A 237,840-nucleotide genomic window follows, 5' to 3' on the forward strand; every position below is an offset into this window, starting at 1 on the left:
TATTAAATGAGCAGTGATGAAGAATGGTGAGATGAATGTTGGAAGAAACTATGATGTAGGCCAAACACATTGCAGGTCCAGTAATGCAGTCAGAAATAACAATAACTTAACAGAAATATTTGTGTGCGTTCACCAACTGTTTATTTCCAGCCACAACGTGTGTGTGTGTGTGTGTGTGTGTGTGTGTGTGTGTGTGTGTGTGTGTGTGTGTGTGTGTGTGTGTGTGTGTGTGTGTGTGTGTGTGTGTGTGTGTGTGTGTGTGTGTGTGTGTGTGTGTGTGTGTGTGTGTGTGTGTGTGTGTGTGTGTGTGTGAGTTCGATCATGGCATCATGTGGCCCTGCAGGCAGAATCTACTAGAGAAGCCTTTTGGAGTCCTTTGCCAGGAGTTTTTTCACATTAGCGATTAAACAGTTGAGATCAAGGGTCAAATTTGAAATAGGCCTACTCAGAGCAAGGGGGGCCAAGGGATATTGCCCCCCTCCCCTCCTTGAATCCCCTCACTTAACACCCTGGCCTAATTTGGCACCACTAAACTTGACAGGTTTGTAGTTTAGATCAAAATGAAGACTGTATTCAAAGCAAGTAGGGGAAGAGGAAGTGGGCCAGAGGCAACATTGTCTCTAGTTTGGAATTTGTTAAATAATGTCTATTAGAGAATAACAGGACAGATTTGCACCTTCTTGAAATTCATCTGTAAATTAAATCAGAGACAAATTGGTTTTAATATGAACAGCTTGATGCTGTGTTCAGCTGCAGTAGAACATATGCCTGCCTCTGAACATGTAGTTCATTTGATACCTTGTTGTGACATTATGTGAAAATCACACCTTTCCTGGTACCATCAATACCTTCTGCCAGGCAAGAGCAAACACTGCTGACAAACTGCAGATGTTATGTCACTGACACACACACAAACAAACATGCCTGTGTGTACATGAATACAACAAACATCGTCAATCCTTATAATACCATGTTTGTCACGGTCCAAATCTCTGTCTGTGTCTCTCCTTCTTGAGCTGCAGGTTGATTGGTTAAACAAATAAGGCATCTGCCCAGGGGTGGGCACAGAATCAGAAACACCTTACAATGTAATGCAGCCCAGCACAACAATAGCAGAGACTACAGCCTCAGAAAATCCCCCCTGAGTTGAATCAGCAGCTCCCAGGCTCAACACAAATTGAACATTATGAGTTTCACTGTGGTTGAATTGATTGCCGTGTTGTTATATTGGATTGCAATTGAGTGTAAAGAAAAGGTGCTAGTTACATTGTTTCTCTCATAGATTTCACATTGTTTAGGAAGGGATAGTTTGACATTTTGGGAAATTTACTTTTTTGCTTTCTTACTGAGAGATCGATATCTGTCTGTGGGCTAAGAGCCAGGTGACGATTAGCTTAGCATAAAGACATGGAAACAGGGGGAAGTAGCGTTTTTTAGATAACTAAAGCTACAAGCACCTGTAAAGGTCACTTAGGCCCCGGCCCCACGAGGACGCATACGGTAGTTTCCGTTACAGTTTTGTGTCATATAGACCGTTCGGCCACACTAGGACGACAGAATATGGCAGTAAACGACTACGGTAACGATAACGGGTCCCAAGGTGGATAGAACGGCATACACAACGCTCTGGGGGGTCCAACGGCTCCGTTATTACGCCCTATACGATCATTTTTTGATAATGATGACGCAATAGCCCCGCCTCTCCCCACCTCTCCTGCTCACCTCCGCGTACCCCGCGTCATTGCTGATATGTTTCGCCAATAACAACAACAATGGTGGATCGCAGCGTTGCTATCGTGCTCCAGACGTACAGGCCCGGCATATGTACTGCAGCTTTTCCAGCAGTGGGGGTTAAACGGAGCTGTCTCGTGTGAACAGACATTTTCCGGTGTCTATTGCGTGTGGACGGAAGCCTTTTTTGCGATTGCGTTTGCGTATGCGTATTACCGTAGGCCTTAGTAACACGTTATATCTTATTTGGTAAATGACAAATTGTGGTTGGGTGTGCTAATGTTCCTATGGCGACCACAGGAGACTCAAGAAAGAAAAAAAACTGGTCAAGAGTCCATAGTCTGGCACATTTCCCCCAGTAAAACTTCATCTGTTTTTACACTTTCCTTTTGTTAAATAAATGAACAATGTTAATAAGTGACCTTAAGCACAGCTGGCAAATTGTCATTCAAGTAGACACACCCAGATCAGATGTTTTAACCTGTTTCCAGTCTTTGTGCTAATCTAAGCTAACCTTTGCTGTTCAATTCAATGGTCTCTATGCAATGGTTCGAACCACAATGAGCCATCTGTATATGTGAGTTTTGATTGATTTGATTGTTTTCTCTGTGTCAATCATTATACAAATGCAAGGCAATGCTCTTCTACTGGCATTGACTGTTTACGTGCAGTTGTACAGCCAAGGGCTTGACTCAAGGTGAGCTTGAGTGGGAAATGTCTGGTCTGAATTGGTCTTAATAGCCACAGAGTTGATGAGGGCCTGACTCCTGTTACACATGCCACTTTCCATTAGTGTCTACATTAGGAGCCTGCCACTCCGCAACCAATCAGAGCCACTTAACAACAAAATCAACAAATCCCTTTATAATTGCTCCTGAGCAAAGCAATTTAGCAGAGACTCCTGGGGATTGACTTTCATTTGGGTTTGTCCGGCAACACAGGCCTTGATTTGTTTCGGTCCAATTGAAAATTATAAATAGTTTCTGAAGCATGTGTGTGTTTGAGATTGCTGTTTGTACTCATTTGCAAAAACAAATTAATACAGTTCATTGTTTCTGGGTGTGCTGCCCAGTGATAGAATAGAATAGTACGTCAACAGCCTCGTGTTAATCAATATTTATACATCCATCCTTTTTATGTTCCCACTCGGACGAACATTGAAATTCCCCAGAAAAGTTTTTATTTTCTCTTTTCAGTTCATCCGAAAAAGGGAAAAAAAGGAAAAAGACCATTAATGTTTCATTGACATGTGGCATCAGCAGCTTTTACATCAATTATGTTTTGCAAAGAAGATGGAAGAGAGAACAGATCTGAACTCATTTTGTGGGTGGTTCTCATTTGTAACCTCACATTTCAGACCCAGATGGGAAACTACTATTAAAATATGCTTGAAATAATTTATAACATATAAAATAATAGGTTATTCTCCAGGAAATCCATTATGAGCTAAGACAGCACTGAGTAAAATATATTTTAACCATCTGTGTCTCATCATTAAATAATTATCAACAGTATGTTAAGCTCATAGAAGGATAGCGGCTGCGTGATATCTCCAGAGACTGAAGCAGGGAAAGAGGTTCTGAGTTAATAATGAAATAAGTTTACTTTGTTTTCTCTGTAGGTCACACCAACATAATGCCTCTGTACTTCTCTTGCTGGGAAGCTCAATATTTAACATGTTTAGGCTTTGGTTTCTTACCTACTATAACAATTTGTCCCTTGCTAAGGTTTTTGCTTTCCTGGCTACATTTGTGAAAGGAAATGACGGTCGATTGGTCCATCACTTTGGACCAGACTGAAATATCGGATGGGTTGCCATAACATTTTGAACAGACATTTACGTTTCCCAAAAGCTAAATTCCAATGACTTTGGTGAACCTCTGACTTTTCCTCTGACACCATCAGGATGTTAAAGTTTAATCTCAACCTATGGAATATATTAATATGTACTAAATGGACTGGCACAATATGTTGTAAGATTTGGGGTTCATAGACAGTGTCCCTTACTGTTAATAGAGTGACTTTTCTCTTGATTAGTTTGATTAGTTTTTATTATTGACAGGTATTAGCTGGCTTGCCATGAAATGTGATAAACACATTCATGTTCCCCTCATTACCTTCAGCGATACTATGACCTTTTTACATTTGTTCTTATACTTTATGACTGAATACTTGCAAGACTAACAACATTCCGATCAGCGCTAATTGAAAAATATAAGCATGCTAGCACACCAAACTAAGATTTGATAATTACACCTGCTTCTCATTAGCATATCATAATTGTCAGTAAACCTACTTGAGTTGGCACAATAGTCTTTCAAATATGTATCTCAGGGTCTGAACAGATACAATTGTCTATGTGTGTGATAAGTGGGGGAAATGTTGCTAGTCTGTTTCTTTTTGTGTGTGCCCAAACAGAAATCAGGGAAGACAGCGTCTCTCCCCATCCTCCATCCTTATCCCTCCTTGTTCACCCCTCCCTCTCCTGCGCCAGCTGAACAAAGACAACTGTTCTTTGTTAGCTACATGCTCTGTCTGAGAGTTGGAGTCAGAACGTGTCTTTTCACTGATGCTGGTGGCATAGATAGTGGCACTGCTGCTTGTGTGCTATTTGTGTGTGTGTGTGTGTCTATGGACAGCTGACATGGGGGATGAAATAATCCTGAAGATAATGTGAGGCCTTGTGCCCACTAGGTTTTTGTTTAGAGCATCAGTGCCTTTTTCAGAGAATTTCAAGGGGGACTGAGTGTGTGTGAAGCTGAAGCAGCTGTCCCTGTAAAAGCGCTTTCCCAGCACCTTTTCTTGTTCAAAACACACTTCCTCTTTGTTCTGCTGCTCTCTGTGCTTCACCTTGAAAATATCATATCTTTCAAAAGAAGAAGCGTTGCACTTTTCTTGTCAAGAGGATGAAATGATGTAAAAGATATGTTATCCACACACAGCAATATATTTTATTTGCACCACACCAAAGCACTTAATTCCCGCAGCCTGCCAGTACTTATATTTAAGTAAGAAATGCACGCTGAGCACAAGGCTTTGAGTTAAACCACAGGCTGGGTTGTCCCACTTGGGAAAAGCAAGATGAATAAAAACACATTGGGGTGAAGAGGATTTGCATCAGGAGAAAAAGTGGGGAGTGTGATGGAATTTTCTATCCCTGCTTATCCACCCATTTTATTTGCCATATATGGCAAGACTGATGCTGCTGGGGCTGGTGGAGAGCGTTACCGATCTATTCTCTGAGGGTACTGTTCGGGCAAGGGGGGTAGAAGGGGGTTGGGTGGCCTCCTTTACTAGTCTTCCTATGAAATATTTCTTTGTCTTCCTTTTCCCTGTTTTTCTATCTTCAGAATGCTAATTGCCTTTTTGTGCTGGTTTGATAGCTGGTTATTTACACTGTGCCATTAAGAAAGAAAAACACTGTATGGTGATGAATTATTTCTATAGCACTATGATAATGTCTGCATAATTCAACTGCAATGTGTATACGCATTGTCAGTGGGTTAAGATCTGCCAGCGTGTAACTGTGTGTGTACGAATGATACAATGTACAAGAGTCTTCCTTAGAGGGTAAATCCTATGGACTGTTAAGGTCACCTGGTGAATGGGATAATTGAGCTCCATTTCCTGGTTGTATAATATCAATAGATGGAGAGCTAAAGAGCGTGAAGGGAGTGGGCGGCCATTAGCCTTTATAAATCACACTGATTCTAGAGAGCTGAAGATAGAGAGAGGTAGTGGGTAGGAGTGGAGGGTGTCAAGGACAGAAAAACTCAAAAAAATAAAGAGTCTTTTAACTCTAACACAAGGATACAATTTTTTACAAAAGAGCAGTCTACTATGAAAACACTGCCTGAGACACAGGACAAGCTGTACATTGTTAGATCTAACATCAACCTTTGCAGCTTTCTTTGTATGCTATTTGCACAAACATGCCCATTATTTACAGTTTTCCTGAAAATATATATATTTTTGTTACAAACTGAAAATCAGGATCCATAAATGTTCGTAGTGTGTTGATGTAGATGTAGGGATCCACCTCTGCAGGTGTTCATGTCCAAAGCGCTCCTTCAGCTCTGGGACTAATTGCAGCTGCAGGATTCACTGCAGTAATTGGAAAGCATTTGGGATTAGTTTTTAAAGAGCTTCATTAGGTTTAATCAATACAGTCTGCTCTTCAACGGGACACAGTCGATGAGTGTTACAACTCTTCAAAGCCTCATTACATTTGAATAAGTGATAAATATACATTTGAGTAAAGAAACAAAAGGAAATGCCTCTAACCTTGAAATTGTGCATTGGATCATTAAAGTAAGCTTTTTCACAACATCTTTACCGGGTTTTTTCACATGCCTCAAATGATTCTTCCTTGAAAGAGCAGATGTTATCCCAAATATTTGTTCCGCATTCCAGCAATGTATATTGTAATTGGTCTTTATTGCTGATACAGCTGAACTGGTGAGATGATTTAGTCCCGGGTTAATATCAGTGACGACCCCCTGGCTTTTCCGCGACTTTCTGCCGCCCTACCTACCACAGCTGTTTTAACCATCTCCCTCGCTCCCAGGGCTGTGGTTCTTGTCACTCATCACATCTTGACAAACATGAAATTTAAATATTAACCAGCCCCTCAAACAAGAAATGACACACTCTCTGGGACAGTCACACAGATGGTGGTAGTGGTGGAGGCAGGTGGAAACCAGCTCTGTCAAAATACATTTTACACCTATAATCAAACCACAGCTATCTCATCAGAGATGTACAATGTGGTATGAGTCACATGGCATGGATTAAGCTTATTAAGGCCAAAGTTTAGCCTTGAAAACCTTCTCCAGAGGGAGTAGAAAACTATATCAGCAGAAAAAAATGGCAAATGTAGGCCTACATGTTTAACTGAAACATTTATGTTTTTTTCAAAATTTGAAGTGCTCTGGCTTACATTAAGGTAGTTGTTTAAGCTGGTGGAGTTAAGGGAACAGAGGATACCATTAGCCAGCCAGCCAGTTTATGATGACTAGCTGCTGATCAACCCCGTGACCAATTACAGACGGAGGCTTGAGGGTGATGCTCTGGGGCGTAGTGAAGGAAAATTAAAAAAAAGAAAGGCATGACAGAGAATTTTCTTTCAGCCCCTGCAGCTGAGAGTTCACATCAGGGTTACAGTATCATTAGATTACTGTGCTATCACCCACCTCAGGCTGCAGACGGGGGACATCTCTGTTCATTTGACCCAGAGCCAGAAGCAGTGCAGTCATGCCAGACGCACTTTTAAGGCTGCTGCATAATACTATGACTCTGACAGTCGCTCTGTCTACCAGTGGCATCCTGCTGCCATCATGGAAATGAAGCAGTGTGTTCGAGCATGCATGTGGTTTCCCGGTGGAGAGCATGGTTCTATTTGGTATTTAAATGGGTCAAACTGCGGTGATTTATTCATGCTCTGAGTCTTTAGTGCCTCTCAGCCTGTCAGGCAGGCTCCAGGCCCCCTTTTTTCACCCTGCTCTCACCTTTATGAAAGTGTATACAATATACTGTCTGTCAGGATATTGGATTGGTCAGTAGAATCATAAATAGGCATCGATTTTGATAAACCATTTGATAATTGCTAAAGAGAGGCAACATTTATGTGGTTTGAGTCTTAAATGTGTTTATAGTTTGGGACAAATTACTTACATTTGCACTTTTGACTACTGGGCAGAGAAATCCTATATTTGAAGATGTCACATTACACTGGAAAAACTGAAACATAGTCTTTAATTAAATGTATTATGTAAACAAGTTACACATAATTGTATTAGGTTAGCTGAAAGCAGTCATTTTAAGTTAAACCTTATTATAGTTTTATTTAAACTGAATATGATTGCATTCAACTAACCTAATAAAACTATGTGTAATTTGTTGACATAATACAAATAATTAAACGTTTCAGTTTTTTCATTGTGGGCTCTGATTCAGTGTAACACATTTTGTAGCTTTCCTAGTCCATAAAAGATAAGATAAAGATAAGACAAGATAAAGCGCTACAGTCTTATATGAAATAATTTACAATTTACAAACAATTTTGAAAACGTGGGTTTTATTCTTACCAAGACCAAACCCCCTGGACTCTATCAGAACAAAGAGATGAAAAGATTGTACACAGCTCACCCTCTCTCTTGTGACCTTGGCTCTTTTCAACCTATGTTTGTATTTTCTCCCTCAACAAGCTCTCAGACTGTGCTGTCAGATGAGATCCTCTCAATCTCCCTTTGAAATCAGCCGACTGGTGCTTCTGCTTTCACCGACTCCAGGTCACCTGTATCAGTGAGAAATACAAAAGAATAGTGGTTTTGTTCACGGCATTGAAACTCAAAAATACTCTTGAGACAAACAAATATGCCGACAGCCACTGGCATACAGAGTTGCATTGATATTTTTCACTCCTGGGAGGTGTACATGATGGAAAGACGGAGAGAGGAGAGCAGGATGACAGCAAGAGGTTGACCCATTATTTACCTCCGGTGAAAGTCCCCACAAAGACGAACTCACAGTGTGACAAACAAGATGAGATTATTATCAAGGTCAGCAGACAGCTGCGCTTGCTTAAATGTATTACACATTCATAGCCTAGAAAGGTCATTTCTCTTTGTATCAACATTGTGTCTTAAACTATCTTGAACATAAATTGCCCATGTAAAAATATCAACAATTCTGTTAAGTAAACACCATTACACCCTAACAATACTGTGTCATAATCTCTTTCCTCTCCCTTTAAATGCACTTTGACTTAAAGGCTAATTTTGTCCTCTTGAATTGATATGTACTACCTCACAGTATTCCAATTTTAGTGACTGTGTTTACTACTGTATTTATATCTTATAAATAGCCAATGAGTTCAACAATTTTGATAAACATTTTTTATTATAATAGCCAATAGCAGGTAAAAACAATCAGTGTATCATTGTCAACAATGAAATTACCAAAAGAACAGCTTTGGATGGAAAATAAATCAAATCATCCAAAAACTACAGGACATTCCCAAACTGATTAAACTAATGCATGATATTATTTTATTTGTCTTAGTTTAGACTGAATCCACCTGCAGGCACCGGGTGCAAAGGGGGACCCAGAGAGTAGTGATGTTGTTTTTTCGGCCTGGGAAATCCACAGTAATTACACTAATACGGCACCCTCTCAGCAGGCTCATTTGTTCGGCTTCCAATAGAGCCGACCAGATGGCCCCCTACTCCCAGCAGCCTTCCATATTCATGAGATGAGGTTTGACCCTGCCACCTCTGAAGGGCTGACCTCTAACCTGGACCCTTTAGGACATCAAAAGGATGTGGAAGAGGGCAGAAGGAAACCCCCACCCACAGTCTCATGGGTGAGCACAACAAGTGAGCATTGGCATATGTGTGAACACAAGTTAGCCCGAGCTAGCGATCCTTCACACGAGTTCCCATGCTCCTGCGGGGCGTCATCTCTGGAAAAGAGCATCTGTCCCAACTACACAGAGTCCGATACACTGAGGAAAGGGGGGGGGGGGGGGGGGGGGTGCTTTAGGGTTTGGAGTGCAAAGACAAAGCCAGGCACCCAAACTAATGATGTCACACCGTGTCAACAGTGTTCAAGAGCGTGGCAGTGAACTCTTACTTCCCTGCAGGATGTTTTTATGAGCATAGCCAACCTCTGGGATCATTGAGTTGTCTTTTCAGTCAAATAAAGTAAATGTAGTAACTGTAAATCAATGGCCTGCATGATTGATCAATACAGTATCTGGTGTGAACAATCTTTGATGTGACCTGCTGGCTCTTTATATGGTTGTTCCTCCTCTGTTGTTTTTATAAATAAATAATCTCAATGTGCTTTAATACTTAAGGAGGGGAGTGTGAAGTTTTTTAGAGAAAAGAATAAAAAGAGGTTGCCAAACATTCTACAGGATAATCTGAATCACCAAATTGTGCAACATGGTGTGCTTTGTTAAAGAAAGTCAGAGAATAATGTTTTAAAATACAGCTCCTGAAAGTACTTAACAAGTGAAACTCCAATCTCAAATGTGGTTTAGTTAATTGTTACTCATTTAAAGTTGTAAAATCAGAAATCTCCTGACAAAATGATCTGTTTATGTAAACACTGATCCCTAAGAAACTACAAAATGAGGTTATTAATTTAAATTGCTCTCAACCAAGTGGTGGTCTGAGGGAAAATCCATTAAAAGTTTCTGTAATGCAACATGCAACGTAATATAATACAGAAAACTATTATTTAAGCTCTGCCATCTCAGCCAAAGTCAACCCACACAGACTATTGTGAGGCGGTGCTCCTGCTGTGGAGGCAGTGAACCGTTGACATAAATCTATAAGAAAAACATGCAGCTTTTGTTTATCACTCTAAAAGCACAGCCTGGAGCCAGTTTTAATGAGTACCTCTGTTTACTCACAGCCACCAGAGATGGACAGTAGTGGAGTACAAGTACTTTGTTATTGTGCTTGAGTAAATTATTCTGGTATCAGTACTTTACTCCACTACTTATTTTTTTGACGACTTTTTACTTTTATTTCTCACATTTTTAACACAAATACCTGTACTTTCTACTTATTACATTTTCAGAACAGGCTCGTTACTTTAGTTTTAATCTGTGTTTGGTGGCGTGATCATTATTATTTAGAGTCATTGCGTGCCTATTGATTTTAACACGATCTGTGTATCCATCATTTCCTGGTCTTCTCTAAACAAGAGCGACCAATGAGAATGGCAGACGTTAGGGAGGAAGCGTAAGAGGCAGAGACAGGTGATGAAGTTAGCGACAATACTGAGAGCACCGGAGATATTAATCTCCCTCAGTCATACAGTATGGGTGATGTTCGAAATGATCGGCATCAAAAGCGATTCCTGGCCATAATGTGGTTCAGGAAACTATTGTTACGCTGATGTTACTTCATGTTAATTTGTTTGGTTTTTGAACACACAAACACAATTATTGAGTTGGGTTGTTCATTAATTGATCCCACAATTTTAAATAAAGTTCAACATATAACTCACTTCAATTCAGTTTTATTTTTAAAGCATTACTATAATAATTGTTGTGTTTCCCAGGAAGAGGTAGAGTCACCCTAGAATCTACAATGTAGGCGTTTATTTCCCCACTTTGTTTTTCTTTGCTTGTGTTCTAAATGGTTGTTGTTCAGTGTTGAAACATTCATTAACTAACAATGACATAATTACAATTTTAAATAGAAGATCTTTAATGTTCTCTTAATATAAAGTGAGGTCCAGTTATCAGTTCATCTATAAACAGCTGGTAGTTATGGGTGCTTTTTACTTAAAGGTAAGGTAGGTAAGTTTGAGAAACCGGCTCGAGATACACTTTTTGTTATATTCCATGGAATGCTCTTAACATCCCGATAGCAATGAATATCTTAAGTGCTTTGACAAAAAATCCATAAAAAAATGTCATCTGTGGAAGCCGTAGTACTGTAAAAAGCACGACCAATCATTTTAGCCGGCCCGGCTAAAATAACTGGATGGCCTACCTGCCTGTCAGCCTTCCATCTGTGCACAAACTTATCTCGTGCCCTCATTGGTCATGTGCGCGTTCGTGTGTGTTGGAGGAGGGGCTCTGGAAGGAAGTGGCAGATTTTCTCCGGTTGTGTATTTTCAAATTCTAGCGATCTCGAGCCGGTTTCTCAAACTTACCTACCCTACCTTGAAGTACATTTTCGAAGCCCATACTTTTTTACTTTTACTTGAGAAAAGAAGTTTAGTCAGTACTTCTAATTTTATCAGAGTATTTTTTAAATGTGTGTACTTTTGCGATCTCTGACAGCCACGCTGCTGTTAATCATTTATTCCACATCATTGGCACTTTCACTCTGAGTCCCAACTACTGTAGTTACCTTAACTGTATTGGAACATAACAATTGGAAGAAACAAGAGAGTGAAGCTGGTATAATAACTAGTTCATTACAATATGTTAATAGATGTTTCTTTAGATTCATATATTGTTTTATAGTTGCATTTCTACTCATGCAAAGTTTAACCAACCTGTTAAAGTGGCACTGCCTGTAAAAATCTTTCATTTTCTGTGTTCTGAAGCCTGTTTGATAAAGTTGAAAGCTTGAGAGCCATGGTGTGGTCACAATGTCAAGGGTCAAAGGACTTTGAAAGTGGAGGAAATGTTTGCCCTGCATCTTTCGCACACATTTGACCAGCTTCTCCAGTCCCTGTTTTTGTCCCTAACAACTCATGTTGCAATACTGCTATTAGCTAGAAGCTACCAAGCTAAGGCACACTGATGGCAGGCCTCTGTGTGCTTACGTTTAGCACAGCCTCTGACTGAGCTAACAAGAAGCTCCAATCACTTTTTGAACTATTTTGTCAATGTAAAATATTTACATATGCAGTCACGCTGCCTTAAAAGCTGCCCAAATGTCTTTCTGAACAAATTGTAAGGTATAAAAGTTTTTAACAATTTGTTTTCAAATGTTTCCCCTGCCATTGCCCCAACTATAAGTGTAATACATTTGCTGGAGTACCCCTTTAAGATAGGAGACATTCTCATTATGTTCCATGAGATAAAAAGATTAAAACAATATCAAAAGAGATATCTTGTGAAATACTTAATGATCTATTCTAAACCCTCTAATGGCGGTAGCAGTCAGTTTAACAACAGGGTTAGAGAATGTAGAGGATGCAGAAGCAGCCCATTCAATAATGTTCCAGTATTGAGTGGTACTACATGATATGATAAGATGAGAGTATATACGACACCACATATATTGCTAAACTCTGTTCTTTCTCTTTTAACTGCAGAGATGGCAGAAATATTGGCACTGTGGTTCTTTATTACTGATGTTATCTGGGCCCATTTGGCCGCAGTAGTTTACAGGGGCTGTATGTGCCTGCAGTGGAGATGAGCCAGAGTGAAGATAACACTGCACATCCATCTGACTAATTGGCTCTACAATACAGCCATAGGGGAAGAACTCTGATTTATAGCACTTGCGAATGCAGTTTCTCGCTTAAAGAATATTTATCCTTCCCTATCAGCTTACACTAAAGTCTGAATTTAGAGCCCATTTACCAATTAAAGAATGTGGTGCATGATCTCACGTAGGCCATTCTGTGTGCTTTGGCCATTTCATATATACTCATGATAAAGACTTCTATTGCTCAAGTTCATTGTGGCCATTTGCTGCTTGCCAAGTGTGTTGTAAAGCAGAAAATAGACACAAATGGGCAACCCCGGAGTGATGTCACCTCTGGAGGGCTAAGAGCCTTTAGAGAGGCTACATGTACAAAGAGTTTCATCCATGTAAGCTGATTACTGTATGTTCCTTTTAGAGATGATCATGTAACACTTTATTTTTGGTAGCCATGAGTTATGAGTTGTTCACAAATGATGTGCACAATGGGGTCTAATTAAATATTTAATTATAATTTGTAGCCATTCTCTGAAATTGCCCTTACACCCGATTATACAGGGACACTGGTCTTTCACAGAAACTGTGCCCCAGGGGGAATGTCACACACAGTGCTGACATGCTATCTCATGACACAGGGTATAGTTGTTTCTGGGCCTGTCATAGCCCATTGCACACCACAAAAACATGTCACAATTTCCACAGTCACATTTGTCACGGGGATGCTTGCCACTGTCAATACAGTCCTTGTTGCAGAAGATCTGTGATTGACAGTTTGTGGGAAGTGAAATATTGATAATAGTGGTGTGCAGTATGTGACAGTGTCAGTATTGTATCATAAGATGTTTATCTCAGATCACAAAGAACACAAAATACAAATATGTTCCCTGTTATTGAAGAAAATAAAGCATTTTAATTCAAATACAGAAGGCATTCAAGCTTTCAAAAACATTCTATATCCTATATGAAAATAACCACTTTCTTACAATAGAGGGTTTAAATTACCCTATTAAAGGAATGGAGAAATACGGTATGATAATGTATTTGGCGGAGAGTTGGATGTGTAGGGCAATAGCACACTTATGTGTTCCCATTATGAAGCAGTAGAAGACACATTTTTGTTTTTAATAGGAAAGTGAGCATTTAATGTGCTGGTATGTGAATATTCAACAATTACCTATATGTAATGGTTGATAGATCATCTATCAATGCTTCATAGATCAGTGTTAACCACATTTAGGCTTGCAAGGTTGTAAACAAATCTGCCTTCAGTGTACATCCCGGAGCCTATGGTAAGCATCAGTAAAAATCCACTTCCTCTAAGAGCAAATATGCACCTCAGCCCTCTAATGAAAGCCCTTGAACTCACTGTGACTCTTTGGTAAAGCAATAATGTGCAGGTGTTCATGCAGACATTTTAGTTTGGACTTAGACACTCTTCTGTCTTGCAGGGATCAAGGCCATCACAGTCGATATCGCACAGATGGTGGACGAACAATGCGTTCCACTCAGCCATTGGTGCCTCTTGACTCATTATTTGTAATGGGTGGCCAGGGGTAAATGGAGAAAAGCACAAGGTAAAGAGGTAGTAAATGATCCCACAGCAGTTTAACAGGAGATGCTGCATTAGCTCTGTAATGAAGCACTGAGAAGCTACAGCCTTTTTCGTTTCAGAGGGAGTTTAAAACTGACGGGACTGAGTGCCGCGTGACACTGAAAAGATGACTCCTTAGGATAGATTAATCAGCAGGTCAATAAGAAATGTTGACCTTTGTCCTTGTCCTATAACTTCCATCAGTTCCTCTGCCATGTGACTGGCTTGCCTCATTAAACTCTGGCGTTAGTTTAATCAGTGTATGACAATAAAACCATTAAGGAAAATGCATGTGCTTGTTTTGCATGTAATTCATCATCCAGGCAAACATCCTGTAGCGATGCCATTAGTCTGTTGGGGTAGATGCATTCATTAAATGGTGTTTACTACAGATTCAAATGTACCAGCATAAGTACCAGCACTTCTTAATTACGTAGGCTGCATCAGAGCAAGGTTCAAGTGAAGTGTTACAAATGCAGCAAAGAGATTTCCATGACTACTACACTGCAAAGGTCAGCTGACCAACAGCTTCTCTGAGATGTGCCTCTATCTCTCACTCACCACACACACACACACACACACACACACACACACACACACACACACACACACACACACACACACACACACACACACACACACACACACACACACACACACACACACACACACGCACTGAGCTGGTACTGTACTCTGACAAGAGAGACGGACCTGCCTGCCAATCATGTGGTAGCTCTATGATGATGGATTGGTTCCACTCAGTGCCCTCACACCATCAGTCAGAGGGAGGAGTAACTGCCTTCATCAATATTAATATTTGTTCTCATCTATATTCATATACTCATTCATATTCATCACTGGTTACACGGAGCAGATTAGAGAGCTTTGTGTGCATTTCTGATCATTGTTTCAGATTAAAAGTCTGCAATTTTGGCTAATTGTATACGTTTTTGTTCTCAATTGTTACCCCGCTTACTTGGACTTAACCAATTATAGTGTTTTATTATATTTATGGGGTTTTAAAAAAACACAATGCTCTCTTGTATATCTACTTTTTGCTAAATTGCCACATTATGCCAAATTATTGGATTAATCTGAAACAAAAGTATGTGTGTGTGTGTGTGTGTGTGTGTGTGTGTGTGTGTGTGTGTGTGTGTGTGTGTGTGTGTGTGTGTGTGTGTGTGGTGTGTGTGGTGTGGGTGTGTGTGTGTGGGTGTGGGTGTGGGTGGGTGTGTGGTGTGTGTAGGCCTATGCATATTAGGGTGTGGATATTTGTGTGTATGCTCTGTTGATTAGTACTAAGAGCCATGTTAGCAGCTCTCAGGCTGTACATGGTTCATAACAATGCTTCAATTTATCAAACAAAATATATTAAAAGTCAGAAACCAAAATAATAAGGGCACATTGTCTTGTACCATAACAAATGTGTGCCATCCACTGGATAGCTGCAATAGATGTGTATTAACACATGTAATTGAAGCAGATTTAATAGTTGAGATTTTATAGACGAAAGTTACATCTGGAGCCTTCCGATCACACTTACATGCCACAGAATAGTAAATATCTACCTTTTTTACTCATTGACAACCACTGTTGTTGTATTCCCCAATATCAGCAGAGAAAGCCCATTCACACAAGTGCACACTCCCTCATCATTCAGTATCACAGAATATTTCCCTCAGCTTTACAACAGTATGATTTATAACAGTGCAGACATGTAAGAAGAAATATCTTTCATCTAAATGTCCCTTAATTGTCCCACCTCTACTGTTTCACCTCTATCAGCCTCTAATTGGCTGCTATACGCTGTTAGAAAGGCAGGGATAGAGCAGTGTGTTGGCAGAGAGAAAACTAGAGTGCAGCTCGTAAAGCTCATTAAAAAATGTTCTTTTAATGACTTTGTTTCCTCTCACCCTGAGTTTTGCAATAGTTGCAATACTAAACTACACATCTTGACCCACTGAGATGTCATTTTTAAGCAAAAGAAAATCCATTTTACTCTGGATTCAGGGTGTTAAAACCGGCAGGAGTGCTTCTAAATCTGGCAGAGCCGGCGTCATTGCTGCCAGATGTGGCACCCTTCCTGTAACTTTGCACGAAATCACACTGGTGTTAATTATTCTCCTTTTAGTTTAAAGTATTTTTTCTCACAAACGTACCTTCCTTTCTACAGCACATGCCTCGCCTCTGTGTTTCTCTACTATGTGTGTTTGTTGTGAACAAGGCTACAAATCAAAGTAGGAAATGTTTAGGTTGTTAAATAAAAAATAGACCTAATGAGATACGGTTCCTTTTTCTCTCCTTTGTCTCAGCACCTCTTTTTTGGAGATGTGCTGTAACTGCTGTAATCAGCAGAATAATGTTGTTTCATCAGGTCTTGTTGCAAAGCCCTCTGTCCCTCCTTGGCTTAGCTGAGTGAGACAGAAAGCAGAGAGAGAAGCAGCACAGTCTCTCCTCACACACAATCCTCCTCACAGAATACCCCCTTAACTTACACACTTTGTTCTAATGTGATTTTCTCTGGCTTATATGATGCCCCAAAAAAGGTCAGGTTTGTCACTAATGACACATGTATCCAGTCTTAGCTCCCGAGCCGTGGCTTCCTATTCATGTACAGTAAGCCTTGATTATAAAGTTCTGTTCTTAGTATATGAAATAATAGTTTCTACAAACCTTAAAAAAGCCGGTACTGGATGTCCCTTTACAGGACATGCTTTAAACCCCAAAAGACAGGCCTCCTGGCCTCAAAACTAAGAAAGATTCCTCAGGAAGCAGAGCCATTTAATACCATCTTCTTTGTCGTAAAGTCCCAGCTGCTCTCGAGAAAGCTGCCCTCCTTTTGATTATCAAATCCAGACTTGGAACCTATTTATTCTTGCTGTTTTAAGAGTGTGCATACTTTTTCTAAATTTGATGGGATGTAACAGTCTCTGCGGTGTATTTCAGGCTCAGCTCAGAAATAGGGCTATTTCACTATTGCCTTTCCCTTTTTTGTCAATATTGGATGGGTTACACTGTCCAGCAGTTGTTTTAAACAAGCCAACCTGACCTCCATTGAACTCTTCAATGGCATGAAAACATATTTTCACATACTTCCTGGGACTGATCACTTTTGTCTTACCATCCTACTCTTGATATATCTAAATGTGATTTATTATATCCCAACATTTGGGCTCTGTGTTGTTGTTATTATTTTGTATTGTTGTTCTTTTTGTTGTTGATGTTGTTGGTGTAATGTTCATCTCATTAGCTCCCATTACATCCCTAACTGTCAATGGAGGGAATATTTCTCCTTGAATGGCATCTCCTGATGAATCTTTTGATACTGTTCATTTGTCCATGTTGATACTAATGTTGTTTGTTGCCAACTATTTTGTTGTGTTCTTAGAGAGCCTGGGCTGATATAGTAGCCACTATTAATGTGCCTTTTAAAGCCAATTAGACAGTGTATGAGATGTTTGGCAACACAAATATACTTGATTCGACTTTGCTGAGCGAAATGCCCTCAAAAATGTGCGGAGGCAAAGATAAATCACAGAGTCTGAAGCTCAGAGGCAGCTGCAGAGCCCTCTCTGCCTCACCATGATACTTTAAAAAGCCATGAGCCATCTGTGTGGCAAAATTGGTCTACACATAAAGTTGTGTGACCTTATATTTCATTTGTTTCCAGGACACATACATGTACATTGACAGTATCAGTCAATTATACGTTTGATTGTAGTTAGTGTAACTTATCGTAGCTGTTTTCCTTACAGGCAGTTTTAAAACATATCAATAATCCCCTGAGACAAATTCCTATAATCAGCTTAAATAAGATTATATTACATGGCAGAGTTTTTCATGATATATAGTGAGTAAATACAGACTATTGGTTATATTGGACAACATGAGGCATAAATAGAAAAAAACCATGCTATTTATATATCAATGTAATGTCGCTGATATAGAATGCACCTGAGAACTAAAACTGTGGCTGAAAAACACAAATACACAATTTTGCTTAGGAAGTTTAAAGGAGAGCCATTCAAATGATAAAACTCTCTTTTTGCTTCTACATTGGTTTTGTTCCATCAAATTATTCGTTTCTGCAGTCACAAAGTAATAACAGTAGAAAAATAAATCCATTTAAAATCCACTCTCATATACTTTCATTATGCCAAAAACAATACAGTTTCACTATTATACTTAGAGAGAGAAGCAATCCTTTCTGCTTGCTCAGCTTGTTTCCATTGTTTCTTCTTTTAGTTTTGCCTCTCTCTCAGCTCTTGTTTTCTCTGCAGCAGGCAGGATCTGATTAAAAACACAATCAGCACGACGGCAGCCGCCATGCCTTCTAATCAAACTATAATGGGAGTTTACCATGCATTATATCTGACTTGGGTTTAATGAGACGCATGCATTATCTCAAAGTGATCCGGGGGGCATTTACAATCCCATCTGTATCTCTTTGCCAAGTCTGCGTCATGTAACAGCAGCAGGAAAGGTGAGGCGGGACTTGTTTTGAGGTTTAAAAGTGGGCTTGGATACATCCCTGCAACAGATGCTCCACCTCTGTTTGCTGCAGGGCTTGGGATGACTTTCCATCTGGTTGCTTTGCCCTTGTATGTTTTTTTTAAACATCAAGGTGGTGTAGTAAGCAGAGTGTCTTTTAACTACTGTAGAAGGCCCTGGTTTGAGCCCTTTTGGCAGCAAGCATCACCCCACTGAGGTGTCCTTGAACACAAATGTGAATCCTGCAGCTTCACGGGCACAGTAAAGTAGCTGGTGATTAAAAAGAAAAAAATATTATCTATTTGATTAACACATTTTCTTGGAATTCTTAAGCAAAATCGAAATGTCCCTTTGGCCTGCAGAGAAGGACATCTGAAACTTCTCTTACATCACTAAACCACCCTTTTTAAGTATAATAAAAACCCTTTAGATTTGGATGAAACAGAAAACCTACCATGTGACTAATTATTTCACCTCTGCCATTTTGCAGTGCTCCTGCAGAACTACTGTTGCTACAATAGTATTTGATAGTAACCACGTGTTATGCAGTGCAGCGCAGTGTGCTAGCTATTGATGATGGAGACTGAACAAAGGGCCACATGTTGAAGACATGTGACAAAATGACCTCTGGAGTCGAGAGCCTGAGTGTTTGTTGGTGCCCTCATACGCTGGTCAAAGTTGTGGTGGAAAAACAGATGAGTAATTGATTTTACTCTAATGGGTGAATTTGTATCTGTGTGGATAAGTGTCCACTCTGAACTATGTACTTGTTGATATTCACTGCACTGTAACATAATTACAATTTCTTAGCTAATGTGTTCCCCCTTTTTATATTTAATTGGAGCCTTTTATGTGAAAAAAAGCGAATAATGTTGTGAAATCAGTGTGATGGACAGTTTTTCCGCCTCGCCGCATGTCTCCTGTTAGTGTTTTCTCTGTTGCAGTATATTCAGAGAACACTGTTGTGTATTAGGAACGGCAGGAAAGTCATCACCTCAGCATGTCAGCCTGTCCAGAGGTTCGCTGCTTACATTATTCCTGCAAACCTAATTAACAATATCATACCATCACCCGCAATCCCTTCACCGCACGACAAGCTGCCAGGAGGGGAGTGTGAAAGTATTAATATTTATGGCTCTATTCAGTAGTGAACAGAGACATGGAGTAAATTAGCAAGTCTAATGCTTTGCATTGGTGTAGTGATCCACTGCAAGGGAAAAAAATTATATAATATCCTCTATCCAAATCACTGGTAGAGTGCTGCCATTAGGGTTGATTTAGGGCTGAGAGGTTCTATTTTGTAGCATTTACCTTGTGCTGTGTTACACTTACAGAATGGGCTGTGCCTTGTGAAGCTGTATAAACTACAGATGGTAAGGGCATCTTTTATAAATAAAATAGTGCAAGAGAATGATTTGAGATGTGCAAGTAAATACAAATAAAATTGAAATAGTACAAGAATGTCAATTGTATTTGTATTTACTTGTATTTTAAATACAAGCAACAAACTTTTAATTCCATTTAACAACACACTTTTCCAGTTTTCATTCTGTTTTTTTTTCTTTTTTCTCTACTGAGCTATGTTCTACTTTTGAAGTAGCTACGCTTTGCTCCCACAATGCAGTTCGGCGAAGCGTGACGTCACCCCATTCAAAGTGAATATTTATATAAATATATACAATTTCAGAATCAAACAAGTATGAGATCACTCTCATAATAACGTAACACTATCAGAGACTGGATATATCCCCCCCCCCCTCTCCCCTCTCTGGTCGCTACAATAGGGAGTAGCGTACTTTTCCCCGTACTTTTCCCGTTTAGTTCCGTTAGTACCCCTTATGTTGCGTTCACACCAAAAAGAGTACTTAGTGCCGGGAACTTTTACCCCCATTTTTAGTGCCTGCTAGAGAGGTGGTACCAAAAAAGTAGTTACTGCAGTTACAAGGCGGCGTACAATGGGGTGTCGGGCTCGCTGTCGGGTGCAGACAGGTTTCTCAGGTTGTTGGCCGAATTTCCGGACCTGACGCTGCCCACTTTCTCTGCACTCACCACCAAGCATGGGGTGGAGCACCACGTCACCACTGAAGGTCCCCCAGTCTACGCCAGGGCCCGGTGGTTGAATCCTTCTAAACTTGCAGTAGCGAGGGCGGAGTTCTCGACCATGGAACGCCTGGGTATCATCCGCCGGTCTGACAGTCCTTGGGCCTCTCCTCTGCACATCGTTCCCAAGCCTAATGGCGGTTGGCGCCCGTGTGGGGATTACCGCCGCCTCAACGACGCCACGACACCCGACCGCTACCCGGTGCCGCACATTCAGGACTTTTCAGCACACCTGGCGGGTACGCTGGTGTTTTCTAAGGTGGACCTGGTGCGTGGATACCACCAGGTGCCCATGCATCCCCTGGACGTTCCCAAAACGGCAGTGATAACGCCGTTTGGGTTGTTTGAGTTCCTGCGGATGCCTTTTGGGCTCAAGAATGCCGCTCAAACATTCCAGCGCCTGATGGATTCGGTGCTGCGGGACTTACCGTTTGTGTTCGTCTACCTGGACGACATACTCGTCGTCAGCACTTCGGTGGAGGAACACCTGTCCCACCTCCGAGCCCTTTTCACGAGGCTCAGCCAACACGGGCTGATAATCAACCCTGCAAAGTGCCTGTTCGGGGTGTTTGACATTGACTTCCTTGGGCACCGCGTCACCAAGGGAGGGGCAGCACCCCTGCCAGCGAAGGTTGAGGCTGTTGCGGCGTTTCCTCGCCCGCACACGGCCCGGTCGCTCTGTGAGTTCCTGGGGATGGTGACTTTCTACCACCGTTTCATCGCCCGGGCCGCCCACATTATGCGTCCGCTGTATGAGGCTGCTGTATGAGGCGTTGAAGGGTAAGGCCCCCATCCAGGAGATCGACTGGACGGCGGAAGCTGAGGTTGCTTTTAAGGAGGTCAAGACCGCGCTGGCTCAGACGGCCCTGTTGGCGCATCCGTCATCCACGGCTCCCATCTCCATTACCACAGACGCATCGGACTACGCCGTCGGTGCGGTGCATGAGCAGTGGGTGGAGGGCGCTTGGCAGCCACTCGCCTTTTTCAGCCGCCAGCTGACGCCCAGGGAACGTAGGTACAACGCTTTGGACCGGGAGCTCCTTGGACTCTGGCTGAACGTGCGGCACTTCCTTTTTTTGCTGGAAGGCCGTGAATTTACGGCGTTCGTTGACCACAAGCCGCTCACAACCCTCGGACCGGGGTTCACAGTTCACGTCCGAGCTCTGGAACGCCGTGGCAAGGGGTTTGGGGGTTAAGCTTCACAGGACAACTGCTTATCACCCTCAGGCTAACGGCCTCTGTGAGCGTTTCCATCGCTCCATGAAGGCGGCACTCAGGGCCGGCCTGACGGACGGTAATTGGGTCGACCAGCTGCCTTGGGTGATGCTGGGCCTGAGGACCGCGCCTAAAGAGGATCTGCAGTGCTCCACGGCTGAGATGGTCTACGGTCAGCCGCTGAGGGTTCCAGGGGATTTCCTCCCCGACGCATCGGCTCCCTGGTCGGCGACGGCCCAGCGGGCTTTCCTGCAGGACGCCGCTGAGGCCTTTGCTCCGATCCCCACTGCTCAGCACGGTACTCAGGTGTCCCAGCTTCCGTGCTCCGGAGTCAATCAATGTTTATTTATATAGCCCAATATCACAAATGTTACATTTGTCTCAGTGGACTTCACAGTTTGTACAGAATATCAGTATGAAAATACGACACCCTCTGTCCTTAGACCCTCACATCGTACAACGAAAAACTTCCAGAGAAAAACCCACAGTTTAAAGGGGAAAATGGGAGAAACCTCAGGGAGAGCAACAGAGGAGGATGAGGATGTGTCGGCGCTTCTGGCGATTTACTCGGAGGACGCGATCCAGAAGCTTCTACTGCAAAATGTAGTAGCGTTGTTCAACAAAGTTAGCCGACCTGGGAACCGTCCACAGCGCAAAGTCATGCCGGGACGACGACAAAGGTAAAATAAACTACATGCACTGCACTGTTTTAATCTGCACAATACTGGTCTCAGATGTACTTTTATTTGCTCAGTAGATCGAGCTAGCCATGCTAGCTGAACTGGCTATCATAGCTCCAAGCTGGCTAACAACATCTAGCTAGCTAGCTATTCTCAGCCGCGCCCGCTATGAAAACGTTTTGACTTGTGAATAAGTGTGCAATGTTCTGTAATTTGCTTCACTAACTCATGGCACTAATCGTCTGTTTCAGGCGAGGTGCTTCTCTCTGGATTGGAAACTAGTGAGCTTTCCCCTCCGGGATAAAACGATAATATAACGTTAGCAATTAGCATGCTAGCTGGACATAATGCTACACTGAATAGAGGTAACTTACATGGTAGTTGCTATAATTTCATGTTTCACACCCAGCCACAGCTCCGAGGGGAACGACCCGTCACGACACTATAAACAAGTCTTGCACAAATGTACATTCTCAAAGATATTGAAGTGACTGTTATTTTGTATTGATTGTTGTGATTTTATTTAGGTCTTAATGTGTGCATATGTATAAATGTGTCTTGATTGTGAATATGCATTTGTCTCTTTGTCCCTCTCCCCCTGTCTCATTCTCAATTCTAACAAACTTTTAATGAGTCATCATAATCTGTGCAGGGCAGTGATTAGATTTAATGAGGTGCCTACAACCTTGAGTTGACTCAACTTGGGGCAACACGCTCACTCATTTGTGACAGAGCACAGCGTAGTCTCGGACCTTATGACAGAAGCACCATGCTAGCGGATACAGTTTTAATTTGCTATTTATTTTCATTTAAGATGTGCATAATTGGCAGTAAATGTCAAATCCCGATTGTAAAGTTGAAAAAGGGGAAGCATGCACATTAGTGGGGTGGGTTGGCATGATAACGTGACATTGTGTGTTGTCATGGCAACGGTGTTGTCATGGTAACATGACAATGTGTGTTGTGATGGTAACAGCGCATACAAGTAAATGAATAAAATATTAAGCACAATATGAAGACATGGGAGCAGGCGGATAATTAATCTACTCCAACAATAGTTTATTAGATTATTTTTTTATTTGTCAAGATTTAACATGCCAACAGTAGTTCTTATGACTTATGATACCGAAGATGTATTCATTGATTTATCACAGCAACATATAAATCACCCATTGCAGATTTATGTCTCAAGACACCAAAGAATGAGTATATTTTTAAATCATATCACAGGCCATTGTACTCATTTAACTGGAGAGTCATAAGGTCTTCGTCACACTGTGTATTCAGACAAGCTATTGCCTTACTTTACTCTTGACATGCTGGTCTCTGCAGGCCATAGGGCGGTGTGCTGAGTGCTGCTTTTCCACCAGTAATGGGCTACTTTAGCAAATCAGCTCTGAGAGCATGTTGTCAATGGGATGCGCTCTCTCTCTCTCTTACACACACACACACTCCCCCCCCCCCACACAGGCCCGTATCCAGGATTTCGGAAATACCGAGGTCCAAAACATGCTAGAGGGGCTCGGGGACAGGCCCCCTTTTTTTGATTTTCATGGTCTAGATCTAGATATCTGTTTTTAAGTCCTGTGGGGGGGGGGGCACAAATTGGATAATATATTGATTTCAAACCATGTCAGTGGGCTGCAGCTTAAATGATATTTGAAAGTGTAATGCATGAGAATCAGTTATTGATTGTTACCAATAATGATCCACATTATAATCTGGACATGCAGAAGAGGCTAAAATGCTCACAAAACTTTGGAAAATGAATCTCTCTGTCTTCTTTCTGTTCATTACTCTCTCTGTCCTCTACTCATCCCTTATTGTTAACTGTATGCTCCTCGTCACTTGTCGCTCCTGCCAGTGTATTAAAAATAATTCAGTAATTTAGTTCATCTCCCTTTGCAGATAGATAGATAGATAGATAGATAGATAGATAGATAGATAGATAGATAGATCAGTGACGTGCGGTGAGGTTCATGGCTGGTGAGGCACTGACTCACTGAGTCAGATTTACAAATATTATATTTTGACCTTAATCGAAATATTCGGTTATTTTCAAAAGCTTTTTTAGTCTGATGCTTCGATTCATTTTAAACAGACCATTCAACAAAAGGATACCCAAAATCTAAATATTGGATTGTTCTTTCTTAGTAAGATCCCAGTTTCATTACAATTGTGGTCTTACCTTGACTTGAAGATGAAGTCCATGCTATCCTTCTGGACAACAATCTCTATTACTTTTTTGTAAAAGTCCTCCTTATCTCTCTAGTTTCAAAAGTCTAGTTTGTTGTTTGCTCTACCGTCTCTGTGTAGAATAACAGTAGCAACAAGAACCTGTGGGCTCACGTGCGCCCCCTTCAGTGCGGCAGAGGTTATGGCTGCCTCCCCTGGTACTTTTTTCATTGCCGATGTATGATGAGACCAGCGAGCCTAAATATCATATATACGTGAAATAAGTTATTTAGAGACTATGGATGGCGAGGATAAATGTAATAAAGGGATCTACAAACATTACATTGGTGACCTACAGTGAGATGGGAACAGGCATGCGCTTAGGGCCCGCTTTCCAGACAGTTTCTGTGGGGTGACGCATTCTGAGGTGAGGCAGAGCTCATCTGTGCCTCACCTCACCCCACAGTAACTGGCTTGAGCGCGCTCACAAAATAAGTGCCCGCGCTAAATTAGTGCCCGTGCTCCAGCAAGTTACTGTGGGCTTACGAGAGGCAGAGCACGTCCCTGCCTCACTTGTCATCGCTCCCGTAGCGGAGCTCGGCAAATTTGCTGATTTTGACTATAAAAAGCGATTGGAATCATACATAAATCACACTTACAACACAGATCAGTGGAGACATTTTATTATTATTACTATTTAGTTTTTCTTTAGTTGTTTTTCCGTTACATTGGAGTATGACAGGTGAGGCTCTGCCTCCCCTGCCTCTCCTGACTGCACGTCGCTGAGATAGATAGATAGATAGATATATAGATATAGATATATATATATAGATAGATAGATGGGGTTATTAAGCCTACATAGTTTGTGTTGAACAACAGCACATGAACAGAATGTAAATGCAACCCTGGGCTCAGAAGGCTGTACCTGCAGTTCCCATGTAGTATAATAAGAACTGGATACAGCGTCGGAGGCGGGGTCTCGTTCTTTCCTATGAGAGCTGCTCATTGGCGCCAAGCCTCCAGGAAGTTCTCCGGACTCTGAGGAAAAAATATGTTGTGGCCAAACGGCGGTACTAGTACTACCATTTCCGAATTAACATGGGGAAAAAGACGTCTGTAAATCAGCAGATCATTTTTTTTAAACTAAATAAACTACCCAGTATGAACTATTTTATAGCTAATTTTTTCCACGGGGTGTTTCTCAATCTCGAGTACACTTGCTTGGTAGCACATGTCTTCCGAGTGTCTTACTTCAGAAGCGAGGCAAGAATACTTCCTAGCCTCGGAAAACGAAGAATGGAACAGGCGAGCAAGTGTGCAGGTGTGCATCATATGAGAGGCCCCGCCTTACATTTTCCGCCACAGATTTGGGGAAATTGGTCCGTGTGCAAAGCATTGTGGGGATTTTAAGACCACGGAGTCTACATGTGCAGCCTCGAAATTTCTCCAAACGAAGTACGCCGGGCTCGGTAGAATTCAAAGTATGCTGGAGATTGGAACAGTACTTCGGCGGCACTCGATGACGTAGTATGCTTGAAATAGTGGCTCTGGAGCAGCTTTACTCGAGATTGAGAAACACCCTCAGAGTCCGGCGCACTTCCTGGGGGCTTGGCAGTTCCTCTCTGACTTCCATCACTTTCTCTCTGCCTGTCCTGTATCTCCCTTACCAAAGCTGAGCTTGGACTGATAGCATTTTCATTATATCTGTGAAAAAATAAAACAATACAATGTTATCTCTTTAACTTAAAGGTGGGGTAGGTAATTTTGGAGAAACCAGCTCGAGTGCGCTAGAATTAGAAAATACACAGCCGGAAAAAATCTGCCACTTCCTGCAGCGCCCCCACCGCCAGTAAATGGAAGTACTACAAAGAACCCTGTTAATTATGTGCAGTTATTTCACGACTTTTATTATATACACCTCGAAAAAATTACAGAGGTCCGGACATCGGTTACCTCAATGGTGGGTTGGTGGGTGGATACGGACAGACAGACACACAAGCCCTTCTCAACTGCTGCTGAGAGCATGACCCATGATCATAGGGCGGAGAGATCATGGCAACTGTGTGTGTGTGTGTGTGTGTGTGTGTGTGTGTGTGTGTGTGTGTGTGTGTGTGTGTGTGTGTTCGTTCCCCTCGACTGTGCGCTTGTTAGCTGCTCCCACCCAAAATGAAAGCACCAGACATGAGGCTCCCCTGTAGTGAAACTCATTTGGAATAGTGCAGTTACAAGCAGCAGGGATGGAAGCATCACATCTTTAGATATTAACAAAGAAAGAATAGTGTTGCAAAATATAGAATCCTGTCAAAGATACATTGTTTTCCATATGTGTTACTCACTGTAAGTACAGCATAATGCTTTTTGTTCGTCATCCCACAAATCTCACAGGCTTGTATTCACTATATCATCCTGTTTCTAAAGCTATCAGATAAAGAAATAAAGCCACAGAATGATAAAAATGGTCCATAAACATCTTACATTTAAACTTTAATGGGCCTCATTAAAGCCAATAAACCAATTATGGGCAAAACCTAAATGGTGAAATTGCTGGATTAATGATCAATACATGTGTGTACTATAAGGAGAGTGAATGTCTTTTTGTAACAACCCCAAGAACATAAAATCGGGTATAAAAAGCTTGACTGGCGTTTCAGTAACTAGAAGGTGATCTGATCTAAAAATTAAGTGTGCTTTTCAAATAGGTTGATATGCACACGATACAATTGTAGAGGGTAAAGAAGACTGATCTGCTGTTGTACAATTTGTATTAAAACAGAGTATGTTCCTACAACAGCTGTCTTTGCTTTGTTGTAAGCTGTATTAAGCAGGTCAAGGTCGCAGTATTAACATGCACGGTTGGGGACCATTGCTTTTTTGTGCAAATGTTTTATTCGTTGGCACATTTACACACTTTAATCCAGACTGAAATATTGTTTCCTGAGGATGAATCTTAAAGATTTAGGTGGTAACCTTACACTCCCTCTAGTGCCGCAATGAGGTTAATATTTGTGGCTTTGAGTGATATGGATGGCTCCCCTGACTTTTTTCTTAAGAACCACCAGCAGGTTGACATTTTTTGCTTTTATTGAAATGTCAAATACTGTCAATGACAAATTCTGGATGCTATAAGTGGTTTAGAAGAGATTTACATGGTGGCCAGGTGAACCTCAGATTCAGATTGTCCTCTAGTGCCACCAGCAGCTCTACATTTCAATTTGTCAGATACTTTGGTTCATAACTCAATTCTCTACCTTAATTCAATTGGTAAAATACTAAAGGAAAAACATCTGAGGCTGAGAAATAGGCTGAGGAAGAGCAGAAGTTATGTAGGTGGAGATGCAGATATATAAACATGAGGTTACGAGACGATCAAGCAAATATGTATCTCAGGGACGGACAGCATGTGCCAACCAAAGCCGAGGTTAGACAGCCTTTCATTTGATTCAAGACTATGCCAAATGAGTCTATTAATGTATTCATTCTGTTTGAGTGTGCACTCCACAGCATGATTGCCCTTTATCTACTCCTTCATTGTCAAATAAGCCAAACCTCCTCTCCACCCTCTCTTCATATGAGACCACTCATCTATCTCTCTCTGACTCATTTCCTCCAATGGGAACCACTCCTCCTTATTCACCCGACAGAGAGATTACAGGCCGGAAAAGATGAGCTGCAGCACACAGCAGTGCTGAGATATGGACCTGCAGTCCGCAGCAGACAGAGAAGGAAAGGATGACATTGTGCTCGTGAGCAGAGGTTTCGGTTAGGTACGTCCTAGGTTTTACACCAGCCCTCACTACAGGGTTTATACAATCATATGGAAAACAGAAGGATTGTAGAGATGATTAACATATATTAAAAAGCCAGAATAGTTTCGAAAGCCATACCAAAAGCCAGCACATTGTCCTTGCTGCCATGTCCTTGCAGGAGCAGTCAAACCAACTGATTAACGATCCAGGAGGAAGAAACACACACAAAGGCAAGCAGGTACTTTGGGAATCAATTCATCACACTTTATTTGGTGTGACCCTGGCCTATGTGGTGGCTGGAGAGCAGCAGAATACAATCTCAGCACAAACGTATAACTATAGTATGGTACAAATACACACGCAATAGCCTCATCAGACAACGAGTCCACCGCAAGGAAATCAAAACTATTATTTGCACTGGGGCTTTATTGTTATGAGTGTGATTGAAGAGAATCAGAACTAAGGTGAGTGTGTACATATTATAAGGATGCTGTTATCAGGAAGCGTTCCCTGTCTCTTTTACTTACATTTCTTTCTTTACACTGGATGTAATTGAATCTGATCAGGCATTAGACTACAGCACAATAGGGTGAAGGACATGTTATGGGTGTCTGATGCTATGTTTAGACACACTGAGGATGCTTCATTATGAGTGGGGTCACTAGGCCATCCCTCTAAAGGCCTGCAGGTGCTGGTTGAACTGGTCAGCACTTTCTTTGGCGGTAAGAAGCTGCTTTTCACACCACTGAACCAGAGCCTGCTGCAACATCTTCACACGCGCAGCCTGGAGCCGTGCAATCTGAGAGACGCACACAACATGCATGTCAATATATTTGGTTAGTTAATCAAAAACAAACAGGATGTTACATGATGGAAAAGAGAATCCTGCTAAAATATGATATTTTACCTCCTCTTTAGCCACTCCTGATATGTGATCAAACTCCGTCTCTGCTGCTTTCTTCACCTCCTCCATCTGATGAACAGGCGGAGCAGTTATCATTACATACTTCATAGATATTATACTTGCATTAAACATCCTCTCATCAGCTTTCCTGCTCAGCAGAGCACTACTGACACCTGCTGGTCACATGAAAGAATGGATATCTGATCTAGCCTATTGCATAGTGTGGTATGGCAACAAATGACTTTATTTCACTTTTTACTAAAGGTAAGTAATATAAATATCATTATCTTAAGGTTTTATTGTGAACATTTTTTTTTTTCTTCTTGATATGACAAATAACGTATCCATCATGAGCAGCGGTTTCCTGTTTGCCATTCCTTTTGAGAAGACCCGGATCTGAGAGCTCCCACAGATGACTTATTGTTCATTATTCAGGCAAAACTTCTTCAATATTTAAAAACCTATCTTGGTTGTGATGAGACAGTTGATGTTAAAGTACTCACAGCAGCCTTCTTTACAGGTTTGGCCTTCTCTGCGTTCCTTCTGGTGGTCTCTAACTCCACTAGTTTGCAAGTCCTCCTGTAGAGCATCTCCTGATTTTGACATTATAATCACATGCACACTATATTAGTAAATGGTGTCATTATGACATGTCATATTTCAATAGAAGGCCATGATTCAAGGTTTATAACATGAATATAAAACGACTTTAGAACTAGAAGACACACCTTTTCTGCCTCCTGGTAGCGTGACTCCAGGTCCAGGCCCAGCCCAAGAGTACTCACGTTGTTCTCAGCGACACTTGTCACATTTTTCTGCCCAAACAGAAGCACATTTTAAGCAGTGAATTTGAAAAAGCAATGGGGCATTGCTATGAAAATATATTCCTGTTGAAAAGGCCAAACAACTTACCTGTATAGAATCAAAGACTTCTGACAGCTTCACACAAACCCTGTCAGAATGAGAGTTTTGTTCAATGTTTTTCATACTAGCTTATTGTTACTTGTACACAATGAGAGGTATTTATTTTAAGTGTGTGTGATTTTGGCCAGCTACCAAAGCTTTTATTGTCTCACTTAGAGAAATCCAGTTTGTCAGGATCCTCTCCCTGTTCCACACAGAGACGCAGAGCAGTTGAGAAGTGCCCACATGCAACTGCTATTTCTACAAAATAAAACATGTAACACACACTTACATCAGACATGGGACACATTTATTTTTGCATTGATTTGTGGATGGACACTAATACACAACACACCCTCCTTTAGACTTCGGCTGTTGCATCTGAGCACAAATAAATCCTAAATAACACCAAATAATGAGAACCAAAGTTTGAATGAAGTTGTCTTACTTTGCTCAGTTTGCACCACATCCAAAAATCTCTGAAAGAAAAACAAAAGTAAAAAAACAACCACAGTGTGTTTGGTTGTGTGAAAAAATAAAAAAGCAGGAGGACATATACAAACAAAAAATGAACTGGCTCACCTCGGCTGCAGTCTTGGCACAGCCCGTAAAAACAAGGTTATGATCACGTTCAGTTTGAAAGAACTCGTCCACATCCTGTGACATAGATATTATGGGGGTTTAAACTACAATACATGTGATTAGGCTGTATATTCTGATTGTATAAGTCTCAGTTGTGTACCTTATAGCCTTCTTTCCTCATCCCTTCCATGGCTTGACTCAGGCGGTTGAAAATGTTTTTCCTTACTCTCTGTCTGCCTGGCGGCTACACACAAGAACACAACATATTTTAATACTAATATTGTTTAAAAAGAATACAAAGTTTTATGAAATCTTCCAAACATGAGTGGAAGTCTATAAGAACATCAGAATATATTTTTGTCCCATGTTTCTTAAGATTGATACACAGCATTGCAGACTCAATGAAAGTCAGTCAGACAAGTATAACCCTGAAACGTCTAAAATTGACACAAAATCTGACTTTTTTTACAGTCTAGAGGCAATATTTCTCAGTGTGTACTTGTTATGACATTACATTTATGATACAGAGTTGTGATACATTGCTTCAATTTGTGCACTCTTTACTTTGATATTGTTATTATTTTTATATCATCCTGTTTCTCATGAAAATGGTGTGTCACGTGCAGCACCTGAGGAACAATTCTTTGTTAAAGTCTACAGTCGTATAAGAGGAGTTCTTTTTTAAATATCCCTCCTAAACAAAAGTGGTATCTAAATAATTCAATCGAATATGCTTTATTGGCATGAATTATTTCAACCTCTTGATGCCATTTGCAGGCACACCAAGCAGACTCAGAGTTTGTGAGGACCTCACTTCCCTCTTTAGGTTCCTCCACAACATTTCATGCACTCATTTTGTGACATTTCACCAGCCTGTTTAATTGTGTGTCCCCCCATTTGTTTATCTAGAGACAAAGTTCCCCTATAGCTGCGTCTTACTTCTGGCACTCCCTTCTTTTAAGTACAAAAATGTATTTTCAAACACTATGATAAAGCAATAACGATTATATCAACTTATTTAGCATCAGAGTATTACACAGTTAGCTGGTAACTACCACTGCTGTATGTTCGATATCACAGGAGAGCTGGTTTGAAACGTACAGCTTTGTTATTTGACATCCGGCATATAAATAAAACACTAGTTCTGGTGAAACTAGCCTTCAGTCCTCCATATATAAAGGGTTCTGTATTTATCACATGCTCTATACTCTCTTCTGCAACATTGTCGGTGAAAGTCTAACCTTTTATTATCTGCCTCTCTCGTAAAAGGGGATCACGTTGTACCCTTTTATAACATAACATAAAAGGGTACAACAAAAAACAGGCTGCTGTTTGTGTCCACTCACATCTGAGCTGGTCAGGAAGATCTCCACAGCGTTATTTTTGCCGAGTATGCTGTGTGCGGCAATCTGCCGGACAAAAGTCTCCATGGCTTTACAGTACGCCTGCCACTCTCCTAAACCAAGGATACCTGCAGGAAAACAATCAACATTTTCATCACACTCAACACTGTGTTACAGAAAAGACACAGAAACTGGAAATCTATTTGGTTTGTTTTCATTTGAAGTCTTACTTTTGAGAAAAATAATTAGGTTGTACTCACCAAGCTGTTTTATAACCTTGGCAGATGCATTCACTTGAGCCTTAACTGGAAGAGGAGGGAACTTCAAGAGACAAAAAAAGTACAATGTTATTAATATCCATAGTTTTTGTCAAAATAAGATTTATTTTCAAAGTTATTGTCAAAAAGAAAACGTCCCGTCAGGGTACTGTTGCATTTTCTTCAAACAAAATCCAGTCAGACAACAACGTTTTTACTGAATGTTCTACAGTACTGGGGCCAGCTGACAGAATGGCAGACCTAAAAGCAGCTACCTCATAACAAAGGAAAGGATAATATGCTTAAGGAATAAAAAGGAGGAATCATTAACAGTGAGTACATAAAGTTAACATTTAAGTGTGTGATGTTGTCAGTAAGAAAAGTGTGTTAATACAACGCATCATTCCCTTGTAGTTGTTGTTATCAACAAAGGCTCAGCTACAGTAAGTAGTTGTAGATTACATGAAGCAACACTCACACTTTAAAGAGGAAGTTTTCAACAGTTCTACAGAATCCACATCTTGCTTTGTCATTTCACTGACAAAGCACAAACTGGAGATATTTCAGTTGCAATCTGCTTGTTATTATCAGAAAAGTTTGCACAGATGGTAAAAGGTACTGACTATGACTCCCTGTATCCCGGACACTTCCTCCTGAGAGAAAAGGTGCTGCTGCAGCCATTCAAAATCATCGTAGGTCCGGTCCACATGGTACACCCCGGTCCCAGACAGCTGGCACAGACCAGAGGAAACATGCGATTGTAACATTCTGTTCTTGCAATACCATAATTACATACCGTTTCATTTTGCTGAAACTTTAATCCAAAGCAACTGACATTTAGTCTGAACAAAACTGGATTTCCCTGTTAATCAAGATGTATGTCATATTGTAAGCTTGCACATACAAGTACATTAATCTTTTTCTCACCTTTTCAGATTCAATGAGGAAGGTAAGTGTGTCCCCGTCTTTCACCACCTCTGTTACCTTGATGCTTTGAATGTCGACACTAAGAGTAGATGTCACTTCTTTCACTTCTTCCTGTAATTAAATAAATGTGGCTAGCAATTCTATTAATACAACAGCTGGAAGTAATTCTACATTGGTATGCAAGCTAAATATAAAGGGCGAAAAACCCTCACTCAGTCCACTCCACACTGTATATGTGAATGTTTCCATGCAGTAAAAGTCACATGACACATAGAGGTTGTCAAAAACATAAAGAAAACTTTCAGGCATTCTTACCATCATTTTCCAGCTTGTAAGTTTGTTATTCCAGTCTGTTGTATCTGTTTTTAGAATGCTTGATTCTCCGTATATCTGGATAAAAGTGCATTAAGTTGTAAAGATCTTTTGTCTTGTGCTGGCTTCAGTGTGCTCTCGCTCCAACTGCTGAGAATGCACAGGATATCCTCTGGGTCAAAGTGCACACTGGTCCTGTGTGAAATGGAGTAAAACAGTGCCAGATCTAAAGTGCTGGCACAGGGAAAAATATGAGTAAATGGTGTGTTAGTCAGTAACTTAGGACCTTAAACACACCCACACAGGAACAGTGGCACAACTGTCCAATGAGTTCTCCCAACTGTCAACCTAACAAACCTGTAAACAACCACTCAACTTACAAGTTTTATCGTAAACAAACAGCTACATATAGCGCGTTCACACCGGAGTACTTTTCCCACAATAGTTAATCAGAACTACGATATATTTGCGTTCACACCAGGAACTAAATTAGTTCATCAGAACCATTTTTACGCCGTTTTCAGTCCCTGCTCGAGAGTGCATACCGCCACCTACTGTACTCGCCGTGAAGTTGTTTGCGGCCTGCCAGTAAACCCAAAGCAGAAGAAGAAGTGACGTCAGCGGCTTCATTTGCCTAATCCACCCCCAGGAACTAATTTTGGTGTGAACGCGATCTGCTTTAGTTCATGAGAACTAAAAGAGTTCTCATGAACTGAGTTCTCATGAACTATTGTGGGAAAAGTACTTGGTGTGAACGCGCCTATTAGAATCTATTTACCTGAAATTTGACATACTGAATAAAGGACACAGATACTGACGTACTGTAACAATTTAATAAGAAAACTTTGGTATCACTAAAAGACAACACATTAAAACAGTCATACAGAATACAGGATTAAGATATGGGAAATCTAGTAGTAAAAGTCTTCTTCATTATCATCATCATCCCCAAAATAAAAGTTGAAGCCAGGCCCTTCAAAACTGTATTGTTCATATGGACCATCCTCCACATCCTGATGAAAGCTCCATTGGAAGTTTGATTCCTCCACAAAAGGACTATCATTGAAGTCATGGAAGAGGTCTTCAAAATTAAAGTGGAAGCTTGTTTCATCTTCATCCTCAGGGTCAACAGAAGCCTCCTCTTTTAGGAAAGCCTCGTGGCCCACACGGTCATACAGCCTCCTCTTCTCCTTGTTGGAGAGCACCGTGTAGGCTAGGGGAACAGAAAACAAAGGTATCACTCTTTTGGGTGATAAAGAGCTATGGAAATACTCCGAGTGCATTATCTAGCTGAAAACAATACAGTATGATAAGGCTGTCCTGCAATAATTTCAGAAAGGTTATAATGTTCTTTTAAAACGTTAAAGAAATGAAAACAAAATGATGATACAATTTAATTGTCACTGTAGATGTGACGCTGATAAAAAGACATTTCATTACAATATGGCTCAGCAATATATTAATACACTTCACCAGCACCACAAACAAAGTCAAAAATAAGAATTGAGTTGAATCTCTTAAACCATCATTGTTCCATGATTGGATTGATTGCAGCGCTGTTGTATTAACTGCAGCAGAATTAGCTGAGTCTACTTAAAAAAAAGGTACTAATTACTTAATATATATACTATCTTACAGCTGTTTTAAACGTGATGAAAAGCAATGCCATTAGTAAAATAAGTGTATACAGAGATGGGCGAAGTACAGATCTTGAAGTACTTGAGTAAAAGTAGAAGTACCAGAGTGTAGAAAAGAAATACTGTCTTACAAGTAAAAGTCTTGAACTTAAAATGTTACTCAAGTAAAAGTAGAAAAGTATTAGCATCAAAATAAACTTTAAGTACCAAAAGTAAAAGTACTCATTATGCAGATTGGTCCATTTCAGAATATTATATATTATATATTATATGTTTTGATTATAATTATTGATGCATTTAAGTGTTATCAAAGCTGGTAAAGGTGCAGCTAGTTTTAATAACTTTGTATACTGCAGGGTAGCTTGTGAATTTACTCCATGTGTAACTAAAGTCTTATTTAATTGTTGTTTATATTTCACATTATTAATCAAACATTTTGAAAGTAACTAAAGGTATTAAATACATTTAGTGGAGTAAAAGTACACGTTGAATTATGGTGGGGTAGAAGTACAAAGTAAAATAACATGGAAATACTGAAGTAAAGTACAAGTACCTCAAAATTGTACTTAAGTACAGTACTTCAGTAAATCTACTTAGTTGCTTCCCACATCTGTATATATATATCTAATATAAATTTCATTGTAAAAGGCCAAGTGTGTTGCAGGCTTGTTTACCTTCAGCAATCTCTCTGAAAGTCTTCTCTGCGTCGGTGCTCTTGTTCTTATCAGGGTGGTATTTTACAGCCAGATGGCGGAAAGCCTTCTTTACCTGTCTGTCAGTGGCTGTGGTCTCAACATTGAGAGTATCATAGTAATTTCTGCTAAACTCTGAGGCTTCAGATAAGCAGAGTAGCAGGACAAAAAAGGCTTGCATCAAGTGGAAAACACATTGCACTGCCATGCTGGGCGTCTGAGCACAAATGAGGAACTTCAACACACACACGACACAAGTTACCTGGAAGTACAACTATCGTGCGGTTCAACAGCTCATCTTCATGCATAATATATGCTACTGCTAGTCCACACGTCAGCAGCAGCAGCTTTCAGTCGTGGATGCTACTCTGTCCAACCCGAGGCACGCAGAAAAGTTTACCTGCAGCTTTGAGAAGTTGTTCCGCCTATTTCAACCAAAAATAAGGCACATCGGTGGTTGGTGGTGAAAGTGTATCAAATAAATAAAGCCTCTTCCAAAGCTGTTTTTTTTTTAAACTTAGCTCTGCTTCGCTTAGCAAGAGGAATGCCTAAGTGTCCTATAAAACACCTAAACCGTGTAATGATTTGATAGATTCAGTCAAAAGGAAAACAAAGTGAAAAAAATACTTCAGTGCATGTGATCACTATCGTCACTAGAGGGCAGAACAACACTCATACGAAACGGAGAAGAAGAGGCTCGTCTTCTTCGTCGGTAGCATGAGATGCATCAAGAAATGTGGTAAACAGCACCAAGGGCCTCGAAGAAATTGCCAATAATAAAAATAAGTAGCTAGTTTGTCAGTCGAGACAGCTGTATCATTATTAGACTGTATCATTATTTAGGGGATAGGAGCAGAACGTTTCTGCGTGGGAGTCCCTTGACTATTCTCTGGATCCTGCTTCTAGTTTCTATTTGGTAAGACACCATTAGCTCTTAGCCAGTTAGCTAGACACCGCTCACTAGCTAATACGATCTTAATATAGGTTACTGTTAAGGTATCTTAATCAGGTACATGATACGAGAGTGTGCTTTATTCATCGCCAGCTACCCTCAATTTAGCTGAGCATGATGTGAATCCATTTGTGTTATTTTTGCCAAACTTGTGGCAACAACAACAAACATCAACAACAGTGCTATTTATTATTTACCAGGTGTTCTCCAGTGCTAATATTTCAGCCCTAACCATATAAAGGCGAACCATAACAGATGAAATTATGGACATAGCAGGGTCATACACATCTAAATTATTCTATATTTGTGAAGATAATATCTAACTTTGGTTATATGATTTGTCTTGTAGATCATTGAATAGGAAATTGCAATACTGTAAAGAAACAAATGTAACTATTCCTGTATTGTTCACCTGTATTTTTTAATCTTTGGCAGGTCACGCCCACCCCCCTCACACACATGAGTGCTGTTTTCTCCTTGAGCTGGGCCAAGCGCCATGCCTGATCGGGACAGCTCCTACCTGTCAGGTGGCAGTGGGAGTGGGGGTAGTCTGGGTGAGGAAGGAGGACCTGGGTCTGCAGGGGGCTCAGCCGAGGGCAGAGGGGGCTCAGGAGGAGGTGGCAACGGCTCTGGGAGCATGGGGGGAGGAGGAGCTCTCGGAAATGGTACCAGTTGTGGGAATGGTGGAGGTGGGGGGCAAGGCTCAGGACTGGCAATAGGAGGTGTCTGCAGGGACTTCATACGCAATGTCTGCAAGAGGGGAAAGCGCTGCCGCTTTAGACACCCAGACTTTAACGAAGTTCCAGATTTGGGAGTGCAAAAAAATGAATTCATTTTCTGTCATGACCACCAGAACAAGGAGTGTATGCGCTCCAACTGCCGCTTTGTCCACGGATCTAAAGAGGATGAGGACTATTACAAGAAAACAGGAGAGCTACCCCTCAGACTAAGAGGGAAAGTTGCAGCACGACTAGGCCTGTCCCCCATCGATCTCCCCCATAGCCGTGGGGAAGTCCCTATCTGCAGAGACTTTCTAAAGGGAGAGTGCCAGAGGAGCAATAAGTGTAAATTTCGTCATGTCCAAAAAGACTTTGAATATGAGCCGTCAAGGGTTGGTGTGATAGGGCCAGGGCCCACTGGAATGGTGAATGCTGGGGGAGGGATAGGTGTTGGAGCAGGAGGTCCCTGTGGAGGAATGCAAGGACTTGTGGGAGGTGGAAGTGGAAGTAACATGATGGGGATGGGCTGCCCCATCCTGGGCGGTTGCAGAGATCCCGGTATCACAGGAGTTGGGGGGGTAGGTGTAGGTGGGATGAGCACTTGTCTGTCCATGAATTCTACAGGCCAACGACGGTATGAAAGGAGCTCAGTGTATGACCCTCTGCTTGAAAGTGGGCTGTTTGATGCAAGCTCTCTGGAGGCCTCTATGGACCACACTGCTCTACAGTTGAAGAGGCGACGGTTGGAGGGGCTGCGCCTGGCAGATGTGACTGGAGGTGTGCACTACGAGCTGGGACTTCATGCCACCTTGCCACCCCGTCCTCTGGAGTTCAGGTTCCTGGAGGAAGATAACTGCCTGCTGAGGAAAAGAGTGGAAGAGTTGAAGAAGCAGGTTAGAATAACACGTGGTCAAATAAAAAGAAACACAATTTGGAACTTAAACAAAAGAAAATAGACCTATGAGAAATCCAGTTTCGAAAATATTCACACATATATATATATATAGATTTATTTAGCATTATTTATTTTTATTAAACCATCAATACCAGATACACAGCCACCTTTGACAGTATAACACAGTGCAATACAATGTGTTAACAAAGTCAAAGTCGTAACAGATAATCACATTTTATTAGCTCAACAGAGGTAGAATTTATTGTGGGCTATTGTATCGGATCCATCTTATTGTTTGCTTCATGTACTGAATGATTGTAATATATACACTAGGGTTATGTAAAAAGGACTATATTAAATAAGGTTGTATAGTGTTTGTGTCATTTTGAGTCACACAAGGACTGAATTCATTTATATCTCACTACCAAATGATAGGCAATGTACCGTTACTGTGAAGGCTGTGTAGTGGAAGCAAATCATTGTCATCTAAAGCAGGACATCTTATCTAATGTCATAACAACATATGAAGAAACATTAGTGGTTTGTCAACATAAACTATTTTGGTTAACGATTAATCGTTCTAATAATTTTTTGAATTGCACCTGAAATGTTAGATATTCAGGGTTCTATGTTTAACTGTTGATCAATGTAAGAGTTTTAGCAGTTTCTAAAACTGGGTTTTAAACTTGGTGGACAAACTTAATGTAAAGAAAACATGTCTCTCTAAAAATGTTTAGACCTAAAGCAGCTATAATAATTAATCAAAAGTAAACTTTTATAAGAACCTTTTTTCTGCTGCAAAGCCAGAATTCCTTGCAGTGGACTTTCATGGAGCCTTGTACTTTTTTCTAATCCATGTCTTGTGTGTTTCTCAGGTTTCAAATCTAATTGCCACAAATGAGGTTCTTCTGGATCAGAACGCCCAGTTCCGCAGCCAGGCCAAGGTGATGACGATGTCCTCCACTCCTGTGCCCACTGAGCAGAGTCTGGTTCCCCCTTTGGGTGCAATAGGTTCCTACAATCATAGCATTGCCCAGACTCACACCACCCTGAGCAGCGCTGGACTGCAGCCTCGGCCTGTCACCCAGCTAGATATGGTAGTTTCTTCCGGCGCCTCTTCAGCGCCCCCTACTAGCGCCCAACCTTCAGCCCCTCTGCCTCACCTCAACCCTGAGATCACCCCCCTGTCAGCCGCTCTTGTACAGACCATTGCCCAAGGGATGGTGCCATCTGTTTCTATGGCCCCGGTGACTGTATCTGTGGCATCAGTGGCAGTGTCCATGACGCAGCCGATGCCTGGTATCACCATGAGTCACGCCACCACCCCAATGGTGTCGTACCCTATTGTGAGTCAAAGCATGAGGATCACCACTCTCCCTCACTGATAAAGTGCAGGGCTGTAGAACCCACACATCAGACTGTAGCATTCTTAACTGTGATTTTTAACAAAGATTGTTTCAATGTTTTCTGAGACTCAACTAAAGACAGAACAGTGAAAATTGTCAGATAATTGACAATTGCAATACTCCACCAGAGGGCAGGATAAAGACACCCAGTTTTATGGCAACATTACAAAGACAATTTTCCTTCAGACTGATCGACCTGTTAACAGTTTGTGTACCAAATGTACCAATTACCATTTCTTCAATACTGCTGTGCTGTCATTTTGAGGACAATATGTTTGTGTATCTGGTGAAAACCAACATTTAAAAAAAAAAAAAGGAAAATAATAACTGCCTATCAACAATGAATCTTGTGTTATCTGTCACTTTGTTTACAGCTGCCTTACTTTGATATGCTCGGTTCACACAGGTAAGATAAATAAGTCATGCCCAGCCAGGGCCGTCCCTCCCTACAGGCCGATCATGCAGGCTGCATGGGGCCTCACATTGCGCAGGGGGCCTCGGTTTATGAGCTCGGCTTGTGCGCAGCTCTCAGCGCAGTTCTCCGCGTATCATTTTTATGTCAATTTGCACATTTCATGGTGATGCTCAGCCTCTCCCCTTAACTCCTAACAGTCATCATCATGTCAACCACAACACAGAGAAATACTGGTATAAATGTGTGTGTAGTTGTTGATACATTGCTGACAGAGGGAACTACATTTGAATACAGATTTAAGAAATATCAGTTTTTGAGCATGTAATAAGCATGTTTTGTCTTGACTATATTACAACTATATTATAATAAAATAATATAGTATTTATATTATTGAATTGATTATGATTATTATTATTAGTAGAAGTAGTTTATTTGCATTAATTCTATTTTAATCTTTTTCAGGCTAGTATTTGGCAGGAAATGCAGACGTATTCACCTGTAAACGCATACTGAACGACATACATTTACCATTTACCTCACTGTATACAAAATTAACTGTTGATAATAATAAACAGGAATTATATTTGCAAAGTACTTTGTTTCCCAAAAAAATGTTTTTACTCCTGTCGGTGGGGGGGGGGGGGGCCTCATCTCACAATGTCGCTTGGGGCCCCAAGTTGGCCAGGGACGGCCCTGCCAGCACACAGTTTCTTGTGGCAAATGCTGTTTACATGCTTGAGTTGTTTGGGTGGAGTCACTTTGTAAACTTCAACATAATACCATCTGCTTCTTCAGTAGCCTCATATCCGTGTGGCTCTTTAAACAAGTGGAATATTTGCTGTTGTACCTGTTGTACCAGGCTTGTGTGGTCACACTGGATTTAAGGGATTGAGAAGAATGTCAAGTCTGCTGTTTTTAAGTAAACTGGAGCAGCAGAAATAACTGACAAGAGGTGCTGCTGGGTTAACAATCTGACAGGAAGCGTGGACTTTTTTGTATATTCAGCTGTGCTTTGCTACGACAGGCAGGTCAAATTACATTTCTATAGAAAATTAAAAGAACCCTTGAATAATATGGAAACTCTAGCTTTCTGATAACGCAATGCTGCAGTAATAACGGTAATAATTACTATAAATTGAATTAGTGTCTTGCCTCAGCAGCGAAAGAGTCAAAGATGGGTTTTTTGCTTCAGACTGGGGGCGTGTTTTTATCCTGTTAACGGGATAGGGTGGGGGCAGAATGTATGTGCTTCTAATCTCCTGGACCCCGTGCTCAGACCCAGTCTATGGCTCAGACAGTAAACTTCACAAAAGTATACCAAATAATACTATTAAAGATGCGCCTCAGACTAACGGTGTACTAGCGAGGGTACACGCGACGTGCACTGGTGCTCTTGTTAAACGGTAGCTAGCTGGCGTTGGATATGACAAGTTAAGTAGCCGTTTGGTCCTAAAGAGCACTTTTAAACTGAATATTTTAACTAACTGTAACATAAGTGAGTGTTTCTAGCGAATACAACAATGGAAAGCGACAAATCAGCGCCGAGTGAAGCGAAGGGCACCGAGTGTGTGAGCACAGCGGACACCGAGAAGAAAGCCCTGATTCCCGCAGAGGCAGAAGGTCCCAAACCCAAAGGGATCAGCGCAGTCGCGGTGCTCTGGACGTTTGGAAAATGTCTCGGCGCATTGCTGCCCGTCTACCTGGCGGGGTACTACCGTGTCAGCACCAGCCTCTTGGTGTTCGGGATGATGGTCTACACGGGATGGAAACATGCCCGAGAAGCCAAGGAGAACCGCCTGAAGTCAGCCATACAGCTGCTCAACAACGAGGAGGAATACACATTCAAGAAAGTGTCTAAAAACAAGCGAGACCTCCCTGCGTGGGTAAGAAATTAGCCTACCTCTGTCAGTGTGTTACTTTATCATCAAAAAATCCTCCCCAATAAAACAACTTTAACCTCTTTAACCTATGTTGACCTTATGTAACCCCCACGTTATGTATAGCAAGACAACGCTTAGCAGAGGACCCTCAAATCATAATATCAGAGGTACAGGGTGACTGCATCCCAGTAAATATTAGCTTTACTCTATTCTTAGCTGTTATGTCGTAGGCTAGTCCCAGTCATGTTAATAATCCTATGGGATCCTGGTATCCCTTATATTTTTAGAAAGGTTTTACCAAATAATAATTTCCTCATTGACAATAATATACAGGCACAGCCAATTAGGTCAGTCAGTGCCTTTTTATAATCCTTTTAAAACTTGTTTTGTGTTGCAGATAAAACATGGGCAATTGATTCATGCAGTCAGGTGTATAGAAGTCATTTTGTGCTATATTTACCCATTGTTTTTGCTAAGCCAGTTACCAAAATGGCTGTGTGTTTGTTTTTCTAAACCTAACTTGTTGGATCAAAACAACACACCTTTTTGTGCATTCCAACAACTATAACAAGACTTTAACTAAGCAACTGCAATTTCAGCTTAAAAGGTAGATGGAACATGTGCAGGAGGTATACTTGACATATACATCCTAAGGAAATCTACCCTAAATGGAAATGCTGAAACCACATGGGCTGGTTTTTAATCAGAGCATCTAGCCCTTTATATATACAGTTTATGATCTAGCCACACCCAAACGAGGTTCATGGGTACTTGTTTCATTTTCATCTTGCATAAGCAGGCAGAAGGCTCCTTATTAAAGCATTAAGAAAGGGGCATGTCCATATTGCTCTCTGTTGTGCAAAACAAATGACGTGTTTAAACATTTATAAAGAAATGGAGGAGACAATTGATGACATTTAAATTATCTGGACAGTCGCAGCACTTATCTCCTTTCCTTTTTCTTTCATAAATATTGGAAAACAGTTAAAAACCTGGTGCACAAAGCACTGAAATTATATAAAAAATGCTATTAATGACATTTCCAGACCTGCATTAGTAACCTCTGAATCACTTCCCTATCCTGTTGTGTGTTTATCAGGCCCTATGCATAATTTAAGTAAGTACTCTCATTGTTTTTCTTTCTTTCAGGTCAGCTTTCCAGATGTTGAGAAGGTTGAATGGCTGAATAAGGTACATTTTATTGGTTTATCAGAGTGCTACAAATGCAAAGACACACTAGGGTTTCCCCCTCTATTAAGCCCACAGCAAACACATGCCTGTCTGTTCAGCTGTTGTGCTGATAGACACTTGGTAGAGTATGCTAGGGTAAAAGCGGGTGCTAGCTGATAGTTGGTAGCACTGCTGCGGCTGCCATGTTTCATAAAAAAGACACACCCCCATTATTGTAGCCATTATGTCTGTACTGCAGAGAGCGGGCTCAGTGCCAGGCAACCCTCTCAACATTTCCATTTCATTACAGTCTAGCTCACAGGAAGGGGGAGGAGCTGCCCCTCAAACTAAATAAAACTGCAGCCATTGTCCCCCCCTCCTTAACCCCCTTTGCTTTTCATGCCCAGAGAAACTACAGCCAATAATATAAACATACAGCAATAAAAGTATTCATGCTAACAGGACCACGAGATCTAAGGCTCAGAGAGTGAGACAAAGGAGAGATTTGAGACTGTTTACTGGAGGGGAGGTCAGCAGATTCCCATGTTGCTCGAGCTGCATCTCTCCCAAGAGCAGGCGGTTGATGACTCACTCTCCACTTATGCCAGACTCAAACCAACTCGTTTTTTTCTTCTTTTTTTCCACAGTCACACAAACAAGCAGTGCCTCTGCTTTTAGTTCTTTCAACAAAGTACTAAATACTTAATATGTTTATGTAGCAACATTCATTATCACATTACATTATTTTGTGAAAAGCGAGCACATGTACAGCACAGGATTCATTGTGGTAAGAAAGTAGACAACTAACAGCTGAAGAGACGCAACAGGCAACAGCTGTCATTCTTGTTTTGTTTTTTTAAGCCAAGGCATTTGACAGATCGTTTTGTTACTATGTGGCTAAAATATCAAAGTAGTTCATAGTAGTCCCACTTTGTGCTGCATTGTCACCCCTTGTCATTGCAACTGTCGATCTACTGGTGTGCATACTGTCAGTTATGCTCTAACTAATAAAAGCAGCTTATAACCATAGAGTTTTGATTGGTCTGCGTAGGTGCTGCAGCAGGTGTGGCCATTTGTCGGCCAATACCTTGAGAAGCTGCTGGTGGAAACCATTGCTCCATCTATCCGAGCCTCAAGCAACCACCTCCAAACCCTCAGCTTCACAAAAGTGGACATGGGAGACAAGGTGATGCCATTGATAAGTTAAATATAATATGACACTGCTGTAAAACTTCACACAAATGATGCATGTTGTTTATATTGTGCTGAAAAGGTGTGTTCTCTTTGCTGCAGGCCATGAAGGTTGTAGGGATCAAGGCTCACACCGAGAACGACAAAGGACAAGTCCTGCTTGATCTATATATTAGGTAAATGTATATCCATTGCTCTTTGGATTTGCCGTCACCTCTCACAGCTTTTAGAAGGCATTATTCTAGATGACACTGTTTCACTTGTATCCTCAGCTATGTTGGCAATGTAGAGATCAACGTTGAGGTGAAGAGATACTTCTGCAAAGCTGGAGTCAAGGGAATACAGGTCTGTCTTTTTTTCAAGCCTAGATGTAAACTATTTGACTGAATTACAGTGTTGCTTGCAACTAATACAAAGATGTTGCGTGTCAATAGGCATAACTGAAGATGTGCCATTCTATTAGTGTTTACCCACATTTTTTACAGACATCCTTTCTGCTTATGTCCTTAGCTACACGGGATGATGCGGGTGATTCTTGAGCCTCTGATCGGAGATGTTCCCATAGTGGGTGCAGTCACCATGTTTTTCATTCAGCGGCCGGTAGGTCTATCCACATTCACCTCTATTTGTCCTTTTTTCTTGTTGCCCCTCAACCCCCATTACTGTGACCACTATGGATCTCAGTAGAGTATTGTATTCCGGCTATTGATTTCAGAGTAATCCTGATTGATTTGCTACACACAGCACATTTATCTGTCTTATCTCTTCCCAGAAACTAGACATCAATTGGACTGGACTCACTAATTTGTTGGATGTCCCTGGACTGAAGTGAGTCATGCTGAGATAAGCTCTCATCGGTTTTACACACTAGTATTAACCAAGATCTTATAAAAGACACAATTTCACGATGTTTGTATTCATGTGTGGGTTTTATTAACACAGTAGATACTATATTATATAGGCAGTACTGCTGTACATTTCCATAAAAATGCTGTCTCTTTGTCTCAGTATCATGTCTGACAGCATGATTATGGATGCCATCGCCTCCTTCTTGGTGCTGCCCAACCGCCTGGTTGTCCCCCTGGTTCCAGGCCTGCATGTGGCCCAACTACGCTCTCCTTTGCCCAGGGTAAAGCCTGGCTATGCATCTACAGATAAATGGAGACTACCACATATGCAGTACATACTACTATACTATATAATACATCTCAGTCCAAAACTTTATCTTTCATCTTGGTCCCTCTTGTTGTTTGTTAGGGTGTGGTACGCATCCACCTACTAGAGGCACAGAATCTAGCAGCCAAGGACAACTATGTGAAAGGGGTTATGGCTGGCTTGTCCGACCCTTATGCAATTTTGAGGGTTGGCCCTCAGACCTTCACCTCCAAACACATCAACAACACAAACTGTCCCAAGTGGGAAGAGATGTATGAGGTAAGATTGGGAGATGTATGGACATTTTTAAATGTATTGTATGTCATCATTGCACAGGTGTTGGAAGACTCAATCATATATCATGCCACTTGTTCTGTATTTGAGGGATTAGAGCTAGGAATGTTCATTTTCATTCATGGTAGCATAGGGCCGCAGCCAGCTTCCATTCAAATCCCTCTGTCAGTCCTCATGTCCCTGTATGTGTCTGGTACATCAGGTTATAGTCCATGAAGTGCCTGGTCAAGAGTTGGAGGTGGAGGTATATGACAAAGACACAGACCAGGATGATTTCCTGGGCAGGTACATATTCACATTCATGTCTATTGTGTGCCAACATTAAATCTGCCACCCTCATATGTCAACTTTCATGGCCAGTTGCAAAAAGAACACTGCCTTTTTTTTCTGAAAGCATGTCATTTTGTTAAAGTTAAAGCATCTCTTTCTTTTCTAAAATCCTTTTAATTTGTATCAATACATTTTCTTCTTTTTATCTAATTATTTCTTACACTCCTTTTCCATCTAGGACCAAACTGGATTTGGGCATTGTGAAGAAATCCATCGTTGTTGATAATGTAAATATAATTCTCTTTACCTCCTCAGTCACATTTTGTATAAGCAATTCTTTAATATTCGGACTGTGAATGTATTTCTGGCCTGTCTTCCCAGTGGTTCCCTTTGAAAGAAACTACTTCAGGACAAGTTCATTTCAGACTGGAGTGGTTGACCTTGCTGCCTAGCACTGATCGACTAGAGGAGGTTCGTATCACAAGTTTTCCGCTGATTCGTTATGGATTTTTCTTTTTACTTTAAAAAACAGACAAACATTTGTTGCCATTCTCCTCCAGGTCTTAAAGAGGAATGAAAGTGTAACCAGTAAGACTGCAGATCCACCGTCTTCAGCCATTTTGGTTGTATATCTGGACAAAGCTGAGGCCCTCCCTGTGAGTCAAATACCTCTTCCCTCTCTGCCCTCATTCGTGAGAGCTGTTTCCTGTGTGTGCTCAAACTGGGGCAGAGCTGTAACTGCCACCTGTCTTTACATTCCACAAAGTTGTTGCTGCAGCCTCTAACCCTCCTGTGCCCTACAGTATTGCAGAGTGGATGTGTGTGGCTAACTTTGTCCGGCGCTCTTAAACAAATATTTCGTACTATTTCTATTTCTGTTGTCAAGTTATACACAAAAGGGCACAGCAGTGGAATAATCTTTGGATTGAAACTCAGTCTTTGTGGTTTCGTTCGATGCAGCTTTAAACTTCCTGATTGTGCCATGCGGTATGGTACTTCCTGTCTGTTGTTGGTGCTGTTGCTATGGTAACCATATAGACACTATTATTCACACTAACCATGTGTTATCAGGGTAGTAGATAAAGTCTATTTTTTGCTCTCCTTGTGGTAACCGATTGTCACATGCCTTACTGTGTATTCATTTGTCTGTACTTGTGTGTCTTTTTAGATGAAGAAGGGAAACAAAGAGCCCAATCCCATGGTGCAGTTGTCTGTGCAGGACGTCACTAGAGAGAGCAAGGTATATCTACTGGGAAGGCCCACCATATATCTGTAGATTATATTTCATTTAATTCTAAATCATATGCACACCTTTATTCTCGCCTTTAGACTTGTTACACAACCATTAATCCTGAGTGGGAGGAAGCTTTTACCTTCTTCATCCAGGACCCTCGCAACCAGGACATAGACATTCAGGTGCAGCTCATAAGATTATCTTCTTGACACTGATCTTTGCATTTGGTATTCTGGTAGCCAAACGTCTTGTGGTCTAATTTTGGCTCTCTGTTTTGTTAAATCAATCAGGTGAAGGATGCAGATCGTGTGCAGACATTGGGCAGTCTGAAAATCCCTTTGTCCCGTCTGCTGTCCAATTCTAATCTTTCTCTGGACCAGTGGTTCCAGTTGGACAACTCCGGATCTGCCAGTCGCATCTATATCAACACAGTCCTCAGGGTAAATGGCAACAAGTCCCATTTACGAATCCAATGATTGAACAATAAATAAACACGAGATAAAGGACAGCACAATGTACTGTAGGATGTTATTAACCTTAGAATCAAAGATAAAACGTACATGTATAATGGTGTCTAAGCTGAGAATAAATGACAGAAGATTCTCGGTTTTAGGCACATTTTTTCCAGCCTATTTATGTTGACTCTTTTATATTGTAACATAGGTCTTGTGGTTGGATGAGGAACACATTTCATCCAATGTGTCATCTAATCTGGAGGCTGGAACATCCAAACAGCTCCCACAGCAGACCGCTCCTCATCCTAGCTTTGCTACGGAGGTAATGGATGACCGGAGGAATGATTTGCATTTCAAATTGTGTTTTGTCTTATCTAATTTATTTGTCTTTTTTTTCCAGGGACTGCTTAGAATCCACCTGTTGGCAGGCCAGAACCTTATTCCTAAAGATAATATGATGGGGGGCATGATTAAAGGAAAGAGTGACCCCTATGTCAAGATCAACGTTGGGGGGGAAACATTCACAAGTCAGGTTATCAAGACTAATCTTAACCCCACATGGAATGAGATGTATGAGGTAAATAAAACAAGGTTAGCCATTGAAGAACACAGCTTTGTTGTGAAATAGTGTCTTTTTAAATTTGCTACCTTTTCTTCACTACTCAGGTAATCCTCACCCAGCTGCCTGGCCAGGACCTGCATGTGGAGGTGCTTGATAAAGACATGGACATGAAGGATGATTTCATGGGCAGGTACAATAGCTTTAAGTAATCCAGTTTTGAAATGTAATAATTGGACCCAAAAATACATTCTAATCTCATTTATCCTGACATACAGGCTGAAGATCAGTCTGAAGGACATCATTGATTCACAGTACACTGATCAGGTGGGATTGACCTTGCCAAACACATTGTTGCATGTTTAGCTTCAAAGAGTGTGATCTGAATAAGGGAATATGAAATACCTTAAGTCTTATTCACTTTGATTAGACCCTTAACCCTCTTTACATACATTTGTAACACAAAACACAGTTCCTGTATTTTATATAACGGATGATTTAAATTCTTCTCTCAGTGGTACACTCTCAGTGATGTGAAGTCTGGTCGAGTTCACCTGATACTGGAATGGATGCCGACAGCCTCAGAGTCAGACAGATTGGACCAGGTTGGTATTTACAGATTAATCGTGGATTTAAGAACTGTTCCTGATCTGCTCTGACTTGTTTTTTTCTGTGTCTTCAGGTTCTGCAGTTCCATTCAAGGCAGTCCTACCAAAACAAGGCTGTTCCCTCCGCTGGTTTATTGTTTATCTTAATGGAGCAAGCTGATGGCTTACCAGTACGTCTTTTTTTTGTACTGATAATATCAGGTAATGTAGTTAATGTTTATAATACAAAATGTTTTATCGTTACGTTCTGTTTGTCTTTCTACAGGTTAAGAAGAGCGGCAAAGAGCCAAAAGTGGGAGCAGAGGTTACTCTTGGAGAAATGTCCAGGAAAACTACGGTAAGACTTCCAACTTTCTTCAGCTTATAATTGAGTAGTACTGTACTTTCTATAGCACTGATTATATTTTATGTTAGAGTGACATTATATCTATCAGTAATATTGACTAACTTGCATTTCTGAAGGTGTGTGATCGCACCACATCTCCTCAGTGGAATGAGGCTTTCTGCTTCCCGGTTCGAGATCCCAGAGAAGATATTCTCGTTGTTAAGGTATGCTGTCTTCACAGAAAGAGTTTTGGTCACACAGACACATACAGTATGAGCTCGGATATTTAAATACTTACTATTCTATCACCCTGCATTTTGTTTCTCCAGCTCTCTCACAGCTGGACTCTGCCCATTGGTTCCCTGGTGGTTCCCATCAGAGAGCTGCTGTCTGAGCCGGAGCTGGTCCTGGACCAGTGGTTCCATCTGGATGGAGCTTCACCTGAGAGTCAGGTTCTTCTCAGGGCTGAACTCAAGGTGGAATAACTCTGTCTGCTCTTTGTTTGTATTATTCTAAATACAAATGATATGTCCTTTAAGTTTTTATTATATCACTTTCAAAATACATCGGTTTCTCAGTTTCTTTCTCTGCCTATGAACTGTGTGAACTAATATTTTGTGTGTCCCTACCGTCTACATCTATATTTATTTTTACTCAGTGGCATGATGTTCTATGTATTTCTGGTTCTCTCTTATCTATAGACTTTACATTTTTAATTCTTTGTCATGAGACTTTTGAGGAAGTTCTCTAATGTTCTACTTGGTGTACTGCTATTGATAAGTAAGCTTTACTGTATAGCATGTTAACAATGTAAAATTATAATTATATCAACTCAACTACAGATGCTGATTCCCAGCAAATGTCCTGGGGCAGTTGATAAGGCTAAGGTCACTACAACGTCAGACCCTTCCCCTGCTAAGCAGAAACAGGAGGCAGACACAGTGCTGAGGTGAGATAGTTCATTCAAAATGTCTGTCCTTTCTCTCTGTCTTTCCTTTTGTCACTTCAACGTTTGTTTTGCTTCTCTTACTCAGGTCAACTTCAGTTGACACTCCTGTAGAGACTATTGCCTCTTCAGTGACCTTGCATGAAGATGTCGATGTAAAGGAAACAGCAGCTGATGTGACTGAGGAGAAGGTAGAAGAACCACCAACCCCTGCCATAGCACAGCTTGCTCATACTTCCCCAGACCTCAGCTTTGCGAGTGAGGTAAAATCGCAAAACATGATCTACAGGAGCAAATACATGCATATCACAATCACATTTAATTCAAATAGAGCCTACCAATCTAATCTATAAAATAATCACTTCCTGTAGGGGCTGCTGAGAATCATCCTGTTGGAGGCCCAGACTCTGGTTGCCAAAGACAACAAGATGGGTGGTATGATGAAGGGCAAGAGTGACCCCTACGCCAAGATTTCAGTTGGAAAGATTGCATTTAAGAGTAATGTGATCAAGGAGAATCTCAACCCAGTCTGGAACGAGATGTATGAGGTGTGTATTATTAACCATGAGCATGATTTCAAATAAAGATGACAATGATAATACTTAATGTTAGTCACCTGATTTTTATTCTACTGTTTTGTGTTTTCTCAGGTGGTACTGAGGCCTCAGTCAGGACAGGAGGTGCAGTTAGAGCTCTTTGACAAAGACATGGACCAGGATGACTTCCTGGGCAGGTAAGGTCTAATGCTGAGGTTTCTAGTTGTCAGACTATGACTGGAAAGCTTAATTGTCTCAATGTGTCAACAAGTATGAAAGCCCAAAATGTAGTTAATTGATATCAAGATAAATCACAGGTTTATTACCATACGGTGTGTAATTTGATATTTGATTTATAGATAACGAATCGTTTTCTCAAGCATTCATATTTTTTCTATACTCTGTACCATTACATATGGAAAGTGTTATTTTCAAATCTTAGAAATTATAAATAATTTAGATGTAATGATTTTTAAGGTTCTAATTGAACTTGCTATTGTCTGAAATGCTTGCTAAATGTGCAAATGTGTTTCATTGTGAGCAGGTGTGATATCAGTGTGGCAGACATCATCCGTTCCCAGTTCACAGACCAGGTCAGTATTGCATGTCTTACTGTATCTTAGTAATGGCCTCTGGTGTAATCTCAGGCTTTATTTAAGTGTACGTCTCTGTTTCAGTGGTACACCCTGAATGACGTAAAGTCTGGACGTGTTCGCCTGATACTAGAGTGGGTACCAGCAGTGTCCCATAATACCACCATGGACCAAGTAAGTGCAATTCCTATCAGTTTATGTTTCCTCTCTTAATCAATCAATTGCCTATTCCTCCCACATCTGTGCTGTTCCAAATATGATACCCTGCTCTGTTCACTGTGAGTCATCATAATGTATTTCTCATTTGATTCTCTGCTGCAGGTGATGCAAGCGCAATCTCTCCAGTCTTACAAGAACAAGACCATTCCCTCTGCAGCACTGCTCTTTGTCTATGTGGACCAAGCACACTCACTGCCTGTGAGTCCCTTGTAATTTGAATCTGAAAAACACAATAATACGTGTGCTGTGTAGATGTCTGGAAATAACATATTGATTAACACATCCTGTCCTTGCACAAAGTGAAAAACCTTACTTACAACACCTTACTCTGCTGTTGGATTTTGTGATGCAATGATTCAGCAATGTTTTATTTTTAGAGAGAAAGGGAAGTTGGATTTTGTCTCATTGTTGCCTTAATTACAGACGGTGACTACAAACTACTCTCATGCTTGTCTTTCTGTGTTCAGTTTAAGAAGAGTGGAAAGGAGCCCAAGGCTGGGGTTGAGCTTGTTTTTGGTAAAACAACCTACAAAACCAAGGTATGAGATTGGTGATGAAGAAATTAAACAAACACTTACACCTACAGTGTCTTTATAAGCTTATAACCCTAACCCTAATGAATATTCCAATGAATCATTTAGTCAATAGAATGTCATAATGAAATCCACATCAACATTTCCCACAAAACTAAATTAGTGTGTTTGAAAATTTATCAAAATGCTTTCAAAATTATAAAAGCTGCTTTGGTCAGAATAAAAACAAATGTGACTGGCGCCACCCAATGGTGGTATTGAAAAGTACACACAGACGAATGCTTGCACAAAACACCATTGGAAAGAAAAGAAACAATCAGTACAATTGACACATTTACTTTGTTATTACATGCCCAGTTTAAAGTGCCACCTCTTGCCCAACCTACCTCTCTTTTCCTGCCTGAAGGTATCTGATCGCTCCAGATCACCTCAGTGGGAAGAGGCGTTCTACTTCTTAGTTCGCGACCCCACAGAGGAGATGCTCATAATGAAGGTGAGTGTGCTGTAGTGCAGTATCTGGAGACTGCTGCCAGTGTCAGGGACATACAGTACAGTACATAACTATATTTTGTGCAAATATTGTGTTTGTTTTTCATTTGTTGCAATAGTCTTAGCTTTTATTATTTTAATATTTTTTAAATGTTCTGAATCTCCACCATCTCCACCCCTGACTGCCATAATATCTCTCTAGTTGTCAAGTGCCTGGGACCAGCCAATGGGATCTCTTGTAGTCCCTGTGAGAGCGCTGCTCTCTGAGCCGCAGCTTGTCCTAGACCAGTGGATGCCTCTGGATGGAGCCTTACCTGAAAGTGAGATCCTACTGAGAGCTGAACTCAAGGTAAGAGAGCACACACACAGGGGACCATTATCATTTCATTGATACACAAAAAAGCCAACTGGAAGTTTGTTGTTGACAGATCCTGAGCTCGAGGATGACTGAAGCTCCACAGCCTTCTGTGCCTCATTCAAAGAAGGAAGAGATTGTCGTTCCCACAGCCAGTGACGACGAAAACATTTCAGAGCTAACCAAAGATGAGTGAGTATGATTTGATAATGCACACATCACAACTGCAGGCTGTTCCTCTGTCTTCACAAACCGTCAAAACAATATCCCTTGGTGTCATTTTAACAAAATGAAAAGTTTGCAATAAATACACATTTAGAAATGCAGAAAAGCACTTAACTTAACATTCAAATCATACTTGTAGTGCCTCTCTGTTGACTATACAAGCAATAATGCTCCATTTGAAACTACATTACTAGCCAAGTGAAGCTTTAATAGGCTAATATTCCCCATCATCCAGCTCCAGTCAGGAGTTTTATGGTGTTTTTTAACAGCTGTGTGTACTTTCAGATCTGTTGCAGTATCCAGCCAGTTCAAACAGTCTGAGGCAGCAGATGATCTGGCCCTCACAGAGGATGCTACTCCCCCTGAACCAGCTGCCAGTTACACTCTACCTGATACAACCCCTGCTGCTGCAGTGAGTCATACAACATTACACTCAGTTGTAATTATGTCTAACATATCTATTTTCACCCTCATAACTTTCAATGTAATTGTATTTATTGTATATCTTCTTCTATCTATCTTCTTCTATCTATCTTCTTCTTACTCAGCTGGTGGAGGAGCCAGAGGATCCAGAAGAGCAGCCAACACAGTCAGAAACAGCCGAACCTGGGAAAATACAAACAGCAGGGTAAGCTACTCAGCAAGTTAGACCACCTGCTTTTCCTATATTAATGCTTGAAATGAAAATGAAAATAATTATACATCTGTGTGTGTGTGTGTGTGTGTGTGTGTGTGTGTGTGTGTGTGTGTGTGTGTGTGTGTGTGTGTGTGTGTGTGTGTGTGTGTGTGTGTGTGTGTGTGTGTGTGTGTGTGTGTGTGTGTGTGTGTGTGTGTGTGTGTGTGTGTGTGGTGTGTGTGTGTGTGTGTGTGTGTGTGTGTGTGTGTGTGTGTGTGTGTGTGTGTGTGTGTGTGTGTGTGTGTGTGTGTGTGTGTGTGTGTGTGTGTGTGTGTGTGTGTGTGTGTGTGTGTGTGTGTGTGTGTGTGTGTGTGTGTGTGTGTGTGTGTGTGTGTGTGTGTTTCTGTTTCTGGTTAATGTAGTACTGGTTTAGGCAACCTTGCTCAGGCCACAGTAACTGGTATTGCTGCTGACACCCTGGGGCCTGCAGAGGTCACAGAAATCCCCGAAGCTGAGGAAGATCTCCCACCACACACCAGCCCCAGCCAGGACTTTGGTAGAGAGGTGGGTTTAGTTTATACCCTGATTAGCACAGTGGAAGTTTAATAATGAGCTCCCACCAACTGGACAGTGGTATTTGTTCTTTGTCACTTCCCCCTTTTTCTTATTATAAGAAAACACTTCCTTCAGCAGTTTACTGATTACTACCTCTCTGATAAAGGTAACACTTGTTATCATCAGTATAGTGGAGAACATAAATCAAGGAAAAAATGTTTTAAATATTTTAAAACTATAATATCTAAACAATTATTCACCAGGGTCCAATATAAAATGAGTGTCTCGTAATTAAACACACTAACAATAAAATCGTGCCAAATCACAGATGGTCATCATGTGTGTTGAGTAACTCCAGCCTTTTTTCTAACAACGTTAATGTGCTACTTCCTCTTGTCTTCAAATAGCACACTAGGCTCTGCTGTTGTGATTTCAGCTTCCTCTCCTGATCAGCCATGTGTGGTGCATTTTCTTTTTAACTTCCGCATAGGCACATGTGTCATGCCAGCTGCATTGAAAAAAGAGGAATTTCTGTGGGGTGCAGTTAAAGGTAGGGTAGGTAAGTTTGAGAAACCGGCTCGAGATACACTTTTTGTTATATTCCATGGAATGCTCTTAACATCCCGATAGCAATGAATATCTTAAGTGCTTTGACAAAAAATCCATGCAAAAATGTCATCTGTGGAAGCCGTAATACTGTAAAAAGCACGACCAATCATTTTAGCCAGCCCGGCTAAAATAACTGGATGGCCTACCTGCTTGTCAGCCTTCCATCTGTGCACAAACTTATCTCGTGCCCTCATTGGTCATGTGCGCGTACGTGTGTGTTGGAGGAGGGGCTCTATAAGGAAGTGGCAGATTTTCTCTGGTTGTGTTATTTCAAATTCTAGCGATCTCGAGCCGGTTTCTCAAACTTACCTACCTTACCTTTAACAGAACTCTGGGAGGGACATTTAATTATGAAGAAAAATTGTTCTCATAAACCAAATTTAGATTAGACAACTAAGAAAGGTATCTTCTATCTTATCAACGTTCACCTTAACCTACTAGAGTGACATAATGTGCTCCTAGATGTCAGTGTATATAATAGTAATCAAATACATCTGTACAAAATAAAGTGGTTTAATTTCATATTAAAAATACATGACATAAGGAAAGAAAATTCTGTTTTCTAGATATACGTCATTCTGTTGTGCTGAGGTCACACAGGTCGGATGATCTGGGTTGTGCTGAATATATATAGAAGCTATATTATATAAATTAGTTCAGGCTCAGTGCTCCATGTATGTTTTGATAACAGTTACAGTGTTCATCCTGCAGGGGCTGCTGAGGATTCACCTGCTGGCGGCCCAGAATCTGGTTGCAAAGGATAACCTGATGGGGGGCATGGTGAAGGGCAAGAGCGACCCCTATGTCAAGATCAACATAGGGGGAGTTAATTTCAAGAGTCATGTAATCAAAGATAATCTTAGCCCAACATGGAACGAAATGTATGAGGTATGAAGTATTCTTTGTTTCAAGTCTTGTATGTTTATCTTGGTGAAGCTGCAGTATTTTAATCAAATGTTGTTTTTTATTTATTGTTAACAGCTGGTTTTGAGTGGTCACAGCGTCCAGGAAATAAAGTTTGAAGCATTTGATAAGGATTTAGATTCTGATGACTTCCTTGGCAGGTATGTTTCATGTTGATTGTCTTGATAAGTAACTTGTATTATTACACATGATAAAAGTGTAAAGTCCTGACCTTTGACATTACATTCATTTGCACTGAAATGCATAAATTAATACACAATGATAAAAACAGGTTGATAATTCTTACTGGCTGAATAAAAACAATGCACATCTACTTTATAATAAAAAGAATATATATATATATATATATATATATATATATATATATATGCTATGGCTTGAAAACGGTACTATTCACAGTGGTGTCCTTTACATAAACAGATCATTTAATGTGGTTGGATTAAAAATATATTTACACACTACTATTACCTCAAAATTCTGCTATTTTAACTAAATGCAAACATAGGAAATCTGTGTTTCAGGAGGTAAGCCATTGAAATTAAAAAATCTTGTCAAACATTTGCCTGTTTTCATGTTTGCAGATTCAGCATTAAGCTAAACGAGGTCATGAGATCCCAGTACACAGATCAGGTTAGTCAACCATTCATGATCATACATCATGCCATGTGATTTCTACTCTCTGTTCTGTGTCACTTCCTGATACAAAGGGTGTTGCCCTGCTTGTTGAACTGGCTGTGTCTCTGTTGCAGTGGTACACTCTGAATGATGTGAAGTCTGGGCGGGTCCACCTGATACTGGAATGGGTTCCCACTGTGTCACATTCAGTCAGACTTGACCAGGTCCGTCCTTACTTATGTTTACGTCTCTATATAACCTACTGTTTAACATCTTTTAAAGCACTATTAACTTGTCCATAACAATGCCACCTCCTTGATAATACTGTTGAGTCACATTCCAACACACAAGGAACATGACTCGCATTACAAAATACTCATCAGGCCTAACTTTATGTCTCAGGTGCTGCAGCTTCAATCTCTCCAGTCTTATCAGAACAAGGCTGTCCCCTCCGCTGCTCTGCTCTTTGTCCATATGGAAAGAGCACATTCATTACCTGTAAGTCACCTGCCGTTTATATACATACCATACAGTAAAAAAAGTATTCCTCATAGAATAAAACTTGAATGCCTCTCTCTTCCTCTTCAGTTGAAAAAGAGTGGGAAGGAACCCAAAGCAGGAGCTGAGCTTGTTCTCGGTGAAACAACCTACAAAACCAACGTGAGACTCTTGAAGCATGGTGCTTGAATGTCAAACTGATGAATACAATATAGTTATAATAACTGTTCCATATTTTCTTCATCTCTTAAGCTGTGCGAGCGCAGCACCAGTCCTGAGTGGAATGAGTCTTTCTTCTTCCTGGTCCATGACCCTAAACATCAGATGCTTGTAGTAAAGGCAAGACATTTATAAACGTTCATTCTACATCTCAAATCTAACAGTAGTGATGTTGGAAGGGTATTTTACATTCTCCCTCTCTCTTTAAATGCAGTTGTCCAGTGGTTGGGACCAGCCAATGGGATCTCTGGTGGTTCCGGTCAGGGAAATGCTTGCAGAGCCACAGCTGATCCTGGACCAGTGGTTTCATCTGGATGGAGCTTCACCTGAGAGTCAGATCCTGCTCAGGGCTGAACTCAAGGTGCTAAACATACCTGCCCACACAGGCATGTTCTTCTATAGCATTAAACAACAACAAATCAATAACAATACTTGTTCTTCCCATCCTGTATTTGCTTTCAATAGGTTCTAGATTCCAAAATGGTGGATCTGATCAGTGCAGGGACTCTGCCATGCGCTGCCTCTGGGCCTGGAAATGGGCAGGTGAAGCTGTCTCTTTCATACGCCTCACAGGAGAGGAAGCTCATCGTCATTGTCCATGCCTGCAGGTGAGCCTCCTAAAATGCAGTGTTCCAGTCAGATTGTGTCCTCACCAATGACATACTGTGGATATTTTTTGATGCTTGGTTTAGGGAAAATATTATTGTTTGTTTTTTTCAATTGAAAATGTATACCAAGTTTGTTTCCCATTCATTATCATGGCTCAACTTCAACACAAGCGTTACTTTTGAGAAACTAAACCATGCTATTACCATTTTACCACTGTTTACCCCAACTGCAATTAATAATTATAATAATTATGCATATTCAATGAGCTAGATACTCACAGTATACTCTAGTCTAGTTCAACATGTTCAAAAGTCAGAATTTGATTGTCTTGTTTTGTTTTCTTGTTTTATTACATCTTCCTGCTGAAAGAAAAAAACACTATAATCTGATAGAAAACAAATCATCTGACTTTACATTTCTGAAATACCATTTGTAGTAACATGGAATAAGGGTCTGTTTTAAAAAAGCTATCAACTTACTGTTCAAGAAAAAAAATGAACATTTATCAAAATGAGGACATTGTTGATGACAACTCAAATTCACAAAGAGGCATTTTACTGCTCTTATATACTGTGACTTAATATTGTTTAATAATTCTCATGCTTTAACGTACACAGTTATTTAAGAAATTCTTTCTGTTTTTGATTGCAGAGGTCTGTTGTCTCAAAGTAAGGATGGTGTAGACAGCTATGTCTCCCTCGTGCTGCTGCCAGACAAAAGCAAGGCCACCAAGAGGAAGACAGCAGTGAAGAAAAGAGACCTCAACCCAGAATACAATGAGAGGTACTTACCTTATTGTCATTATATTACTGAGCTGGTTTTTTGTTGATTTTCTTTGGGCTAGATTAGCCTTTATTGGAGAGTGACAGGGGGATTTAGAGCAGTAACACATGTAAAAGGACGGTTCGATCCTGTGTACAGCAGGGTCTGAGCCCCAGTGCTTCTGTATATGGAGGCCCGCAGGTTCTTATTAATCTCTCAGTGTCCTTGTTAGTGTTCGCATTAGGTCTGCAGCTAGATTATTTTTTCTCGATTAATCGCTTGGTCTATGTTAGAAATGAATGAAAAATGTCCATTCCAGTCTCTCAAAGCCCAAGGGGAGGGTATTTGAATATATTGTCGGTCCAAAACCCAAATGTTCAGATTAATATGATATAAAACAGAGAAAAGCAGGACATCTCTATATTCGGGAGGCTGAACAGCTTTTTCCACCATTTATTTTCTAACATTTTACTTAATCTTTTGATTAATATTTTATCAATACAGTTACTGTTAACCTCTTATCTTGTTTGTCTTTTTTTTAAAGGTTTGAGTATGATCTGTCTATGGATGAGACAAGATTCAGACGCCTCAGTGTAGCAGTGAAAAACAACTCTGCCTCGTTCAGAAGCCGTGACGTCCTTGGACAGGTCAGTCTGACACCTCCACCTGTAACTCTGATTTTAATTGAAATGTTTATTACAAATCCAGCAGCCAAAGGCTAACAAGCCCATGTGTCAAAAAAGTGTCACATGTGACGACTCCACAACACACATTCAGATTTTTGGGTAAATCGACAGTTGTGTGACCAAGCTTTGCACTAATGCTGGCCTGCCTTGTAACTTTAAACTGCTTTGAAGTGTGTTCTTTACTTTCTTTTACACTGAAATGCACTGAAAACATGCACAATTACTGCTTATACACAATATGTATTTAGAACTTTAACATTTCGTTCCTGTTTTTTTAGGTGCAGATCGAGTTGTCCCAGGTTGACCTGATGATTGGCGTCACAGAATGGTGAGAAGAGCAGACTGTATTACGTTTTTTAAGTGATAAAGTTCATAATGTTCTCCCCGACCGAGAATCGAGGCTGTGGTTAGCATCTGTTTTAGATGAAAAAAGTGACATCCACATTTAGATAACCATGGATGGTCCAGGATTATGGACATAATAATTACAAAGTTGTCAATCCAAAAAATAAGACATTCTCCAACATCGAATAAATCACTTATTGAAAGTTATTTAAAATGCTTGCTGTTCAATAAGCAATTGAGCAGTGAATCTCAGCAGTGTTTTAACCATGTTTTGAAGGTACTGAGACGCAACATATTGAGTATTAAGTATGTATAAAGCAGAGAAATGTTCCTGTAGGAGAAGTTTCTTTGGAGAATCACTTATCTACAGGTACAGTATGCATCTGTTTTTAACATTGTTCATTGTTTAATGATCACCATTATTCATGATTTCTTCCAGGTTCACCCTGAGAGACGAAGCTGAATAATCTTTCTTCTTGCTTACGCCATGGTACTATAATGATGGAGGATGTCACCTCTCAACTTGGCCTGTGCTCCTGCTGCAGCTCACACTGATGCCTTCTCCTCTGCTTACAGTCCCACCGCCTTACCTGCATCCACCTAGCTCTCTGTGTAACGTATAGTATCGAATTGGACTACACTGTGTATTCACATACATCAATATTCACACCAAAGATAAGTAGGATAAAGTGGAAAAGGGTAAAGTGAAGGTTTGTATTAACTGAAGGTGTCTTTATTTTATGAAGGGATAATAGTTTTAAGATTGAGTCGAGCAAGTCAAAGATGAACAGTTTTTGAAGGAATTAAGTCATATTTTGTTGTTTTGTTTGCTTTTCTGCTTCAAAAAAGTTTTAAATCTTAAAGTTTCATGTTTAAGGCGCAGTACCATTTTAATATTTGGTCTTTGAAGTATTTCTTATGAATGCTAATGCCATTTCAGTATTTTGGATCTCTTTTATGACAGGTTTATATTGAAGTCATTTACATTTTTGTCAGCACCTTGTTACGTTTGTGTTTGAGTTTGCATTTGAAAATAATTTTATATAATATTTTATTTACAAGACATAATTTGTTTCACCTATGTCTCAATTAGATCATATTATGTTTGATTTTGTGTATATTTGCAAAGATTACAGATCAGAACCAATGACGTTTGTTGGAAGATGGTATAAAGAAATAAACAGATTTTGCACATCTACTAATGTTTTTTGGGGTTAGACTTTTCCTCTTTTTCTACAACTGTTGTCTTTGTCACTTGAATTGTTTGATAGAGCCAGTTATGCTGAACTAATATATGGATCACTTTATTATTTATACAGTATATAAGAAATATTTTGAGTATACTGTAAATGAAAAGATACCTGAATCCAAATATGATTTTAAATTCTAAATGATAATACAAACCCAGAGGTGGGAAGTAACTAAGTACATTTACTCAAGTACTTTACTTACGCACAATTTGAAGGTACTTGTACTTTACTTGAGTATCTCCATGTTATGCTTCTTTGTACTTCTACTCCACTACAATTATTGAAAACCTTTAGTTACTTTACAGATTTGGATTAATGATGTGAAATATAATCAACACTTAAATAAAAATGTAGTTACACCTGGAGTAAATTCACAAGCTACCTTGCAGTATACAAAGTAATTAAATCGAGCTGCACCTTCCGATAACACATTAATGCAGAAATAATTATAATCAAAACATTTTTATATTATTCAGAAATGGACCAATTTGCATGATAAGTACTTTTAATTTTGGTACTTCGGGTATATTTTGATCCTAATACTTTTGTACTTTTACTTGGCCTACTTTTTGATTGCAGGACTTTTACTGTAACAGAGTATTCCTACACTCTAGTACTTATACTTTTACTTAAGTACAAGGTCTGAGTACTTCTCACACCTCTGGACAAACCTCGAATGTAGGAGATGATATTTAAGAAAAGTGTCAATGAGAGCCAGTGATTATTTTTCATTAAAATGTTCTGGATTTGTGCGTATTCAGAAGAAATGTACCATTATGTATTTTATTAAAACTTTTACTAAAATACATAATGGTACATTTCTTCTTTTACTAAAAGTATCTATGTACAAACTATAGAGCTACGAAAAGCAAAACAAATCCTTTTATTTTTCAATTTCCCTCCCCCTAATGTCCCTTCCGGGGATCCGTACATAACAAATAAATTACATACACTTTCTAAAAACGTAGACAGTTCATAAAGTGTGATTTGTTTATGGAGAAACATTGGTAAATATAAAAGGTCGAGAATACCGCAGCTGTAACGTCGTGTGTCTCGCGAAGCTGCACTACTTTCACTTTCATTTATCAGGAAGAAGAAGAAGAAGAAGCAGCGTTTAACGTGTAGAGCCAGGTACGTCTTCTTATGTGTCATATATTTGTGTTTAACGTGTTATTTGTATGTTAAAAAAGAAGACATAATGTCCGTGACATAACGTAGTGTAGGAAATACGGAAAATGTATGGCGAAATTAAAGCCCTTAGCCCTTAGCGTGTCGTAACTATAAGTCGTAACCGAAAGTGGAGTCCAGCGATAGTCGTTGAAACATCATGTTAACATGATTAATGATTGTTTTGATTAAAATACAACAAATACCGATATTCTATGGAAGTATGCCGATAAAGTGCTGTAATCTATGAGAGATAGATCTGCTCTGTATTAAAGGGAGAAGACGGTCAAAATGGCAAACAGTGAACCAGAGGACATGGAAGTGAGTACACTGTATCAGTCTGCAACTAATGTTGAACAATAAACCAGTATGAAAGACAGCTGTTGAGATAATTCAGTGCTATTATGTGATTATTTGAAAATACTGTTTTCTGCTTAATTTAGTTTTTGTTTCAAAGGAATCGTTTCCGTTTTCTTCGTTTTTTTTCTTTGTAGGTGGACAGTGACAGGAGTAATTTCCAGCCGACTCCAAGCCCAACACATACTGATACGTCCACTAAGGTGGGTGTGTGTGTGTGTGTGTGTGTGTGTGTGTGTGTGTGTGTGTGTGTGTGTGTGTGTGTGTGTGTGTGTGTGTGTGTGACATAATTGTATCCAGTCTTGTGCCATGTTTGGTTTTTAATACTGGTGTGTAAACAATGGCAGAGGAATTTCTAAATTTCCAAGACATTAGCAGTTTTTATAAACTAATGACTGGTGAATATACTTTTCTGATCGATGTCTTAAAAGCTTCTTTCTGTCAAGTGTTGAAAGTGAAAGTATATCTCAAAAAGTCACACCCTGTTGCGGTCTGCTGTACCAAGCCTGTCCGCTTAGGTCAGATTCTATTTTATTATAGTAACTAATTGCAACTATGTGACCAACTGGAGGTAAAACTGTAATGTTATTAAAGCAATGTGACTGAAACATTACTTCTATATCATATTCTTAAATTAGTCTCATGAAGAAATGTTGAACAATAAACCAGTATGAAAGACAGAAGTGAATTCAGAAGAGACAGAAGAGAATTCAGTGCTATTAAAATGTGATTATTTGAAAATACTGTTTTCTGCTTAATCTTGTTTTTGTTTCAAAGAAATCGTTTCCGAAATCCTCTGTTTGTATTTGTAGTGTGATAACAGTGAAGGCGATTCTATCCAGCAGACTCCACCCTCAACACTTACTGATACGTCCACTATGGTGTGTGTGTGTGTGTGTGTGTGTGTGTGTGTGTGTACATATTCATATACAAATAACTGTATCCAGTCTTGTGCATAGACTGTATATATAAATATGATCTATATATATCTAATATGGTCTTGTGCCATGTTTGCTTTTTAATAATGGTGTGGAGTGTGGAAAGAGTGGCATTGAAACATTACTTCTAATATCATATTATTACATTTGTGTCATATAGAAAACATAGTATGACAACATTATTTTTCACTATTTATAATGCTCCATAGCATGAAGGATGTTGTGTGACCTTGCTTTATAATATGGTGACATGAACTTTAACATGTTTCTTAGGCTCTCGTGGCTTCATCACAGGACAAAGATGGCGTTCAAGCCATTCTCTCTTTAAAGTGGTCAGAAGATGTTCCGCTGCAGAAATGTCATCAATACCTGGAGATAGTTCTTCAGACTTGGTCCAACACCACCAAACTCTATGCAGATTGCAAAGTCATTACAAAAGCCTCAGAAGATGGTAAAGTTGAGATACGTCTTACACCGGCTCCAGGTAGTAATAGTATATATTTTGACTGTTACATCAGACCTATATTACTCACATTTTGTATATTTTCTAATGCAATGTTCTCGTCTTCTCTTCATTTCAAAGGCAAACCCATTCCTGCGAGTGAGCTTCAGAAACTTAGTGGACAATCACTGCAGGGGAAAGATGGGAACACAGTCACAATACTGTCTGTTACTCTGACACCGCTACAGCTTGAGACACAAAAACCATCAACGAACCTTCCTCCTTCACAAGATGTAGTATGTACTGTGTAGTTAATCAGTCTGAATGAAATGCATTGAAAATAAAAATGTTGACACGAAAACATTGTATGTTATTCAGGATGTGCCACGGGAGGAGAAGAGCAGTTCAGTTTCGACAGAAGAAGAGAAGAAAAAAGAAGTGGCATGCACTCTCTCAGTGGGCCCTTTCTGGTATGTGAACCACATCTACAAGAAGGAAATGGAACGTATAGAGGAAGAGAATGGTGTTAAAATCACAGCAGATGTAAAAATTACATTTCAAGCGGAGAAAGATGGAAGCCCACAAAAAGCTCTCTCTGAGTTTACAAGCCTCGTCCAGAAGTACTCAAGCGATTTAGAAGCCACAAATATTCCTCTCAAGCATGTAGATCCAGAAGAGTTGAAGGAAGTGATGATAAACCAGATGAATGGGAGCAAGCTTTTGCTTACTGTAACGCCTGAAGAAATGATCTCATGGGGGCCAAGACAAAGTCAAGATACCTTCAGAAAGTCAACACAGAAAATGTTAAATATCAGCACTTCTGTTGTAGACTCTGGAGAGGTGTCTCATGACACATCACCAAACATTGGCATGAGCATCAAAGACCCTCTGGTCAATGCTGGGCTAACCATGGAGGAGAACTACTGGAAGCTGATGACTGCCTCCTACGTAAAGCAAGTAGCTAAGATCAAAACTAAGTTTGGTGTTGATTTTAAAGAATCCGGCATCAGTCAGGGCAAAGTTGAAGTCAAAGTTTGCTACAAAAGATCTGGGGAAAATGCGTCAATGGAGAGCCACGCTCTCAGAGCTCTTCTTCATCTCTATCAGAAGATTGCCACATCACCCCTGAGCTCCACCCATCTCGCTGGTGCCACTGGGTTCAGAGGTTCACCAGAAAACCTGAGCAAAGCTGGTCCATCAGAGGGAGCCTCTGGTGGACCTGTGTGGAATGGAACATCTGGAAACAACACTGAAGCACCCACTGGAGGGGGAGCAACTGCAGGAGATAATCAAGAGGACAACTGTTCTATATGCTTGGATACATTTAAAAATAAAAAACAGCTTAAATGTAAGCATGAGTTTTGTGGGGCTTGCCTGGAACAGTCAAAAGCGTCCATGGGACCCATCTGTCCTCTTTGCAAAGATGTATTTGGGATGATGGAGGGAGACCAGCCCGATGGAAAAATGACAACGGAGAAGAAAGACTTCCCTCTCGATGGATTCCGAGGCTACGGCACTATCATCATCAACTATAATATTCCAAGTGGAAGACAGACGGTAAATGTATTAATTTATATATTTGGAGACATTATGTCAATGATGTAACTGTTGCGTTTATTTCTGACTTGGTTTGTTGCATTTCACTTGTTTTGCAGGCAAAGCATCCGAATCCTGGAAAGTACCTTAATTCTTGTCAAAGAACAGCCTACTTGCCAGACAACAAAGATGGCAGAGAAGTGCTGCGCCTGTTGAAGAAAGCGTTTGACCAGAAGCTAATTTTCACAGTTGGGACGTCCAGAACATCTGGGATGGATGACGTGGTGACCTGGAACGACATTCACCACAAGACCAGCACTTCAGGAGGACCACACAAGTACAGCAACCAAATCTCTTAGTTCTTTATAATATTACTGTTTTTGATGTTAAGTCTACTGAAAAGTCATAAATGTAATATATTAATCGTACTTTTGTTGTTTCCTCAGTTTTGGGTATCCTGACCCTCACTACCTGGGCAGAGTCAGAGAGGAGCTGAAGGCTAAAGGCATCGAGTGAAGACTTCCATATGAAGTTACGAAGGAGAGTTATTTTCTCACTAAAATAATAATTATGTAAAACAATCATTACTTTAATGCTCTTACTGTTGTATTGCCGTCTTTTATTCTCTTGTTATTCTTTTAATTATCAGTAAGGGTTGCTTTGAGTTTATAGTTTATCAACATGTATCATCTTCAAATATATAATATCACTTTCTTTGATGAAGGATATCCTACATCTTTGGAAAAACAATTCGAACATGGATGTCGAGTAAAACAGAGTGGTGTCATCATTAGTTAAAAGCTTAAATAAAAAGGTGAGTTTTAAGAAGTGATTTAAACAATATCACTGATTCTGCCAGCCTCAGATACTCAATACATTCTAAAACAGGCAGGTAGCCAGTGAATAGAGATTAAAACAGGGTGATTTGGTCTAGCCTTTTGGTATTTGTTAAAGTCTTGCTGCGGCATTTCGCACAAGTTTTAAGGCAAGATATAGATTTTTGGCCTAACAGTAATCGAGACGAGAACAGATACTAGCGTGGATGACTGTCTCCAAATCAGACCGGGATATGAAGGACTGGATTTTTTTAAATGATACGTAACTAATAAAAACATGATTGAACAACTTTTGTGATCGCAGGTTTTATCTTTGATGAGAGGGAGCCGAGATGTATTTGCGGGGACGGGGTTGGTTTAGGATGGCCAAAAATGAGTACTTCTGATTTTTGTCATTTAACTGGAGAAAGTTATGTGCCATCCAGCACTTTATTTATGTTATCACTGCAGTACATATGTGTGCATCATCAGCATAGCAGTGATATCAAATATTGTGTTTTTGTATGATACGCCCTAGTGGCAGCATGTAGATGGAAAATAATAATGGCCCAAGAATAAAACCTTATCATTACCTTAACCAGTATAAGAATGACATTGGCATATATAAATCAAACTGTCTACAGTACATATAATTGATTTACAATTTCCCAAATAAATGATTAAACCAACCCACACTGTCTCAACAAAGCATTATTTAATATATCAGTATGTTGTGAAACAAAAACACAATTGCTTGTTTTCTGTACAATCTTTTAATTTGTATTTATAACAATATCTGTTATTTAGTTTGTAAAGTACTCCAGCAAAAATTAAACATTATTCTATTTCCAGAAGAAAGTCTGAGCCTCCATGCATTGTGTACTATAAAAGCTATGTGTCATTTTTCATTAAAAAAACAAACAAGGACTAATCAAAAACATTCTGAAAATGCATGTATGATTTTGCAAAAATGTTCTTTAGGTAAAATGATTGTACTTCTCTCTCAATTAAAGGCAAAACATATACAACAGCATAAAATATGCTTGCTGACAGGTAAGCAAAGTAAAAAGTTGTTATTACATTAAAGATTGGTGTTACTTTCCACATGCATTAAGATATGGCTGACACATCTCTGACAGAAAGCAGCATTTTGAGACAGGCTGAGCGTAAGGACGTGTCAGAGCGACCAGAATGGTAGCATTAGCAGCAGCAGGGCACAGAGGAGTGAGAGATTAGAAAGACCAAATGAACATAATGCACTTAAGACTGAGTCATTACAAAAACTGTGAACGTACAGACCTTGATCCTCTAAAGGTAAAAAGATAAATCAACAAGCCAGATTGATGTCATCTAGTCTTTACACAAAACAAATGGACTGGAGAAATAAAAAGACAAACAAGACCCATCTCGATTTGACCATAATTGCAGACTCCCTTTCCTTTTAAAGGAAGAGCCTTGTGACACAACTAAATGGTGCAGAAATGACAGTCCATCAGTCTTGTATCTGCTAAGGCCCCCCTCTCATAAGCACAGCAAACTGCCCACCCAAGAAGGCCTTCATTCATACCACCCCTTTACATCTGTAATCTCCACCCACCATTGTCTGGAACGTTCAAACCATTACCAACTTCCTCACTGTCCATCTCCATAAGCACACACCAAACGCCTCTCGACCTCTCGCTTTAGCAACACATGAGCTCCAGCTGTCATAAAATGTGATGAAAACAAACATACCTGTTTTACATCTTACGGTATAAAGCCAACAGTATACGCTATACCGTAACATATGGATTCTGTGCAAGGAAGACAACATCATCATTTCATGGACATTGTTCTCAGAGAAGAAAATATGTGGAAATACTGTAGTTGCCATCTGGTATTGACATCTTACATGTGCTATACACAAACGGTGCTATCACAAATCTGTCTCACACAATCTTGCTAAAAAACTCTAGCAAGACAACATATGTACCGATTTAGAAAACTTTGAGTTTTGCCTTTCCCACTCAAAGTCAACACAAACAACAAACAGTTGGCACTGGTGAAATGGAACAATGTTTTTTCTTTTCTATACAATTCATACAAAAATAAAAAATGTAAATTGCTCCAATGATAGCATCTTTACTTCAGATGTTCTTGTTTCCATTTCATTTTGCACAGAGGTAGTGGCTATTTAGGTAAAGGGTAAGGGACAAAGTGTAAATTAAAAATCTCTCATAGAAAATGTTATTCATTTTTGACCAGAGGAATCTCAAAAGAACAAAATATAATACTGCAATCACATACAAAAGTAGTCCTTCATTTTTGTACATTTTATACAGTGTTCACACTTTTTGTCAATTTTCTCTCACACTTTTTATCGATTTTTTTGTTTTGTTTTGTTTTTCTTTAAAAGGTAAGAAGAAGGGTTTGTTTGGAATAGCGTGATCCAGGCCAATGGACAGTTTATGTCAGGGGGTCCACAAGGGGCTCCTCATCTCCACGTGATAGCAACTCCTTCTTCTCGTCTGTGCTGGCCAGAGAGTTGCGGCTGTTGTGTGCTCCCATGTACAGAGTGGCGTATACTGGGTTTGTGAAGTTGGTGGGCTGGAAAAAGGCAAAACATCATGCATTAGATATTATAAATAGAGACTACAACATATGCATATAAATACATGTATGTGCTATTTCTCTGTACCTTGTCTGGGTCCAGCGTGAAGTCTGCGTCTAGCAGCTCCCCAGCATCGTCTTCTGGCTCGCCCTCGTAGATCTTGTAGGCGGGGTTTCCAATTTCAACATTCATTGCTCCGTTTGTCATCCTTTGGTGCTGGAAGCCCTTAGCCCTACGCAAAATATTAAAAGTACAGTCATATATTTGTTTCTTATTCAAGGTTATTAAAGCCTTAACAGTGCAACCGGGGGAACAGTAAGGCATCAATAATTATAATCAAAACATTTAATATATGTTATTCCGAAATGGACCAATTTGCAAAATGAATACTTTTACTTTTGGCAAGTATATTTTGATGCTAATACTTTTTTACATTAATTTGGGTTACTTTTTGATTGCTGGACTTTTACTTGTAACATAGTCCCTACACTCTAAAATAGAAGCAGTTAGGGGGTGGCCTGTTGCAAAAAACCAGACTGAGGTTCAGAGTTTTTTGGGGCTAGCCTCGTACTATAGGCGTTTTGTAAAATCGCTCGCTACTTGCATCAGCTCGCAGAGAAAGGGAAGCGTTTCCGATGGAGTGAGGACTGTCAAAGTGCTTTTTACAGACTTACAGTAAGGCTAGTCTGATTACGACACCCGTGTTGGCGTATCCTGACCCCAGTAAACCGTTTACCTTGGATACAGATGCAAGTGATGTTGGAATTGGGGCAGTGTTGTCTCAGGAGGAGGGAGGGCTAGAGCGAGCTATTGCAAATGCTAGCAGGGCCCTTACAAAACAAGAACGTAAATATGGAACTACCAAAAAAGAGCTTTTGAGCATGGTGACCTTTACAAAGCACTTTAAACACTATTAGTTAGGTAAAGAGTTTGTTTTGCGAACCGACCATAATTCTCTGCGTTGGTTGCACAATTATCAGGGCTTGGAGGGGCAGTTGGCTCGCTGGGTTGAACAGCTAGCCAATTTTCATAATAAGATCATCCATCGTCCAGGCAAGCTCCACAGTAATGCTGATGCTCTTTCCAGGCTACCAGCTTTTCTAGAACAAATGCCACATTGTGATCAGAATCCCTCCCAGGGAAGAATAAGCATGGTAACCCAAAATGTGGGTGCAGTACAAGAGTACTCTGCTTCAGTGCCATGTCAGGCAGGAGAGATGGATGAATTGGCTTCGGCCCAGATGGATGACACTGAGTAGCAGCGGACAATTGAATGTAAAAAGCAGGCTGACAGTCTTATGCCAGAAGACCCTGAACTTGAGAGATATTCCCCTGTGTGGAATCAGCTTCAAATGCAGGGGTCTAGACTAGTGAGAATTCCTCCTTTATACTCTGATGCTGCGTCACAAGTGCAAGTCGTCCTGCCCCGGTCCATGGTGCCTAGAGTTTTGGAACAGCTGCACAATGTTTCTACTGGAGGTCATTCGGGGGTGCAGAAACTCCAGGGAAAGGTTAAGGACCGCTTTTATTTCCCAGGATGGTTTAGAGATGTCATAGTATGGGTCAAGGAATGTGTGGATTGTGCTTCCCGTGAGACTTCAGGAAGGCTGCCATGTGCTCCGTTACAGCCATCAGTTATGGCTAGACCACTTGAACGGGTGGCACTTGATATCCTTGGCCCTCTCCCAGAGACGGCTAGTAAAAATAAGTTAACAGCATTCCAACTATCTGTTCTTCTACGCACAAAATTCTTTATTATTCCGCCGGAATTTTGCACCTCTTCTCCTCCCGTATTGAACATCGCAGAAACTCCGTTCAAACATCAAAACGTTCAGCTCGGTCGGGAATCGATGGCTATTACTTTTATCATTCATAACTTTCATAATTCCAGAGATACATCCCATAATACATCACATTTTTAACCATTGAAGTCAATGGAGAAAATCTTCAGACTTGAACAATCTTCATGCGACTTCAACTGCTAACTGTTCCTTCATACCATCACTCAGAAACCTCATTCCAACTTTAAAATGTTACACATCTTTCTGACATTATTCATGTAACACAACTTTTAAATCTGATTCTTACTTTTAGAGATATTAAACATTGTTCAGACCTTGGTAAAGAGGCTTTCTTCAGATTTTAACATTAACTAGAGTGCGTGATGTCACAGCTAGAGTGGAGCAAATCTTGAAATTTGCCTTCATATTCTTTTTTTAAACTGCCATAATTCCCAAACCCTACATTCCTGAGACATCATTTTTCATGACAAACGTAGGAAAACATCTCGTAGCTTGAAAAATGACAAATAATTAAGCAAAATAATTAAACAAAATGCCTCTTCAGGGCATGAAGTGACAAACACTTTCAACATGCCTCCATTAAAGCCCATTGTAATTTCAGGCTGATATTTCCTCACGGTAGCAGCCGCACACCTTTAGTTAAACTGCCAAAAAGGCCACATTATTAACCCGAAAGTACACAAAAATTACACTTCAGATACTCAACTTCCTTGACATGCTTCACACTTTGAAATTTCACCGATATCTGTTACGGTTCTTCGACGCCCAAAACTTCACAGGTTTGGTAACGATGCAGCCATCAACGCATCTAAGCGTATTATGGGGTGTCATCAAATGCCGTTGCCATGGCGACAGACCACTCGCCATGAAACACGATGTCGCTGTAACTCCAATGGACACGGTCCAATCGTCCCCGAATCTTCACTTGTATATCACCGGTCCATGCCTCAACAGCTCTACGCCAAATCTGAGATCTCACCATGTGCCGTTTCCATGGAAACGCATCCCTCGCCTTAAAACACGATGTTGTCGTGATACCTATGCAAATGGTCTAAAACAGCACCAGACTTCAGATAATGGTTAATGGCCCGGCCCTCAACAGCTCTATGTCAATTATGGGGTGTCATTATATGCCGTTTCCATGGAAACGCATCCCTCGCCATGAAACACGATGTCGCTTTAACTCCAATGGACACGGTCCGATCGCCCCCAAACTTCGCTTGTATATCACCGGTCCATGCCTCCACAGCTCTACGCCAAATCTGAGATCTCACCATAGGCTGTTTCCATGGAAACGCATCCCTCGCCATAAAACACGATGTTGTCATGATACCTATGCAAATGGTCCAAACACCACCAGACTTCAGATGACAGTTAATGGTCCAGTCCTTAACATGTCTATGTGAAATTAGTGAGTTTTCCTCAAAAGCTGTTGCCATGGCAACGCATCCCTTGTAATAAAACACGATATTGCTATAACTCCTATGAAAATTGTCAAAAAGTGCTAAAACTTCGCATGTGTGCCAACAGTCCAGCCGTGAAGACATCTACGGGACAGTTTTGAGATTTCTTCAAATGCCGTTGCCATGGCGACAGACCACTTGCCATGAAACACGATGTCGCTGTAAGTCCAATGGACACGGTCCGATCGTCCCCCAAACTTTGCTTGTATATCACCGGTCCAGCCCTCAACAGCTCTACGTCAATTATGGGGTTTCATCATATGCCGTTTCCATGGAAACGCATCCCTCGCCATAAAACACGATGTCGCTATAACGCCTATGAAAATGTTCAAAAAGTGCTCAAACTTCACATGTGTGCTAACAGTCCAGCCATGAAGACATCTACGGGATATGCCGTTGCCATGGCAACACAATGCTCACCATGAAACACGATTTTCTCATAACTTCAGTGAAAATGCCCCAAACGGCCCAAAACTTCACAGGTTTGGTAACGATGCAGCCATCAACGCATCTAAGCGTATTATGGGATGTCATCAAATGCTGTTGGCATGGCGACAGATCATTCACCATCAAGTTAGTTCAAAAGTTTGCAGTTCAAATATTCTGCTGCTTTTCCAAGCCTTTTTACTTTCTTTTCTTCTCTCATCACACATTCAAGCCCCCAGTGTTCATGTATCATTTCAATCTAAATTCTTCACTTTCTTCTTACACATTACATTTCAGCATAGCAATTCAGCGTCAGCTTTTCAGCATAAAGCATTCCCACTAGCAATTTCTTCAGGAATTGCATTCTCTAGTTAAATGTTAATATTAGCCAAAACATTTCCACCCTGTCATTGTCCACCCTGTCATGGTACAAATAGTTTGCCACAATTTCATTATTATCCAAATACTTTTTCCATTAACTGAAATATATTGTTGAGAAAAGGACTAAATAGCTTTCTGAAAATGTACATTTTATAATCACTATGTAATTACAATGCATTTACTCTACTTTGAATTTGTCCATTTCAGAGTGGACACATTTAGCTGTTTGCATGTACATTGTCTGCCTGCAATTAATTGAAGTCTCAAATGCACCGTATGGTGATATTGACTCTCTTGTTTATGGAGAAACATTGGTAAATATAAAAGGTCGAGCATACCGCAGCTGTAACGTCATGTGTCTCGCGAAGCTGCACTACTTTCACTTTCATTTATCAGGAAGAAGAAGAAGCAGCGTTCAAAGTGTAGACCCCTGGTGTAGAGCCAGGTCAAGGTACGTCTTATCTTATGTGTCATATATTTGTGTTTAACGTGTTATTTGTATGTTAAAAAAGAAGACATAATGTCCGTGACATAACGTAGTGTATGTAGTGTAGGAAATATGGAAAATGTAATGCGAAATTAAAGCCCTTTAAAGTTAGCCTTAGCGTGTCGAAAGTGGAGTCTAGAGATATTCGTTTAAACATGATGTTATTAACATGACAATTGGCATGTTTTCATGAAAATACAACAAATAAAAATCTTCTCCGGAAGTATGCCGATAAAGTGCTGAAATCTATGAGTGACAGATTTGCTCTGTATTAAAGCGAGAAGACGGTCAAAATGGCTAACAGTGAACCAGAGGACATGGAAGTGAGTACACTGTATCAGTCTGCAACTAATGTTGAACAATAAACCAGTATGAAAGACAGCTGTTGAGATAATTCAGTGCTATTATGTGATTATTTGAAAATACTGTTTTCTGCTTAATTTAGTTTTTGTTTCAAAGGAATCGTTTCCGTTTTCTTCGTTTTTTTTCTTTGTAGGTGGACAGTGACAGGAGTAATTTCCAGCCGACTCCAAGCCCAACACCTACTGATACGTCCACTAAGGTGTGTGTGCGTTTGTGTGTGTGCGCGTGTGCGTGCGTGCGTGCTTGCATATTAATTTACACATAACTTTATCCAGTCTTGTGCTATGTTTGATTTTTAATAATGGTGTGGAGTGTGGAAAGAGTGGCTTTAGGAGCCATGACACGTACAAAGTAATGCATTTTGTTTTAATACACATTTGTTTTGTATAGTTTTATATTTGGGTAATGGTTTGCATTATTATAAGATATTTGTTTGATCGCAATGGGTTGGTTGCTTCGGGTCACATGGATATGGGCGGCACTCAGGGGAATTATAATCCTGTTCACCTGCATGAGGTGTGTGTGTTTGGAAGAGAGGGTGTCACAGGGTGGTTGTATTTTTGTTTTGCTTTAGGATTGCTTTGATTATTATAACAATGTCTACAGTATGTCTACGTAAAATAAGTGGATCATCTCGTTTTTTAATTAAATTACATTATTATTCACTTCAATTTTTGATCTCAGCAAGTACTTTTTTTAGCGTGTCATACAATAGCAAACAGGCCCGGCCTCAGCTTCTCAGCGACTTTGTTTGTTTCCTGCTGTCGCTATAGTGGCATTGAAACATTACTTCTAATATCATATTATAGATAATATATAGAAAACTTGCAAAAACAAAGTATGACAACATTATTTTTCACTATTTATAATGCTCAATAGCATGAAGGATTTTGTGTGACCTTGCTTTATAATATGGTGACATGAACTTTAACATGTTTCTTAGGCTCTCATGGCTTCATCACACGACAAAGATGGCGTTCAAGCCATTCTCTCTTTTAAGTGGTCAGAAGATGTTCCACTGCAGAAATGTCATCACAACCTGCAGAAAGTTCTTCAGACTTGGTCCAACAACAATAAACTTTATGCAGATTGCAAAGTTTTAAAAGTCTCAGAAGATGGTAAAGTAGAGATACGTCTTACACCGGCTCCAGGTAGTAATAGTATATATTTTTACTGTTACATCAGACCTATATTACTCACATTTTGTATATTTTCTAATGCAATGTTTTCGTCTTCTCTTCATTTCAAAGCCAAACCCATTCGTGCGAGTGAGCTTCAGAAACTTAGTGGACAATCACTGCAGGGGAAAAAGGGGAACACAGTCACAATACTGTCTGTTACTCTGACACCGCTACAGCTTGAGACACAAAAACCATCAACGAACCTTCCTCCTTCACAAGATGTAGTATGTACTGTGTAGTTAATCAGTCTGAATGAAATGCATTGAAAATAAAAATGTTGACACGAAAACATTGTTTGTTATTCAGGATGTGCCACGGGAGGAGAAGAGCAGTTCAGTTTCGACAGAAGAAGAGAAGAAAAAAGAAGTGGCATGCACTCTCTCAGTGGGCCCTTTCTGGTATGTGAGCCACATCTACAAGAAGGAAATGAAACGTATAGAGGAAGAGAATGGTGTTAAAATCACAGCAGATGTACAAATTACATTTGAAGCGAAGAAAGATGGAAGCCCACAAAAAGCTCTCTCTGAGTTTATAAGCCTCGTCCAGAAGTACTCAAGCGATTTAGAAGCCTCGCATATTCCTCTCAAGCATGTAGATCCAGAAGAGTTGAAGGAAGTTTTGAAGATCACTCAGAGGATTGGGAGCAAGCTTTTGCTCACTGTAACGCCTGAAGAAATGATCTCATGGGGGCCAAGACAAAGTCAAGATACCTTCAGAAAGTCAACACAGAAAATGTTAAATATCAGCACTTCTGTTGTAGACTCTGGAGAGGTGTCTCATGACACATCACCGAACATTGGCATGAGCATCAAAGACCCTCTGGTCAATGCTGGGCTAACCATGGAGGAGAACTACTGGAAGCTGATGACTACCTCCTACGTAAAGCAAGTAGCTAAGATCAAAACTAAGTTTGGTGTTGATTTTAAAGAATCCGGCATCAGTCAGGGCAAAGTTGAAGTCAAAGTTTGCTACAAAAGATCTGGGGGAAATGCGGCAATGGAGAGCCACGCTCTCAGAGCTCTTCTTCATCTCTATCAGCAGATTGCCACATCACCACTGAACCTCACCCATCTCCCTGGTGCCACTGGGTTCAGAGGTTCCACCAGAGCCTCTGGTGGAACTGTGTGGAATGGAACATCTGGAAACAACACTGAAGCACCCACTGGAGGGGGAGCAACTGCAGGAGATAATCAAGAGGACAACTGTTCTATATGCTTGGATACATTTAAAAATAAAAAACAGCTTAAATGTAAGCATGAGTTTTGTGAGGCTTGCCTGGAACAGTCAAAAGCGTCCATGGGACCCACCTGTCCTCTTTGCAACGATGTATTTGGGATGATGGAGGGAGACCAGCCCGATGGAAAAATGACAACGGAGAAGAAACACTCCCCTCTCGATGGATTCCGAGGCTGCGGCACTATCATCATCAACTATAATATTCCAAGTGGAAGACAGACGGTAAATGTATTAATTTATATATTTGGAGACATTGTGTCAATGATGTAACTGTTGCGTTTATTTCTGACGTGGTTTGTTGCATTTCACTCGTTTTGCAGGCAAAGCATCCGAATCCTGGAAAGTACTTTTATTCTTGTCACAAAACAGCCTACTTGCCAGACAACAAAGAGGGCAGAGAAGTGCTGCGCCTGTTGCAGAAAGCGTTTAAGCAGAAGCTCATTTTCACAGTTGGGACATCTGGGATGGATGACATGGTGACCTGGAACGACATTCACCACAAGACCAGCACTTCAGGAGGACCACAAAGGTACAGCAACCAAATCTCTTAGTTCTTTATAATATATACTGTTTTTCATGTTAAGTCTACTGAAAAGTCATAAATGTAATATATTAATCGTACTTTTGTTGTTTCCTCAGTTTTGGGTATCCTGACCCTCACTACCTGGGCAGAGTCAGAGAGGAGCTGAAGGCTAAAGGCATCGAGTGAAGACTTCCATACGAAGTTACGGAGGAGAGTTATTTTCTCACTAAAATAATAATTATGTAAAACAATCATTACTTTAATGCTCTTACTGTTGTATTGCATGCTGTTTTTTCTTCTCTTGTTATTCTTTTAATTATCAGTAAGGGTTGCTTTGAGTTTATAGTTTATCAATATGTATCATCTTCAAATAATAGTATAACTTCCTTTGATGAAGGATATCCTACATCTTTGGAAAAACAATTCGAACATGGATGTCGAGTAAAACAGAGTGGTGTCATCATTAGTTAAAAGCTTAAATAAAAAGGTGAGTTTTAAGAAGTGATTTAAACAATATCACTGATTCTGCCAGCCTCAGATACTCAATACATTCTAAAACAGGCAGGTAGCCAGTGAAGAGAGATTAAAACAGGGTGATTTGGTCTAGCCTTTTGGTATTTGTTAAAGTCTTGCTGCGGCATTTCACACAAGTTTAAGGCAAGATATAGATTTTTGGCCTAACAGTAATCGAGACGAGAACAGATACTAGCGTGGATGACTGTCTCCAAATCAGACCGGGATATGAAGGACTGGATTTTTTTAATGATACGTAACTAATAAAAACATGATTGAACAACTTTTGTGATCGCAGGTTTTATCTTTGAGGAGAGGGAGCCGAGATGTATTTGCGGAGACGGGGTTGGTTTAGGATGGCCAAAAATGAGTACTTCTGGCTTTTGTCATTTAACTGGAGAAAGTTGTGTGCCATCCAGCACTTTATTTATGTTATCACTGCAGTACATACATTTGTGCATCATCAGCATAGCAGTGATATCAAATATTGTGTTTTTGTATGATACGCCCTAGTGGCAGCATGTAGATGGAAAATAATAATGGCCCAAGAATAAAACCTTATCATTACCTTAACCAGTATAAGAATGACATTGGCATATATAAATCAAACTGTCTACAGTACATATAATTGATTTACAATTTCCCAAATAAATGATTAAACCAACCCACACTGTCTCAACAAAGCATTATTTAATATATCAGTATGTTGTGAAACAAAAACACAATTGCTTGTTTTCTGTACAATCTTTTAATTTGTATTTATAACAATATCTGTTATTTAGTTTGTAAAGTACTACAGCAAAAATTAAACATTATTCTATTTCCAGAAGAAAGTCTGAGCCTCCATGCATTGTGTACTATAAAAGCTATGTGTGATTTTTCATTAAAAAAACAAACAAGGACTAATCAAAAACATTCTGAAAATGCATGTATGATTTTGCAAAAATGTTCTTTAGGTAAAATGATTGTACTTCTCTCTCAATTAAAGGCAAAACATATACAACAGCATAAAAATATCGCTTGCTGACAGGTAAGCAAAGTAAAAAGTTGTTATTGTAGTTACATTAAAGATTGGTGTTACTTTCCACATGCATTAAGATATGGCTGACACATCTCTGACAGAAAGCAGCATTTTGAGACAGGCTGAGCGTAAGGACGTGTCAGAGCGACCAGAATGGTAGCATTAGCAGCAGCAGGGCACAGAGGAGTGAGAGATTAGAAAGACCAAATGAACATAATGCACTTAAGACTGAGTCATTACAAAAGCTGTGAACATACATACCTTGATCCTCTAAAGGTAAAAAGATAAATCAACAAGCCAGATTGATGTCATCTAGTCTTTACACCAAAAGAAATGGACTGGAGAAATAAAAAGACAAACAAGACCCATCTCGATTTGACCATAATTGCAGACTCCCTTTCCTTTTAAAGGAAGAGCCTTGTGACACAACTAAATGGTGCAGAAATGACACAGTCCATCAGTCTTGTATCTGCTAAGGCCCCCCTCTCATAAGCACAGCAAACTGCCCACCCAAGAAGGCCTTCATTCATACCACCCCTTTACATCTGTAATCTCTACCCACCATTGTCTGGAATGTTTAAACCATTACCAACTTCCTCACTGTCCATCTCCATAAGCACACACCAAACGCCTCTCGACCTCTCGCTTTAGCAACACATGAGCTCCAGCTGTCATAAAATGTGATGAAAACAAACATACCTGTTTTACATCTTACGGTATAAAGCCAACAGTATACGCTATACCGTAACATATGAATTCTGTGCAAGGAAGACAACATCATCATTTCATGGACATTGTTCTCAGAGAAGAAAATATGTGGAAATACTGTAGTTGCCATCTGGTATTGACCAACACTAATAGACCTGCATCTGATGATCGCAGTGTTCTGGCGGGTGTGTAGTTTATTAGAGAGTCAGCAATGTAGCTGGGTCCTTGTCCATTTAGAGCTTTGTATATGAGGAGAAGCACCTTAAAATCAATTCTAAAAGTTACAGGAAGCCAGTGTAAAACAGGACTAATGTGTTCCCTCCTTTTGGTATTAGTTAGTAGTCTAGCTGCAGAGTTTTGAATGAGCTGGAGTCTTTCAATATTTCTTGGTGAGACCAGTGAATAGTGCATTGCAGTAGTCTAGTCGGCTAGATATAAAAGCATGAATTAGCTTCTCTGCATCATTTTGATTTATGAATGGTCGTACCTTCGCTATGTTTCTGAGATGAAAGAAAGCTATTTTGGTCACTTTGTTTAAATGGGTGTTGAAGTTCAAAGAGTCCAGGATGACACCGAGACTTGTCACCAATCCAAGTGGTTAAGCTTCCTAGATTATTTGTTAGCATCTCTCTTTTTGATTTGGGGCCAACAAGTAGGACTTCAGTTTTGTCCTCATTCAATTTAAGAAAGTTATCGTTCATCCATTTGTTTATTGCTGTCAGGCAGTTGGTAATGGAGTTTATGGCTGTCGCCTAATTTGGTTCAGCGGATATGTACAATTGTGTATCATCCGCATAGCTGTGGAAATCTATACCATACTCTCTGATGATGTCACCGAGCGGTAACATATAGAGAGAGAGAAAAGAGTAATGGACCTAAACAATAACTCCATAATAACTTAATGTATGTTTAAATAATTCTAGACTCACAAGTGTGCACTCATGGTCGCGCTACAGAAAGGGAGGGGGAAAAGGGACGTTTAGTGATGATTTAACCTTATTTATTGACGAACGGGAGAGAGCAGGAAATGTTTGGTGTGTGTGTGTGTGTGTGTGTGTGTGTGTGTGTGTGTGTGTGTGTGTGTGTGTGTGTGTGTGTGTGTGTGTGTGTGTGTGTGTGTGTGTCGCCGACTGTCAGTGGCGGAGTCAGTCACTCTGTGAACCGCTCCGTCACATTATCCCCCCCCTCCCCGAGGTTGGCGATGTGCGGCAACTAGGGATGGGAACGATTAATCGAATATTCAAAATTATTCAGGTATTTGAATATGAGAATATCAAATCAAATCAAATCAGGTTTTATTTATATAGCACATATGAGTTATGAATATTTTTATTGTAATATATATTTAAAAAAAGGGTGCCTAAGTTGATTACATATGATCAAATGGAATAATTCAATGTATACGACAGTGCCATAGCTAAGTGTGTTAGGTCTAAAGGTGTGTTTAGCTCCGCTCACCGGTCCCTCACAGCGGGCAGAGCTGCAGATGCTGATCTCTCTCTCGCGTCCGGTTATACTTCACTCGCGTTTATGTCCAAATCCATCAGATCTAGCTAGTTCTAGCTAATGATATGGCTGCTGCCCCTCCCTACACGCAGATCACGCAGACGCAAACCTCATTTTATGCCAAAATTCCAGCTGAGAGGGTCTTCTCTACAGCTGGCCTGATTGTGAATCGTCTCCGCACCTGCCTCTCCCCAGAGTAGACATGCTCATATTCTTTAACCAGAATGAGTATTGAATAGCTGCATTCTGTGCATAGGCCCTGTTATAGGTTGTTGATCTCTGTTGTAATAGGGTTACGTTACCCTAACTAACCCGTTATGTTGTTCGTGTATGATCCCTCTTTAATTTAAAAACCAAGTTATGTTTTAAGCATGAAAGCTGTAGGCCTAGCTGTCAACTGTTCAAACTGTGATCACCAGTTCAATACATTTGACAAATTGGACTTGGTTTCTATACTTATTTGAACATGTATTTATTTATTTTAATTTTTTTTTGTCAACATTTTTCCCACATTCTTTTTTTTTTATAGGATATGTACATTTCGGTTAATCGGTTAACCGTTTTTTTGGGGGTCGAATATTCGAATATACATTTGCTTTCAAATTCCCATCCCTAGCGGCAACCTGGAAAGGTAATCAGCCACTACATTGAGTGAGAGGTACCAACGGGTAAGACGGCTGTTGTGATCTTTCATGGTGAAAGCACAGTGGTCGATTTCCAGGTCAAACTCACGCCCGAGCAGATAGTACCCCTTATGAAACAAAAATATATTGTAATATATTGGTAAATATAATACAATATATTGGATCATACATTTCCATATATGGGAAAGTAGTCCTTATATTTTTAAATATATTGCAATATATGCATGGACCATGTATGGCTATATATTGATACATATAAAAAAAATATATTGCAATGAAAACAAAAACTGCACTATACATTTATATGTAATAGTTTTATTGAAACACTCATTTATCTTTCATGAGTTTACATAAAATTGAACAGATATTCATAAACAGTTATCTCACTTCGTTTTGTATAGTTACCCACTTTATATATGAACATATGTTTGATGGTAGCCTACATATAAAAAAAGTACAAATTATCCATTGAATGATGGAAAATAATATACAGTTTATAAATATATATAGACACACACATATATGCACACATATATATGCATATATGCACGCATATATGCACGCATATATATATATTCATATATATATATATATATATAAATATATATATATGCATATATGCACGCATATATATATGAATATATGCACGCATATATATCTATGCATATATTACGGCCGACCGGCTATTTGGAGTGGAACGCAGCCCATCCACGGCAGACAGCCCAAACAGTATTCGAATGCGCCACTTCCGGCTGATTTCGGGGAGCCCCCCCCCCCTCTCCAGCAATAGATTGATCTGATTGGCAGATTCAAATCTGCGTTGCTGCCTCTGTCTGTTGATTCTGTCGCTGAGTGTCAAAGAGAAAGCATTCATCAGGTGCTTCGAAACGGAAAATTAAAAAGAAACGAGAGGAAAATACAGCACCAGAGTCAGGTATGTGTGTGAGCATTTAAAACTATTTTAAATTGAAATAATTCTGCATGTACACTATAAGTAGTCTAGTTGCTTAATCCGTATGTCCCGTCTCTCGGCACTACACCAGCCACATTAGCTAACGTTAGTTAAATTAGCTATGTTAGTTCCCTCGTGTATGAGTGTATAACCGGTCCGCAGCTTTGTGAACATTCAATTTCGAAGATTTTCGATTTTACAGTCAACTGAAGTCGACCCAAAACAGCCAAAAATAGCGGACCTTTAGATCGCTAACATTTTAGCATAAGTCAATGGAGTTTAACATAGCGAAAACTAGCCCCACGGCTAACGGACATTTTCTGACTGGTGACGACGATGAGCTAGTTAAGTAATGTAACCACAGTTAGTCTATGTCTTGTAAATTCCCCTTGTTCTCCTTGATCTGCATTATATCGTTCGTGTTTTAGTCAGGCACATTTAGGGACAGCTAAAGTAGTTCAGCTACGGGTCTTCGAGCTGGTTACACATGTGCGTTCAGGACATTATTGCGCATCGTCACATGCATAATTACCATCGTCACAGAGAGAATGCGTTCGTGAAGAATGTGAGCATATATGCAGATCTTTAGTGTTGGTAATGTTATAAGATTGTATGCATAGTGTCCTGCTCAGTCAGTGTGTTAATGAGTCTTGATGTCCCGTTTTTAGTGTCTATGTTGTTCAGGAATTGAGCTAATGCTAGCTAGTTAGCTAAGTTAAGCTATGATAGTGTGTGGATGAGATGCTAACTTAGCTTTTATTAGCCGTGTGTTTGCAACGTGTCTAATGTGTTTTAGCAACAATTAGTATTGCTGTTGCTTATTATTAATAACCATCGTCTGGTTAGTTATTGTAATTTGAACCTTATTTCTATTTCTGTGTATTTTGCAGAAACCATTCATTCATTCTCTACTCTACGTTAGGCTAGGCTATGTGTTGTGGACTAATGCATTCAAGTTAGTTCACATTTTAGTTGTTATTGCCCCTGCTGACAATTGTGTGGATAATATGTAGCCTACAGTCAATGGCATTTCACATTTTGCTCTCCAGTGTATGTTATTTTAATGTTGACCCATAATACTATATATCTATATATTTTACAGGAGCATTGTTGAAATTCATAGGTCGAACTAAGCCTGCAGAACCACAAGTCAAGAGGACAGAGGAGCCAGATAGCAGTGGTGACTGAGACAGAATAAATAAGGAGAGAGGGCCCATGCAGAGGCAGACATCAGTAGTGAGGAATCAGACCCAAAATATACGAGGACAGAGGAGCCAGATCGCAGTGGTGAGGAACGCACTGTCATTTAATTTCACTGTCATTTTACTTTTCACATATCACTTTATTCACTATTCAGCTTAGTTATCCTTGCCATGAAGGATTGAATGGATGAATGTTCTATATTATTTTAATGACAGATTGAACCACAGCAATATTGTTTTAGAGATTTTATATGTTTAACTGCTATGCCTGTCATCTCTGCTCTGTGTCATTGTGTTGTCTCCTGGGTTCTGTAGTGCCCGGAGTCTGTCTTTTTATTTTTCTTCCTATTCTTCCACTATTTGTATTCCCACATTATTCACCAAGCCAGCCCATGCTTTAATATAGATATTATGGATATTGTTATAATTCCTGCTGTCTTTTGTGAACTTCTAATTATTTGTAATTGTTCTGTTCCACAGATGCTGTAGTAAACCACCATCCAGGGACCAAGACATCAGATATAAGAACATCCATTAACACAAGAATTTGTGAGTAAAGGCACGAAAAAAACAAGATTGACGATCAAATAGGGTACAAGACTGTTTTTTTGGCCCTGTTCCGGACCTTGTTTTAATGAGTGATCAGCTCATGTTTAAAGTTGTCACCAGGTGAAACAAAAAACAAGATTGTTAAATAGGATAACAGACTGCTCTTTTTGGCCCTGTATGAAATAACAATGCATCATTTATTAACTATACCTATACAAAATGTAATACATTTTCCCTTCATTATGTAATAACACCTCCTTTTGTAATAATTTGCCCATTATGTAGTAAACAAGTTCAATGCAAATATGTAATACATGTCGCCACATTTTGAAATATATTATTACATATTGCTGTGGTTATTACAAAATGAGTTGCAAACAATAACATTACAACTGTTTATTTATTTATTCAACCATGAATCATCCTTACTCATAATTTAAAAATACTTCAGTAGAATATCTTTCATTGGCCAAAACTAGATCAAGTGTTACCATATTCATTAGCCAACATGTATATCAACATCAATTTTGGGATATATTTACAGTTTGGTTATGGTTACATAATGAATATTACAGTTTTTTAAAAGGGCAACTCACGCATTTTGTAATAACCATTGCAAAATGTAATAATTTATTACAAAATGCAGGGACATTTATTTTATATTGCGTTCAGGCTGTTACAGAATGCAGCAGATTATTACAAAATGTGGGTTTTATTACATAATTACATAAAAATGTTCTTGAGTCATGACATAATGTGTTGTTTATAGGCCTTTTCTTTTATTCGTTCCTTGTCCTTCTTTTAATGAGTATTTTGATAACTGTTACACATTGATAGAAAAAAACAAATTAAGCTTCTCATTATTCAGACTCAGCTCTCAGCGCTTAAGCTTCTTTTAAATGTTGATAAAACCAAGGTAATGCTCTTTTCAAAAGCTAAAAAGACACCAGAGCCTGTTTTTAGATATTTTAATTACACAAGGAATACAACTTGAAGTGGTTACCTGTTACAAATACCTTGGTATCTGGCTTGATGATTGTCTCACTTTTAAACTTCATGTCAATAACCTGCTTAAAAAACTGAGGGTTAGGCTAGGTTTCTTTTCCAGGAACAAGTCCTGTTTCTCACTTGAGGCCAGGAAAAGGCTAGTCACTGTGACCTTTTTACCTGTACTGGACTATGGTGATCTGATCTATATGAATGCACCTGCCAATTGCCTGGTCAAGTTAGATGCCGCCTATCACAGTGCACTGAGATTTGTGACAAACTGTAAAGTATTAACCCATCACTGTACCCTGTATGCAAGGGCAGGTTTGCCTTCACTAACTGTACGGAGGCTCAGTCACTGGTACATTTTTATATACAAAGCCATGTTAGGGAAACTTCCTTCCTACATCTGCTCCCTGATCTCACGGCGAATTGTAAGTGGCTACTGCCTGAGATCGAATGCTGTGGTTTTATTAAATGTGCCAACTGCTAGGACTGTCTTAGGGAAGATAGCATTTAGATGCGCAGCTCCGCTAACTTGGAACAGTCTGAGCAATTTGGTTCCGCTAAATGTTTTTAAAGCAAGGATAGATACTATCCAATCGGAAACTGTTGGAACCTGTAAATGTTACTAGCTATGTAAACTGTAGTCACTGTAAATATGCTGTATGATGTCCTTTTTTGTTTTTCTGTTATGTTTATATGTATTCATGTGGAACCTACTTGCAGTAGGTCACCCTTGAAAAAGAGATCAATGATCTCAATGGGATTCACCTGCATAAATAAAGGTTTGAAATGAAATGAAAGATTTTTTTTATCAGAACATGCATTTCTCCTCATTGTGAACATATATTGCACTCATGTTCAGAATATATGGTACGTACATGGTCTTTTATAAATCTGAATATATATAGTGCATACATGTCCCCATATAATTGTGAATATATAGCGCATACATATCCCCATATAATTGTGAATATATATAGTACATGTCCCCATATAATTGTGAATATATTCTGCATACATGTCCCCATATAAATCTGAATATATAGAGCATACATGTCCCCATATATTTGTGAATATATATAGTACATGTCCCCATATAATTGTGAATATATTCTACATACATGTCCCCATATAAATCTGAATATATAGTACATACATGTCCCCATATATTTGTGCATATATATATAGTACATGTCCCCATATAATTGTGAATATATTCTGCATACATGTCCCCATATAAATCTGAATATATAGAGCATACATGTCCCCATATATTTGTGAATATATATAGTACATGTCCCCATATAAATGTTAATGTATAGTAAAATGTATGTTCACATATATACACAACCAATATATTATATATATTTACATATTACTCAATATATGGAAAGCGGCAATTACTGATGTATTATCCCATATATTACAATATATTATCACAATATATTATTCAATATATATATATTGTAATATATTAACACAATATATTATTCTATATATCTTCAATATATTTTCAATATATTTTGTAGATATGAATAAATATGTTTTTCATGTTGATTATTAATCAGTATCACTTGGTGTAGCCAACAGCAAGATTTCCTTTATTACATCTTTTCAATTAACCAGTAAATCAGAAAACAAAATAATGCAATATATTGACAGTTAATATATGGGGAAATATATTTTCTTTGCGTAAGGGACTGCAGACTCTCTAGGGCCCACTTAATGGCTAGGCCCTCCTTCTCTACAGTGGAATATCTGGTCTCACGGGGCAGCATCTTACGACTCAGGTACAGGATTGGACGTTCTTCTCCAAGGTCCACTTGGGCCAGGACTGCTCCAAGGCCTACTGCAGAGGCGTTCACCTGTACCAGAAACCTTTTGGTGAAGTCTGGACTCTTAAGGACATGGGAAGAACACAAGTAGTCTTTCAAGGTGCAGAAGGCTTTCACAGTCTTCTGACCAGGTTACTGGGTTCCTCTGATCCTTGTTGGTCAGTGCTGTGAGTAGCGCTGCGATGGTTGCAAACTGAGGCACAAATCTCCTGTACCATCCAGCCAATCCAAGGAAGGACCTGATAAGTCTCTTGAAATGTGTTTCCTTCATTTTATACCGTATTTTTTCATTGGATGTACGCGATTTTGGCATGTCCCACACACTGCTCTGCTAACTACAGTGTGTGTAATGAGTGATTAAATTATACTACATTTTTAAAATAATTATATCGTTTTATTGTCCACAACGAGTTATTTGATAAAAACGAGTCATTTTGATCATGTATATTCTATTTTCATAATAATATTGAACATTTTGCATGTGTCCCTGACATTGCTGTCCACCCTGTCATTATGGGGTAACTGCCCCTATAAAAAAACATCTGATGTTTTCAGTGACATTACTACCACCATTTTGTCTTTCCTCAATGGAGGCTCAGGCTGAGACATTGGCTAGTTGCAGAGTAAGTATGTCAAATTATATTTCGTATTTTTAATCATATTATGTGTGTAGTTGGATGTTGTCAAGCTTAACATGTCCACTCTGTCATAGTGAAATGTCAATTAATATAAAAACCTTTCAGAAATTCGAAATATATTTGTTAAACAGTACACAGTCACCTTGCTAACTGAATCATGTTGCTAACTGAAGGTCCACCATGTGCTCATTAAATGCTAATATTAGCCAAAAAATGTCCACCCTGCCATTGTCCACCCTGTCATGGTACAAATAGTTTGCCACAATTTCAATTTCATTATTATCCAAATACCTTTTCCATTAACTGAAATATATTGTTGAGAAAAGGACTAAACAGCTTTCTGAAAATGTACATTTTATAATCACTATGTAATTACAATGTATTTACTCTACTTTGAATTTGTCCATTTCAGGGTGGACACATTTAGCTGTTTGCATTGATTGATTGATTGATTGAAAAGTTTATTAACAGCTTGTATATTGGGTACAGTACAGTACAGCTCAAAACATACAATTGTTAAGGGGATGCAGACCAGAGAAAGACTTTCGTCTTGTTTACATCAGGGTCCCCCATTTCCAATTCATCATATCATTTAAGACATATAAGACATATTTGACATACAGATGGCTTATTTACAATTTACATACAGGTGGTTTTTTACATACAGATGGCTTATTTACAATTTTCATTTTAGATTTCGTTCTAATACATCCTAACCGGACATTTAAGACATACCAAGTCTACAGATATACAGTTAGTAACAGAGTCTAAAATGCGAGTATATACATAGATGGGGGGGGGAAGCTGTCCATTGTACGACAGGTTGAGATTTGTACCATTACCGGGGCCAGTTTTGCAATGCTTCCCCCGAAGGTGCTCTTTAAGAGAGGTTTTGAAGGTAAGTATAGTTTTACTTTCCTTTACAGTTGTGGGAAGAGCGTTCCACCTTGATGTGGCATAATTGCGAAACGTGTATTCCCCTTTTTTTGTGCCAAATCTGGGTTTTACATGATTTGTGGAGCTCCCTCTGGTGTTATGATCATGGTATTCCTTGACCTTTGGGAAGAATTTTGACATGTACATGGGTACCATAGAGGTGTAGTGGATCTTGTAGACCAGGCCCATTGCAAGTAGCTGTACTCTGTCGTCTACTCTAAGCCATCCTAGGTTGTCAAAGTGGGCAGAGGTGAGGTGGGTTCTAGATGAAAGGTCAAGCAGTAGTCTGACCAGTTTATTTTGCGATGTTTGAAGTTTTATTTTTAGCGCCTTGGAGGTGCTATGGTACCATGACGTGCAAGCATAGTCATAGTACCCTTGAATGAGTGCTCCTGCCAGAGTTTTCAGGGTAGCCAGAGTTTTCAGGGTGCATGTACCTTGTCTGCCTGCAATTAATTGAAGTCTCAAATGCACCGTATGGTGATGTCGACTCACTTGTTTATGGAGAAACATTGGTATAAAAGGTCGAGCATACCTCAGCTGTAACGTCATGTGTCTCGCGAAGCTGCACTACTTTCACTTTCATTTATCAGGAAGAAGAAGAAGCAGCGTTCAAAGTGTAGACCCCTGGTGTAGAGACTGCGGTCAACTCAGCCGTCTCTCAAATGTGCTTGGTCAAATGAGCAGCTCTTCATTTTTGATTGCGCGATTAATAGCGTCTTTACGGTAATCGCCGAGAAGCGGCACTGACGCTAGTACAAGAATAAAATAATGCATGTTGTTGTGTTATATTTTTCGATAAAAATATGTTTTACCATAAGTTCTTAATCAAATTGGTACTGTTGGACTCAGTACTTGTTAGACTACTACCACAAGTACTTTTACTGTGTACTTTTTTGGTAATACTCTGTCAAACTCCCCTCCCATGTATTTGCTATGTTTGATGAGGGATACAATTATTCTTAGCCATAAGTTCTCAGTGAAAGTGGTACCGTTGGACTCAGTACTACTTGGACTACTATCACAAGTACAATCAAGTACTTTTATCGTGTACTTTTTGAGTAATACCCTGTCAAACTCCCGTCCAGAGTACAATAATGCATGTTTTCTGCCATCTTTGATGAGAGATAAAATTATTTTTTACCATAAGTTCTCAGTGAAAGTGGTATGGTTGGACAGAGTACTACTTGGACTACTACCACAAGTACAATCAAGTACTTTTATAGTGTACTTTTTGAGTAATACCCTGTCAAACTCCCCTCCAGAGTACAATAATGTATGTTTTATTTGATGACAGATACAATATCTTTTTGCCATAAATTCAGGCATTAATAACAGCTGGTGTTTCTCGTGAGTGTTTTCCCCGGGAAACAAACACAAATGCAAAAATACACAAACACACACGTATACACACACACACACACACACACACACACACACACACACACACACACACACACACACACACAAATGCTTTTTTCAAATGCAAAAAAGACTCCAGAGACTGCTTTGGATATTGTTACTATGCAAGAACAAGTGCTCAAAGTGGTTACCTGTTATAAATACCTAGGTATCTGGCTTGATGATTGACTTACTTTTAAACTTCAGGGTTAATCTGCTTAAAAAGCTGAGGATTAGACTAGGTTTCTTTTTGCCTCAAGTGAGAAACAAGTCCTGTTTCTCACTTGAGGCCAGCAAAAGGCTAGTCACTGTGACCTTTTTACCTGTGCTGGACTATGGTGATTTGATATATATGAATGCACCTGCCCATTGCCTGGAAAAGTTAGATGCCGCCTATCACAGTGCTCTGAGATTTGTTACTAACTGTAAAGCACTTACTCATCACTGTACCCTGTATGCCAAGGCAAGTCTGCCATCACTTACTGTACGGAGGCTCAGTCATTGGTACATGTTTATCTATAAAGCCATGTTGGGTAAACTCCCAACTTATATCTGCTCTCTGATTTCACAGAGAGTGGCAAGTAGCTATTGCCTGAGATCCCAGGATGTGTTTTTATTACATGTGCCAAGTGCTAGGACTGTTTTAGGTACTAAAGCTTTTATGTGTGCTGCTCCTCTAGCTTTAAACTGAGCATTTTGGTTCCCTTGCATCATTTTAAAGCTCGCCTGGATGAAATGTTATTTGATACCTGTCATTGTGAATAGGTTGCTAATTTGTACCCCTGTAATTATGTTGTATGATGTCCTTTTTGTTTTCTGTTGTTTTTATGCGTAACCAATGTGCTGCAGGTCTCCCTTGAAAAAGAGATTGTTGATCTCAATGGGATTCACCTGGTTAAATAAAGGCTACAAACAAACAAACACACACTCGCGAGCTCATTTGCTCCGCTAATAATCAATCAGATCGATGGATTCCAGAGAAGAGGAAACTTTGAAGGCCTTTTTTAATGATCTGCTCCTAGCCGCCAACTCAGGTAGCCCAGCTGTCTTGGTGCTGTTAGACCTGACAGCTGCCTTTGATACTGTGGACCATAGCATCCTGTTGTCACGGCTTGAACAGTCCGCTGGCATCACAGGCTCTGCCCTTGCATGGTTCAGGTCCTACCTGACAGACCGTAGCTTCTCAGTACAGCTAGGTGCCTTCTCCTCTGCCAAAGCCCCTCTTACCTGTGGGGTTCCCCAAGGCTCGATTCTGGGCCCCATCCTTTTTCTACTGTACATACTGCCCCTAGGTTCAATTCTCACTAAACACAATATTCCCTTCCACTGCTACGCCGACGATGTACAGATATATCTGCCTCTCAAAGCAAATGTCAAACACTCACTACAGCAGTTGATGGACTGCTTAACAGAGATACAATCCTGGCTGAGCAAAAACGTTCTCAACCTCAACGAGAGCAAGACTGAGGTCATCTTTTTTGGACCCCAACCTCCAGCCTCTCCGGTTGATATTCTGGGCTCTCTCAATAAAAACATCCTCCCCTCTGTCATGAACCTTGGAGTGACCTTCACTAGCACTTTTAAATTCGACAAGCAGGTCAGCACCGTAGTCAAATCCTGCTTTTTTAAAATAAGATTATTGGCCAAAACCAAGTCGTATTTATCTTTTAAAGACTTAGAAAGGGTTATTAACGCTTTTGTTACCTCAAGACTGGACTATTGCAACGCTCTGTATGTGGGTATGGACCAGGCCTCAATTAAACGCCAGCAGCTAGTCCAAAACGCAGCTGCACGTTTGCTGACTGGCCACAAAAAGCGTGACCACATCACCCCAATTCTGGCCTCACTACACTGGCTTCCAGTTCGGTTCAGAATTGATTTAAAAATCCTTTTATTTGTTTTTAAAGCACTAAATGGGCTGGCTCCGGCCTATATAGCCGAACTCCTCCAGCGCTACACCCCAGCCAGAGCTTTAAGGTCTGCTGACCAGCTGCTGCTGGTAGTGCCCAAGACCAGGCTTAAAACCCGAGGGCACCGAGCCTTCGCAGCAGCTGGCCCTAGGCTCTGGAACACTTTGCCCCTCCATGTGAGGTCGGCCCAGACACTAGGGTTTTTTTAAATATACACTAAAAACACACTTCTTCTCTCTGGCCTTCTAGTTAGAGCGGAGCACGACTCCTGACTTTTCCTTGTTTTTTTTTATATATATATCTGTTGTAATTGATTGTCTTTTATTGTGATTGTAGTAATGTGTTTTTATTACATGTACAGCACTTTGGCTCGACCAAAAATCGCTTTTAAATGTGCTTTATAAATAAAACTTGATTTGATTTGATTAGATTTTTTCTCAAAATGATGACTCGGTGACAGTCATTATATAATGTGCTTAATATTTGGAGTACAAAAACAATCCTGATATCAGTAGAAAGCTAGGAATCTCCTCTTTCCAACAGTGTATACAACTCAAAATGTGTCTTCGGGTCAATGCGACTGATTTCGATGGAGCAGGTCACATATATGTTTCGAACTTCACATAATAGGAATTCTGGATGTATAATGGGTTGGGTGGGGGGGCATGGGCTTAATGTTGTATTCGAATGAACAACCTGAAACATACATTTTGAATATGATAAATGTTCTTGAGGCTCAAAATGCTGGGGTCAAATGACCCCAAAGAATAAAGGGTTTAAAGTTAATTTCAGGATAACAGGAGGTTTAAGAATACATGATATAGTCCACTATTGAGTTTGCTTTTTCCTTAAATGTATCAAATAAATGTAACTAAAATACTACTGACTTAGCAGGGTATACAGATTCACCCATTATGCCATTAAAGGAGCTTTTTTCCCCAAACATATCTGTCCAAACTGGATACAAGTATAAAATGCAAACCATAACACAATTATTTTTGGGAGTGAAGGTCATGGGAAAATTAAAGATGATTTGATTGTGTTATTAAAAGAGGAGAGAGAGGAAATTAACTTGTTCATGTTATTCTTATACATACTTGTATAGAAAATGTGCATGTTGAACTACAGGCTGGATATATTTCCCAGGCATCAAGGAAATAGAAAAATAGAAAAGTGAACATCGGTTCAAAAGTAAATAATGTTGTGTGCAAACATTTAAAATTTAAATTCAACATTTTTTCAAGTTTTACCTTTTCAATGATTTCTCCAAAAAACTAAATCAAAGCAAATCATAAAAAACGTTTTAGTCAATATAAGATTTTAGCCCAAAATAGCTGAAATTGAACGTAAACAGTATCAAACATCAGGATGCGTGGCAATTAACACATTTGTGCACGCTATTACAATTTACTTTAGTTGAAGTTAATAATAATGTTGATTTTAAGATCTTTATATATCATTGATTTAATCTTTCTGAATACTTTTGAAATAAAACACAGCAGAATGAAAATTTATTTTATAATGTTCATTACAGATAATCCCTTAATTTCATTTTGAAAACATGTGTCAACTGTATTAATACAGATGAAAAGCTTTTATTAGGAGGAACAATTCATATTTGGCTTCAATGACTCTTGATGAAGGCAGTATTATGATTGCTTGTATTTATCCTCAGAAATTTAATATTTTAAGAAGTGACCTTTGAATAAATATTGCAAAACAAAGCCTATATAACCTGGAAGGCTAAACCAATTAGTATTTTGTCCTGCACTACAAGATTTCAAGTTTCTATAGTACAAATCTGGGCCATTTGTGTTACGGTTTTGAATTTATGTTTTCATTTTCCACCTTTGTTTTGAAATGTTTTCCTCCTTGTGTCTTGTCTGATCCTTCTTCCTGTGTTTGCCTTCCTGTCGTTAGTTTCCCTGGTGTGTCTGATTGTCTGATTGTGTTCACCTGTTGCCCTTGTGTTTCTGCCTCCCTTACCCCAGCTGTGTCTTGTCTTGTGATTACCCCTCTCTGTATTTAGTCTTCCCCTGTGTGCCTTGTCAGTTCATTGTTGGTTTTTCCTGTCCCCCTCCTGTTGGCTCTCATTCCTAGTGCTACCCATATTATCCATGCCATGCTTTTTTGTTCAGCAGCTTTGTAAATAAAGCTCATTTTTGTTTCTAGACCTGTTACCTCTTTTTGTAGTCTGCATTTGGGACCTACCTTTTCCATGCTACCTAACAGATCGACTACTGTTCTGCCGGGGGTCCTGCCAACCCTATGTCCTGTCCTGTTGGGGGTCCCGCCGACTACTCTTCTGCCGGGGGTCCTGCCAATCCTATGTCCTGGGCCGTTGGAGGTCCCGCCGACTACTGTTCTGCCGGGGGTCCTGCCAACCCTATGTCCTGTCCTGTTGCGGGTCCCGCCGACTACTCTTCTGCCGGGGGTCCTGCCAACCCTATGTCCTGTGCCGTTGGAGGTCCTGCCGACTACTGTTCTGCCGGGGGTCCTGCCTACTCCATGTCCTGTGGCGTTGGGGGTTCCGCTGAGGGTCCTGCCAACTCCACGTCCAGTATCGTTGGGGGTCCTGCCGACACCTGTTCCGCTGAGGGTCCTGCCAACCCCATGTGCTGTCCCGTTGGGGGTCCCGCCGACTACTGCTCCGCCGGATTTCCCGCCAACACCAGATCCTGTGCTGTTGGGGGTTCCGCCGACACCTGCTCCGCCGGGTTTCCTGCCAACACCAGATCCTGTCCTGTTGGGGGTCCCGCCGTCACCTGCTCCGCCGGATTTCCTGCCAACACCAGATCCTGTCCTGTTGGGGGTCCCGCTGACACCTGCTCCGCCGGATTTCCTGTCAACACCAGATCCTGTCCTGTTGGGGGTCCCGCAGACACCTGCTCCGCCGGGTTTCCTGCCTACACCATATCCTGTCCTGTTGGGGGTCCCGCCGACACCTCTCCCGCCGGGGGTCCTGCCAGCTCTGTGTCCTGTCCTGTTGGAGGTCCCGCCGACACCTGTTCCACCGGGGGTCCTGCCAACTCTGTGTCCTGTTCCGTTGGGGGTCCAGTCGACACCAGCCCTTGCTCCATCCGGGGTCCCATTGACACCAGCCCATGTCATGTTCAGGATCCCGTCTACGCCTGTCCCGTCGGCTCCGGTTCCTGTCCGGCCGATACTGGGTCCTGCCCGGCCTCCGGAGTTGTCCCGTCAGCGCCTTCCTGCCCGGCCTCCGGAGCTGTCCCGTCAGCGCTTTCCTGCCCGGCCTCCGGAGCTGTCCCGTCAGCCCAAACCCGTCCTCCAGACCCCCTCCACCCACCCTTTTGGCCCTAGTTATGCGTTTTGGTCCTGATGGAGCGCAGCCTCCTGCCAGAGGGGAGGGGGGTGAACAGTTTGTGTCCAGGGTGGGAGGGGTCGGCCACTGTCTTCCCGCCTCAGGGTCCTGGAGGCGTGCAGGTCGTGGAGGGATGGCAGACACCCTCTCTGCAGAGCTGATGACACGCTGCAGCCTGCCCTTATCCTTGGCTGTGGCTGCAGCGTACCAGATGGTGATGGAGGAGGTGAGGATTGACTCGATGATGGAGGTGTAGAAGTTCACCATCATCGTCTGTGGCAGGTTGAATTTCTTCAGCTGCCTCAGGAAGAACATTCTCTGCTGGGCTTTTTGGATGAGGGAGCTGATGTTCTGCTCCCACTTGAGTTCCTGGGCGATGATGGTGCCCAGGAAGCGGAAAGACTTCACAGCAGTGACTGGGGAGTCACACAGAGTGATGGGGGCGGGTGGGGCTGCGTTCTTCCTAAAGTCCACTGTCTTGAGAGCATTAAGCTCCAAGTGTTTGTCCCTGTACCAGGTCTATAGAAGAATACATTAATTATTGTACTCTGGAGGGGAGTTTGACAGGGTATTACTCAAAAAGTACACGATAAAAGTATTTGATTGTACTTGTGGTAGTAGTCCAAGTAGTACTCTGTCCAGCAGTAACACTTTCACTGAGAATTTATGGCAAAATCATCGTTTCCGTTTTCTTCGTTTTTTTTCTTTGTAGGTGGACAGTGACGGGAGTAATTTCCAGCCGACTCCAAACCCAACACCTACGTGTGTGTGTGTCTTTATCCAGTCTTGTGCTATGTTTGATTTTTAATAATGGTGTGGAGTGTGGAAAGAGTGGCTGTAGGAGCCATGAAACGTACAAAGTATTGCATTTTGTTTTAATACAAATTTGTTTTGTACTAGTTTCATATTTGGGTAATGGTTTGCATTATTATAAGATATTTGTTTGATCGGAATGGGTTTGTTGCTTTGGGTCACATGGATATGGGCGGCACTCAGGGGAATTATAATCCTGTTCACCTGCGTGAGGTGTGTGTGTTTGGAAGAGAGTACTGTATACATACATAATAGAAAACTTGCAAAAACAAAGTATGACAACATTATTTTTCACTATTTATAATGCTTAATATCATGAAGGATGTTGTGTGATCGTGCTTTATAATATGGTGACATGAACTTTAACATGTTTCTTAGGCTCTCATGGCTTCATCACAGGACAAAGATGGCGTTCAAGCCATTCTCTCTTTTAAGTGGTCAGAAGATGTTCCACTGCAGAAATGTCATCACAACCTGCAGAAAGTTCTTCAGACTTGGTCCAACACCAACAAACTCTATGCAGATTGCAAAGTTTTAAAAGTCTCAGAAGATGGTAGAGTTGAGATACGTCTTACACCGGCTCCAGGTAGTAATAGTATATATTTTTACTAGGGCTGTCAAGTTAAAAACTTGAAAAATATCCCTCTAAGGTACATTTAGAACAGATAAAAAATGTGCGATTAATCGCGATTAACTATTTTAATCGACTGACAGCCCTAATTTTTACTGTTACATCAGACCTATATTACTCACATTTTGTATTTTCTAATGCAATGTCTTCCCTTTATTTCAAAGGCAAACCCATTCGTGCGAGTGAGCTTCAGAAACTTAGTGGACAATCACTGCAGGGGAAAGATGGGAACACAGTCACAATACTGTCTGTTACTCTGACACCGCTACAGCTTGAGACACAAAAACCATCAACGAACCTTCCTCCTTCACAAGATGTAGTATGTACTGTGTAGTTAATCAGTCTGAATGAAATGCATTGAAAATAAAAATGTTGACACGAAAACATTGTTTGTTATTCAGGATGTGCCACGGGAGGAGAAGAGCAGTTCAGTTTCGACAGAAGAAGAGAAGAAAAAAGAAGTGGCATGCACTCTCTCAGTGGGCCCTTTCTGGTATGTGAGCCACATCTACAAGAAGGAAATGGAACGTATAGCGAAAGAGAATGGTGTTAAAATCACAGCAGATGTACAAATTACATTTGAAGCGAAGAAAGATGGAAGCCCACAAAAAGCTCTCTCTGAGTTTATAAGCCTCGTCCAGAAGGACTCAAGCGATTTAGAAGCCTCAAATATTCCTCTCAAGCATGTAGATCCAGAAGAGTTGAAGGAAGTGATGATAACCCAGATGAATGGTAGCAAGCTTTTGCTTACTGTAACGCCTGAAGAAATTATCTCATGGGGGCCAAGACAAAGTCAAGATACCTTCAGAAAGTCAAAACAGAAAATGTTAAATATCAGCACTTCTGTTGTAGACTCTGGAGAGGTGTCTCATGACACATCACCGAACATTGGCATGAGCATCAAAGACCCTCTGGTCAATGCTGGGCTTACCATGGAGGAGAACTACTGGAAGCTGACGACTACCTCCTACGTAAAGCAAGTAGCTAAGATCAAAACTAAGTTTGGTGTTGATTTTAAAGAATCCGGCATCAGTCAGGGCAAAGTTGAAGTCAAAGTTTTCTACAAAAGATCTGTGTCAATGGAGAGCCACGCTCTCAGTGCTCTTCTTCATCTCTATCAGAAGATTGCCAAATCACCACTGAGCTTCAGCCATCTCGCTGGTGCCACTGGGTTCAGAGGCTCACCAGAAAACCTGAGCAAAGCTGGTCCATCAGAGGGAGCCTCTGAGAGTCAGAGAGGAGCTGAAGGCTAAATGCATCGAGTGAAGACTTCCATATGAAGTTACGGAGGAGAGTTATTTTCTCACTAAAATAATAATTATGTAAAACAATCATTACTTTAATGCTCTTACTGTTGTATTGCATGCTGGCTTTTCTTCTCTTGTTATTCTTTTAATTATCAGTAAGGGTTGCTTTGAGTTTATAGTTTATCAACATGTATCATCTTAAAATAATAGTATAACTTTCTTTGATGAAGGATATCCTCCATTTTTGGAAAAACAATTCGAACATGGATGTCGAGTAAAACAGAGTGGTGTCATCATTAGTTAAAAGCTTAAATAAAAAGGTGAGTTTTAAGAAGTGATTTAAACAATATCACTGATTCTGCCAGCCTCAGATACTCAATACATTCTAAAACAGGCAGGTAGCCAGTGAAGAGAGAATAAAACAGGGTGATTTGGTCTAGCCTTTTGGTATTTGTTAAAGTCTTGCTGCTGCATTTCACACAAGTTTAAGGCAAGATATAGATTTTTGGCCTAACAGTAATCGAGACGAGAACAGATACTAGCGTGGATGACTGTCTCCAAATCAGACCGGGATATGAAGGTCTGGATTTTTAAAAATGATATGTAACTAATAAAAACATGATTGAACAACTTTTGTGATTGCAGGTTTTATCTTTGAGGAGAGGGAGCAAACATGTATTTGCGGAGACGGGGTTGGTTTAGGATGGCCAAAAATGAGTACTTCTGGTTTTTGTCATTTAACTGGAGAAAATTATGTGCCATCCAGCACTTTATTTATTTTATCACTGCAGTACATATATTTGTGCATCATCAGCATAGCAGTGATATAAAATATTGTGTTTTTGTATGATATGCCCTAGTGGCAGCATGTAGATGGAAAATAATAATGGCCCAATAATAAAACCTTATCATTACCTTAAAGGTGGGGTAGGTAAGTTTGAGAAACCGGCTCGAGATCGCTAGAATTTGAAAATACACAACCGGAGAAAATCTGCCACTTCCTTACAGAGCCCCTCCTCCAACACACACGAACGCGCACATGACCAATGAGGGCACGAGATAAGTTTGTGCACAGATGGATGCTGACAGGCAGGTAGGCCATCCAGTTATTTTAGTCGGGCCGGCTAAAATGATTGGTCGTACTTTTTACAGTATTACGGCTTCCACAGATGAAATTTTTTATGGATTTTTTGTCAAAGCACTTAAGATATTCATTGCTATCGGGATGTTAAGAGCATTCCATGGAATATAACAAGTGTATCTCGAGCCGGTTTCTCAAACTTACCTACCTCACCTTTAACTAGTATAAGAATGACATTGGCATATATAAATCAAACTGTCTACAGTACATATAATTGATTTACAATTTCCCAAATAAATGATTAAACCAACCCACACTGTCTCATCAAAGCATTCTTTAATATATCAGTATGTTGTGAAACAAAAACACAATTGCTTATTTTCTGTACAATTCTTTAATTTGTATTTATAACAATATCTGTTATTTAGTTTGTAAAGTACTCCAGCAAAAATTAAACATTATTCTCTTTCCAGAAGAAAGTCTGAGCCTCCATGCATTGTGTACTATAAAAGCTATGTGTCATTTTTCATTAAAAAAAACAAACAAGGACTAATCAAAAACATTCTGAAAATGCATGTATGATTTTGCAAAAATGTTCTTTAGGTAAAATGATTGTACTTCTCTCTCAATTAAAGGCAAAACATATACAACAGCATAAAATATCGCTTGCTGACAGGTAAGCAAAGTAAAAAGTTGTTATTGTAGTTACATTAAAGATTGGTGTTACTTTCCACATGCATTAAGATATGGCTAACACATCTCTGACAGAAAGCAGCATTTTGAGACAGGCTGAGCGTAAGGACGTGTCAGAGCGACCAGAATGGTAGCATTAGCAGCAGCAGGGCACAGAGGAGTGAGAGATTAGAAAGACCAAATGAACATAATGCACTTAAGACTGAGTCATTACAAAAACTGTGAACGTACAGACCTTGATCCTCTAAAGGTAAAAAGATATATCAACAAGCCAGATTGATGTCATCTAGTCTTTACACCAAAAGAAATGGACTGGAGAAATAAAAAGACAAACAAGACCCATCTCGATTTGACCATAATTGCAGACTACCTTTCCTTTTAAAGGAAGAGCCTTGTGACACAACTAAATGGTGCAGAAATGACACAGTCCATCAGTCTTGTATCTGCTAAGGCCCCCCTCTCATAAGCACAGCAAACTGCCCACCCAAGAAGGCCTTCATTCATACCACCCCTTTACATCTGTAATCTCCACCCACCATTGTCTGGAATGTTTAAACCATTACCAACTTCCTCACTGTCCATCTCCATAAGCACACACCAAACGCCTCTCGACCTCTCGCTTTAGCAACACATGAGCTCCAGCTGTCATAAAATGTGATGAAAACAAACATACCTGTTTTACATCTTACGGTATAAAGCCAACAGTATACGCTATACCGTAACATATGGATTCTGTGCAAGGAAGACAACATCATCATTTCATGGACATTGTTCTCAGAGAAGAAAATATGTGGAAATACTGTAGTTGCCATCTGGTATTGACATTTTACATGTGCTATACACAAACGGTGCTATCACAAATCTGTCTCACACAATCTTGCTAAAAAACTCTAGCAAGACAACATATGTACCGATTTAGAAAACTTTGAGTTTTGCCTTTCCCACTCAAAGTCAACACAAACAACAAACAGTTGGCACTGGTGAAATGGAACAATGTTTTTTCTTTTCTATACAATTCATACAAAAATAAAAAATTAAAATTGCTCCAATGATAGCATCTTTACTTCAGATGTTCTTGTTTCCATTTCATTTTGCACAGAGGTAGTGGCTATTTAGGTAAAGGGTAAGGGACAAAGTGTAAATTAAAAATCTCTCATAGAAAATGTTATTCATTTTTGACCAGAGGAATCTCAAAAGAACAAAATCTAATACTGCAATCACATACAAAAGTAGTCCTTCATTTTTGTACATTTTATACAGTGTTCACACTTTTTGTCAATTTTCTCTCACACTTTTTATCGATTTTTTTGTTTTGTTTTGTTTTTCTTTAAAAGGTAAGAAGAAGGGTTTGTTTGGAATAGCGTGATCCAGGCCAATGGACTGTTTATGTCAGGGGGTCCACAAGGGGCTCCTCATCTCCACGTGATAGCAACTCCTTCTTCTCGTCTGTGCTGGCCAGAGAGTTGCGGCTGTTGTGTGCTCCCATGTACAGAGTGGCGTATACTGGGTTTGTGAAGTTGGTGGGCTGGAAAAAGGCAAAACATCATGCATTAGATATTATAAATAGAGACTACAACATATGCATATAAATACATGTGTGTGGTATTTCTCTGTACCTTGTCTGGGTCCAGCGTGAAGTCTGCGTCTAGCAGCTCCCCAGCATCGTCTTCTGGCTCGCCTTCGTAGATCTTGTAGGCGGGGTTTCCAATTTCAACATTCATTGCTCCGTTTGTCATCCTTTGGTGCTGGAAGCCCTTAGCCCTACGCAAAATATTAAAAGTACAGTCATATATTTGTTTCTTATTCAAGGTTATTAAAGCCTTAACAGTGCAAGCGGGGGAACAGCCACATAATAAGGGGAGGGACGAGGCATCACATGACTCCCACCACCATCCAGGCTGAGGGAACTAAGCCACAGCACAGGCGCCGACACAAACTCAGCATTCATGTAGCCCATGACAGATCCAGACTCAGAGGACCTGGATACAGGATTGTTTATGTACACACTATTTTTAGGACCACATTAGATCCCCCAAAGTATGCTACGAATACCGGCATTATCTTTGGTCTCTAACTGTAAGTACATGCTAGATTCACATTTTCCAATCCGAGCTTTATAGAATGCTGACACACTGTCCAGCTCTCAATATGAGAGACAAAACCACAATACAAACCACAGCACAGTACAGTAAGTACAATATGGCAAAATATGATGGACAACAGTATGACAGATCTACAGCACTGGCTAGTGCATGGACAGATCTATTCAATGCATCTTTTCAATAGATCTGACATTGAGCCAGTCTGAAGAGGGCATTAAAAAGGAGATACTGTAGGAGAAGGATGAACTACAGCTCCCATTCACATCTGAGAGAATGGCACAACATCTACCACAGGACCAAACACTGCACAGCAAACCAAGACGTATGAATACAAGAGAGGCAGAGAGAGAGAGCTTCAGGATGCAGAACTGAATGAGGAAATGGAAGGAAAGTGAAACCCTGGCAACCGTTACCGCAAGCGTCTGGAGCCGGTTTTGCCGAGCCGACTAGACCTGAGGAGCAGAGGAGATGCCATTACAGAGAGGAGAGGGAGAGGGCAGACCAAAGAAGGGAGAGAAAGAGGAAGAACGAGAGAATTTAAAGGCAAAAAGAGGTCTCTACTGTCTCTTCTTTTGAATGAAAACGTTACTCACCCTCTCATCCTTCTTCTATACCAGAACAACGCTCCTGCAGCCAGCAGAACCAGTAGCAACAGCAGCAGCACGGGTACCACTATGGAGGCTGTGCCTACAAACACAAACAAACAAACAAACATATGAACCGTGCATTGAGAATGTTATCTCATTCCGTGAAATTATATTAATGATGTCAAGGGAGTGTATACGTACGTCCACCTGAACCTGAGGAACTGTCACTGCTGGATATGGACTCACAGCGATGCCCCGCCCACCCAGGTGAACATCTACACACACAAACACACACTCAAAGTGAGATATGCATGCATGCAATCATACATTGGATATTTTCACACTCAATTAATGACATTTATGGGTGAAAACGCCGCTCCTCACCTGCACACCGGTAGGCGTGTGATGGTGTTTATAGAGCACTGTCCATGAGCACAGTACTCATTTGTATCACATGTGTAACAGCTGGGCTGGAGTCTTCCATCTGTGCAGCTGAAGAAGACAGACACACATTGTGAGTAGCAATGAAGAAGAACTAGACAGCTTTGCACATGTACGTTTGTTTGTGTGCGTGTCTGTTTGTGTCGAGTAGAGAATGTGTCTTACCGGCACATGAAGTCTCCTGTAGATGTAAACCCGTTGCTGGGGATACAATCACTGTCGCGACAATAGTGACACCTGTCCACCTCACATGTGCTGCCACTGTACTGAGGCAGACAGCGGCACAGTTTGGAGCCACTTTCACTCTGAAGACATGTGCCTTTGTTCAGGCAGTGGCCCTCACAGCTTCCTGCTCACACACACACACACGCAAACATGTAAGTGCAATGCCTAGCAGCCACATCATAATCTATTAGAGCGACTCCATTTGCATCAAAAGTATTTGAACATTGTTAAACTTGCATGTCTGCTAGATAGTAGGAGCACTCACTGTACTGGCACTGGTCGCCCAGGAAGTCAGTTGGGCAGCTGCAGGTCGGCTGGTTTCCGGCACTAACTGTACAGTTGCCTCCATTGTTGCAGTAATCCCTACAGGTGTGCAGGTTACAGGTTGGCCCTGTAAAGCCTTTCAGGCACCGACATGTAGGAGAACCTGAGGAAGCAAAGTATTGTTACACTACCGTGCCAACAGAGACATAACACCGGCAAAGCCCTATTTTAGCCTATATTATTTTTATTTACGATGCACACAAAAAAATAGATAACATAATATGGCAAAACCAGATTGCAATGTCAATATCTTACCTTTAGGGGAAGGTGTGCATGTGCCTCCATTCTTGCAGAAGTCCCTGCACTGGTCTATCTCACATCTTTCTCCTCCGTAGTTAGGCTGGCAGCGACATTTGGGCTGCTTGTGGGCATTCAGGGTACAGCTGCCACCGTTCAGACACTGGACCAAGCAGGGGCCACTGGGAGGAGCTGCAGGGGTGATGTTTTTCAGTCATACAGAATGAGTTCAGATCCCAGTGTGTGTATGTATGTTTGTATTTGGGAGTGTGTGTTTACTTACAGATAGGAGACAGGGTGGGAGTGGGCAGCTCCACACATGTGCCGTTGTCCAGCGTGCGTCCGTTGGGACAGATGCAGACTGGTCCGCTGGGGCTCAGCAGACACAGCCATTCACATTTCTTCCTGTCGCAGGGATTAGGCACTGCCAAAAACAGAGAGAAAATCTGTATTAAACCACTTACTGACTGCTTTAGTCCTCCTGTCTTCTCTGTCTTTTATTGAGAGTTGCTGATGTAAAGGGTTGTGTCTCTTTCCACTCACCCTCAGGTTGCTTGTAGCGGTGGTACAAAGCTATATCTGTGGCGTGGTTCATTCCAGTTGTCAGGTTCTCAATGGGGCCTTTGCCAAACTTATTCACTCTGAAGACGTAGTTGTTGATGTAGGTGACGCCATAGATGTAGTCCTCAAAGATATCGATGCTGAAGGGGTGATGGAGCACTGTGAAGGAACAGAGGAGACATGTTATGGAAGATTCACAGACAGTATACCTGCTAAAATGTCCATTCTTGCATTTTCATCCCAAATGGAAAATGCAACTGACACATGGATACAAAAACACAATTGGTATGGATTACAGAATGTGCCACTCAACTGTTCTTATTGCCGTTTACAGCCACAACCACATCGCTGCCATTCAGCCTCACACTGCAGATCAACGAGAGTTTAGCATCAGCCCAGAACAGACGTTCGTTGAAGTAGTCCACCGCTAGACCTTTAAGATAAGAGAGAGTAGTATAATAAAAAATAGAAAGATTAGAATTGAAACATATGTACACTTTGCATTTAGTATGAAACTAAATAGTATACATTAGATAATTCATCCTCCGCACCCACCATTAAAATACATTTCAGTTAAGCTGGTTTTCACTGCCTGCATTCCCACTATAAACCAAAGTCTCTGTATACAAATATTTTTATATTCATTGTTTTATTTTATCATTTTTAAATGATCAATTATATGTGTGAGTAGTGTAAAGGAGCTACAACTTTTAATTGAACGCACTAAATCACATTTGTAACCTCGAGTGGAGAATGTGTGTTTGCATGTTTTACCAGTTGGCCACTGGATGTTTTCTTCCACCAGCGTCTCCCTCATTGTTCCGTCCATTGCAGCCGTTTCAATCTTGGGATGATTCCCCCAGTCGGCCCAGTACATTTTCCTAATGAAAGAAATGTAAAAGCTCAATTTATTAGTGCTGTTATCTATTAAATACTTTTGCATTTGCATTCTTGTTATCCGCTCACCCTCTCTGGGGGTCGACCACAATGGCGTAAGGCTCATCGATCATGCCGGAGATGAGCGTTTTGCGGTGGCGTCCTCCACTTATCTGGGCCACCTCGATGACGTCTCTGCCAGAGTCAGTCCAGTATAAGTTCCCTGCCACCCAGTCCACAGCAATGCCACGGGGCATCTTCAGATCTGGGATCTGACCACCGACACACAGAAATAGCACTCAGAACCTCCATCGTTGGACACACACCTAGGAACAAGCACATCAATACTGTACACACTCACCTCCACGTTTGTGACCCTCGACTCACTTTGGCGTCGGTTACGATTGCTATTTGGGGAGGAGGAGGAAGAAGGCAAATCATAGGAGGAAATCCGCCCTGTGTGCCAGTTTGTCCAGTAAATGCGGTTTGACTTGACATGCAGGTCCATGGCATCAATGCGCACGTTGGCATCGCCCTGAAAGACCTGCTCATAGCGCCAGTTTGGCATGAAAGGGTCCAGGCTGCGGATCTCGCTGTCGTCAGCGATGTAGAGCACTTGTCTCGGAGCTGGGAATGCACAAAAAGTCATGTCAGGCCGGGAAAAGAACCAACAGATATTGTAGTAGATTGAAGAGGTGCGAGAAAAAGCACTGGAATTCAGGGTTTTTATGGCATATAGTAAATAAACTTGGAAAACTAAGTGTCTATTCGAGGGGGAAGCACTCACCATCAGCCTTGCAGGTGTCATTGATTCTGGCAAAGTGTTTGTGGCAGATACACTTGTGGGAACCCTTAGTGTTGTTGCAGATGTGGGAACACACACCAAACTGCTTGCACTCGTTCTTATCTGTGAAACACCCCAAGGCCACATGAAGCACATTACAAGTGGTTTTAAGAGCACATTGCCACCGCAACATGCGATAACACATACACATTTGAAACACGTAGAGTATGTGAAGGAAAACTGTACCTTCACAGCGGTTACGTCCATTGGACTGGAAGCCTGGTTTGCAGGAGCAGAAAGAGTCGGTGCCGTTCACCACGCAATGAGCTTCATCTCCATCACCACACACTGTCCTGTTACTGTGGCAGTCATTCAGCACCGTGTCTGCAGGCACAGGAACAGGTGGTATAAGACAAGGTGCATTCAGAAGGACAACCACCAATTTATTAAGACATTTATACTGAGACACAACACACCTTTCTTATTGCAGTTGATTTCATCAGAACCATAGTCCTCGCAGTCATTGAAGTAGTTGCAGCGCAGGACAGAGCTGATGCAGAGACCACTAGAGCACTGGAACTCATCTTTCTGACACACTGGTCTGGAAGGAGTCGATGCTGGAGGAGTGACAGAGAGGTTAGATCCCAATAAAGGATTTATAAATCACATAGCAGTTAGCATACAATGCTTTCCTGAGTTGTTTATTTCACTTTACAGTTTATAGTCTCTTTAAAAAAAGGAAATAGAAAATAATAAACAAACTCACGGCAGTTGACTTCATCGCTGTTGTCCCCACAGTTGTTGACAGTATCACAGCGTTTTGATAAAGGTAGACACACGCGATCGTTATGACAGCGGAACTGCCTTGTGGGGGGGCACTGGAATTGAACTAAGGGACAGAAGGGGAAACACATTAAGAAAGAGAGGGATTGCTTTTAGGAAGGGTATCAACCGGGTCATTTTTTTTAAGAACACTGTCGACTGTGAACAGAGATTTTTACCACACTCCTCTGGATTCTCATCGGAGTTGTCTCCACAGTCGTCCTCGCCGTCACACTTCCAGCCCAGGGGTTTACAAAGAGTGTTGTTGCACTGGAACTCGTCCAGGGGGCAGTGTCTACCCACTGAAACACGGCGGTGAGAGAACAGGACAGAGGAATGAATAACACAGAACATCCGCTGCTGATACACAAGCATCCAGGAGATACAACAAGTGTCTTCCTTACCTCCAGTGTCACATTTCTCCTCATCGCTGCCATCCAAACAGTCAACATCAGCGTCGCAGCGCCAGCGGATGGCTATGCAATGGCCATTTTTGCACTGGAACTGATCACTGTCACACTTCACATCGCAGCCATTCTGTAACAAACCAAAGAAGGATTCTTGTAAGTGCCTTTAGTGTGTCAATGTTCAAAGCAGAATAAAGGGGTAATATGGTTGAGGGATACCTCATCTGAACCGTCAGCACAGTCGTGGTCTCCATCACACTTCCAGCGGCCGGCAATGCAGCGGCCATTTGTGCATGAGAACTCGCTTTCCGAACACCTACGAGGCACTGAGGATAGAGAGAAAGCAGCTTAGAAGACTGAGAGTGAATGATTGAGCAGGAACGGAGAGGAAAGGCGAGTAGCAAAGAGAGGCGTTAGGGAAGGAAAGAAAGGAGGGAAAAAGCCGACTGCAAGAAGAGAAAAGGAGGCTCTGTCGAGAGTCTGACATACATGAATATTATAAGGCTGATAATTCATATGACAGTAATAACTCATGGGGTGCAGGTGGGGATGGTGCAACATTCTCTTCGCGGTATGTGGTGGAAGAGCTAGAGGAGCAGTAGGGATTGAAAAGGATCACAGAACGAAAGACAGGCGGGGGGGGGGGGGGGGGGCACACGAAAGACTGGGTAGCTAAGATTGTGTATGGTTGAGCTGAAACTGTGAAAACACCTACCTCTGGCTCACATCAACAGGCCAGTGTGAAATGCAAAATAGACATGAAATGACGTGAGATGTGCAAATGGCCACAGAACTTATTAATGCAAAAATGGAAATCAAAGTCTCAACCATGCGTGTAGCTGAGTAATTATAGCAGACAAACACACAGTGAAAGGCGATACATTGCCAACTAAAACTCATTGCATCTGATATCATGTTATAAATAATTGCTTTCATGCAGACTGTGATGAACTGTGGTTGTGGCTATGTGAGTGAGGAGCAAAGTAAAATACAGAGGGGAACCTACCACACTTGTCTTCATCAGAGTTGTCCCCACAGTCGTTGTCGTAGTCACATTGCCAGCGGCCAGGCACACAGCGGTTGTTTTTACAGCGGAACTGGTATGGCTCACATGTACGCTCATCTGAGCACCAAACAGACATGATTAGTACAAGCATGGCCCTGTAACTGACTTCCTTTCCCCATCATTCACCCTGTCCTTACCACACTCTTCTTTGGGTTCATCCGAGGCGTCTCCACAGTCATCCTCTCCGTCACACTTCCAGCGGGCCGGGATGCAGCGCCCCGAATCCTTACAGCGGAACTCATCCACACCACATGTCATCTGAGCTGCAATAGAAAGGGTTTAATGGATTAGACACTGTGACACTAGACATGGGAATAAAGGCTTAGTCACTCTGTTTCTGTTACAGAATGAACAGATAACAAATAGATAGAAATGTTATTATTAAGCTTCAATAATGGCTCACTTAATAATGAATCTCTAAATAATCTTTGTGGCTGTGGTTTCTTATTTTAAACTCAAATAGCACGTGAAATATTCTCTATATTTATATTTTAATTGTTTGCTGAAATCAAGAGCCTCCAATCAATATTATCAGTCAGGAAGTATTAGAGGACCGTGTTCTTGCTGTGAAGAGAAGAGAATATGAGTGGCGGCTTACTGCAGTTGGCAGGCTCATCAGATCCGTCCACACAGTCATTGTCCCTGTCACACACCCACACCCGTGGGATACAGCGCTTGGTGATGGCACACTGGAACTGGTTGGGGGCACATGTCACTTCCGCTGCACAACAAATACATAGAAACTCCCTTAAATACAGAGAAACTGCTACCTCAACACACATTTTCCAAATACAAATGACTGCAATGCTAAAGTTCTGCAAGTGGGCCCGTGAGGCTGCTATATGTGTTACATAATAACACGGTTATTTTGCTATTCTTCTTGCAGCCTTGCAGTTAAAGCTGTTAAAATGTAAATTTTGACCAGGATGGCATGGCAGAACACTTCATGTCATCTCCCTCTGTGGAGGATGAATGTGCTCAGAAAATGTCATGGCAATTACATTATGCAACATCATTTGGCCTAAGGGTATTGCTAAAGGAAAGGTCAACATGGACAGCGATGTGTTCAGCAATTTCAGTGTTCAGCAATTTATCTGCTCATTAGAATTTTGAGATACAGTATGTATAACTGTGGTCTTTGTAGGCAAAAGACAAAAAGTCAAAGAGGTGACTATAAAAAGTAGATTTCCTACAGCGGGGACAAAGTTATGTTTAAGCTTCCATTTCTATAGATCCATTTTTGGACCATTATGTTAAGATAAACTGACAAACCGACACACTGGACCAAAATCTCGATTGGCAGGCATTCCCACCAGCCTGGCAAAAGAATAAAAATAACAGAGGCCAAAGGGAAGTAAAAGGACAATGAGACTCACGACAGTCCTTCTCGTCCTCTCCCTCTCCACAGTTGTCCTGTCCGTTGCACCGGAAGATGCCCGGGATGCAGCGACTGGGGTGGGTACATTTAAACTGACTTGGCAGGCACACATGGATGTCTGGAAAGAGAGAGACAACAAACCCAAAATGATATGGGTTATTATAGTTACACACAAGTAAAACAATTATATTATGTACGTTTATGAAGGTGTGTACCGCAATTGGCCTCATCAGAGTTATCTTGGCAGTCATTGTCCCCGTCACAGATGTAGGCTGGGTTGGTACAGATGCCCGTCCCACACTGGAACTGGCCCGGTCGGCACTTAAACTCAGCTATGGGCAGAAAACATAGCATATTATTAAGCAGACCAAACAAAACTGCATACTGCAACAACCACCGCTATCATTGTAGTCATAGTGGAATCATCACTCACGGCAGTCTGCAGGCTCGTCTGAGCGGTCCCCGCAGTCATCCTCAGTGTCACACTTCCACCAGAAGGGAATGCACTTGTCATTTTTGCAAACAAACTTGAAGGGACAGAAAAGGGAGAAAAAAATGGTTTTCAAGTTATTTATGTTGGAAAAAATGTACTGTAAAGAAATCAGTATAAAAAAGTGAATAATGAGTTAATACAGGTTAAACCAATAGCCTCTAGCTAAAATAAGATAAGATGGACCTTTATTAATCCCCGTGGGGAAATTCAGTTGTTTAAAACAGCAACAGGGTAAGATTGAAAAACAGGACAGCACAGAAATTATATACAGTTCAGTAACTTTTAAAATAAGAAATTAATTAAATGAACATACATATTTGGGTCATATATACATATTAAATATATTTACATGTATGTGTGCCGGTAAAGCTAGCTTACCTGACTTGCGGTGCAGTTAGACAAGCACTGTTTGCCATCGGCTGCTAGGTAAAAGTTGGTGGGGCAGGCACACTTGTAGCCCCCTCCAGGTGAGAGCAGACACAGGTTACTGCAGCCTCCGTTGTTATCTTGGCAGGGGTGGCCGACCACTAAAGAACAAGCAACGTAGATTCATCAGACAGGACACAGATTAAGATTGACATGTTGTTGTGAATGACGAGCAACTTGGTTTTACCTTCAGGCTGGCGGTACGGGTGGTAAATGTGGACGTCCATCGGTCTGTGTAAGGTGCTGATCAGGACGGTCTTGTTGATTCCCAGAGTTTTATGACATCTGTTGATGGACTTTGTCTCCCAGTCTGTCCAGTAGATGTACTCCTCAAAAAGAGTCATAGCAAAGATGTGGGGAATATCCTGAACTAGAACTACAGAAGCAAAGGTAGAAAGACAAGTAAGTTAGTAACAACAACTTTAATATTACACCAACACACTTTAAATGAGTTCATGTGTGTGTTACCTGTGTGTCTGTTGGACCCATCCAGACTGGCAAATGCGATGTAGTCCTCCCGAGCATCAGCCCAGTAGATGCGGTCATTAATAAAGTCCAGTGTGAGGCCATTGGGCCATGTGATCTTATCCTCTATAATGGCACTCCTGTTGGAGCCATCCATCCCGATCCTTCCTATGTGGGGCGTGTCTCCCCAGTCTGACCAGTACAGGTACCTGTCAGGGATACTCTGAATTAGTTTAGGATATTGGTCATTACAAATCAGAATTTGACACCAACTACGTTCCAGACATCTCATGTTTGTTAACTAAAAGATTGAATTTCAAACCATTTGCAAAATCGCATAAGTGTTTAACATTTTTAAATATACATAATATACATTTACTGTAGCTAACAACTGATTAAGTTGGTTAACTCAGGAGTACATTCATTGATTGTGATAGTTAAAGGTGGGGTAGGTAATTTCGGAGAAACCGGCTCGAGATCGCTAGAATTTGAAAATACACAACCGGAGAAAATCTGCCACTTCCTTATAGAGCCCCTCCTCCAACACACACGAACGCGCACATGACCAATGAGGGCACGAGATAAGTTTGTGCACAGATGGATGCTGACAGGCAGGTAGGCCATCCAGTTATTTTAGCCAGGCCGGCTAAAATGATTGGTCGTGCTTTTTACAGTATTACGGCTTCCACAGATGACATTCTTTTATGGATTTGTTGTCAAAGCACTTAAGATATTCATTGCTATCGGGATGTTAAGAGCATTCCATGGAATATAACAAAAAGTGTATCTCGAGCCGGTTTCTCAAACTTACCTACCCCACCTTTAAGTACACCAATGAAATAAATATTCCCTGCTCACAGAAATCTTTGCTGCTGCTTTTTGACCCAGATCTTTTAAAGTTGTCTCGCTCTTACCCATAGCGCACGTCCACAGCCACAGCGCGGGGCTCTCTCAGGCCGCTGTTGACCAGAACTGTCCGGTACGCTCCGTTCAGCTTTGACACCTCAATTGTGTCCCGTCCCTTATCACACCAGTACAGGTTTCCCCCGACCCAATCCACTGCCAGACCGTCTGGGTTACTTAGTGATGTGCGATGAAGGACCTGACAAATGAGCACGGATTCTTGATTCATTTTCCTTGGTTTTTACTGCACATTCATGCAAAATGAATGAATTCCTTTTTATATGCTGCTATTATGTCCGTTCTCCACACTGACCTGTACGTCACTGCCGTTGATGTGCATGCGCCGGATCATGCTGCCCTGGGTGGTCACATCTGTCCAATAAATCCTCTCCTCGCGAACGTCGAAATCCAGAGCCACAGCATTGTTCAAGCCCTGTCAAAGCACAGGCGCTGCATCAGTCTGGGCCAGAGATAAACCCCCGTTTGCAGGATTTCTAAGCCCTCCATAAGCTTTATCTGAAAGTCTCACCTGTTTGAGAAGTGTGTAGTTGGAGCCGTCTAAATTGAGCCTCCTCAGATAGTAGCGGTTGGCAAATATCAGGAAGGGTTCTTCATCTGCAGGGAGGGGGAGACATCATATGCGATTAGATTTATCTAAAACGCTTCCTGAATGTTATTAAACTTGTCTTGTTTCTTACCAGAGGTGGATTTGCATATGGTGGGGTTTTCAGGGCTAAGCTGGAAACCCTCCACACACAGACAGTGGAAGCTGCCGTGTGTGTTGATGCAGCGCTGCGTGCAGGGATAGGTGGTTGTGCACTCATCTATGTCGACACAAGTCTTCCCGTCATCTTTCAGACGGAAGCCAGGATGGCATCTACACTGCGAGGGGGCAAAGAACAAAGCAGGTAAAGCAACAGTGCATGCTGTTAGTGGAGAGATAAAGTCAGATTTGCTCAGTGTTTGCCTGTTACCTTAAAGCCTATTTTAAGGTCTTCACAGAGCTGGGAGCAGCCGCTCAGTTTGCTGTTCAGGCACTCGTTAACGAAACAGTTCAGCTCATCGGAGCCATCGCCACAGTCGTCCTTATGGTCACAGAGCAATGTCTCATTGATACAGTTCCCATTATTGCAAGCGTATGCAGTGTCGTTGCATTTCTTCTCTGTGAAAGGTAAGAAAGATAGGACATCAGAAACAAAATGTTAACCAGAAGCTACTATCATTTCAGAGTCTCAACATTTAGTCACAGCTCTTGAGAGTGCTTTCAAATAGCCAAATATGTTTTTTTGTATTGGTCACTTTTATGTGCAATAACATGTTCTTATGATGGATGGGCCTTATCCATGTTTTCTTACTTTACTTTTGATCTGCTGCTAATGCTTTAATGTTGCTTGTCCACATTGTCCATATCACACAGGTGTTTATTAACGTCCTGATTAATCTAATAGATATAAAATAATGTAAATTAAAGAACAATTTCTTCTGGAGTGTGTGTGTGAAATTAACCTGGGCCGTTGCAGTGTGGGTTCTTGGGGGCTTCATCAGATTGGTCATGGCAGTCAAAGTCTCCGTCACACTCCCATGAACTCTGGATGAGGCAGCGTCCGTTGGCACAGCGGAACTCGCTGGGTCTACATGTCGGATATTCTGCAGCAAAAAAAAGCACAGAGGGTTGAACTCATTGTTAAAAGGGAGGAGGAGGAGGAGGAGGAGGAGGAGGAGGAGGGGAGGAGGAGGAGGAGGAGGAGGAGGAGGAACAGGAGGAGGAGTAGTGTTTTTTTAAATCTGCCCATCAGGAATAAGAGGTCATGGTTTCACTCACCACACTCCTGGGACTCATCTGAGCCATCGCTGCAGTCGTTGTCATGGTCGCACACAAAGTGCTTGGGGATACACTGTCGGTTCTGGCACATGAACTCGTTGCTGCTGCACGTGTCGTTGAACACTGAGACATATACATATTTGGTGAGTGAATGAGGTAAATGCACCCCTCCATGTGCAGTACAGATGTATGTCTTTCTTTGCCTCTATGAGTTATTCAAATGTTCTTATTTTGACCAAATCCAACCCCAGCCTGCACTCACCACATCCGGCTTTCACGCTCTCGTCAGCCCCATCAGGACAGTCTTTGTCTCCGTCACACTTCCAACGCTGAGGGATACACATGTGTGATCCAGGACACTGGAACGCCTCAGGACTGCAGGTTTTGGTCTCTGGGATGGAAATAGATTATTTAAAATGAGTTTTTGTTTCGTGAAAACGGTATAATCCCAAATAACATTTGTTTTTAAGCTATGACAAAAACCTAAAATGTGTTGCCTACATGCTAATATTTGAGTCCATATTACACTTGATTATTGTGCAGTAGTCCCCAGATGAATTTAAGCTCAAATCTAAATATGATCACAATAATAGTCTAATAATGTTATGCATGTTCAACTGTATTTTTTCCACAGAACCCACTGATGTCAATATACCTTGTGTGCTTAATATGTTAATGCTAATGTTTCTTGTATATATATTCATTAATGATTTGTGTCCAACACTCACTGCACTTGCTGTCCTCGTCACTGCTGTCTCCACAGTCGTCGGCTCCATCACACACCCAGCGGTTGGGAATGCAGCGATGGTTCCCACACTCAAACTGAGTGGCTGAGCAGAACTTATCTAGAGGTCCAGAAAGAATGTATAAATAACTAAATACAGGTGCCAAAACAGTCTGTTGCAATTTAGCTTGTTTGGGGCTCTGGTCTCTAAACTTACCACAGTTAGCCTCGTCTGCACCGTTCTCACAGTCATTCTCCTTATCACAGGTCCAGCTTAAAGGGATACAACGTCCACTAGGACATGTGAAGAAATGCGTTGGACACTTGGTTTTCCTGCTCCCTACCAGTGACAGAGAATTAGCAAGTCAGAGGAGAAAATATATTAGGATTTGAGCCAGAATGAGAAGACAAAACAGGAAACACATTTTAACACTGCAATGTCTTTTAAGGAGAACGTTCTCCCCGAACTACAATTTAATGGATGAAAACATGTGCTGTTTTTGTTCCACTTGGAACAATCCAAAATGGACATCTCGCTCTGATCCATCTGTGGATTTTTTTTTGACCTTTTCCGAAAATATGCAAGTAGAATACCTGGGCAATTCCTTTCATCTGAGAAGTCTCCACAGTCATTAGCTCCGTCACACATCCATGAAGAGGCATAGCAGAGTGTGGTGAACTCGCACTTCTGAAATGTCACTCCTTTCACTCCAAGATGGAAGTAGCTGGAGCAGTCCGTAGCAGCTTGAAAAGAGAAAAAAAAAGCAGCAATATTTTTTTACTGTAGCCAAGTAGAAAGTGTTAGCCATTTAATACAACATTTACTTTACTGAATGAATCGGATCATTTTGACTTACTGCAGTTCATCTCATCACTGGCATCTTCACAGTCCACTTTCTGGTTACACTTGCTGGAGTTGGAGATGCAGCCTCCACTTCTGCACTGAACTTGATCGACTGTACACAGTGTGGCTGACAAACACAAAAACACGAGACAGTGTTTATATAAATTGAAAATGTAATTTGACCGCAAGAACTCCTTTAATCTGGAGACTGGACTCACCGTTACAGAAGACTTCGTCAGAATTGTCCCCGCAGTCGTCCTGCCCGTTGCACCAGGAGCTGTGCCCCACACAGCGGCTGTTTACACAGTGTCTGTAACCCTTCTTGCACACCCGGTTGGCTGAGAACCAGACACGCAATGATAAATTACAAATGTCAACAACAAAAATATAGTTTGAAGTGTTTTGACTAAGAGAAAGCTTCCACTTACCACAGTAGGACTGTTTCTCATCAGACTTGTCTTTGCAGTGGGCCATGCCATCACAAGTCAGCGTGTAGTTAATACAATCTCCATTTCCACACTCAAACTCATCAAGGTTGTTACATGTAGTGTTAAGGGCTGTGAGAAATAAACAGAAAAATGTACTTTGTATTTGATCATGTGAACATGCACAATATAAATAAATGGTATGCAACACTCTATCATAACAATCATTAATAAATATCAAAATGATAGTTAGTTAAAAAAAACAAGGGTAAATACTTGGTTTCTGATATCAGCATTAACACAAACTTAATGGCACAAACTAATCATTAACACAAACTAATGATATAATAACATTGAATATAGCATCCTAATACTTAGTAAACAATCATGATCATCATTGAATTGTTTTGAAAAGTAAAATAACTATTGACTAAACTGTAATCAACTATAATAAGGTTCTAACTTTATATGGCACCATTTCTCTGGCATCCTAAGCTAAACTTTTAGTTTCCCCCTGTTGTTTATTACCTATGCAGGTGTTGTCTTCCAAAAGCTTCCTGTCACCACGGCAACTGCAGTTGACCCTTCCCTCAGAGGTCAGCAAACACAAGTCTTGGCATCCTCCGTTGTTAACACGGCACATAGAAAATTCACCTATGCAGAGATGATGAAAGTAAAGGGAACGTTAACCACACACACACACACACACACACACACACACACACACACACACACACACACACACACACACACACACACACACACACACACACACACACACACACCACACACACACACACACACACACACACACACACACACACACACCACACACACACACACACACACACACACACACACACACACACACACAACACACACACACACACACACACCACACACACACACACACACACACACACACACACACACACACACACACACACACACACACACACACACCTACACACACACACACACACACACACACACACACACACACACACACACACACCACACACACACACCACACACACACACACACACACATTCTAAACGTTCCCCCATCCAACCTCCTGGCACTCAAGCAAACACACTCTCCCCCCCCCCCCCCCCACATGTGCATCCACATCATCAGACAGATCGGCCTGCATGATTGTGGCGATGGCTCTGCCTCCCCTGAATGCATAATTCAATGTGACTCAATCTAAATGGGATTTGCAGCTATTACCACAGGCTCTCCGCTTGTATGGCCGCCGTGGGCATTGGAGCGTGAGAGAGTTTACTGAATGAGGCAACTTGAGGGAGAAGATGGCTGACGATAGGGCGGAAAAAAAATACAGGGCTGCATTGATTTATAGGGATACAGACAATAGCAGACGTAGAACAAGATGGGAAGGATAAGTTTGGATTTGAGTTAAAAACTGCAATTCAGTGCGCGCTTCATCTACATCTGTTGCAGTCACTACTAGATTATTTCTGTCACATCTCCCTGCGAGTAGAAATACATATTTGTTTATTTGTTAGTATGTGCGTTTGTTCAAAGTACAACATTTGCTTCATAAAAAATGCCTAAATTAAACTTTTTAGTTTTTTAGATGAATTTGTCATGACATAATAACCGTGATATTATCCCCAAGGAACAATAATCTGTGCTGTAATGCAATTTTAAGATATTACCTCGATTCTAACAAGAAATGGTATCTTGATTTATCGTGATGTAAAAAATTGAATTGCTCTTTAAACATGTTTAGTTGCATGTTAATGCAAAATTAGATGGCATGAACTTGTCAACTAACAGAGCTTTTGCTAAAGATTGAAATGTGTGTTTGTTTCGTTAATTGTTTATTATTGTTTTTATGATGGACTTTTATTTTTGTACCAATGCAAGGAAGTACCTATGTAGGTATTTAAATTGGTAGATTATCTCCTTAATTAAATAGTCATTCTTTTCAAAATGTGCACATACAGTAGGCTTTCAATCTTACCACCCAGTCCTTCACAATATGTACTTCAATCAATCTGTCACACCTTCACTCCACAGTTTATATTATTAATGACACGCACACAAACAGCTGAATCCCGCACTGTGTAAACACTTACAGCTGTTGGTGTTGTTGGCCACAGCGACGATGCCCATTGGCTGCTGAGGTATGTCGGCACGCAGCACCTTCATGTCTCCTCCTGTGTATTTGTCAGCCCGGAGCACGGCCCTCCTCACCCAGTCCGTCCAGAAGATGTAGTCACCGTACACAGCCAGGCCGAACGGATGCACCGGCTCATTCTTCAACACCACCTGCAGGGGGAGGCACATCCACAGCCATCACCTCACATTATACATTCAGGAAAGGAAAGCCTTGTAACAAACCTGAAAGTATAAACAACCCCAAGATACAATCATACTGTAGAGTAAGCTTTCCTTTGCACAGCCTCATATAATTACAAAGTGTTTTTACTGTGTATGTCACTCACATAGCGGCGAGTGCCGTCATACTCGCAGCGCTCTATCTTGTCTAGTGTGGCATCGGAGAAATACAGTTTTTCAGCGCGGTGGTCTATGGCCAGGCCGTTAGGGGTTCGTATGTCATTCCCAATGATCACAAGGACGTTGGAACCGGACAGTGTGGCACGCATGATACTGGGAGACTGCTCATTCCAGTTGGTCCAAAACATGAGGCTGCAGGAGAGAGATAAAAAAAACTATCAGTAGTGTTCATGTTCACTTTTGGACTTACTTAAGGAATCGTTTTTATTGCAAGGAGGTGTGATGTGAGTTCATGTAATCTCTCTAACCTCTGACACTCATCAAGGACAAAGGCTCTCGGGTGGTCATCGCCTGACATGGTGACCACGCTGTGTCTCTCAACGGCACCCCAGCTGCTCTGGTCCACGGTGTGCCGGGTGATGGTTGAGGTAGTGTAGCTGGTCCAGTACAGCATATCCCAACCCCTGTGATATGCCAAGCCCTCCACAGAGCCAATATCTGAAAAAGAATCAAGCAATAGAGATGAATACAGAGAGTAGTGTGGAGAAGAAAGAAGAAAAAGAACCACAAAGAGGGAGAAGGCAGAAGAGAAAAGAAGGAAAGGAAAAGAAGGAAAGGAAAAGAAGCGCGTTCTATGTTAAAAGGCCAAATGTGGACTGTCTGGCAGCAGTTCAGTGTTGGCAGACAGCTGTGGGACAGCACAGAGTCAGGGCTGTGGACATGACAGCTTGGTATTAATGACCAAGAACACAGTGTGATTTGAGGCTTTTATCCAGCAAATAGCTCACTAAAAAGGTCACAATAACAGTTGCCGCCTAGCGTATTACTTTCCATCACACTACCTCATCAACAGATGAGAAATAAAAAGTCATCGTTTCTGCCCCACAGCCTTGAAATGAGTAAGAGGTTCAGAGCTCCTTGCCTGCACACAGGCCAGAGGACAGGCAACAGTCAGCCAAGATATAATTACACATCAACAAAGTTATGCAGAGGCAGACAGACAGCAGCTGGTCCACTGGTAAAGTGTGTTTCAGAAAAGTATACACTTGAAAAGACAAATCAGAACACTCCGATGACAAATAATTGTTATTAGCAGCCTTCTTGTTACTGCCATTGGACGGGACTAATGATTAGAGCGGGCCTTTACAGGGCTGGGTATGATCACTCTCTTTCAGCGCAGTTCACCACCAGGTGGGACACTTAACACTACACCTCAACATCTCCAGCGCAACGCGGCTAACATGAATCAACATTTGACTGGCTCATGCTATGAGCCTGTGAATGAGGCAAAGGAAGAGGAGAGCCAAGCGAAGGCACGCTAGGCAAAAACAAGCGCCTTCTGCTTCTAATGGTCATAAATCAATTCCCCTCAAATCGATGAGGAGCAACATGAAATCCATTCGCCCTTATTTCCTCTTTCCTTGGTGCTGTTAATGAATTGTAAATCTCTAGCCGGCAGCACTCTCTACTCAAATTCTTGCTTTTGAGCTCTGTTTATCTCCACATTGTTGACCCAAGCCTATCTGGGTCCCTGTACATGTTCGCTTGTTGTTGACGACGATAAAACAGATGAGCTGAGTTTACAGCTCTTGAGCTCAGCTGGTTGAACTGACACTGATACTGTAGTTCTTTATTGCAGTTATCTGCAGTAGGTGTGATAGCACTTCAGTGTTTGCTGACCTGCAGTCAATAATTACCCAGATTTCTGAAGGCAAACACTAAATCACTGTCACCCTGTTTATGTACCATACATGTGTGTTTTCCTTATATATGTGTGTGAAGGCACACTTGGAGAAAATGTATAGATTCTTTCAGAAAATGAACAAAAACAGTGGACCCTGGGAAACTATGTCTGGCCCCATTAGGTCCTCCCCCAGAGAGCCAGGCCAGCCTATCTCTGGCCTGCTCTGATAATCAGTCCATAGTTCACCTGCTGCCTACTCTGCTTCATCCTGCCTGACTGTCACTATTCGCCTCATGTTTGCTTCTCCGCTAGAGTTGTCTTTCTCAGGAGATCTGCTCCATGGAGGCCGGATTGCGGCTGATTGTGGATAGCTGAGCCCAGGCCTAATTGAGATGTCATGTGGAGTAGCCGACTGCTCTGAGGTGACAGGAAATCACAGAACTGACGCCGGCAAGCTCTCAACACTTGGACGCTCGTAACAAGAGAGGAACAGCTAAGAAATCAGGAGTTTCTTGACTTTAATTGAGGGGTCTGAGTTTATTTCACTCACTTTACCGCCCCCGGCCAATCATAGGTGGAGCTGATTGCGAGGAGTAGCCTGGTTCACACACAGCACAATGGAAGCAGCTTTAACTCTACTACGGAAATTTACATTTGCTGAATGTATTTTAAAAGGAGTTTCATTTTCATAACGTTAGAAGGGACATAAATCAATGTAGTTTGTGTGTATGTATGTATTTATATATATATATATATATTACATCCACCTTCAGTACTTGTATTGGTTAATTTTACCATGAACGTTTGAAGAAGTTGTTGGGAAATCAATACGCTGTTATTTCTAAGTAAACTGTTATTGGCTCATCGCATGATTAATCATTCCCACACGTATTATCTGTAGTTTTATGACCTGCTTGATAATATTCGACCCAACCAAGGGACAACAGTGGCAGTATGACTGAAAGACGTCTCCATAACTGAAGACAGGATGAACTCTACGGGTTCAGAGGATCTGCTCGGGAACAGCAGTGACACCTCGCTAGGGAATGTGGAGCGGGTCCTGGTCCCGATATTAGATGTACTTATTCTGCTGCTGGGAGTTAGCGGTCACACATTGGTGATAGTGATCTTGTGTGGAAGGCGGAGAAGTGGGATGGGAGCACGGACCCCTCAAAGCTCCATGACAGGAAGCGGAACTGACGCCCTCCTGCTGGCTCTGAGCGCAGCAGACCTGCTCCTGCTCTCCATGCTTCCCTTCCACACTGCTGCTGTAGCCATGCAGCAATGGCCGTTTGGAGACTTTATGTGTCGTCTGACGGGCTTCCTTGGCTCTGCCTGCTCCTCAGCCAGCGCCTTCACACTGGCCCTGCTGGCTGTGTCTCGCTATCTGACTGTGGTGCGGCCTGCCAGAGCCTTCAGCCTCCTCTCCCCATGCAGGGTGTCTATAGCAGCTGCGCTCCTCTGGGTGCCGGCGTGCTGCCTGGCCACCCCCCAGCTGGTATTTCGCTCTGTGGGGACCCCACGTCGAACACCTGATGGCCTCGCTTGCTTTGCTTTCCAGACCCACAAAGACCAGCTGATCTATGGATTGTTTCACTTCCTCGTGGCCTTCTTGCTTCCACTGGTAACCATCGCGGTGGCTTACGGCAGCATCTACATGTTTCTGTGGGGGAGGCAGCATGCAGGAAGGGCCCCTCAAGTAGAGCGCTACCAGAGCAAAGTGACTCAGACGTCGGCCATGCTGGTGCTGGCCTTCACCTTGTGCTGGCTGCCGTCATACGGCCTGACGCTGGCCTTATTGGCGGATAAAAGCTCAGGGGCCACTGGTGCCTCTCCACGTAATGGCCCCTTCACTGTATTTGCCCGCCTCATGGCTACCTCCTCTACAGTGATGAACCCCATCCTGTATGTACTGATGTCCCAAAAATTCAGAAAAGACCTACTGAGGCTGTTCAAGAGGGGAGGACAAAGGGCCAATGTTTCTGTGACTATGGCTGCTGCCTGACAAAACTGAACAGCTAACACACAAACACTGGGAAAGTCCTCACAACCGGGAATAACTGTAAACTGTAATTACAAACTGAGTTGCTTTTTAAAAAAAAAACGAAATGAAAAGAATGGACACAATCATACTCTCAGAGGAAAGTATACTTAAATGGCAAAATAGCAATACCAAATGACACTACAAGGAAATCTAACCGGTAGCCCTGGGAGGGGCCGCTCTACAGGGACACTGGCACAAACAATCCTGAATCACGCATTCCTTGTAAAACGGTTTAAAGTAAAGACACTTCAGTAAAACATTAACTGCGCACATGGGTGTTTTTTTCTGAGATAAGGTGAATGAAGGTCTATCTGTACAGTGTTTATACTACACTTTGTTCCCAAAGCTTTCATTTTGTTTTCTAGTTTGGCTACAACTTCAGAAGAAAAGCTTCCTGGTTGTGTTTAGATCACTGGGGCTATTTTGGGCTCCAGCCGTTTTCTTTTCCACAAGATTTTCTCAGTGGGGGGTCTGATGTTTACAACTAAGGTTCTTTGACATTCAACAAAACATTTATAACCAAATGACAGGACAATGTCAACTTTGGGAGGGGGATTCAAATATAGATAAAATGGGATAACATTTAAGTGGAGGTTTATTTTTAAAAGACAAGATAAAAAAAAAGGTTTACACAAATGTTAGATGTGCGAATACTCACTTTCTACCACAGTCTTGCGGTCAGATCCATCATCACTGATCTGCTGGATGTTGCCAAAGTGGATGTCACTGAAGAAGATACGGTTAGCTCCTTTTCCTCCACCTCCTCTGTAATCAAACGTAAGTGCTATGACATTCTTCATGTGCTCCGGGTCCTCAAACGGTTTAATGGGTGCATTTAGGTTGTTTTCATCCGATAGGTGGACACTCTTCAGTATGGTGCGCTCTGAGTAAAGCAGGTAGCCGTCATAGTCCCGGCAGCTGCAGCCATCTTCAGCCAGCATGCCATGAGCGCAGGCACAGGTCCGCTGCCCGTTGCCACGGAAAAGACAAAGCTGCTGGCACCCGCCATTTTTATCTTTGCACACGTTTGTTCCTGTAAACAGACATGAAATCTTTTAAATAATCATCAACTACAATTACATTTCTCAAACTTGAAAATCAGTCATAGAAAACATTTTAAATTACATTGAATTGAGGTAGTTCATTAAAATATTTAATATATTATAATGTTTAATTTCTTCACTTGTAAAGCAAGGCAAGGCAAGTTTATTTATATAGCACCTTTCAACACAAGGCAATTCAAAGTGCTTTACAAAAAATGAAAGACATTAAGAAAATGGCATTTAAAATCAGTCATTAAAAGGAAAAGATAATAAAAAGCAGACAATGTTTTCAAATCAGTTACCCTGCTGCCTGGCCCTGTTGAACACTTTGATGTCTTTGAGCTGTACTCCAATACCAGTCCTCAGAGACACTGAGTCTGTGGCGTTGTCCTTGTTGCCCCTCTTTATGGAGCCATTAGCATGTGTCCTGGTTAAAAAAAGTAGCAGAAATTAAGCTTAAAATTTTTTTTTATTTTCAAACTAAAGACTAATATTGCTCGCAAATAACATACAAATGAGGGTGCAATATCTGACCTGTCACTCCAGTATATGTAGTTTTCAAACACAGACACAGAAAACATGTCCATGTTGTTGTTGCCCAGCACAACTTCCCTGTTCTCTCCCGTCTCCAGGTTAATGCGTTCAATCTTGTCCGTCCTGGCATCACACCAGTACAGCAGACTCTCCTACATGCACACGGATGATAATGGTTACAGTGATGTTGTGATGCAGGGTCCGCTGTCTGCACTAGGGCTGCACTCTCAATATTACGTTTTTTTTTTTAATTATATTTACTGTGTTTCATGTTGATCTTTTGATTAAAACAACTGATTAACTAAAGGATACAATTGTGTGTAAGCCAACTACAATTTATTTCGGCGGGGACAGCCTTAGTCTGCGCTGTAACATAGTGATATTAATGCAAGAATGGGTCTGTTAAACTGCACCTCATAGTCAACGGAGATGCCGTTGGGCCAGCTGATACTGGAGTTGACCAGAACAGCCCTCTGCGTGCCATCCAGACGAGACCGCTCAATACGAGGGTACTGGCCCCACTCTGTCCAGAACAGGTAGCTAGACACACACACAAACACAGCAAAGCACAGCTTCCTCAGTAATCAATAATGAGAGAGATTAGAGAAGCAGAAGCTACAGACAGCTACAGTGCTAATTGGAGTGTTGTTTCCTCTCACCCTTTCGCAGGGTGGACAGTGATGGCACGAGGCTTGTCCAGGCCCTGGGAGATCACCACATAGCGGAAAGAGCCATTCAGTCTGGCCACCTCTATCACATCAAAGCCTTGGTCCGTCCAGTAGATGTTTCCTGTAGAGGATGGAGGAGAAACAATGATTCTTTGACCTTATTTGAACTCCTTTCTGACACTTCAGAAGTTATTGACCTTAGTAATAAAATAGTTTTTTACAGTTCAGGTGTTTCTCTATTTTTTTTGTCTTTTCTTGTTTTCTCAGTTAAACTAATCTCCCTTCCTACTGGGTGGTAACATAAAAGCAAGGATGATGGAAACACTGACAGCAAAATAAAACACAATTTATCAGTATGTATGTATGATTCAGAATGTATGTCCCTCACCTGCTATCCAGTCCACAGCGATGCCCTCCACCCTGCCGATGCCGTTGGTGACCACATCCTCTCTCCAGGTCTGGTCTCTCTTGGCCCTGCTAATGGTGCTCAGGCCCATGTCCACCCAGTAGATAGTGTCATTGTCTGTGGAAACAGGTCAAACATTACATAACGTATCCTATACTCAATAAAGTCAGACTTAAGCACTCACAGTAAATACAGAGCTAAATCCCAGATCAAATGCACGCTAAAGGGTCTTTGAGCATGTTTTCTCTCAGTGATTGTGCTGTTACGTTAAATGTTTGTTTTTCATGTACTGTGACTTGATATTTGTCTATGTTGATGTTATACATGGAGCAGCTTAAATGCTGGGGTAATTCATTTGTATCAAGTAAAAACACACATGTTGTAAAAAAGTCTTACCAGCATGGAAATCTATGCCCACAGCAAGCGATGTGCCCGACACCGGTACCAGGGCATCAGACTTGTCAGACGGGTCCAAAGGAATACCACGTATGCCTTCATGCACAGAGTACAGCAGGAAAGAGCCAACACCTACAGCAGACAAATACAATTCATTGTTTTTAAGTTGCATCAGACATCTATCACTTCCAAATTTGGGTGAAAGAAGAACAAATTCATGTGTATGAATGTGACGTACCCTCACAAGACTGTTGCCCTGTGCGCAGGCTGTATCCTGCAGTGCACATGCAGGCTCTGGTGATCGGGGAGGTGGGGAGACACAGCTGGGAACAGTCTCCATTGTTATTACTGCAGAGATTGCTGCCTGGGAACACAAAAGCATGAGAACAAAAACACAAAACAAATCAAAGAGAAGTTACAGAGACATAAACAGATGTGCTTTGGCATAGATAAACAGGCCACATGCAAAAAGCAGAACAACACTTCAATGAGATGCTTTTTACCCTGGATTTTAAAATAGTTTTCTAACTCTTTAACAAAAAGATGGATGCAAAGGTTCAGAAAAGAGTTGCAGTTCTTTCCCTGTACCTTTCTGCACAGTTTCATTGTAGATTTTCATGTGCATCATGGGAGACGTGCTGTTCCTCAGGATTTTCCAGGTTCCGCCGTCCTTCTTGTCGCAGGTTCCTATCTGGTCAGTTCCTTGGTCGGCCCACCACAACTTGTCTCCTAAAGGATGCAACAGAAAACAGGATGCTCAACACTCTTCATGAGAAGCACACCTAACTATGGGAAGCCATATTTTAAAGGCACACAAATACACTTGCAACACAGTCTTGTTATCTTGTGTCACTGCTAAGCTATTACTACATATACAGTATCTATGGCTACAATTAGTATGTTCTGGAAGCTTACCCATGATGGCAAGAGCAGTAGCCTTGGTCAGCTTGCCCTTCACCCCCTCAAGTATTTCCAGGCCAGAGCCGTCCAGTTTGCAGCGGTTGATGGTGCTGTTTCCTGAGCTGATCCAGTACAGCTGCTCAGTGTCAAAGTCAATAGAGAGGCCTGAAAAACAAAGACAGAGCTGATGTGTAATGGCTTGCCCCGTCACTAGGGTGCACTGTCTGTCATGCAGTCCCACAAAGAGGTTGATCATGGCCCTCACCGACAGGGCCTTTCTGGCTGGTGAAGAGGAGGCTGTGGTTGCTGCCGTCTGTGTTGGCTATGCTGATGTTGTCCCCATCTGTCCAGTATAGTTTCCTGAAAGAGGCCATAGAGAGCTTTTTTTAAAGATTTATTTTCAGCATATCATACTTTAGCTTATTGACTAAACATTATCAATAAGACCACATACTGACACTGACAAGCCACACAATACAATCCACAGTGCTCAGTGTATGGCACAAGGTCAAGTGTTTTCTTATTGAAAACATATTTAAGGGAATCAATATGTTGACATGAACTTCCTGTCGCACTGAAGCATATCCACTTCACCTCTTTCCCCCATTTAAAAATATAAAGTAAATATATTTTTACAGCCCACATTCCACACATGTCTTAACCTTAGATATTCCATATGTACACACTGACACTTGGCAGGACCGGATTCAGCAACTTTCCACCTTTTTATTGGAATGAATTACAGCAAGTTAGATTCTTATATTCCTACCATAATGTGATGTTTTTTATAAATTATTTATTTGAGTTTTGAACGTGTGTGGCTATGGTTTTCAGTTTTGAGGTTGTATGTTGGATCTTACACAATGTGTGTTGTCTTTTATAGAACCAAAACTGTACTGTGGAGCCTCTGGTCTTAAAATCACAACAAACCATTTGTGACTTTTATATGAATGATTTAAAAAAAAGATGTGTTGTTTTCAACTTAAGTCCAAATCAAGTTCAACAGATAGTGAACTTTTGTAAAGCTGCAATTTAGCTGGGCTCAAAAACCAAGAAAGGCCAACAAAAAATATTTTTTACAGCAATCGATTCAGCAGCTCAAAAAACATCACATCTGACTTGTCGTCCTATCACTGCCCCGCACACTCGAATGAGAACCTTTCTTTTGTCTGAACTTCGGTACTTTTCAGACTGGGCAAAGTCCTCAGTGAACACACACACACACGGGGAATATACAGAACAATGTGATTGTGTGTCACTGTGTTTAGACTGTGTGTAATCTATGTTTAAATAGTATCTGTCCTCTGCCTCATCACCCACTTACTGTTAAATCCCACCACATCCACCACACCCTTCATTTGTTTGCTAAGATGCCTTTAAATACATTTTCTGCAGCATTTAAACACCCACATTCTCATGTTTATTTGCGCACACACACATGCAAGTTTGAGTTTGTCCCTCCCTGACTCTTCGCCCCCACCCTCTCCTGGACGTATTCTAGGCCGTGTGTTTGTGTGCAGAAACGAGGACACAGCCCCAGCATATGGATCCAGCATCTGCTTCTCATTTTCCCCCGTGCCAACAATGCTCAGATCGGAAACATTCCTCCGCTTAAGTAGGCTAAGTCTTTGAACGAGAGGAAGGAGTACACAAAAAAGCACAAGAAGGCAGAGACATTTCTCAAGAAAATATCCTTTCTTCATCCAGCTCAAATGCTCAGAAGCACACATATTCCTGCGGGACACAAGTAAATATATAAATACAGATGGTCTGCCTCTGCTCTGCCAGTAAGAGGAGGGGCCGAGGCCAGGCTATGTGTGGGGAGTGGAGGGGGATGAGGTTTCAAGGGGGGAGCAGGAGGGGAAAATGGACATTTGCTAAACAAGGCAGGAGGGGGACCGAATTTAAGATAAACACTGGAACAGAAATAGAGACAGAAAGCGACAGAGTCACCAGCAGTAAATAATTCACAGAAAGTCTTTCTGAGTGCAGAAGCTATGTTTTTAAAAATAGAAATGGAGCTAGATGGAGAAAGAAAGCGACAGAGGAGAAAGATGACATGAGGGGAGAAAATTGGAACCACTTCCTGAGTGAAGAAACAGTCAGAGGTCAGCGAACATCTACACAAAACTACTCTGCCTGTCACTGCTGACTGCAAACAGAGTGGAGCCTGACAGCCAGACATGCTTAGTGTGTGTGACTGTGTGCACACACACTTCTGTGTGTATGTTGTGAAGGTTAAAGGTAAAAATCAAGAAGGTGTCTGAGAACAATTTCTGAAAGGTTCATTTCGACTCAGTGTGACAGCATAAGTGTATGTGTGTGTGTGGGTGTGGGTGAGTGTGTAGATGACCAACCCCAGCATTGGATGCAGCACAAGACAGTGAGGTTTGTCCAGGCCCTGGATGACAGCATTTTTGAAGGAGCCGTCCAGTCTGGCAACATTAATCTGTTTCTTATTGGCATCATAACTGGTCCAGAACAGGTTTCTGGAAACCCAGTCCACTGCCAGGCCGTGAACGTTGGGCAGATCTAAAGAAATTAAATAACACACACAGCCATTAATCAAACACCTGTCAAGACTGGCTTCTCATTTATAATGTGCCAACACTGATTGTATCCTCTAATTGATTACAATATTATCATCTGTAGCCACAGTCGCTATCTCATTAACGCTAACTCTTCAGCTATTTATTTGTATCTTTCCAGGGAACTGGTTGAAAATCATTACATTAGCTGTGTAAAAGGCTGCTAAATATACATGTGATTGTTACACCAATGGATATCATGCTAAAAATACACCCTCTTCAGTCTTTGTCTGCACAGTAGACACTTTATACTTGCTGAGCTAATTCTAAATAAAGAAGGGTTGAGCGAGCGTTCAACAACAGTGTCTATTGTCTCTTTGAAAACCTAGCTACAAGAGCACAACAGCAAAAATAATAAAATATATATATATAAATAAAATATATGTATTATTTTTCCAAATTAATCTGGGAAATGTGCTACATCTGAATAAATGAAATAAAACTGCAAAAATGATGCTTAATTGCTAAATCTAATATTAAAATAAGAAATAGATAAATATCAAAAAGTCCAGGCTTTATTGTTTAAGAGAACCAGGTATATGGAGCCAGGTGTAAATGACATTGTGTTGCCTCCTCCGTACCAGCAGAGATCACGGTCTCAACTCCGGTGCCGTTGATGAAAGCTCTCTTGATGGTCTGGGTGCGAACATCTGACCAGTAAATACGATGCTCCAGAGCATCATAGTCCACCACAGTCACGTTGTCGATATCAGGCACAGTGAAGGAGATGATGTAGTTGTAGTAGGGGTTGTCGATATCCACCCCTCTGATCTCAATCTGGCGAGCGTACAGCAGGAACTGACGAGACTCTGTAAGGAGGGAACATGTTGACATGCATCCTTCAGTAACTCCCCAAATCTTCCGTATTCAATGGGGGTAATCAGGAGTTAAATGCAGCTTTAAGTTCAAAGTAAAATGCATGAGTGCACGCTAATGCTAGGGTTGTAGGGATAGTTGGTTGCAGCATGGATCGCTGCTTCTGCACATTATTCCTGCCCCTTGAACAAACAGTTAATCCAATTGCATCTTTGACTCTAATGATTGTGTCTGTCTTGCTGGCTAACTCAATAGCACAGCCATGACAGCGGGAGTGAATTCAATCAGTGCAGAGACGCTACAATTGCATTGGTCTCAACAGTCCTATCATCACTTAACTGTGTGCAGCTTAAATGATAGACAGGGAGGGAGGGAAAGAGACAGAGAGAGGGGGGGGGGGGAGTAATGACAGTGTTAGGCTGTATCGGCCAGGCCAGACTAGCTGGTGGATGTGGAGGGTTGTGGCTGATGCCTGAATCAGACAGAATGGGGCTCTCCGTTCCATTACCCCTGAAGATAATAGAAAGTGCTGCCCTGAATACTAAACTCGCTCTCACTTTTCATGGACAGACACTTCAATGCACTCAAAGCTGTCACAGCAAATAGCACCTCAAAGTGAAAAAAAGTCTTGTTAAATGTTTTCTTTCTCTCTCTCTCTCTCTCTCACATGCACGCACACACACACACACACACAAATAGAAATAAACCATTCTGCAAGGACAGGGATAACACTGTGGTATTCAACTTGCCAAGACAAGCAGAGGGGTAAATTGTCTGCTAGCTCAAAGGGGAATCAAAGAGTATGTTTTCTACAGTAACTGCATTTTTGTATGCGTGTTCACACTTACCATAGCAAGTGCGTCTGTCAGGGCCCAGCTTCATGAGGTGAGGGCAGGCACACGAGAATGTCTGGTTGTAGTTGATGAGACATAGATGAGAGCAGGGATCCTTGCCATCTTTAGCCGCACATGGGTTAGGAGCTGGGGAGAAGTTGCAAGGACTACTTTAAAGCAAATGTGTATTTCGGTGGTTGGTGTAAAACTGTGGAATTCTCAACAGAATGATCTACAGAATTGTATAGGTATTTATCAGTTAAAGAACTTGTATAAATTAAGAAAAATGGGACTATATGAAGCGGAATGTGAATACGTTTATGCACTCTGGTACTGCATTGGTAAATATTTGTGATGTCTGTTCTTCTTCTTATTATTTTATTTTTATCATGCGCCGCTTTCCCCCCCGACTCCAGTAGGACTCAGATGAGGGTGTTGCGCTTTTCCTTGTACATGTGATGTTTTGGTGTTGTTTTGTTTCTTTCCGTTAACTGTCAAGTGGGAACTAACTTTTTTTTTGTACGTTTTTGTGTTTCTCTTATTTTCCTACGATACTGTTAAAAATGTATTATTATATTATTAAAAAAACAACTCACTATACTTAGAACATCTCATAAATAAGTACAATATTGAGTTGGAACTCTCATTAGGAATTTGGTAGTTATATATCAGTTGTTTCTTCTGATATACTATAATATATGATATTATCTTTATTTCAAGCTGTATTTCTACAGTATGTGCAGGCCAATGTGTGTGTTTCTCACCTTGCGGCTGTCTGGATGGATGGTAGACCTGAAGGTCAAAAGGTTGTGTGTTGGTTCTCTGGACCACAGTGACGTTGCCTCCTGTCCACTTGTTTGCCTTTGCCAGTGTGTTGGTCCTCCAGTCTGTCCAGTAAACCTCCCCTCCATACATAGTGACGGCGAAGGGATGTGACAGATACTCATGTCCCCTCAGAACCTCGATCAGCCCGGAACCATCATACTTGGCTGAATAAATGGCATCAGACCTGTGTATAGCACAAATTGCAATTAATGCCTGTGTGCGACTGAAAGATACAGCATGTAAAGGTGTTTTCTGAATGTGATTGTGTTCATGTCTGGGCTTTTTGTAATGACCTGGCATCAATCCAGAAGATGCGGCGCTCTAGATAATCTACAGTGAGCCCATTTGGCCAGCCTCCATTGCCAGTTTCCTTATGGATGGTCTTCCTCCCTTCTCCACTCATGGATGCAGCTTCAATCCTGGGCAAGCTGGCATCCCAGTCTGTCCAGAACAGGATCCTGCAAATGTCATGCATGCCGCAACATGTACATGCAGTTATTGAATCATTAACATACAGTATGTTCAGGAATCAGATCTGTATATAGCACAACTTTTCAATTAAATCCTGGGTATGACTGCTAAACAGCTCCCAGCTACCAAAAGTAATTGCTATTAGCTTGTGTTGTATATGTGCATTCTTTGATATTGGCAGAAGGTACAGTAATTATACCCGTCCCGGGGATCCAGGGCAATGGCTCGAGGGTGCTCCACCTCCCCGGCCAGCAGCGTGGTCCTCATGGTGCCGTCCAACTTGGCCACCTCAATCTGATCCAGGTTGCTTTCCACCCAGTAAATGTTTCCTGCTATCCAGTCCACTGCCAAGCCCTCAGGGGTAGCCAGGCCATACTGAATCACCACATCAAAGCTGGTTAAAGCTGCAAGGAGAGATACAAATGATCAATGGTTCTCTTAGAGTTAGTTGACTTGAAGGTGTGTTATGACCCCCTTCCCTTTTAATACAGTGGAAATATATACTTGATTGCGTCTTTAACCCTGAACATTTCGACAAAAGTCCTAACCTTTGTTTGTTTTTAAATGTATAGACCTTACTATCTAACATGGTGGAAAAGAAAGAACAAGCAGTGTCTTCTCATATAATCCATATTTGTAGAGAAATCTGATGTAATCATGTCCATTGTACTACTGATTCAAATAAACATTTCTCCGGGGCGTTTGAGTTCCTAATGAATTCACACAGTATTTCAATATAGACCGATAAAGGCTCCGAAGGCTTGGATTTGCTGATGGCAACATTTCAGATTGTGCTGTAACCCGAAGCGCTGATCTGCTTCGCTTCAGTATTTACTAATTATGTAAATGTAATCTAGCTATTTGGATTCAAAGCTAACATTGCATCACAATCTGTAATTCCTTTAATCAAATGCTTGGATGCTTTGTTCATGAGAAAACACATGTCAGAAGGATTAAATGGAAACACATATGTTTACAGTAGTGGCTCAGCAGGGGGTGTAAATATGTGGTGTCTTGCAGGGCTAAAGAGACACAACCTCTTTCTATCCCTTTCATTCTTCGCTGGGCTCTAATCAGAGGGACATCTAATTATTTGATGAGTCATTATCCTGTGTGTAGCAATGAAAACACACGCTCACTGAATGTAGCCCATGGTTTGCGCTTAGTAAACCTTGCAAGCAACAGCCATGTGCACAGACAAATTCATATATCAACAAAACCGAACTGTAGACTTGTACACATGATTGTATTCATATTATTACTACTGCTGAGGTGATTATAAGATGTTATCCACAGTGATCATGATCGACTGGTCTGGCCTTTCTAAAAAGACATCTGATTTCTGCTTAGCACCAAAAGTGAACATGTTTTATTGTCTGTTCTTGCTCGCTAGGCAGTGCCACAAACATTTTAGATAGAACATAATAGCTATCACTGACATGTCAATAAGTATAAAGTTTTGACCTTAACATAACTACAATATATTTCCCCAGTGTGCAATACCATATAACGATTGAAATGCTATGACTTTAATAAAACCCAATGTAATAAAATTGTTCTTGACACTCAATAATCCAAAGTCTGTCTTTACTTTATCTGATGGCGCTTTCTTACTCAAATGTAATGATAATTCCCCGATATGCATAAATGAAAATGTAGATTAACCCTATCTGCTGATGAAGAACGTGTCGGAAAGTTCTAGAAGAAATCAATAGGTGGACCATAACTTTACGAAACATCCATAATCTGTAAAGACTATATATTAAATCCTACAGTAGATGATACCATAACTCTTTTAAACCATATTGATTGTGTTAAACATTCTCACCTCCATTCTCGGACAGCTTCCCGCGATAGATCTTGTCCTCCACCACATCCGTCCAATAGAGGGCGCTCTCACTGATATGGAAGTCCAGGGCAATGGTGTTCCTCAGGCCCGGTACCAACACACTGAACTCTCCTTTATTCAAATCAATGCGGCGGATCTCATGGCGGTTTGAGAAAATGATAAAGGGTTTGAAAGGATCTGTGAAGATTGACAGAAAAACATTGTTGGGTGTCTTTAAAAGAAGAACTAAGCATCTGTTAAAGGGTTAAAAGCGTCTGCTTGGTTATCTTTGATTGTTACTCATAATTCGGCTCTGCTTCACAGCATGGAAAAACATTGCAGCCATGTTCCACTGCGGTGTGTGTCCAATGACAGAGGGGCTGTGTTTAAAGTGGCTCTAATCCTGGGTAATTAAAACGCAGTGTAAATAAGACAGGGGTTATCTGCACCTAACAGGCAGCCAGATGAATGACAGGGTGCCGGGGGCTAGTCTCTAAGACCTGGACAATCACAAATTCACGATTCCTCATTGGCTAGTTGCTGCAGGGAGGAAACTATATTTTGTATGTGGATGATCAAATTCAAAGCTGATTAACTGTGACTGAGCACGTCTTGCCCTGCAAAATAAGTATCTGTTCATTTCATTTTTTACAATTTTATATTCGTTTTTTTCATTAAATAATAATGACAGCTAAAATCCAATGCCGAGGTCTTTTTTTTATGTTTTTTAGTGATAGACTCCTGAGAACAGCAATGTAATTCTTCCCCTTTTCCGTCTCCAGTGTTCTGTCTATTGTCCGAATGAGTATCACATTTTGGCATAGAGAGACTTCTCTAGCCACAGCTTCCTGCTTAGGCAGCCTCTCCTTTGGTTTATCCCAAACCCTAACCACACTTCCTGATTCTGAACTCTTAAAGCCTGACAAAGCCCAGAGCGCAGTCACTTCTCTAGCTTCCCCTTCTACTGTACCTCTACCATCAATCAGATGTTAAAATTCTTCACTGATGTCTCTTGCCTTCCCCTGACCCTTCCCTCCATCTCCCCCTTTTTCCTCTGTCTCTTACCCGTGCTCTTGCAGTTCTCCATGTCAGGCTCCAGTTCCCAGCCTTCGTAACAAGAACATTTCACACTGAACTTGTCCTGTTCGCAGCGTTGACTGCACTTAAGGTGTTTGGCGCAGAGGCTCTGGATTTGACAGGTCTTGTTGTCGACCCCCACCTCCATGCCCAGGGGACAGGAACAGATCACCCCCTCGCCAGGCGCCACTGTGCAGTTATGGCTGCAGTCACCATTGTCCAGTGAACACAGGTCTGTGAGACAAAAGATAGAACTGTTATTAAACCTCTTAATACATCATTTAAGATGCAGAAGTTTGACTTGCTGTTATGGCATTCCCTGTAATGAAACGCAGCCTGGTTCCTGTTGTCTCTTACCGCAGAGTTTCTCATCGGAGCCATCTGGGCAGTCATCAGTGCCATCGCAAAGTTTCTCTGCAGGCAGGCAGATGGTGGAGTCGTTGGCACACACATGGTGAGAGAGCTTACACACCAGCGCCTCACAGTTGTCCTCGTCGGAGTTGTCCTCACAGTCGCTGTCGCCGTCGCACACCCAGGCTTTGCTGATACAGCGTGCTACGGGCAGAAGGCAGGCTTACTTTAAAAAAAAATGTGAACAAACTTTTCTTGAATTGTATTTAAACTATGGTCTTCTTACCAGAGTCCCTACAGCCAAACTTGACAGCTGGGTCGCACATGTGTGTGACGCCCTCACAGTTCTTCTCGTCGCTCAGGTCCATGCAGTCGGTGTCCCCGTCGCAGCGCCATCGCAGCGGGATGCACAGGCCGTCCATCCGACACTGAAACTCATCTGTATGACAACCTCCAGGGGGACGCGTGGCTGTGGAGAGGAAGATGTCATAAAGCTTTGAAATGTTATTGTCTTCAACCCTTGGCTGTATTAATCAAATCAGGATACATAGCCTGGAGTAGAGACAATGCAGTGTCAGAAGCCTGTGAAAACAAAACTAATGAGCTGTCTGTTGGATATCTGAATGGCAACACGTCTTAGCAACGGGAAAGACTAAGCAGATTCAAGTGGGTCATTGTTTTAGTCATGAACACTAGCTACCGATGAATAATTTTTGTTATTGTTTCAATGTTGATCTTAACAGCACAAGCATAACAATGAATATTTATTAGTATCTTAACAGTTATTATATCACTTGCTAAGTGGCTAGTGAGAGTTTTTTAATGCCGTGGTGGTACCCTTTAGACTGGGCCAGTGTGACTAATATGGACCAGAGATTTATTCGACTACTGAATAAAGTGTAAATACTATGATTAAGTGCCTATCAGCTGTGTTCCAAAAGTACTATTAAATATAGGGACCATTGGCTATTTGTTTGTGAAAAGTGGCTTTAGACATTAGCTTTACTTTTTAATATTGGCTATTTTATAAAAGATCTGCTTGGTGAATAGGGGGCATGTTTAGTTGAATGAAAATGAAGAGCAACGTTGCATCAGACGCAAACAGGTTAGGATCATGAGAAATTGGCTAACATACATTTTAGTAAAAGCTGGTATGAAATGCGATCAGGCCACCTGGCTATCTCATGATTATATTTATAATATAATGATCTTAATACAAATAATTACAACTGAGATTAAGTCCGGATGAATGCAGCATAAAACCATACCAGTTAGTGTTAATAGATTTCACAAACATTTAAGTTGTTTTGTTGTCTTAATTACAGGGTAAAGCATCCCCCATTCGGAGTTCTGTAGAAACCAACACAGGAAGTCAAAACCAACTCAACATCATTGAGAGCAGATGTAGGCTAAAAGACATGACTGAAGAAATGCATATAAGTGTTACGTGATTTTGTAGATAACTCACAAAAATGTGTATGAGTCAACTTGATATCAAAACACTTCAGTTTTGAGATTAAGTATCTGATTTGTACAAATATCAAATAAATCTTAATTTCTTATTTCTTAAATACAAAAGTGAAGAGTTTCCTAGCTGTCCCCCCTAACCAACAGGTTGTAACACTGACCCTGGTTGGTGCAGTTAGCGTGCGTCTCGTCGCTGTAGTCCCCACAGTCATTATCTCCGTCACAGGTCCAGTAATCTGGGATGCAGCGGCCGCTGTTACACTTGAACTGAGCGCTGGAGCAGGAGTGACTACAGCCCGCCTCGTCGCTGTTGTCCCCGCAGTCGTTATCTGAAAAACAAACACAGTCAAACACCAACTCTCGCAATATGAGGCGCCCACTGCCTCACAGGGAAAAATATATAAATATGCAAAAAGTAATAGATTTTTTTTCTTTCACATTTAAAACAGTGACAATGAAAACAATGGAAAACAAATGAAAATAGAATATGAGAGATTGAATAATGACAGAAACTGCATAGATCAGACCATGCACCATGAGGGAATGTACCAAATGCTGATACATTGAGCTGGCAGCAAAGCATTTTTAACCATAATATAGGGTCACCTGATGCATAACCTTGCATACTTTTAACAGCAGTTATTTCCATGGTAATCAGGGAAAGATAATCTATTATGTGAAAAGATTATGATATTTCTGATAATTAAACCTGCCATTCCTTTAAATCTACACCAAATAAAATTAATTAATTAATTTGGCTACACTTTCCCTGGGTAATCGGTTGACTGAATACTGCACTGCAATATATAAAATTAAACTTAGGTTCAAACCTATGTGCTGAAGCCTACAGTAAATTACTAGCAGCATTATTGGCCTCAGCATGTGGCCATGTTCAATTAGCAGACAAGCAGCCTAACTAATGGCCAGCTTGACCAGTTCTAGCCTATTTCTAGGCTTGCATCATGGCTGTGGTGGTGCATGTTGATCTATGCACTAACCGGTGAGGTTTGGACAATTCAACTCATCAGAGCCGTCCCCACAATCCTTTTCTGAAAGACAGAACCAATGGAAGATAGCAGAGTGGGCGAACGGCACAACACGGAACAACAAAACCAACAACACAGAACAACAAAAGACTGGAGAAACAATAAACGTAAAAACAAGCAAACGTAGACAAAAATGTGCCAATTTGACGGTGGTGGAAAAACATGCTCAGCAAACGCGTGATGAAGGAAAGCGAGGAGTCGCAACTGTAAATGTTCACATGGAAGGAGAAGAGGAGAGAAAAAAGAACTGACCATTATCACAGCGCCAGTTCACGTTGATGCAGCGTCCGTTGTTGCAGGTAAACTGGGTGAGGGGGAAACATGTGGGGTAGGCTGTGAAAAAAAACTAGAGTTTAGACACTTATTATTAAACTGACCTCTAATAACAGATTTATGTCACCCTACAGTTAAAGACCAAACCACAGAAGTAGACCAACCACAGGAAGCAGGCTCATCTGACCGATCACCGCAGTCATCGTCCAGGTCACATGTCCAGGAAATAGGGATGCAGCGCCCACTGGCACACGAGTACTGATTTGGTGGACAGGTACGAGCTAAAATACAAAAAAGTTGATGTAATGTCCCATGTGAAAGTCAAAAAAACCTGTCGGATTTTGGTACAGGGTGTATATTTGTTTGTGTACCAGCGCAGGTGGTGTTGGATTCATCCTCGTCGTTCCCACAGTCGTTGTCCCCGTCACAAAGCCAGCGCAGAGGGATGCAGCGGTTGTTCTTGCACTTAAATCTGTCTGTGGGGCAGGTGTGCTGGTCTGCAGAGAAGAAAGAAAGCATTGAAGGGTAAGAGGAAACAGAGAAAAATGAGAAGCCTAGTGTAGGAGGGAATGGAAAGATGGAGGGACGTGAGGTGCCAAAGGTTGAAAGAGAGAGCAAAAAGTCTAGCTGTTTTGGAAGTGCTTTTGTTTTGTCTGGGACATTAACATGTCTGCACTGTAACCACCAGACAGACAGACGGACAGAGAGCTTTACCAGACCCACAGATATAGCTACATTCCTCCTTGCACAAACACACACACACCACGCATATTATGTACTGACATATACACCAATTAGCACATATAAACACACAGTCACTATTTCACAGACTGCTCCTTCATTTCATTTTGGCATCTAACAACTATTGCCCAAGGTCATCTCACTCCAAAACGATGTTATGTATGGTATGGTATGGTCTGGAGTGTGTGTGTGTGTGTGTGTGTGTGTGTGTGTGTGTGTGTGTGTGTGTGTGTGTGTGTGTGTGTGTGTGTGTGTGTGTGTGTGTGTGTGTGTGTGTGTGTGTGTGTGTGTGTGTGTGTGTGTGTGTGTGTGTGTGTGTGTGTGTGTGTGTGTGTGTGTGTGTGTGTGTGTGTGTGTGTGTGTGTGTGTGTGTGTGTGTGTGTGTGTGTGTGTGTGTGTGTGTGTGTGTGTGTGTGTGTGTGTGTGTGTGTGTGTGTGTGTGTGTGTGTGTGTGTGTGTGTGTGTGCGCGCGCGTGAAGTAACGTACGGCACAGCTCCGGAGCTTCGTCGCTGTTGTCCAGACAGTCGTTGTCTCCGTCACACTTCCAGCGCTCCTGGATGCAGCGGTTGTTCTTACAAGCAAACTCCCCAAACTGGCACTGGGGAGGAGGCACGTAAGACGGGTTGGCTGTGAAAGGAGAGGTAGAGGAAAGGAGGAATGAAAGGTATTTTAAAAAGGAGGACATTGAGGACATGAAAAATAGCAAAATACAGTTTTGGATTAAAAAAACAGATGGGTTTCGGGAAAATATCAATTAAAAGGAAATGGTTTGTTATTGGACTGGATTTGTATTTAATCGACTCTGGCATGGGCAAAATACCAGGAAAACGTTGCAAATTTAAAAAATAATAATGAAGGGTGTAGATTGGACTGCATTAAGTCATGCCAGTGCTCCTGTTGTTGTCTGCATTTGTTTTTGTTTTTTTTGTCAAATACCCTTCAGTCTCACATCAGATACAAAGCATTGGTGGACCTACCCTTGCAGCTGGTGTTGTCAGCTGGGTCTAGTATCTGGTCTTCTGCACAGGCACACTGCCTGTTTTCTGGTGTAGCGAGACACAGACTGCTGCAGCCGCCGTTGTTTACACGACACGCATTGGAGCCTTCAGGTAAACAAACATCAATGTTCAGATAAAAACATTTTTTATGGGAACACAAATTAACATGAATTATGCGTGATCGTGTATTTTGACAATCATAGTGTCTGGATTAACATGGAATATTGTATTCGTGATGCTACCTTGCTGCTGCTGGGCGTCAAACATGCGGATTTCAAAGATGGGTGGCCTCTCGTTTCGCAGCAGAGTGGCCGTGCCAGTGGTGGTGTCCAACTTGAAAATGCTGCCACTTCGATACTCGTTCCAGAACAGGAAGTGTTTATAGTGGCAAAGACCAAAGGCGTGGTTCAGCTCCTGACCTTCATACACCGTCTGGTAATGTGTGAAAAGCAACACGATAGTAAAGAATGCTTTAAAAAAACAGCAAGCTGTGTCCAGGATTACAGCTTGTATTCATTTGTTGTGACAGTATGTGATATGATTGACCTTCTTTGATTCCTACCAGTTAACATTTGAGTTAATCATACTACAAACCTTTAAATAAAGGTGTCAAAAAAGAAAATCTGCTATGTGGCCCTAAAATACCCTTTTCAGTGGTATTCAGAGTATGTAAGTAATTATATATTTCATTCATTCGATGTTAACAATAATATTATACATGTGAATTCCAAAAGCAACACCATAAAACCAAAATATAACCAACACACAGACTACTGAAAGCAAAATATCATCAATTTAGCCACAAGGAGTGACCAGTAAGCCCTCGGACTGTGAGCTGCATTGTGATGGACCACCCACAGCCTCCCATGGCTCTAAGACTCACTCCCTAATAGCTCGCTTACCGCTTGTCATACCCTGTCAGAATAATCCCCTGCCTTCATTCCCGTGAACCACACTGCAATAAAATAATCCTGTTGATGGTGAGCGTGTGCTGACCTTGCGCTCTGTGCTGTTAAGGTACACCATCTCAATGCGGTCGTAGTAGGCGTCCACCCAGTAGAGGATGCCCTGCGGGATGTCCAGGCTGAGGCCGTTGGGCCACAGCACCGTTTTGCTGGTCAGGAACACGTTTCGGTTCGAGCCGTCCATCCAAGCCCGCTCAATTTTCCCACGCTTGCTCTCCTTAGGGTCCTCCTCCCAGTCCGTCCAGTACATCCACCTGAGAAAGAACAAGGGAACATTTGTGGGACAAGTACGAACAAAAATGTGATAGCACAACAGAAAAAAACATTGTATTTGGTTGGGCTCCTTGAAGAATCTGTGGCAATAACAGAGGCATTGATATTTTATGTAGCTGCCCTATAGCGCACAACACTCATGAGAGCAGTGAGAAAGGTTTTTCTGCAGTGTTTATCAGTATATCTGCCCACAGGAAAACAAAGTTTCCTCCAAAGTACTTTAATACCTGCCACTTGCCTTTAGTGCTCCACGCTTAGCCAGTGAGCGCTGGCTGTCTACCCCATCATGCTAAAGTAAACACAACCCCCCCCCTTTGCTGAAATATGACTGACATTAGCATTAAGTTTTCATATTTCCTTCTCTGTCTGTATCTGTCCTTTCCTTTCTGCAAATGTCTCCTTATCCTCCCTTCTCTCTCTGAGCCTGATTGATTACAGGCATTAGTTGAGGCGAGTGCCTTTCCCCTGGGAAGTGTGTGGACACACATCACCCTGTCACTAGCAATCCAAAGAGTGTGTGTGTTTGTTTGAGTGTGTGCTTCTCAAGAGAGAGCCCAATAGGTCATAGCAATAAGAAACATCCACAGCAAGATTAAGAGCTATTTGAAAAAGTGCGAGGGAGATTTGGGTGTGTGTTAATAAGCTTGTGGAGGAAATCTACCAAGTAATGCACAAAATGCTCCATCTGTCTTATTAAGTAGCGTGTGATAAGTGAAATCATTAGGGACGATATGTCTTTTGGAGGGATATTGGTCAACAAAACAGATGGGATGAAGAGGAAAAAATGCTCTCTGCTGGAAAATGTGAAGAGACACAAACAAGAACTGAAGAAAGAAGGGTAAATGGGTGCAAGCAGTGATTATTAGAAGCGTTAAACAGCTCATATACGAGGGATAAGTGAGGTGGGAAGTAACTAAGTAGATTTACTCAAGAACTGTACTTAAGTAACATTCTGAGGTACTTGTTCTTTACTTGAGTATTTCCATTTTATGCTACTTGGTACTTTTACTCCACTACAATTCAGAGGTAACTCGTGTACTTTAACTCCACTACATTTATTGAATACCTTTAGTTACTTTACAGATTTGGATTAATGATGTGAAATATAATCAACACTAGAATAAGTCTTTAGTTACACCTGGAGTAAATACACAAGCTACCCTGCAGTATACAAAGTAATTAAAACTAGCTGCACCTTTACCAGCTTTGAGAACACTTAAATGCATCAATCATTATAATCAAAATATATTATATATTATTCTGAAATGAGTCAATTTGCTAAATGAGTACTTTTACGTTTGGTACTTTAAGTATATTTTGATGCTAATACTTTTTTACATTTAATTGAGTAACCTTTTGATTGCAGGACTTTTACTTGTAACAGAGTATTCCTACACACTAGTACTTTTACTTAAGTACAAGAGCTGAGGACTTCTTCCACCTCTGGATACGAGTTTGCTGAGTGATAGACCATCTGTAATTATTTCGGACAGCTGACCATAAGAAATGACCTCCTATCATTATCTCTTACCATATGTTTCCTGACCACAAAGAAGCACACACGACATGCATGCATCATAATCCATTAAACAGCCAGCTTAGAGTCAGCGTTATTTTAACTGCTGCCGAAACCTCTGCTGTGCCTCGACATCTCAACTCTCATTTTTACAGGAAATGTATCCATTTTCTCTGGAACAAAAATACAATTCAATTCCTCCCTCCATCTCTTTTTCTCCTTACCCGTGCAGTGGATCAACTACAATGGCGCGAGGGTGAGTCATTTTTCCCTCAATGAGAGTTTTGCGTGTCTGTGAAGCCTTTTCCAGCCGAGCCACACTGATGGTTTTCTTCGGCCCGTCATCGGTCCAGTACAGGTTGTCCGCCATCCAGTCCACTGCTATGCCCTCTACGGTGTGGATTCCTGAAACAAACATGTGCTGCTGGTGAGAGGCCTATTGTAACAACACACATACAACATTATTGGCTAAAAATGTATTTTTATAAGCGTAAATCACAAGATGTATAGTGTTATGCTTTTAGATTTGAACCTCAATGCCTGCTGATGCATACAGCTTGTTGTAGACTTTTAAACAATGGAAAGCTACCCATTTATTTTCAATGGGATTATTTGGAGAAATACAGGCTAGATAAATCAAATATATTTTTGTTTGAAAGATTGAAGGCTTGTGAAAAAGTCTATGGTTGTTTATCACTTGTTGTAAACCTTTGTACTGTGGCCCTGCTTTAAAAGCCTTAACATGGGCCAAACCCATACCTTTACCTTGAATGTGTTTGTGCATTTGTAACTAGCGTAACCTTGAGAATCAATGCAATTGACTAGATCCAAAGATTCATTACAACCAACATTTCAACACATAAACGAACCAAATGTTCTTTCATTGCTCAACTTGAAACTCATATTAATCCTTATTTTAGTCCTGTTCTCAAATGAACCGTCATTACTGTACCTTCTTTCACAATAGTATCCCTTTCTGTTCCATCAATTTTCTGTCGCCCGATGATGTAGCTGGTGGCGTCCGCAAAGTAGATGAACTCGCTCTCAGCGTGGAAGTCCAGAGCTCTCGGGTTCATCAGATTCTCGATGGGGATCATGTATTCGTCTGGCACCTTGGCATTCATGTCCATGCCCCGGATGACCCCTGGGCGACCTTTGCCGTAGACCAGGAAGAGCTCATGCTCAGGTTCTGCAGCAAAACAAGAAAGCAAAGGTAAGAAAAAGTAGCTTCGACCTGTAAATGTACACTACTCAGCAGAGGCAGTTAACATTAAACTCCTCTCAGCCTTTCACCAATACCTAAATAATTCTGTTGACAAAGACGCAAACCATGCTGACTCAGGACTCTTTTTCTTTTACAAATAATGTGTATTGATTAAGCAAGTTCATTAAAGACAAGATCAGCAAAAGCCTTAAATGAAAATTAAGTGATTTTCAATTGAGAAGCAGGGAGAAGAGAGGAGGAGTTGCCTCTACAGTACTTAAATTAATTGTGTCATTTTCAAGGACAGTGTATTGTGAGGAGGCGGATCAATATAATGCTATTATTGGTTGACAGAATATTAAAACACTTCTCTGAACAAGCTGAATCAGGCTAACAGCTTCATGGGGAGGTCAGTGCAGAGCTTAAGAGACAGCCTAAGTTATGTTCTGCTCAGCTACTTTGTTCACAGCTCTCTCTCAGTCTGTACCCCAGGGGAGAGCTGCATCCCTAAACCAACCTTGGCTGCCCTTGGCTTTAGGTCTATTGAGCTCCAGAGTTTATACTTACAGTGAGGCTGGGAGCATGCACACGTTTGTGCTGAATCTGCAGTGTGCTTCAGTGCAGTGGCTCCCAAGCCTTTTTTATAAGACTTGCCTCCACAGCCCTACCCTAATGTATGCAGCCCCTCATTGACAAAACCCATTAGGTCCAAATAATTCTCGCTTAGATGTATTGAAATTGGATCTTATTTAATACTTAAAATGATACAAAAGAAGATATTTTTAAAATAACATTTTCATACGGAACATTCAATGTTGCTGTTGGTTGGTAGTGTTTTAGGCTACATCTCCTACTTGGAGTAGCATAAGCTGGATGTCAAGGAACTATTTAAACGTTTTTTCAATCAGGATAACTATAATAACTGACTAACCGTCACTTTTAGTTGTCATTGTTATAATTGATCCATAAGGCTTATTTTAGGCAACTGGCCGTGTCTCAATTCAGGGGCTGCATCCTTCGGAGGACCCAGCCCACGTAGACCGGGTAGGCTGGACCGAGCGGCCTACGAAATGAGACGGTCTAGCCTACGGAGCGCTTCGTATTTACGTAACGTGATACGCGCTGTTCGGTTGCGCTGCTCCAGCAGCCTGCTAGGAAATTAGCTTACAAGCTAACTCAGCTGAAAAGGATCCAGAAACTTTACTTTTACTTTTTTACTTTAACCATTTTTTGGAGATCACAGACGGCGATGAAATAAAGAGGACCATGGCCAGGTAAATAAGATTAAACTGTTCCTTTAGCCCCCAGTAATGTTACATTAGTAAGTAAACAAGTAAATTATATATAGCTGATGTAATTTAATCATATTATTTCATATTTAAAATAAGTCTTAATCTTTCTGTACTAATAAAACAATATGTTTTTTTAAATGAACAAAAGCATGTTGTATAGATTGATTCTTAAAAATATTAGTGTTCTAATCTTAATAGCTGTGATTATAACAGTTTATATTCTCCTTCTTCCCCTAAACCTGCCCAGATGATGTCCCACTGACACCAGGTCAGCACCTCCAGGTCCAGCAGCACCGTGACCCCCCGCTCTGCTGAAATACACAATTAAACATTTTCTATGACCTATTTTTTGTATTAATAAAATTAAACTGAAGACAGTTTAATGACCTAGAGATATCCTATTATTCCACTGCTTATGTGCACATGTTGGAAATAATGGTTAAAACCTCAGTAAATCAAATAAACAATGTGTCTAACAATTACTATTTTAATTTAATTTTGTATTTTCATCTTATCACAAAGTAGAGGTAAGAATATATCCATCCTCTCTCTGCAGCTTCATGTCTTCTATTATTATAACTTTCATCATTGAGACAGAGGAAATCAATCATGTTATTTAACATCACCAGCAGTAAAACAAATATCAGCAAAAGTGTGTTTATCGAGTTGTTTATTTGTATTATATGTGCAGCAAGTATATAGAAGAAGCTGTTTGGGGAATCAGACAGACTCAAGCTATAATCGTTAAATATCTATTAAAAGAAAGGACACATGCAAAATCAAATTCTGAAACTAAGACACAAGTCTGTAGGACGGCAGTAAGCAGAGGTCTGGGTGGAGGATGTTCCTGATCGCGTTTTGCTTTCTCCAGCACCACGGGGGGTCCAGGTGGATGGCAGCTCTGTCCTGATGATCCGCTGGGGTTAGGGGTCCTTCTCCAGCACCACGGGGGGTCCAGGTGGATGGCAGCTCTGTCCTGATGATCCGCTGTGCACTTTTCAGATTAGGGGTCCTTCTCCAGCAGATCCATTTCTCCAGAATTGTCCTAATTACAGAGAAAAACAAGAGAAAAAGTGAATTAATCATATTAAACACAGGGTTGGAAAACTATTATTGCAACATGTAACTCTAAGCATTTCAGACAAACAATCCCTAAAGGATCATTTAAAATGATGTACTGTTTAGGTTTTTAACTAAAGAGATGAAATGACACAAGTGCATCCCTTTGACAGCACGGCACAAACAAACATCAAGCTAAAGGCTGCTGTCTATTTGTGATTGTCTTATTATTATGGGATTAGGATAAATTAAATAAACTTTAACCTTATAAAAGATGATCAAATCTGGTGGAAATATTTAAAATAGGCTTTTCTTTTAGCCCTACCTCAAAGCAGCATGAGCTGAACACAAAGGTTGTAATGTTGTCCCAAAGTTTAATAAACAGTAAAACATTGCAACATGTCAGAGAAATAAATAAAGCAAACAGCAGCTACACGTCAGGGTACCATTTTATAAATCCCACCGTACTGTAGGCTATACCGGTCTAAATGTTTTCACTTTGGTCTATTTATGTAATATAAAGTATAACGTATCTATAACAGAGCCAAGATCTCTGTATGACTTTAGGAAACTTCTGAATTGAATTAAAAACAAGTGTAAACAACAGTGCAGTACATCCAGCTAGCTAGTTAGCGTCACTAACGTCACATATTTAACCGTATTATTTAACGAAAATGTACGTTTGAATGCCCCTTGGGTTTGACGTGTGTGACGTTAGTTAATTTAAAGTAAGTTAAAACCCAATACTCACATTTATTAGTGATTCCTCCGCTTGCTGCTGCTTTTAAATCCACTCTGCTGGGGAGACTGGACCGCCATTTCATTTGAAAAAAACTCACTCTTCTCTGCGCGCATTGCACCCTGGAATATGCTAGGCCGCGGAGTGTACATCAGATGTATCCTTCAAATTGGGGAAAAGTAGGTCGCATTCGTGGGCCGCATTCGGAGGACTCTCATCTTTTCTTTTAATTGGGACACCCTTCTTTCGGCGGAAGTGACGTATGCGGTCTACAAATGCAGCCTCCGAAGGGTGCAGCCCCTGAATTGAGACACGGCTACAGTATATCTGCTTACTTTTAGCTAACTAGTTGAACAGTTTAGCCATTAGCGCCATTTTAGCTTACTATTTATATTTCAGTTGTGTAACAGACTACTCAATTAATATTAAAATATGTATTACAAAAAATAATTCATTTTTTACTTTTTTCAAATAACTTTAGCTACTTCTAATCCTTTCTCAAAGGTTTCGACCCTCTGTAACACAAGCCAAAATCAAACTTATTAATTATTTAATCACACTGTTAGTCCAACTCACTTTTGCAGGACTTCCCATCACTGCCCAGGCTGAATCCGGAGCGACAGCGGCAGGTTCGGTTCTTGTGGCCGTTCCCCAGCAGACAGATGTCCGAGCAGCCTCCCGACTTCCCAAACTGGTCCACCTCACATGCATGGCTACGTACTGGACACAAAGGAGATCAAAGATAAAGTCAGAAATCCAGAAGCGTTATAAAGTACTCAGAATTGCATAAGATATTAAAATGTATGATTGTGTGTGTGTGGTGTACCTGGAGGCTGGCGTCTCTGGTGGTAGACGTGCAGCGCCCCTCCCTTGTCCACTCTGGTCACTACTTGGTAGTCTGTGCTGTTGAAGCGGTTCACTCTGATCACACTGGTCTTAGGCTGCATGTTAGCAGTGTCTGAGTTGGTGGCATACAGGTAGTTCTCAAACACAGTCAGCCCATACAGGTGCTCGATCTTAAGGAAGGGATGGCAAGGGGGAGATGAAGATAAGGGAGAGAGTAAAAGAGAGGTAGAGGATATTCAAATCAGTCCAAAAAATTTGATTAGATTTTTCTAACTGATTTATTCCATAACTTTTCCCTAAGATGAACTTTTACTAACTTTCACACAGTCACAGCTACCCTTGAAGACAATAAGATAGATATGTTGTATATAAGAGTTTGACATGCTTCGATTATAATAAATATATATATTTTTTGGGTTTAGCCAACACTCTAGACAAAGGTTAAGTCTGCCAAAGATTCTTTCACTATTTCCCTGTACGCAAGCAATAATACATGATGATGTGCCCCAATACATGAAAAATAATTATCACAATTCAAAGTGTAGTCACAGTCGCATTTTACTTTAGTGAATCCATTGTTTTCTATATTTGGAAACCACAGAGTCTATTATTGTGCTTCTACCATGGCAACTTCGCACACAAACAAGATGGGCTCTTTTTCTTTTTAATTATCCTCTATGTTTTAAAGATTTTCTTCAGTAATTTTTCCCTTGGTTAGTTTTTATTTTACAAGTGAGTGTTAACTGGTAATGTAGCATGAAGAAGAGGTGTTGTTTCCATGGTTACTTTTAGTCTAAATATGTGATGTAGAGGGATCGTTTTGAGGTGTTATGATACACATTTCTAACAGCCACCTGCCTGCCTTTGGTTCAGAAACTATCATTTTCCCTGTGGTATTAAAAAAAGGATAAAGTGTTTAGCAGCAGTGAGTGAGAGGAACCAGAAAAGCTTCCACAGCTCACAACAGACAGAACCCGTTGACCCAATGTCGCAACAGGCCGCGCCAGCAGCATAAAACCTGAGATGGCCTTGTGGTCTATCTTTTTTTGTGTGTGTAGCGAACTGGGCCATAGAGAGCCACAGAGGGTGAGAAAGACAAAAATGGTTGTTATTGTAGGCTGAAAGGCTCTGCTGATGGGAAACAGTTAGCATCAGACTGTAAGAAAACAGGATTGTGTACTGTGTCACCTTTACTCACATATCCAGTCAAGACAAACCAAACCAATGCTTGTAATGAGAAAAAAATATTATTACAAAAAAAGTGCTATTAGCAGGCATACAGGACCTGTAATTATGTTGTGATGTCCTTTTTGTTTTCTGTTGTTTTTATGTGTAACCAATGTACCGCAGGTCTCCCTTGAAAAAGAGATCGTTGATCTCAATGGGATTTTTTAACCTGGTTAAATAAAGGCTACAATGGGAACTGTTTTATATTATAAACACCTCATCATTCGATTAAAACTTAAAACCAACTATATTTTGACCTTAAAGGTCTCTTATCATGCTATTTTTAGGAATATATTATGGGTCTCAGATATATAAAAATATATAAAATACATGTCTATGATATGTTTTGCTCAAAATACCAAACAGATCATGCATTTTAGACCTCCCTCATATCCCACTATTTCAGCCCTGTTAGAGAACTGCAGGTTCGGGGTCCTTAGCTTGAAAAACAAAATAGAGGAGGGGGAGCTAATGCCTGCTCAGAATTCTACGAGATACAGCTAAATGCTCCCGTGATTAAATGCCATATCATGTTCCAAACCACATCAAGGATTATTTCTGAAACAGTCTGGAGCTCAAATGCTTTTTCTCTTGCGGGTTTACCACAAGGGGAGTTCCTTTTTTTATTTCCTGCTTTTTTACACATACTCTCTCCAGTACTGCGTTAGCTCTGAGTGTTAGCGATGCTTGCTAATGTAAACAAAGACCATATTACGTCCAAAACACGTCAGGCATTGTTTCTGATAGCAACGTTTCTGATAGTGCCGTGGGTCCACATTTCCGATATTAAGTCATATCATACGGGAGGCTGTGGCTCAGTGGATAGTGTGCTGGACTTCGAATCAGGGGATAGCAAGTTCGAGTCCCACTGCAGTCAGCATGTCGTTGTGTACCTGGGCAAGACACTTCACCCCAAATTGCTCCTGTGGGGATTGCCCACAGAACTGAATGTATGTAAGTCACTTTGGATAAAAGCGTCTAACAAATGACATGTAATGTAATGTAATATCGGACGCAAATCTCTCTACAGCTCCGTTGTACCCCCGTTTTTAGAGATTTGGGTACGGAGGAAAAGAGAGAGGGTTTTGTTTTCTGACACTTTGTGAGTTCCCTTACGGCTTACGGGGACACATATTTATGTATAAAAGACATCGAAAAGTGCATTTTGCATGATAGGTCCCCTTTAAAAGGTTTCCTACGCACCTTAACAGAGCATGTCAGGCCGTAACAAACAGACACACTCTTGATAAAACAGCCGAAATGCAACACCATCAATAACACACATACTTTAACCTTTGTCTGAAGGATGTGCATGTACTAATGACCTATCAAATGGGCAAATACACACAGAGCAAGATATGGTAGGTGTGTGTGTGTGTGTGTGTGTGTGTGTGTGTGTGTGTGTGTGTGTGTGTGTGTGTGTGTGTGTGTGTGAGTTTGTCTTTGCCCTTAGGCTCAGTGAGTAGATGAAAGCCATTACTTCTCCACATATCACGGTAAAAGCCATGGTAACAGGTTTAAGAGGCGCTGTGTTTCATCAGTGCTGCCACATCAACAGCCTGAGCATTAAACACTATTAATCAGCTGCTTTAATAAAAAGGCAAATGTCTACCGTCTTCTCTCTGCCCGTAACTCACTGGGCGAGAAAACATTACAGGAGTACACAGGAGAAACATAAGGGGCATTATAGATATAGAGGGAACTCTGAAGCACACTTAAGTTATTTTGAATAGCATCCATTGACAGCTAATTTAAGAGATTATCTTCCTGTTAATTGATGATAATGGGAGCGTGGGGGGGGGGGGGGGGGTCTGTGCAGCTTTTCTCACCAGCAGGCCTTGGATGATGGTGTGCCGGTTCTTGCCTTCATAGTCCACCACTTCAATGTAATCCAGGTAGGCATCAGCCCAGTACACCAGCCTGCTGACCAGATCCAGCGTGATGCCGTGGGGGAAAACTATCTTACTGTCCACCAGCTTTGTTCGGTTCTGGCCATCCATGTCGCAGCGCTCCACCTTAGGGATCTGACCGTAGTCTGTGAAGAACACCTTCCTGTGGAAACAAAGGATCACACTTGATTTAGAACAGATGGATAAATAGATCAACTGTATCTGAATTTTCTTTTCATTTTACGCCCATCTGGCTTTGTTATATTTAATTGACTACCTTTATTTTCATTATAGGGAGACAATAATAATCTAGTTTTAGAATGGTGAAAAGAGAAAGGTAGGAAGCATCCGTAATGGTTTGCAGCAGGCAAGATGAATTGTTTAAGTCATTTTTTAAATGAATACCAGATATAAACTCTTTATACTAAAGTTTTGCACTTTAGGTTGTAGAAAACCTAGGCAACATTAAGAAGGGACACATTTCCACTGTAGAACCAAACATAAAACATTTGTTGAATCTTTAGTTATTAAAGTAAAAGCAAAACAAGTGACTTATCTAAAGTTAATGCTCACTGTCCCTGTAAATGTGTTAGCAAACAACAACAAAAAGCTCAATAGCCTGTCCTAGTAGAGTAACAGCAAAACAACAACCAGTACCTGGAAGAAGAAGGAAATATAATTATGCAGTTTTTTGTTAATTTTCACTTTTTTGTGGCTAAATATAGCTTATAATATAGTTATGTATAACAGTCTGGGTTTAGTTTTCTCCCCCCCCCCCTTCCCCAAATGACACTGCAGACCATAAGAAAAACAAAAAAAGCAGCTACAGTGAATCTCCATGACCTTGTTACTCGAAGACCCAATTACGGCAGAGGAAATTGCGTGGGGCGAAAAAGATGCTGATGGCTAGAAGCACGTATAGACACACACATTCTCACAATAGTGCTGTTCATTTGTTCAAACACACAAGCTCTCAGACACTCACACAAGCATGCACCACAGATATACACACACTTTCAGGAATTCAGCTGGAAGGTTTGGCCATAAACAAAAGAGCTGTAACAAAAACATGCTTTTACATTCAAAACCTTTACACTCATTGTACCACAGTGAAACAGAACATCTGCACTCAATTAGCCCCCCTCTTTCCCATTTCTACTTGTGGTTTTAAAGTTGGGTAACAGCAACACATGACCGCATCTGACTCCAGTTCCATGCAGTGTGTTTATGCATAAGGCAAAAAGCAAGATATCAAACTAACCCCATGGTGGGGTCCAGAGCGATGCCTTTGGGGTTGTACAGCTCCTGGTCCAGGAGGGTGACACATGTCTGCCCATCCTTGTCACACACAAAGATCCTGTCGTCCACGTCATCAACAAAGTAGAAGTTTCCGGTGAGCCAGTCGATGGCCATCTGCTCCACATCTGTAGAGAAGAAAGAGCCAAGGGGTGAGGAGGGGGTAAGATACAAGAGGTGCAGGGGGGAGGCTAACACAGTGGTTTTGAATTCATTTTGTCTGGTAGATCTTGAGCGTTTGATGTTTTTGTACATACTTTTACTGATGGGTAAGATGTTTGACTCATAGTCATGTGATTAAGTACATTAGTTAGCAATACTGTATGGCAGCTAGCTCTTCAGCTCCCTCTTTCTTTCTGCAACACTCAAGCACAGATTTTCCGGTTTAGACACGGTGCAGTTTTCTCGACTGAGATGCAAGCCAACTCCAATTAGCAAGTGTCTAGGTAATGTGTCTGTCATTCAAAGTCCCTCAGACAAACAGAACATGAGACAGGCTGTTTGTTGCTACGAGGGGCGTGATGTTGGCAGACGTGCCGTTTCCGCTGAGTTTATTTTCCTGAAGCTCAGGAAAATAGACAAGTGTCCCACCCGAGGATGTAAATCAAACACCTAGACACGTGCACAGGCAGCACAGACTCATTTAATGGAACATTTATCCAAACTGTCCTGAATGTGGTGCAGGACCACATACAGTAGGGAGGCTCTGAGAGAGCAGAACAATTGTGAAAAAGAATAACATTAGACACTAATATACGACTCTCCCTAGTTCCCTCCTCTTCCTTCCTCCCCTCAAACACCAGCTCAGTCTAACTGAGTCCAGGCCGGGATCAGAGAAAGCCATTGTTAAAGTAAAGGAGAATTAAAATGATGCTAACACAATGCATGAGTAATAATGATCCACCTTTATAATAACACAACAGTGACATGAGTCAACTTTTGATAATAAAACCTGCAATGATTGTTTTTTTTCCTTTTTAGTTGAAAAAGTGATTTTTGGCTAACAGTTACAGCTGATATAGAGTTAAAAAAAAAAAACAATTGAGTAAATTTGAGGCCGGAAAACCAGAACAATGAGCTGGAAGAAGCTAAAGCACATAAGAGTCTGAAAAAAATATCTGTTTGTTCCTTTTTGACACTCAAGTGATCCATTGTTAAAAGTCCCATGTCATGCTTTTCCGGTTATTACCCGTCCCCTTGTGTGTTATGTAGCTTTTTCTGCATGTAAACGGTCTGCAAAGTCACAAACCCTCAAAGTACACCCTGTAGCGAGTAAAACTCTAACACAGAAAAGACCTGTCTATCTATGCTGCCCCAGAACGCCTCGTTGGAGATTTTTCTTTTTCCATTTTTTTCTTCCTGAGTATGGTGACGTAACCATGCCCAGGTCCAAATGGACCAATCCGTGGAGCTCCTCACACACACACACACTCACTCAGCCTTATCTTTTCTCCGTGGATCTCCAGTCACAGTTCGCCACACACTCATGTGTGTGTGCTCAGGCTGAGTTCTGCGGTGTCTCGCTGTCTCGCAGACCCCACGCAGCAACCAGGAAACGACACCAGTAATACAGCTCACACTGTCCGCTCCTCGAGCCTCAAAGGGAGGGGCAGCGAGTGGCACCCAGACCCCATGCAGCATTCTCATCTGTTTGTCATTATTGGTGTCCTTTTCTGGTTGCTAACAATCGCCATTGTAACACATAAACACACATCAGAGCACAGTGGGCTCATAGGGAGAGGGGGGGGCAGGAGCTCCAACAAGGCGTGTAGGACAGAGAGTGAATACACATACTATACAGAGATGCTGTATGAGAAAACCAATGTGATTTTGGAACATTGAACAATGTAAATCTATTCTAGTAGACCTCAACAATGGAATTATGATCAGTAGAAATGGCCATGACATGGGACCTTTAATATAAAAATAAGAATCATAGCTGCTTTTAGGGCTGTGCAATTAATCGTATTTTAATCGCAATTACAATTTTGGCCTGCCACAATTACGAAAACAACATAATCGAATAAAACAATTATTTTGCTTTGCTAGGTTGTGACAGTGCACTGCAACATATTTGATCTAATTTATTTTGGTCTAATTTATTTGTATTTATCATATTTATATATGATTAGTAGCTTTTGGAAGTGCGCTCCAAAATATTTGTTGATCTTGTTTATTGGTATTTATTATTTTGATATTATTTATTTAAAGTTTTTCAGTTGAATTATACGTTCAGGGTAATCAACAGTTATAAGATACTGTTCAAATTATTATTTGTATTTGTTTTGAAGTTCAATAAATGGATTTTTTCAAAGTCAATGATTTAATAATCGTGATATCAATTATTGACCAAAATAATCGTGATTATGATTTTTGCCATAATCGCACAGCCTTACAGTAGCTGCTTTAGCTTGCATTTTGAAGATGATGTGAAAAAAATTCCTTGTAACTAAGTATTTTCGTGTTTGTACCGCTTCAGGGAATACAAAGCATCTGAATACTCCTTGCAGCACTTACTGTAGTACCACTATAGGTACTGTACCTTTAAATATTGAAAAATTATGATAAATATTATTCTCAACCTAGGAAAAAAAAACAGTATGTCTGCATGACTGGAGAGAGTTAGAGAAAGAGCGGGGAGGAGGGCTTCACCAACCACAGGATATGTATTTTCACAGCTGCCACAGGCTCTGCTCTCCACAGAAATATACACACACACACACACAGACCCACACAAGTACACAAACACCTCAGATGTAGGGCTAAAGTCGTGCTGCAGGAGTCCGTGGTCATGCAGAGCCCAGCAACGCTGGAGGTCTAATATAGTGGTATGTTTTCTTAGGGTGACAAGGTCACTTTGATGATTTAGGGGAACCCGGAGGATCGATTTCCAACACGCTTGAGAGGGAGGAAATGACAAGGCAGATTCCTTGCCATGAAGGTGAATTAAAAGTGTGCACAGTGAAGGAAATACCAGCCCTTGACAATTAAATCTCACTGTAATTCCAGACGAGCCCTCCATGAAACATTTTTCTTAAGAGCCTGGCTAGAAAAGGTAGGGAAATGAAACACTTTAAAATATTTTGGGGTTGGAGTAAAAGTGGAAAACGGATAAAAGAAAAAATGCAGATGGACAGAAGAAAGGTAAAAGAAAGTGAGAAAAGAGAAGAAGGAGAACAAACTGAGGGAGAGAGACAGATCTGATTTCCACTAAGGAAACTTGGCCATTGTGCAGCAGCATTTCTGGGGTTTATGGGAATCAGGGACCGTATTCCCAAAGGTACTCTTAATTTTTAACACAGAGTTCTCTGTTTAAACGCTTCCAGCTGCCCCACAACACACTGATTAAGCAATGGGTAAACAAAAGGGCAAAGAAAAGGAGAGATTGTGCAATATTAGAAAAGTTTACTGAATGTCCATTCCCTGCTTTCTGAAACCCCCCCCCCCCCCCCCCCCCCGCTCTCCTTTGCTCAACAGAAATGGTTCCAGCTATAACTTTTCAATCTCCTCCCATTGGCCTCTTCCTCCTCCTCTTCAATGCATCATCCCCCCATCCCTCCCCTTTGTCTGTTCCCCAGAGGTGGGAAAACAGTCTGGATTCATTAACTGCAGCTCTGTCTGTCTCAACCCATGCTATAAAAAAACAACACAGTATAATTGAAAAAACAGAACAGGTCGCCTTCTTCATTTTTTCCATACTCTCTCTCCAAACAACTTGTTTTGCACGCATTTCCTTGTTCATCCTTCTGCTCCCTGTTGGTTTAAGAAAAACAAGAGCAGGGTGGCTGTCTAGATGTATTATGCATTATATTTATATGTATTTGAAGTGTATTGCGAAAAGGAGTTTTATTCCAATAGCTGTATGAGTACAGAGGGGTTATACATCTTCACAGGCGATATTTGCTTATACTGCGCTGCTAACACGTGGGGGTCATAACTGTAGTTATTTCAGTGGAATGACTTTTAAAGATGGAACCTCTGAACTGTCACTTTTAAAACTGTGATTGAAGCTCTCCCACCGACTGCTCATACACCCCAACCCCCACTTCCCCTCGCCAACCTCACGCACTAGCTCCAAAACACTCCCTCGAGCATCTGGTGATCGGGCATCACACCAGAACCACAAACGCAGGGGGAAAATGTCAAGAAAACAACAACAAGGAATGGTGGGGCTGTTAAGATCCAGACAAACAGGGAGTGAAAAAAAAAGAGAGAGAGAGAGAGAGAGAGAGAGAGAGAGAGAGAGAGAGAGAGAGAGAGAGAGAGAGAGAGAGAGAGAGAGAGAGAGAGAGAGCTGTTTGAGGCTGAACAAAGTGTTGAATGGAGGAATGGAGAGAAGATTTGAAAATGTGCTGACTGGCTTGCCTTTTACCAGCACATGACCTCTTAAGGAGATTTCAGGCCAGTAGCTGTGCTAAGCAGCGCTCTGTAGCTCACTGTGCAGAGGGTGCAGGTACTGTAGCTCTCACAGTACAAGCAGGGGAGGAAGGCTTAGTGACAGCTCTGGGATCAGCCCTACTGTGCATAGTGTGGAGCATCAGCATGTACAGTACTACTGCCGCTTAATCTATCTCAGTTTTATTTCCAAGTTTCCCATTGGAAGAGCTCCAAGCACCCATTTCTAACTATGCCTGATGTATCTTTTAAGGGTGTTTGCCAAATAATACAATACACAGTTAATACAGAATATGATTAATGTAATAGAAAATGAAGAGGAAACATTGTGAGGAAACGCAAATTACATAAACGCTTTATGTGCCAGATTCCCTCAACACATGTTTAAATGTATTGTGTTGAATAAAATCCAATTGTTCTTTAGCCATAGCTCAGACAGAAAACTCGAACCTATCGAATGGATTGCCATTTTATTTGTCCACGTTACCATCACGATGAATTGCAATGACTTTAGTAACCCCTCAAAAGTGTATCTGTGTGATATGAGTGACTGGTATAATGATAACAACACTGTCAAATATAGAATAGGATTCAGTGTATGTGTGTATCATGATATTTGGAGGAGGAAAGTGGGACCTAAGAAAGAGGGATAGTGTGAGAGCGGGTGGAGAAAGACACATCTGGACAACTCATCTGTGGAATACTGAGGTCATGAGTCACTCCAACCACATGCGCATCATTTCCTGTATGTTCACCCCTGCCATTGGTTACTGCTGGCCTCTGCCATGTTGACTGTAAACATAAACCTTCTCCTCCTTTTCTGTCACTCTCACGCGCCAGCAGGTTGTCCAAAAGAGCAACTCCGCTGTCAGGCCAGTCGCTCCAGATTATGGACTAGAACAAAAATCTCCCCTTTGCTATTGTATTTATTTGTGCTGACGCTAAGAATCTGCAGTCAGATTGACATATTCCTGACATCATTTGTCATCATAAACATAAAGATTTATATTTTTTTGTTTCATATCCAGCACCTATCTATGCCATATAAATGGTCCTATTAACAATACAAGTCCTTAAAAAAGCATCTCTGCTGCAATAAACAATTATTTTATCTGCTGATTATTTTCTTGATAAACCTTATTTAAACAATTGAAAATGTCCATCCCAGTTACTCAAGTATCAAAGTGATGTTATTTGTGTCAGTCCAAAACCCAAGGGATTCAGTTTAATATGATATAATAAGAGAAAAGCAGGACATCTCCATATTTAAAAGGCTGTTTCTTTGTCATTGATGCATGCAAGAATTGCTTTGACCATTCATAATTTTTTTTTTTTATAGTTAGGGCTTATTTTTCTGTTGGTCGACTAATCAATTTGTCGTTTCAGGTCTACAATATCTACTAATATTGTGACTCTGTATTTGCAGTGCCCCTTTCATTGCTTCCTGATTTCAGCAATTCACCCGTTATCCTTCATCATCAGTAATGCACTTCCTGTCCCAGTCGAAATGTCTCATGCATAATTATCATGGTTCGGAGCTTGCCTGATATCATCTGGTTTGAAATGAACATATTTCCAGATGACAGCCACACCGCGCTGTGCCAGCATGTGGAGGACAGAGCCGCCCGCCTGTCATGATTTGGCCTTTTCACTTTCTATGATGGCCTGTGCTGAGAAAGTCATTTCTGTCATGTTAAATACATTCTTTAGTCCCGTGGAAAAGGGAAGTGAACGGAGGCGATCTGCTGCATAGTGAGTGGAAGTGATCGGTCACAATGCATGCTTGCGAGCACAAATCAAAGAAAGAGAAAGAGGTAGAACAACGCTGACCTAAATGATTCCATACAATTTAAGTGTGTCTGCATTTGTATTATTTACTTGTACAGATTAATAGTGGAGTGAATCTGAAGGGAATCAGGAAGGACAAGGCAGATAATATAAATAACTGAGTGGGTGAAAAACGAAATGTTGTTTTATTTCAAGGCAAAGCCCTTTGAATATTGTTTGCTGAAAAAGTATGACAATGCACATCTGTCTACCAAGTCTCTAAAATAATACATAGAGACAATGACAAATTCCTGCTGGCTTTGTGTGGATAAATGTATTGTTTTTGTGGCTAATTTCCCACAGATTTGCAGTGAAGACCAGCTGCCTGAAAACACAGCTAGGAACTGAAGGGAAAAAAGTGACAACCGGAGTGAGGAGAAGCGGGTGTGTGTGTGAAGGCTTTTGACCCGTAGGTTGTCTACACTCTGGAGCAAGCACGTACACAAGTCTGAATTACACAAGACTCTTTCTGAAACGAAACTCAAGCCATGGAAAAACACAGCTGTTTTAAATAAGCTGCCACAATATCTCTGACTCACAGCCTGTGCATAATCATGAAGGCATTGATGCTCATCACTTCAGTTTTGGCCACATTTCTGGACACCTGTTTATATTTGACTTTAGAAGTAAAACACATTTGAATCATTCAGATCTAGAGGCCCAGCCAAAACGCCATCTGAAAAGAATGTTAACCAGAAAAACAAAATAATTCAAGGTGAGGGTCAGCTAAGGCAAGTTTAGCCGAAGGTAAGGCTTTTTCCATTGAGAGTATCGAAGGCCAAAGGTGAATCAGGATGATGTAATATTCAGATCCTTCAGATAATCGTTACAGGCAACAGATTCTAATTGCATTTATTTCCAGATAGGAACAAGACCAAAAACAACCTTGAGGTTTAGTGTGTTTGTTTTTGTGTGTGTGAGAAAACAAACTCTTAGTTTGATTCTTCAATAGTTTCAAGGTCCACTTGCTTGAGGAGCCGTTGGCGATGTGGATGTCTGCAGTCCTATTTTTTCTGTATTTCAGTTTTTTACGCATCTACTGTGCTAATAAGTAAGTGCTTTATTTTAGCCTGATCTGCATGAAAAATGGAATCAAACTTTCTGTCTAAAATTCTTCACAAATATATTCTTCATCCATTCTATATGAAGCAAGAGAAAACATTTGTCATTGCTTTTCATACAGGATCCAAGCAGGATCTCCTTGGAACAAGACAACGGGTTGTGAATTGTATTTCCAAACATATTTTTTGTAGAGTAGAGCAGGTCTGTATTTTTACACTGTGAGCCCACTACAAAGCTAGAAAATGTATCTGCAAAAATATATGAGAAGTCTGACAGATGGCCAGCAGCCACAGGTGGTGTTCACTGTTTCATCAGTTATTGCCACAGAAGCCGCAGTGAACATTCACCTTATATGTCGCCTCGGAAATATTCAAAAAAATCACAATACACACAAATGGACAAACTTTTCCTTCTGCCATTGTGTGGAAACTTTTTCTGAGGTTGTATTATATGGTATGTTATGTGTGAATAACTTCACTGTGTGTACTCCGGCCTGTGCAGATCATGCTGTGCTTTGTAAATGTACCAGGGGGAAGGGGCTTTTTGCTGCTGATGTACTCACGGTGCAGGCTGAGGGAGATGTTGATGACTCTCTCCTCCGTGAAGCTCTTCAGATTGGGGATCTTGGCACATTTGAGGTGTGTGGAGGAGGGGGCGTCTCCTACGTGGATCCAGCAGACACTCTCCTGGGCGTAGATGAAGTCCATGGCTGTGGTTTGTTTGGTGCTGGTGGACAGCAGGCTGTGGACCGTGGTGCCGCTCAGGGAGGTGGCTTGGATGTTCTGGGAGTTGGCAATCAGCAGGATAGGCAGCCGGTCTACTGGTACTGTAGCGTGACATGAACATAACTAATGTTTAACAGGAGGAACATGAACAGAACATCCACACAGTCTCAGTCAAAACTAGATTACATTCAGTCCTGCTGCTGTTACTTACCATTCTTGGCTTTGCATGAGCGGTTGTCTGGCTGGGACAAGTACCCCTCCACACAGGAGCAGGCGTAGGAGCCTTCAGTGTTGGTACAGGACTGACTGCAGGTCCCATACACACTGCACTCGTCAAAATCTGAATCACAGAAACCAAAAATAGTCTTATTAGGATTAGCAAATCAATTCAAGGTCAGAAATGAGTACAAAAACAATCCTGTGTCTACCGCTCAGTTGTATTCTGCCGGACTAAGTGCGTGATTCATTTAAGATGGCGTGTTGGACAAAACAACCATTACACCAGTCAGGTTAACAAGAGTTGCTCATTATTGCATGTGACTCCTCTATAATCCCAATGGCTGCTTAGATACGAATGTTTTTCTGGGAAATGCTCGGCACTCCAAGGGGCCTTGAACTACCCACTGTGTGTTCTCCACTTGATTCAGCTCCTCCAAAAGCTGAGTAAACACTGGAGCAGCTTTGGACTGTAAGAGAACTTCTTAAGGCAAGCACGTAAATGTATGTTTTTTGCTGATGCAACATAGTCATCACGTCATTTCTGTCCTTCTGACATTTTGGGGAGGAAAAAAATGATTTCAAAGATCTACTATTTTTCCTGACACTTGAGCCACATGCTCAACAGCAGGTATCACAGACCGTTGCTTAGAGGAACTCACCTTTGCATGTCTTTCCATCCGGGCTGATCTCAAAACCACTTTTACAAAAACACGCAGGTCCTGATGGAGTCACCGCACAGCTCTCCTGACAACCCTGGAGCGAACAGTTGGACACAAACTCTGAGGGGAGACAAAGGAGGGAGGGAGGTAGGGAGGTAGGGAGGGAGGACAGAAGACAGGAGTGAGCTTTTGGAGTAATGTGCGTGGTGAAACAGGAAGACAACATTACATTGTGTAAAGAAGCGACTTAAGACTTAAGTTGTTAATTCATGCTTCTTTGCCGTTACTGACATTGTCATTAGGCTGAGAACACTGCATCAGTCATTCTAAAAGAAGGTGGATTTGTGCATAATTCTGTAATAATCCATTTAACATACCACTAAACCCACATATTATACTCTCATAACTCGTTTCATTCATCCTGCCAGGTACTGTTTATCAGAGGACCCAGACAGACGTGCCTGGAGGTGACAGGAGCAGGTGCTGCTGAAGCTGCTGTTTTACACTTTGTGGGGAATATTAACAGCTCAGCAGGGTGCTGAAGTGCATACACACTTGATGTGACTGGCTTAATTGTTGAACTGCATTATGAGGGCCCTCCTCCTGACAATAAGGCACATATAATAAGAACAAAACACTCAGTCAGCTCAGTTTCCCATCAGCTCATCAGTATTACAATTGGCTTAGGGATGTTATCTACAGTGTGGTTAAATGAAGAAGTGTGACCACTGTTCATGTCAGCGTTTCATACAAGGACTGCCTCTCATATAAGTGTATCTTCATCTGTCCCTGAAAACATAAAAACATCCATTAAACCTGAACGTCACAGATGAGAGGAATACATTGAGAATTAAAAGACACATTTAAGCCGGCAAGTGGATCGTATGCAACACTCAGCTCAGTACATAAGTAGCAGAAAGACAAAAGGACAAAATCAAGTGCTGGTAATGTGAACAATCAAGCTAATGCATCATCACACTCATTAACAACATTTTCATTTCTAGAAACCATTTCCCCTAAATGTGTTTTTCATAATAAGAGCTACTGGTCGACTTCAGCTCATCTCAAGGAATAACAAAAGCAATATGTACCACTGTTAGTGCTTACTGCTGTACCAATTGGTAACTGATATTAAAGTGGGTCATGACTCAGTTGTACATTTGCATTTGCTAAATGTCATCATATTGCAAATATATTTGATTCTCATTTAACAACAAAATCCACTTTTCACTTTCATGTTTAGGTTAAGGTTGATAATTACTCTTAGTAAAACAATTATAAGATGTAAAATATATAGAAGGCCAGAGATGCAACAGAAATCTACAAATACTTGAGCCCTGCCATCACGATCAATACCTCCCCACCAGCCCAGACCATCTCCAAGGTGACACACACATCAAATATAGAAGGGCACAAACATGCAACTATCACACCTTCCAGTCAGCTGACCGACGCATAATGGAATCTCAACTGAGTTTCTAGCAGTGCACTGCACATCCTGGGAGATATAAATCAAGAGACAGTGAGTCATAGTCAAACACACACAGTCCTGTCAAACCAGGCTGAGATCTATCAGACACAAGTGATTCACTTTGCCCAGAAAACACTGGCAGACAATTCACACTAGCATAACACCTCCGGAGAGCGAGAGGAGGGATCAAGAATCTCACCACACTTTCAAGATTAAAGAAAAGAAGCCCATGGGTTTGGTGCATTACTGTACTGTGCATCTTGCATTGTGGCACGACATGAATTTTCCAAATCAATAACCAAGGTAAACATGAACAGCTTCAAACTGCTGAGCAAGAGAAGCTAAACCATGCAAATCAGCAGATTTCTCTCCCTGCATTTTCAGCAATTACTCCTCACTTCTCTGCATTATGATAAACACCAGATGAGTTACTCCATATTACCAGTGACCTCCTGCTATCTCAATACAATGCATTGAATATTACAGACACACACACACAACTCTTCCTGCTGCTCTCCAGAGGCTTGCTGGGACAACCACAGTTTAAATTACAGACATGCCGGGAATTTTCCAAAACAAGTCCAAGCATCGAACAACCAAGATGTGTTTATAAAACCAACATGGGCAACAATGTAAACAACCAACTGTGACACATACCACCAAATATTTAAGTAAAGAACATTTCTATATTTGGTTCAGAGTGCAAACCACTCATATCAAGGATGACCCCTGAATCTTACACATAACCCCTAAGAAAATAAAAGGATATCAACGAGAGATATTTATGAAAACGACACAAATATACACAGCAACCTCCAAAAGAGTAACCTAATGCTAACCTTAAACCTCACACACACACACACACACACACACACACACACACACACACACACACACACACACACACACACACACACACACACACACACACACACACACACACACACACACACACACACACACACACACACACACACACACACACACACACACACACACACACACACACACACACACACACACACACACACACACACACACACACACACACACACACACACACACACACACACACACACACACACACACCACACACACACACACACACACACACACACACACACACACACACACACACACACACACACACACACACACACACACACACACACACACACACACACACACACACACACACACACACACACACACACACACACACACACACACACCAAAGTCCAGCCAGCTTGAAAGTGCATGAAAATGTAATGCCCTTCCCGGAGCCTCTTTCCATGTTTCTTTTATTAATAATTCATAATTTCTCATTTTCTTAACCGAAGGTGTAGAGTGGAGATGATTTATTTATTTATTTTTGAGAACAGAGCTGTGCCTACCTCAGTAAAGTAGAAGAATTACTTCGGAGAGGAAAATATAATGAGGCTGGATATTTCATTCTGCACACTGGGCAAGTCAAAACCTTAGAGGTGCCTTGGATAAAATAACTATTTCATATTTTAAATTTGGTTCAGATTCTTAGTTTTTGAATGTTGTAAAGGTTGCAGTTGAGACATTTCGGCTATGGCTATAGATTAGTGATTGAGCAGTAATGATGCATGTTCCTCTACTTCCCTTTGGACCCTAGATGAGGAAGTCATCAGTTCCCTTTATACCTTCGTCATATCCTAAAAATCCATCAATACAGTAGAAATATGTTGGTCTTTTGCACAATCAAGCGTTATCATTACTCAGCGTCATCTACTTTTCGTCACATTCCCATAAAGGACCTGACATTTTTAAGACTCATAATAAACTACTTCCCAGTTTTAGGTTTCCAAATGACAACCTCCTTCATTTACGGTGATAAAAGAGGAAATAATGCCATTCTCAAGATGTCAAACTAAATTGGTTTTGTCTACTTGGCATAGAGAAACGCAACAAAAAAGACACACTATATTCTCATTACTATGGCAAATCAATCTGTTACTGTGACTTTCTGTGAGTATTTTGAGAACGAAAGATAAGATAGTCGACAAATAGAAATGAAATCGCACTCCCTACTCCCCATTCTTTAACACAGTCAGGATGCACTACCACAAGAATTCTGTTATTTATCTGCACTCCACGTTGCATACACCAAAAAGCATGTGTGTGTGAGAGACAGTGGTATACCTCTGCAGTGTGGTCCCTCGTCCCAGCCGTCAGTACAGTCTGAAGCCCCGTTGCACAGTTTGCTCATGTGGATGCAGAGCTCCGTCCCGCCACACTGGAACTCGTTAGGAGGGCACCGCGATACGGTACTGTGCGGACCTGAGGAAACACATACGATTTTGGTTTACTGAAAAGCAGAAAAATAATCATTTGTAATTGATTGGAGTCTTTTTGTTGCTACTCTATATCAAAATTCAGCCTAGTTTCAGGTCATGAAACCCTCAGCAACTCTACAAAAACAGTACATCTGAGACAATATATGTATATATTTTTGTATATTTTAATGTTTAACCTTTAAAAAGTCTGCTTGAACATTGGTTCTGTTATTGTCTCCAATTCCCTCGAATTAGAGACAACATAAATAATAAGATAATCCAACATAAAAACATACACAGGCCTGCATGTAATTCCTGCGGAAGGTCTAGACCTAAATATATTAAATCAACCAAAACGCCAAGATACACTGTAATGGTGACAACATTTAGGGTTCAATCAAACCATTAATGTAACCAAAATATAGTGCTTCTCAGTTGCAATATTCCCTTTTGATTCGTATATTGAAAGTGTAATTCAATATCCCTCCATCAACTAAAGCCAAAATACTTATTATTGTTTTGCTTTGGTTTACAATAAGAAGCATTCTCATCAGGCCGAGACACAGGGGCAATGTCATGCAAAAACACCTACTATTACTCTGTACCGCCTTATCTTAGTACAGCAGTACATGCATTTCCTAAGATTGATCTAACTCTGGGATCTTTGTCATATGCCCTCTTCCTTTATCTCTTTCATCAATTTTGTCTCAACTATAAACTGTTCAGTAAAGCAGAAACACTTTCAAATCAATCTTTATAAAACACTGCCCTTTCTTGCTGCCACTGGATGACAGATGTTCTAAAGGAGAGCGAATGTGTGTGTCTGACATTGTATTTGTCAAACTGGAGCAACACAGAAATGTTTCCCAACCATCTATCCCCCATTGAGTGCCCATCTATCCATCTGTTCCTGCATGTCTGGGGATGTTTCACAGCAATCAGGCTATGATTGCACAAAGAACAGATCTTCCAAAGATCCCTCATGCTCACCCGCATTCAACATAAATCTGCCACCTTTGTTCTGTCATAAGAACAAGAACAATCCTCAACTATTGTCAAACATTATGGAACAACACGGGACACCATGTGACAATCAAAGATGCTGAAGGTCTCAAAGCCCTTCATGATCCACAGATGAACTGTGACGGCCATATTAAATGAATGAGACAATTGTTTAGTCTATCAATGACTAAATGCACACATTATGTCAGGATCTGTGTGACTCAGCAAAATGTTTGAGCAATTACACTGATTGCACGCTTGCAGTAATTAATCAGAGCCCTGTTTCATAATGATGGGACAAAAGAGAAAACTTTGTTCAAGTTTGAAACTAGTATGTTTTCATAAACCTACTCTGAAAGAACATTACAAAGGCAACTTAATCTCCGTGTCCCAGACACAGGTTCTTTGTTCAAGAATCTATTTTTGCCATGTTTCCTTATGCTAGCTGTCTTGTTCCTTTACTATGTTTCCCAGCCTTACCCTTCTCATCCATCATGTATTTACATTCGTCTTCTCCTCCTGCCAACTTAGCAGACTTAACCACAAGGCAGACATTCAAAGAACCATTGTGGCAGCAAGAGATGGCCACGAGAGAAAGCTAGCAGGAACTAGAAACACACCATTACCCCAGATGGAACTGGCCAAATGACTACCTTCACTACATTCACACTGTACACACATCCATCCCAGAGGCAACACACCAACAACAAGCACACTGACAGTAAAGTGACATGCAGGCCTGTTATAGGAGCATGTGCTAAAAGAGGATTATGGGTTCGCTAGGAAAGAAAATATGTTCGTCAGGAGTGCATATGAGTTTGGCCAAAGCTGCCGCCTTCGCTAAATCTATGCAGCTTAACTTGATGTAGAGTTGTATGTTCTGCAAAAACAACTAGCAGCCAAGGATTTTCTACTTAATGACCTTTCTTTTTACTGAACTCTTTTTCTTGGATGGTGTGTTTGCCTTGTGACTCTCTGACCAGTGTTTTATTTTCCCAACGAGAAAAAATTACTCGGCAACAAATTCTGTTCTCAAGTCTAACAAGTCCATGTGTTGCCAACAACTTGGTGCTGTATGTCCAAACTGCTGTCACCACTGTCCAAGTCCATGGGCTGTGAGAAGACGGAGGAACTATATTCCCTTCAGAGAGAGTGTGTGTATTTTTGCATAATAATTCAATCAAAATCATGCAGTTATCTAGGTCCTATAATCTTCTTACAGTTCCTTCTAAATCTTGTTAATGAACAGATTGTTTCTCATGTGTTTAATTACTGACCAAACCGAAATGTACAAAAAAGAACTTCTGGTTTCTCTGATGCTGATTGATACAACTATTATTGTCCAACTGATTATTTAATAACAATTCAACAAAGATGCATGAACTTCTCTTTTCCTTTAATTTTCTATTTTTACGATGCACTATTTGAAACGGATCACTCCTCTTTAGGGCTCAGCGTACGTGCAAAGTCAAACAGTTGGCCTTCCCTTCCCACTCTCCTGCTTTATCTCCTCCCACCATTTTTCTTCTTCAACATCTGTTGACCCATTTACAGTAAGTGTTTGAATGGGAGAGCAGTGAGTGGAAACCCAACAAAGTGAGGAATAATAAGTAATAAGTAGACAGTGAGGACCAAGGGGAGCACCTCATCCACAGGAAGTGGACAGAGCCCCACAAGGCTTCATTCTTGGGCGAGCTGGCAGCGGTCGGCGAGGCCGCGGTGGAAAAGGCATTGCTAATTTGAATTAAACAGGGTCTATTATTCAACATTCCTCTGCTGCGAGTGAGCCAGGTTAACAGGCCCAAACTTTTTTCTTTGAGAAGTTTCTGTTTGCTCTGTTTAATAGTTTAGTAAAAAATCTACACAGGCTGGCTGGTACCGCTTCAACTATTATGTTCTGTAGCTCAACTAAGGCACCCAAGGAAAAGGAAAAATATCCTGGTGTTCCCATCATCGACCCATACAGACTATCCTTGTGACAGGGCCAGAGGGTGAAAACCAAGGCTGGAGATTTGACAATTATTTTCCTATGGAGAGCTGGAGATTGTTCCAAGGCTTCACCTCAGTGCCACAGACGTCACAGAGTTGTAAGCAGATACCATTTCAGATTTCACTTCCTCCATACGTCAACAAATCTCAGTCTCAGAAGCTAACACCTTTAGCCTTGTTAAAAAGTGGATTGCAATACCAGAATAGAAGCAATATTAACATGTGATACTTTTCCACAGGCCACCAAGTCACAAAGCCATAACGAAGCCTTTTTTCTTTAAGCATCTACAGTACCAAAACAAGAGGGCCACATGCTGGAGTTAAGACACCTTGCACGAGTGGAGTACTTAAGCCGCTACACAGAGGTAGATCACATGCACTTTTCCAGTGCTAGGGAGGTCATAGAGGGTGGTGAAGAAGTAGGGGGGGGGGGGGGTAGAAAACTAAGGCTATTGTTTGGATCACACAAATCGGCTGTGACCCCCGACAAAGCTGAGCCGCAGTGCTGTAAGCAGCGTCACGTGCTAAGCTTGATCTGAACTGTGGCACGGCCACCTGGGGGGGGGGGGGGGGGGATGGCAATGACCATGGAGACACAGTGGTGAAAGGGGAGCTGGCACTTCACAAATATGTGCTGTTTTTGGATACATATTTTAAGACATTTATCTTGATAAGACTGCCAATAATCTTCAGTTTCTCCTTTTACAAGTTATTAGAATTAGAAACGATTATTCAACTAATCCATTAATCCTGAAAATGCTGCCTTTCAAATATGGATGTCCTGCTCTTCTACGTTTTGTATCGTTACAATAACTAACATTTGTTTGGGACTGACGAAACAAGACACCACCTTAAAGAGACATCACTTTGGACTTTAAATGACGGGGTTTTACCCAATTTTCTGACAATTTTGTATACCAGAAAGGTTTTTGGATCAATTGAGAAAAAATAAGCAGACTAATCGATGATAAAGAATAATCTGTTTATTGCAGACCTTCAAGTAACAGGCTTGTAGAATTATTTTACTTAGAAATTGTCTCACAATCTGTGTTTGGTCTCCAGTGGTAGAAAAGAGACCCAGCCGACTGAGAAGGAGTCCGGATCTGGGTCTGGATCAGGCTGTCCCCGAGCCCAAAGCTTGTTAGGCTTTGGGGATTTTCCATTCACTAGCTCATGCTTCCCCTTGGTATGCTATTCAACACAATGCTTATTCAACCAATAACAAACACACAAACAAATAACAAGCAGTGCCAGTGCTAAAAACATAAAAGGGACTTTATGTGGGCCAGAATGAGGCCAACTGTTGTGAGCAACAAGGCAGCCTTGAGTTTCTTATAAATACTACAAACACTTCAGCTTGTGAAACAATGAAAAAAATACACATAAGGCCTAGATATCCTTCTAACAAGCAAGATAATTAAAATATAATCGGGCTACTCTTCATGGACATCAACCATCCCAATAAAGCTGAATAATTTAACATGTTGATTGATCCATAAATATAGTTCATGAATAAATAGTGTTGCACCAGTTTACTGCCAGCAGCTCGTGGTGACATACTAATACTAGGTTTCTCTGGCCACTAATAGCCGTGTCCCCACAAACCGGATGGCCCTCCCTGTGATGCTCTTGGCCCTCATGACACATTCTTGGACGGTGCACCCTGATCTTGACCAAGCAGCCCCGAGGCACCCCTTAACCTCCCTCCTTCCTCTGTCCTGCCAAGGAAACAAAACTCCAAACATCTAGGACACGGCACCGAAAAACAAGACGCAACAACACCAGAGCTTCATCTAGACTGAGGGAGGAATCAGACACAGGCTTGTCAACAAAAATCATGGGCAGAAAAAGCGCAGCAACAGCTTGCCACAGACTGCTGTGTGCAATAATACCACTGTTTATTTCTGACAGCTCTCCTATAAACACTTCACTCTGCAGGTGAAAAACAACACATTATCTGCCACTCTAACTGTACCTGCGACTGCCTAACTAATACTAAAGCGAGTTTATTTTCAGCTACATGAATTTCCTATGTCGAGGCAATCGCATATTTCAGTTTAACAATGTTTTTATATTGCAATTATTGTTATAACCACCCCTGTCTTCCAAGCTGTTGGCAGACTGTGTGCCCTCTCTGCACCCTGCACTTGATGGATGGATCTTTAGTGTCTGGCTGTCTCTCCTTACTGCTTTCCTTACAAGACAGCAACTCCACATTTTAATTCCATCATGGGAGGGGGGGCTGGCAGAGCGACAAGCAAAGCAGGAAGGATAAATCCAGAAAGCACAACAAACTGAGCCTTCTCCAAACACCACTGCTCCTCAGGGCACAGAAACGACTAGGCAAACAGTTTTATCGGCAAAGTAAATTGCAATTCAGACAGGACAACACAACAACATACCCCATCCAAAGAAGTAGATTGAACCTCTATCAGAATTGGATATGAAAGAGTAAAAGTAAGCAAATACACACAAAGGAAATCAATGGTGAAACTTTGAGAAGTTATGTCATTCACTCCACACGCATTCACTTAAGCTTATGTATAAAAGGACAGATAATAAAAGTTAAAATCTTTCCCTTTTTTCTCTCCCAAACACAGAGAGGAACGAATAAAAATAGATCTACTGCCCAGAGAATAAGGTTCTTACGTAGCGACTCTACTTCTGAGATTTAAAGGACTCATAATTTGATTCATTCACATCTTTTTTCTTCACAGTGGACCTAAGATTCACTTAAAACTATTAGTATTGTGCAAGGCTTTCTTGCAAAGAGCACTGAGGGCCATACTGCTGCCCCAAAATGACTGAATATTTGAAATGCATTTGGTCTGTTTTTGGCTTAGAGTTCTTAAGCAAAATACTTTAATCATCCCATATTAAGCACCAAGCCTTTTCCAGACAGTCATTTTCATTTGTTGCGTTGAGCATTACGAAACTAATTCAAAGGACAGACGGCTAATTATCGCGTGGAAAAACATCTATGCAAATGACAGGAAAGACCCAAGGGGGTGGAAAGAAGGATCAGAGTAATCGTCACTGTAAGAGCCAAAAAACCCGAAGGGACCGAAGTTAAACAAACCAAAGCAGGAGCCAAGCTGTATGTTCAATAAGGTAATTTCGCATACAGGATGTAGTCAGGTATTACCGCTACTAATCAGACACAAGTTAGTTTTCGGTACAGAGCAGCCACGAGGCAAAGCCAGGTGTTGAGCATCTGTGAGTCCATACCTTCAAGTATCAGGTTATTAATGTAAGGCTCTAATTCTCCTGCATCTCTTCTTGTCTCATGTTTGCTCTCTGTCCCCCTACCCCTCCCTAATGGGGGCCTCTGTCCTGCCCCACCTCCTTCTTCAGAGAGCCCTACTGAGATTACATAATGGTCTTTTTAAAATGTAAAACCCCTGACACGCTTTTCTTATCCTTCTTCGAGGGGCCAGCTTTGCCCTCTCTGCTGCCCAAGCCTCAAGTCCTCATCTAAAAATGGTCAACTGGTGGCCTGTGGATCACATCCGGCTCACCGCACCCTTAAATAGAGCATGTTTATATATATTATTTATGCAGTTTCTCTATATGTCTTTGCTGTTACTGTTGCACTAGCTCTGTGTGTAGTCACTAGTTGTGGGACCTTTTTGAATCTTCAGCAAGCATGAGCATGTAAACATCATTATTGTAATTATTGTAAGTCATAAGTGACAAAAGATCTTACAAATATTTGAAATTAGATAATAAGGGGGCTTTGGATTTTTAGGATGAGTAGTATTTCATCTTAATTATTCATCAATTAAGTCTTGTGCACTGTAATATCTGGGGTGACCTCAATGATCTAATAAACCAAAGTTAAACAATGGAAAAAAATAATTATGTGAAATGTCAAAGTGTTCCTCGAATGGATAAACCAACAGATTGATCCCCTGCAACTGCAACTCTATGGAGCATTTTAGCATTTTTAAGGTCATTGTTTGAATGATGATCATCACATTGCAGTTTATCTGCTTTCAGTAGTTTCTAGTCGTGACAGATAGCAGTTTAAAAAACAAAACACATTTCAAAGCTATAAGCTAGCTGCTAGTGAGCCAAATACTTCCCTCGGGTGTTGATGGTACGTGAGCAGAGCTAAAACGGGAGATAATGTGAAACAAAACACCAAAACCATGTAAATGTTTCCCTGCGTCTGCTGAATGTGTAAATAGGCAACTGTTTTGTAGCAAGGTGTCCCTATGTGATAATATGTCAGATCACAGCTTGCCCTCAAGAATAACAAAATTAATATATTTTTAGGTTGGAGGTTTTTGAATTCACTTGAAACATTCTGGGCTAAAAGACAACGTGTGCTGGTAGTGACTAGTGAGGAACACCATTTTAAGAACACAATGTGAAGCATCTTTGAACTGATTTCAGAAAGGTAAAGGTTTGCTTTATTGTGTGCATGAGAGGAATGAATTGTGGGTATGTGTGTAGAGGAGAGCAGATTGTCTCACACCTGCTGCTGGCTCCTGTAGGAACACGGTGCTGCAAGGCGACAGACTCTTTCATGTTGAGCAAACGCTGTTTCCCTTGACATGTTGATGGCTATCTGGACTGGGTGGTGGCTGCTTTTAGGAGACAGTAGCGGGATCAAACAGATTTCCTCCACATCCAAATCTGAACAATATAACACTTGGGTAAACTGCTTTGTAAATGACAAAATGTATCAAATAAACACCAAACAATAACCCCCTTTTGTCTCATTGTGGTCTAGATCCTTAGCAAATAAATAAAATATTTCACTTCTTTTCAAGACAGTCTTTCATTTATTTGTTACGAGTCAGTGAGATGCACATTACATCATGAACTATTGTGTTTTCCATTCTGAAAGTGGCTGTTACAAAAGTGCTCCTTCTCCTAAAGAGCTAATTGCAGCCTAGGTGCGAACTGTCTGTAAAACTGCCCTTATTACAGGCCAGGGGCCGGGGACGTCATTTCAGCGTTACACACTTCCTGTGTTTGCAGGGCACACTCACTGCACGTGGGAATATTTTAGGAGCCCAATTAAGTCTACAACCTGAGAATATGCTAGCTCTACGCGAGTCTCCTCCTTACCTGAAGGCTATCCAGACAAACAACATTCACATTTATCATCGTTGCATGTCTTTCAGTTGTTCATTGATTGGGGGAGCAGATCAAAGCTCCGTATAAAAAGGTCATATGCCCAGACAACCATTTTGTTTTTGTTTTACTCTTTCAGTATCCCTCTATGCCAGTCTGACCCAGCACCCCGGGGTACAAAGAACAGCATTGTGGGGGTTACACAGCAGGGCAGCTGCACTGGACAGTGGCTGACTTCACTGGCAATAGCCAACACACTAACAAAGGCCACTGTGAAGCCCCATCCACATGAGTGAATAAATAAACCTCTCTCGTGCATCTTTTCATCTAGAAGCATCTGCAAAAGCACCTTAACAAAGAACACATTTATCACAACAATTAAACTATAAATGCTACTCAGTGTACATGGTGTACATACAGTTTGGAATACATGCTCATAAAACATGACAACATGGCATTTCATTTTCAAATCTTGTGACAACTTCAATTTTTTCTATATACTATAAGCATCTAACGAGCGACAAATTGTTAATCAGCCTTACAGTATTCAACTGGGCTAATATTTATTATGCTGCACAGCTTCGACACCTAACATCTGGTATGCACCAAACATGTGACAACATTGAATTGAATGATGGATGTTGTGGTTACATTTAAGAGTAAATCTTTGGAAATGTGTCACAAATATATACTTCAAAAAGTGTTACTCAAACAGGAGTAGATAAGGCATTTGTTGGGAACTCAGCCAATCACAGATGTGGTGCATTAGCAACTATTTAAGGGGTATGTGGGAATGACACAATCAAACAGAGCCCATGTTTCTCGTAACAAGAAATATGTCACCCACTTCAACTCTGTGGCTCATTGATGTACTTTTTTTTACAACCTAAGAAGTCTGAACCTCTGTGGAATACATTAAATCAGATTTCCTGTCCTTCTCAGGATACATTTTTTGATGGTTTTGATCTTCATATGTTGTTTGACAAAAAGAAAACTACAGAACATCACCAACAAAAAGACACAACTCCAAAAAGCCCCCTGACAGACTATTTAACCTTCTATTTTCTCTACAATTTTTTGTACTTAAAAGTAGCAGATACAAGTGTTTATTTCAACCATAATGATGTACTTGTTCTTGCCACCAATATGACCTTAGACAAAAGACCTAAGAAGGGTTAAGTTGAGAATGAGCAATTATTTTGTCTCTCTGAATCACTTTTTTCCACCATGACACTGCGAAAACTTGAGTCCTTCTGCAGCATAGATTCAATAACTGTTGTTTTTGAGAGAGTTTGGCATAAGCTAGAGGGAGTAGCAGGAGACAGAGGATGGAGTCACTGTTGTTTCTGTCCCAGATAGAGACACTGAAGAAGGCTGGCCCGCAGATGAGAAGGGGGGAAAAGAGCAGGTTGTGAAAAACAGCAGGTTTCTCCATTGCTCTGGGCGAGTCACTAATGACTTCCAGACCTGCGCTCATACAGTCTCTGCGTCTAGACTGCAGCTACAGCACTCTGGCCTGGCCTCACTCACTCTCTCCCAGGCCAAACGCCACTCAAAAAAGCAACATGCGCACACACAGACACACACACACACACTCACACACTGTCCCCCCTCCCACCGAAAGCCCTCTGTCCTCTTAGAAATCTACAGGCGTTTCAGGCTAAGAGGCTGACCAAAAGGACACTGCTGCTTTCATTCCCCCCCCCCCCCCCCCCAAGGGATTCAGCCTCAAAGCATCTCCACTCCTAATGAAGACTTTGAAACGACGGCTGTCTTTTTTGAGCATTACTTTCGGTTTGTCTCATGACTGCATCCTCTGTGGCTCTGAATGCAAAAGGAAATCCCATCCATCAAAAAAAGACAAACTTTGTAAATCTCCTAATTGGGCACGACAGGACTGCTTAAAGGCAGAATGGCCTCTCTCACTCGCTGATAAAACATCACATTACTTTCTCCAGCTTGGCTACCTTTAGCCAAATAAATCAAATAGGCCAACAATCTCACTCTGTTAGACGACAACTTTTCAAATGTATCTGAAGGTATCAAATGCTACAGTGACAAATTAGCATACCTTTGCTGTTACAAAAATGTATTTTGAAGGGCAGCATAGCAGGTTTAAGATCCATTTCAGATGTTTTTTTAACAATTGGAGACTGCCTCTGTTGAACAGTATTCATGTCGAATCAATCTACATATTTCACACAATTTCCAAAAGAACATCTCCTGTACAGATAGGTTGGAAATGTTAGATAAATAGGATCATGGCAAACATAAATGTTCAGCAGTGAGAGTGTTTTTCTACACCCACTTCCACACAGTTGGACAAAAAAAAATACTTCATGATGTGAAAACAGTGTCCTCAACCAGGGGGGTCCAAACTTTTTTCACTGAGGGCCACATACAGAAAAACATACGTAGGGCTAGGCCACGCAGTAGAGTTATGTTACCACATAAATTAAGTTATAAGTTAGCAAAATCAATCAAATGTAGGTCAATTATGCTTAATACTTGAATATGCTTTAAGAAAAAAAACAGCCTACATCATGTCTCCATAGGGTTTCATTTATTGTGTTACCTTAAGTGTTGGCAACTCATTCCTTAAAACAGAAGCCTCCCCTTAGCCTCCATAAGAAGAAATATAATGGGTATATTTCAAGCTTGTTATGTAAATAAGTAATTGGACTTTTTTTATCAACTAAGATTAGTTTGAAAATGTTCTCAACTTTAATTGACTGAATCTACAGTATTTTAAAAGTGGGCTTATATTAACACATGAATACTATACTGTGTAATATACAGCTCTAAAAAAATGAAGAGACCACTCCAAAAAAAAAGAAATCGCCATCTCTACATGTATGGCAGCCATTCCATTACAGTGTCTGTTGAATTCCAATATGGAAACATTTGGTCAGTAGTGTAAAGAATACAATTTAAAAAGGCTAATTTTACTCAAACACTTATAAATAGTAAAACCAGAGAAACTGATAAGGCTGCAGTGGTCTCTTAATTTTTTTCAGAGCTCTATTTTTACATATATATTTAAGAAGTCCAATATAAGACAAGCACAAGTTTTATGGTTCATATTCCATTGTACTTTTAAAATTTGCTGCGGGCCAATTAAAAACGGGCCATGGGCCGCAGTTGGAACCAACTTGGCAGGGGGTGCATTACATTATATAATACACATATAGAGATCTTCATGAGCGGTAAAGCATTTCCTTATTGATATTATATATAGGATTTTTTAAACTCTGTATTTTTCCAGACTCACAAACATCAGGCTCCTCATCAGAGCCGTCGGGGCAGTCCTTCTCTCTGTCGCAGCGCCAGCCTTTAGAGATACACGTCACCCCGTCCTTGCACACAAACTGCTTCGGGCTGCAAGTCTTCGGAGCTGAAAAAAAGACAAAGAAAAAGTGAATTAATTAAAAGATTCCTGAATGAAGCTCTTTTTGTGTCAGTGATCTTTATTTCCGAGGTCTCATTAGCAAGCGGGGTCTGTTGTTCAGAGTCAATAGGGGCCCTCTCTGGTCCTAATTAGGTGCTGGAAAGATGCTACTTGATGGAGGGGTTAGAGAATGGATGCACAAAACCCAAACACACATTCAAGCAGGCTTTGGTAAACTTGCTGCTCATAAATATCCAGGTCAGTGTTCCCAGGCAAAAAGCAGTGATGCAACATGTCTGGAGGATGTCAAAGAACATCTTGTTCTGTGGGTTGCTCCCCTATCGTCCATTTCCCCTTCAATCCAACCTTCCAAAGCAAGAAAAAGCAGCCCACTCCTGCCACAGCCAAATTGGGGACTGTATTCAAACCCACAATAATTCAAGTCTTCTCAGAACATCACATAAACACTTTGACAACACACATACAAGCAACTAAGCTGAGTCACCCGGGGGCATTCAGGGGAAGCTCTGAGTTGATTCAACAACTCACTGCTGTGCTGCGGAGTGGGAAATACATAGGGAAACATGAAAGGCAGTGGGGTACCTAACTATATGAGAATGCAACTAAAACATAAGAAAGGTTATATATCAGTATCTGGGATTTTACAAACTCTTTTTGAACATGTAAGAGCTGACCTCATTTTGAAGCAGTCTTTCTTACAGGGTTTTCATTCCGAAAGCAAGAATTAATGAATTGACTTCTTAGATTGTGCTATTCATAATATCCTGGTTTCATAAACAAGCCTTCTATTTTCAGGCCCTCTATTACTTTGTACAAAATAATTAGCTATGTTTAACAAGCTCTTGTTCAGTTCTAAATCAGTTTTACTATTTTCAGTGTTGGACAGGTTCCTTGTACGCTAAGGGAACACAATCAGTCATTGCATACATTTCTTAATTATTCATTAGCAAAAATAATAGAACGTAATGTCTAAAGGTGCCAACAAATGCCTTTACAGATACACACAATGAGAATTTATTTTGGTTTATGACACATTCAAGTCATACTGTTTAAACTTGAACTAAGAACAGCCTCTCACTTATTATTAAGGGGCTAAGATATCTTGAATTTTATGCACTGACTATCTTCCATTGGAGGTCAAAAGACACAACCTCTCATCAAACTGTTGGCAGAATGGCTTATAATGCAGCAAAGTTGGCAATCACACTAAAACATCATCCAATATGTAGACTCAAAGAAACAATTCAGCTGATTTTAAAATGTTAAACATCCTCTTTCTCTCTGCTCCTCTCCTCGCATCGCCCTTTCATTTCTTTGAGCCACCATGTATAACATCAAGTGTGGTGACTGGACGTCAACATCAACCCTGCACAGGTATCTTTTCATCTGCTTTGCTCAGAATATAAAGCACCAATTGGAAACGGTGATGTTATGTTACCCCTCAATTATTTGGGCACATGGCATGATGAATAGGACAGGGGGGTAGCATGGGATACACTATGAGTGGATGATGGCATGAAGAAGGATAAACAGGATGACTGTATTTACATGTGATGCCTCCGACTCCAGCGGTGAAGGGAATCTTGAAATGGAGCTCAACCTAAATACCATGAATTCAACCTGACATATTGCTGCACACATTCACAGACTCCCCACTTATCCTGCTCTGTGTGCCGCTGTGAGTGTGTGTGTGTGTGTGTGTGTGTGCGTGCGTGCGTGCGTGCGTGCGTGCGTGCGTGCGTGCGTGCGTGCGTGCGTGCGTGTTGTGTGTGTGTAGAGGGGCATCTTTTTCTCTCTCAGAAGAGTTTGAATTATTCATGAAATACATCCAGGCTTGTGTTAAAGCGTTTCCTTTATGCTCCTCATCCCTTTTATTTTGTGCTTGTTTATTTGTTTATTTGTTTAGAGGTGTCAACACAGCCATAGCAGGCAGCTAGTTGCAGTGCGTCTGTCATTGTTTATTAGACAAACTTAACTCCACTTGCTGTTAACCCGGCTTCGACTAATGGCTGTGGGACGAGATCACATCCGACGCAACCACAAGATGCTGCCGACAGAAACAGATCACAGGAAGTAGGTCAGGAAGTTAGTTAGCTGAGGGTGAAGGCAAGCTGAGGGTGAAGGCAAGCTGAGGGTGAAGGCAAGCTGAGGGTGAAGGCAAGCTGAGGGTGAAGGCAAGCTGAGGGTGAAGGCAAGCAGCGATAAAGGTTACTGCTCCGCTAGATGGTTAGAAAGCAGAAAAGGGTGTGTAGACAAAGGCCAGCGCAGTTTTACAAACATAAACTGCTAAAAAACTGAAAACTGCCCTACACTGTGTCGAGATCAGTTCAACTACATACACTGAATGCATACAATAATGATGTTTGTATAAACATACTTTTGTATGAATTCCTTTTTACATTTTATTTTGTTGATATTCTGTGGTCGTGGCCACACTCAAACACAGAATATAGCCACTAGTTATAAGGTTGCCGGTGACTGAGTTAAAAAGAGATCAATAGATAGTACAAATTAAATTTTTGCTGGATTAGAAGACTCTACTGCCATTTAGACTTAATTAATATGTATTTTATAAATATAGGATCAAAGGAAAACATTCTGGAAAAATTTAGAAATAATGTTTTTTTTATTTGTTAATCAGAATTCAAGTTAACACAGATCCAATAATTGAAACTCGATGGTCATAAAAATACAACATTTAAGTGGAAGTAATGCTATATATACACATTAGCAACCGTATATTTATCCAGCTACTTTTTGGTCTACTATCTTTTGTTTACCTGATTGGTTTGGGTTGGTGGTATGGAATATGGAAATATTGCATACATAGTCCGTTTTAAGTGGGGCACAATCAACCTGTCTATGGAGACTGATGTGGAAACACATTGTAATGTCATTGTTACCTCTGCTTGACACAATTAGGATTTATCAAGTTATATAACCAAGTTCAAAGAGTGTCAGTGGTACCTGTGGTGATGTCTGTTACAAAAAAAGGTTTTGTTTCCGGAGGAAATTATGCAGGGAGGAAGCGGATGAAACGAGAAAAAAGATGATATACAGATGGATATGAAACAGGATGTCATAAAAGAACAAGCTGCAGTTATGAGAGCAAAAAGAGAGGTAAGGATCTGAGTCTGAGTCAAAGGGGGGGGCGGGCTCTCACAGCTGGAGGCAGACCTAGAGATCTGAAAACAGACTGAGCTGGGCTGGGATACTAAGATGAGATGGAGGAATGTCACACATGCTATCAATGAGCTGCCTGTGTGTTTACCAAAGCAGAGGCTGAGGGAAAATGCTTTGGGTCATCGCCATTTGGGCCGCATTACAATCCACTTCCCTCTGCCCCCGTCGCTGTCTGATGGTCCTCCAGGAAGAGTTCACTCTTGGGAGGAAGAGTCCTCGTCTTAGGCAAAGACAAGCCTAACCCCCAGCCATAGCCCCATTTCCTCCGACACCCACAGTGGTGCTATAAATAAGTTGGAGGACTGCCCTCTGAGATCAACCAGGGCACTACAAAGCTCCAGCAGACAGTGAGACTGCCGCCTCATCATGCACCACTCACCAGAGGTGGAGGTGAAGGCGGACCTAAGGGCTGTCAACAGTGGTGCTGAAAGGGAGCTTGAGCAGTGTGGAATCCATTCTTTAGTGCCGACCATGTAATGTATTGCCCCCTTAACTGGACAGCTAAGTGCCCTTGAGCAAGACAATCTGCACTAGCACGAGGGCTGCTGTTTTACTTTTCCAGTGCTCTGACCTCACGGGAGAAACAGCTTTCTGCCTCATTTTAGTTTAGCAGATTAGAATGCTAACATTTGCAAGAGTACAGCTGAGGCTAATATGATTTGTTTTGCAGGTATTGGACAACCTAAAATATGACCTGATGGTAGTACTAGATACAAATTCAGGGAATAGCCTAAGCTTTTACAATCCCTCCTGAGGGGAATAGCTCACACTAGTTGTATATAGACACAAATGTCAGCCTCATCGATCTGCTAAAGGAGAAGTAAGATAACCAAACCATGTACCAAAAGTGGAGGATAAGGCAACAAACCAACAGACAGACATTGCCATCAATATAGCTATTTAAAAAAGATAATTCAATACTCTTTTGTAGAATAGTGTGTGCACTATAAAAGATCTCTTACCTTTGTTAAGTCTCATTTTATAACCCTGGACTGGACTCTACCTAGCACTGTGAGATAACAAACATGCTTGAAATGAAGTTACTCACACGCATACCTTGAATATGTCAGTATGACTGTTAGAGATTGATAAGAATGGGAGTGGAAGAACGGAAGTGGAGAAATACAACATAGGCACAGAAATAAAATGTAGATAAAGTTAATTATTTTACATGCAGCTGCTTTCCTATATTACATGAATGAGGTGATCGTTCACTGATGCATCTGAATTAGAATAATAAAGCTGGCAGGTCTCAGAAAAAGTTCAACGTTGGTGTGTTGTTGTTTCTTTACATATTACAGAGACTTTTGCAATGTTTGCTGGGACAAAAACACTTAGTCTACCAAAGATAGTGTGTACTCGCACTAATAATAAACGTTTTCTCAAGGGGAGAAGATGCTCCTGCTATCCCAAATACTTTTCACTGTTTGATATGATAAAGCTTCATTATCTTTTCAACTGTTTAGGAAAGGGAGGTTCATATGAGGTCAAGATAAACAACCCGAATTGTGTGTAATCAATCTTGACATTGACGCTCACTGGGCCAAACTTTTCTACGCACTTTGTTTTTTCAGAGTATCACAGATTGGAAAAAAATGCAACATGACCAGTTTAACATTTACTGCTAAATTATCATAAGAGAATGCGAAAGATTAAAACATCAGATATGTTGCAGGAAATGAATGATAAACAACTCAGACCAGACCATAAAGAATAGCTTTTATAATAATTATAAATTATAATTTGTATATTTTGTGTTCTGCGGGACCACAGCCATGAAAAACTTTCTTTTTAGATTTAGATGACACAAGACCAAGTCTGGCCGTTAATAAGACATCAAACCCTTACAAAAAAGCCGAAAAGGAAGACATATAGAAAGAGACTGACTGAGCAGAAAGCAAGAGGAGCAGGGGTCTATTTCTCTGAACTTTGGGCTGACCTGAGGGGGTTCTGCTAAGGGCCAAAAATGAGGTAAGTGTCTATATTGGCCTCTCTGCCTGCGGCCTGCCACCTCCTTATCCTCCTCCACAGCCCAGGCACAAACGCTTCAGGACTTTGTAATGGAAGAGAGTAAGGAAGAAACAAGGAAGAAGTAAGGAAAAGGGAGGGAAAAAAAGTTTTCCAATTTGTCATGTTACAAAACAGAGAAAAAGAGGCCCCAGCTGTGCCTTTCTAAATAAAGCTTTCCTGCAGGGTTTGGAGGAGCTATGGAAGTCTAGCCAGTGGTGAAAAAATTAACAACAGCTTAGACAGAATTTAGACAGAATTACCACAGAAAATGGACGTCGAAGCGCATTTATGTTTACATTTACCATTATTATATCAATATTTTTGAAAGACAGCACCAGGATGGTTCCGTCTGCATGTGTTGCTGCTAGACTGCAATGGGCTGTGGCTGAATGTCTAATTAAAGCATTGTGATATAATGTGTGTTTGTGAGTTTCTTAGACAGATTGTGTTTTTGCAAGTCTACCTAAGTGTGTGTTAAGCATGCACTTAGAGCTAAGGAGAATTAACATCAGGAATGTGCTCATGTCGGGTGAAAGTTGCCAAGTTAAATGCGGCTCCTTTGCAGTACAACACCGTCCGACTCCTGCCTGCAACTGTTTGTCTTTTGCCGGTCTGATCTGAGCACAAACACAGAGGCAGACCCAATAAAGCCGAGCAGAGTAATCAAATGTGAACTTAATTAAGAACCATTTGGATGTCTGGCTGAGATTTCCCCGTGTCTCAACCCCTGAGTGGTAATCAACCAAGACTGCCATTTGTACTAGAGTCAGTGTGGGAGCTGAGGGGGAGACGGCTAAGACCTCCTTCACTTCCACAGAAGGATTTCATCGATATCAGCAGCAGCAGATGGGGAAGAACAAAACAACAAAAAAATCACAAGGTGTGATCCGCGAATGTCAAGTTAGTCAGTTTAGACAAATCCCTTTGCCACACCACCGCAAAAGCACACACTGTACGTGGCGGCACAGGGAGACAAATGACAATTAAGCCTACTTAGTATGCTGCAGAGGGAAACATATTACAGAAGATTATATGAAATTCTTTAGTGCCTTTTCATAAGGCCGGTACAAGTTTCAAGTCTCAGTGTGACGCATGAGCTCCAAGGAGCGAGACGAGATTTTCTAGAAGGTTCTCTCACATTCACTATGCATGTGCTGAAGTAACCTGAGTGCTAATGACACCTACAGCTGACAATCTCCATGAATTTGTGATATGAAAAACTAGAACAAGACATTTGCTAAGAAGCATAGTAAATCGGAATAACTGATCCTATAAATAATGATACACATATTTCACATTTTGAGCCGCTCAACTTTTTTTGGAGGTTTCAATTTCAAATAGCTCAAAAAGCTGGAAGCATAATTGGAAACAGCTAGCATGGCTATGGGGAAGGTTAACATAATCTGGCTCTGAAGCTATATAATCAACCAATCATAACGTGTTTGTTTGTACAGTACAGAAATCGGAGTAAAAACTACAACTCTTCGTTTCCTGCAGAATAATGTGCTGTAAATGTTCTGAGCAGTTGCCAGGCAACCAGAAAGGAATAGTCAGGCCCATGACCCTCCATAAAACACTGACTTGTCCTCTTTATACACCAATTTTCTTAGTATGGATTGAACAAAAAAGATAAAACATAATGAATAATCTTTGGAGGTGTTGGCAGGAAGATGTTGTCACCATTGATATAGCCAGGCTAAATGAATTCCCCTGTTTCCAGTTGTTGTGCTAGGCTAAGCTATGAGAGTGGTATTCATCTCCTCATCTCAGAATGATCTCAGAATAAATATTTGTAACATATTTGTTCCTTCAAGACATTTCAGCGATGTTAGTTAGTTAGGAAATCAGATCCAAACATTCCCCATGTTCGTAGTACCTCAACATCTCCGAACTACAAAAAAAGGATGTGCTCTTGTTTACGAATTGGTGTGTATTGGCTAAAAACAGTAGAGCAAACCTGCCAATTGTCTTCCCAGAAGCACAGAGGAGAGGACACACTGCCTACACACATGCAGTTGAATGCAGGAAATCCTCCACAGTACAGTAAATGTGATGATGTTTTCATATTAAAGAAAATTACCTTCGTGGACATTTAATGGATGCCATATTACCCTAAAATGTTGACCATAAACATCTCCGACCCTCGCGGTTTTTGCTCAGGCGGAAGGCAGAAATAATGATTGTGGGGCCATGTGAGGAGATTTCTGCCACTAAGTGCAGGGTGAATGCCTGCTTGAGGGATTAGTGTTACAATTAGGCTTATGCTAAAGTTATGGTTGGGTACTTTGTGTTTGGGATTAGAAGTTTGGGAATAAATCTAAATCACGGTTGCATGAATAGTGACTTTGATGCTTAGCATGTGTGTATAAATATGTGTGGGTTAAGATTTATTTTTTGTATGTGTAACCAATGAAAATCTCAGTTGTTGGACTCCTAAAGAGAATGCATTTGTGAAGGTTACATACTGTACTTTATCAGGTACTGCAGAGAAAAATGAGATCCGTTTGTTGGGAACATTTTCTTTCTACAGGGAGTGAATTGACAATTTATCTACAATACTGTAGGTGTGAGTCTGCTCTGTCACACTTTTGTCCCAAAAAACAATTGAAGTCAGAGAAGAAATTCCTGTAGCAGAAGCTTAAATGGCTGTGAATGGATGTATTTGTTGTGTGGGCTGATGCTGAAAATAGACTCCATTTGATCTGGTGGAGGAACCAAGATTTGAAAAATTCTATGAACAAAAAATGACAACTTGTATCTGGAGCTGGAATTGAGACTCAGCAATGTCTGCAAAGTAATATGACGCTTGGGATTTTTCTCTTGCATTTACGATTGGAATAGATACAGTAGGCTTAATCTTATGGAGCAACAATAATTGACACAGCCATCAAAGTGACTTGCACAACAAAAAACAAACAGTCCTTTCAGACTGACACAGTGGAGCAAGTTATGCCCATGTACAGTATGCTGTTGGCGTAAACAAGTCACTGACCTGACCCTGGCACTGCTTGGCCTCAGAGTTAAATGGAAACATGGGTGCTTAATACCTAATTTTAGAACATTTTACATTATTAAATGTGTAAATACATACTGTAAAAATAAATACCATGACGTTGAACAATTGTTGTTGTCCTGAAAACTGACAGAATTGCACAATGTCAAAGTTAAGCTAACTCCAGTCTATGTGAATATGGTGGTGACCTGTTTTTCATTTTGACAAATGGGTTGTTGAAGAGGTCAACAGGGGCTCAAATGGTGCTCATTAGACAATACCTCAAGAGTTTTACACTGATCAAATTCACACCTCTAGAACAACGCTGAATGACAACTGCTAAGTGATAACAGCTTCATCATTAAAGGGGACCTATCATGTCTTTTATACATGAATATGTGTCCCCGGTGTTCCAGGGAACTCACCAATGCGGCTTTCACACCAGCGCTTTTCCCTTTCTAGCTCCTAGCGAGAGCTTTTCTGGTTCAGCTCCGGTTTCCCTTTTCAGCTCCCGCTCTGTTCACACTGCCCAGAGCTGCCGCTGCTGCGTCATGACGTCACAGTTTACGTCGCTGATTTTCTCCCACAACAACAACGGGCCGGGGACTGCGTTGGGTCGATGATCGTGTTGCTTTTAATCATACGAAGCCAGATTAAATTAAATAACGACTTCTCCAACCTTATACTTTTCTCCAGAGTGCCGTGGTTCATTGTTTATTAATGTGTTTCAGCGGCATTTACCGACCGCTGCAGTGCTGGCTGCACTTCCACGGGAGTTTATTCTCCCGTTAGCTCCGGGTTAGCTCACACTGCTCTAAAGTATTCACTGTCTGACTGTCACACAAGCAGCTGATACATATCCCCAGTTCCCCTTAAGTGAATGTGTGTCAGTCTGAATTGACGCTGTTTGGCATCACAACGCTGTTATGAAAGTTTCTCTGGTATAACATGGGTGATGTTAGCATAGCAACTGAAGTTAAACTGACTACTTGCTAAGCCGTTTTCTACAGGCACATTTTACCGGCGTATTTTTCATTATGATTCTACTTGTGATAGTCGGACATGACAACCTGTACAGCCCATGTATCTCCACAATGATCAATAACAGCGAACGGATGGTCAAAGTAAGGTTTCCTGCACGCCTCGACGTAAGAGACGTAAGCGACGCCGCGTCATAGCTCCGAAGCTCTTGCCTCTGGACTGACAATTTTTTGGAGCTGGAAGTGAACCGCATACCGGCGCTTTTCCAGCTCCAGCTCCGAGCAGGAGCTGGAAAAGCGCCGGTGTGAAAGGGGCACAAGTGTCAGAAAACACAACCCTCTCTATTTTCCTCCATACCCAAATCTCTAAAAAAGGGGCTGCAACGGATCTGATAAAAACTGATCCAGATTTGAACATTGTCCTGACGTCAGGACGGTGGCGCTACGGCTATTGGGCCAACTCTCCACCTATCAGGGGAATGTGGGGTTGGGCCACGGCCGGCCATTGCCGCTCGAAAGCGCTGGAGACGCTGTAGTACATATGCCAGGCCTGTAAGTGGCGCTGTAGTCTGCCACAAAAGCAGCGAAGAAGACTTCCCGTGCATGGTTACCATGGTTACCCTTCTGTTTATTCTCCGCTGTGGCTTTTTTTCTCCCTCCCCGAGGCAAGCGTTTGCTCCTGCTGCTTTAATTCAATGCAATCCCTCCCCGTCGAGGCAAGCACTGTAATTCTCTCCGGTTAGTCCACCAGCAGATGACAAACACCCACCTCTCCGCCTCTTCCAAGGAACGAGGGGACCGTGTGGCAGAGTTTCAGTTAGGTTTTCTTTCGCCGGTCAAGATGTCCGTTAAAGTTTAAATCTTCCGGACAAAATTAGAAAAGTGCCGTTCAAAGGTCTTCTTTGTTATTTATTGAGCTTTAAAACAAATGAATAACGACTCTATATAATAAAACACGGAGGACGGAGATCTATTTTTCTCCCCCTCTTCTGACTTGATCAGAGCACGCTATCCTCTCCTGCAGGGGGGCGTGGTCAGCTGCAGCTCACAGAATCAGCCCCCTGCAAAAACAGGGCTGGAGAACAGCAAATAGAGCGAAATTAGGCATGGCTAAAATGCATGATCTGTTTGGTATTTTGAAAACAGAAACGTATAAATATACCTTATATAGGTATGGCACTACAATATATCATTTAAATATAGCATGATAGGTCCACTTTAAGTTAATACAACTGTATGTCTCTCTCTTTCCTGAACACGCTGTGACTCATGCAGATACATCTACTTTACAATCAAGGGAGTATTATCTCTACATCATTCTTAGACGGATGACAGAGCTGTAACACTATGAAGATAAATGAAGATGTTGTTTCATGTGATAAAAAGTGTATGTATTTAAAGGGCTTTTCACATAAAGCTACTGTAAAGTGAGCTACAATTATAAAATGTGACGAATCACATCACTTTGGGTTTACTAGGTTAACTAAAGCGGCTGATGGACAACACTTTTCCTCAGTGTTTAAGACAGCTATCATCAATAGTTTTATATTGATAACGGATAACAGCACTACTTGGCCATCCACATGACTCTAAAAGAATGCTTATATTTCTCCATATCTGCTGGATTTGTTTATAACAACTGTTTGCTAACAATTATGCCATATCAACTTAAAAGGTGGTAATATGTCTATGTAGAATACGCATCTGGTTCCTGTTGCTCCAAGTTGGCCAAAAAAATACAATGATGAGATAATTGTCTTAGACCCTCTTTTCTATGTTCAATATCATAACAATTGTTTTTTATAATCTATTTACAGGGTCTCCAAAAAAAAAGCAAAATGGTATCTCTTTCTTGGTGTTAATTAATGATAAACCTTCATTAATCTTGCAGGTTGGATATCATAATGTACTAAAAGAGCTAAAAACCGATGACCGATGTCTGTGATGTCAAAAGCTTCTGGCTTTATTGTATAGTGAAAACACGTTTGTGATAATATATCCCCTGGCAAGTTTATGATCATATCTTTCCAGAGTGGTTTCTGAGACTGTGTTCTATCTCTGATCCTTAAATAGCTCCATCTAGATGTATCTCAAATCAGTGGGTCACTATTTTGAAGTAGGTCAAAGCGCTGCTCTGACAAGACTGGCCGCAGTTACTCTGACCACTTAGGGGATAAGATGTCCGTTTCTAAAACTTGCTGCGTTTTCAGGCAAAACGTGTCTTTTGTATGAAGCTCTTTTATTTCTCTTCATCTTCCCACTTTCAGTTAAAAGATAGTCCAACATTTTTCAAAATAAGCTTATTTGAGTTCTTGCTTGAAGTCCAAAGAGAAGATCAATACCACTCACATCAGGTTGTTCAGTCTGAAGCTGGAGCCTGGTAACAGCTAGCTTAGCTTAACATATAGACTGGAAACGGGGTAACAGCTAGCTTAGCTTAACATATAGACTGGAAACGGGGTAACAGCTAGCTTAGCTTAACATATAGACTGGAAACGGGCTAACAGCTAGCTTAGCTTAACATATAGACTGGAAACGGCGTAACTTAGCTTAACATATAGACTGGAAACGGGCTAACAGCTAGCTTAGCTTAACATATAGACTGGAAACGGGCTAACAGCTAGCTTAGCTTAACATATAGACTGGAAACGGGCTAACAGCTAGCTTAGCTTAACATATAGACTGGAAACGGCGTAACTTAGCTTAACATATAGACTGGAAACGGGGTAACAGCTAGCTTAGCTTAACGACTGGAAACGGGGTAACCTTACTCTGTTAGAAGGCAACAGAATCCATCCCCTAGCATATTTTGAACTCATCAGTTTGACATGGTGTACATCACTTGTTTAATCTATAGAAAACCAAAGGGAAAAAATGTGTGGTTTACAAGGGGTTGAGTTTGGGACTAGTCCATGGCCAAGAGCAGTGACTTCCCAGACTCTCCTCTGCTTGCATTTCGATACCTTCAGGGTTGCTGTTTCTAGTCTTTTCGGTCTTTATGCTCAGTAAGCTAACTGGCTGCTGGCAGGATACATATTGAAAAGACAGAGGAGAGTGGTATCGATCCTCTCATTTATATCTTGGCTAGAAAGTAAATAGGCTACACATCATTTACAAACTGTCATACTATTTATTTAAGCCTCAAATTAGCTTTCCTTAAATACAAATATGAGGAGCTGTTATCAGTGCTGCAAATCATTTCATAAATGGATCAACTTTCTGTGAGCATGACAAATGAGTACCTTAAGGGCACTAAGATTTCACATCAGTTGTGAAGCAGTTGTATCAATTGTGTGCCAGTTGGAAATCTTTGGCTTTAGCAGAACAGAATTTCATTATTACTGTTCACCCACATAAACCGGGGTAATAATGTGGCTGAACTTGACTTCGCCTGTGAGTTGTTTTTCCCCAGGAAAAGCTGCTGACCAAAGTACTGGATTTTATATCTGCTCAGTTATGCAGTGGTATTTAGGCAGCAAACACTCTTATAGTTACGCAACGATCCAAAACCATGTATTTATACTGTAGCTGTGTTAAATTAACTTGTTCTGCTTTTCTACATTCACTCCTGAATGTTGCTTGTGTGTTTTAAGGTCAACAGTGACGAAGACCTAACAAATGTACTCCCTTTTCCATATTACCCTCAGCGGTAAATAAAACCATAAAATGGTAACCTTTTGGCCATGTGGATGTCATTGTAATGGCACCCCATAATAGCCAAATGTTCCAGTTTTAAGGCCTACACCAAATGTTACAGCAGAGAAGTCCACAGGGGAAAAGTGCTCTCGATGGTGAGTTCATTAAAAAGAAAGGAGCCTGTGCTACTAAATGAATAACATTTAAGGGAGAGGAAAAAATGAGGAACCAGTCATTTCAGATACAGATGGCTAACTTCAACACATATTTAAATGGTTTTCTAAAACTATCTAAATGATTTAAGTTGGAATTTCAGCTGTCCTTAGTGACAGCGAAAACCATTTATCCATTGTTTTAGCCTTTGGGGGACTGCACTGTCCATTTGTGAGGACCAGTGAAACGATGTGAATTCATTCATTAGGGCCTTTTCTACTAGGCCCCCAATTAGCAGTGCCTTCTGAACAATCTGAGACTGTTCATGGTCTCCTCTGGGAAACAAAGAGCAGTTTAGACCCAATTAAACTCATGGTTTGTTGGTGGCCTAGGGTCTTTGCTCTGGCTACTGTACAGAGACAGTGAGAGAACATCTTTAGTGGTCTAGAAAATGGAAAAAGACGAGTTCCAGGCAAGACTGAAAAAATAACTTTACTAGTAACATATGTGGTTCAAAGGGCTTTAAAAATTAAAGAGGCAATCAAAGAGGTTTAAAAAGCAATTTAGCTTTGCTTGAAAGGGAGTCTAGCTTACAACAAGTGACGTGTTGGCTAAGGTCTGGTGAGGTTGGCTTCAAAAAGTGTTAGAGTTACAAGAACCCAGTAAAGATCTGGATAATTCAGTAAATCTCAATAGCAGTCTGACTGATTAATACAAACTTCAATATGTTTCCTTAATAACACAGCAGCCTCTGCATCCCACTGGGTTTACACGTAAAGCTAAGGCGATCTCCTCTGGTATACTGCACAAGGCTGACTCATCGAATCAAGGCATAAGGACTGAGAAGGAAGGAAAATTCCACTAAAACAATAACAGTGCGTCAAGGCAGAAAGTGTTTGTTTTAAGGCAGCTTTTCTCAGCTGTTGCTGTAGACCGAGCAGCAGGAAGAAACTGCAGGTGATTGCAGGCTATCCAAGTCTATCTTCGAGGTGGTAATTTATGTGGATTTTGCTCCCTAAGAACCTCAGAGCACTAGATTGCCAAGTGCAATGAGATGACTTCAAAGGCAGAGGGAAGCCTTTATGGCTTGATGATGAATCTCACAAAATGCAGCTTGTGGTTTAAGTCAGCCAGGCATGTTAAAGTCCAACTGGATTTAATGAAATGTCAAATATAGAACCCTGATTATCTTTACAGCCACTGGTGCTCCTTTTCTTGCAGTTAAAGTCTCCTGAAAATGTTCTTAGCAATCATTCACATGTTAAACATTCCCATGGTGAATGAGAAGCATTATACCTCTGCAAAGAAAATAAACCCACATTCCCTTTTCACCTGCAAAGAATTTAACAAATCTGTCTGCTCTAACTCCCCTTTGATAACGCCCTTTTCCTTTCTTACTTAAACAGAGGAGCGCGTGAGTGGGACTGAGGCTTAATAGTTTCCAGAAGTTGTTCCAGTCTGTGAAGGTGTGTGTTCACAGGGAAGTATGGGGGAGCTGTTTTTAAGCTGCTCAATGTCTGCCTGCAGATCACAACATGACTGTTAGCATTCAGAAGATCTTATCCTGTGCAGGTGATATCCTGAACCACACAGATACACATCAGTGATGCACTGCTACTCATGCTAGTTGATGGCAACATCTGATCATACAGTGGAAAACGTACTGTGTTCCACATAGACGGGTATATTGTTCTAAGAAAGCCTCCTTCACGCATTAAGAAAGCAAACAAAGATATTCTTTAATTCCCCATTGTAGTAAAATAAATGTTGTTTGATTGGGGAATATGCACTGCTGTCATCACATCAACACTACACTCAGTAGCCTAAGATCTGGTGAACTGCCTGAAGCAAAGATACATACATTACAGCTCCACAGAAGCCTCCCACTGACATTTCCAAAAACATGACACCAAGTTTTACCTCTCTGTCACTTAAAACTAATGCATCTGTTTGCTCGTTTTTCAAAAGCATGCACGCATTGATCAGTAAACAAGTGGTTTAAGCAGGTACTGGGGCCTATGCTACCATTGCCATGACTGAATGTCAGTGTAAATGTGTGAGAGCGCCTGTATCCAGAGGAGGACAGGAGGAGATGTGCGATCGCTGCTGTGACATGGCAATATTCACATGTGGCACTGGAGACAGAAACAAAAGATCGCTTTAATTGTCTCGCCTCGGTTTCATCTCCCTCCACGTTGCTCCACTCATTCCTTCAGGGCACAGTCTACTAGTCTCACACGCAGACACAAACACAATAAATCCAGTGATAATTAGCATGCACACACTTATATAGTTATTGGTTTTAAAGCATTTTTTGCAAGACTGTGGTAACCCTTAAATCAGCTCTGCTTACCATCAATAGCCCTTGCCGGAGAGAATACTTCCAAACTGTGCAACAATCCCAAGAAAAGCAATCCTGTTGCCAACATGTTGGCCACGGTGCACAACATTGTTGCCTATCTTGAAAGATTATTAGTCATCAATCGCCTCTTGGTCCTGTCAAGCTGGAGGTTGCAGACAGGCGACGACGTGAAACCGTGCCCAGGCGAAGATGCTCCTCACTGGGAAGCCTCTTTCTGGGTGCGCACTGGAGCTGACAGGGATGCTGCTGTCTGCCCACTCGGAGAATGTTTTTTGCAGACTGTCAAGGCAAAAAAGAAAGGAAAAAAAAGCCGAGGCTTCTCCCAGCCCGGGTTGTTTAGGGGCTCCTCGGATGCATGGACAGCCCTGCCACAAAGGCTAGCAGGCTGAACGGAGCATCAAGCTAGCCCGGCTCACAGTCGAGATGAGGGAGAGCTGGCGCCTCTGATCATGCAGCTGTCCGTCTTTTGTTCTTCCTGCCCCAGTGAAAGAAGCCACAGGAGGAATAAAGTATTGGATCAAATGTTCCTCTCCTCCCCACCACCTCTGCTGCTGCTGGCCGCAGATTGAGCCTGAAGCCTGGAGCTCAGTCAGTCAGCGGGTGAGTGACGTCGGCTGGCCCTCCCCTCTGGAGCACCCGACACCCCACCATCCACCTCCATCAAATCACACTCTGCTGTAATCTGCAACAATGCTCTGGGTCCTGTCTCACCCCCACACTCAATAATTTAGTGCGTAGCCATGATTGTCCTTTGTATATATATTTATTTATTATTCATTGTCTATTAATCCAACGAGCAAGTTTTTACAACTTTGTATGTTGTGCTAATGTTGATGATGGTTGGCCTGCACTATTGTAACCAAAACAACAACAAGTTAGGCCTAATAATAATAACTAATGATGATTGCTTCTCCCCTCCTGAGCTTTGCTAATTGTTATAGACCAGCTAAGCAACTCTAATCAGTATTTAATTAGACACTAAAAAGGGAGAATAATGAAAGCACTTTGCACAAATGAAAAAAACAAGTAATCAAATTAGCTATTCATCAGAGTGGTCAATAAATATGTTCTTAAAAAACAATTATCTTAAAATAGATACATTTTAACAGATGATATATGAATAACACAATAAATCTACAAACAACAGCATATGGAAAAATAAATGGTATAAGACTTGACTAAGTAAAACCTTTTGACATGCTCCCTAGGGAGTAATCTGACAAAAACTAAGAAATAGGAAAATATCTTTCTTTTTTCAAAAGCAATCTAAAAACACTTTTTAAAAATGAAATTATACAATGTACATTTGTAGTTACCACATGGATCCCCATTGACATTTCCATTTGGCCTTACGCCAGATGAATTAACAGAATTGACAGCAATGACCCTTTTGACTTTTCATCAAGACACAGTGATACTACCACAAAGGAAACTTAGCCCTCACATTTATTTTGGGCCGAGTGCTGACTTGACTTTTATCTAGCCTTCAAAACCACATTTAAAATTCTCCCAAAAGACATTTCCAGAAATCTGTATGGTTTTAAAAACAGAGAAGCTTTTCCACTTTATCTTTTCAAAGCTATTGCCATCATTGCTGCAGTACACTGTCAAGATTCCTGGCAGGAGTCTGCAGACACTTTAGGGCCCTAATGATATTATCATAAACTCACCCTCACTTACATTTATCCTGTACAAAGTGCTTAATATATATGTTATCCATAAGTATACGTTGGGATGTGAGTTGAAGCCAAAAGCATTTTTTTGTTTACACATTAGGTCAAAGTGTGATCATATTTCTCTTGAATATAAGTAACATAATGTACCAAGAGACCTTTTAACACAATAATGAAAGTGTTGGCCAGCAGCTTGAAAGAAAAGGCCAGAGTGTCTCATTCTTGTAGTTTTTATCACAAACGGCAGACCATTATCCTTATGTTGAATTATTTGTAACATGTTATATAACAGGGCTGTTCCATAAACATAAACAAACCATTTTTATATTTGCATATATTATATAATATGCCCATTGCATCGGATTCTATTGTTTTTTTGTAATTTTTAAGTGTGTACATCTTCACCAAGCCTCTAAACTTTCTAAATAAGTTGTTGGTCCAGCAACGATTATTACACCCTGGGCTTTGGGAGAGTATATAGTAATGTAATGCTCGCATCCAAGTGAATTCACAATTCAATAGTGTCAAAGTAAAGTAGAAAGACTATTGTATTTTTCATGTCAGGTCTGAAATCATATCATTAGTGATTCCAGTTTGACTTGTAATCAGCTCACATAACTGAATGAATGAATGAGTCCAGTTTTTCACAGCTTTTCATTTTCCTGATCAGTTGTTCATTCCAGTCTATTTTTAGACTTGCCATTTCAGTTTGAAATATGTTTAGGAAACATAGTATAGCAAAATCATATACATGTTTAATATGTTTAAGAAAGCACAAGTAAAACATGTTTATCTATTGAAGACAATACTACTCATACAGCAACACATATACATACAGAAAGCACTTTTATTAAACATCCCTATACCAAGTGCTGTACTTTAAACATGGCCATCACAGCCACCTGGAGCTTTCTGATAAACGCTGCACGGCACTGACACCTAGTGGGTCTGCACTGCCAGTATTACATTTCAAAGAAGAATAGCTTCTTTGTGTAAAAAAGGAAGCCTTTATATAACATAGCACCAAGTAAGGTAACTTCAGAGGAGGGAGAAGTACTCTGATCTTGTGTAAAAGTAGAAGAAGCAGAGTGTAGGAATACTCCGTTACAAGTAAAAGTCCTGCATTCAAAAGGTTACTCAAGTAAATGTACTGTACAAAAGTATTAGAATCAAAATATACTTAAAGTACCAAAAGTAAAAGTACTCATTATGCAGATTGGTCCATATCCAATTGGCCAATTATATGTTTTGATTATAATTGTTGATCATTAAAGTGTTATCAAAGCTGGTAAAGGTGCAGCTAGTTTTAATTACTTTGTACACTGCAGGCTGGCTTGTGAATTTACTCCAGGTGTAACTAAAGTCTCATTGGAGTGTTGAGTATATTTCACATCATTCATCCACATATGTAAAGTAACTAAAGGTAAACAATAAATGTAGTGGAGTAAAAGAACACCATTTAGTGAATGGGTGGAGTAGAAGTAAGAATTAGCACAACAGGGAAATACGCAAGTAAAGTACAAGTATCTCAAGATTGTACTTAAGTACAGTACTTGAGTAAATGTACTTAGTTACTTCCCACCTCTGGGTAACTGGTTGTCTTAAGTATTCTTTTCAGACACACAGGCCAAATTAGAGGTACATGTTGGCTTGTGAGGCAGAAAAGGAGATGCATTTACAGTAAAAAAGGAGGAATACCAGTTGTGATTACACCATCCAGAAAAACACTTTTCAGAGCTGTTCACAGAAACAGAATGTCATTGCCACTTGTCAGTATAATCTCAACACTCTTGTCTTGATTTAAGGACCCACCATTAATTTGCAGCCAGCACAAAGAGAAAGTGCTTTTCATTTTCTGAAATGAGGCTGGAACAGAGAAGACACTTTAAGATTTGTTCTGTGTTAATCCAATTAAGATTGTAAATTATTTTTTTTAATATTTTATCCGCACTGAAGTGATTGAAAAATCTTGAAGTGTTGAATTTAGTTTTTTTGTATGGCTTACATAGAAACAGTCGAACATCTTTTATTCTTGACCTGTCAAATGTTGTGTTACAGTCCAAAAAATGGTCTCTTACTAAATGCTTAACTAGAAACAGACATTCTGTGGAAGAAAGGGGAGGCCACAGAAACAATGATTAAGCAAATGCACGAAAGGAACCCAGTAGTACCCTTACTCCACACACACACACACACACACACACACACACACACACACACACACACACACACACACACACACACACACACACACACACACACACACACACACACACACACACACACACACACACACACACACACACACACACACACACACACTTTGCATGGTTATTTTGGCCAGACTGAAAAGAAGAGAGGCATTAGAGATGGTGAAAATAGGGGAAGAAGTGAAATAAAGATCAGTGTCTATCCATCCAGCTGGGAACCCACACAACAGGTTGCACAATTAATCATTCAAATTAGAAGGTGTCACAGGATCTGTTACGGTTTACAATAATATATAGAAATCTCCTTGCTGGTCAAATACAGTTCATCTTTTACCTTTTCACATGAACACATCATTAAATGAAACAAATCTGAGGAGGGAAAATCCCACAGTGTGAAAGACTCACAAGTAGACAAGACTTCACATTATGAAGTTACTGTAAAGGTCAAAATAATACTGCCACCTAGTGGTGACCTCTGTAGTCAATAGCAGATATAAGACTACAATTCCCACGGCGCCGAGCCTAGACATATCAGGGAAATGTGTGTGTTGAAGACACCGACGAGACACAGTTCCCAACCGTCCAATTCTAACGTGTATCATCTGATAGAAACAGTCTTGCTTCTCTTTTTTATTTGAGTTTTGCCTTTTTCGTTTTAATTAGTTTTGAATCTTATAGAAACTTTTTCCTTTGCTTAATGTGCGTAGAAACAACTTTATTTGTGTTGTATTGACCGCACGAGCAGCACAAGTCATCCCAACCGTGAGTAAAACTAATAAACTGTAAAATGAGATCTTAGAAATGTCAATTTTACAGAGCTATCGAGTGGATTATAAATCAAGTGAAAGAAGCTGCGACAGGGTTTGGAACAAATTGGAGGCCAAATATTATGGGAACCTCTGACTGAAATCTATATATAGACTGTATCCAGACATAGAACAGATACCTGTTAACAGACGGATTAATTCTAATATGATGCTCTGTTCCGCCAAATTTGGATCATTGAAAAAAAGAAAATGATTCGTGTCAAATCAGGCATGCTGTAGTGTTTGACACGAACTGCCAGCAGATGGAAGCATTACACAGGTGAAACACATCCGTCCACAACCGTTGCAAGAATCAATTTACATTTAATCTTGTTTCCAAATAACTCAGTTACTATTCAAAACAATATATAACCAATTAGTAATTATGTTTCTACATCTGTAAGAATGTTATCCCTTATATGCAATGTCTTCTGTCTATGCCAATATTTTCTTTCATTTCTGCACATAACCTCTTCCCAATGAAAGCTGAAATGAAGCGTAAGTATTGTTGCAGACATAACAAGGAGAGAGAGGATTTCTAATGGCTTCTGCTGATATTTGACCCTGCAGTCATTAGAAAGTGACTCACTGATACTGTATATATGCATATTTCATTGTTCTGACATTGTGCGCATCATTAATGCCTCTCTCCGCGCATCCATCTCTGAGCAAATGTCTCTTCCATCTGAAGCTCTGGTGTATTGATCTGTGCCTCTGCAGCCTCGTGTTGTAACGTCATACTCTGTCTGTTGAATGACTCATGTGTTACGCTGTAGTTTTGAAGGATTTAGACACTGGGCCAAATTAATTGTCTTTGTCAGGATTACTGTCTCGATTGCCAGACTAGTCATTAGAGCCAGATTACTTTGCCTCATTTATCGCTAAAGAGCCTTCAAATGACATAATAAATAAACACACCGAATAGCGAGATACAATTTGAAAGGTGAACAAAAGAACATTTCTATTTAAAGATTAAACCTTGATATTAGTTGCAAAATGTTGGTAGTTCTCAATATCTTGCAAAACAAGATTTATTAAAGCAAGTGGCAACTTTATGCTTCAGCAAAGCATCTCTAAATCGTTTAAAAATCTCAAACTGATTTTTAGCTCATAGTTTTAATTATTAGTAAAACTGCTGGTAATTAGTTACCGGATATAAAGATCACGGTTCCTTTCCAGGGCAATTTTATTATCGGAGTAAGTGAAAACACCATTCATCTGGTTTGTGTCTTGACTGTAGCTAGTATTTAATGCGTCATTCTTTCATCCACAGCTACGGCCCATGATGCACCTCCGCCCAGTTTCTGCATCTGATGGAAGCCAGGTTGAAGCTCAGATAGTAGAAACAGGTCAGTGATGGTTCTCACACTGCGTTACTGTTCACATACATGTCATTTCTAATAAACACATTTTCCAAGTATGGATAGTTTAATGAATTGTTTTAAATATATATCTATATTCAGATAAAACTCACACTCATTTACACACACACACACACACACACATACACTCATATCTCCCTACAGTAATAAATCTCTAAACTGCCTCATGATTTGGACCTCCATCATCACTCATCTTCCACACTCCCTTTCTCCCTCCCTTCCTCTGTGCTCTCGTCCTCCCCTCCTTGATTCAGAGCCAGATGAATTACCTCATCAATCAAAGTTCCCAGAATCACATCCTGTGTGTGTGTTTCCCAGTAATGCAGTGTCTCCATTCAGTAGGAAAACGGTGTGAGGTACTCACTGCAGCCATTTTGTAATGACAAAGAAAAAAATGATATTCCAAGTAATTACTTTATCATTCCTCTCTATTCATCCGCTCATTCTGGGGGGGAGTCGCACAGGAAACGGCTAATCTTGCCCATGCACGAAAGACTCTTTAACGCTGTTTGAGAAAATTGCATTATCAAAATGTCTGGGGTGCCTTGACACATTACAGATGTCAGTAACCCTTTACTGTTGCTTTAAATCACACACAAGAAGAAGTCTAAAATCGAAAATCATTTAAACCATCACTTTGCAAGTAGGAAGATCAGGAAAGTAAAAGTGAATTTCTAAAAATAAGTAATAAGTAAGTTTTTGCAAGTTCATGTCCAGCCATAAAAAGTTGTAAATAGAAATAATAGTTTTTACTTAGAGAGACTTTTTAAATTTAAAGTAAATATGATGTCAGTTATATCACCAAATACAGTTATAAAAGTATTTTTTAAACATATTTCCAATCATGATTTCCCACAACAATGATGCAAAAAAGAGTAAAGTAAAAAATTGCTGTATCAGGGTTCGAAGATCTTGCTGCCCCCTTTTAGGTTTCCTGACATAGAGGAAGCTTTACAATCTTGTACAGTCTCTGTATTTAGTTTCCTCCTCGAAAGGAACAATTATGGAGCGGGCAATGCTGATAACACCTAAGGAATTTGAGGCATGCACAAACAGCCCTTCCCCCATCCGCTCAGCTCTCTCTCCCCTTCCCCCTGCCCTCGTCCCCTTCTTCCCTCCCACTCCATCACCAGGCCTGCTTTCTGCCTCTTTACACTCAAATCTGTTGCTCAGATTACTTCCAGCTGGAACATAGAGTAAATAGCCCACTCAAGAGATGCTTGAGAAGTCATTTACAAAAACAAAAACAAAAAACTGGCTTAAAAATTGTTTTACAATCAGGTTCTGCAGATGTTTAAATATTTGCGTCTTTGTGCCAGATAAGGTGCTACAGCCAGGATAGTTGTGCCTTGTATACAATTACACAATTACTTTGTGATGAATTAATACAATTCGGCATTGTCTAGTTTCACAGACACCCCATGAATATTAGTTTTTGAAGAGGAACCTTAACAGAATGAATTTATAAAGAGATCATTCAATTCAACTAAATATATCAACTTTATAAAGGTAGGCTCTTTAGGTTCAGTCTTAATTGTGTAGCCTATGGCGAGTATAAATAAAAAAAGGGTGAGGGTATTGCAGTCAGGCGTCCGATGATTGTCTTTGCCCCCAAACCTCTTTTGTTTAGTTTGGAGTGAACCTCAATATAAAGAAGACGTGGGATAGACATTATCGTCCTACACATGTATTAACATTCACCCACAAAAATACAAGAAGGAATCATCTATGTGCACGTAGTCTTTTCCTCTTACGCCTTTCTCACCAAAACTTACTTTCCTTTCACACTCTCCCTCAAAAACACATTCCAACCACAGGGAATGCCTGACTGATTGTCTGAGTGTGTGAGGGTGTGTGGTCTGTTCAGCAAACGAGTAAAGTAACTTCTCTCACGTGAAGCAAACAAATACATCCATCTGTTTGTGTGTGCTGTTCAACATGTGTTCTTTTATTGTTTCTTATTTACTACAACAGGATATAAATAGAGCTCACATATTGTGCTGGTTTCCATCTAGGGCAGAAGCTCAATTACAAGTGAACATATGGAGCGCATTTAGTTATAAAAAATGATATCAATAAAAGTGCAACTAAAGTCAATGTTATGCTTATTTTCTGAGTGCGATATGTGGTATTTTAAGTTTGTTTACTTACTATATGCTTATTACCCTGACAACTTGTTTATCTTGAAATGCACGTCACTATTTCTGACACTAACCAGTCGAGCTCTGCAAACCAAAACCTCTGCTGCCGGATGAATTATGTGAACCTTATAGATTGTTTCTGTGTAATGATAACACGGATAAACATACAAAAATAAAGTTGGTTTCTGTTTGTAATCTAGATTGGACCAGTTTCTGAAGGAGTCCAGATCCCCTGGGTTTTAGGTTTCACTTTCACCCCAAACAAGTATGCGCTATATACCATTTATCCAAATGTTTTAAAACTGAACATTTCCCTTTGTCCTCTTTTTCGCGGACTCCCTTAGGTTCAACCACTGTTTGCTGTTCTTCCCCCTCTGTTAGCAATTCTGACCTTGAACCCCACACTGGCAGTCTCAATGGCCGAGCCCCTCACTCACACATGAACTCACTGAACCCTTGCACACCATTCATATACTCTTTTCTCCACACACACACACACACACACACACACACACACACACACACACACACACACACACACACACACACACACACACACACACACACACACACACACACACACACACACACACACACTGCCCTTCCTCCCCAAACAACAGCCCACTTTGATGACAGAGGTTCACCCCCATTGTGCGTGCGTGTGTGTGTTTAATGCAGGCGAAAAGTGGAAGGGTGGTATTTCCTCAGCATGTGCTTTTGTCCTTAAAAAGGTTGTACATGGGTGGTATTGTTGTTGTGTCTTATGCTAACATTGCTCATTAAGATACAGTTTAATCGCAACTAAGTTTAAGTAACATGTATTATTTGAGATAAGGACAAAAAAGGAAGCATGTTACAACAAAAAAACAGCAGATGAAGGAATGACCTTTGACCTGTGTTTTGAAAACTTCAAATTAAGGCTAACCCCCACATTTGACTAAAAGAGAACAGGCAATGCAACTCTTCTCTTTCTTTTTTATATTTACATTGGGTGTACATTTCTGAGAAATATTTATTTTTTATAACCAATATATTTTGTACTTTCTCTTACAACTTATGGCGCGTTTCCACTACACGGCCTCGCTCGGTATGGCTGGGCCTCGTTAGGCCTTGTTAGGACCGGCTCACTTTATGCTGCGTTTCCATTACAGTTTAGGAACTGGGGTAGTAACTATAGTAACGCAGTGTAGGCGGAGCCGTGACGTCATCTTCAATGAGAACCCCAGAAAAACAACACAGCCGTTAGCTGTTAGCACTCAAGCTCACAGCTCCTCATATATGTTCAGAAACTAGACAAAAGTTAAACAAGTACAAACCACAGACTGTCTGTGTCATGGTGAATACAGTCGCTGGTTTATTTATGTCTGTATAGGCCGTTGTTGTGAGTGTGGACGGTCGGAGCATATACTGCGTTGGCTTAGCCGATCTCCATTTAGACAACGCACATTTTAAAAGGTTTTTCGCCTGCCGTCTGAGGCCGTCTGTCAAAGCATTAATTCATGGTTTTTACTAACCGGTATCAGTATGTTGTTACTTCGGCATCATTTTGAAACGTGTATTACAATTAAATCACGGTCAAATATGTTCATTTTGTTGTAGTTGTAGCCCCCTTGCCAGCGATTCTCTCTCTAGTTTAGCATACTCAGCCCGACTCAGCCTGGTTGTTCCTGGCCCTAGAACCACAATTTTATGGGGCCAGAAAAACTGTGAATTAGGACCCGCTAGCCGGTACTAGGCCAAGTGGAAACGCAACCAAAGACGGGCCGCTGACGTCACAGCTCTCTTAAACGGGGCTCCGCGCTGCAGTGGAAACGCGCCATTAGTATCTTCTTAAAATGTGTTTTCTATTTTTGCTTCACCAAAAACGAAAGTCAATTCCTTCTAAGTTTTTACCTGGCAATAAACTCTGACACACACACACTCACACTCACACTCACACTCACACTCACACTCACACTCACACTCACACTCACACTCACACACACACAGAGAGAGAGAGAGGTAATAAGTGTGGATTCACAGGCCAGAACACTTGGGATGGAGGGGGCTGGGTCACTTAGCAACGAGCCTGTTGACGTCCAAACACTGTTCATGTCGTCAAAGTGGCTGCTTGTGCCAGACTGGGGTTCTGCTGAGTGCAACAATGTTACTGGTGTATTCCTGCAGAGGAAAAGCCCACAGACAGGCAGCTGGACTGAATGACACACAAACTAATTCAAATTGCTAACAGCGCTAATTCATGTGAATGCTGTTCACACCGCTGTATTTGACATTTTACGGTCCATATAGAAGACATGCAGTGCTCGATGGGGAGTGGGCAGTCTGTGAAAGAGGAAAATGTAGTGAGACTGAGCAGGGAAGTGCACATTTGACTTATTCTGCAAAGGTTTAGATGATATGAAAGCTAATTAATGGATTAAGGACGATTTTGGAGATGTTCATTATTTTGTGAACCTTTACCCTGAATTATAGTTTGCATTTATTTAAATATAACTTTTCCCAAATTATGTTTGGTTGGCTTTGACGTTTCTGTTTGATGTCTTTTTCAAGGATGAATTCATCATCTGCATTATAAAATGTTTGTCTGCATCTAGAGAAACAAATAAAACGCACAGGCAAACTTTGAGTGTTGGCAAGGTTGCCCAGCTCAGCTCCATCATTTTAATATCTCAGAAACAGAGGGTAAGTCTAGACTGTTCACTGAAAATATGATTCACGCTTTTTCTAGCAGGGGTTTTTGCATACACCATGAAATTACCTTTTATCATCGTGAGAAATCCACGGTGCATTGATAGAGCATATCACTCACATAATTCAGGCGTCCCTGACATATAAGGAGTAGCAGAAATTATTTGTAGTGTAATTAATACCCACTGCTTTCTAGTTTAGTGCTGATTATTTTGAATGCATCACATTTTAGGCATCAGGTTTCAGCTGCCATCTGTGTTGGGAAACATCTCCTAGGCAATCACTAGCAACAGGAGAGAGTGAAAAGGCATTTAAATATAGCAGAACTTGATAATAAGCCAATCACTGACAAGGCAGCCATGGGAAAGGTAACTTCAGGACACCGCTCATTCACACTCCTGTGGCAAGTGTTTAGGTTTAGTACTGTGTGTGTGTGTGTGTGTGTGTGTGTGTGTGTGTGTGTGTGTGTGTGTGTGTGTGTGTGTGTGTGTGTGTGTGTGTGTGTGTGTGTGTGTGTGTGTGTGTGTGTGTGTGTGTGTGTGTGTGTGTGTGTGTGTGTGTGTGTGTGTGTGTGTGTGTGTGTGTGTGTGTGTGTGTGTGTGTGTGTGTGTGTGTGTGTGTGTGTGTGTGTGTGTGTGTGTGTGTGTTGTGTGTGTGTGTGTGTGTGTGTGTGTGTGTGTGTGTGTGTGTGTGTGTGTGTGTGTGTGTGTGTGTGTGTGTGTGTGTGTGTGTGTGTGTGTGTGTGTGTGTGTGTGTGTGTGTGGGTTTTAACAGCCTTCGTCTGTGACCTTCAGAGGGAACTGCAGGACGCTGTTAGTGTGGGCACCAGATGCACTGGACCAACAGCAGGAGTCCAGTCCACATCCCTGGATTGTGCAGATGTTTCCATTTTAGGCCATTTTCAAGAAATAATCTCTATAATAGGCTGTGCTTATAGCCGAGTGTTGCCTCTGACTACACCCTCAAGAGTTTTGACTTTGTCAGATTCAATATGTCTTGTGTGAAGCTGCTAAGCATCACTGTGGTGCTGCATAATGCATCACATCATGTTAATTGAAGAATTAATGGGTTACATGGGAGGAAAGCAGCAGGATCACCAGCAGGTTGAGTTAGATGTAGGGCACCAAAAACGTACCGTATGATTCTGACTTTTGATCATCGGCTGCTTCTGTGTACAATGAGGAAAATCAGAGAAAAGCTTCAAATTTGGACCTTTGGTTTGGACATGTAGTACAAAGTACAAGAAAATACTTTAGAATTGTTCTATTTACAATCCAAAATAAGTATTTTTAAATAGGGGTGGGTTATAACTGGCCCCACAATACAATATTATTAAGTGACAAAACAATATTATTGCGTTAAGAAACCTTTTGTGGCATATATGCTGAGTATTATGATAACAAATATTGTGATATACCTGTATAACCTTTTTTGAAACACAAATTATGTTTCTTGTCATTATTTATGTTATGTTCTTTTTTGGCCTGTATGCCAATGTCAACACATTTCAAGGATGGAGTAATACTAATCAGATTTGTCCACTATGGAAGTGCTTCCTCAGTGACATTCATTAGAAGCATCCGGTGTGTATGCCCTCTTTTCTTCTTCTGGCAGCACACTGACTAGCAGAATCCATACATCCACACTTTTTTTGATTGAAGAAGAAATGCAAAGAAAAATGACTCCAAACTCGAGAGGACCCAGATGATTGTTATATAAACATTGCCAGTCTTGTGTTATCAGACATACATTATTGTTGAAGGTTCAATCAAATAAAAAGGGTCTTAAGGCCTTAAGTTGGAGAATGTTCTTATGTATTATATTCATTTTAAAGGTCAGCTATTATGCAAAATCCACTTTTTCATGTATTTTATACATAAACATGTGTCCCCTCTGTGTAAAGAGATTCTGAAAGTTTCAGGAAAAAAGATTCGCTCACTTTTTGTCCTGATCCATTTATATAAAAACCTGTATAAAAATGAGCTGATCCGATTTTGGCCACTTTATGATGTCATAACGATTTTTTGTTATGACAAACAAAAAATGTCATAACATGACATCTCTAAGTGGTTGACCAATCACAACAGAGCTGGCCAGTGAACCGATCATAGCAGACTGGGCTCTGGTTTCAGACAGAGGGCAAAAAGAATTGCTGCAGCACAGGCAGTATGAGAAAAATAAGCAGTTTTTGAACATTAAAGCATGTAAACATGTCATCATATAAATATTTCAGTCAGACAACTCACGTGTTTCTTAATATGTTTATTAGAAGCAGCATATAGTTTGAGTTTGGCCTCTAGGCTCGGGCCTCATCACTCCAGATTTACAAAGAACATTGAGTGACGATTAGATAACTATCCCCCGAGCCTACAGGTGGATGCTGGGATGGAAGCTGGGGTGGTGGTGGGGCAGGCGAGCAGCAGCAACATCAAACACAGCAGCAGTAGCAATGTAAACGCAGCAGCAGGGCACGAATGCAGCAGTGGCAGCAGCAACATAACGAGGCAGAGGCAGGAAGACCTGGCAGCTTAAATAGAGCGGCATGTTTAGGAGAATGTGTTTGGTTGGTTGTAAGAGGGACGAGGTGCGTCACGTGTTAATGTATCATTGGTGCTCGGGTTGACTGCCTGAACTAGCTCGCAGGCTTCACCCCATTAACCGGAAAATTTGCAAATTAGCCCCTTTAAATAGAAAAAATCGAATTGTTATTGACGGACTTGGTATACCTTTATATGGATGATATTGTTTGTGTAACAAGTTTCTACAACAAAGTTTGCAGAGTGCATATCAATACAAACAAACACAGGAGAAGGTTACACAAGCAAAGCAGAGGACAGTGGCAAAACCAAAGCACACTTTCTGGTTGGGTTAAAAGTCGGTGGAGTTTTGACAGCCCTTATCAGTGGTTGTGAAGTTGTGATAGTATGGCCTTTTTGATAAGTCTGAATGCTGTCATCAGCATTTAAAGCACTATGCACTAAATCAATATTATTGAAGAGAAGGCATGAAATGTGTCAAGGGAAAACATGAAATTGTATGACATGAAGCATCAATAATGCTCCTGCGTACACTTTCTTGGCTTTAGGACAAATGTACAGTTTGATTTTACTTTGTCTGTTTTTGATAGCCTACAAAAAAACAAAGTCCACTAACTCCTGTCTTTATCTAACATTGGTTAACCCTGCAAGCAATAATATGTTTATGATATTGTTATAATATATTGTAACAATGCACATCATATGATATTGGGTGTAGTGTAAGATTTATGTTGTGATATATGAATGCAAATAATTTCAATAGATTCATTAAGATTGTTGGTTAAGCTGACCACACAAATAATAAATGAATATCTGTCATGAAGTGAAGTGATGTCAAGTAGATAATTACGGACACCGAGACAAAAACATCGCACACCTTAACCCGATTTTTCAAGCTTTTTGTCTTCGGAATCATATTTGAGAATCTTTGTTTACTAGTAATTCTTCCACATTGTCCCCCGGTGAGAGAAATAACAGTGGGCGGTGAATGAAGTCGAGCTAATCCCCTCTTCTCTTGTGGGACCCCCTGTAGCCATGTGAAGGGCCCCTAAAAGTAGCCCAGGGGCCAGCAGCGGGGGCCCTTGTCCTGCCGCAGCAGCAGCACCACTTGCAGTCAAGCAGCGGGACTCCAGGCTCTCACTTCCCCAGCTGCTGACGTCAGCTGGCAGCCTGGGCTGTGCTCGCCGCTCCGGACATAGCGCCGAGAAAAATGCTGCTCTCCGTACCGCCAAGGGCAGGAATCAACCCATACAACGGCTATAACAGCAGAAACAGCAAAAAGGTAAACGCTTTTGTTCTTTTTCCTTATTTTCGGCTTGTTCACCCTGCTAGGTAACACGCCCGTGTCTGTAGCGACAGAAAAGGGCTTGTGACAGTGAGCTGCAGTGTCCTTGAAAAGCGAAACGTACTGAATTTAACTTCAGACTTGGTGGAGTGAGAAAACAGCTTGTGGAGCAGCCGAGGTCTGTGAAGGTGGGAGAATCGGTCCTGTCATGTTGGACGCCTGGTGTTTTATTTCGTAGTATTTGTGCGTGTGTAGTACAGTGAGGATGTCGATACGACTCTGCTCACTCATTTGAAAAAAGTCAATGGTGGAGAGCAACTTTTATGGGTAACTGTACCGTGTTGGGATAGCGCGTCTGTGCCTGGATGTGTTTGTGGAAGTGGGGGTAGGGTGAGAGGCAGGCTGAGGGGAACATGGTACAAAATGAAATATGCCTCTTTCTCCGGACACTCATATCTAGTATTAAATCAGGTCTTCATTGTTTCGCTGCCTCGTAAGTTTGCATAGTTTTTAGTTTTTTTCTTGTTTCCCATCTGAAAACGGAATATGGCCCCACCCCTTGAAAAATCCCACCAGACGATGATGAACATTCCCAGAATTATGAATCGCGCTCTCGTCGTTGTTGACATTGTCACTTTTGTAACCAATATGTAAGGGAGTCATTCTCTAAGCAAGATTTAACGCACAATAATACAATAGTAATTACAATTCAAATATCTTCCCTAAAAGTGGAATAAATATTTCTGATTGCTGATGGCAGATCATGTTTATGTTACTCCTAAAGCCCCTTGCATGTATGGTTGCATGTTTTATGTGTCTTTTCCCTATGGACTATATATTGGCTTTGAAGTGATTGTTAAAGCTTTTTCATTATATGAGACATGATGTTTTGATTTCACGGTAGCATTTCTAGTTCTTCTGCTCTGGCCACTCTTTACAGACTTTGAGTGATCCTGAACCCAAAATGGTATTTGGAAAATGTATTTTTAAGATTTCTCTCTGTGATCTTGGGCACCGCCTGGCTGCTTATCCCTCCCACATCGGATGTCAACACTAGTGTCTGCTGAGGAAGCATTGTCAGAATTGTTTGTTTTAGACACACTCACAGACATAATTTATAATTTATTTTTAAAACTCACAATTTTTTATTGAACACACATTTATATGCAGTACTTCATCGTTACAAGGTTGGACCTCATTTCAATGCTGTGTTAGTGTCATTTTAAGTCCTTGAGATTAATTCCTGTTGTTTCTGACTAGTTTTATGTGTCATAGATAATATTCTATAAATGAATTGGCAATTGTTAAGGTAACCATTCACTTTACTCTCGGTTTTACGTATAAGAAGATTCATTTTAATTGAAAATCACATTAAGTCAAATCCCTAATTAGCCTGGGTTCACTTATTGTTTTATGTAACTGAAAGATAAGTAAGAATGACGCAAATTAGCTCAGCACAAAAACTGGAAAAGGTTGGAAAATGTTAACCTGGCTCTGTATAATGCAGCATTGGGGAAGTTGTTTGCATTTTATTGATCAATTTATCATCATAGAAACATTTTAACAACACTTTATCTGTGTGTTGTCTATCATAGTAATAAACATTTATACAAGCACAGTTTTCTTCTCCAGTTGTTTTAGTGGACCTTAGTTCAGAGAGAGGTCAAGTATCTGTGTTGTTATTCCTAACATTCCCTCCTTGTTATTTTTATCTCTTGCTCACATTCTGCCATACCTGAGCTGTATGAATACACAAAATAAAAGCCTGATCACAAAATAAACACGGTGAGAAAAGCTCTCTCCGTACTGAGCCTGACGATTAAGAGGCGTTTGGTTTCTGTTGTGCTTTAAGCCAGCCTCTCCTCCCCTGACTCAGCGCCTCATTTCCTCCCTCAAATAAATAGAATTAATGTGTCCCAAATCAAATTTGGTCGGTTTCCGTGTAAAGCTTCCTGGATGGAAAAATAACAGGAGGCGGCTTGTCGCTTCTTAAGGTATCCTGCGTCTCTCAGGGGCCCATGGAATAGCTTGTTTTTTTACTTGTCAATCAGATTTTTGTTCTCATGTTGGCGGGAGTCTTTTTCAATCTCAACACACTGCTGTGATTTGAACAGTTGTATGAGTTTAACACACACTCATACAACTGGAGCATTACATTGACGTTAAAAAGACCATTCAGACATGGCAGAGTAGCAGAAGTAAAATCAGTGATTTCACCCTTTCACTTTCAAATTCCACAAGCTTTCAGGCGTCAGCAGTGTTTCTTAATTGTTACCAATGCTGAGTATTCTTAACCTTTGTAACATTACTCTTTGACAACTTTGACTGCTCTGTGTCAGCAGAATAATGTATTGAAATTAAAACGTGGCTTTTTCACCAAAAGATGCTTGTTTCAAAGCTCACACGTTTAAATGAATACACACATAAAACATTTAGGATAGATTGATTGAAACCTCCTTATATAATCATATGGTAATTAGTAGGTGAAAATTACTCTTATAAATGCCTTGATCAGAGTTAACATAGTTAGTAGAGGAGGTTTGAGGTTTGTCACAGAGAATATGGTTCGTTAGCTAGCTAAAACCAAATCACCAAAGACATTGCAAAGAAATACTAGATGTCCTGGAAAAAAGTCCTTTGAAATTGAATAACCCTCAAAGGTAAGTTCAGGATAAAAAGGCACAGTGATTAAGGTTAGCTGAGGTTAGCTGCTGATAATATTTTTATTCAAACAACCGTAATAGTTTCTGTTTTAAAACTTGATCAGGTTTACTTGTCTGCTTGGTGAATCAAACCATGACAAAATTGATAGATAACTGTTTTAATCAATCACATGATTTATTTATAGCAGGCAACACTTAAACTCTGCTCTTAGCAGTCGAGAGTAAATAACTAAACCAGCAACCTGCAAATAAATAATAAATAAAGACTTAAAATGGAAGGCTTTTGAATAATATGTCATTGTTTTATACAGCTATGTAGAAGTGAAGTGAGTGCCAGTGTTTTCTTTTTCATATTTTCCCCCTTTTTTTCTTTTATTTGTATTCCTGTATTATTTATCGTATGTCTAAACAATGAGACTAATTTGGCCACTTGACAGCAACCTTTTCCATTAAAGGATTCACCAAGTTCACATCCTTTCAGCGATGACCCTTTGTGCTTGCACCTGTACTTCTGTACTAGCTTTTATTGCAGGATAGTGCCTATGGGAGAATTGTACTCAGCCAATGTCTAATCCCAAAAGTCATCAATCATGCCAAATGTCAGATGTCAAGTTTTTTCGAATTGCACCAAAACAGGGATTTGTCTTGTTTTACCCCTCAGGCACATTGTAACTTTGACCAGAGACAGAAGAACAAACTAAAACACTGTGATTGATAACTGTACCCAGAGTATGTCAAACATTGTTCAAGCCTGAGCATGTAGATTTTCCCATCAGCCTGACATGAACTGAAACCAACCGATGTCTGGGAGGTAGTAAATCAATCTAGAAGCATGGGTTTTACCTTTTGTAATTGTCACTGGATATGTGAATTATACATTGATTGCATTCAATGGGCAAAAAACAGCATTCATTATAATACATTTAGCATTTGAACTCACTGGCATTTGATAGTAAAATAAATACTATCCACCCCTGTATTGGCTCACTTGGTTATAAATATTATACTAGGGAGTATGAGGGAGTAATGTCTCAAAAATCCAGTATTTGTCAGGCTGAAATAACAAGATTATTTCAGTTACATTTCCTCACATGCCAGTTGCTGTGTTTAAAAGGCACTGAAGACTGTTTTCACTGAACAACACAAATACATCACATACGTTTATAATTTCTGTCTACATGGTTTCATTTTTTAAATAAACCAGCTGTTCTGCTGCAGTGACTCTGTCTTCACTGAACTCTTCCGTACAGTCACCTTTGTCCTTATGGCCGTCGGCCAGTTATATGTTTATCTATCTCTTTGTTTAATGTGTCAGATGTTCTGGATCGGTCACCAGCTTCACTGCCAACAGCAAGCCCCGCCAAGGTGAACAGGTAGGGAGACAGAGTCCTTGGAGAAAGCACAGCTGTCAGAAATCTGATGCCAAGTGATGCCAGAGTGCCTCACATTTTGTTAGATCTCTAGCTGAGCTGAGGGCCAGTGTTTGTCGGTATCTGTTTCCAAGCTCTCCGGCTTTCTTCACCTGACCTGGCTTAAAAGCTGTGCATACACTGTGCATGTGCATCAAGGTGTGAGGAGCAACAACATTAAGAGACAGACAATTTGAAATTGAATAGGTGCAAAAAAAAAAAGACAAAAGGTAGGGGAAGGTTGGAGACAGACAGGAAGGAAGATGCAGGAACGAGTCCGGACGTGAGTTTAGTGTCGCTGTCACCTGGTTGGAATGCAGAGCTTCTCATTCAAATGTCCGTGTGTGATAACATCAGGAGCAGATACAGAGGATTTCCTGTCTGCCACCATATAGCAGCTTACTACTTTACTAGTCACAGTCATCACCTGACCTTCTAATATAAAGAGACTATTTTCCATTTTTTATTTGAAATCTAGTACTACATGGCAAAAAGGACAGGATTCTGTTTAGAATCAAATATCTTAACAAGTGTTTGTCGATGCTTTAAAGGCGAACCTTTTGAGTATTACATTATTTTTCCCATGACTCATTTTCCTTGTCACTGGTAAAGTGGAGCTGGTATAAAGCAGCAGCTCAGCAGCGTAACTCTATACAAGCCAGAAGCTGCGCCCGCATGCAGACAGGCTATAAATCTGTGCATTAGCATGGAAGTCGGTCAGCTGGTCAGACAGCCATGGCTCTTTCCTGCCTCAAGAGAAGACAGGCAGCCAGGACATGGGAGGGCGGGCAGACCCCCCAACAGCCAGGAAATCCATGGAATTCTGTGGGTCAAACTGGGGTCGACTGGAGAAGCCCCCACAGGAAGAGACGGTGATAAAAACAGAGGTGGAGTGAGACTAAAAAGAGGCCTGGAAATCTAAACAGAGATACAGTAGTGAGCGTTTAAAGTGGTAGCTTAATATCTTTTTCTGATGTGGACACATAAAATGAAAATGTGATTTCTTTTATCTATTAAGAGATTAACGTAAGCCAGCACCAACAACAAAAAGTATTTGAGAAAGACACTTCCTGACAGCTTCTTGATTTAAGTTTACATCAAGGTAGAGGAAATGTTATTATTTATAGAAGTGTTCTTGGTTTTTATCTTAAGTTTTGTTCTAAAAATATCCAGCACATTTCTTTTAGCCTTTTGTTGTGAATTTGGATGTACACCATCGAGGAGAAATGGTCATATCAGCAGTAATACTTTAATGTGATGCATGGGATATTTATAAGGATAAGAAAGCCATCAATCAACTGCCAATCAAATATAGAATTATTGGAATTAATCAGATGTTCTTACTTTGAGTGTAATGAAGTTTTATTAAGGATCTACTCATCTGTTAAATTGGAGCAAACGTTTGAATTAGTGCTTGAGCAATTTAACGTTTTATTGAATAATCTGCAAATTATTTTCTCATTTAATTACATTTAAGAAATTGTAAAAAACTATTTTTTCATTCCAAAACCCAAAGCTAATTGAATTTAAACAGTAATGACCAGAAAATCTCCATATTTGAGGCATTATCTGATATTTTTGCATGGAAATATTACTTTAACTATTAAACAATTATCAAAGTAGTTTGGGATACAAAAAATCTTCAATCAATCAATTATTGTTGCATCTTAACTCAGCAACTACTGATTAACTATTCTTTATTTTTTTAGAAGTGTTTCTTCATAGGTTTTGTACAGAAAAGCCTGAAATCTAATCAGCAACCAGTTGGGTACAAAAGGACGTTAAACTGTTGTACTTTACATTTTATTGGTTCAGTTTGAGGTGTTTATGGTTATGCTTGCTGAGCATTTTAAAGACCATAAATGAAACATTTGACTCAAGCTGTTAAATATTTTTACAATCAAGCACATTAAAGGGGTATCATTGTATACCCACAGGTGTGAGTGCTTGTGCCTCGCATGAATGCATGTGTGTGGTTGCAGACTGGTGATTTAAGGGGTTTTGTTGCAATGCTCCTGGTACAGTCTGGAGCTTGATTGATTCTTGGCACTCGGGTAAAGAGTGTGTGAAGGAGATTACAGGTCTCCGCTGTCCTGCTCTTTCATTCACAAATTAGCTGCCTCCGAAAACGTATTCATCACAAACTACACTGTAACAAAATAGATCAACTCTTTTGGGCAGGTTGTGCCGTGTTTCACATTGGCCCTCAGAATGTTCTGGTCTGAAAGGAAATGAAACACATTTTTCTTGTAAATAAATGAATGGTGCTTTATTTATTATTCAAATGTACAGGGTTAGACAATTGACAAAACAAAAGAAACATTTTGTACAACATAATGCGACTCTACTCACTGTCAAGAAGACTTTCATTTGAGGCTTGAGTTGTTGAGTTTTGAATTTGAATCTTTGAATTAAGCATAACATTTTCATATGGATATTTCGAATTTTAAGAACGAGAACACAACGATTGGGATTTAATAGTAGCCTCATATTTGAGATGCATACCCTAACTACTACATCCCTGGTTTGATTTCAGCAAATAACACAAAAATACCAAATCTAATTAAACCTATTTATTAGTGATTTTACAATATCAAATTTCACTACACAAATGGTCCAGGAATTACTGAATTATTTACACAATATATACATTAATAATCTTAAAAATAACTATCAGAATTATGAGGTTAAACTTCCAAAATATATTTAGGTGGACAATGAAGAAAATCATTCTGGTTTCTAAGATGACAAAAATAAACTTTAAATAAACTGAGTGTAACTGAAAGTGCCTTGAGTTTGATGTCCAGATCTGTCTGTGCGTGTTTACTGGTTGACATGTGTACATATCCCTAGAATGAAAGAGAAGAAAGGAAAGAACACGCATCTTTTTTCTTTGTTTCCCTTTGAGCAGGTTGTGTCCTCACCTTACCTGAAACAAGAAAAAACATATGCAAACTGTATGGGTTTCTTAAGCCGTAGAGGAAGAGAAGATTATCTTTGGAGAAATTAGCCTTTTGTTGAATCTGCTGCTTTGCTGCTGGCAAAACAGAGGTCAGAGGGGCTGTCTGGGGGGGGGGGGGGTGGGGAGGGCTCCATGCCTTATGGATGGCGTCTAATTAGCGGGATTGGCTGACGTTGCTGGTGGTCCTGGTGTGACCGGGACTTCCTGCTGGGCTTTTCCTAAACACCACAAGTCTGATCAGTGACCCTCTCCTCTACTCTGAAATTAACCCATTGTCCTCCTGGCGCCTCGTCCAGTCGCTCTCTAATGGCGCGTTTCCACTACAGCGCGGAGCACGGTTTAAGAGGGCTGTGACGTCAGCGGCCTGTCTTTGGTTGCGTTTCCACTTGGCCTAGTACCGGCCGGCGGGTCCTAATTCACAGTTTTTCTGGCCTCATAAAATCGTGGGTCTAGGGCCAGAGACAACGAGGCTGAGTCGGGCTGAGTATGCTAAACTAGAGAGAGCATCGCTGGCAAGGGTCTACAACTACAACAAGATGGACATATTTGACCGTGATTTAATTGTAATACACGTTTCAAAATGATGCCGAAGTAACAACATACTGATACCGGTTAGTAAAAACCATGAATTAATGCTTTGTCAAGTCTGCAGACAGACGGCAGGCGAAAAACCTTTTAAAATGCGTGTTTTCTAAATGGAGATTGGCTAAGCTAACGCAGTATATGCTCCGACCGTCCACACTCACAACAACGGCCTATACAGACATAAATAAAGCAGTGACTGTATTCGCCATGACACAGGCAGTCTGTGGTTTGTACTTGTTTAACTTTTGTCTAGTTTCTGAACATATATGAGGAGCTGTGAGCTCTGAGTGCTAACAGCTAACGGCTGTGTTGTTTTTCTGGGGTTCTCATTGAAGATGACGTCACGGCTCCGCCTACACTGCGTTACTATAGATACTACCCCAGTTCCTAAATTGTAATGGAAATGCGCCATAAAGTGAGCCAGTCCTAACGAGGCCTAGCCATACCGAGCGAGGCCGAGCGAGGCCGTGTAGTGGAAACGCGCCATAAAAGATAGTCGCTCCACCCTGATGGGGCTGAGCTCAGTCAGAAAGCATATATGTGCTTATACCTTCACACTGAATAATAACATTTGGCCGTTAATCTGATTATCCTGCAGAAAAAAAGACATTTGCAAGTTCTGGCGAGCCTGGTCTGAACTCAAGTGTATTTATGGCCTCTGTTTTATTTTGGGAAACTGCCAGTAGATCTATTCCTGGAAAGAGAGGTCTTTTCTTTCAAAGTGATAATGAAACCGCATTTATCCAAATATAAAAAATACTCCTCTGCATGGTTGCACAATCTTTTGTTTGATTTCTCCAAGGAGAGACACATCCCCGAGTGAGAGGTGGTTGTTGCGCAACAGCCTTTCATGTTCCTAGTTAACCGCCATAGTTTACTCACTGGCAAGTCCTCATAGACTCACTGATGAAACGAAACAAACCAACATCAGAAATTAAAAGGAGGTGTAGTATTGGATGAGGTAGATTACGGATCAGTCAGATGGTCACAGTTCCTGGTGTGCTACTCATCTCTTTGAATTCTCCCATTTTCTGTTATGATCCATGGGCTCTGTATGTCATGTGGACTGAACTGAACCCTGATTTTGCATCTTGCTGCTCAGGGTCTTGTTTGGAGGGAATTGTCAGGACACTTTTAAACCTTGTGCGCGTCAAGTTTTGGGCGATTGAATGCAAACTTGAACAGATGGCAGCAATTTATTTAGAAATGCCTGTGTCCATAAGTAGAAGCAAACAAAGACAAGGAGCTCAAGTTAAAAAAAACAGTTCTTATCGGGTCGATTATTTGATTCCGCGTCATCAGACTGACTAAATGTTAGCTTTAGATCTTAAGAGCTTTGGTTTTGATATGCACCGCAATATATTTGTGTGGTTCCAAAAGTAAAGAAGAAGTTACTCAACATGGAGAAAGCGTAAGAGGCCCCTTTTCCCTATATGGAGTAGGCAGCCAAGAGGCCCCACATTCCCCTCAGAAAGCACTATTGGTGAGTGTTGACATGAGGGCTGTATGATATCATTTTTCGCAGGTCCCACAATATGATCACTCTCATGCAGGATCACCCTCTATCTCTCATCATCTCTAAACGCTTCTTGGAGTTTTTCACACATGAAATAATAACGAACATCGCTTTGCTGGTTCAAAGTTTGCTGCTGGTGTTTAAGAATATGAAGTATGTCCTCATCTGCGTGTTGATGCACAGTCCACTAAATCTGTTTCTTTCTTGTTGCAGCAGACCTATGTGTCTTCCGGCCACCAAATGGCGCCCCCCAGTCCCAACAGTAGCAGCAACAGCATCGGGGGGGAACAGCTGAGTAAAACTAACCTGTATATCCGCGGCCTCCATCCTGGGACCACAGACCAAGACCTGGTCAAGCTCTGCCAACCGTGAGTGATATTCACACTGCTTTCTTTTTTTCAGTTGGACTGAGAATATTGAAATTGAAAAAGATCCAATATCACACAGACATGTTTAATGTGGTAACTCAAGAATTCCATATCGGAAGACACATTAATGAAAGAATAATCTGACATTTCAAAATAATACGCCTATTTGTTTTTGCACAGAGTAACGTTGCACAGAGTAACGTTGCACATCTTTTCATCACACAACATTATGTCAACTTATTTCTCAAATTGTCAACCTATTTCTTTGGTGCAATATCTCATCAAAATAAGTGCTCTATGTTTTAATTGTTTATTTATTACAAACTTCAAATGATCATGTACCAAAATCTTAATAATATGTACGTTGCGCAGGTATAGGCTAACGTTATCATATTACAAGATTAATACTTTTAAAGATTTCTTAATTTGAATTAAGAAAGGTATATCGTTGCATGAAAAACCTTAGTTATATTTGAGCTTTTGGTGAGTGATGTAAGGATGTAGCATGTATAGCAATTGTTTGTGATACAGTGTACCATCTATTACCATGTAGAGCCATTTGTCTTGAATGTCACAGATGGGTTGTTTAATGTTGACAGATCGTAAAGGCAAAGGTATTGGCCTCAAGTTGTTATCCCTTAATATTGAATGAAACTATAGTCTCACTATAGCTGGTAGTACATTCCAGCCCACCATATCTGGAACAAGTTTTCTTTAGATAGTTATGATTGATGTAACATGAGAGAAAGAGTTAAAAAACCTAACCCCTCATTAGCAGATAGAATCTGTGCTTTCTGTAGCTATGCTTTTCATCTGTCGGACGCATGAAATTAAAACGTTTTAAGGCCATCATTTAATGTTCATAAAAAGGAACTGTTGAGGCAGGAAGGAAGGAAAAGTGGTTTCGGGAATAAGGATACTGAATTACCACAACTCAAGTCACTTTGATTCAATCTTGACAATCATAGGAAACACAAGAAAATTGAGGAAGAATACAGAGGGTTGAGAAAAGCAGAGGATGGGGGTTAAGAACCAGCGAAGGGGCCACAGAGAGGTTCGGCATGTTGCCTCCTCATGTCCTGATCTAACCTTTCACTCTGTGTGAGGATAAATTGCCTCCACTGCAGTGAACCAAGACTTACAGACCCTTAAAAAAAAGTCTAGCCTCTATAGGATGTAGGCCCCACACACACCAACACACACACTGATCAAACCCAGTAACAGAGCAACCTAACTAGTTTGCGCTGCTGCGGGTCATGGCTACGCTGTATGGCACACAAGTGATTTGTGAACCTTAGCCATGCATCCGTCATCTCCCCGGGTCGTTCACAGTAAGAACACGCCTCCCTGCTCTGGCCTTAGCTAATAGAACCTTACCTGACATTACTAACAACACAGTAATATGTGTGTGTCACTCCCCAGTGTAACCACTCTGACCCTACATAAGGTACCTTGGAAAGATCAAATCCACAGTGCACATTTACACAGCTCATGTGTTATAATCTTGTTAATATTTGAGTACACGCACATTGTCAAAGCTTGAACAATCAAAGAAAATGTGGAATCTGCGGTCTGTAGGTGAAACAGGCACCGGAGAGTAAAGGCAGGGGACTGACAGAGAAGTCATTGTGGGGCTGTTAGAGAAGTTGACAGAGGACAGAGGCTTTAGGTGTGGGTGGGAGGGCTTCCTCTGAAGGGGGAAACTTAAATGAGGGAGAAAAGAGTAGCATGGCCTGCTGGGAAAGAATGTCAGACAGCCCTATATGGGTCAGAGCTGTCTTTTAATTCCTTGTGGCCTCCGCAGTGTACTGGGCTGCTGTTCTGCTGCACAGGGCCGAGGTAAGGGTCACACTGTCACTGCTTTCAGACCTTTGAACTCTGCTGGGGTCTCCGTTGGGGAAAACATGAAACGTTTGATGTAACGTTCCTAATGAAATCTCAAACCGATCAATAGGACTTCGGTGTTTTTCAATCTCAGTATGAGCTTCAACCTGAGCCAGCATTTATGAACTTATGTTTGATAGTTATTATTTATTTCACCTCAACTTTGGTTTTTAACAATAAATGTTTTATCAAACCATTTATTTGTATATGTTTACATAAAATAAAAAAAAGCCAAAAATGTAATAATGATATATTCCACAAAATATTAAGATTTGCCCTGCATATTTATGTGTATATAATTAACAAGAAACCTATATTTTCTCTGTGTTCTTGTTATTTGTTTTTTATATTCACACATTTTCATGATTTCAAATCTGTCTCTAAGGGATCTGTGTGTGTGTACAGTATCTTTCAAAATAGTGTGTTCTCAATCTTAATACAAGTGAAAGGAGATTTTCCTAAAAAGAAAACATGATAATGAACCCTGTTAAGTTATGATGTAAGTGTCCCTGAACAGATCCCTTATAATAACGACATGTCAGTTTAAGCTTAAACTTTGGCCTTTTTTCTTACAGTTTTTGAAAAATGGTATACAGTACATTGCATGCCTGTTTCTACATTTGTGTTTGAAAAACTCAAAGATATGAAACATTTAAAGGTTAAATGTAAGTTTAACTTGAATGTGTTAGATGATATGAAGCTTCAGTGTATATACACGTAATGACCACTCTGCTATGCACATAACCTATGTGAAGGTCATCTGGCTATGTGGCAGTGGATGATGAATTATTAATTTCTGCAGTGAGGAAGAGTCCTTTATAATGTCTCTATGCTGAAGGTAATATAATGAATACACACACCCAAATGCTGTTTCCAGGCTCTCAAATATTGAGTTTCCTGCTTTTTCTCTCTTTACTATCAAATTAAAGTGAATATCTTTGAGTTTTTGACTGACAAAACAAGACTTTTACAGACGTAATCTTGGTTGAGACAAAATAGACATTTATCACCGTTATCTGACATTTCATAGACCAAACTAGTGATTGAGTAATCGAGAAAATAGTCTGCAGATTTATTAATAATAAAAAAACAAGTTGAAGCCTTGATTGTGTTTAGCTAGGTCCCTGCAGTGACAGTGTATTCAGGTCTGATTCTTTTGGGCTAATGTCCAATGAAGGAGTCAGGAGTGTAGGACCCAGCGGTGCTGCGATGTGGGGGTGGAAAAACAGAGCGAGGGAGAGGGATGTGGTGGAAGGAAGGCGAACCGGAGGGGTGAAGCATCAGGTTACAGTGTACATTCCACTCAGACGCCATGTCGCCCAAACAGAGCAACTCACTGGCTAAATTCACCAGACAGGGGCAGGTCTATTATACTGTACTGCTGATGCACAGTCTTAAAACACTGCCTTTCTTTATCCTCCACATCTCCCACAACAACACACATCATTTTCTGTTTGAAGGGGATTTGAATAGCATGAATGTTTGATGATTCTGCATCAATGCATTCATTGCTTCTCCTCTTGCTCTCTCCTACAGAATAGGCTGAGCAATGTGTTTTCTATTGATAACTGTGAAATTAAATGACATGTTAGAACTTGTGTTTCTTCCACAATTTGATTTATTTTGTGTTTATTGGAATGGATCAAGCTTCCAGCAGGTTTCCTCAAAGGCAATATTTCTATTTGCGAGTTAGGCATTGCTAGTGACAACACTTTGAAGCTTAATTTGAGCCAAAAATACTCGAGAGCAGAGCTGTATTTAGTAGAGAGGTGCGTGTTAGTGTGTTAATGTGTGTGGAGGTGTGAGTGGTAAAAACAGGCTTGGAACAAGTTGTTTTTGGCCCTAGGGTGCTCTCTCCTGTCTGTTGAGACTCCAGGGAACAGAGTAACTGTAAAGCCGTCAACAGCAGCCAAAGACTGGGTAGAGGTGAACAAAGTGTTCTGTGACACTTAGAATTGACTTAAGAAGACACAATTGATGGCATGAAAGAGTTTGAGTTCATGTTTACACCTGTAGTCGGGCAGCCTGAGGAAGTGGTGCAGCAGTGGTATGCAGACGTAGAAGCAGATCCCCATGTAGTCACCTCATGATACATTGACCCTGTTTTCTTGTCCTGGCAGGTATGGCAAGATTGTGTCGACCAAGGCAATCTTGGATAAAACCACCAACAAATGTAAAGGTTAGTAAATCTGTTGTTTTAATGGAGTTTTTCATGACTTTTTCCCGAATTGTTTATGTTGTTGGTTAGTAAACAGCAGGATTCCAGCAGACTCGGCACAAGGTTTAACAGCTAACCTAGCTCTGACAATACTAACCACCAGTACCTCTGAAAATATTCACTTCTAATGTATGTTTAATCTACAAAACATAACAAATATTTTGCCAGGCTAGCTTTTTTTCCCCCTTCTAAGCTAACATGTTTCAGTTTCATTTTATATGAACAGATATGAGAGTGGAATTGATGTACTCTCAGCAAGAAAACACATAACTCTTAAATAAATAACATTACAGTATCTCTAATATGTAATTGTCCTTTTTACAGGATATGGCTTTGTGGACTTTGACAGCCCAGCAGCCGCACAGAAAGCTGTCACAGCTCTGAAGTCCAGTGGGGTCCAGGCTCAGATGGCCAAAGTAAGAATTGTCAAGCTCTCGATCATCTTCCTTACACAGGCGCCACTTCTTTCACCCTCAAATCCTCCTATCACCGTTGGGTTCAACTTGTCCTTTAACATTATGATCCAATCTTGCCTTTACTTAAAATATAGTAACCCCTAAAGAGCCACCTGCTTAACTTTGACCACCAAGAGTCAAATGTAGTCCTGTTCATTTCTCTATCATGTAAAAGCTTGCGTGTCCTGATTGGCCGCGATTGTCCTGTTGGCAAAGGTGCAAGCTAAACTCTGGTTTATTGGGAGGCGTGTGTTTTGTTACACTTTGTTGGATGAGCCTGTGCCAGTAATTGGCAATTACAAGAACCATATAATCTGTTTTACTGTAGACTAGATTTGAAACAGAAAAAATTGATCACCATTTTGGAGCGTTTTTGTTAATTCACCGCTCTTCGCTTGTCAATTCTTCTCTGTCCTTTCATGGCATTCGTTCTCCTCTTTCTTCACCACCTTGCTTCTCCACACACCCTTCTCTCTGTGCTTGTGTATGTTGCTAACCTGCTCCTGTTGTAGCGCTTGTTCTGAGCTCTTTGTCCAAGTGTCTGCAGTCAAAGCTACTCTTGTCGGCCCATTAAGCTGATCCCTTTGGCTCTCAGACTCCCCATTGAAGGAGCCCAGGGGAGGGTGCCACTACACCCACTGTCAATGGGACAGGCACAATGAGCTGGCATTGTCCATGGCCTGGGGCTGACACCAGCACTTAATACACTCCACCCTAGTGTCCCTGCCCCCCTACCCATGTCCTGCACCCAAACAGACCCATTGCAATGTAACACCAGGATCTCCGGAAAACTGTAACAGATCCACGCGGCCAGCTGACCTCAACCAGTCCACTGCAACTAAACCCGGGGTCTAAGTTCTCTGCACCTCCTCTGTAAAAGTGCCACACAATCCTGCGTATCTCAATACCCAGCAAGTGCAACTCGACACCAAGACTCATCTCGCACAGACAACATGTGCTCAGTCAGAGGTGTTGATAACTACTATAAAATCCTAAATATACCCAGCTGCTTTTGGAGTCACTGGGCTATCCCAAGTCAGAAAAAAAGAAGCATTAGTCTAACATCAGTTCAGTATCAAACCCCTTAAGTGAGGTTTCACCTGTTTGCCCCTTCACCATGGTGCTGCAAAGTGTTGTTCACAAACAGAATGAGCCACACCTAGCACTGGCGGTCCTCAGAGTGTGTTCAGTCCCCGATCGAGCTACCCCAGCCCTGAGGCCGAGGGCCCAGAGGGAGCCGTCTGAATCAGGAGAATCATGGCAGGGTTAAAAATAGATCCGTTCTTACTTTCCTGCACCTCCCTGTTCAAACTCAGACGTCAGCTCGCATGCGCTGCTCGACACACAAGCAGGCAAATACAGAGACACACCTCAGCAGACCTTGAGCCTGGAACGAAAAAAATGCACTGTGACGCTTTAGCAAATCTTTTTCACATGTGCCTGGGCTGGGTCCAACAGGAAATGCGCATATCTACGACAGGATGGATATTTGTGTGAATATGAAACTGGGATATCATTTGTATTAGCCAAGATAAAAAGGTAAATAAAGGATAACAATTAGAGTCTTTTCCTTTTATAACTAAAAACTCCATTAGTTTCATCTGACCATAGACCTCCTGCTGTGGGCCACTCTGTTACATAATGGCCATATCGCCGCACCCAGAATGACAATCACAAAAACATAGGTGATCTCTTGGCCAGGGGGCTCAGGGCTGAGAACAGAGGCTTCTTATAAAGGCAGTAAATCTTTATCTGAGATAGGTGTTTGACTTACATCAGACAGTTTCCTTTATGCAGAAGTGAAAAACTGGTTTGCAGAGCCATCTTAAAGCCATGAGTGTTAGGAAGAGAGGACAAAATGGAAAATGATGGCGATAAAATACATTTTGATTGAAGAGAAGAGCCTGTGAATCAGCAGGCACTCATTTATCCTATTCTCCTTTTTTTTATTCATTTCTGTCATCCTCCTTTTTCATTACTCAAGACTCCCAACTACTTCCTATCTTGTCAGTTCCCTCCCTCCTTCGGTACAGAAATATCAGCCGTTTAAGCTCCTAATTTCTCCCAACCTCTCTCTTCTCTATCCTGCTCCTTCACTCTCTGTTTCCCTTTCCCCTCTTTTTAGCCCGGCCTCTTTTCTCCCGGTTGCCAGACTCCTGTTGCTCTCTGAAGTCCTTAACTTCATGCCTGACTTCCTGTCTGCTTCTGCACACTCACACAGGGATTCACTCTCAAGCTACTGGCCCAAAATGAGACACTGAATCAGATCTCTTTACTTGCAGTTATGCAGATCTCTTAATCAGGCGACATCCCTAAATATGCTACTACAAATTTATATTAGCATGAGTTGGTTTATGTATGTGTGCATTTGGATTTTTTAAAACCAGAGAGTTAGTTAAGTAATTGCTACACATTGGTGACAAATTATTCAGGGTGTCAGTCTATTAGTACTAATTGCTTTAAAACATTTTATTCGTATCAGGTCCCTTAACAAAATTATGCTTGACATGTATTAATGTGGCAAGAGTGATGACAGGTGTTTCTAGAAAGACACGACACAGTACTGCCTACACAGGAATTTATAAAGTGTGAAAAAGATATTGATATTGACAAGACATTTTTCTTTTTTTCAGATTTTCAAAAGCTTAATGTTCGAATAAATGTTAAACCTTTAAAAAGACACCTGAAAGCAGGGAAGTGAAGTTGGTATTACAAAAGACACATTTCAGATGTCTGCAGCTTCTGCACCAACATGTGTTGGTATTGAAGTAAACAAAAGTAATCACATCCCCTCAGGTCCAGAAAAGATCTGTATGCAAACTGATTTTTATGTCCACTTCCTGTGCAGCAACAAGAGCAGGACCCCACCAACCTCTACATCTCCAACCTGCCAGTGTCCATGGATGAGCAGGAGCTGGAGAGCATGCTCAAGTCCTTTGGCCAGGTCATTTCCACACGCATTCTCCGAGATGCTAACGGGACCAGCCGCGGTGTGGGATTTGCCAGGTTAGATATGAAACAATACTTCATGGTGGTTTGTAATGATTCGAACCCAACAAAGTGTCCAATACGAACAAACAGCGCTCCAAAAGAAGGATTACATTTGACTTTGACTGTATTTCAGAATGGAGTCCACGGAGAAGTGCGAGGCCATAATTCAGCATTTCAACGGCAAATTCATAAAGACCCCCCCAGGAGTGCCTGGTGCGTGGAATGTTATTTTAGTATTATAGGAACCTGATATTGTTGTTGTTGGTGCCAGAGCTCTGTGTTTTTGTTCCGCGCTGTGACCATTGAATTAACTCTTTTTGTCTGATCTGTTTCACAGTGCCCACAGAGCCCTTATTATGTAAGTTTGCCGACGGGGGTCAGAAGAAGAGGCAGAACCAGGGGAAGTACCTCCACAATGGAAGGCCCTGGGCTAGAGATGGAGATACGGTGAGATTTTAAAATCATGATTCTTAAAGGAAACTTTCTGAGTTCATTTGTTGTTGTTTCAAGTTGGAAATTAAAGCAAAAACATCCCTCTCAATCCTTGCTACAGGACTGTTTTTACTACAGGCTGCATTGGTGTTTGCATGACCTCACTGTTTATGAATCCTTTGTATTGTTTTCCCAGGGAGGAATGACGCTTGCGTATGACCCCACAGCCTTACAAAATGGGTGAGTGGTGTGCATGGACTGACTGAAAACAGTCCCAACCCTGCAGGAAAATAAGAGTTGTACTCGAGCCGTAGTGAAGTGCTGCCCTCTGCTGGGCATTGCAGGGACTCAGAAATGCTGTTAATGCTGTTGGAAACATTCTGCAGATGGTTGACATGGTGGCTGTCTTCATGTTTTCTTTTTGCTCCGTGTGTTCGACAGCTTCTACTCACCCTACAGTCTGGCTCCCAACCGAATGATCGCCCAGACCTCCCTCTCACCCTACATGCATTCGCCTGTCTCATCCTACCAGGTGGGGCATTTCATTGTGTTTATAATTCAAATACTGACTCAAATGTGCCTAAATGGAGAACACTACCTAAGTAAAGATTTCCAAAAGGTTGTTTTCATGGCATAGGAAATTGCAATCATATTTTGTGAACAAAAGCAATTTTGTTGGTTCTCTAAATGTCATATATAACATAATTGTTGTCTATGACGCAGTTACAGACTTTGTACTTGATCATATTAGGAAAGTGAGTTAGGAAATGGTCCAACGTTGTGACTAGTTTTGGGCTGTTTTAAGCCATCAAAATAACAGGAATTTTTAAACTGGGCGTTGTTCCCCTTTAATGCCAACATCTTATTTTCTGTGGCTTTTCCTGTGCCAAACTCCTCATTATGTCCACATGATGTCAGTTAATGGACACCCAGGGAGCACCACAGCTCACAGTACTGATCATGTTTCTTGAGATTATAGTGACCTGTCTCTGCAGAGTTTTGCAATAAGGGCACTAAAGGAAGCAACCGTAACATATTACAAATTAATTTCATGACGTGTTTCCTGATCTATAGGTACACAGCCCGTCCTGGATGCACCATCAGTCATACCTCATGCAGCCAGCTGTGAGTATCCCTCCTTCACATTATCTCCTCCCCTCATATACACTATTTACGTTAGCTACTTAATGTATTTTGGGGGGGGAAATTGTAAATGTAACCAAGAAACATTTGAGAAGTTGGGATGCCTTCTAGCCAGTCTGAGATGCATTGTTTGTATATCCCTTGAAATGTTTAAAAGGAATATATGGTAATATGGCTTTTAATTTGGGTTAACTTTCCATTCTCACTGGTATCATATTGTCCATGTTTTACTGTATTTTTTCTGTTTTGCTTTTATTTTACATTTTCTTTTTTAAATGGTTTTATTTTACCCTATTTTCATTTATTGTCAGCTTTAATTCAAGGGAATTTCATTAGGATCACTGTAGATGTTTTATCTTGTTCTGTATTTATTTTAATATTGTTGTTATGTTTTCTTCTTGTTCTGTAAAGCACTTTGGGCTGCTTTGTGCATGAAAGGTGCTATACAAATAAAGTTTATTATTATTATTATTATTATTATTATTATTATTATTATTATTATTATTATTATTATTATTATTGTAGCCAAGTCTTGACATGTTCATTTGTACCTACAGTATGGCTTAACTTTAGTTCCCGACATAGTTTTGTGTGTTTAGTTAGCTTGTGATGGATTGAAAACACTCTACATTAGTTCTAGTGCTTTAGACTATAATTTCAGTTGTAAAGTGTGTCTCTATGCATCCACAGGGTACAGTTCTTACCCCAACCATGGAGCACGCCATGTCCATCCAGCCCACGTCCATGATGGGACCTCTCGCTCAGCAGCTAAGCCACATGTCCATGGGCAGCACGGGCACAGTCAGTACCAATCACACACTCACACACACTATGCACATGTGCCCATAGATAACTGTCCTGATAATTACAAGATGAATGACTACTTGTTTTCCTCTCTGCCTTCCCTACAGTATATTCCGGCCAACACATCTATGCAGGGAACCTACATCCCCCAGTACACCCAAGTGCCTCCCTCCAGTGGCCAAGTGGAGGTATGAAACTAGTCTCAACCTCAGCTGCTTACATTTTGTATTTACATGAAGGGGATGACTATCTATTAAAACTGTGGACGTATTTACTAAAACTTGTAGCGTGGCAGGTCATTTGAGTTTGACTTTTAAGGAGTGGCAGAGTTGGTGAGAGATGAATCAAAGAAGAGGTGTCTATTAAAACTGCCAACTGACAGATGTACTGATCTGGAGAGTGGCCATGTGCCCTGAAGGTGTGTGTGGTATTTTACAACAAGTGGTGGCTTGGCTTTAATGATTCCTAAAGCATCCTAATAATACAACGGAAAACTCTGTTACATCAGACATTTTACAATTCTCCGATGCCAGAAAGTGAAGTGTTTTAAAACAGTATTCGTTTAAGTCATATTTTGTAAGATGAAACAGAAACACAGGACAAGTTAAAGTAATTCAATGTTGTCGCAGAAACTTGATAGGACAGACTTCTTTTAAAATACAGATTATGAATGAACTGGTTGGTTGTTAAGTTTATGAACTGGACTCACTATCCATCCAATCGTTTACTTTCAATACATAATCAAACAATTATTTAATGATAAGCTAATGAGTTGAAGAGTAAAAGACTCAATATCTTTTAAATGTTTTGAGTTAGCTTATGTCCTTACTGTTATAGAAGTCTAAGTAAGTCTTAGTGAACATTTAAATATAAATACATTGTATTTTAAACTTTTTCTTTCTAAATATTAGTATTATAGAGAATTTCTCACTGCAAACATATTTGAATATTTACTGATATCTTCCCAATGAACTTTGGTCCTGTGAAGTAACATATTGCTGCTGAACAATGGGACTGTATCACCTCCTCCGGTACTCAACCAGAAGAGCCTTTGCCACTCATAAGTAAGAGCAGCAGGCTCCTGACTGAGCGCGCTGCAGGAGCCGGCTCAGCCTGCGGGAGACTTGAATCATTTGTTGGGAGGTCGAGCTCAGAGACAGTTGGGAAGACAGGTTTATGAATGAGAGAAGGAACTCAGGCTGTGATTGGATGGATGAGATGAAGTGGGAGTGGAGTAAAGTTACAGGTTTAAAGTAAGATTCACCTCAGCCACTCCTTAAATTGTACCACAAGACAAATATGAAACATGCCTTTTAGTAAATACGTCCTGCAGTTCGCATTTCCAACATATTTGACATGTTTTACTTTTGGTTAATTCACTCAAATATATGTTATGTATTGTATTCGGTGGGGAGGGCAGCGGGGAAATACAGTTTGCGCTTCTTTGATTTAAAAACAAAAAATGCATTGAAATGATCAATCAGTTCTCTCTTTGAATAACCTCTCCTCTCTTTTAAAGGAGAATGGGGGTCAACAGCAACAGGTTGCCTTGGAGAATCCTGCAGAACACACAAACTACTCGTACCAACACACCAAGTGAAGCTAAGGTACGACTGCTTTGCCTCGCAAATAACACAAATGTACCTCTGCAGGTGACCTATTTTAAGAAATGTGTCACCAGCAAAGTCATATTCATGCAAAAAATAACGTGTGTGTGTATGCCCTATAGCACATAAAGGCACACTTGTTTCAAATCGATTTTTTGTTAAAGTAATAATTGGTTTCCGCTTATTCGCCACTTTACCAAGATTTCTTTACTTTTGGTCCGAGCCAGGCTGATCGGTCTCAGCCTTTTTCTAGCCTTAATGCTAAGCTAAGCTAACTAGCTGGTGGCTTCATCTTCATGGCTGCTTTATTGTAAAAGACCAAGTAGAATATTTAGTTACTTACACACATTTTGCATACTCATATTTTGACATGGTGCATTTATGTGTATTACTGCACAGTCCAGGCATATTACTTGTTCAAAGAATGATTTGCTGTTATGAAATTCTTACTGTGTGTGTATAGAAGTCAACTTTACAGATGTGTTGTGAGCTGAACAGAGGTTGAGGTACAGGGCATTAATCCTAAATTGTGTGTGTGTTCCAGCTCCCAGCAGGGGGAAAGCACCAGAGGAATCCACCAGGCGGGATTCAGCTGAAAGATAACGGTGCTCCGTACCATCATTAAGCACCCGGACTTGAACATGGATAACAAAAGGAGTGTGTGTGTGTGTGAGAGTGAGAGTGAGTGAGTGAGTGAGTGCGTGTGTGTGTGTGTGTGTGTGTGTGTGTGTGTGTGTGTGTGTGTGTGTGTGTGTGTGTGTGGTGTGTGTGTGTGTGTGTGTGTGTGTGTGTGTGTGTGTGTGTGTGTGTGTGTGTGTGTGTGTGTGTGTGTGTGTGTGTGTGTGTGTGTGTGGTGTGTGTGTGTGTGTGTGTGTGTGTGTGTGTGTGTGTGTGTGTGTGTGTGTGTGTGTGTGTGTGTGTGTGTGTGTGTGTGTGTGTGTGATGTGTGTGTGTGTGTGTGTGTGTGTGTGTGTGTGTGTGTGTGTGTGTGTGTGTGTGTGTGTGTGTGTGTGTGTGTGTCATTTTGATTTGATTTTAAAGGAAAAGGACAACACTTACATCATTGGACTTTCCTGCTCACATCCTCAAGAGTCGATCAACCAAAGGTGGGAATCTTCATCACAGAAGCTATGATCTATTTTGATAACTGAAAAAAAGGAACATAAGAAGTTTAAGAAAAAAGAGTGGAGGAAAAGACACAGAGCATTATTTTTGTGCACGTAATATAACAAATTCTTATTTTTTAAAAAGCATTCTGGATGTTTCAGGGTGGTTCGAGGAAGAGTTGAATCACTATGTGTCTTTTTTTTGTTGTAAAATATGCAAACTTTTATTTGTATTTCCTGATGTCTGTTGTTTGATGTTCTATTTGAAGCAGCGGGGGCGACACTTTGTACAGATTTAGAAACCTACAAAACACTTTTGCTGGTCTGATGTGTCGAGTTGTAACCGTGGGGATGCGAACCGTTTAAAGCTACTTCTTCCTGTAACTGCTGCAGAGATTTCCATTCACGCACAGACGATAAATACAATGTTTATAGTTTATTCAAATTATTATTTTACATTCTTCCATAAGTGAACAAAAGACAATCAATTATTTATATTTATATTTTAATTAAAGTTCTATTTTTCAGAGTTTTTAAATCATTGAAACATACATTTAAAGAAAATACATTATTTAATACTTTAATCTATAAAGATGTGATGCAACTGAGTTGTTCGCATTTATGATGAACTCTAGTATTTGGCCAGTACATTTGTTTTAGTAGTTTTGATGCTTAGATGGTTTTGAATGTAGTCCTGTTTGCACCATCACAATGACAGCTGTTAGTCTTCCTGTTATAATGTAACTCCATGTTACATGCGTGTCCATGAGAAGTGGTTTTAAGCGGTTTTGCTGTGGCAAACCTTCAGGTATCATTAAATTCATCCTCTGTTATGGAGGGAAGTGAAAATGCTTTAGATCTGAGCAGTTAGATTACTGAAAGATTATGTGTACAAAGAACAATGCAGTTAATAAATAAAGATAAAGCAATGAGGGAAATCAAATAGAGGACTAACACGATCCCTGAGAGTAATTAGTTTGAAAGGAAAGAGAGCTGTAAGTCTTTTTTTTCAATGCTGCTGTTGTCACCTGAGTGTGATTCTCTGTCAGTGATTTTTTTAGTTTGTAGAAAATTAAATGTTTCTGTTTTTCTTTTGTCTGTCACTTGAAAACCTTTTTGAGCTAATTTGCCTTATTTTTATGAATTTATCTTTGACGTAGTTTAGATTTTAGCTGTAGATTTGTAGCTTTTTACAGAGTAGATTTGTCTCTCTGCGTAGGGATTGATGTTGTTTTCTTGTGCACATTAAGTTTTCGCTTCTCACCTTGTGTCGTCTGTCCTCATATTGTGTCAGGTCTGTTTATTAAAAAAGCTTCCAGAGTGGAGAGTTATACCAAACCATGACTTCAGTTAGTGCTGATCCAAAAGATTCATACGATGGTGTTGCGGCTCAAGGAGGCTTGGTGTATGTTTCAGTCGGTGAGTGGAGCTCATTTCAACACAGTGCATCCAAATATGTTTAATTTATGCAGACATCTAAAACTGTAGATATGTAGATAATAGAAATAATGGTTTTACAAAGGACTGCTCACTAGACCATGGAAGTGCCATTAATTACAGCCTATAGTGAGACAGCAAGTCTGAATGAGTAATCCAAAATTCTGCAAAAACAATTTTTAGCTAAGCCTTAATGTTTCCTCTGAACAAATTGCCTAATCTCTCGTAGGATGGACACTAAGTTGTATATACTGCAGACATGGCAACAGGCTTGTTTGAAATGCCGTGTTGTGAGTCGGTTGTCACGGCGGTCGTGTTAACTGAAGGGTTACGAGGAGCTTGTCTTCCTGCTCTTCCACAATCCATAAATGCTGTGTGCAAACGTCTTTCTCCACATCGCAGTTTGATGAATCTGTTTCGAACTCTTTACATTTTTTTCAACTTTTTGCTGTGTGTTTGTATTGTTGATTTCCGCAACCAAAGATGTTGTTGCCACCCATCTTTTAGCTCTCTGTCAGAGGTGAACTGCTGCCTTTCGTAGACAAAGATGTCTGCTTCCGACAGATTCACACAGAGAAAGATCGCAATAACAGTGGTGACGTTCACACAATATTCCACATTATGTCCACAGTTTGAGGTTGTGTGAGAACTTGGTTTGCCACTACTGTGTCTGAACTGTGTGTTTTAAAATAAACATAAATGATCTGGTTTTGTTGACGTGTAAACTAAGCAGAGTTCCCCTTTAGTATACGCCATGGAGCATTGATGTGCCTGTAAACAGACTCATTACAAACTTTGTGGGCCTCTGCAGACACCCAACAGGAAGCCAGGGCTTTTACGATTGTGAGAGTTTTCAGACACGAGAGCTATATTGTAAATAGTCTTTTACCCCTTTCACTTCCTCTGCACACATTTTGTTTGTTTTTCCTTGTGTGATTTTTTTTAATGATTTATAACCTGTCCAGATAACACAGTGACTAGCAAGCTTTTTCAGATTCAGTGCTCATGAAGGAAAATGTCATGGATATTGTTTATATGTTCAGAGAAATAATACTCCATATATTAGCCATCACTTTACAAAAACAGGATTTTGAAACTATGAAATGACCACCTGTTACAAAGCAGTGTTTATTTTGATATATTTTTTTAAACTTCAGCAGTGATAATATAACAGGAAGTTTCCAAAAATTATTTAGATCATAAAAAAGATGCAAATGTAAGTTACATTTAAAATGTTGGGATTCTTCAACATTACACGATTATAGCAAAATCTCCTTGCACTTAATACTTTAAGTCCACAACAATTTGAAAATGTTGTTTTCGTCCATCCTAATGTAGATTTGATGGCTTATTTCATAGCTTCAAAATGTTTTGCTGCTAAAACAGGATTTCCAAACAGGTCGTTAGATGTTGCCCAGTCTGGATTTTCAAAATGTCACTAATTTAATTTCAGTAAGCCTTTTTTGTTTCATTTTAAACTTGATGAATCTAAATTATTTTGTTTTGCAAATAGGCATTTTTAAAATAGCTTTTTTTTTTTACATTATTAAAACATATAATCGTTGTCTTACGGTTACATTTTTTAAGATAATAATAACAACAGTGTGTCGCTCCACACTGTATGAACCAAATTAGTTTGAATCCCAGACATTTTGAAAATCCGACGGGTTTATTTTCCACTTGCTTGTGAACAGTTTTCTTATTTATACAAGAACTCATTTTGTACAGTTTTGTTAAGAGGAAAGAGGTTTTGATATTTGGTTATTTTGCAAAGCCACTTGGCTACTGTTGTCTTCCTGTGCCAGAGTTGCTAAATTGTCTGTAACTTGTGTGTTTTTTTATTGATTGAGATAAGATTTTCCTTCTTCTTGGTTTTCTCTTTGAATTTGAATATGTCATTTTTTTCTTTTTTTTAATAAAAGCCTTGTTTCAATGATTGGCTGAACTGTGTTTTTGATTATAGTTCTAATGGTAACTGGAAATGGTAATAGTCACTAGCCTCTGCTGTTGTTGCCAAAAGTTTAATCTTGACTGGGAAGTTTCTCACATTTAAAATCCTGGAAAAAACCCTGCAAATGGGTTTAAAGGACAAGACAGTCAAAAACAGTGCTAGAAGATGCTAAGTCAATATAATATCCAATACGGGTGTAAGGGTTGTATCAACAAAGTACTTCTAAAAAGACAATGTTTTAAAAATAAATGTTAAAATAATTTAAATGTAGTCATTTGTAAAAAGCAACCTTCAATCAAAATGGATACTTTAACAATGTGTTGTGCTAGATTGATATAAATGTAAAAAATGAAGGAAATAGTATTGACATTTATTTTCTAAAACCAAATCAACAACCTTACTAACCATATCCCAGCATGCAATAGTGGTCACCAGTCCATTACAGGGCTAACACACAGGCACACAACTAACGTGGCTTCTTATATGATTGAAAATTCTTAGATAGTAAAACATAATAATCCACATTGTAAACTCTTACACATATAAGACAAACATCTTTTCATGTGTCACTTTTATTAGAATAATGTCAGAATCACAGACAGACATAACTCAGTGTTCTTACAAAAATAGTTTTAACATGCCATGTGTTTTTTATACAGTTAGATAATCCTAATGCTCATGTTCCGATCTTCAAATTGTTTACATTAAATTATTTTCTATCACACCCCAAAGGCCACATTTAAGTTACAATACACATTGCAACTGATCTCTAATAGCTAGAGTTTGTTGTTAATGTATGTGTGATGCTACAAACACACCGTTTTTAAATCCAGTAAGATTTGCCCCAAAAATGAAAATCCATGCTCAACATAAGCTGAAAATACTGTATGTTACAGCAGTACCTTTCATCTATGGAAATGTGCATTAAAAGTAAGTATAAAACATATTGTAACTTGTAAAGGTGCAGTTTTTTAATCTCTGTTTTTCACTTATTGATGGATGAACATCCAAACTGATCTTACTTGACTCTACGGTGCTGTCCTCATATGAGCCTAATGACTGCTTTAAAGGTCCCCTATTATACTTTTTTTCATTACTTTATTATAGTTCTCAGATATATACAAAACATTTCTCTGAAGTGTTTAGCTCCAAATAACAAACAGATCATGCATTGCAGCATCCCATAAACCCCTCTGTTTCAGCCCTGTTTCCAAAGTGCTGATTCTCTGTCTGTTACTTTAGATGAAAATAAGGAGCCACTCCCCACGCCCCTCTGAGAGATATTTGGTTAAAAAGAATGGAATGGTGCTCTAGGAGGAGATTCAGGTGATAAGGTGGGGGGGGGGGGGGGGGGGGTTGCTGATTGGCTAATGGTTACACAAGCCAAAACAATGTTATGACATAAAGTGGCTTAAATCTAATCAACTCATTTTCAGACAGGTTTTTATAGAAATGGATCAGGACAAAAAGTGAGAGAATCTTTTGTCCTGAAACTTTCAGAATCTCTTTACACAGAGGGGACACATGTTTATGTATAAGAGACATGAAAAAGTGGATTTTGCACAATAGCTGACCTTTAACATTCACTGTGGGGTGGTGGGGTCTCAGGAGAGCAATAACAAATGCAGATCAGAGTACAGTGAGGTACCAGGCCGTTGTATGTCAGGGCATAGCCATAAACCAGCAGCAGGATTGTGTCCTCATTAAACCATAAAGCCCTGATGTCATTTTCTTGAGGAGAGTTATAAATGGCTGAATTGGTTGTTGAGCTGGTGGAAAGATTACATTATGTAAGGGAGGAGAACTGCTTCACCTGCGGCCTCCTCCAAAGATCTGTAGCAGGAAGCTGAACATGTAGATGATGTCCAGGTAGAGGCTGAGGGTGGCGAAAACATATTCCTCTGGACTTATAGAGTAGCGCTTGTTCCCCAACAGCAACTGTGTGTCAAATGCCAGGAACTGTGAGAGAAAAGAGATAGAGAAGAAGGATAGTGAATATATTGTGTTTTGTTGTCTGCTGACCAGCTGCTGCTGATAGTGCCCAAGACCAGGCTCAAAACCAGAGGGCACCGAGCCTTCGCAGCAGCTGGCCCTAGGCTCTGGAACACTCTGCCCCTCCATGTGAGGTCGGCCCAGACCCTAGGGGTTTTTAAATCTACTCTTAAAACACTCTTCTTCTCCCTGGCCTTTTAGTCAGAGTCCGACTCCTGACTTTTCCCTGTTTTTTTTTTTATATATCTGTTGTAATTTATTGTCTTTTATTGTGATTCTAGTAATGTGTTTTTATGTGATTGTAGTATTTATTACATGTACAGCACTTTGGCCCGACCAAAAATCGCTTTTAAATGTGCTTTATAAATAAACTTTGATTTGAAAAGAAAACTTCAGCTTGACAATTTAGAAGTTTTCATGATCTGCTTCTCACCAAAGTAAAGAGGATGGCTCCACCAACAGCATACAAGGCATGTAACCAGGGAACCTGTGGAGCAAGGTAAAAAAAGCTTTACAAAGCGATGTTAAGAAGGACAGCAGGATGCTAATCTGTTTATCTGTGAGGCTAAGCCTTTCTTGTAAATGCACAAACAAATACAGCCAGCAGGATTTACCTGTGACTGGGGTTAGTCATCAGTAATCACAGCTATTTTAGACTTTTTTTTGGAAGGTGCGCTGGAACTTACATATCCAAAAGGTATGACAATGGAAAGGGTGATGGAACAGAGAAGCATGACTATGCACAGAGAAAACAGGACGCCATGGTAGGAGGTGACGTCAATCTAGAAGAAAGAAAAACATGATGGATTCATTTTTCTTGTTGGTTATTTAAAATCACCTTATGGTTTGAGCAGTTCTTTCTCACCTTGGTCTGGAAGCTGAACATGGTGACAGAGAGACACACCAGAGATGTGATTCCCAGACACAGAACCACTGATTTAGTGTTGTAAAAGCTGCAGGAAGAGAAGGAGTCTTTTATTATAGAAATGCTCAGATGAGTTGAAATCAACTTCTACATACAATATGTATTTACCTCGACATAAATCCCATCATGCAGGCCATGCTCAAAGTCTGAAGGTAAAAGCAAAAAGTATCACAACAATTAAGGGTTATGTTGAGCGTGGGAGTAAATATTAAATTATGTTTTCATGATGAAGAATACTCACAAAGAGAACTAGCAAAATGATATTCCAAGGAAACTGCCTCCTGTGTTAGTGAAAAAGAGAATTCACTTTGTCAATGTTAAGTCACAAATGCACACACAGTAGCACCTTAAAATATAATTTTGTTGACACTTTAAATGCAATGAAAGGTTACCTCAGGTCTCCACAGCAGGACAGTGCAATGTAGGTGGCAAAAAACACGAGACTGTCAAAAGAAAAAATGGCATATGGTGTTACAAAACAGTAAATAAGTCATCAAAATGGTGACTATAATTTCAGCGATGATGTGTTTTCACTTACTAGGACGCCATGTACAAGCCTGGATGAGTCTGGATGAAATACCTCACAGGTGCGCTGTAGAGACACGATTTCAATGGCTTTAATTTATGTTTTTATAAAAATTGTTTAAAAACAAATACATTTCCTAAAAGTATTTACCAAAATGAGAATAGACTGACAATGGCCACCGTCACAAACAGCTGAACCATGAGGATGGAGTAGACCTGCAGGAAGAAATGCAACGTGTCAAAGCAAAGGAATAGTCGTCATGATAAATGTTATTCTGCTTTCACTTCTTTTATAAATCAATACCTTCCTGATGAAGGTCCTCCTGATGGTCTTGTCGTCCCAGGTGAACTGGGCCTCCATCTCATTGTAGCCTGAAGAAACGGGCAAGGAGGAAATGTGAGAAATTATGTTTGTCAAAACTGAGTTTGTATCACACATGGTGTTTTAAAATGATACTGCAGCATTATTCAAACAAATGGAGTTATCATGGGGAGGCAGGTTTGACTTCTACTAACTTCATTTTTAAGTACTTAGATAAGTTAGAAGTGTAATATTGTTATAATAAAGAAATTGAGATTCCAAATAAAACACAAGAAAGTAGTACAAGAAAAATACTTTCACTCAAACCAGCATTTACTGTGTGTAGTCAGTCTAGGTAGAGCTTGAAGACATCATGTTCCTTTATAATAGTGTTTGTTGATTTGTAAATAATGGAATAGTCCATTATTCCACAGTCCATAAAGAGAGCTTTTACCTGCAGTCACCTCCTGATAACTGGGCGGCTCAACGTCCTCCTCACCCACCTGCTGGGATAGAATTACAGTTTGTCATAACAATTTTAAGTCTGTTGCATAAAAAGCACAGCTGTTTTTACAGTACATAACATTCTATTAACAGTTTTTGGAAAATATATTGGCTCTCAACCACAAACTGGCACAATCCTAATGTTGCTTTCACGTTCTTAAACTGTATGAAAGTCTATCACATAATAGATTTTACTTTTAAAGGTGCCTGCCAAAAACTTTTCCATCACAGATTTGTCAACAAAACAGCCACCATGTTTGGGTCAAAGGATTAGGATGGATGAGATGGGCCTCCATCTTTTAGTAACCAGCATAGACACACTATGTGTACTCTATTTCGGTCACTAATTGGTGTATTTAAGTTTATTTCCATTCCTTACACACTTCATGTATATATATAATATCCTGCTTTATATTTTGTTTTGTTTTGTTTACTGTAAATGTGTATTTCAACATGTATATTTTCTACTTTTTTAATGCTATTTTATTTCTATTTGAGATGTTTACATTTTGAATTGTTAATTTTAGTCTTTTTAATTTCTGTAATGTGCAATGCCTTGTCTTTGTATGCTGCTGCAACGCAAACATTTCCCAAATTGGGATCAATTAAGTAAATATTATCTTATCTTATCATCTTACCTTATTTGGCAGCTTAAAGAAATTATACAGATTTGCATTAAAATATGATTATGTTTTTACATTAATCTTTACGCAATGCTTTACGAAGCTGTATTAAAACTATAAAGCTGGAGAGTAATACAAAACATACCTTTCCCTTCTTCATTATGTTTTCCCTTTTTGCACCTTTTAGATGTTCAGAGTCACAGGTAATATATATCGTTCTTTCTTTAATCCAAAATATGAAAATACAGCTCCTCTTGTCGTGTGTTGTGTGGTTTGTGTGGTCCTAAACACGGCGAGACTGTTGTGTGGAATAGCTCTGATTTATCTCCAGCGTGCGGATTACACTGGAGCTTTATATGGCTGCATGTGGTTAATCTCTCTCCAACCCTGATCCCACTCCACCCCTATCTTCGGCCTGATGACGTCGCTCTAGAAACGTCCAGGTAGTCCCAAAACACTGAGAGGAAACCAGACCATACCATTGCTGTTGCCAAAGAGGGGTGTTGTTTAAGTTTCTCAGTGCTGTCACAAACCTTGTCAGCAGTGTTTCTGGACAGTTGATCATCATGCCAGACAGACTCAGAGGACTTACACATCTGAATCACACATGCATTACACAACATGTTCCTCCACTGAAGAGGGAAACAATAAGACCACAGACATAGGGGGTATTTCATAATCAGCATATGCAAATTCATACTGTCGGATAATATATAATAATTAGGGCTGTCAGTCGATTAAAATATTTAATCGCGATTAATCGCATGATTGTCCATAGTTAATCGCGATTAATCGCAAATTAATCGCACATTTTTTATCTGTTCTAAATGTACCTTAGAGGGATATTTTTCAAGTTTTTAATACTCTTATCAACATATGAGTGTACAACTATGCTTTATATGTTTGTTTATTATCATTTGAACAATGACAAATATTCTCATGAATATTAAACACAACAACCTCTGAACATTACAAATATTCGCCTCAATTCAACCTAGAACCTCTCTCATACAATACTGTGTGTGTGTGTGTGTGTGTGTGTGTGTGTGTGTGTGTGTGTGTGTGTGTGTGTGTGTGTGTGTGTGTGTGTGTGTGTGTGTGTGTGTGTGTGTGTGTGTGTGTAGGATCGTTGGAGCTATGTGCAGCTCAAGGCATATATGCCTGTGTGTATGAGCTGTGTTGCGCGCACTATCCGTGCTGAGTGTGCTGTCTGGCTACCTGCATAAAGTCAAGTGCTCGGCGCAGTTGTCAGCGAAATGTCGCTCCTCTGTTTTCATTGAAACAGCTCCTTATATCCGTTAGCTCAGCTAGCTAGCACCAGATGCTAACAACAACACGTAAGGTGTGCTTCGCTCGCGCCACACATACACACACCCTCCCCGTCCTCCCGATGGCCAGTCCGGGCCTGCCGGTGAGCGTGGAAGTGTGGTCTGCCACAAGCGGGCAGCAGGAGCGGGGCTGTCAGCATCAGCTTGTAGATGGTATTTTAAACTCGATGCGCTCTGAAACTACGGCGGCCGAGGACAAAAAATACACATGCGTTAATCGCGTTAAAATAATTAGTGGCGTTAATTTTTTTTTGCGTTAACGCGTTATTAACGCGTTAACTTGACAGCCCTAATAATAATATGTTATAGATTTTTTTGAAGAGTGGAATTAGTATGCTCAATTGATAATTGAATATTCAAAAATCAGAATTGTTGGTGAATTTATACATGAAATATAAAGATAATGAGTGAATAAACCAAGCTAATTCGGACACTATTGTCTTTTTAAAACTGTGAATAGTATCAGATTCAGTTTGGTATTTGATCCAATGAATGAAAGATCCCCAGATGGCTTCACCTATGTTCCCCTGATCGCTCCCAATATATGTAATCCTCTCCATCTCCAGAGTAGTGACAAGATGCTCCAGCCACAGTGTACATTAGGAATATCTTCACTAAACCGAGTTTATG

At 40.7% G+C, this 237,840-nt stretch overlaps 11 protein-coding genes across 16 annotated transcripts; 6 read left to right on the top strand and 5 right to left on the bottom strand.

Annotated features, from left to right (window-relative positions):
- Nucleotides 1-28,872: 28,872 nt before the first annotated feature.
- On the bottom strand, nucleotides 28,873-36,829 carry si:dkey-28n18.9 (sorting nexin-6). 2 transcript variants are annotated; one of them, XM_034138525.1, is made up of 15 exons: nucleotides 36,591-36,829; nucleotides 33,865-34,095; nucleotides 33,550-33,660; nucleotides 33,246-33,353; nucleotides 32,626-32,686; nucleotides 32,369-32,493; nucleotides 31,183-31,266; nucleotides 31,023-31,097; nucleotides 30,889-30,919; nucleotides 30,614-30,701; nucleotides 30,450-30,489; nucleotides 30,266-30,352; nucleotides 30,041-30,130; nucleotides 29,541-29,606; nucleotides 28,873-29,432 (listed from the first exon to the last, which is right to left on the bottom strand). In XM_034138525.1, the coding sequence occupies exons 2-15, from the start codon at nucleotides 33,868-33,870 to the stop codon at nucleotides 29,295-29,297; spliced, it is 1,110 nt and encodes a 369-aa protein (XP_033994416.1). In that variant the 5' UTR covers nucleotides 33,871-34,095; nucleotides 36,591-36,829; the 3' UTR covers nucleotides 28,873-29,294. The 2 variants fall into 2 exon arrangements, with proteins under 2 accessions (XP_033994416.1, XP_033994415.1); XM_034138524.1 differs by having other exon boundaries at nucleotides 36,453-36,829.
- On the bottom strand, nucleotides 34,680-36,470 carry LOC117489319 (dnaJ homolog subfamily B member 9-like). Its single transcript, XM_034138526.1, has 2 exons — nucleotides 36,173-36,470; nucleotides 34,680-35,074 (listed from the first exon to the last, which is right to left on the bottom strand). The coding sequence occupies exons 1-2, from the start codon at nucleotides 36,396-36,398 to the stop codon at nucleotides 34,773-34,775; spliced, it is 528 nt and encodes a 175-aa protein (XP_033994417.1). The 5' UTR covers nucleotides 36,399-36,470; the 3' UTR covers nucleotides 34,680-34,772.
- Nucleotides 36,830-36,899: 70 nt separating the features above from the next.
- zc3h10 (zinc finger CCCH-type containing 10) lies at nucleotides 36,900-40,486 on the top strand. The gene is made up of 3 exons (XM_034138527.1): nucleotides 36,900-37,106; nucleotides 37,578-38,754; nucleotides 39,632-40,486. The coding sequence occupies exons 2-3, from the start codon at nucleotides 37,639-37,641 to the stop codon at nucleotides 40,139-40,141; spliced, it is 1,626 nt and encodes a 541-aa protein (XP_033994418.1). The 5' UTR covers nucleotides 36,900-37,106; nucleotides 37,578-37,638; the 3' UTR covers nucleotides 40,142-40,486.
- An 885-nt stretch (nucleotides 40,487-41,371) lies between these two features.
- Nucleotides 41,372-61,250, top strand: esyt1b (extended synaptotagmin-like protein 1b). The gene is made up of 52 exons (XM_034138528.1): nucleotides 41,372-42,460; nucleotides 43,607-43,648; nucleotides 44,679-44,813; nucleotides 44,921-44,994; nucleotides 45,091-45,163; nucleotides 45,329-45,418; nucleotides 45,591-45,646; nucleotides 45,827-45,947; nucleotides 46,076-46,252; nucleotides 46,470-46,552; nucleotides 46,776-46,824; nucleotides 46,919-47,008; nucleotides 47,098-47,193; nucleotides 47,706-47,777; nucleotides 47,867-47,953; nucleotides 48,062-48,211; nucleotides 48,435-48,548; nucleotides 48,627-48,803; nucleotides 48,893-48,978; nucleotides 49,064-49,112; nucleotides 49,301-49,390; nucleotides 49,468-49,563; nucleotides 49,659-49,730; nucleotides 49,856-49,942; nucleotides 50,048-50,194; nucleotides 50,561-50,667; nucleotides 50,753-50,927; nucleotides 51,036-51,212; nucleotides 51,315-51,397; nucleotides 51,745-51,793; nucleotides 51,878-51,967; nucleotides 52,115-52,210; nucleotides 52,480-52,551; nucleotides 52,952-53,038; nucleotides 53,237-53,383; nucleotides 53,463-53,581; nucleotides 53,900-54,026; nucleotides 54,163-54,242; nucleotides 54,653-54,794; nucleotides 56,106-56,282; nucleotides 56,376-56,458; nucleotides 56,900-56,948; nucleotides 57,068-57,157; nucleotides 57,336-57,431; nucleotides 57,522-57,593; nucleotides 57,684-57,770; nucleotides 57,865-58,011; nucleotides 58,116-58,258; nucleotides 58,911-59,042; nucleotides 59,566-59,668; nucleotides 59,986-60,035; nucleotides 60,492-61,250. Exons 1-52 carry the CDS (start codon nucleotides 42,098-42,100, stop codon nucleotides 60,517-60,519), a joined length of 5,484 nt encoding a protein of 1,827 aa, XP_033994419.1. The 5' UTR covers nucleotides 41,372-42,097; the 3' UTR covers nucleotides 60,520-61,250.
- A 1,193-nt stretch (nucleotides 61,251-62,443) lies between these two features.
- On the top strand, nucleotides 62,444-67,246 carry LOC117489325 (E3 ubiquitin-protein ligase DTX3L-like). 2 transcript variants are annotated; one of them, XM_034138535.1, is made up of 8 exons: nucleotides 62,444-62,790; nucleotides 62,964-63,029; nucleotides 63,639-63,707; nucleotides 64,038-64,248; nucleotides 64,348-64,499; nucleotides 64,585-65,763; nucleotides 65,862-66,079; nucleotides 66,189-67,246. In XM_034138535.1, the coding sequence occupies exons 1-8, from the start codon at nucleotides 62,761-62,763 to the stop codon at nucleotides 66,256-66,258; spliced, it is 1,995 nt and encodes a 664-aa protein (XP_033994426.1). In that variant the 5' UTR covers nucleotides 62,444-62,760; the 3' UTR covers nucleotides 66,259-67,246. The 2 variants fall into 2 exon arrangements, with proteins under 2 accessions (XP_033994426.1, XP_033994424.1); XM_034138533.1 differs by having other exon boundaries at nucleotides 62,446-62,790; nucleotides 64,348-64,502.
- A 357-nt stretch (nucleotides 67,247-67,603) lies between these two features.
- Nucleotides 67,604-73,578, bottom strand: LOC117489327 (low-density lipoprotein receptor-related protein 1-like). The gene is made up of 3 exons (XM_034138537.1): nucleotides 73,558-73,578; nucleotides 69,235-69,379; nucleotides 67,604-69,143 (listed from the first exon to the last, which is right to left on the bottom strand). The coding sequence occupies exons 1-3, from the start codon at nucleotides 73,572-73,574 to the stop codon at nucleotides 69,003-69,005; spliced, it is 303 nt and encodes a 100-aa protein (XP_033994428.1). The 5' UTR covers nucleotides 73,575-73,578; the 3' UTR covers nucleotides 67,604-69,002.
- On the top strand, nucleotides 73,569-78,186 carry LOC117489324 (E3 ubiquitin-protein ligase DTX3L-like). Of its 2 annotated transcripts, XM_034138531.1 has the most exons (8): nucleotides 73,569-73,670; nucleotides 73,984-74,029; nucleotides 74,203-74,268; nucleotides 75,013-75,220; nucleotides 75,320-75,474; nucleotides 75,557-76,708; nucleotides 76,807-77,015; nucleotides 77,126-78,186. In XM_034138531.1, the coding sequence occupies exons 1-8, from the start codon at nucleotides 73,573-73,575 to the stop codon at nucleotides 77,193-77,195; spliced, it is 2,004 nt and encodes a 667-aa protein (XP_033994422.1). In that variant the 5' UTR covers nucleotides 73,569-73,572; the 3' UTR covers nucleotides 77,196-78,186. The 2 variants fall into 2 exon arrangements, with proteins under 2 accessions (XP_033994422.1, XP_033994423.1); XM_034138532.1 differs by lacking the exon at nucleotides 73,984-74,029 and having other exon boundaries at nucleotides 73,598-73,670.
- A 21,041-nt stretch (nucleotides 78,187-99,227) lies between these two features.
- LOC117489322 (low-density lipoprotein receptor-related protein 1-like) lies at nucleotides 99,228-191,329 on the bottom strand. Of its 2 annotated transcripts, XM_034138529.1 has the most exons (90): nucleotides 190,751-191,329; nucleotides 175,306-175,428; nucleotides 163,825-163,962; nucleotides 160,185-160,304; nucleotides 159,518-159,646; nucleotides 159,144-159,407; nucleotides 151,263-151,425; nucleotides 149,942-150,164; nucleotides 146,866-147,055; nucleotides 146,616-146,759; nucleotides 142,698-142,934; nucleotides 141,970-142,150; nucleotides 139,988-140,210; nucleotides 139,234-139,423; nucleotides 138,971-139,096; nucleotides 138,480-138,620; nucleotides 137,623-137,748; nucleotides 137,416-137,532; nucleotides 137,231-137,311; nucleotides 136,931-136,981; nucleotides 136,094-136,261; nucleotides 134,752-134,934; nucleotides 134,472-134,669; nucleotides 134,103-134,348; nucleotides 133,038-133,235; nucleotides 131,409-131,613; nucleotides 131,032-131,196; nucleotides 130,678-130,922; nucleotides 129,929-130,060; nucleotides 128,846-129,073; nucleotides 128,034-128,208; nucleotides 125,942-126,036; nucleotides 125,692-125,841; nucleotides 125,365-125,505; nucleotides 125,015-125,140; nucleotides 124,777-124,908; nucleotides 124,363-124,497; nucleotides 123,966-124,095; nucleotides 123,720-123,846; nucleotides 123,307-123,458; nucleotides 123,075-123,199; nucleotides 122,388-122,762; nucleotides 118,310-118,499; nucleotides 117,989-118,193; nucleotides 117,620-117,812; nucleotides 116,045-116,170; nucleotides 115,520-115,648; nucleotides 115,310-115,429; nucleotides 115,105-115,218; nucleotides 114,842-114,991; nucleotides 114,465-114,587; nucleotides 114,252-114,368; nucleotides 113,786-113,914; nucleotides 113,524-113,646; nucleotides 113,208-113,348; nucleotides 112,676-112,863; nucleotides 112,400-112,583; nucleotides 112,231-112,316; nucleotides 112,015-112,134; nucleotides 111,713-111,900; nucleotides 110,802-111,007; nucleotides 110,521-110,709; nucleotides 110,286-110,434; nucleotides 109,848-109,941; nucleotides 109,630-109,746; nucleotides 109,413-109,532; nucleotides 108,635-108,757; nucleotides 108,174-108,299; nucleotides 107,977-108,093; nucleotides 107,190-107,296; nucleotides 106,968-107,100; nucleotides 106,743-106,865; nucleotides 106,508-106,630; nucleotides 106,218-106,358; nucleotides 105,988-106,125; nucleotides 105,745-105,864; nucleotides 105,319-105,584; nucleotides 105,048-105,229; nucleotides 104,856-104,962; nucleotides 104,395-104,514; nucleotides 104,064-104,240; nucleotides 103,804-103,944; nucleotides 103,539-103,712; nucleotides 103,225-103,386; nucleotides 102,900-103,083; nucleotides 102,678-102,785; nucleotides 102,495-102,568; nucleotides 102,300-102,393; nucleotides 101,221-101,365; nucleotides 99,228-101,129 (listed from the first exon to the last, which is right to left on the bottom strand). In XM_034138529.1, the coding sequence occupies exons 1-90, from the start codon at nucleotides 190,845-190,847 to the stop codon at nucleotides 100,989-100,991; spliced, it is 13,722 nt and encodes a 4,573-aa protein (XP_033994420.1). In that variant the 5' UTR covers nucleotides 190,848-191,329; the 3' UTR covers nucleotides 99,228-100,988. The 2 variants fall into 2 exon arrangements, with proteins under 2 accessions (XP_033994420.1, XP_033994421.1); XM_034138530.1 differs by lacking the exon at nucleotides 136,931-136,981 and having other exon boundaries at nucleotides 100,845-101,129.
- LOC117489326 (galanin receptor type 3) lies at nucleotides 120,602-121,992 on the top strand. Its single transcript, XM_034138536.1, has one exon. It carries the CDS (start codon nucleotides 120,674-120,676, stop codon nucleotides 121,688-121,690), a length of 1,017 nt encoding a protein of 338 aa, XP_033994427.1. The 5' UTR covers nucleotides 120,602-120,673; the 3' UTR covers nucleotides 121,691-121,992.
- A 13,978-nt stretch (nucleotides 191,330-205,307) lies between the features above and the next one.
- Nucleotides 205,308-227,190, top strand: rbms2a (RNA binding motif, single stranded interacting protein 2a). 2 transcript variants are annotated; one of them, XM_034138910.1, is made up of 14 exons: nucleotides 205,308-205,478; nucleotides 214,830-214,984; nucleotides 218,989-219,047; nucleotides 219,411-219,502; nucleotides 222,390-222,547; nucleotides 222,666-222,745; nucleotides 222,870-222,979; nucleotides 223,161-223,204; nucleotides 223,406-223,496; nucleotides 224,039-224,089; nucleotides 224,798-224,908; nucleotides 225,019-225,099; nucleotides 226,431-226,518; nucleotides 227,063-227,190. In XM_034138910.1, the coding sequence occupies exons 1-13, from the start codon at nucleotides 205,407-205,409 to the stop codon at nucleotides 226,509-226,511; spliced, it is 1,185 nt and encodes a 394-aa protein (XP_033994801.1). In that variant the 5' UTR covers nucleotides 205,308-205,406; the 3' UTR covers nucleotides 226,512-226,518; nucleotides 227,063-227,190. The 2 variants fall into 2 exon arrangements, with proteins under 2 accessions (XP_033994801.1, XP_033994802.1); XM_034138911.1 differs by having other exon boundaries at nucleotides 205,346-205,478; nucleotides 214,833-214,984.
- Nucleotides 227,191-232,821: 5,631 nt separating this feature from the next.
- Nucleotides 232,822-236,042, bottom strand: faim2b (Fas apoptotic inhibitory molecule 2b). The gene is made up of 12 exons (XM_034139125.1): nucleotides 236,028-236,042; nucleotides 235,210-235,261; nucleotides 234,759-234,826; nucleotides 234,606-234,670; nucleotides 234,468-234,521; nucleotides 234,322-234,372; nucleotides 234,171-234,210; nucleotides 234,038-234,075; nucleotides 233,870-233,957; nucleotides 233,691-233,786; nucleotides 233,438-233,491; nucleotides 232,822-232,971 (listed from the first exon to the last, which is right to left on the bottom strand). Exons 1-12 carry the CDS (start codon nucleotides 236,040-236,042, stop codon nucleotides 232,822-232,824), a joined length of 771 nt encoding a protein of 256 aa, XP_033995016.1.
- Between the last annotated feature and the right edge of the window lie 1,798 nt (nucleotides 236,043-237,840).

The sequence above is a fragment of the Trematomus bernacchii genome, unplaced genomic scaffold (genome assembly GCF_902827165.1).
Source record: "Trematomus bernacchii unplaced genomic scaffold, fTreBer1.1, whole genome shotgun sequence".
NCBI classification, from domain to species: domain Eukaryota; kingdom Metazoa; phylum Chordata; class Actinopteri; order Perciformes; family Nototheniidae; genus Trematomus; species Trematomus bernacchii.

What these genes read in the sequence shown, in the direction of transcription:
- si:dkey-28n18.9 (XM_034138525.1), bottom strand. An exon ending in TGAGGAAAGAAGGCTATAAG is followed by an intron (nt 31,098 to 31,182) that starts GTACACAACTGA and finishes TCTATGTCACAG; the next exon opens with GATGTGGACGAGTTCTTTCA. An exon ending in AAGTCTTTGATTCTATACAG is followed by an intron (nt 30,353 to 30,449) that starts GTAAGTTGTTTG and finishes CTGTTTGGGCAG; the next exon opens with AAAAATGTGACAAGTGTCGC.
- LOC117489319 (XM_034138526.1), bottom strand. Translation starts at nt 36,398, where the DNA reads ATGGCAGTGCAATGTGTTTTCCACTTGATGCAAGCCTTTTTTGTCCTG. An exon ending in TTTCAGAGAGATTGCTGAAG is followed by an intron (nt 35,075 to 36,172) that starts GTAAACAAGCCT and finishes CTGTTCCCCTAG; the next exon opens with CCTACACGGTGCTCTCCAAC.
- zc3h10 (XM_034138527.1), top strand. Translation starts at nt 37,639, where the DNA reads ATGCCTGATCGGGACAGCTCCTACCTGTCAGGTGGCAGTGGGAGTGGG. An exon ending in TGGAAGAGTTGAAGAAGCAG is followed by an intron (nt 38,755 to 39,631) that starts GTTAGAATAACA and finishes TGTGTTTCTCAG; the next exon opens with GTTTCAAATCTAATTGCCAC.
- esyt1b (XM_034138528.1), top strand. Translation starts at nt 42,098, where the DNA reads ATGGAAAGCGACAAATCAGCGCCGAGTGAAGCGAAGGGCACCGAGTGT. An exon ending in AGCAAGCTGATGGCTTACCA is followed by an intron (nt 49,564 to 49,658) that starts GTACGTCTTTTT and finishes GTCTTTCTACAG; the next exon opens with GTTAAGAAGAGCGGCAAAGA. An exon ending in GCCGTGACGTCCTTGGACAG is followed by an intron (nt 59,669 to 59,985) that starts GTCAGTCTGACA and finishes CTGTTTTTTTAG; the next exon opens with GTGCAGATCGAGTTGTCCCA.
- LOC117489325 (XM_034138533.1), top strand. Translation starts at nt 62,761, where the DNA reads ATGGCAAACAGTGAACCAGAGGACATGGAA. An exon ending in ACGTCTTACACCGGCTCCAG is followed by an intron (nt 64,249 to 64,347) that starts GTAGTAATAGTA and finishes TTCATTTCAAAG; the next exon opens with GCAAACCCATTCCTGCGAGT. An exon ending in TTCCTCCTTCACAAGATGTA is followed by an intron (nt 64,503 to 64,584) that starts GTATGTACTGTG and finishes TATGTTATTCAG; the next exon opens with GATGTGCCACGGGAGGAGAA.
- LOC117489324 (XM_034138531.1), top strand. Translation starts at nt 73,573, where the DNA reads ATGTGTCTCGCGAAGCTGCACTACTTTCACTTTCATTTATCAGGAAGA. An exon ending in ACGTCTTACACCGGCTCCAG is followed by an intron (nt 75,221 to 75,319) that starts GTAGTAATAGTA and finishes TTCATTTCAAAG; the next exon opens with CCAAACCCATTCGTGCGAGT. An exon ending in ACTTCAGGAGGACCACAAAG is followed by an intron (nt 77,016 to 77,125) that starts GTACAGCAACCA and finishes TTGTTTCCTCAG; the next exon opens with TTTTGGGTATCCTGACCCTC.
- LOC117489327 (XM_034138537.1), bottom strand. An exon ending in TCACGCTGGACCCAGACAAG is followed by an intron (nt 69,144 to 69,234) that starts GTACAGAGAAAT and finishes GCCTTTTTCCAG; the next exon opens with CCCACCAACTTCACAAACCC.
- LOC117489326 (XM_034138536.1), top strand. Translation starts at nt 120,674, where the DNA reads ATGAACTCTACGGGTTCAGAGGATCTGCTCGGGAACAGCAGTGACACC.
- LOC117489322 (XM_034138529.1), bottom strand. Translation starts at nt 190,847, where the DNA reads ATGTTGTGCACCGTGGCCAACATGTTGGCAACAGGATTGCTTTTCTTG. An exon ending in ACTACACACTTCTCAAACAG is followed by an intron (nt 112,135 to 112,230) that starts GTGAGACTTTCA and finishes GTGCTTTGACAG; the next exon opens with GGCTTGAACAATGCTGTGGC. An exon ending in ACAGGAGACTTCATGTGCCG is followed by an intron (nt 102,786 to 102,899) that starts GTAAGACACATT and finishes TGTCTTCTTCAG; the next exon opens with CTGCACAGATGGAAGACTCC.
- rbms2a (XM_034138910.1), top strand. Translation starts at nt 205,407, where the DNA reads ATGCTGCTCTCCGTACCGCCAAGGGCAGGAATCAACCCATACAACGGC. An exon ending in CGCCTGTCTCATCCTACCAG is followed by an intron (nt 223,497 to 224,038) that starts GTGGGGCATTTC and finishes CCTGATCTATAG; the next exon opens with GTACACAGCCCGTCCTGGAT. An exon ending in CCTCCAGTGGCCAAGTGGAG is followed by an intron (nt 225,100 to 226,430) that starts GTATGAAACTAG and finishes TCTCTTTTAAAG; the next exon opens with GAGAATGGGGGTCAACAGCA.
- faim2b (XM_034139125.1), bottom strand. An exon ending in GGCTTGTACATGGCGTCCTA is followed by an intron (nt 234,373 to 234,467) that starts GTAAGTGAAAAC and finishes TTCTTTTGACAG; the next exon opens with TCTCGTGTTTTTTGCCACCT. An exon ending in GAGCCATCCTCTTTACTTTG is followed by an intron (nt 232,972 to 233,437) that starts GTGAGAAGCAGA and finishes TTTCTCTCACAG; the next exon opens with TTCCTGGCATTTGACACACA.